Source organism: Furipterus horrens, unplaced genomic scaffold (genome assembly GCF_987537825.1).
Source record: "Furipterus horrens unplaced genomic scaffold, mFurHor1.1.pri manual_scaffold_11, whole genome shotgun sequence".
NCBI classification, from domain to species: Eukaryota; Metazoa; Chordata; class Mammalia; order Chiroptera; family Furipteridae; genus Furipterus; species Furipterus horrens.
The window spans coordinates 48,888,188-49,108,284 of NW_028327181.1; the positions used below are offsets into that span (position 1 = coordinate 48,888,188).

Here is a 220,097-nt window from a genome sequence, read left to right on the forward strand (position 1 = left end):
AGCATATTTAACTATATTTTGATTGACTTTGAACCTTCTGAACCTTGAAATATGAATGATGGCAGATAGCCAAGAGGCACCCAATTTTTTCCACCTACGATCCACATATTAAGTCTTCCGCATACTGTGACTTCACATGACATCCATTGGGATTTATATTGTATGTGGCAAAACACCACACCAAGTAATTTTTTTTAATTAAAAACTACATTACTTCTCTTACCTAAGCTAGTTCAGCATTGGCACCGCAATCCATTTCACTCACTCATTGTTACAATTCAACACTTCACTCAATTGCAGTTTGAAAATGTTGATGTAAAATGTGGCAGACATTTCCTGAACACACCAAAAATTTGACAACCACCTCCCAGGAGAGTCATTTCAAATCGCTCAACGTCCTTGCCCACCACAGAATCCAGGGCCCTGGGCTCACACTGCATTTCAGAGGCTGCAACCCTCTCCCTTGTGGACATTTGCCTGGATCCTGAAGCCAGAGAATAAGAAGCAATTTGACATCTGGCAGCTCCTGCGAAAAGCAAAGATGCAGGCTGGAAGAGCAGGGTGGATGAGGAACAGGGCTTCAGACCAGAAAACAGGGAGCAGGGGCTCTGGCTGCATACACTGTGAGCTTCCAGACGGGCCCAGTGAGCACGGCCCAGAGGGGAGGTCCTGGCCTTGGATGGGAGCCAGGGTCTCACACTTGATGCTGGGCCACAGAAGCGGAGAGGGAAGGAGCCCAGACAGGAATGGAAAAGATAAGGCTGTCTGCCTCCAGCCCACACCCTATCCGGCAGGTCACTGCCTGCGGGAATGGTCGGCTCGACTGGGTCCCCCTCCAGGAGCAAACCAGGCTTTCTCAAGTGGTATTTCCCAAAGTGCTGGTGAGCAAGAAGTATTCGGAGCGCCTGTCATTTCAAAAAGTCAATATATCTGTCCATTTCCTTGAGACCGCAAACCAGATGTCTACAGGCGTCTACGGGCAAGTTCCTCTACGTTTGCAAACTCTTCCCTCTGCAGTTGTTGCGCATTTCCAATCGTTCTTCTTCAGTCCTTTAGACAAGTAAGCATGTGGGTAGGTGTGTTCTGCCTGCTCTCTCCGCTTCTCCTCTCCTCACTCATAAACCGCACCGCCCTCTACACCCAGCAGGCGGGCTGAGCACGAGCCTGAGTTACAGATGCGGCTTTCCCAACCGCTGGCGTGCACGTGAATCACACGGGCCCCTGCGGTCGCCCAGGCTGCGACTCCGCGCGTCTGGCACCGGCCCGAGCCTCTGCCGCTTGGAGGCGCTCTCAGGAGATGCCGCCGCTGCAGCACGGCTGTAGAGGACATCAGATCGGGAGCGCGCCGTGGTCCCACGTCATCCACTAGGACTTGGCAGGTGGGCCGGGGTGGGAGGAGTTACGTGTAAGAATCCCACCTTTGTGACGGTTTGACGCAAGTGGATTTTACCTGCGCGGTAGCTGCTGGTTATCGTGTTTAAACTTAGGGCGTATGGAGGCCACTTAGCTGCCTTTCTCAGTTATACTGTCAGCAAACGGGAAGTATGCGGAGTGACACAGGTGTGGTGGGGCGGGGACTCGCGCTGGCCGTGGACGCGGAAGCCATGGTGTGGACATCAGAATATCAACCTTTTGCTGTCACTAGTGGATGCTGAGCTTGCCACTTAACCATTTGGAAAGTGGGAGGAAATGAAAATCGGCCTACTTAGCCTTACTGGGCTGCTCTGGAGGCGGAACTAGATAAAATTTGGGAAATTTCAAAGGATAAAGTATCGACGACTGGGCTCAGTGGAGTATTAGCGAATAAGGGAGGCAAACTGGCCCTTTTTAAAGAAGGCCACAAATGCCTCCACTGTCACACAGCGTGCTGTCTGGCCCTAAATTATACTTTAATGCACTACCCCATTTTATTATCCTTACAGGACAGTAGGGACTCTTACAGCCAAAAGTGACTTTGTATTATCATACCAACATTCACGTAAAACATAAAGTGATTGTTTTCTTAATATCATAACAGTGAAATTACTAGAAGTCTGCTTAATTCAAGCTTGGCTATGTTTCCAGCAGAAATGCCTCCGGAAAGTGGCCCTACTGAGAAACGGCTCACTTCGTCCTCATGTGAATTCCTTTCTAATGTCAGCCCTGAAGGAAATAATTACTGAGAGCGTCCCAGGCTGCTCATCCCAGTATCCGTCGCTGCTTGCAGGAGGATGACCAAAAGGAGAACGCAAAGGTGTTCATTTTTGGAAATGGCCATCTTAAAAAGAAGCCCGGTTCCATGAGCCTGAATTGGGTGAAAAATTAGGTCTCTGTGACAATAATAATAATAATCCCTGAATAAGTGTTTTCTAAAGGGCCCAAGATTCTGCATCCAATTTGTATTCCATTTAGACAAGTGATGTTACAGTCCTGGGCCTGTATATTATACAATTACAGAAATGTGACTTTCATTATGTTATTAAAGTGCTAGTTGTTAGCCGGCCATACTCTCTGCAGATGTTCCTTCTAGCAGCGCGGCTGGTGCTGTGGCTGGGGCTGCGACAGCCGAAATTTCCCAGTCTCGGGGCCATGCATGTCCTGCTAATAGAGAGTTCTATGGGGTTAGCAGGAAGCCCTCCTCGGCCCCCTGGATTGTTTCTGATTGGGCTCAACCTCTGGGAGAAACTGGACTCCTGCAAAGCCCAGCCAAGTCAACAGAACTCCGCCTCCCAGTTGTCATTAACCCTTTTCTCGGCAGGCAGCAATTCCCACAAATGTAAACCAGATGGGTGAGGGAGTCTTGGCAAGGGAGGGGAACATGTGCTTTTATAGCCTCCACATGGAAAACGAATAGGGTGCGTTTCATGCATTAGTCGTATGTTTCAGGAAATCTGCGTTGAATATTATGTGAAGCTGGAACTGGCTGAAGGTTCAGACCTGGGGGAAGAGGGCACATCTCCACCAGCCTTGGCTAACGATGACCCCCTTTGGCCATCCTAACAGCCTTTGAGGCCAGGATGTTGCAGGTCAGACTGGGTCAGCTACAAATCAAAACTTTGGTTGATAATATCAGTTTAATCACTCAACAGCTATTTCTAGTGTATATTCAGTGCAGAAGGGTCAACTGGCTTCAGAAAGGGTTCAGCCCCAGAATTTGAGGACAAGGTCAGGAAATGTCACCTTCTCAAACTGAAGCTAATAAGAAGTAACATGAAATTGAAGCAATTAGCCATCTGCAGAGGTAAACGCCTTTCAGCAATGCATTGCAGATGAGACTGGGGTGTTCCCTAAAGCTCCACCTAGAATGGAGGCCCAGAGGTCTTCATAGCTGGGCAAGAAGAGTGAACTTTAAGGAATATAAGGCAGCTGTTACTGTGAACCTCTCAGAACTGCGGGGAGGGGCTGCCCCCCTACACCCATGGTAGACAATGTCCTGAGAGAAACATCTCAAATTAAGAGGGGCAATTCATCCAGTTACCCCACCTTACTATACTCAGCAAGCAAACTAACCCCACTGACTGATACCCACCCTAAACAGTTCCATGGTGAACTAATTAATTACCGTTCCAGTAGATGTGACTTGCCTGACTTTGAGCAACAAATTAACAATAATTAAGTCTGAATGTACCTGGATAGAATCATAAAACTGAAACCTGAGCCAGTGAAGACCATACCAAATATCAGACAACTTCATTCATTCACTTGTAAATTCCATGAAATTATAATAGTACCATCTCTGCACTGGATGTTGTGTGAGACACAAGGAATGCCAAGGTAAATGTTAACGTTCCTGCTTTTAAGAAGCTTCCAGTATATTGCAGAGTGTATTTAAAGCTATGGGTTGTGGTCCAGTGAAGTGTTATGGAATCAATGTAGTTGGTTACAAACAGCACTTCTTAAAAATTAAATAAAATACAAAAAAAGAATAGAACAAAAATTTAGAAAAGAGTAAAATAAAATACAATTAGTGTGTGTTGCTATTTGTCATTTTTACACCAGCAACAACTAATTCTCCCATTCTCTGACTACCAACTGGTACCCAATAATTCAATTCAATTCTCACACTAAATACCAGGAGTGACACAGATTTCATAGGTTATGGACCCAGTGCCACAAAACTGCCCCTATTTCAGATACCAACCACAAATGGGGTCCCCAGACACCTGCACTTCAAATGGCCAACTATACATTTGGACTTTCCCATGATGCCCTTCAAGTTCCAGCATTTGCCAGAGTGACTCACAGAACTGAGAAAAACCTTATGCTTATGTGGACAAAAAAGTGGTTCTGTAGAAAGTAACCTCACAGTTGATCTTATCATAAATTCCTAACTGGACAGATCTCATGGGTAGTCATGTTACAGAACCCCTGGGCTGCTCCAGTTGAAAACAAACCCACGGGCTCTTTAGTTAGGGGCCCGATTGCCCGCCGCCAAAATTATAACTCTCAATACCAGAGTTTGGTGAAAAGAAAACGAATTGTTTATTTAATAGTTATATAGATTTAGTTATTTGCGGATTTCCGTTGTTAAGTCTTATGCTCTTTAAAACACCCACAAACACATATCCTTGCCTCCCCCCCTTCCAAACCAGGCTAGTTTTAGGGAAGTCAGAGAAACCGTTTCCCTACTTTCCCAACACAGTTCAGCTTTACCAGCAGCTGCCAATCATTCAATCTGATTGGGGAGGTCCTTTCTGTGCTGTGGTGCCCTCCAGCTCTCAATGCAGAACCACCTGGATTCTCAGCCTCCTTGCAAACTGCCTTCTTTCTGCAAACCGCGTGGATCTTCTCTCCTTCTCAAAACTGCATGGCGAGAGCCTCTTAAAGCAGCCTGGAGACCCCTTCTCCAAGCCACATGGAGAAGGCCCCTTCACCAAGCCACGTGGAGGGAGCACACGGGAGAGCGAGAGCGAGAGAGCCCGAGAGCTAGAGTGAGAGCCCGAGTCAGAGCGCCAGAGCGAGAGCGCGAGCTAGAGAGAGTCTCAGAGTGAGAGCCAGAGAGAGTCTGAGTCAGAGCGCCAGAGCGAGAGCCAGAGTGTCAGAGTGAGAGCACGAGCGAGAGCCAGAGAGAGTCCCAGAGTGCCAGAGCAGAGCCAGAAAGCCATTTGCATAAGAAAGACAGTAGCCACCAGCCTCAGGCATGTGGAAGCATTTGAAAAGCTGCTTACTTCTCCCCATCCCCCAGCAGCAAACTCTGGGGATTTTTGGACTCTCCTGTTTCTGTAACAGTCATACCCCAGACATTAACTTCTCAACAGCTTTATCTTTGCCTTAAGCAAGCCCTGTCCATTGTTTCTGTGCCTCTAGGTTAACACACCTTGGAAAAGTGTCTTCTCAGGCCTTTGTTCTAAAGAATGACCACCCTCAAGAGAGCAATTCAACTTTTATGCCCCAGAAGGTCTGAAAGATACTGATCAAGATGGTATCTGAGCCATTGTGTTCCAGGGAGGAAATGTTTGTGATGCAGATAAAGAATTGTTGATCAGTGGATAAAAAAATATTAGGAAAATCACTGCAGGACTGCAACTCTTATTTAATCAACTTTTCCCAAACCTTTTACCTACCCTTTTCTTCTCTTCATAAAAAGGTTGGCTTGAGATAAGATGTTAAGAAGGTTTTTGAAGGTCTATGATCCACTGTCTTCTCAGATCACTGGCATTTGAATAAAGTGCCCATAAAAAAATCAATCCTTGTCTCCACTTATTGGTTCTGGTAGTGACAGAATGCCGACTTCCCTGGTTTCAGAAATGCTCAGGAAAATGGCAGTTTTGCACCTTACTTTATACATCACAATCAAAAGAAGAAGCATAAGGAGGTTACATGAAATCCATTGGCAATAGATTAGGGAGGTAGAAAAAAAGCAAAGCAAGGAAACTTCTGGGATTGGATAAAAAAGGTAAAATGGTAGACATACACTTTTTGTTACATAGGTGAGCACAGGATAGTTAACAGTCAACAATTAACATGATAATAATACCAGTGAGTGGATTTGTGGCCTCTGCTCTAATGCTAGTGCCCCAGGGGTTTGAAAAACAGGAATTTACCTTGACATTCCCATATGTTATCATAGATGCAAAAAGACAACAGACAGGCTCAATTAAGGCAAAGACTGACTTTGTCAGGGAACATTCTGGCCTAGGACAATGACTGCCCACCATGACCTACTTTTAGGTAAAAATTTTTTATTTCAGACCATCCTATGTGGTTACTTTAGGTCTCTGAGTTTGTAAGGCTGTCATGCAGGCCTCCCTTGAGCTTATGAGGTTTGTATGTGGCCTCTCTTTGTCCACAAATACAACAAGGAAAATTGGAAATTCATAGCTAAGGAGCTGGTTGGGGGTCAGTGGATGCACACTTATCAAAGGCAAGGGGGGAATTCTGGTAACCAGACCTAACAGGTTCTCTCTAAAGGCAGGTCAGGGTGATTAGACATCACCTAGGGGTTGGTAGAAAATGAGGGACCTGATTATGGAAGGTGATCAGATATAGAGAATGAAAGATTCTGGCTAAAATTATTTAGCAGAATTTTGCTAAAATTGGACAATTCAGAGCTAAACACAGAAGTCCAAAAGTCAAGGCCTAATTGAAAAAGAGCTTAGGGAATCCTGAAAAGAGTTTGGTCAAGGAGAGAATCTTTGTCATATTCAAGAGCTCTCAGCCTGAACAACAAATCTGCTTTTCTCTTTTTCTCCCTATTTTCTAACATGATTGCGTAACTTCTACCTGAGTATTTTTCCTTCATTTATCACCTGAAAATTTAGCTCAATATGGGCCCAATCAATACAAAGTCAGTCAATTTAGCTGTACACTTGCATTTTGTTGCAGGGGAAAATGTCCCAGGAAGATAGCCCCAAGGCCCAAACACCAAAGGACTACCTAAGACTGAGGTTGGATGAGGACAACAGAGAACCAGTTCTGATAGGGGAACTGAAGAGTTAAAGATTTTAACTTAAGTCATAGCTGATAGGCTTAAGTGATTAATGTATGTGGAAAGCTGTTAATCCAGGTACTAGAATGCATGACCTACATGACTTCCGGAAGCTGATAAGCAATTTAACCTTGTGCCCCAGGGGGTCTGCAAGCTATTGATTTATATGGTATCTGAGCCATTGTGTTCCAGGGAGGGAACAGATAAAAAGTTGTTGATCAACAGATAAATAAGTACTAGGAAAATCTTACTGTGCTGCAACTCTTACTTGATTAAGCTTCTTTTCCAAACCCCTTACCTACCCTTTCTTCTCCTTATAAAAAGGTCAGTTTGAGATGTGATGTCAAGATGGTTTTCGAGGCTAAAAGCCTGCCATCTTCTCAGATCACCGTCGTCGTCGGCAGCAGTCCGTCTCGAGAGACGATGGTGTAGCTTCTTAAGAGTCTATCTGCACCGCCGAGAATGGTTGTGCAGTCCGACTCGGGAGTGACACGGTATCTGTCTCCTCCCGTGTTGAATCGACATCTTGCGATGACGCTGGAGTGTCCTCTCCAGTGAAGCTGAAGCTACAGAGTCTCGAGAGACGATGGTGTAGCTTCTTAAGAGTCTATCTGCACCGCCGAGAATGGTTGTGCAGTCCGACTCGGGAGTGACACGGTATCTGTCTCCTCCCGTGTTGAATCGACATCTTGCGATGACGCTGGAGTGTCCTCTCCAGTGAAGCTGAAGCTACAGAGCCTGGGCAGGGTGATATGGAGGGTCTGCTGTTGCCCATGCAGCAGACCCCCCCTCTCTTCGCAGCTGAAAGGTCCAAGGGAAAGACGGAGTCAATACAGCTTGGCTTCAGGTGCGCCGCAGGAGTTGCCGGTGTTGACTACAACGTCAAACCGCCTTAGGGACTCCGGCTCCGGATTTTCTGTCGGGGTTTACTCCCTTAGCCTTTCCCCTGAAGAGGTATGCCGCAAGGCAGCGGAGGTTTTTTGGAGTCAGAGTTTTCCTTCTCTGATGTGCCCTGACTGGAAGATCGAACCAGCGACACTTAGCTCGCAGGCCGACGCTCAATCCACTGAGCCAAACCAGCCAGGGTTTTCAGATCACCAGCACCTCAATAAATCAGCCATAAAGATCCAGTCCTTCTCTCTACTGATTGGCTGTGGTTGTGACAGGGAGCACGATCGCCAGTCTTCCTGTTTTAGTTCTTCAATATGAAAGCCTTTAAAAATAGACCTGATTCCTACTGATGCAACAAGTCTACTGACCATAAAAGAGAAAACCAGATGTCTTAGCTTGGTTCCTCTGTAGGCATACTTTGAGATGGGGAGTTGTGTACAGAAGGTTTATTGGGGAGAGATATCTCTAAGGAAGTGAGGAAAGCAGGAATGAGCAGGAGGGGAAGTTGATTCACAGCATGGCTACAATCCAAGAGGAGCTCTGACCATGGGGTGGCCAAGCCCACATCAGCCAGTCATTGACTGTGAGCTCAACCCTGGGAGGGCATGTAACCTTTGTTGAAGCAGATCCCTGTAGTACAGCCATTGGCAATTTTCAGTGAGACACATAGCTATGAGCCATCATAGCCATGATCAACATTCCCACGAACTAGGAGCTAGGTACATAGGTCTTGAAAAGGGCACCTGAACACTACACCCTGGGATCTAACACAACTTGTGTTCCTAGTGGGATTTGGTTCCAAACTGGAATCGGGTTTCCTGGTGAGATGGTCTAGACACATATGAGCTGCAGGACATGTTTTGCCAAGGCTAAACTATATACAGCCCATGTGATTTCTTTGTTGTTGGGACACAGAATTTAAAGTATGACCAAAAGAAATATAGCCTCCCAGGCAGGGATATATACCAAACCTCCTACAGCAAAAGAGATGTACCAAAGGCCAACTAGAAAGAAGACATCAGTCCTCAAAAATGACCAGCACCAAAGAGAACTTACGAAGAATCATCTATCATTTTTGGATGCCCAGAATCCTTTCTCCTCCAATGGTAGCATCCTCTTGATTTTTCTTTATAAGACCATTATTCCTTTCTAACCATTAGTCTATGAGTTTCAGTTGGCTTGACCCTTTCCTTTTATCCTGTATGTGGGCTAGTAAACTAGTTCTGGCAAATGAGAGTGGCGCATTCCTAACTCTGGAATTGGCTTAGACCTGGGTATGTGATCATAGCTGAGCTAATTGAAACCGGTGAGCATCAGCTCCAGGATTTTTACTGAAACCTTTGTGAACAAAGCATGCTTTTTCTGCTGCAGTTGCTAAGATAATGGACCATCTGCCTGGAGCTGTGGGTGCTCATCTGCTTCCTCTGGGTAGAATCCACCTGAGAATGAGGCCAACAAAGAAAAGCATGGATCTCAGAGGTAGAGAGTGGGGCAGACATGACACCTGTAGAGCACCTCGATCTAGTCCTAACTTAAGATTTCTTACCAGATTTACCTCTGGACTTGGCTGGTTGTTGAGCCAGTGACTGTGATTTATAAATTAATGCCTGAAAGAGAACTGGTGCTCTTGCCAACTCTTCCCCCACCCCCCTCCATTCTAGCTTTCTGCCCTTTGCATGAACAATCCTCCTAGCCTTCAGGGCAGGGGCAGATGGGGGAGGAGCCTACAGCTCCCTCAAGAAGAGTTATAGAGAAATGCAGATCCAAATGTGGCCTTTAAAAATAGCCTGGGTAAACAGGGAGGGGATAGAGGGGGAATAGAACATGTGAAAACTGTAGAGGAGGACTTTTTCTCTGTTCTCTCAGGTTCTGTGGCTAGGCCTGATAATTAAATTAACAAATGACAGATTAACAGGAGAAAAGCACCATCATTTTATTTGATGTTAATATTTTTACTTATACACAAAAGCCTTCATATAAGAAATGCAAACTCAGAGAAGGAGACAGGCTTGAAAGCATATATACCATTTTAACAAAGAGTGATAAATTGTAGAGACACGAATGAACATCTCGCTGTCTGTTTACATAATTTAACCTCCTTTATAATAAACCAGTAATCTAGCAAGTACATAATGACAAGAAAAGGAAAAGGGGGTTTTGGCTAGGGGCGGGAAACTGTGAGAAAGTGACCAGGAAACATATGGGGGAGATGTATGGAAAATAAGGATAATTTTAGTTGGTTTGTGTGTACATGTTCATCTCAACATCAACTCCCCATTTCTGGTGATAAGGTTCTCTTTTTGCTGGTACTGGGAGGGTACTTTTCTGTGATAGCCTTATTTATAATAAATACAGAGGAGGTCTGTCCAGAAAGTATCCAGCCACACACTGAAAAATAAAGACATTTCTTGAAGAAGATACAAGATACAAGAAACATTGTACATAGAATGATGACACCTCAATCCCCATCAAAGTAGGCACCTTGGGACCTCACACAGTTCTCCCAGCTGCAGCACGATGTTCTGTCTGCTCTGGTAGCAGAGGCTGCTGAACAAATTTTGTCACGACACATTTTGTGCCAAGATCCCGCATCAAAATCTCACACACAGCAGTTTTTGGAATCCCCAGATCAGCTTCTAGTTCCCGTACAGTCAGTCACCGATCTTTGTGGACTGCAGCCCGTACATGTTCAACATTCTCAGGTGTTCTGTTTGTTGCAGGCCTTCCAGCACATGAATCACTTTCAACAGATTCTTGATCATCTCTGAAGTATTTGTGCACTGCACTCATTGCATTATCCTCAAAAGCATTCTGAATCACCCGAATAGTTTCTGCGGAGGAATATTAAAACAGTGCAAAATCTGATGCAGATTCATTGCTCTACTCACTCAGTCATTTTGAATGTGACAGCCAAACAGTACACATGCTCACTCAAGGGGGTCTACTGCCCCCACTGACTAGTACAGTAAAGCCATCACTGGTGACACATGTGCGTTTCAATCCACTCTCCTTGGCTGCCAGGTTACATCGATGTTGTGTGAACCATTCTAATTATATTGACAATGGCTGGACTTTTTCCGGACAGACCTCATAGGTTGACCTTTATACCTGGTTTACAGCTCCCAAAACTTTATGAATTTTCTAAGCAATAGGAGTAATGGGAGCATCTTTTGTCATATTTTGTCTCTTGTACTGAAATCACTTCAGAGCTGTAAAAGTAAAATTATTTCATAGAAAGCTCTTTTCAACTACAACTGAGTCTATGTTAATGAGGTGACTTAGAAATTTCCTAAAGGTCAGAGGCTGCTTTCCTGAGGAACCAACTATTTTTAGAGAGTATAACTTTCAGTCCCAATCTCTGACCTCTTGGGAGGTGACAGCAGCTGAAGTTTGAATCAGTCACCAACAGCCAGTGGTTGACTCAATTATGCCTGTGTAATGAAGTCTCCATAAAAACCAAAAAAGAGTGAGGTCCCAAGGTGCCTACTTTGAAGGGGACTGGGGCATCATTGTCCCATGTACAGTGTTTCTTGTATTTTGTATCTTCTTCAAGAAATGTGTCTATTTTTCAAAAAAGAGAGCTTGGGGAGCCTCCAGGTTTGTGGACAGGAACATAGACAACGTGCTTGGCCTCAAACTCCGTAGGGACAGAAGTTCCTTCATCCCATATTGGACCTCACCTTATGTATCTCTTCATTTGGCTCTTCATCTATATTTTTAATATCTTTTATAATAAATCAGTGCTCTGTTAAGCAAATTGGTTTCCTGAGTTCTGTGAGCTGCTCTAGCAAATTAATAGGAGCCAAGGAGAAGATCGTTGGAACCTGTGACTTTCGCCTGCTGGTCAGAGACACTGGTGACAACCTGAACTTGTGATTGGCCTCTGACAGGGGGAGGGGGGGAGCCTTTTAAAACTAAGCTAGTTCCAGGTACATAATGCCAAAACTGAGTTTAATTGTAGGATACCCAGCTGGTGTCAAAGAATTGCTTGGTGGTATGGGGAAAAAAAACCACAGCAGGATTGGTGTTGAAATCAGACTTTCTCATGGGAAATTTATGGTCTGCTTTTAGGTAGAAAGCAGGAGGTCAGCCAGCCCTTCCGGCATCTGCTGATTCTCAATTGCCTTCAGGTCAAAATACTCAATATGCCAACATGGCATATTTGTGGTGCATGGTCTGACCCCCTTCACAAGCAGTGAGGAAAATGGTCCCCAGGGCAGCATGGAGCCAACCTGAAAGAGTGTCTGGAGAGGCAGAGTGAGTATGTGCAGAGGTTGGCAGGAGGCGCGCCAGCATTTGCTTCCTCGAGGTAATCCCTGCCCTGCCATTAGCCGTGTGACCTGGGACAGTGCATCACACATTTAGTGTCTCCGTTTTGTCAACTGTAAAAAAGGGGAAAAAATGACACTCACCTCGTATAATTGCTATGAGGATTAAGGGAGTTAAGGGTGTATAAAGTGCTTAGAGCGTGCTTGGCACATACCAAATGCAAACTTCCCATTTGCTGCTGTGATTTTTACTGGAACTGGGAGAGCACCCTTCTGGCTGTGCAGGAGGAGTGGAAAGGCAGGCTCGGCTGAGCAGTGAGTGCGGGCCCATGAGGAGGGGCCTGATCCGGAGAGCTGGGCCTTGGGCTGGCCAGTCCCTTCATGCTGGCTGTGGGTGGAGGGCTGGGTAGCAGCCCCCCAAGATGTCCATGTCCTACTCCTCAGAACCTGTGAATACATCATCTTATGTGGCAAAAGGGACTTTGCAGAAGCAATTATGTTAAAGACCAATGAGATGAGATTAGCCTGCATTTTGGGGGTGGCCTGGTACCTCCAGGTCCTAACAAGAGGGAGGCAGGAGAGTGCGAGTCTGGGCCAGAGATGAGAGGATTGCAGCAGAATCAGGGGTGATGCAGCCACAGTAGCCAAGGCCAGCAGGCAGCCCTGAGAGGGTGGCAGAGGCCGTGGAAGGGATGCTCCCTAGAGCCTTCAGGGAACACAGCTCTGCCAACCCATCTTAGACACGGACCTGTGGAACTGTAGGAGAAGAAACGTGTGTTGTTTTAAGCCAGGAAGTATGGGGCAGTTGTCCCAACAGTAACAAGAAGCCAATACGGTCATCAAACGAAGAACTGAGACGGGGCACAAGTGCCAAAGGTCACTGGGGACCAAGAGCAAGTGTTCCATGAAGAGGTGCAGAGCCCTGGCTGGTGTGGCTCAGTGGACTGAGCGCTGGCTGAAGACTGAAAGGTCCCAGGTTTGAGTCACAGTCGGGGCACATGCCTGGGTTGTGGGCCAGGTCCCCAGTTGGGGGCGTGCAAGAAGCAACTGATCAATATTTCTCTTGCATATAGAGGTTTCTCTCCCTTTCTTTCTGCCTCCTTTCCCCTCTCTCTAAAAATAAGTAAATAAAAAAACTTTTTTTTAAAAGAGGCTCAGGGACCCACTTAGGGAAGGTGAGCAGGCTCCATGTCCTGGCCACAGTGGGTCCTTGGGTGCATATCTGTGTGAAGCCTCATCGACCTGCACATAAAGGGGATAAAATGGTGTCTTTCTGTATGAAAACAATACCTCAATTGACTTGAAAGCAAGTGTTTTCAAAAAGAAAAGTCCCTTCAGTTTCTCAAAGTCTCTAATTCTCCCCAATTACAAAGACAACTACACTGGCTTCTGATCTTCCCGGCAGAATCAGCCCAAGGACCTCATTTGCAGGCTTGACAACGAGGCTGAGTGGCTGAGAGGCTGAGAGGCAAAGAGACAGTCCGGCTCACACCTGGGCTCTGCTCGAGTGAGATGGGAGTTGAGGATTTTATTTTCCACCCAGGGCTCCTCCTGTTCCCAGAGTGCCTATGTGATCCAGGGCCGGCATCTTCAGCATCACCTGAAACTTGTTAGAAAGGCAATTTCTCCGGAATCAGAAATGCTGGCAGAAGGGTTGGCTGCCTGCATTCTAACAGACCCTCAAGAGCAATCCTAGCAACTGAGGTCTGAGAACCTGCAGGACAGGTTTATCTTTCCCCTTTCTGAGTTGCAGATGCCTTGGAGAACCTGACTCAGGCCAGCAGCTCTCCCCGTGAAAAATACACAAGCAAAGGCTTGTGCATACAATGGGGGCGGGGGTGGGGGCGGGGCGGGGTTGGTGGTGTTCAAAGGCCTCCATGAAGTTCATTTAAGAAAAGTCTTAAGTCTTAAGCTTCCAGGGATATGGTGGAGAACGCCCGTTTCCGCCTACAGAACCCTACGTTCATCGAAGACCTTTGGATCTCGACTCCAGGCAGGTCGATGTGTTCATGTGTGTCACTTGGGGGGCTGGAATCGCCCTGCCAAGTGCCCAGCTGCAAAGCAGGCGCTCAAGCCTGCCTGTCCCCATTCCGCCGCACACCCGCCCCAGGGCTTCCACAGCGCTCTCAACACTGCCCCGCCCTCAGTTTAACCGATTTCCAGAAGCGGAAGGAGGAGAATAGCCATCGGGTGGCACTTTAAACCTTTCTGTAACCATAAATTTTTGAAAATCAAAATCCAAATTTAAGAAGGAAGCGCAAAGGGCGCAGCAACCCATTTTCACCACTAGATGGCGGTCATAGACACAAACGCTACAACAGCCCACCGTTCTAGGGGCCCCAACTTGACTTCCATGCATCTTCTTTTTGACCCTCAGAGTGTTTTTAAGTATTTCCGGGAAATTTCACATAAAAATCTAGATTTCCAGATTCATTTGCAAATCATTCCCAAGATCTGGCACTGCCTGGGCCTGCATCTCTGAGCAGAACTGCCCTTCGGCTGTGGCAGCGGGACCCTGACCTGGCCGCTCAACCCGCCTTGCCAGCCCGGCCTCTGCACGCGGTAGAGACTGACACCCCAAGAGCCCAAAACCACCCAAGACGGTGTTGGGTGAAGTGTATAGGTGGCTTCCGACGATTACTGATTCAGAGGAGCACAATGAAAATTGAGAACGGCCTGCGTACATTTTTCTGTTCTCACATTTTACTCTTCACTTTGGTTTTTCCTGTCTACATCCCCATTTAGTTTTTCATGCCCAGAGCTGGGCGAGGTGCTCCTAATATGCGCCCCCATAACACGCTATGGGTTTCCTCCCCTAGAGCATCTCAAGCTACCCTGGCGCGGGTTTATGCTCTGTCTCCCACTGGTTTGTAAATTCTGTGAGGGCAGGAATCTACCTGGCTCTTCAATGAAATTCATTAAACAAGGGAGGGAGGAAAGGAAGGAGGGCAGGGTTTGCTCCACCACGAGTGGTGAGTGGCATCGCGAGGTCCCGAGGGCCTTGTCGCAGCACGGCCAGCACGCCCCACCCGGGGTTCCTGACTCAGGTCTGGGCTGGGGTCTGCCCGGCGGCCGGGTACCAAGTTCTTGGCTCATGCTGGGGGCCCTGGACCCACATTTTGAAAACCTCTGCTCTCGGTGAATCTTTTCAAAATACCAAGCTTCTATACATAGTTTACACACTTTTCCTGATTCTCTCGTCTCCGTCTTTTTATTTTAGAATTTACCGGGTGCTCAATAAATAGCGGTTGAGTGATACACAAAGGAATAGCCTCTGTGGTCCTGCCCGCGGCGCTATGGGGCAAAAGGGCGGCTGCGGAGACCCGCGCCCCTGAAGCGCGCCCCAACCCAGCATAGGGCCCCTGCGCGCAAGGCGGGTAGCTCCCCGCCCCTCTTCCCCAGCAACAACCTGCTGGGCACAGGACGCCTGAGAAATGAGGGACGAAAGGATATAACATGTTCCTCAAGATCAGGACGAGGTCACACAGCAGGCACCCCTTGCCGCTGTCCCCGATCACACGGGGAAGGAAAGCAGGGCAGACGCGCAGCCGCAGACACGCCAGTCCGGCACCCCCAGTGCTTCTGAACGCGGCGCCCCGGCAGCCCCGCTCCCCGGCCTGAGTCGGCACACGAGACGGGGACCGCTCTGCCTGATGGCCTGCAAAGAAGCTGCTGGAGAAGAGACCCCAGGAAGGAAACCGCCGCGCTTCCGAAGTCCTGGACCTCAGTGCAGGAGGGACGCGGAGAAACCCGCGGTGCCAGCAAACAGAACAGGGTGTCGCCGAAAGGCTGGGTTAACTCCAGGTTATCAGTCACAGGCAAGCAGTTGGCAAAGGGGTTTTGTGGAGAAGTAAGTCATATATGTTAAGTGAAGCCCCCAGAGAACAAAGCCCCGTCCTGGCAGGAACTCTTCCCCCTGTCGGGACGCTCAGCTGCAAAACAGATGCAGGAGCGGGCCCGCATTCCGCCTCGCAAACCTGGGCCCCGGGAAAGATGGGTGCACACTGCCACCACGTGGTCGTGGCCGGCGACACGCCGCGGTCGGGGAAATAACCAATAAATGTCTAACGAATGGATGCACGAGAGGATAAACACTAGAATTGTTTTATTTTAGTCTTTTACAGTGAACTGAAACAGACATTCCTATTTTTGCATATAAAACACTGGGAAAAATAGCATCTAAGGACAGTCAAAATCTTTAAAGATCCCAGACTAGATATTGCTGACAAAGAAAAAATAGATGAACTGGGAATTCAATTGAGGTCCCTTGGATCCTATCCAGATGTTCAACCAGCTGGTCACACCAAGTCCCCTCCAGTCAATTACTTTTCTTGATGTTTCTAATCAACAGTATTATATATGTGATGCTATAAACTTTTATATTTAATACTAGCTCATAACTCAGGATCCTAAACCAGATGTTTTGGGTGAGAAAGAAATTGATGACTCATCAGGAGATTGAGGCCAGGCCACTGGCTGCTCTCCAGGCACTTTACCAGCTGAGCTGCAAAGCAGAGAGAGAGAGAGAGAGAGAGAGAGAGAGAGAATAAATATGAACATAAAGCAGCACTCAAGGTCTTTTGAGTTTTTTTTCCTCTGGTAAAACAGGAGCCTGTACTGTTGTCTTAAGTCAATAACAGTCAGGTATTTGCAACCCTCTGAACACACCCCCCTCGCCCTTATGAAGGGGGCGGGGAGGACGGAGGGGAGAAGAAAGGAGAATATACAACTAAGGAACAGTGGCATCACTGACTACCAGCTGGGGGAATGTCTTTAAGCTCCTACCTGACTTTTTCTCCCAGAGGTTCCCACCGTAGCACGTCCCATTTACACAGATAGGCCCACTCGCAGGAGGAGTCGGGCAGACTGGAGAGCAGAAAATGGAGAAGCCTCTGGGCTGCAGTTTCAGGAGAGGGACTCCTGTACCACATTCCTCTTGAAAATATCCCCCAACATCCCAGTTCTGCAGGGGGCAGAATTACTTATGGGTCCCAAGAAAGCAGTTCTGTGGCTGACTCTCTGGGTCAGAGTCCTGGGGAGACACAGGTCCCAGACAGGGGTGGCTGCTTGCAGGGTCCAGCCAGATGGGGCCGGGGTGACCCCAGGTGAGATAATCATTGAAAAGCACTTAGCAGGGTGCCTGGTACGTAGCAAGTACTCAATAAGTCACAGCTGTTACTGCTCTTATTGGGGTCTCAGAGGCCTTTATAATCACAGAGCCAAGTTCCTCGTGGATGCTTCCTCAGCAAGGGACAGCCAGCACAGTCCCTACCCCCTTTCTACCTATCTTCCTAATGTCTGACGAGACTACTTCTAACATTGTTTCCTAAAATGAGCCCATTTAAAGCAGTATGCGATGGTTCATTTTATGTGAAAACTTGGCTAGATATTTAGTCAGACATTACTCTAGGTATTTCTGTGAAGGTATAGTTTAAATGAGATGAACATTTTAATCAGTAGACTTTGAGCAAAGCAGGTGACTCTGCATAGCATGGGTGGGCCTCGCCCAATCAGATGAAGGCCCAGAAGGAGAAGGGCTGATGTTCCAGATCAACAGAGAATCCTGCCAGCATGTGGTCTTCCAGACTCAGCCACAGCTCTGCCGTGTCTCCAGCCTGCTGGCTTACCCTGTAGGTTTGAACTTGCCACCTTCCACATCACGTGAGCCAATTCCTTAAAGTAAACCCTTCTCTCGAAACACAACACACCACACACACATACATACGCAAATCCAGTGGGTTCTCTACTGACGAGATGCTGTGACAGTGACTCTCTCTGAGACTCAGTTTCTTCATCTACACAACCTGGAGATTAGGTGATAACAGGAATGGCAAACATTTTGTTTACAGGCCATCTTCAGTCTTTGAGTAGTGGCATCTGGAGACAGTGTTGAGGATTCTGAGGTAGCGTCTGTGGTGGGGGTTATGCTGTGACCTGCCAGGGAGCATGCAGAGTGGGGGCAAAGTGACCACCAGCAGCCCCTCCGGTGCGCTCATCAAGCCTGACCGCTCAGTGCCATTTGCTGGATTGGGCTTGCCTCTTTGCTGAAGCCCTTTCTTGTCTGTGTTTTGAGATCCCACACTCTTCTGGTTTTGCTCTGACTCCCTGGAGGCTCCTTCTCACTCCTTGTCTGGCTCTCATTCCCCTGCTCAGGGCCTGCTGCTGTGTCTCGGGGTTGGGCTGGGGCCACGTTTTGTTTTCTTCTTCTTTTTTAAGATTTTATTTATTTTTAGAGAGAGGGGAGAGAGGGAAAGAGGGAGAGAAACATCAACTGGTTGCCTCTTGTATGTCTCCAACTGGGGACCTGGCCCACAGCCCAGCCGTCTGCCCTGACCAGGGATCAAACCAGTGACATTTCGGTTCATAGGCTGATGCGCAATCCACTGAGCCAACCAGCCAGGGCAGGGCCATGTTATCTTTATTGTACGAGATACTCACCCCAGGGGATCGTGACTAGCACCAGAGCTTTAAATGACATTTGAATGGTAAGGGATGGTAAGGGATCCCGATTTCATGAAGTTAGCCCTAAACTCTCCCAGAACTACAGAGCCAAGTATGCAGCTGATGACTTGTTACATTCACCTGATATTGGCAACCATCGTAACATGATGAAAACAGAATTCTGCTTTCACCCTCCAGCGGCCCTCCTCCAGCTTTTAGTATCCCTGCTAAAGGCTCCTCATCCACCTGCTTAACCAACTCAAAACCTGCAGTTACCTTGATTCTGAACTTCCTCTGTCTCCACTCCACCTTCATCCATCAGCAGATGCTGAAGATTCCACTTCAACCCACATTCTGATCTGTTCACTTCTCTTGGTCTGTGCCATCCCCACCCTAGTCCGGGCAGTGACCCATCTTCTACACACCTCCCCATGACCCTCTTGCTCCCCGCTGGCCCCCTCTGCACACAGCAGCCAGTAGCAGCCAGACTCTGATCATTCTGGCGCTGAGTCCCTTCTGTTGGCTTCTCATGGAAGGTACAAACTCCTCTCCCTTTGTCTCTACAGAAGGCACAGTCCAGAGGGAAATACAAATAAGTGAGGATGCCAGTCAGAGTGGCACCTGCCGGAAAGGGGGCTGCCAGGTCCCTACCTGTGGAGAGTGAGGAAGATGAAGAGAAGGAGGAGGGAAGGGGGAGAGATGGGGAAAAGGAGATGGAGGGGAAGGGGTAATAGAGAGGGGGAGGGAGGGAGGGGAGAGACTGCCATGGACCAGAGCTTGCTTATTTCAGGGCTTCACCTCTCTTACATCTTTGAATCCTTCCTGGGGCAGCTGGGAAACTTGTCAAGCTTACCTGGCTGGTCCAGGCCAGGCCCAAGGCCCCAAAGTCCACAGACTCCTGACTGTACCTTGCTGCTTCCAGAGATGCCAATGGAGCCATGGGCAGCCCTCCTTCCTGGGCACCTCTTAACACCCTGGGCCACTACTGCCCCCTGACCCACAACTGGACCACCAGGGTCCCCACCCTCACCTCCCACCCCCAGGAACAGCAGAATCTAGCCTCTTGTGTTCTCCCCCCACCCTCAAGCCCAGCCCAGCCCAGCATAAGATCCTGCTGTGGTATTTCTCAGATTTGAGTAACATGAGGAAGGAACCACATTAAATGAAAGAAATATATGTTTGAAGTCCCTGAGAATATATCCATGAACTCCATCCAGTTTGCCTTAAAAATTAAATATTGATAGCAAACCCTGTCCCTTTGGAGATCATAATCAGAAATATAGCTCAAGTGCGTGGCCATTCCTGAGGCCTGGGGTGATTGTGCCTTCAAAGGAAAGCGCCAAGCCAAAGAATTCTTCTGGAATTCTCAGATCCCCGGGGTAAATCTGCTAGCTCAGGAATCCGAGGCGGCAGCCTGAGTCATCCTGGACTGCCCGATAAAATCACAAGGCAAGGCCTGCATCGTCAGACTTGCGTTGAGCTGCAGGCGAGCCCTGCAGAGGAGTCTCACTGCACCTCAGTCCCTCCCCCAGCAACCGTTGAGGGGTGAAGTCCTGAAGGGGGAGAGGGAGTGGAAACTGGGGAGCCAGGTGGCCTGAGTTTTCATTCTAATTCCTTTACTACCTTTGTAACCTTGAGCAAGTTAATTCCTTTCCGTCTCAGTTTTCTCATCTGGGAAATGGGATTGTAACGTGATACACGCAGCAGGGGCACGGTGAGGATCAGATGATTTACACATTTACATTCACAGACGCGCGCCCATCACGGAGCCCGCGCTCTGCGTAGCTCTCTGCGCGCGCTCCTGTCTTCTGTCGCTCCGTCCTGCTCCCCGGAGCTGGAATGACTTTTCTCACCTTGCTGTTCTAGAAATCTAAAAACTTTTCAAAATCCCAAGCGTGCCACAAGTTCTGGAGAAGCCTTCCCCGACACCAGACTGTACCAATATTAACGCGTATCTTCAAGTCAGTTGTCGAATGCGCATTGGATATGACTCCCAATGAAAACATCAGCTGTGCAAAAAAAACATATAAATATATTTCTTGTGCCTTCATTTGAGCCCTTAGACTGGGTGCGCAGAAAATCCGGACTCTCTTCCTAAGTCCCCAGGATCCCAGGGGCCCTGTTAGGTTCCTGGGGATGGGCTGAATGAGCCCGCTCGGGCTGACTGAACAAAATTCCGCAGGAGGGGCTTAAACAGCAGAAATTTGTTTTCTCGGCGCTCTGCAGGCCGCAGGCCAAGGTCAAGGTTCGGTTTCAGCTGAGGCCTCTCTCAACAGGGCTCGCGGGCAGCTAGCTGCCCTGTCGCTGTGTCCTCGCATGGCCTTTCCTCGTGGGGCGCATCTCTGGTGTCTTTCCTGTGTCCTGTTCTCTTCTTCTAAGGAAGTCCCACCCTGTGGTCTCATTTTAACTTAACCACCTGAATAAAAGCCCTATCTCCAAATACAGGTACATCCAATGGCTACTAGGGGTTAGGGCTTTCATACAGGGATTTTGAAGAACATAATTTGGTCCATAGCATGGGGTAGAGAGGAAGCCCACACATTACAAAGGCAAATGGGCGACCCCTCTGGTCCTCGGTCATCAGACCTCAGAGGCTCATCACCTTGAGTGCAAACACCCAGGTGCCCAGGCGGCCCTTGTCCCCGCAGTCCCGTCACCTCCAGGGACTCTGCCCAGGGCCCAGGGCGCAGGTCCCCCTGCACAACAGCCCTCTCAGCCTTTGCTCTCTCACTCCTGCCCCTCAGTCCCTGACGATCTGTCCTTGTTTCACAGGTGCCCTTCCTCCCTTTTCTGTCAGCCACAGACACTGCGTGCCCAGCACATCCTCATCCCCAGGAGCTGACGCTTGGGAAACGAGCGCAAGGGGGACCCCAGGTGTGCTTTCGCTCTCTCATGACCGCATCCTCTCCTGAGACAGTAAAGGGAGCTCACTGGCTGCCTGAGGTGGGGACGGGAGACCCAAGGAAGAAGAAACTATCTTGAAATGATATGCCTCGCTTGGTTTGAAATACATAAAAAGTAACATAGATGGTTGGATGGACAGAGGGAGAGACACGTGATGACACGTGGTGAAGCATGTGCAGCAAACCTTAACCATGGCATCTAAGGAGTGGGTGACAGGTGGTCAGTGGATGTTTGAAACTTCTCAGTATAAATTGGTAGTGGTGGGGACAATACTAAGGCTCACACTTGCCAGCCTCCTTCCAGTCTGCATTTTCCTCGGTTAAACGTGGTGACTTTTCCTTCCCGCTTATTAGCACTTGGTAGCCTTGAAAGTAAGCTCTCAAGAAAGCGGGACACTCACTGAAGGAGCCGCCTCCCAGAAGCCCAGTGTTCCCCAGCTGTGGTGCCACCAAGCCCTCCAGTGGTGAGGGCACGCAGCGCACTCCTTGACTCTTTGGGGACCCTTTTCGTTGTGCCCCGGAGACCTGGAGGCCGGCGCAGGGCTGGTAGGTCATAAGACCCACCCAGACAATGCTTCATCAAGAATGTGAGAAGAATCTAGAATGCGCCCTAAGAATCTAGAACGCATAACTGCTCCAGCCTAGTGCCAGTTGAGCACATTTACTGAATTAGGGGCTAGTTCCCCTTCGACTGAGAAGAATATTCCAAACAGGTCAAGAGGGAGTTTGCTGTCTCTCTCTCTGCCTCTGGCCAAGAGTCTGTGAGGGACCAAGACCCCTCATTTCAGGCTCTGGTTCAATTGACAGCTGAGATCATAACTGAGAAAGCCCCTCAAGTCAGTTGTGCCTTCTGATGTCTGGAGGCAGCAGGCACAGGGGAAGCTGAGGGTGTTCTTGCTATAAAAGTGTTGGAGGAAGAAAGGATGGAGTGACTTGTTTGGGGCTGAACTGTGTCCCCTTAAAATTTGTATGGTGAAGCCCTAACTTCCAGAAACTCAGAATGTGACATTATTTGGAGTATCTTTAAAGACGTGATCAAGTTAAAATGAGGACATTATGGTAGGTTCGAATCCAATATGACTGGTGTCCTTATAAGAAAAAGAAATTTTGTCCTGGTGGGTGTGGCTCCAGGGATTGAGTGCCACCCTGCAAACCAGAGGGTTGCTGGTTTGATTCCCAGTCAGGGCACATGCCTGAGTTGCAGGACAGGTCCCCAGTTGGGGGTGTGCAAGAGGCAACCACGCATTGATGTTTCTCTCCCTCTCTTCCCTTCTCTAAAACTAAGTATTTTGTAAAAATTCAAGGGTGCACAGAGGATAAGCCAGTGAGGACACAGGAAGGGGGCTGCCACCTGCAAGCCAGGGAGAGGCCTGAAAAGAAACCAGCCCTTTGGCACCTTGATCTCAGACTCCCAGTCTCCCGGAGTGTGAGAAAATAATTTTTATTGTTTGAGTCACTTAATACCCAGTCTGTGGTACTATGTTGTGGCAGCCTGAGTGAGCTCATGCTAGACAGATCCTCTGTGCCACCAGCAAAACCTCACTGACACCCCCTTCCACCAGGTCCCAGGCACTGTGCCTGACACTGAGTTTCAAAAGAAAGTCTAGGAGGCATTAGTGACGGCAGAGGTTGGGGCGGACTGAACCCCCCTTCTGACTCCTGATATATTAAAAAATACACCAGTTTCTAAAAACTTTGGTATTCTTTTCTTTTCTTTTTTTTTAAGATATTGTTTTTATTTATTTTTAGAGAGTGGGAAAGGGAAGGAGAAAAAGAGGGAGACAAACAGCAATGTGCAAGAGAAACACTGATTGGTTGACTCTTGCCCCCAACTGGGGACCTGACCTGCAACCCAGCATGTGCCCTGACTGGGAATTGAACCTGCAACATTTTGGTTCACAGTCCAGCGCTCAATCCACTGAGCCACACCAGGCCAGGCTCTTCGTGAATTCTTTCACAGCCTGCATCACTGACCACCTTAACAGGTGTTGCAATAAATCTAACCAAAAATAACCTCACAGGGTGATCGGATCATTAATTACTAACTGGGCAGGCAGGTCATGGTGAAGGGCCATGTCCCTTCATTAGGAAAAGGTTTTTAAGCAAGTTCTGTCCATTTTTCACCTTTAAAATGCCACTAGTAACACTCCTCCTGAGTGTAGCAACCCTCAAGGGAGCATATAATCTTGCTATCTATCCAGTAATCCAATCCCTGCCTTGCTTTCCTTGCCTTCAAGGAACTGTAAAACTGTCATTTTCCAGATTGAGATATTGCTTTCCAGCAGTTGTCATCAGTTTTGCTGAAATAAACTCATAAAAATTCTCTACATGTTTGGATGTTCTTCCATCAACAATGGAAATATACCTCCCCCAGAGTTCCCTAGCTACTGGAGCAGTTACTGTCTGGTGGCCACATTTTCCTAGGAACTCATGGGACAATTGGAGTGTTGTAGGGAAGCGGGAACTCTCCAGGTGTCCTTTGGCAGTGTGACTTTGATAATTCTCCCATTGGGAGGTGGAATCTAGTTGCTCTCCCCTTGAACCTGGGTGGGTGTTCTTGTAACAGAATGAAGAGTCCCCAAAGTCCGCACAGCACATTGTTTTGGGGATGTGGAAAGGAGATAATACAGCTTTTAAGGTACTTTGCATAATATCTGTGGCAAGTTGGTAACTAGATAATAGCTGTGTTGCAGCCCAGGGCAAAAGGACAGAGGGTAGGCTTAAGATACTTTTCATAAACAATGATGGATGGTGCTCAGGGTCAGCATTTAAAATTAGGGAGAGCCATGAGGATAAAAGGAGACAGGCCACTCCATCTAAAAGGGTGCAGATGGGAGTCGGCTAGGAGGTCTGGTGTGCAGGAAGAGACCCATGATGTAGCAGCTAGGTAGCTTTGTAGGAAAGCTGGTCCACCATGGGAGAGGGCCAAGCAGGGGGAGTGAATGTAGAAGAGGAGGAGTAGCCATGAGGTAGGAGCCGTGAGCTGGGAGGGGGTTCAGCCATGCTGCCTGCAGTGAAGCAGCTATGCAGTTTGTAGCGAAGCTGGTCCGAGATGAAAAGGAAGAAGCGGCTACGCAGTGTGTAGTCAGGATTTGGCCATGTAGGAAAGCAGGCCCGCTGCTGCTTTGGCCGTGCCCGCGCCAGCTGACTCCAAAGCCACCAAGGACGCCGCCTTGCAGAACTCGGACTCTATCTGGACTCTTGGAACTCAGAACATATGGAAAGGACACTCTCTTAGGCCTTGTGCCTTTCCCAGACTTCACCACGATCCAGTGCAACGCGGTACATGCTTTCTTGGACCATTATACAGAGGCTGATGACAGTGTACCCCAGATCCTGAAGGAGAGAGTGCACAGATAAGGAATGGGGAACGACTGGCTTTGGTTTTGCCTTAGAGCCTTTTAGGGAACAAGGGAAGTGCTTGGTCTCATGGGAGAACAGGGTTCCCAGCCCCCCTCGCCCCGCAAGGCTGGAATATTGTAAATAAAGACCTGTTTTTCTCAGCACTAATTGTTGGGTCTTACACCAAGGAGCCACGTGAATGTGCCCTGCTTTGTTCAGTAATGTTCTGAGCCTAATTCTTCTGAAGCACTTAAGTTTCCCTTTCATGTTCTTGGAAGCTGGCCACCATGTGAGGAAGCTCAGCCTGACTACTGAATGACAGTAGTCTACAGGGAGTGGGAGGCTATGTGGAGGCAAACCGAGGCCCCAGATACGAGGCCATGCTACTAGCCACTCAGCTACTGGAGCAGTTACTGCATGAAACAGATGAGCCATCCCCAGAGCAAAACTGGGGACAGTAAAATGGCTGAAAATGGTTTTCAAGCCTCTGCATTGGGGGTAGTTTGTGTACACAACAATGAACAACTTTAAGAGATTCAAAGCACGAAAATGATGATATTGTATATTTTATTTTTAGAGACAGGGGAAGGGAGGGAGAGAAACATCTGTGTGAAAGAAACACCAATCAGTTGCCTCTTGCACTCGTCCTAACAGGGGACCTGGCCTGCAACCCAGGCATGTGCCCTGACAGGGAATCCAATGAGCAACCTTTTGCTTTGCAGGACAACTACTCAGTCCACTAAGCCATACCAGTCAGGGCTGGTTAGATTATATTTATTACTGGTATGTTGAGTCTAAAAGCCCACTGCCTCCATCTCCACGTTCCCTGATGCCCTGATGTCAGGCTCCCTCTACTCCAGAAGGGCTGGGTGAAACCGGAAAAGCCAGCATTTGCGCTGCCTGTCACTACCAGAACCAGTAAGTAGAAACAGGGATTGAATCATTATGTGTGCTTTATTCAGATGGCTGGTGATCTGAGAAGCCTGATCTGAGAAGATGGTGGGTTATGTACCCTAACAGACTGTCTTAAATGTCATTTTAAACTGACCGTTTTTATAAGGAAGAGTGTAGGTAAGGAGTTGGGAATTCAGGGAAAAAGGTAATCAAATAAAAGCTGCAGAATTCTTTCATCTGTGTCCTAAGTGGTGGTCTTTGAGGTGGTCATCTCACCCAGGAGCACAATGGCTCAGATACCGTTTTGATGGCCTGCAGTCCTCCTGCAGCACAAAGGTGGAGCTGCTTATGGTCCCCTGGAGTCAAGGTGGGTCATACCTCCAGTTCCTGAAACAATAGCTTTTTATATACATTGATTACTAAGCTTATTAGCTATTACCTAAAATTAAAATTTTCCAACACTTGAGTCCCCCATCATGGTAACACTTCTGTCTCTGAGCCCCTGACCTATTCTTTGGGAAGTATCAGTCAGCCCGTCCCCTCTTCTGATGATACCCCATTCCTTGTTGACTTGACTGAATTTGGGGCCCTGCCAACTGCAAGGGCACAACCTCATTTGAGCTACTGGGTTCTTCCTAATATTATTTGCCTGCCATAAGCCTAGGAGCTAAGGATTACAGCAAGGATCCAGACCAAAAAGCCCTGTACTTATGGAATTTATATTCCAGTATAACCTCAGATTGGAGAAGTCTTTGCATTTGTCTTCATCATACTCTAGGCATAAGCATATCACACCAAGCATCAGTGCAGGAAGGCATACCATGCCCTGGAAACAGTAGCCACTCACTGTCCTGAGCTTCCCCCAGCTCCCAGAATTTTACAAAGTACATGAACAAAAGCAGTTCTTCCTATATTTTTAAGGTATAAGCAGTCTGCGATTATCTCACAGAAATGAGCCTGGAAACCAATAAGAGAAACCCCCCCCCAAAAAAAAATTTTTTTTGCATGGAATTTAATATTTCTTTCAAAAGGTTCAACGTAGTTATCAAGGGGGGGAAATCATTATTTTATTGCACTTCCTAGTATCTTTTTTACAAGTTTAGTAGTGTTTTTATTTTTCTCAGCTTTATTGATCTATAACTGACATATAACCTTGTATAATTTTAAGGTGCTATGATTTATATAAGTATATATTGCAAAATGACTACTACAATAAGGTTACTTAATACATCCATCACCTCACTTTTGATTTTTTCTGGTCAGAATTCTTAAGATCTACTCTCTTAGTAACTTTCAAGTATGCAATGCAGTATTATTAACTATAACCACCATGCTATACATCAGTTCCCCAGAACTTAATTCATCTTATAACTAAACGTTTACACATTTAACAACCTTCGCCAATTTCCCTTACCCTTCAGTCCCTGCTAACCATCAATCTACTTTATTTCTATGAGGTTTTATTTTCTTATTCGATATAAAAGTGAAATCATATTGTATTTGTCTTCCTCTGGTTTATTTCACGTCACATTGTTAGTCTTAAAATAAAAGGTCAAAGTGAGAGGCAGCGGGCATTTATTGGTGAGCAAAAGAAGCACTGATCTGAATCAGGATCCCAAACAGTGTTCTAATTAGGAGACAAAACCAGGGATACTTATGAGAATTACATCAATAGTAGGAAGGTATTTCTACAGGTGCAGATAACAAAGTAATGTTAATTCTAGAGAATGTTTTTAATTTTCATTTCAGTGATCATCAGTCAGGTAGTGATAATATTTGCTTTTTTGTTTAGGGCTACAATGTTGCTTTAGGTCCAGTCCAATAGTTACTTTGCCCTTTTAACATTTCGAAGGTTTTAGCGGTAAGACCTGCCAGGAAGGTGTCTGGGATGGCAGCTTCTGCTCCATTTTAAAGCGGCTGTCTATATTATTTTGCAGCATAATTCCTAAGGTTCGTCATGATGTCGCAACTCCTTATTTGTTACAACTGAAGACTGGCTCCAGAGCTTGTTCTGCAACCCCTAACTGCTATTCTTGCTTTTCTTCCCAAAAGCCAGTAAAAGCAGTCACTTGAAACATGTCGTCGTCGGCAGCCGTCAGTCTCGAGAGACGATGGTGTAGCTTCTTAAGAGTCTATCTGCACCGCCGAGAATGGCTGTGCAGTCCGACTCGGGAGTGACACGGTATCTGTCTTCTCCCGTGTTGAATCGACATCTTGCGATGACGCTGGAGTGTCCTCTCCAGTGAAGCTGAAGCTACAGAGCCTGGGCAGGGTGATATGGAGGGTCTGCTGTTGCCCATGCAGCAGACCCCCCCTCTCTTCGCAGCTGAAGGGTCCAAGGGAAAGACGGAGTCAATACAGCTTGGCTTCAGGTGCGCCGCAGGAGTTGCCGGTGTTGACTACAACGTCAAACCGCCTTAGGGACTCCGGCTCCGGATTTTCTGTCGGGGTTTACTCCCTTAGCCTTTCCCCTGAAGAGGTATGCCGCAAGGCAGCGGAGGTTTTTTGGAGTCAGAGTTTTCCTTCTCTGATGTGCCCTGACTGGAAGATCGAACCAGCGACACTTAGCTCGCAGGCCGACGCTCAATCCACTGAGCCAAACCAGCCAGGGCTTGAAACATGTACTCATACGAATTACAATGGAAATAAAATTACTGAAAGCTCCTACACTGACATTCTACGTAATTTATCTCCTCGCGTAATGTAATTCTAACACAACCACAAGCAAGATCAAACCAAAGCACCGGGGGACTGACTTGCTTAAGAGGATAGCTCACAACTGGTGGCGACCGGGCTCGCACCCCTCGTGGGAAGTGGAAACTCCAAGGGCCAGTTCCTGCGCCGCTACCGCTTTTTCCGTCCGCGCACTCCCGGAAGCCCTGCCCAGGCCAAGGACGGTTTCCGGAAAATCTTGACAGCCGAGAGCCGGAAAAAGGCAAGGGGCGGGGTCATTCGGGGCGCTCTAGCATTCCCCCACTCTGTGGCTGCCGACAATTGACAAGCTCTAGAGGCAAGCCTCCTCTCTATTGGGCGTGCAGCCTCTCGTAGGCGGGCAACTTCAGCTTGAGGCGCGCTGATTGGCTGGGTCTGCCACGAGGGGCAGAGGGGCGGAGCGTCAGGCACGCGGACCGGGGTGACCGGTTGCATTTCTCGGCCTGGGTGGAAACTGGCCCATGTGGGCTCTCAGCTCGCTGCTGCTGCGGTCCGCGGCTGGGCGCACCATGTCGCAGGGCCCCGCCCGCCGCCAGCGGCCGCCTAAGGACCCGCTGAGGCACCTGCGCACGCGGGAGAAGCGCGGCCCATCGTGGGAGCCCGGGGGCCCGAACACTGTGTACCTGCAGGTGGTGGCGGCCGGCGGCCGGGACGTGGGCGCGGCACTCTACGTCTTCTCCGAGTACAACCGGTCAGTGAGTCGCGCCGGGTGTCCGTCCCGCTTCCGAGCCCCGCCAGGCCCTCCGTGCTGCGCGCCCGTGACGTGCGGGATTTCTCTGTTGCCGCCCAACTTTGTGTTGGGGTGGGTGGGGCACCCCAGATCCCTTGCGTCCCACGTACAGATCGTTTGTGGGAGCCCCCGGAGAGCTAAGACCTGGGCGGAAGCGCCCTCTCGCCTCCCGCGGGCCCCGAGCTCCCTCCTGGCGCCGACGGACGCACTCCCTCCGTGCTCGCCGGGTCGGGCTGGGGCTGGTGAGCGAGGCTGACAGGTCTCGTGGTGGCCCGAGGGCCGGTCCGCGCGCCCCCAGCCCGCACGGCCCCGAGCCCCGCCCCGGCCGCGTTAAAACCTCTCGCAGCCCGGCACCCTAACCGCAGGAAGGCAGCCTGGCAGCACGACGTGGGTTTTTTGTTGTTCTTTCTTTTTCCCCCGGGGCTTAAAATAAAACATCTAGAGAGTGGCCGAGATTTTACACAAAAGAATCTGCCCAGTGACTTCTGTCCCGTTTGCCCTGTAGGTATCTCTTCAACTGCGGCGAAGGGGTCCAGCGACTCATGCAGGAGCACAAGTGAGTCCGCCGGTTCCTGTCGGGGCGGATGGTTACGGGCTCTGAGAGCAGAGATGAGCAGCAGGCGTGTTTTTGTAGCAGAAGAAAGGGCCCCTGATCCATCCACTTTGTCCTGCTCAACTGCTTTTTCTTTCTTAGGCTGAAGGTGTCTCGTTTGGACAACATATTCCTGACCCGAATGCACTGGAGTAATGTTGGGGGATTGTGTGGTGAGTATCTTCCGTCCAGGGACAGAGACAGGCAGGAGTCTGTGGGATTTTAACCTGCCTTCCCCTTGTTGTGCTCCCCTTCTGAGACCAGGGCTGTTGGGACCCCCTCTGTGCCGGGCCGGGCAGCTACGGGGAGAGCAGCACAAGCCGTGACTCAGAGTAGCAGAGGTTAGCATGGACGCTGCCCTCGGGTGGTGCCAGCCGCTCATTTGTTGGGTTGCTGGACTGGAGGCTTGTGACAGTAAACTGGAGAGCGCAGTGATGGTGATTGCAGGAAATATATTTATCACGGAGAACATCGGCAGCTACACAGATCCTCACCATCCAGACGATCCCATGAGCGGTGCCCGCTCCCTGTGAAGGTCAAGGTTGTGCCGCCGCCACATTCCGTGAGTGCTGTGATGAGCACAGGAAGGAGTGGAGTGCTGACCTCACTGCATTCTCAGCTGAGACAAGAGTGAGGCATGAAGATGCCTAGAGTGCAACAATTTAATACCATCTCTTCACCTGAATGATGTCGCATCCCAGGCGCCTTCCTGCCCCACCCTAGTATCAGCCCTCAGAGGCATCTGAGGGGTATTTGGTGTCCCTTATACCTCTGGCTACCATCACTTCTGCTGTACACATGTTCCTGATCGTTGGAGGCTGGAATGGGGACAAGCAGAAAGAGCTGGTTTATGAGGACTTCTCCTGCTGGTGGTGACTGCACGTCAGGATGACAAGAGATCTGATTTGTCTTTTTTAGGAATGATTCTTACTTTAAAGGAAACTGGGCTTCCAAAGTGTGTTCTTTCTGGACCTCCACAGCTGGTGAGTCTCTCCTGACTCAGCCTCCACAACTAACCCATCCTTTCTTAAAGTTATAACAAGAATTTGCATTTTTGCAAATCACTCTTCAGCCTTCCAAAGATAATCAATAGTGGAGTAAACACTTCATCCTTCAAGATAAAGAGGCCGGAGTCCAAAACTGATTAACATGTATGACGTTAAACAAGTTACTTTACCTCTTGGTGCCTTGGCTTATTCATCCATAAAATGGCTGTAATGTTTCATAGAGTTATTAAAGATTAAATGAGGTAACACATATAAAGCACTAAATCAATTTAATAGATGTTTGGCACCAAGTAGCCACACAAAAAAATGTTAGGTTTTATTCTTACTACCTATTGATTAAATTTCAGACATTTTCATACCTTATGTCACTATTGAGAAGTGTGCATGTTGTTGTAACTGTTGACTAAAGAGCTCATTTCCCAGTTCTTATGATGAAGGCAGCCCATCACCAAATACTGTTGTCTCCCAAGCGATGTCTCGAATCCATCCATCCTTCACCATCTCATTAGGGCCCCCGTTATCTCTGCCTGCTGCACCTGTCTACTGGGATCGCCTCCCATGTCCAGTCTTGCCTCTGTAATGCCTCTACCACACGGTAGCCAGAGGGACCACTTTCAGGCTCAACGGTGCTCCAGTCAGCACACCCCAAACACCTTAACGTGTGGCCCACAAGTCCCGCGGGCCTTGGCCCGTGCCCACACTTGCATGCATATCCCAGTCACCAGGCCGGAGCAACACAGGCCAACTCTTAGCCGCCCTGAGCCCCGCTGGAGCTCCTTCCCACCTCAGGGTTTTCACTCATACCCGAGACCCCTCTTCCTCCTCTCATCTCTGCCTAAATCTTTCCGAACCCTCAGGGCCCAGCTGAAAGGTCACTGACTCAGGAGCGTCCCTGACTCTCCAGATGTGTTATGTCCCAGCCCCCTGCGTTTTTCCTGCTACTTGAGCACTTAGCACAACTGCCTCTTTGTTGTTGTTCGTGTTGTTACTTGTTTCAGTTTTGTTTCCTCTGGATCTAATTTCATGAGGGCAAGGACCCCGTCTCCTTCTCCTGCTTACTTCCTGGCCTCTAACATGGAGTGAATGTGTAGAGCAAGTTCACAATACTTATTCAAGGTCATGTTGATACCTTGGACATTCTTGAATGCATCGGTCCATTCTGCATTTATGCAATCGTAACTGCTCTCTTCTTTCTCTTTCTTTTGTGTAGGAAAAATACCTGGAAGCTATCAAAATATTTTCTGGTCCATTGAAAGGAATAGAGCTGGGTATGTCCCTGACTCCGCCTCATTATTTGCCATTTCTTTTCTTGGATGCCCCCATCTATCAAATTAGAATCTATAAAGATTGACCTAAATTAAACCTTAAAATGAATCATCAACAAAGATGCATTTTAAAAACATTGCCTGTTAACTTTCTGGGCCTCCACCTCATGCCCCCCACGTGGAGGCTGGAGATAGTTCTCAGAGTCAAATGACCTTGGATTCTTTGCTGCAGGGAGGAAAGGTGAGAGCAGGGGGACCTACAGATTTTGTCACTGTCCTTTGACACAGTCTCAGCTTTGGCTGTGCTGCGTGTGGCTTCATCATGGGGAAAGGCTGACCCAGGATGCCACAGGCCCTGTCTTGGAAGATGTGTGCACCTCTAGCTTGTTCCTGCTCCTCTTCTGTAGAAATACCGATATTTTGTTTCAAAAGTTATACTGGCTCTTTACAGTCGAGATGATAGGTTCTCTAGCCTTATCGTGTTATGTGTTAACATGTGTCTCTTAAATTTGAGTTTTGATTTCTTTCATTTTTTTTTAATGCATAGTCACCAGTAATCATAATATGTCTTTTTATTAGGCTATAGTAAATATTTTTTAATTTTTTAAATTTAGCCTTTGTTGTATTTTTTTCCATTACCATTTAGTCTCCTTATACCCCTCCTCGCAAGTAAATATTAATAACTGATTAAAATATATTTTGTTTCTTTCCCCCAAATTTTAATTTACTCAGAAATTCTGGTTTTAGTGTAGATTTTCACCAGAACTCCTTGCGGCTGGTGACCTGTAAAGCTAACCTCCATGTGCATCTGTACTAATGCGGGTGCTTTCCCGTTGCCTCTTCCACGTAGCAGTGCGGCCCCACTCTGCCCCCGAGTACAAGGACGAGACCATGACGGTTCTCCAGATCCCCATTCACAGTGAGTGTGAGAGTCGTGCTTCCTGGGTGGCGGAGTGGGACGGAGGCCCTGGGCAAGGGGGGTGTGGCTGAAAACAGAAACTGTCTGAACACTGGCTTTGTGTGTGCCCAGTTTTATTTTCTGAGCATAATTAGGAAATTAAATTAAGCTATGGTTCCTGCCCTTAAGGAGCTGATGACCTTATAGATAGTCACATTTAGCTCCTATATAATGACAATGACTATACTTAGGGACATTATATAGTCAGGCTCTGGTAGAAAATATATGTGCTTTGCTCTTAGATTTGCACCTTTATTGCTTGGGATTTATTCGCCACAAATGTAAATACCTCCTTTGACATGAGGATTCTGGAGAGGTTTACTCTGATCAACGTTTTTAAATACACAGCAACCTAATGGAAGTGTTGTAAGAAGGTCAGAAGGTTACAGGAGCCTTCCGGCCCCAGGGCCAGATGATGTGGTTTTAACTTAGAGAGACTGCACATCAGGCCCTGCCACGTGGGTGTCATCCTTGGTCTGGCTAAACGCACTCCATGTCAGCTTTTCTGGGCTGCCAGGAGAAGTCAGAGTAGCCACGTTTCCTTGATAGTGTTGATGCTGGCCAAGTGCTGAAGGGGTAGGAGCAAGAGCCCCCAACAAAGGCCAGAGCAGCAGAACCTGCTCTAGCTCTCTCCTGCTCAGATGTCTTCCCTTTCCGGACCCCTACCCCCACAGCCCTCTGCTGTTCCTGTGTTTCTGCCCCGCCAGCACCAAACAGTTGGTTTTCACGTGTATTCGTGTGACCAGCGTAAACGTGCTCCGCTGGCTGGCCTGGCCGGCTCAGCGCCTGGTGCCTCTGAGGGACTGAGCATGCCGGAGGGGCTGTGCTCAGCTTCCTGGAGCAGCTCTCTTTTTCTCGACCTTGAGATTTAACTGACTGTAAAATTATGCCCCTTCTCAGGTAGATGGGCAACTTTCGGACCCAGGCCTATCTATTGAGAGTGATGATAATGATTAAACTAGCCTGCTGCTTGCATGCTTTTTAGTTGACAAAGCCCGTTGAGTTCCTGCTGTAGTCAAGGCTCTGAGCTGAGCGGGAACAGGGATGAGTATGATGTAACCGTGGCCCAGAGACCGGGGGCTGGGGGGAGTAGGGGTTGTCTAGTTCACTGCTTAGAAGAAAGCATGCTGTCGCTACATGGGAGCTCACCTTGTGTGCTGTATAATCTGATTGTTCCCACCCTCGCCAGGTGAAACCAAGTGTGGAAGTCAGCAGCCATCACTGAGTCCTGGAGGGCTCAGCCCAGAGCAGTCTTCAGACTCAGCCTCACTTGAGAACGAGCAGCGCTTTCTGGATGGTAATGCCGAGGGAGCAGAGCAGCGCACTGTCCAGAGAGTTCTGTGTCCTCCGTCCATTGCCTCTTAGTGCCCGAGATGAGAATCCTCATCAGAGGAAGGCTCCCTGTGTGACAGACTTGTTACTTTCGCTGAAGGACTTGGCCTGTGGGGGGACTGAGAAGGGTTGTGAGCGTGGCAGCGCCGACCCCAGTGTGCCTCAAACTTTGTGTTTCGTTACCCAGAGGCAAGTCAGTTCATACCGAGGCTTTGTGTTCTTTATTAATGCGACATTGATGCAAATTAACTTTTCATGCATGCAGAAGCCATAACCGCTAAGCTGACAACAGTCAGATCAGTGGCTCTGCACCTCTTCTTTCTGAGTGAAAACCTACTGGGAAACGGAGTTAAAACTCCAAGAGTCTCAGAGGAATTGAGCTGCTTAAGATTCTCTTGCCTTAAGCAGTGTTGGGCAAGCTTGATAAGCTCCCCTGTGCCCTGAGGTTGTGTCTGAGGACCCAGTCGAGTAGGGGCCTATATATGCATGCTTTCTCCGATGGCTGGAGTGCAGGCTGACAACCCGCACTTTCTCTGCAGGCCTTTATATTCTGTGTTATTTCACATATGCTTATACTTTTTTATAAAGCACCTCGCAGCTTGTTTTTCTCACTTCTCCCACTCCTAGGTAAAATGTGTCATTTTTATACATTTCACTTGCCATTCTAAATTTTTCTGGCTGGGGTTTTGCATTTTTCACTTAGATTTCAACATGAGTAAGAAAAAATGAAAGGTCAGATTGGAAAGGATGCGAGTGCTTCCTTCAGCCTTTGTATCAGAAAGGTTACATCTGTTTTATTTCAGGTGAAGTCAAATTAGGTATCAGCTGAGCATCAGTCTGGGGAGCCTGTAAACCTTCACATGTATTGTAATCAGATTGATTTTCTTCTCAGGTGTGAGCCAGAGAAGGGCTGGCAGGGACCCCTCCTTGGTCGTAGCTTTTGTCTGTAAGGTAAGCACCTTTCCAGGGAGTTTGTGAGTGCATGTGTGCTGAATCAGCACTTTCCCAGTAATTCCCGGGGCGCCCCCCCCGTCCCCAGTCGCCTGTGCCAGAATGAACACAGATACCCTCTATTTCCCAACATACCACCTATACTGTTACATTCTTTCAGTTTCTCGTCCTTCATTCTGTTGGTCTACCTATATAGTCTTTTATATGTGGCTATGTTTCTGAAGTTAAAGACTATTTTTTAGAGAAAATTTTTTTCAGATGAATCGGGCCTTTATTCAGACTCCTTCACCTCTGTTTTAGCTTGTATTATTTAAGTGCTCACATTGAGACTAGTTTAATATTGGCTAGCATTCCCAAAGCCCTTGATCTGCAAATCTGAAGTTGGTCAGATTCTATGCAAATATTATTACAAAAAGGTATTTTTCAGATCTGACTAATGGCCTATTTTTAATATGACTTTGCATTAAAATTTTATAATATGCAGCAAATTCTTTTGTCTAAACTGTGGTAAGACTACATTTTTTTTTGTGGGCTTTGATTTTTTTTTAAAGAAGCAATGTTGATTTTAAAAATATATTTGCAATTTTTGTACAAACTCTAACAAGTGGAAACAATTATGAAAGGTCAGTAGTAATATTAGTTATAGTTGAAAGATCATTGTCAGTATCACCTATCAATTTATTTGAATAATAACTAACTTTTATAAAAGTTAAATACTGCTGATAGTCTTGTTACTTGTGTATTTCTGAGATTTTAGGCAGCAGCGATTTTTTTTAAAGTAGTGTACATGATAAACTGCCTTTCTGAGCAGATTACATTGAGCAAGATGTGTTAGGATGACAGGATACACCCTACAGACTTGGGCAGTGCGCCATCAGGGCACCGTTCCTGGAGCCGAGGCCCCGCCCCCAGGAGCCTAGGCCCCGCCCCCAGAAGCCGAGGCAACACCCCCAGGAGCCGAGAGCTGCTGCCGGGACTGTCTCCTTGCCTGGCTGGCTGCGGCTGCCCCTGGGTGCCGCTCTCCCTGGGTCAGCCTGTGGCCCCTTTTCTCTCATCTAATTCACTTGCTGCTTCTCTGCTAAGGGTTTGGAAGGCAGGAGGGCTGAACTGGTTTACGTTATGGGAGCTCGGAGAAAGCAGGCCCTGTATGGCAAGGGCCTGACCTGAGAGCTGAGGCTCGGGGCAGCGGCGTGCCGCCGGGCTTTGTGGGCCTGCAGCCTGGTCTCCTCTCTTCCACACACTCTGCTTTCCTTCGGTGGGAGCCGCGTCCCCAGGGACTGAACTTAGCATAAGCTATAGTAAGGAGACGGGTTTTGCCTGCCTCAGGTCTGCACATTCCTGTTAAACTTTAGGAACGTTTCGTGTTCACCTTAGAACCCATTTGGGTCTGTGTAGAGAATGGTCAGTACTGGTTAATGTCACCGTCTATAGATGTCATCTCAGCTCTGTCATCTTGAGTTACCTGCATACGCTTAAGCTGTGATCCTTTTACTAGGGTAATGTTTTCAAAGACTGAAAATTCTAGAATCCTAATACGGCTTTAGGGCCCAAATTGGAGACTTTGCTCTAAGAGTCATTTCTTAACTTCAGGAAGTTAAAAGAACAGGCAAACAGTTTATATAAAGATTTAAAGAAGAAAATGCAAATGAAATATAATTCATTACCCAAGACTTGTTAACGTTTTATGCCATTTGTGTCTTTTGGACAAATTTTTAAGTACAGAATGATGATTATGAGGTTTTGTGATAGGATTGTTGTTTTCCCTTCTAATAACAGCATATTGGAAATATTTTATTATAACTTTTCTCCAGTATAAAAAACAGCATTAGATTGCCAAATATGCGAAAAGTAGACAGAGGAGAGCACTGTCCACACTTGATTGTCCTGTCACTGTCATTGGAATGTTGTGCTGCATGGCGGTCTGTGTGCTCGTCTCTCTGCTGGGCAGGGACTCGTGACGCTCCTAGAGCTATCCATGGGCCAGGGCAGGGTGATAAACAGAACAGGGATGCTTGAAGGATACTCTGCATTTGCTATGGAAATAGGCTACATTTTATTAAATTTATAAGGACTTAATGTTGGGAAATAAAGTACTGTGTTTTTAAATCATTCAGCTTTTATTACTAAAGCATTTCAAAATAAATGACTTCTTCAGAATATGATATACTTTATCAGAAAGCAATAACCTAACCTGCAGTTTAATGAAGTATTAGAAAATAACAATAATTAAAAAGTAAAACCAGAAAGATGCACTTATAAGAAAATTGAATTAAAACCAAATTTCTTCATTAGTCACTGAAATTCCATTTGTAAGTTCTTCTCGTTACAGCTTCACATGAGGAAAGGAAACTTCTTGGTGCTCAAAGCCAAAGAGCTGGGCCTCCCAGTGTGAGTGACAGGGACTGCGGCTGGGGGGTGTGGGGTGGGTCCACTTTTGTTCCTAAAGCTCCTCGTCTCACAGAGCGCTGGCCTCTTCATTTTAGGGGGACAGCTGCCATTGCTCCCATCATCACTGCGGTCAAGGACGGGAAAAGTGTGACTTTTGAGGGAAGAGAGGTGAGATGCCCCATTGTCATGTTTCCGCATTTATAGGTCGGGCCTGGAACACTGGGCAGACGCGCTGTCTGGCCCAGGCCCTATGGACACGACTTCTGAGGGCAGTGCAACAGCTTGGATAGCGTCAGTACAATGAGGTCTCTTGTCTAGATTGTTGTGCACATCAGCGCTGGCTATGTGGGGGTGTTTCTGTAGTCATCTTGGGGTCCTCCTCCTAATAGGGTGGATGCTTTCCTTTGTACATGAGCTCAGGGAAGACCCCATTAGGATGGACTTCGAGTGCATGGCCCAGAAGAATGCCACCATACTCTTGACCAGGATACTTTCTCTAGCATGTAAGGATTTTAGGACCAGTGGCCACAGACACGAGAGAACTGCGCATGCCATGCCTGGCGCTCTAGCCACCGGAGGTTTGAAGTGCCCTCTTCTAGTTCCATGCCTGTCAAAGCAGAAGCAGAGGGGGCAGGAAGGGTGTGAGTGGTGGCCCTGCATGGGCTTGTGCTTGCTCAATAAGTAGGGCTTCTGTAATGTGACAGTGGCCTGGATAGCCATCGGGCATGTTTGCTGAGCTGTGACTGCTCTGGGAGAGCATCATGACCCCAGTGATTTTGCAGATTTTGCCTGAAGAGATCTGTACTCCTCCGGACCCCAGTCTTGCTTTTGTTGTGGTCGAATGTCCAGACAAAGGATTCATTCAACCCATCTGTGAGAATGCTGCCTTCCAGAGGTAACAGGGCAGGCCCTGGGGGGACAAGTGAGAGCCGACCACTGCTCAGAGACCCTAGAAGTGTCAGTAGGGCGTCCTCTGACCTGTGGTTGCTCTTGGCATGGAGCCGGGTCTCTGGGAAAACTCATGGTCTGCATTTCAAAGGGCTGGTCTCATGGCAGGACTTAGGTAGTGATTGGTGGTTGGTGGGCTTTGTGGGGTACGCAGCCTTGAAGTGAAATTGGAAAAGATGGAAAAGCAGAGACCTCTGTGGACTAGGAAATTGTCGGCCAGTTAGAGTTCTGAGTCTGGGTAGGCCCCGAGCTTGCTGCATAGAGGAACCCTGGGCCAGCGCTGGGGCTCCACCATGCTCGGGCACCTCTGGGGGCGGCGGGGGCCAGCCTGGTCTGGGCTCACTGTAGCCCCCGGGAGGGCAGAGCGGTACCCCTCCCTGGCTGCCCAGTTCATTTGCGCATGTTCTGAGTCTGTATCATTTTATAAAGCAAAGCTCCACCCTTCACCCCCCCGCCCAGGTTCCAAGGAAAGGCCGATGCCCCCGTGGCCCTGGTGGTTCATGTGGCCCCAGAGTGTGTGCTTGGGGAGAGCAGGTACCAGCAGTGGATGCAGAGGTACGGGGCCCCGTTTCTACCCGTCAGCCTTTGGACTGCCTCCTGCCCTTGCTTCTGCGCCCACCACACCTCGGGGGGGTCTGCTGTTCCTGAGTTCTGAGAGCAGCCCTCAGTACCCTCCTGTGAAGAAGTGTCACCGCTGGGTGGCACCGTGCGTGCACTTGGCCCGCTTGTGGGGGCTCCGGTTAGCTTAGCATCTGAACAGGAACTGCCTTGTCGCTGGCAGTTCCGTGCTGGTAGCCTTAAGGAGGAGACTTGTGAGTTTAAAGTAATAGCTTCCGTTTATTAAACAGCATGTCAGGCAGCATGTTAAAAATTCTACATTGTGCTTTATTTTCTTTAATCTTCCCAACAACCCTGGGAGGCAGATGGTCTAGCAAGATTTAGTCACGAGAAGGAGAGGTCACATTTTCCTGCTGGCTTCATCGGCTGGCCAGCGCCGCAGGGAGGGAATTATCTGCATTGAGCTCAGCGCGCAGCAGCGTTGAGTGGCCTTTCCGCCTGCCTGTCCTGCTCCTTCCCCGCACCTGCCTTCGTCTCTCCCCTCATCAGCCCGGACGCCTCACTCAGCCCCTGCGCCCTCTGTCCCTTCAGGGTGGAGTCTTGACTCTCCCTCTGATTAGGCTTTTTCTTCCCTCCGGCACTCCCCCCTGTTTTCAGTCTGTAACAGGAGGCTCTGAGCATCCTAACTTTTCTTACTTGTTTCTGGTATTTTGTTTTTTCTGGTTTGAGTTTAGGGAGATGGGAGAAGTAGGCTTATGTTTGGCTGTTTGGTGATAGCCTTTCTGGACAAGCCGCTCGCTCCCTTTGCGCCCTTGCTCCTGCATTCCCACCCCCGCCCCCCAGTGTGCCCCTGCGGTGGCGTTGCCCGCAGGATGCCGTGAATGTACGGTCTGTCTCCTCATAGGTTTGGGCCTGACACTCAGCACCTGATCCTGAATGAGAATTGTTCGTCTGTCCACAACCTGCGTAGCCACAAGATTCAGACACAGCTCAACCTCATCCACCCTGACATCTTCCCCCCGCTCGCCACCCTCCACTGTGAGGTAGCGCCGCAGCACGGTCCCCGCTGGCCTGCTCCCTACCCTTTTCCGTCTCTGCAGGGAGCGTGTTTTTCTCTCGCAGGAAGAGGGCGCCTCCTTCCCTGTGCCCACCGTCCGCGGTGAATGCCTCCTCAAGTACCAGCTCCGTCCCCGGAGGGAGTGGCAGAGGTCTGTGATCCTGGGCAGTGGTGCGATCTAGGTCAGAGGTTGGATTGCGTCTTTTGTGTAGAGGGCCAGGGAGTAAATATTTTAGGCTTTCAAACCACATGGTGTCTGTCAGCACCACTCAACTGCCACCGTACCACGAGAGAGAGTCAGAGACGCACGTGGGTGCACAGACGTGGCTGTGGGCCGATCCAGGCATTTGCTCAAAGAAGCTGACTCTGAAGTGCTTGGGGTGGAAGATGGGGCCCAATGCTGGTCCTTTTCTCTAAGTTTCTTCTCTGATAATAACAAGGATACCTGCTCACTGTTTTACAGAGTAGAAAATAAGTGTGTGGTGAAGAAAATCATCACCCATAAGCCCTTCATTCCTACATGAGAGAATGATTGTGAACAAATTGTTTTTTTTTAAACTTTGAGTATATGGGGATGTATTATATATACATCACATGGTACTGTTTCATCATGTAGCCTTTCCTGTATCATTGATAGTCTTCAACAGCAAGTTTTATTGATATCCCAGATAGGGACATTTGTTAATTTGAGACATTTCCAAGTTTCTCCTTATGTCTTACATATAAATCTTTGGCTGGAACTCCGGTCCCCTAGGGTAACTCTGAGACAGGAAGTTACTGTGTCAGAGCGACTCGGCTGAGGGCACTCGATAGACGGGACTTGCTGCCCACAGGGCTCTGCAGGGTGACACTCTAACCAGCACCGCGAGAACAGCTCACTGCCTGCATCTTTCATTTTAAGACCTGAGTCTTGAATAACTTCAAGTTCCCTGCAGACTCTGTAGCACCTGTACCGGAGCAGGCCGTGCTCCAGGCCCTCGCTGGGCGCGGTGTGCTGCTGTGCAGGAGCGTGCGGCAGCATGGCAGGGCCCGCAGACAGTGTCTGGGGGTTGAAGAGCTCGCGGTCCCTTTGTCAGCATCTGCAGACAGGTCAGAACGCCACGATTCACTAGTGTGGCCAGTACCCATGCTCCTCTAGTACCTGTGGAAAATTCCTGAACCTGCTGAATCACAATCTTGAGAGTTAGGCCTGGGACTCACTTCCTAAGCCCCCAGCTGATCTTAGCGCTCAGTCAGGTTGAAGGCCACTGAGCCACGGCTTGCTGCTTGGGGCGGCCAGGACCAGCGGCAGAGAGTTACCTGGAGGCTCGGTAGGAATGCTGAGTCTCAGGCGCCACCCTGGGGCCACTGAGTCAGGCCCTGCGGTTTCCCGAGGCCCCCAGGAGGTAAGTGTGTGCATGGTAGCTTGAGAGCTGTGCTCATCCGTGGGGGTAATCTTCCTCTTTCCCTGCTTTCTCCCGGCTCCCAGGGGAAAGCTAGAGGCTAGTGGCACCTAGTGAGCAGAGCTCAGGGACGCTGCACTGTACCCCGCCCCCACCCCAAGGCCAGCAGTGCCAAGGCTGCCGGGCTCTGAGCTTGGAGGTGTTCTGAGGAGCGAGAGCTGACGGAGGTGCCACAGGGCAGAACAGAACCGCCCAAACTCTCAGTCGCTTAGTCTTCGGTCTTGACGTGGAGCAGCGCTCTGCAGATTTTCTCCACCAATTGATCCCGGATCTCCAGGCTGGTGTGTATCTGCAGCCACACACCCCTTTGGTCACCTGAAATCCTTTGTCTTTGCAGGGATGCCATCATTACTTGCAATTCTGATGAATTCATAGCTGAGGCCCTGGAGCTCCCCAATTTCCAAGAGAGCGTGCAGGAATGTAGGAAGGCTGCTCAGGACGGCCTGGCCCCAGCAGGTGAGGAAGGACCACAGAGAGCATGGCGCATGCGGCCTCGGCCCCGCTGCACGCGTCCACGGAGCACGGAGTGGAGGCAGCGTGGCTCACGCGGCCTCGGCCCTGCTGCACGTGTCCACGGAGCACGGAGTAGGGGCAGCGTGGCTCACGCGGCCTCGGCCCCACTGCACGCGTCCGCGGAACACGGAGTGGGGGCAGCGTGGCTCATGCGGACTCATTTATTCCTGCAGTCCACTGCTTCTCTGCTTTCTATTTGGTCACTGCCCCTCCCGGGCCAGTGACACTGGATTGCTTGGGGTGCCACACAGGCATTCTTGACAAGGCTCAGGCTGAATGCAGCAGTTCTGGAAACTCTTGTGAGATGCTGGAAAGAACTTTGAACTGGGACTTGGCCAGACTGGAATCTAGTTCTGACTTTGCTATAAGGATCTACAGAAGGTTCTGGCCACGCCACTCATCTTGCTGGGCTTCCATTGCCCCGAGAGGAAAAGCAGTTAGGGGCATTACATGGCCTCTGCTCCAGTTTTCCAGCGTCATTTTCAATAAGTGATAAAAATAGAGAAGGCTGGAGTAGAAGGCAGGCTTGGGGTTGTGATCTCATCAGCCCCAGGCAAGTGGAAACCTCACTTCCTCTAGCCATAGCCTCCCAGGTGCTTGGGGAATTCTGACTTCCCAGCAATACCTGCCTTGGGTTTGTGACTGGATATTTGGTTCCTGTGTTTAAGGGCCACTGAGATACCCTTGCAGATGTGCACATGGTGCCTGTGTGATGGCTGGGGCTGCGGAAGGACACAGGCGGCAGAACCGGCAGCCCTGGCTCTGCCCCTTCCTCTGGAGAGCTGACCCCTGAGCCCATTTTGTCCCCTGGAAAGCAGGGTGCGGCAGGCCTGTGCGCACACACAGGAGGGGCAAGTCTAGCGCTCAGAGCTGCTCCAAGACAACACCTGCCCCTTGAGGTAGATGCTGATTCTAAGCACAAAGAAGCCCCCTTTGTAAATTCGAAGATGAGAGCAATTGTTTTGAATTCATCTGCCCCACTCACAGACAGCCTTCCCCTACGGCCAGCCTAGGCCCCTCTCCCCGTGGCCCTTACATGCTGACGTTTGCCAGATGGAACACCAGCCCCTCACGTCAGGGCTGACTGCTGGCTCCCATTTGACCCAGAGAAATGAACTCTTTCTGTGTATTTTTCCATAGAGAAAAAAAGCCAGTATCCAGAAATCATCTTCCTGGGAACAGGCTCTGCCATCCCGATGAAGATTCGGAATGTCAGCGCCACACTTGTCAACATAAGGTACTACTGCCTCCTGGGACGTGTGCGTCCGCCAGGGAGCACGCTGGTTTGCTAAGCAAGCTCCTCTGTGCCCAGCCAGTTCTTTTGAAAATGCAACAGTATAAAACCCCGTAAGGCTGTCACCTTGGCTAGTGTTTCCGAAGAAGAGTAGCCTTAGGACTTCTGGGATTCACTGAAATTTGTCAACCACATATCTTTTGATAAAAATAGCTGATTCTGCCGTGTACCACGCAGCTTGCTAAGAAATTATCTCACTTGATTTTCACACTAGTCCTCTGAAGAAGTGACTACCCATTTGACTGATGAATAAACTGATGCTCCCAGAGGCTACCGGGCTGGTGACAGACGCCAGTGTGAACTGGTGTCATCCCTGTGTCGCATTGACCCCTGGCTCGGCACTGCTGGCGTGTGAAACAGCCCGTGGACTGGCACAGGGGCTTAGTGTTCAGCCCTTTGACTGGCCGGTTTGTAGTTGATTCTCCGGGGTTTGTCTGGTGTCGCTTCTCTGCAGAGAGATTAACCGAAAGCATCCTGAAATGTTCGTGGTGTGTCTGAGGAAAACGAGATTCAAGCACCAGATTTTTAAATTCGCTGTGACAGCTTAGATGTGAGCAGGGCATGATACATGGCAACTAGAAGACGCACCCTGACAGCAGAAGTATACAGATTGGGCGCATATTTCCCACGTAACCGAGGCAGTGCAGTAACGCTGCTGGGCATGGCCAGCCTTTCGGGGCGGAGCACGGCTCCCGGAGGCCACCATGGTTCACCCGAACATGCTGTCACTGGCCTGTGGTCCCCATGCACTTGCTTCCCCGAAGGGGTAGAGGCCTCTGAGGCCTCTCTGAACGATGGGCTCAGCCATCCTGGTGTCCCAGCTCTCTCCTGGGCAGAGGGAGACCGGCACACAGCTTCCGAAACGTCTGCCCCCCAGAGAGCCCGCAGAGCTCATGGAATCGAAGCTCCTGAGTCCTGCTCCAGACCTACTTGAGCCGAAGCTCCAGCTGGTGACTGGGCGGTGACGTAACTTACCCCAGGGGGCATCCGTGGCCTGTCCTGCACTGGCCAGCCTTGAGGACGTGGGCCGAGAAAGCCGGAACCGCTTGTAAAGGGGCGAAGCATCCCATGGCAGCCAGCTCTCCTATGTGCCCAGCGCCCACCCCTGGCGTTCTCCACGGTGGGAGTTGGCACGCCCGTCTGGATAATCAGGGATTTATTGTTCGGATTAATGAATGTCTTCCCCTCTCATTCCACATAAGCATTTTCTTGATGCCCAGCATTTGCGTAGCTCTGTGTACTGTCTGTATTCTTCCAAGGGCTGCAGGCTTCCGTGGATCCTTCCTCTCCGTGAGGCGGGTGGGCGTTACGGTGGCCTTCACGTCGTAGAGGCGCTCAGCGAAGCGGCGTGCGAGGTCGCGGGACACGCAGCCCCAGCCGCCTGCCACTCCGCTCTGAAATCAGCCCCCGGAGCTGCCAGAGGCCCCTCTGCTCAGTGGCGAACGTCTCGCTCCTCTTGCAGCTCCAGCAAGGCCCTGCTGCTGGACTGTGGTGAAGGCACGTTCGGGCAGCTGTGCCGTCACTATGGAGACGACGTGGACAGGGTCCTGGGCAGCCTCGCCGCCGTGTTCGTGTCCCACCTGCACGCGGATCACCACACAGTGAGTGCGGGGCGGGGCTGCAGAGCTCCATGCGTCCACCCCGGAGGGCGGCTGCCGCTCTCCTTCCCTCTCGTTCCCAAACGCGCCCCAGCCGCGGTTTTCCTCCCCCGCGAGGTGGCGGTGTTTCACAGACCCCCGTGCGGCGGTTCTGCCCGTGACAACACCCTGCCTCCCCGTTTGCTCCGCGCCCTGTAGCGGTGGGGGCTTTGCCTCCGCCCGGGTTGTCTTGAACCTTCTCGCACGGCCTGCTCTGAGGAAACCCACCAGGGTGGGGGCTCATCTCCTCGGGGCTGAGGGGTGCCCAGCCATTGCCCTCTCTTCCTGACCACGTGCCCAGGACATTTCAGGGCATGGGTCGGCATGTGCCATTTCCTAGCTACAGCGCCACACGGGGTCGGGTTTGGGAATGTGTCATCCGTGTCTCCTTCCTCCTCCCTAGGGCTTGCTGAATGTCCTGCTGCAGAGAGAACGAGCTTTGGTGAGTGCGGCACTGGATTTCATGACCATGTTGAGTTTCCTTGGATTATATTTGTTACATAAATAGCTGGGCCTCCTGCCACTCAGCACCATTTTGGTTGCAATGTCTGCTGTTGACTGGACACTGATTTTGTTGTTTCAGGCATCGCTGGGAAAACCTTTTCTCCCTTTGCTGGTGGTTGCCCCGACCCAGCTCAGGGCCTGGCTCCAGCAGTACCACAACCAGTGCCAGCAGGTTCTGCATCATGTCAGGTGAGCTGGCAGGCTGCCTGCCCCGCCCCCGGGCTCTTGTCTTCCCCTCCCGCCCCGAAAGCTCCAGGTGGGTCGGGGCAGTCAGGACAGCCCTGGGAAGCTCCCCCTTGGCCTGGCTGTAATGCTTTGACTCAAGGGCAGAAACCGTTAGCTGGTTCCCACTCCAGTGTCTGTTTCCTTGGATGCATTGCCTTGCAGCCTTCATTTCGGGTCTGACCTAGTTTGTAGACCTTTGCCGACACTTCTCTCTAAAGCAGTTGCAGGGCCGAGCGTCTGGGTAGTAGCAGCACAGAGACCGTCCCCACCAGGTGGACAAGTGGTGGGAGCTGGCCCTGTCCTCCTGCTGGGGAAGGAGTCCATCTGCCGGGCGCCCAGCCAGCGCTCGCCTGGGAAGGGCCCGCGATGGCCTTCCCTGGGGCAGCTCACGTGTTAGGTGTTTTTCAGTGGCCTGGTGGTTTGGTCTGGTCTTTAGTTGACTACATCTCCCATCTTAGTGACAGATTTAAATTGTTTCTTTATAATGATTTTGGGGCTTTCCAGCCAGAAACTTAAACTTTGATTTAAGTTAACTTTTTAATGTTTGTTTAAATGTTTTATTTCTCAGTATGATTCCTGCCAAATGCCTTCAGAAAGGAGCTGAGGTCTCCAGCCCCGTGGTGGAAAAGCTGATTAGTTCACTGCTGGGAGCCTGTGATTTGGAAGAGGTGTGGGGGCAGCCACCAGGGGTGTGGGAGGTGGGGAGGAGGTGGGGAGCGCGGCTGCGATCCTTCCCCTGCGGCCCCAGTTTCAGACCTGCCTGGTCCGGCACTGCAAACATGCTTTCGGCTGCGCGCTGGTCCACACGTCTGGCTGGAAACTGGTCTATTCCGGGGACACCATGCCTTGTGAGGCTCTGGTCCAGATGGGTGAGTAAAGGCAGCTGACTCTGGTGCTGCCTGCCAGCCTCTGGCTGTCACCCTGACATGCAGACACGCCACACGGGAGGGGAGAGTGCCAGCCAGGAGCCAGCTGTGTGGACTCAGAGCCAAGGGCTTCTGCGGCAGAGGATGCTGCCTGACGCCTGTGCTTGCTTCCCAGGGAGAGACGCCACCCTCCTGATCCATGAGGCCACACTGGAAGATGGCCTGGAAGAGGAGGCTGTGGAAAAGACACACAGGTAGCAGAGATGCTGAGGTCTTGGCACTGCCCCCCCCCCCCCCCCCCCCCATCGCACTGTGCAGCATCACGTCAGTCCTGCTAAGGAAGACTGTCCTCCATTGAGGCGAGGCAGTCCTGCTTCCCACCAGAGGGCAGTGGGGCTTCTGACCTGGGGCAGCAATTTGCTTCTGGGCCCTCTGCCTTTATTTCTGCAGAGTTCTCTAGGCACAGTTCTGGGGGTGGCGTAGCTTTAGGAAGACTTAGAAACACACTGCAATCCCCTAGAGCCACAGGAGGGATTAGCAGGGGAAGGTGGGCTGGCGGCAGGGCTCTCTGGTGGCACCTCGGTCTGACTGCTTTCCCCTGGGCAGCACGACCTCCCAGGCAATCGGCGTGGGGATGCGCATGAACGCCGAGTTCATCATGCTCAACCACTTCAGCCAGCGCTACGCCAAGATCCCCCTCTTCAGCCCTGACTTCAACGAGAAAGTTGGGATTGCCTTTGACCACATGAAGGTGTGTGTATGGTGGGGGCCATGGGGGGTGGGGCGGGGCAGAGGGACAGCACTGCACCTGCACGGGGGTGGGGCGGGCTCCGGCGGGCTCCGGCCGGCCCCGGGGAGGATGCCTGTCACCCCATTGCTACCAGCCCCGGGTCTGCAGGCCAGCCCGACCTTCCACGGACCCTTCTAAATAGACGTCAGCATCAGTAGCTGGAAGTTACTGAGAGCCTCCCTGAGGCCCAGTGGTTCCCACGCCGTATCACACATGCCTGCCCACAGCAGGGTGTCCTCCCCGCTCCTCTCGTGAGTGGAAAAGCCAGCCCTGGCCCCCGGCTCAGGCTGGTCCTGTTTATGAAGAGCTTGATGTTCAGCGTCCGGAGCCTTGTGTTTCTGAGACCTCTTCCGCTCTGCCTCCCTGAGCTGGCAGAGGGGCCTGTGCCCTTTCTTTAGTGGCCTGCCTCTCCTTGGCATTCCCTTCTTTCCCAGCTGTGATCTGTTGACCCCAGGGTTGGTAGGAAGGGGCTCTGGCACCTGCTGTGTGAGCACAGGCTTCCCTACTCCTGCCCACCCCCCACCCCGCCCCCGCCCAGCCCCTCTGAGCTGTCCTCCTCCTCTGTCTTGTCTTCCAGGTTTGCTTCCAAGACTTCCCCATGGTGCCCAAGCTGATTGCCCCGCTGAAAGCTCTGTTTGCCGATGACATCGAGGAGATGGTGGAGCGCAGGGAGAAGAGGGAGCTGCGGCTGGTGAGGGCGGCCCTCCTGTCCGGCGAGCAGGTGGGTGGCCCTGAGGACAGCAAGCCCCAGCAGAAACCGGCACATGCGGAGGACCCTCAGGGCCCACAGCGCAAGAAGGTCAGGGCAGAGTGAGGGCCCAGGAGCGACCCTGTACCCGGAAGGCTCACGCCCTCCGCCCTGCGCACGGGCAGCAGGTGCACGCCCTTTGCCTGGCGGGAGCCAGAGGGCGCCGCTCCTCGGGGCACAAGGGAACAGGCGGTGTGCAGCTGGGCGGGGACTGGCGGGTTGGACGTCTCTCAGCAGTGGTGCCTGGCGGGGCCGTGGACAGGAAGGAGGCTGCCGAGAGGAAAGCAGGGATGACTGGAACCCACTGCCAGTTGAGCTGTAGAGTCACATGCAAAAGTGGCACACGCAGGCCTGCTCCACGCAAATCACTCCTGCACGTCAGACACGAGCCACGTCACAGGGACATCAGCTGTGGGCGTCAGTCCTGTATCCCAGACTCAGGAGGAGTGTTTCCAAAGACACAGGACGCAATAAAGATGCCATTTGGGACCCGAGTGCTTTGTTTCATCCTGGTGCCACCTCTGAGCAAGTCTCCCTCTGCCGCGTCCCCGGCTGCCAGGTCCTTGGTGCGTCCTGGAGGCCAGCTCCGGGGGCGCAGGGACCTCGGGAGCCTGTTCCCTGGGAGCGGCTCCGAGCTGGGCGTTCTGACAGGTCCGGCGGTGCTGGCCGACAGCAGCCGGGTCCCCACGCTAGCCCTGGCTGGGCCCACGCAGTGGCCGTGACGGTGGGGCCGTCCTGTTGCTCTGGGGGCAACAGGGACAGCCAATGGGCTCTTCCTTGGCGTGACGAGAACGAGGGTCACCGACCTGTTGCCCCTTGAGTATGAAGAAGTAGCCAGTCGGCGGCCTCCCGGGCCCTCCTTGGGAGGTTTAACCACACTGCAGTTAGTGCCTGAGAATTGGGAGAATTTTTAAAGATAAAGCCAGTATTTATTTGTATATCCCCTTACCGAGGAAACAGAGAGATGCTTTAACAACACAGGCGATGAGAGCCCCAGAGGGAGGCATGGCAGTGCCTGGCCCAGGCCTCCGGCCTCCTCCTGGGGCGGCTGCTGGCCCGGAAGCCCATCCCCCACCTTCTTAAACAGCAGTAGGCCATACTCAGGGATAATAAATCTATTTTAATAAGATGACTTTTGACAACTATTTGTACATGTTCTTAAAGGTACTTTCAACCCCTGGTGCTGAGCCGCCCTTGCCAGGAAGTGCGTGAAGCTGTGAGCATCCAGGTGGGCCAGTCCCAGTCAGAGCAAAGCTGTAGTACACGGTTGGGAAAAATAAGCGTTTAAATGTCTCATTGTACATCTGTACATTGGTTTAGATTGAATGGCTCAAATTAAACAAATATAGAGAAATTTCATATATACAAATATATCATGTATAGGTACATCATATCTATTTTAAAAGGATAAAATTGTAAAGTTTGACTTTGCATGCACGGCCCAAAGGTCTCACTGCCTCCGTCCCAAAGTGTGACAGCTCCCGGCGCTGTCCCGGCGCCCTCCCCGGACACAGTGGGGCTGCAGGAAGAGGCGCCGGGGCCTGGTGCTGGGAGCGAAGTACACGGCCCTGCAGGACCGCAGCGTTGGCCCCGTGTCCCCGAGGGCCGGTGTCACCTCCTGCTGCTGCTCTGGGTGACAGTTATTGCTGTTCACCTGTGACCTCCAGAAAAGTGGCAGATCCAGGGCCCCACACAGCTTGTGGGCTGGGGGCCTCAGAGAGGCTGGGGGATAAAATTACGGTCACATTACTGGTGTCTGGGCGGGGTGGGGGGGACACGGGGAGCTACCTTTAGGGCCTCTAGATATCCTTAAGATCACTTTTTAAATCCGGAAGTGTAAAATGGTAAGGTAAAACAGGAGCTTTCAGTCACAGCGCGTGGAAAAAGGAAACTTAGGAAGTGAAACAGGTTTTGTTTGGAGCCGTTTGCTTCAGTGCCCACAGTCCCGGCAGCAGGCAGGCCAGCACTCCAGCGCCCTGAGTCCCAGATCTAGTCCCCGTGAGCGAAGAGTCCCTGCTCCCCCTCCCCTGCTGCAGCCTGGAGCTGGTGCCGGGAGGACGTGACATTTGCTGTCAGAACGCAGCTGGCGGCCCCACGTCTAACCTGGCCACACGACCTTCACAGCCCCACCCCGCAGGGGACACTTCCGACGGGCAGGCCCTCAGGTGGACAGGGCTGCTGCTTGGCGTGGAGGCTGAATGTGGATCAAATAGGCACAAAGTCAAAAGGCAAAGATCAAACAAAAGGCCAAAGTCACCATCCGAAGGGAACAAACAGAATTGGCACCACCAACATTTGCCACACAGGCTGGAGATGACAGTTTTCTGCAAAACGCCAGCCTTGCGTTGGCAGTGACAGCAAAGAGCCAACTGAGGACACTTGGCGGGCCCAGGGCACTCCGGCGGCGCATTGGTCTGGGCCCAGGTGTGCGCGCGTCAAAGGGCAGTGCTCTCAGACTCCTCCTCTGCGTCCCTCTTCTCAGTCACCGAGGGTCGCGGCACGTGCTCCAGGGGACTCAGGCGGAGCGTCGACCCGAGCTCTACGTGGATGGAGGAGACATCAAAGTGAACAAGATCTGGAAGTCGCAGAGAGAGAGGTGACTGAAAAGGGGCTGCAGTCAGGAGGGGGATGACAGGCACAGGCAGGGGCAGGCAGCGGCGGGGCACCAGCCGTGCAGGGCCAGCCTCCCTGGGGGCCGGCTGAAGCGTTAGGCTGCAGGGCGGGGTAGGCTGGGGCTGCTTTGCTTCCACCAAGCAGGCCTGTAGGACCAGCGTCCAGATCCCACTGGGGTGGCTCTCAGAGGACTGTTAGGACAGCTCCCAGCTGGCCACCACACACTCATGCCTCTGGGCTGGTCCCAGGGACAGCTTTCTGGGGACTTCAGGGTTGCATTTAGTTCCCTGCAGGGATGAGGTACAAGGTGGGGAAAACACCCATTTTCCCAGCGAATGGAGGGAGCCTGAGATGCGCTGAGCCCTCACGGAGGCAGTGTACTGCAGACACTCGTGGGGCCAGGCACAGGGTACCCCCAGGAGCCTGGCAACAGTTACAGCAGACTGCTCCCCAAAGGTAGGAAAGCCCCATCTCCCAGCCCTCAGGAAGCTGCTCACTCCAGATACAGCCTCCTTGGGGGCGCCACGGGTCATTCCTCTTGGGAGGTGATCAGGAAGAACGTACTGCGGTAACAGGGCTGTGTCTGGGGTCCGAGGCATCTGCGAACTGACAAAGCTCATCTGGGTACCCAGCAGCTCAGCCCGGGCAAGGCCTCGTGCCCGGCCCCAGAGCCGCCGCTGCACCCGGCCACGGAGCTGCGTGCGCTGGGCACACCGTGGAGGCTGGCACCGTGGACCTGTGTCCTTTCTCCTCAGTCGTGTCCCCCCTTCCGTGGCCTGCTCGGTTTCTGCCCCCACTCAGCCTAGCTGTGGCCTGGGGCCCTGAGCAGCACACGGGCGACAGGGGTGGCGGTGATGCTGGGGAAGCGCACCTGGCAGGGGCAGTGCTGGGCCAGACCGGGAGGTGGGGATTTTGTTGGCTTGCTGTTGTTGCTGCTTTAATAAAACATTTAGCCTAAAGAATGTCATACCAAGTAGACAGACAGACATTGCGACACGGTCCTAAAAGACATTATACAGACATGGAAGCTCTCGAACAAAGGCCCTTCTCTCTCACCCCACCCCCAAACAGTCCTCAAAATGTCATCCCAGCCTGCGTTCATCTTGCTGCCTGAGGGGGCAGAGACGGGGGTCTTGGCTCAGCTAGTGCCACTTGCTCCTCCTGCTCCCGAGGGCATTGAAGGCCTTTGGGCCAGCCTGGGGCCTGCCCTCGCTGCTGGGACCCTTCCCTGGGGGGCTCCCAGGGGCTGCTCCTGGCCTGGGGCACACCCCCACCTTCCCTGCTGCTTCCTCTGGGGGGGAGGGCCCAGGCCCTGAGGCTTGGAGTCCAAACACTATCTCCGTCACTGGGGGGAGTACAGCCTTGGGCAAGTTTCTTACTCCCCTGTGCCCCCCAGTCAAGTGGGAACCACCCAGGGTGGGAATGGGCCTGTGTGACAGTAGACAGAGACTGTGAAGGCGCCCAGCCCAGCACTGGCGCTGGAAATGACCCACTCGGCTGTTCTGGCTGTTCCCTTAGGGACCCCTGGGGTGGGAGGTGGAGGGGAGAGGCCCCGCTGACAATGCTGGGGGAGGGGGCTTGTTTCTTGTTGCAGAGGCGGCTTCAGAAGTTAGGAGACCTGTCGGTAGGTGCTGGACACCCTCCTGCCATGCCCGTCATTGGTCTCTGCAGCTTTTATGGGGCTCCTGCCCAAGGACCCCCCTGGTTTACTCTGGCCGGCCCTTCTTTTGAGCATCTGCTCTTTATAGGAGACCACGCAGAAACTGGTATAAATGCTTCAAAATATTTTACTGGGGTAGAAAAAATGAACTCAGTATGCACTGTAATACTGTGGAGTCTTCCGGATGTGCCACTGTCCCAGCCCAGGTAACGGCAAGCTAGACTCTTCATCCAGATGTGGAGACCCGCTAGTAGGTGGTCACATGAGACAGGCTCCACCTGCGTGGTCGGACACGTCCCTAAACCAAGGTGCAGGTCCTTGGACACGGGGCAGAGTCTTCGGCAGGCACGTCAATGATAAGAAAAGTCTGTCCTGTAAAGAACGGGCCTGTGACCCCTTCAATCCCCGACCACAGGGCGAGGATGAAACGGTGCACTTGGTGACTGGCTTTCTCCCCCATCGCCTAAGGCCGAGAGAAAAAGACCCAGGACGCGGCCAGGGATCCCAGAAAGCCCAATGAGCTCGCGGCCCGGCAGCTCCTGCTGAGGCTGGGGAAGCGACTGGAGTGAAGCCGCCATGCGGGTCTGAGCCACATGCAGGGGGCAGGGCAGAGAGCCATGGCCACTGGCTCTGGGGAGGCCGCTTACCCTGAACATCCCCTCACACGTATCCAACACTGCGGCACATGTCACACAGCTGCAAGGACACAATGACAAGGTTCGGAGAAAGGAATAAACACGACAAAACAAGAACACGACAAAAACTATGCCAAGGACCACAGTCAGGGGGCCACACCAAACCCCGGCAGCTTCTGCTCAGGCTCCGAGGCCTGTGCCCTGCTGGCCGGAACCACAGTCTGCTGCACCAGAACCAGGATGTGCCAGCGGAACAGGTGGGGGTGAGCACGGTCCAGTCTACAGGCCAGCAGCTCAGACGCTGGAGCAGGGGAGGGGGTCGTCCCATTCCTCCCATGGTGGCGGGCGCACCGCCTGCCCCTCGGTGCTTTCCCCTGCCCACTCTTTGCCCACAAATCTCTCCTCATTCTCTCTCCCCGTTTCTTCTCCATGACAGCTGTTGCTCATTCTGTTGTTCCCAGTATCAACAGTGCTCTGTGCCCCTTCCTTGGGGTGGCCGCAGAAGTTAAGAGGAGCGGCTCTTCTAGACAGCTGGGGGTGACCACAAGCTCCTGGGGTGTGGCTGTGGGCCCTGAGGCCAGTGGGCCTGTGGGCCCTCCCCCAGGGCTCACTGAGGACTCACGTCACCACCGAGAGCCTCCAGGGGGAAGTGGTGCTTGCTGTTGCTGGAATGAGAATTCCCTTTTTATAAGCCCTGGTCGATGACAGCAGCTGTACCTTCAACATGAGTCAGACCCAGAAATAAGCCAAAGCACCAGCTGGCTGCACCCCACAATACTGACACCTCCTGTCCCATCACAAACACTCGCATGGGACTAGACTTTTCACAGGCAGCAAGGAGCTGAAGGCCCCAGGTTAACCTTGCCAGCTGACAGGGGAAGAGCCAAGAGTCCTGGAGAGGCCGTGGGGGCAAAGGCACAGCCGCCATGAGGAGTCCCAATGCCCCAAGAGGGCATTGCTCTCAGTGTGTATACCTAGCGTTGCATCCATGTGGTGTGGGTGCATGTGTCACGCGTGTCACGTGTAAGTGTGTGTGTGGGGGGGTGTAGCGTTCCCTTCCAGTTGCCTCATCTGCTAATTGGGGCAAGGCCAGCAGATGTGCTTTGGCCCCGCTGCCTGGTGAAAGGGGGGCCGGGTCTATTCCAAGCCACAGCAGACAGGTGTCTGCCTCCCTGCAAGAGGAACGTGCTGTGCTGGCCTCAGCGACTGTGTCAAATAGGGTGAGTTTCTAATTTTACATGGACAGTGTCTGGGGAAAGGTTTCAAAAATGTTCTCTTCTGCCCTGGCTGGTGTGACTCAGTGGGTTGAGCACCAGCCTGCAAACCAAAGGGTTGCTGGTTCGATTCCCAGTCAGGGCACATGCCTGGGTTGCAGGCCAGGTCCCCAACTGGGGGCGCGTGGGAGGCAACCACACATTGATGTTTCTCTCCCTCTCTTTCTCCGTCCCTTCCCTTCTCTCTAAAAATGAATAAATAAAATCTTTAAAAAAAATTGTCTTCTTCTGACCGACAAATGGCTTATGCTAAATGTGTGTGCTTATGACTTCATGCTTACACATCTTTCTGGGGGAAAATAGCTCCAGGCTTGATTTTAAGTTGAAAGCAAAACTAAATTCAGCAGTGTGGGCTTGTCTGATTAGCTCCTCTAAGCACCAGGGGGACACGCATCTTTTCTGAAACTGACCCCTGTCTAAATATATATTACTAGAAGAACATTGTTCTAATTAGGCTTATTTAATTAACACACACAAAAAATCTTTGATGCCGAGCGCCCGCTCTCAAGCTTGGGCTGTGCCTGCGCAGAGCGCTGGGAAGGCCCCCGGCAGCTCGCCCGTGCGCGGAGGCCGGCTGCCTGCGTGGCCTCCCAGCGCCCGGCCTCTCCTGGGGCCCCTCCGAAGCGCTCAGGTGCTCAGCCCCCAACTCAACAGAATCAGAGCCCTGGGCCAGGGCATTGGACTGGGAGAGCCCCCTAAGGAGTGCCTCGCAGGACACCTGGGATCCACCCCGAAACCTTCCCACTGGCTCATGGGGCATCTGAGGAGGTCACCTTGGAAGCTACCCGCGGCACCGGTGTGGCTGCTCCACGGGGGATGGGGACCGTTAGCTGGTGGCGGCCCGGGCAGCCCCCGCATTCAGCCCCCTTGCCGAGGTTCGCGCAGACGCCCGAGGAAGCCGAGGCGTGGTTACCTGTAGACATGCTTTCCCCGGGGGACACGCCGTCGAGCACGGGGCGCTCCGCGGACTGCGGGCTGGAGGCGGAGAGGCCCGCGGCGGGCGGCTGCGGCGGCGGCAGGGTGGGCCTCTGGCGGGGCTTGGGGGCGGGCCGCGATTTGTTCAAGGTGCTCGTGAAGCTGGAGGGGGAGGCCAGAGGGGGCGCTGCAGCAGCCGGGGAGAGCTGGCCCGAAGCCAAGGGGTACCCCTGAGGGTAGCTCAGTCCGTAGGGTGACGGAGTGCTGGGTGGCGTGGGGGACAGGCTCAGTGGCGAGGGCTGGCCGGGGGACTGCTCCGTCACGGCGCCCGGCGGGCCAAAGGGAACCTTGGGCGGAATCGGTGCCAGCTTCTTGGAAACTGGAAGGGAAAACACAACAGTGACACATGTGATTTAAATGAAGCCTGTGTCCCACGCAGCCGGCTAGCACGCCCTTCGCCACTGCCACAGCACCCCGAGAGCGGGCCATACAAGTTTTTTAAATGCACCTAGATTTGCCCGTTTTCATATCTTCCCATCTGGTCAGTGATTTCTCCTCCTCGTCTCTGTATTCCTGCCATGAGCTGCACACAGATACACTCACACACACACACACACGCCTCCACAGGCAGCAGCTGAGTTTCAGAGTCCTGCCGCCACGTCTGAGCAGCAGAGAGAGCTGTCTTTGGCGCCCTGAGGAAGGCTGAGTCAGCGACCAGGGGCCCACAGAGGACAGTCAGTGTTCAGCTTGTGACAGTGGACCCTGGACAGGACGACTGTCCTCAGGAGAGGAAACGCTCACTTCTGGCTGAACCTGTCCAGTGGCCCAGCACTGGGACCACAGCGGCCCAGACCCTGCATCGCTTTGCCTGTCCTCCCATTCTTTCCTCCATCTGGCCCACTGACCTCGAAGGTGCTTTGCTTTTAAGAGTCGTGCCCTCCTGGTGTGATGATGCACAGCACTGCCAGCCTCTTCTGCACGGCCTTCGTTTTCCTTTCTATTCATGTAATCATGCGAAAGGATGACTGATACATTATACTTTTAATGAAAAATGAACCAGGAAGCATGAGGAATTCAAACATTCAGGGCAAACGTCTTGAGAAAGTGGTCACTCATCTGCCAGACTTACGCAAGGGCTGGCTGTGGGTACCTCAAACTCTAGAAGAAGAAACTGTCCCTTAAACCTCAAGGAGGCATCAGGGACTCCTCTCTCCCCTCCCTGTGGAACAAAACCAATTCTAGCCATGCCTCACACCCTTCCCTGGCTCCTGTGCGGACAGGAAGGGGTGCGTCTTCAGGCGCCCGCCTCACGTGGCTCAGACTCCTCCTGGCTCACCCACTGATGCCCTGGGGCGATGCCCTGAACCCTCTTTTCCATGGCATGCTACAATCCCTAAATGGGCCATGTGTGTCTAGTGCCATGTCATTGTGACTTAATCAAACCACTTCCAGCTCGGCTGGCTGAAGCAGGAGTAATTCCCCGGGTGTGAGAAGCCAGGGGACACCCCAGGAGTCACGCTTGCATACGTCTTCTCCTACGTGAGCAGAGAGGGGGGACGCAGTGACATCCCCATGTCCATGATGACATCTACTCCTCTGGGCAGTTCCAGGATGAGGCCATGGGGTAAAACTGCAGACACATTGTAAAAAGATTGAGGGGTTTTACAAAAAGCTAAGTGCGCCATTAGTGGGCCAGGGTGGAGGGTGAAGGGTGGAGAAGAAAGTTGTGTCTTTCAAATGATGGCTGAGCTACTGAACGTCACTTGGGAAAGGGGCCTCTGTCATTCTGGGCGGCATTCCCCGCTTAGATCCAACGTGCAGTGGCACCTGAAAGGGCCAAGCTGCCACTGGCATTAGGAAGTGACTCCCTTGGACAAAGCAAGGGTTAGGACCCTGCGTGGTCAGGCTTGGGGGCGGGGCTTAAAGGACACACACACACACACACACACTCACACACACCCCACCTCCACCACCGCCCCCCACCCCCACTCCCCAAGGAACTCTAGACCGCAAGGAAAACCTGTTGGTCTGGAGAAGAACCCTGGAAGGCAGGACCCCCCAGTGCCCGGAACAGCGCCGCCTAGTGTTAGAGTTCCGCGTTCGCCTCCCGCAGAGGCTATGCCTGCTGCCACCCTGTCCTTAGAGCTCCGCACACAGCGGGGCCCAGAGACTGCTTGTGAGCGCTGAGTGCTCGGTTAGGGAAGGCGCGGGGCGCAGGGCGGGGAGAGCACACCCGGGTCACGGGATGGCACCGCAGCCTGCAGCCAGCGAGGCTGGAGAGCCCCCGTCGCGGAGGCATAAGTGGACAGGGTGAACCAGCCCTGTCCTCAAAGCCCTGGAGCTGAAGCCACACCGAGAAGCTGGCAAAGCCTGAATTGAGAACTAACTAAACACTATGCTATTTTAAACAACTTAAAGTCATTGCAAAGCAATGGCATAAGGTAAAAACCAACCAAAAAGGCTTGAATAAGCACCATGCCCTGCAGCTCCGCAGTGACGCTGTGTCACCGTGGGGTGCGTTCAGCTTCTGGGAGTCATTTCAGAGAGAACAATCGGGCCTTTTACAGTGGGTCCCAGTGGCAGGTCAGGGTAGAAGCTCTCAGAGCTTCTAAAACTGAAATAGTGCAGGGCAGGACTCCTGTAGAAACAATTCAATCCCCTCCTCTTTGTCCCCTGCTTCAAACAATTGCAGGGGCCAGTGGCTGAGGGGCAGGCGTCTTCTGCAGAAGACCCCGCACACGTCTCAAACGATGGCCTGGGGCCTGGCAGGGACTGGGGAAGACACACCCTCCTGTGCAGTCCTTCTGCACTGGTTCTTGGTGTACAGAGAGCAACACCCTGTCCACGCCCCTGATGATCCCACTGCTCCAGTGAGTGACCTGGGGATTAGTGATGAAATGAGCCCTTTGGTTAACTCCCAACACCTCTAATCACAGACCAGGAATGTCCCACGAAGCACATGGTTTCTAACTACCCGTGCTAAGCGAGGGAAATGAGTTTTCAGGTGGCGTACAGCTCTCCCTGGCCAGAAACATACCGAGGAGGGTGGTGGGGACGTACCTTTCCGGAGAGTGTGAGGGCTCTGGTCTGCAGGCGGCTGGCTAGGGCTGCTGCCTGGTTGTGTCCCTGGTTGCGTCCCCGCACAGGGTGCCCCCTGACTGGAACCTGGACTCCCCTTCTGCCCAGACCCTGGAGAAAGCTCCTTGCCTTTGGAAGCACTGAAACACAAGCACACAGGGGAAGGAGGAGCCCTGAACTCCGGCGGCTTCAGCACCAGCGCGTGGATTGTGGTGCGTGTTCTTCCAGGCCAGCTCTCGTCCATCTCAGGCCCTTCCTAAAGTCTTCGGGGTGCCCTCAGTGGTGACCGTCCCTGCTCAGGGCTCTGACAGCCCCTCTGTGGCACTCACTGCCAGCTTCCTTCCCATGCCTCTGCCCTCTCTCCACCAGGAGACGCAAGCAGGGGGTGGCAGGGCTCCAGAGCCTCCCCTCTCTGTCCCAGGATCAACACTGGGATGCGTGGACATCCTGCAACTAGAACACGTAAGTGCGCTTGTCCCCTCTGTAGCCACAGGACGACGGAGCAAGAGGGGTCCTTAGTGCCAGTGTGCAGATGAGGGCTGGTGACCGGGGCTCCCACTGCTAAGCAGCATGGCATCGGCTCTCTTGGAACCTCCTAACACCCCAAGGCAGGGGACAAACAGGGGAACTCATCCTCAGACCCCGGAGGTCCCAGCAGATAGTGGGATTGAAACAGACCCTGGCTGTGCTCCCAAGTGCGGGCCAGTTCAAGTCTCAGCTCTCCAGCCTTGGAAGCAGGGATCGGGGTCCATGGCACTGAAGGTCTCTGGAGTCCCTCCAGTTGATAAAGGGACACCCTGAGCCACCAGGTCCCAAAGACGGCTCATCCCTCACTGCTGGCTCTTTCTCGGGCATTCTCCTAAGGATCAAGAACATGCTAATAGAAACCCTATTCAACTCCACTCCACACATCAGGGACGGCAAATACGTGGATTACTCCTCCCTCCCTACCATCCCCCTACATGCCACCCAGGGCAGACATTACCAACTGACCTCCATGTTTCCCCACAGGGTCCTCACCTGTGTTCAACATAATGTTACAGGAGCCCCCAGGGTGTGACCTTGGAGTTGGGAGCTATCTGTCCTCCTTGCTAGAACCTACCTGGAACCTGGAGCCCTCGCATCAGAAGCCATGGCTATTTCTTCCCCACAAAAGCAGTAACGACCCATTTCTTCCCTCAATTAGTTGGGAAACTCCAAACATTAAAGAGCTAAGAATATACTACTCATTCCACTGGGGTGTGGTGAGGAAGGCTGGGAGGAGAGAGTTGAACTGGAACAGCAAATATCACCAAAGCTCTGCTAGTTCCTTCCCCCACACGCAGCAAGGAAGGGGAGGCCTCCTCCGAGGGAGTAGTGAGTTCTCCGCTTCTCGGGAGGAGTGTTACACCACCCCGGGAAGTTCCCCAAGGAGAAAAGCTGTCTCCTCAGAAGGCCAGAAGAGCAATAATTCCTCCCTCTATCCTGTGAATAAACAGAAAGAACAACAACCGGAAAACCCCTGGCTCACTCTGGTTGGGCGAGAACTTTTCTCTTATTCCTCTACAGGCCCCAGGTGACCAGGCACTCAGGTACTAATGCCAAATACCTCTCCACTCTTCCGTCCATCTCCACCTCCCGCAAGAGAAAGGCAAAATAAAACAACAAAATGCAAAACTAGCAAACAAAATAACTGCTTCCTGTGGGGCAGTGGACTCTTCTTCTTCCCCGTAGATGGACAAGAATCTTAGGGACCAAGGAGCTTCCCCTTCTTTTCCCTCCCACCTGGACACTCCCCGATGGCAGAAACAAGGATTTACCTACGGGGCCTGGATGCTCCCTCTCCAGCCCAGGTGCAGCTGACCCAGGGGCAGGGTGGGGTGAGAGGTGGTCATCAGGAGCGCCACATGGTTGAGCGGCAGTTACAACACGCTTGAGGGCAGGTTAATATTTGGACACAGACCCAGGGAGCTGGGGTAAAATGGGGCAGGAAGCAGAGTTTGGGGTTGGAGTTAATGCCAAGCAGAAGAGCAGGGTGCAGAGGCTGAGCCCAGCTGGAGAAAGCCACCAGCCTCAGGGGAGAGGGGATGAGGGGACGGACCTGGCGGGGAGTGGGGAGAGGCAGGCAAGCCACCGGGAGGTGAGGGACAGCCGTAACGGGAATCCGGCAACTGGAGGAAACGTCATCCGGGCTGCCAATGTCCGGGAAACAGAAAAAAACAAAGAAAGAAACAGAAAAGCGATGGGACACTGGTCTGCATTGGGAATATTGTGTGGGGAGAGTCAGAGGGGGTGCAGGGTAAGCGGGGACGGGCGCCCAGAGGAAGCCTACAGGACCGGCTGCGCTGGGAAACAGGAATGGACGGCAGGACCATAGAGCATGGGACCGGCCTTTCAAGTAACCTGAACCAGCGGGCCATTTCCCTGCCCACGAGTGACGCTGCAAAGCCACCCATCCGTAACGTCCGGGAACATCCCGGAGCTGGAGGAAACCCATCTCTGAGCGGCATTTTCTAGAACTATCATTTATACGTCAGATGTTGTTTGGCACCCAGTCTCCGTTATAAGATGGGACATCAGGACCAAGCTGGTGGGTGTCTGTGGAGGGAATCTTTCCAGCAAATCTCCTGTTCGTTCTCTTCCTCTGTGGCCCCCAGCCCGCAGCCTCTGCATCTGCACAGAACTCGCTCTCCCGCCCGAGCTGCTGTCACTGCCGCTGCCTCGGGCCTGCAGCCCGGTGAGCGCCCCACCAGCACCGGCTCCGCGCGTCACCTGGGCTGGAGCCATCAGCACACAGCCCAAGCACATCCAGTGTCAGCTCCCTCTCCCACACTCTGTCACCGACCCCTTCCTTGTCCTTTCCCCATCTCACAGGGAAATACCCGCCCTGCCTTCATTTGTGTGTGTGTGTGTGTGTGTGTGTGCGCGCGCGCATGCAAGCGGAGACCGTGTTAAAAGCTTCTGCTTCTCACAGTCTCCACATTTTTCACAGCAGTGGCCCTAGAGGGGTGCTGCCTCCTCTAATGACAATGCACAGTGACATCTGACTTGCCGTAGCCTTTCTACTGCTCTGAGTTGCTGTTTGAGAACAGATAGAAACAAACAGAACAGCAAAGTAGTTGGCTGTGCAAGTCCCATTTCTAGAAACGCCTTTAAGGAAGGGCAGGTCCAGCCTCCTCCTGCGCGACCCTGAGCAGGACCACGCGCCTCAGTCGCGGTGGGCACCTGCTCTGCTCGCTGGAATGCGTGTGCCTTAAAGGCACAGATCGCGTGTTTCATCTTTGGATGGGCACGGTTCTCACTAGTGATGCAGTGAGCTTGTTCTCTCTCTTTTCTTCCCCTGGGAAAATGGAAATACAACCCTGCGCCCGGCTGCAAAGGTCGCCAGGCCAGCATGACTGCATGACCTCCCATCCTTCCCTGATTTCACCCATATTAGCGGTCAAAATGGACCCTACAAATCTAAAGGTACAGGAGAGGAAAGAAGAAATACTTAAATTCTAAACTGCAAAACAGGAAAATTGTAATGGCATAGGGAAGGGAGATGGAGAGCTGGAAAATGAGGTCCCTCACACCTCTCTACAAGCTGCCACCTGATAGGTTTGCCATCTGCTTGGGGATGGCCTTCCTGGAAAGCCTGGCCTTTACCTGATGACTCGGGGAGCTGTGATGACTTACTGGGCGGCAGCATGATGCTGAAAGCCAACATGAATGCTTGAAAACGGGGGTGGGGGGGTGGGGGGGTGATGGAATCCAAGAGGTCGGAAGTGGATGCGGTGAGCCCTTCCACCCCCGCCACCCCGGGCACCGAAGGCAGCCTGCCCGGCTTACCTGGTCCGCTCAGCCCCCGGCTGGAGGCTCAGGCCGGATGGAGAAAGGGAGGGCACCGCGGGGTCGTCTGGGGTCTGCTCCGGAAGGGGCGAGGGCAGAGGCGCGGCCAGCTCTGCGGGCGGGGCGGGGGGCTGCGTGGAGGGCGGGGCGCACGACCCTTTCCGGCCTGCAGAGGAGCCTCTTCGAGCCACCCAGGATGTGTCCATCACCCTCACGCCCATGCTGGTGAGGGACACAAAGGCACATGCTTATCCACGGAAGACCGGGGACAGGCTCCCACCCCCACGAAGCGGACACATTCAAGCAGGTCAGTGGTAGAACAGCAGCGCAGCCTTAGCACCCTCCTGGGCCCAGGGAAGCGAGGAGGCATGGGCGGCCACCCTGGGAGCCTCCTGCTGCCCCGCCGGCCTCACCCCGCCGGCAGCTGCGCTTCCACCCACTGCCAAAGCCAGCTGATCTCAGGGCAGAACGTAGCCTGTCGGGGTGGGGGCTGCAGGTGAGCAGGACAGGGACACGGGCAGCAGGAGACTAGAACAAGGCAGCGACCAGCGACCAGCAGGAGACACCTGAGTACCTGTGCTAGCCCCAGGACCTGGACAAGCTACAACCTCCGCAGGCCACACCCGCTTGTCTACACTGCAGGGAGGGGGCTGATCATGCCTAGTCACTCGGCTCCGGTTCCTTTTTAATGACGGGAACACAGCTTCACGTCAGTGGGCCAAGCAACCAGACACGGCACATTCACCCTCTGGCAGAGCTCACTAAGGCATGGCTCGCTTAGGTCCCAGAGACTGACGTGGCCTGTAGCTACCCGAGGATACTGTACCTTTGGATTTTCCTAAGGCTGCAGGGACAGAAACATACAGATATTAGTGTCAAAAAAACTATGCCTCCCTCTGGACATACAGGTTGTCTCCTGCCAAGGTCAGGGGCTCAGCATGGGGCTTTTACTGTGCCAAGGAATTGTTTCAATGTTGTTGGTCTCTTCAAGTGGCTCTTCTATTTGTGTGGGTGAAGAATGTCAGCCTACCAAGCTCACAGGTGACAAAGGGAGAGGCTGAAGAGTTGACACTGGGGCGGGTAGGGGCGGGGTGGGCAGGAGAGGGCATCAAAGGGGAGAAAAGAACTGATGGAGGGACAGTAGTCGTCTGCTCGTCTTACAGGGTGGTTAATGCCCTTTCCTCTGGCCTGTGAGGTACACAGTCACGGCCTTCACTGACAAAGGCAAGGGCAGAGGTCGACGTTTACTCCGGGAGAAATCACGTGCTCCCAGCCAGTGTCCGTCTCTGCCAGGCACATGCGCAGTGGGGTGCGGGTGTGAGGGTCATCCTGGGCTTACTGTCACCTCTTCACCCACACTGGTCAGCAGCTCAGAGCTATCACACCACAAAATCCTGCCTTCCTACGAGGCCAAATTTACTTTTTAGAAGTGCAGCAAAAAATTTTTAAAGGGGTCAAGTTTGGAGATTGTAGCCGCCGGGCTCTGGGTCCTTTAAGGAAATATGCTTTGGGGTGAAGCCTGCAGCGAGGTGCACAGCGGAGGAATGGGCCACAGGCTGAGCACACGTCAGACAGCCTCCCGACACCCCCCTCTGCCGGGTCCCACGACCTCTCCATGGCTAATGTCAGTGTTAACGTTTCCAATCTCCCTTCTATGGCTCTGAGGAGGCACCTTGGGGTGGGGGTGGGGGAGTCAGTCTCTTCCCAGGACCCATTAGCTTGCGAAGTCACCTCATGTCTAAGGACCCTCCACTAAGAAATAAGCACCTTCTGTAGCGGATTCCAGAATCACTCTTGGAGGCCACCCAAAGGTCTGGGACAGGGTACAAGTGCATCCCCTGATGTTCAATGTGAGCTGCACGGGAGTGTCAAATTCTGCTCTTGGGCTTCAGAATTTATCAGGATGCAAAGAGCAAGAAGCTTAATATTCCACTGGGGGAAGGAAATTGATACCACTCAGTGGCCGTGGTCAGCAAGATGGCAGGCATGTGAGATGTCTCCCAAGGGGGTCAACAGAAGGAGCCCTGGCGGATGTTACACCACCCTGTTTTCTCTTCCTCACTGATTCTCTCTCACTTAGACCTTGCCCGCTGGTGGAGGGAGGAGGGGAGGGAAGGCGCGGGTTTCAGGGTCAGGGCTGGTGGGGCATGCATTGACTTCCGACGGCATCTTCCAACAGCAGCAACCTCAGACACCAGCCTCCTGGGGCACGGTGCTCGGACAGGGTGAGACCCGCTGGGTGTCAGTGGCAAAATGTCAGCAACCAAGAAGAAATGGCTGAACACACACTCCTGCCTTTTCAGAGGCTGCCTTGCTGCATGTCATCGCCCCCTGAAATTACTTTCTTACGGGGGCAGCATCCCATGTTCACAGTGCTCATGCATCAGATGTTCAGTGACATTTTCAAAAAGTAAGGACAAGGAATCAGAGTAAGGAGATGGGGGTGGGGGTGCTGCCTTATGGGATCCACGTGGGGTAGGCCCGGTGACAAGTCCTCTCCTTGGCAAGGCAGTCCTGTTTAAGTCCTCACGGTCTACCAGGACCTTATATTTGCACAGAACTTATCACAAGGCATGTTTTGTAGTTTTTACGAGATTGTATCCTGGAATAGGTTCTGAAACGATCCAAGCCTCATGACCCAGCTAAACCACTCACTGACACAGGAAAGCTCCCTCCTCAGCTGTAGAAGGCTAGTACCTCCCATCGCACTTCCAGCATTTCACCGGTGACCGAGTGCTGAGATACTCAGCATGCTGTCGGGGCACTACCTGGGGGAGAAGGCCGAGTGGCCGCGCCCGGGGTTGTGGTGGAGTGAGAGATGGGAAACCCAGGCTGTGCCCACAGCGGTCTGCCTGGCCACAGACGGAATTGTGTGGGGTGGGCCAGCTGGAGGTGCGGAGAGGCATAGGATGTCTCGATGGAGGGGAGAGAAAGGCCTGGTGCCTGGATAGCGTGGAGCTGGAGTGGCAGCTCCATGATGTGGTGACCCCACTCCCTGTCCTACTCACCCCTCTTCTTCTAGGGAGCAGCACAGTCCCGTGGGCAAGAGCATGGGCTTGGGAAAGAGGGATTTGGGTTCTGAGTCCCATTTTCTCAGGACTGTGTGATGTGGATGAGCTGCTCACCACCCAGCACTCTCTGAGTAATACCATCCCCCGCTTCTCTCAGGGCTGTTGCACAGAACAAACAGCACAGGGTGCGAGGATTACTTAGCACCTACTAAGAGATCGGTAAGGGATGGCTTTGACCAGGACGATGCTCTGCCCTGCTAGGGGCCAAGCACAGATGATTTAAACAATCCCCATGGATAAATACCTAGTGAACCCAAGTCTAAAACAGGCTGAGCAAAGGGGAAAGAGGATATTGTGTCAGTGAATCAGGCACTGGGTCATGTCAACTGAGTTCACAGGGTCTGCCATCAGAGTTCTTCCGTTCCTAACACTGTCCCTAACTGTGAAAAGATTTGGGGTGGCTGCTCTGGTAGAAGTAAGGGAGACAAAGGCAAGGACAGCTGTAAGAGCCCCCTTTCCCTGTGCTCCTTACTCTTCTAGGAATCTCAGAGTTAGATGGGCCATGGTGGGTTTCAGAGGAGGGGATGCTGAAGCCTGCCTGGACGGTTCTAGGCTTAAGGAAAGAAAAACCAAGGGGATCCTCACGAACCCTCAAGTCTTACTGCCCAGCCCAAGTCATCAGGGCAGGAAAGAAGGAAAGCACAGGGCCATCTTGGCTGAAAGCTTCTTTGGGGAACAAACTGTAACGGGGGGCTGGAGACCCGGCCAGGAACAGCCACACCCCTCCCTACCAACAGAGGGTCTCCCACGTCCCAGGGAGCCACCTGCAGCCTCCCCCTGTGCCCGGCCAGTCCGTCTGGGCTTCAGTAGACATTGTGCTTGCAGAATTAGCCCAGCTTCTCGTGGGAAGGGGGAGAGAGAGAAAACCATTCGAGGTGTTTTTAGTGAGGGCGCCGCACGGTGAGGAAGTGCACCCAGCCCGGCTGCTCTCGGAAAACTGTAACCAAGAAGTGCAGTGTGTGTACTAGACGCAGCTAACACTCACAGAGACCAGGCGTGAGTTTAAGCACTTCGTAAGTAAAATTTTATTTAATGCTCAAAACAATTCTAAGGCTGATGTTTACTACTATCTCCCCATTTTGCATATGAAGAAACAGAAGCATTCAAAGGGTAACTTCTTCAGGTCACATGGCCAGAATGTGAACTCAGAGAGCCTGACCCCTGAGTTCACGCTCTGCATTTTCAAAGCGCTATTGCCCATGGGGTTAGTCTTCTTACACAAGGTGGGTAAGGAAGGGGTGAAGAAGATTAGATCTGTGAAAGTCTCCTGATGGAAGGAAATGAGGTGGCCTTCTTGCTTTAAAGTCTGTGATCCGGCAGGCCACACAGGAAAACCATAAGACCCAGAATCTTAAAAATTAAAAGAGACAAAGGACTGCTCCAGCAAAAAAAAAAAACAGAAATAAAGAACCAAAATCTGAAAGTTGAAAGATCCAGGCCAGGAAGAATAGGTGTCTACCAAAACAATACATTCATCACCGAGCAGAGTTTGCTGTGGACCGTTCTACCTAATAAGCTGTCAAGAGTTAGTGGTGGTGGTGGTGGATTTTTTCCCTCTGTAGGATAGATATCTGCAGAGCTATTTCTGAACCCTGGTTATGAATATTCTTAGCTAGAGGTGTCAGCCAATATTTGGCTCTGAAATATTTAAGTCTGCAGAGACCTAGAAGGTTTTAATTTTTGTTCTAGAGATCAGTTCCATTTGGCAAAGGCCAGGAGAAAGGAGACAAGAAATGGGTTAGCCATCAGATGCAGACTCTAGGGAATCTGAGTAGCTCCCCAAATATCCATCAAAGACTGAGAAGTTCAGAAAATGTTTTAGATGAACTTGGAGAACGCACAGCAGTGGCAGGGACCTATGGGTCACCGAATGGTATCCTGGGTAGCCAAGGTGAGTGACAAGGGACCTAAGAATCTGAAGACTTAATCTGTCCCACAGCCACGCAGGGAGATCAGAATCAGGTAATTTCTAGTTCCCCCGGGGGTGATTCCTCTCCTAAATACGTGACAACAAGGTTTCTTCACCTCCCCAGTGCAAACAAAGGCTGGGGTCGGTCTGGCAACAGTGCCAGTCTCAGCATCCACAATGCATTTGGGACCTGAGGAGGGGCCTGGGCCAAAAACATATCTCTCAAGGGTCCATTTGACCAATCCAAACCCAAAGCAAGAGTCAAACCCTCCAGTGGCATGTGGGATGACTTTCTAGGGAAGCGCATTATAGGTCCAGGCCATCTATCTACCCATGACATCCTGCCCATCCTCCCGCTTACAGGAGTAAGTCCCTTGGGTCATTAATTCTGATTGTCTTGTGACAACAGGCTTTATGATCAATAAATCTGAAATAGGATGCGTGCCACAGCACCCTTATGAAGATTTGTGGCAAGTAACAGAGGGGGTCTTCGCAAGCCCCTTAAGTCTTACTGCCCAGCCCAGGTCATCAGGGCAGGAAAAAGGAAAGAATAAGAGGTACCTTTGGGGAAAAAACTGTGATAGGGTGAAGAGGACTCATCCAGGAATGGCAACGACCTCCCTCCCCCCACCTGCAGAAGCTCTCCCATGTCCCGGGGAGCCTCCTGAAACCTTCCACTGCCCCCAGCCAGCCCGCTTTGGCTTTAGTATATTCTGTGCTTGTAGAATTAGCCCAGTTGCTCATGGGAAGGCGGGGAGAGAGAAAACCTCTAAGTAAAGTCATACTGAATACATTACAGAAAATGACTTTAGTGTGTTGAGTCACGTGTATCAGGAACGCATTAGACTCCAGATTTCCATCCTCCCGCCGACCCCGTATAAGCGACGGTGGAATTAGTATTCGATAGAGCACCGCTCAGATTACTCTCAAGCCTTCCCAGTTAAACATGCCTCTCCCGAAGGACTGGTCACCCACATTAAGGTCCGCATGGTGGGACTGGACCCATCCCGGAGCAGCAGGGCCCGGGAGCTCTCAGGCACCCTGCTGGCTCCAGGGTAAGTGTCCTCAGAGATTCCTAGCTTGCTGGCAGCAGGCTCAGCTGGAGGACCTCTGAGCACCAGACCACCGTGAGCCGTGCAGTGGCGGCAGGCACAGCAGGTCCCGTCCAAGACTGGGAAGAGCAGCGGCATGCTGGTCTTCTGCACAGAGAGTGCCAGTCTGCCGTCCCATCGGGGTCCCGGGGTCTGTGGGCAGCTTCACAGATGCTGTCGGGACCTTGTCACCGGTGGGTTTAGGGAGACAAGAGGCTAGACGTGAGCACAGGCAGTGGGACAGATGTGTCAGCCAGCAGGGCAGGTGCAGAGAGCATGGGCCGGAGCCAGGAAGCGGCAAACAGGCAGCAAGAACACAGGCAGGGGAGGTAGGCAGCGGGCAGCGGCGGTCCTGGCGAAGTTTGTTTGGAGTCTGAGGCTGGCCACGGGCAGGGGGCGGGGGCAAGAGGAGTAGAAAGGGGGGAATGACAGCGAGCAGGAGGGTAGAGATGCGATGCTAAGCAAGGGCACCTCAGCACTGACGGCCCTTTGAGAAACCCTGCCGAGTCTGTTCAGATGCTGCTAGGGACGCATCCTGTGAACGCGCCTGACAAACACTCAGGGCCCAGGAGCCCGCCCTGAGCAACGGGCGGGAGCGTGGACATCCTGGCCAACTCTTCCAGGGGCAGTAGGTCTGGCATAAGAAATATTTGCTACAACCACGGACAACACTTCAGCCATTGTCAGAAAAATAGAAGGGATTTGCAAGCTTACTTTCATTTATTATTTGGGACAAATGACCCAAGCAATAGCTATCACTGTTCTATAAGATAAGCCAAAAAGATAATACAAACACGGTATTAAAGAGGCATGATAAACTGCACTCTACGATTTCTAAGTCGGAGCTGAGGAAAGTGGGGAGAGCACTAGTGTGAAGTATTTTTTGAAATGGTATCACTGCAAAGTTCTTTATCCAGAATGGCCACCTTCTCCTGTGCTTCAGTGGTCCCCACCCTGGATGTGCACGAGCATCATCGGGGACACGTGAACCAGTGCCACTGCCTGAGTCCTAGCCCAGGCCAATGAAGTCGGACTGGAGGAATGGGGGGCGGGGGAAGCAGGACATCCGTATTGCTTTTTTAAAACTTGTTCTGGCTTTCTTTTGTTGCATAACAAACGACTCTTAGAACCTGGTAGCTTATTTATCTAGGGCACAACTGCACAGGTTTGGCAGAGTCAGACAGGGACAGCTTGTCTACTCTACACAGGACTAGCTGAGGCTGCCGGAGTCGGCCTAGAAGACTAAGATGACTCACTCTCAAAGCTGGTAAGTTGGTGCTGGCTGTCAGCTCGGCGCTTGGCTGGGGATGAAGGCCGGGGGCTTCAGCTGCTCTCCAAGGGGTTACTCAGACTCCCACACAGCAACGTAGCTGAGTTCCAAGAGTGAGTGTTCCAAGAGACCTGGCAGAACCTACAAGGCTCGTTCTGACCTAGCTTTGGAAGGCCCAGAACATCGCTTCTGCTACGTTGTTAGTTAAGTGAGTCGCTGAGGCCAACTCACAGTAAAAGGGAATACAATCACATGTCACCTCAGTGGAGAAGAACCAAGCCCCCTGCTGCCATCTTTACCATGGAGCTGTTTGTTGACATGTAATTGTGGGGAGAGATTGATTGGTTTCCTGTGGCTGCCATCAGAAGTACCACAGGGTTGGTAAACCAAACCACAGAAATTTATTCTCCCACATTTCTGGAGGCCAGAGGTCCCAAATCAGCATCACTGGGCCACAGTCAAGGCATCAGCAGGGCTGTGCTCCCTCCAGAGGCTCTAGGGGAGTCTTCTCCTTGCCCCATCCAGCTTTGGTGGCTGTCAGCAGCCCTTAGCTTGTGGCCACACTGTCAAGTCTCTCTCTGCTCCACCATCACACAGCCTTCTGTGTGTGTGTGTGTGAGAGAGAGACAGAGAGAGACAGAGATCTCTGCTGCCCTCCTATGACAGGTGCAGCACTCAGGACCCTCCCTAACAATGCGGAGTCATCTTCGTATTTCAAGATCTTTATTTTAATCACATCTGTGAAGACCCTTTTCCCAAATAAGGTAATATTTATAGGTTCCAGGGTTTAGGACCTGATATTTTTGGAGGGGCATTTTTCTGCCTGCTGCACTCATGAAAAATGTATATGTGAGCTATTAAATCTGATCCCAGGACTTGATAGAGAAATTCAGTTTCTTGTGTCATTATGAATCAGAAAGGCCTCAGGACCAAAGCCAGGAGGTGAGAAACTACCTTGCATGATGCCTAGGACATAACAGCCATCAATCCAGGAAAATGTTATCCATTTTTCTTCCCAAAATTGCCTTTTTGTCAGTGTTTCAAAGAGTTAGAGGTAGTTTGAAGCCTTTGAAATATGTCTGAAAGATTTTAAAAGCCCAGAAACGGGGCGTAATGTGGAGAATTCCCCTAATATTGCTAAAGTAACACAGGGACTCAACTGATGCAAATTCATTTTCTCTCGCCCCAAACTCCCACAACTTTAAGTTTGTATTTCTCTTGAACCCAGTGCGGAACTGACCGACTGCAAGCTCACTGTACACTAAAACACGTGTTCTGGAACCCCTGACAGCCCCATGAGGCTGACCTTAAGCCGCCAGTATGCTCTCCAATTAATTGAAAGTTTAAGACAAGTTTTAAACTCCTTGAAGTATATTCACTCTGTGCCCAACAGTAATCTATGCAGTGCATCTTCCGTGCCCCTAAAGCGTGTGGCGGTAGTTCAGCTCGCAGTCAGCACATGACGCAGAACGGGCATGGCATTTACACGGCCCTTGAGCCGGGGAGCTCCCTCAGAGATGAGGCTCTCCAGCTGCCCGCGCGCTCTGGGGCCCGTGGACTCTGCATGCCCCAGGGGTCCACAGTGCGGCTCTCCCAGAGGTCATCTGCATCGCTTTTGGAGGGCGCTGGGGGTCAGACGAGATCTGGCAGGGGGACACATGAGCACTCCTCTGAGGTAAGAACACAGGGGCCAGCTGAGTTCTCTATAACCCAGCCAGGACCGAAAGCCACTCCCCAGGGCACCCCTCAGCGAGAGACATTTCACAAAACCGAGTCACTTAAACAGAATTTTAAAAACAATTCCAATGCACTTGCTAGTGCTCTCTGTCTCCACTTCTGTCTCTGACTTGCTCCTCAGGATGCAAAGATCAGGTCCTAACTGTACTCCTTTTTTAAAAAAATAGATTTAGGAATTTTCCCTCTGCTCCCTTCAATTACAAAGAATTTCCAGTTTTCCTTTCCCCACTGGCTCTCAGAACAACAAACAACAGCACAGAGCAGATAAACGACCCTCACCGGCCTCACTGGTCTAGTGTCTGGTGGTCAGGTAACAAGCGGGCACACGGGCCTTGCTGGACACGCCTCCATCATCACAGGACGTAGTGTAGGTCCCCGGTGCCAACTCGCATTCAGAAAAGGGAGGCTCCTGGGTTCCCACCCTTCCCTCTGAGCTCCTTTAGGCTACACGTGTGTCAAACAAGCAGAGCTTCCTGGTCGCCTAGTGGCCGGAACGGGAAGCAGAGGTCTGCAGCCGCTATACTTTCTGCTGGAGGAATTTCTGATATTCCCATCATGTGCTTTACGCTCCCATCTATTTTGAAGGAGCAGCTGCTAAATTTTATTTCACAGTAGTCATTTTTAATCCCTCACTAAAGTCTACTCAACGGACCTGCCTGACTGAGCACTGCATCCGTTCCCTCTGGCAGACACACCGGCTGGTACCTCCCGCTTGCTGCACGCGGCTGAGGTTTGCCATGGATCAGCTGGGCCTGTTCTAACACCTGTGTGTGCCCATCTTACTGACTCTGGGAATCATTTACGCAATGACATCGTATGTAAAGTGATTCCACAGGGGCGTGAGAGAGGCGTTCCTATGCAAGCTCAGTTGAATGCGTTTAGGAGTCTGGTGACAAATGCGTCAGAGCAGGTGTCACTGTTGATCATAAAAGCGAGGAAAAAATCTTAAAAATTTACAAGGACGCTACACTCAGCTTGCTTCAAGCTTTAGGTTTTCTCTTTGTTTTAAAGAGACTGAAATGGAACATATTAAACTATACATTAAAGGTGCTGTTTAATGTTGCTGAAGAATGAAAATGAGCAGACCGATCACCAAAACCATTAAAGATTTGAAAATTGGCCTTTATATATTTTGAGCCAAAATAAAGTGTGCATATATAAATATATATAATTCCCCTTGCTGACAACTCGTCCTTCTTTTGGGAGAACTAATCAGTCCCTGGTCACAGCGGTCAGCTCGGAAGGCTACACATCCCTCTGGCCGACCCCGGGGACACGGGCCGAGCGACTCCCCCTAAGGAGCACCGATGAGAGCGCAAGACTAGGGAACATTCAGTTTACCTGCTACAAGTCACCTAACTGCTGCTGGTAGGGCAGCCTGCCTGTCAATCCGGAGTTTTGTTACACCCCCACCCCTCCCTTCTCCCATCCCCAATGCCAAGAAAGGGCCACCAGCTCATACCCATCCTTTTTGTAAAACTCCAGCATCATGTTATCTGTGGCGACACTGAGGGGCCGGCGGGCCTGCTCGGGCTGGCGCCGGTCAGCAGGGTCCATGTCTGGGGAGGGCATGGAGCTATAGTTGGCGTTGTGGTTCACGTGCACCGGACTCCCGTAGTTCCCTGTGATGTTGAACTCTATCTCTGTTGGGGGGGAAAGAACGGGTGTGTGTGATCGATGGGGCTGTCACACCTTCCTGGGCAGGACAGAGATGAGCAGAGATGGCCTCTTCTTTATACTCCACCCCCAGGAAATTTTGTTCCATGGTTCAATGTTAGGTTATCTATTGCTATTAATTCATCTTAATGTAACTCATCACGATATTAATATGATGGGCATATAATAAAGCAGTTTCCATTTGTGGTTAAAAAACAAACTTACTTAAATGGAAACAGAGGAGTATTTGCTGGAAAAGAGCAAATCAGCTATCTCAAACCTCATGGTTAAGAAGGAAACACCAGAGCATCTTAATCAGATCCAGGAAAAAGAGCAATGCCCTCTCTCGCCACTGTTATTGCTTTGGAGAAGTGCTAGCCAATGGAATTAGTCAAGACAATAGAATAAGAGGCAGTGTTAATATTATACTTGTGGGTGATAACGTCTTCCTGGAAAACTGAAAAGGACTAGACCTGGAGACCTCACTGAGGCTGTTGGCTAGAATGGATACACGGGAATACTCATCCATCCTTTTCTCGTCCTAACCTGTTCACCTGCAAGGGCCATGAACTAGCTCATCCACAGGACGTGCAGGACTAATTATGCCTTCGACTCCTGTCTCCTTTATTTCGTCATCCTGGTTTCTTACCCTTACCTAACCTTCTGTTGTTTATTAGAACTCTCATCAGATCAGCAGTTAAGAGCTTTCATAGTCAAAACACATGAAACAAAACAAAATCAATCAAACTTCTAATTTGTTAGATCAGCACAACTGATTACCCCTGATAGAGCACAGGAATTCACCACTAAATGCCCTTGATGTGGACAAAAAGGTAGGCTGCCCTCTTTTAAAAAAAAGGGGACACAGAATTTGGTGTAACAACTGCTGTCTCTTCAAAGCCAGCACCACTGAGTCATATACTTATGCAATGGTGTTCCCATGGCTAAGAGGACATTTATGAAAAACCATCTCAGGTAGCTGCCTTTAGAGTCTAATTTTGAACCAGGTACAAAAAAGAACCTCCCCACCTGTAAGCCCCACCTTCACATGCTGAGGGAAGCTCAGAGGACAGAGCTGAGAATAACACAGGACGGCACCCGGGTGACGCACAGCCCTGGGCAGAAGGCCCCTCCACCCCTGGTCTAGCCTCCCTCTGCATCTAGGAAGCAGAGGACTGCTCTTCCTTTCTGCACCAGCATTTCAAAATGCACAGATTTACAGAAACCATGGTGTGGATATTAGACCCGTCAAGTCCATGGACGTGGCTGGTACAGGCTGTGGACACCTCAGGCCAGAAAGTGGGAAACTGCCATGACCCCACTCATACCTGAGTGTGTGTGTGTGTGTGTGTGTGTGTGTGTGTGTGCGCGCGTGCGCACGCGCATACGTGTATAGGGTCAACAAACAAGATGCCTTGGCCAGTATGGCTCAGTTGGCGGGGTGTCATCCGCAAACTGGTAACATTGCCCGTTTGCTTTCCAGTCTGGGCACGTGCCTGGGCTGCAGCTTTGGTCCCCAGTCGGGGTGCGTACAAAAGGCAGCCAATTGAGGTTTCTCTCCCTCTCTTTCTCCCTCCCTTCCCCTCTCTCTAAAATTAAAAAAATAAAATAAAATGTTAATTCTAAAAGAAAACCAAATAAGACAAACAAATGCCTTTGGGTAATGGGACTTGGTTTCAAAGGTGCAGAACTCACAGGGACACCTCCCCGCCACCCCCGCTCCCGCAGGACGCCACCACGTACCCCCGGGGAAGAACCAGTCTGCGTGCTGGATGATGGGTTCAACGATCCCGACGATCTGCAGGGAGACTGTGGTCATCATCTCCGTGATGTTCCTGCAGGCACAGAGCAGAGGGGCGCCGCATGGGGTCAGGAGGGGCAGCCCAGTCCCATGGCGTGGGGGGGGGGGGGCCCTCGGGCTGGAAGCCCGCAGACCTTGGTCTGAGAGCATGCCTTCTCCTGGGAGGAAGAGGTTCACCTTTCTGAGCCCCCTTTCCCCATGTGCAGAATGAAGATAACCACAGAAATCCTCCTCACAGGACACGTGTGATATATATGAGTAAGAAAATGAGTAAGTTACACAAATCGGCAGGTATGAGGCCCCTTTCCACGTGAGGTTTGCTTTTCCTCACTGCCAGTCTTGTCCTTTGTGACTGTTCTCTTTCAAGACAGCCCTCTGCCCCTCTGGGTCCTGACACTGGGATGTGCGCTCTTCACAGCATGTCAGGAAAGCCTGACGGAGCTGGCCCTGCCTGGCCCATCGCGTCCCCGCCCTCTCCTCCTGACACTGACTTAGATTAGCTCACAGAGACCCTCCCAGCAGACCTGTAGCTCTGAGATGGTCAGTGGAAAGGTCTGCAGAATTCTGGGCCTCCTCCTGAGCCTGAAAAGGGAGCAGGATGAAAAAGCAATAAGGCTTGAGAAGTAAGTGAGTCTGGTGCCTCTCTGGGCCCTGCAGCCCTGCCCGGCCCTGTAGCCCCTCAGCGCCCCCACACCCGGGCCTCCCTGTACTCACCCTTCCGCTTGGGGCCATAGGAGGTTGGGTCCCAACACAATTGCCATGTTACTGGGAGTCATCTTGTTTATATCTTGGTATTCTGACAACTTGGATAGAAATTTGATCAGGTATCTGAAAGGAAGTTAGAAGGGCTGACCTTAACCAAGAGATGAACCCCAGCCACGTTCCCTAGCACTGGGCAGAAACATCTCTTGTACAGCATATCTTACCACCAGTGAGACTTGTCACACATCCTGCAATATGATGAAAACGTATCACATGTCAGGACACAGAAATGCTCCCTAATCAGACAAACTCAGATCTCATGCTGTTCAATGTCAACATCTGGCCAGGGAAATCCTCCATCCTTCCTTTGGACTTAGTATAAAATGACCTAAAGTTCCTCTATCACCTGCCATCTTCCCTATGTGCAGAAGGGAGAAGCAAAGTATGCAGCTGTTGCTGGCCAGGACGTGACATGCTGGGAGGAGTGCCCTGGGACCTTTGGAGCCCCTCTCAGGGGGGCTTTCTGAGGAGAGCCAAGGAAGGGGAAGTTAACGACTTGGCACATGACCTAGCAATTCCGCTCCTGGGGATATGCCGAAGAGAAGTTAAGTCCCCACAGACTCACTACAGTCCAAAAGTGAAGACCACTCAGATGTCCATCGGGGGATATATGCATAAATAAAACGTGGTCCATCCATACAATGGCATATTATTCAAACAGAAAGAGGATTGAAGCTTTGATACACGCTACCACATGGGTGACTCCTGACACATGCTGAAAAGCAGAAGGCCACATGTGGCGTGACTGCATTCACGTGAAATAGCCGGCACAGGGGAAGCTACGGAGACAGAGACAGGAGGTACACTGGTGGCTGCCAGGAGCTGGGCTGGGGGCACTGAGGAGGGACTGCTAGTGGGAACAGGGTTTCTTCCTGAGGTGATAAAATGTTTTAAAATTAGAGAGCGGTGATAGTTGCATAACTCTACAATTATACAAAAACAAATAAACCAAAACTCCACAAAATTATATGCTTTAAAAGGGTACAATGGTATATGAATTATATTGCAATAAAGCTATTATTTAAAAAAAAAAAAAAAACAGTGCAAAAGCTAGTCACAGATGGAGCATGAAAAATCATACCACATTATACCAAAAATTTGCCGGGCTCTGGCAAGTACCCCAGCGTGTGTTTCTGACATCACTTTGCTTGGATTGCCTTCTGTCAGTCTAGAAGAAAATCCGCCGACTCAGGGTCTGACCGCCTGGTCCCTAAGCTGGGTCTGTGCTAACTCCACCCACAGCCTCTCCTGACCACGTCTCCCTCCAAGAGGCCACACGCATCTGGGCCAGAATGTGGGACCTTGCTCAAGGACAGTCAAGCCACAGCTGCCCGGGGTCCTCAGCTGTAGTCAGCAAGACTCAATGTGTTATACTGATCTGATTCTTGCTCTTAGGATATTTTTAAAACTGTGGTAAATATATACAAGTCACCATTTTAACCCCTGTTAAGTGGGCAGTTCAGTAGCAGTAAGTACTTTCACCCTTTTAGGCAATCACACCACTGCCCAGCTCCGCAAACCAAAGCTCTGTACCCGCTCAATGATATGCTCCCACCCCCCTCCCATGGGCCCTGGAAACCGCCACTCTACTGTCCGTCGCTATGCGTGTGACTAGTCTAGGTGCCTCACGTGAGTGACTGGCTTTTTTCACACAGCATAATGTCCTAAGGTTCATCCATGTCGTAGCATGTGTCAGAATTTCCTTCCCTTTTCAGGCTGAATATTGCACTGCATGTGTATGTTGCTGATCCGCTTACCCACTGAGGGACATCTGGGCTGTTTCCACCTCCTGGCTGTTGTGAATAATGCTGCTACAAACACGGGTGCACAAATATCAGGGCCTTGCTTTCTAATCTTGTGGCTATAGAGCCAGATGTGGGATTGCTGGGTCAAGTGGTAATTCTGTGTTTAATTTTTTGAGGATCTGCCTTACCGTCCCTCTTGGAATTCTTTATAGGAAAACAAAGAATCAGGCAGATGGCGGCAGCAGCTGCAGCTGAAAATCTGTATCTGAAGAAACAGCGAGAAGAGGTGCGGGGCCAGGAGCAGTGCTGGCGGGACAGTGATGAGGAAGCAGAGAGTGTGAAAGAGCAGATGCCAGGGGCGGGGGTAGTGATGTGTACAGCAGCAGGCAGGAGAGTCTCAGGTGGTCACAAGAAAAGTGAGAGACAGACGTGTTTAAAATAGCCAGTGAATGGTGGAGCACTAGAGAATATTCTCCTGGCCTCTTCTCCTGGCGGACTAGCTCAAGGACACACCTGCCAACTCTAGCTCCAGGTTTGCTTAGCTTCTCCCAGGTGTCCATGAATGCCCATCTTTGCAATAAACCCCCAATATCTTGAAATAACTTGCATTAATCTTTGCTTCTTGCAAATCAAATAACTGAATTAGCCAATGGCTAGTTAGGCAGCCTCCAAAGTCATCTACTCTGTTTCCTCATCTGCAAAATGGTAATTAACAACTTCACAGGGTTGTCTGAGGTTGATAACGCTTTAGATACCATAAAACTCAGTGCATGCCAGTGACCATGACCTCTAGCCAGGAAAATGGGCTTGAAGAACAGACCCACGGGCCTCCAGTGTCCACTTACCGGATGTTGTTGTGATTGGCCTTGGGCAACTTTTCACAAGCATTCCACAGAGCCTGAAGCCTCTTGTCTTGCTCCTGGATGCTGGGGAATTAGCAGGAAAAGCCACTGGTTGAGGATGACTCAATGAGGTCTCACCGGCAGTCATATTAACCAGTCATCGTAATATTTGAGAATAAGAATCCAACCATGTGACTGACCCTGTCAGCAAGCTATTATTATTCAAATGTTTGATTACTATTATCTTCCCCTCTATGTTCTCTTTCTGTCTTGTCCTGTGCTATTGTAATAAAACTTGCCCTGCTTCTGTCACATGTCCCAGGGTAGTAGGTGGGGGCAGGCAGGCTGAGGCCAGACACCTGTGCTCTGGAGGAGGCAGGGCCATGGTGTGATCAGGAGGGTGATTCTGGCACAGAAACCAGGATACGTGGCACCAGGCAGGACATCCATACCCTCCAGAAGCAGAAATAAGTCCTTGCATTTCCCTGGTTCCAGAACACTGAGCTCTGAGGCATCGGGATCATTATTTATTATTTCCTGTTGGAGACCCACCTTTACCATGAGGCAGGAGAAGTGTCTCCCAGAGAAATCCTGAAACAGGAGGCTCTTCTCTAGCTTTCTATCACCAAGGCCACTGAGACATTCAGTAACTAAAAGGGAGAGTTTTCATCAAAGGTCATGTGCTCACAGTGGCAGGTCGGCTACCTTCACACCATGGTGGCATCTTATTGTCCAGGTCAATGACTGTCATTTAATAGACATTCAGTAAATCCCTCCGAATGAGTCAATTTTATGAACAGAAATCTGATCTTCCAAGACATGACTCAGAGATGGTTAATTCCCATGAACAAAGGATTCTCCACTCTACAAAAAGTTTTGTTTCAAGAGTTTCTTTATTGATAAGCCCTCTGAAAAGTTAAAAAAATTATTCATAGGATTACATTTTTTAAGTATTTCTCACGAAAATCTACATAGCTCCAGAAAATAGACAGGAGAGCCCCAGCTGGGGGAGGCTCCAACTCTCACCTTGGCCCCGGGCCCCAGGCAGGGTGGTGGACATCACCCACTTACTGGCACCCAGAGGTCCCCCTGCACATCATGACCACGGTGAGAAAAACCCTCCTTCCCTCTGTTCTGCCTGAGGAAGTGGGAAGCGTTCTCCAACGGAACTTCTGCTAGGAAACCGACGTGAACACCAAACCTCCCACTAGAGAGGAAACAGCTCATACTTGTCAAGAAGTCAGATTTGCACACTGGCTGGCCAAGGAGGGTTTTCCGTCAGGAGGCTGTGAAGACCCAGCTGCATTGTGGCTGTGACCTTGTGTCAATGGTTTAATTTCTGGGAGCCTCACTGTCCTCATTGTAAATGGGATGAATAAGAGAACTTGGCCTGTAGCAGCAGCATGAGTGGTTTAAAGGAGAATCATACAAAGCACGTGTCTGCAGCCAATGTCAGCCTTTGCAGCCCCCGCCGTTGCCTCCACTTTTGCCTCTGCCGGCAGCTGGGGCCTCTCGTGGCACCAAGCCCCACCTGTGGCCCTGCTCCTCCATCCTTTCTAAGGTGGAAGGGCAGATGCTGCAAAGACCTTTCATTCAATACAAACCATCAAACACATACTGAGCACTTCCTGTGTGTCGGGCACTATTCTGAGGGCAGGGAAGCAGTGGTCAGTCGGAGCTCACAGTGTCACCGGCTACCCAGGCACAGCCATGACCAGGCATCAGAATGAACATGGGGGACGGGAGCAGTCATGACTGCTGGCTGCTTTTCCTCGGCTTGTCAGAGAGGCCTCTCAGAGGTTACTTTAAGATGGAGCCCAAATAACCAGAAGCAGTCCTGGGGCAAAGGTTTTGGGGACCATGGCATTGGAGAGAATGGCCGGTGCAAAGGTGAGGGCTCGTCCATCCTGTGGAAGGTCCTGTGACTGACTGGAGCTTCAGTCCTTCCCACATCCTCCATCAGGTACCTCTCGGGCTCTGGACCACCTGAATCTCTATTCTGCGACTCCAGCATGGAAGCACTTAATTTACATGGCTTGCCAAGTCGTGCCCTTTGAGTTACAGGCCACCTCGCGCTGTCCTGGCGATCCCTAACTGCTGTTCCTGCTGCTTCCCTGGCTCGCCCTCCGGCGCCTGGACAGCCTGCCCATGGCAGGGCCAGCGGTGTATTGCATGTCTGTCTGACATGCAATCCCGTTAGGGTTAGCGTAGCTCTTCAGGGAGATTCAGCTTCATCAAAGGTCAATGGTTATCAGCTTAACAGTTTTGAAACAAGGAGCCCAGGCCAATTAAACCAGAATCTCTGGGAAAAAAGGTCCGGGCATTGATATCCTTTAAAAGCTTCCCAGGAGACTGATATACACAGAGGGCTGGAAGTGGCTCTTCTCAGCCAAATTACTTTCTTTAGAGGCTATAACCTTAAAGGCAGCCTCTATAATCCCAGGGGTGTTTAAGGCATCACATGCATAGCCTCCAGGGACAGAAATAAGTTACTGCATTTCCCTGGTTGCAAGACACTGAGCTCTGAGGCATCAGGATCATTATTTCCTATTTACATTGGAAACCCACCTTTACCAATGAGGTGGGAAGAACTTCCAGTCAAGAAGGCAGCGTAGGTAAAACAGTACCCACCTCCTCACACAACTATGCGGAGATAACAACTAAACCACAAAACAGCCATCATTCAGAACCATCAGAAACTGAGCTGCATGGAAGTCCTACAATTAGGGAACTAAAGAAGAAGCCACACTGAGACCAGTAGGAGGGGTGGAGACAGGGACAGGCTGGTGCCACACCCACATGGGGCAGATAAAAATTCTGAGGGATATCTCTGGAGCAAGGGGGTCCAAGCCCCACACCAGATCCCCCAGGCCAGGGTTCCAGTGCCAGGAAGGTAAGTCTCCATAATACCTGGCTGTAAAAACCAGTGGGATCAAGGCTGTGGAAGACAAACTTCTGGAGTCCCAAGCGGTTCCTTTTCAAGGGTCTGCGCATAGACTTACTTGCTCTCACTCCCTCTGAGCTCCCGCACAGGGGCAGCAGATCGAAAGGCACCAGAAACATCCGGGGAGGAACTGAAGTGTCCAGCATCAGGATAAGAGCTGGAGGGCAGCTTTCTCCCAGATGGAAGAGCGGACACAGGCCATTGTTCCCTGTTTGAGCCCTCGCCCCACAGAGCCACAGAGCCACAGAGCCAGCAGGCAGGCACCACATCTCAGACCCCACCGACCTGGCTCACACTGTTTGCCCCACCCTGGTGATTCCCTGACACCCCGCCTCACACAACTTTCAGGCCCACCCAAGCTGTTTTCAGTGGCTTTTCCATACAAATGGGTTGTCTCGGCCCATGTTTCAGATTTTCCTATATTCATTCAAACAAGCAGCATCTGGCCTCAGCCAGCCTTGGTTCACAACTCAGCCTCACTTGGACATCTCTAAGCCCAGCACAAGTAGCAGATATCTGCAGATCACTTTGTAGCTTATGCTGTGTGACTCTGGACATAATATAGGTGGTGGCTGACCTTGGATGTACCAACAGCAATCAAGGCTCAACTACAACAGGAGGGTATACACAGCCCACATGGTGGGCGCACCTTGAGTACCCAGCTTGGGTGACAGGGGAGGCTGTGCCACTAGACCCTACCGGACACCCACTACATTGGGCCACACTACCAAGCCTGGAAGACACAGCAGCTCTACCTAATATATAGGAAAAAACACAGGGAGGCTGTCAAAATGAGGAGACAAAAAAATAGGACCCAAATGAGAGAACAGATCAAAATTCAAGAAAAAGAGCTAAACAAAATGGAAACAAGCAATCTGGTTATAAAGATGCTCAATAAACTTAGTGAGCACCTCAACAGCATTAAAAATACCCAGTCAGAAATAAAGGATACACTAATTTAAATAAAGAATTTACAGGAAATCAGCAGTAGAATGGATGAATCCAAGAATCAAATCAGTGTTTTGGAACATAAGGAAGCAAAAAAAAAACCTAATCAGAACAACAAGAAGAAAAAAGAATTCAAAAAATGAGGATAGGTTAAGAAGCCTCTGGGACAACTTCAAGCATACCGACATTCACATCATGGGGGTTCTGGAAGGAGAGGAGAGAGAGCAAAAAATTGGAAACCTATTTGAAAAAAATAATGACAGAAAACTTCCCTAACTTGGTGAAGGAAATAGACATACAAGTCCAGGAAGCACAGAGAGTCCCAAACAAGAATCCAAGGAGGCCCACACCAAGACACATCATAATTAAAATGCCAAAGGTAAAAGCAAAGAGAGAATCTGAAAAGCAACAAGAGAAAAGCAGTTAGTTACCTACAAGGGAGCTCCCATAAGACTGTCAGCTGATTCTCAGAAGAAACTTGGCAGGCCAGAAGGGACTGGCAAGAAATAAAGTGATGAAAACCAAGAACCTACAACTAGAATCATTCTCTCCAGCAAAGCTACCATTTAGAACCAAAGAACATATAAAGAGTTTCCCAGTCAAGAAAAAGCTAAATGAGTTCATCACCAGCAAACCAGTATTATATGAAATGTTAAAGGGTCTTCTTTAAGAAGATAGAAATATGAACAATAAAATGGCTATTAATACACATGTCAACAATTGAATCTAAAAAATGAAATAAACAAACAAGCAGAACAGGAACAATCATAGGTACAGAGAGCATTTTGATGGTTGCCAGATGGGAGGGGTGTTGGTGGATAGCCAAAAAAGGTGAAGGGTTTAACTAGTACAAATAGATAATTACAGAATAGTCATGGGGATATAACGTACAGCAGAGGGAATAGCCAAAGAACACATATGCATGACCCATGGACATGGATAAGGGTGGGGGATTGCCTAAGGGAGTGGGGGCTGCTGGGTGGAGGGGGGGCAAAATATGAAAAATTGGGACAACTGTAACAGCATACACAATAAAATATAATTTAAAAAAACAAATGAGGCAGGAGGATCTCTCAGAGAGATCCTGAAACAGGAGGCTGTCCTCCCCTTCTTTAACTTTATATCACCAAGGCCACTGAGATGTTCAGTATCTAAAAGGGACAGTTTCCATCAGAGGACATTTGCTCACTTACCGTCATCCCCAGGACCACAGTGCTGTTCTAGAGAGGCCTTGAGGGCCATGGTTAAGCACATAGGTTCTGGAGCCAGACTTCTGGATCCAGATCCTCTTTCTGCCATGGATTAGATGGCAAGTAACCTGCCATTCCACACCTGCCCCATGACTCAACTTCCTCACCTGTAACATTGGGGAAATAACACCACCAACTTCATAGTGTCATCATGAAATTAGAGGAGTTAAAACCATGCAATGAGCTTAGAACAATACCAAGTCTCTAAAAAACACTCAACAAATGCTATCACTGATGATTATTAGTGTCATCATGGAACGCAACACGTTCTCCACGATGAGCTATACGAACACCATTTATTCAGCCAGCCTGTTAAAATGCATAACCTCTTTTATGTCAAGAAACAAAACTGTGTGATACAATATGATTGGGATTCCCTTTCCTCTAACTTGACACGCACCGGCCGGCTGCGCTTCCGGGGGGCTGGGTTCTTACTCCGCCCACAGTTCTTACAGAGGCAGACACACACGCCGGTGCTCTTTCTGACACTAAGCTGGCTGCTCCTTGTAGCTCAGCCCCATGGCCAGAGACCTGCAGAGGTCAAGTCCTCTCACAGGCACCTCGCCGAGCCCTGCGCTCACAGCATGCTCTCCCTAGATTCATGTCCTTGTCCTGCTCTGTCTCAGCCACTTACTCTCTGGCACCAGTTCTCCTGTTTCATCACAAGCTGTGCCCATTTACTCACTAAAACCCAGTCCTCCAAATCACAGCATTTACTGAAGACAGTGCTTACTTCCGGCCAACACTAACAGCTGCCTCAGTGAGGAAAGAAGCGGGAATCAGAAAGGAATCCACCCCATGGAGCCACAACAGCTCACTTGGCTGTGGCTTCACTTGCTCCTTCTAGTTCCTCTCTTCCCCGCACATGACGAGGCTCAGAGGTGGTTCCTGTCCCCTCCCTGCAGAGGCTGCTCACTCGGCTCATCTCCAGGAGGTGGAAGTGTGTCCTCTGCTTGGATGTTATGTTTCTATAGTAGTTATTAATTGCTGTTAAAATGTTTATCACTGTTAGGATAAAGACCCTTGTGACCACTCCCTGCCCTGCTCTTCTCCAGAGGGAATCATTACCACCTGTGTGAGCCCTTCCAGAACTTTCTTACATGCATTCACAAATATAGAGAGGCACCCCTAACACTGCATTGTTTTGAGTGGGTTTTTTTTATTTTCACAACAATGGAGTACCATGTGTGTCCTGGTTAACTTGCTTTATTTCATCAATAATAGATCTCCATACCTTTTCACGTAAGCATGAATAGCTCTAGCTATTCTTTAACTACTGCATAGCATGCCAGTGCAGATCTACCACAGTTTACTTAGCCACTCCCACATCCCCATTTGCCATTACCTGGTAAACCTATTCCAGGTAAAGCTGCAATCCACATTCTTGTATATGCCTCTTTGGGTATGTGTACAAGCATGACACATGTTTCTCCATGCTAGATACCAGGCAATGGAGCTGATAGATCACATGTCACATGCTTTCATAATTTCAATACATACTTCCAAATAAACTCCAACCCACAAGACATTCCAAGATGTGGTGTACTCACTTGGAAGCCTGAATCCACTCGTCATAAAGTTCAAAGGTCATGAGAGGTTCTGGCAACTCTCGGAGGTAAGATTTCAAAGCTCCTGGGCATGAATACAATATTGGCTGTGAGCCACTTTGACATGGCAGAGACAAGTTTCCCCAGTCAGCATCACCCATGTGGATCACGTCTAGGGATGCGCTTCCTGACCCAGACAACAAAATCAAATGGTGGCTCCCACGTGAATGGATCCGAGGCTCAGGCATGGCAATGGCGGGTGGGCTGACAATTGTATTGGCCTCCTGCCTCTTATTTTCCACAATTATTTCATCTTCTGTTGGCACAGCGGGGAGATCTTCCCTGAAGCAGTCATAGCAACCAGGCCCCACACTGGGCCCTGAGTGGGCACATCTAACATGTGTCAGGAAGCCACAGGCTCAAGTGTCTGTGACATGTGGCCACACACCCTCCATGCTCACCCCTTCCCTGGGAGCCTCTATGCATAAGGGAACAGCGTGCTAAGGGCTGTGGGTGCCCACCTGCAATTGCATGGGGGTCTGCGGAGTACTCCTGCACATCCACCACACAGCAGTCCAGGGCAGCTTTCAGCTTCTTCAGCTTGGAGGCAGACGGGGCTACTCGGAAGAGTCCCTGCCAAAAGGACAGAGGGTCAGTGGGCAGCCCCGTAACTCAAAGGCACAAAAGCAAACCCAGCAAAGGCAGGAAGTCTACCCACTCCTTTCCTCCAAGCTCTCCTACATGCACTTTCCCAGCACCATTTTTAACGGCATAGCTGCCTGTTTTCTAACTGTTCTTCCACGGCAGGAACTGGGCCTCACGCACTGCTGTGTCCCCAGGGCCTAGTATGGGTGACTCATTGTTCCACCTCAGTGTTTGTTAAAAGAATGAAACCAGGGCACTTAGATTTCTCGTTCTTGTGTATTTAAGATACATTCTGGAGAAGAATTTGACTGACACCTGGTTAGCTTTGGTGGGGGTGGGGGGGACGTGTCTAGGAATTTGGATGTGAAGAGATCTACAGGGTGTGTGTGTGTGTGTGTGTGTGTGTGCGCGCGCGCGCGCTGTGAGGGACAGGGCTGTGAGCGTGTCCTCAGGGGAGGAGAGACGGGTAGTTGTGAGGGAGTGATGCCTCCTTCAGCCCCTCCATGTTCTGTTCTTAAGAGTTATTTTTGAGTCACTGTCATGTTTTCCGAGTGACCCACTCCACCTTGTAGAAGGGAAGTAAACTGTGAAGAGACAGAGAAGAGGAGGACAGGGGTGTGTGCAGAGGTGACAACTGCAGGTCAGAGTTGGAAAGGAACCCCCAGCTCAGACAGGTAGGTCAGATATGGGCTGAAGACCTGCTGGTTTCTGTTTCACCTCAGCTCCTTGCATTCTGTGATGCACCCACAGACTGAGAAACAGGCTGGCAGAACACCCTTTGCTCCTCTCAACACTGATGGCCATTCAGATTTCCAAGTTCCTTTAGAAGAAAATGCTCCTGGCTGAGTTCTGGGCCTGCTAAGATTATTAACTCCCTTCTCAGCACGGGGCGCGGTCTCAGACAGACAGCTCTTTGGCATATATGTGAGGGAGCTCCCGAAACATGCGTGGATTCGTGTGTAAGCGCGCTGCTATGACGAAGAGAGCAGGCGACAGCACACACTAAGGAGGGGTTGGATCCTCATGAACACACGCCGTAGCCGTGGGGAAGAGCAACGGCATTCAGTGACGGCCCGCGCCAAAGAGCAGGAAGTGGAGCCATCAAACACAGCTTCGGATTTCTGACTGTGGAACCTAGAAGGCTGCTGCACTGACATAGGAAAACCAGAAGGAGAGCGTGAGTGGTACCATAGCCAGTGAGTGCAGTTTGGGGGATCAGAGAAAAATCCTCACAGAAATGTCGAAGGGATGGCAGCAAACATGGGCTTGGAGCCCAGAGGAGGGGTGAGGTCCCCAAATCCTCACTGAGGTTGAGGTGAAGTCCAGGAGAGGATGGTGACATCGCAAGAAGGGTTATAGGGAGCAACGGCAGTGTTGGGTGGCACGGACGGGTCATCACGATGTCACGGACAGGGGCAAGGGGCAAGGGGGGGTGCAGTGGGTGCTAGTTGCAAGGATGGGCCCAGCAGTAACATCACATTGGTGATGTGGCCAAGGCAGCTGAGTGAGACCTGGGACTGGGCAATCTGGGGGTCCCTGAGGTCCCCGAGGTCCCCGAGGGCAGGTTTAGCCCGGTGGCAGTGGCGGGAGCAGAAGCGGCAGGGCTGCAGAAAGAGAAACGAGCAGAGCTGAGGGCGCCCAATCAGAAATACTGAGCAGCACTGTAAGGCATTAGGCAGCACGAAAGGCAAAACCGGAGAGCCTAGGAAGGAGTGCGAGGCTGCGGTCGGGCTGGAAGAAGGTTGTTTCTTAGGCCCGGGGAAACCTGAGCACATTTGTTTTAAAGCAAAGAGCTGATGCAAAGCAGGGAAAAGTGCAAGTGAGAGCGTGAAGGTCTGGCCAGAGGCGGCAGGGCCGGAAGAGTCCGCAGACAGGAGGGGAGGTCAAAGAGCATCTGACGCCTGTTCTTCAAAACTAGTTCACACCTACTAGAAATTTAAAGATATGTACTGGTCAACTTTACTTGTACGTAATAATGTTCTAGCTATATTTAAAAACACTCCTTATTTTCTAGAGAAGCTTACTGAAGCATTATAAATGAAATGATACGATGTCTGCGACTGGCTTCAAAGTTCCCAAAGCAGGGGTGGGGGCAGGAAATGGAGGTGCAGGTGAAACAGGGCTGACCATATATGCTAGGTGATGGGGCTGATCGTCTTGTCTTTCAGTGTTTCAGTTTTTCCATAATTAATAAAAAATGGTGGGGAAAGAAAAGGCCCAGTTCCCCTTCCTTTATGAAATTGTCCCTCAGGCATAGTAAAGATCTTTCCGTCTTATGGTTGACGGCACATGTGAAAAATGCCTGGCACTAAAATGTGGTAAAAACCACCTCGTCTCATTCCTTTGCAACAGACAGCATCCAGAGCAGGCCCGACAGAGGGAGCGGCCCACGGGCGTTAGAACAGTTGCTGGCTTCCTTCTCTTCTGAAGTCCTCCCAGTCTGCCTCATGTGACCTAGTGCAACTTAAAGACTATTTTGGATTAATCAGATTTATTTGATAGATGTGCGACTATCTCCCCCAATAAGCTCATAAGCCCCCATCTCACTCTTTTATACTTTGCTCAGTACTAAATGCAGAGCATACCCTAAGTAAATATTGATCAACTGATCAGATCAAAGGAAGGTGGAGTGAAGATTTTAAAACAGCCAACAGAAGAAACCAAAGATAAGTTCTACCTCCCAGGAAAGATTCACACAGTATAAAAACAACAGTCACCAGTTTCGCATAGACCTTTTACACATGTGGCTCTGAAGGACTATTTTTCAATGTCACTATCAATCATATTTTCAGGATCTCTATAAAAGAGTTATGATCAAAAAGTTTAAAAGGTCTACTTTTTATTTTTATTGAATTTATTGAGATGATCTTGGTTAATAAAACTCTATAGGTTTCAGGGGTACAATTCTATAACACATTGTCTGTATATTGTATTGTGCTCACCACCCCAAGTCCAGTCTCCTTCCATCACCATTTGCTCCCCTTTACACTCATATACCTCCACTGTCCTGCCTTACCCTCTTGCTGTTGTCGTGTCTGAGTTTTCTGTTTTCTGAATCCTCCCACCTTCTTTCACCCAGACTCCTACCCCCCTCCCCTCTGACAGCTGTCTGTTCTCTGTATCTATGAGTCTATTTCCATTTTATTTTATTCAGTAGAGTCCACATATGAATGAGATCATACGGTATTTGTCTTTCTCTGACTGGCTTATTTCACTTAGTATAATGCCCTCCAGATCCATTCATACTGTTGCGAAGGGTTAGCTTTTCTTTTCTTTCTTTTTTTATGGCTGAGTAGTATTTCACTGTGTAAATGTACCACAGCTTGTCATCTAGTGGTGGGCACTTGGGCTGCTTCCAAATTTTAGCTGTTGTAAATAATGCTGCAATGAACATAGGGGTGCATATACTCTAAAAGTTCTATTTTTAAAATCAGGGAACTTATGAAGAATAAGGAGGAGGAGGAGGAAGAGGAGGCAGCAGACAATTGCCAAAATCATTTTAAACATGAAGAAAGAATGGCCAGAGTGTGGCTCTAAGTTTCTCATGGTCAGCGGTACTAGTCTCCCCAAAAAGTGAAGGCTCACAGGAGAGAGTAGGACCCATTCGTGTTCAGTAGGAAAGCCACCTCCTCCCGCGTCCCGCACTCCAGCGGCATCATCACATGTGCCTCGGACCCTCCTCCTCCTGCATCCCACACTCCAGCAGCATCATCCCACGCGCCTCGGACCCTCCTCCTCCCGCGTCCCGCACAGTAGCATCATCACACGCACCTCGGACCCACCTCCTTCTGCATCCCGCACTCCAGCAGCATCGTCCCACGTGCCTCGGACCCTCCTCCTCCCGCGTCCCGCACAGTAGTATCATCACACGCGCCTCGGACCCTCCTCCTCCCGCATCCCACACAGTAGCATCATCACACACGCCTCAGACCCACCTCCTCCTGCATCCCGCACTCCAGCAGCATCGTCACACACGCCTCGATGGGGAAGGCAATCTCCCGGCCACTGATCGTAAGGTGTTCTTCCAGGGGCTTCCCGAAGGAAGGCTTCTCCACCCAGGCCTCTGAAGGTGGGGGGTGGGGGAGACGGGTAGCAAGAAGGGAGCCAATGAAAAGGGTTAGTAAAGGTCACTTACGCTGGAATGGTCTTTCCTCTTGTCACACAGATTATCCTAAGACTAAGAAAGCCATGGAGGCTCACGGAGTCTCCATTCCTGCGGTGTTGGGGAGGACTGAGAGGTCTGGGCAGGGCACATGCTAAGCAGCTGCGTCCAGAGCTGCTGGGCTTCATGTTACACACACCCCCGCCCCAGACTCATCCCCTTGAGGAGACAGTGTGTTTGAGCGGGCTTTGCTTCACTGCGACTAGATCAAGGCACCAGCTGGTGAAGTTCAAGGCACTCATCTAAACGTGACCCTTGGGGACAGCATAAGGACGGATAAAAACACGGCATTGGTGGCATCTGGGAAGGCAGGCAGGCAGGCTCCAACCCTCCCCATCCGAGGAAGGTTTGCACTTACCCTGCTGTGCTTTTATCTGAGGCAGCACAGCCTGCAAGAGCGCCAACGACTTCCTGTGGTATTCAGCCTGCACTTCTATTAGCTGGGAAAACACAAGAGCAGGCGTTACCCTTTGCCAGGGCTGGGGGCATGGGCAGCTGTGCCACACGGGCGCTCTGCGTGGAGGTGCTCCCCTGCGTCCTCCTTAGTCTCTGCAGCAACAGAGTCACAGGTGGGAATCCAGGAGGTAGGAGAACCATGAGGGACTTGGGGGGCACACTCCAGAGCTGGAGCCTGCCTTAGAGAGGTTCCGTCACTGCCATCTCACCTTTCTGAGCACCCCTCAAAGCAAAAGGCAACAAAGAGAGGCGAATCAATGGGAAAGTATAAATGAAAAGCACATTTAGAAATCCATGTGCCTAAGAGCTAAATGCCATTAGCCTGTGTGTGCACATACACATCTTGTTTTCTGCAAAGTGGGTTTAAGATATAACTGATCAGAACATTTGTGGCTTGATCTACAATTCTCTTCAACTACTTCAAGTACCTTGGGAGGTAAAATTCCTTTGGTTATAATAACACAGCTCAAAGAATAAATTCCTTCAAGATGTTGTATTTTGACCATCCCACTACTAAAAAATCTGCTGAAATACTGATAAGAGCAGAAGAAAACCCAAGAACAATAGTTACTTCATTGATTTTCTGAACTCCTCCTCCACCCTCAAAACTTGGCTATGTAGGAGGGAAGTGGGATGAATCATTCTTTAAATGTTTGGTGTGGAGGGTAGATATTATCATCTCCAAGGAAAACCAAAATAATTTTTTTTTAAATCAGAATGTTGAAATAAACAAATGACAATTAGGCAGCCTAATCATGCTTGGAATGTCAATAATTTCATTAGTTTTAACAACTCTAAAATTGAGTATTACTTTCACAAATAAAACCAATGGGATATACTTAGAGATACACTACTAGTTTAAAATAAGCTTTCTGAGTTGGAAGGAATGCACATCAGTGCTTCGTGAGGGTAGAAGACACTCCTCCAAATTTCTGGTCCAGAGATGAAAGTGTTGGAAGATGGCTAATAGTTGACACCTATTCTACATACTTATCAAAGCACTGCAAGTATTGCAGATTTCTTCTCCTTTTCCTCTCGTCATCCTCCTTCCTTATCATTCCACCACCTCCCTATGTTTAATGTGTATATTTTTTTCAACTCAGACCCTGGTTCTCTGCTCTTTAAGTCTGCTTTCATGGGTGAGAAGCAGGCAAACAGGTCTGATCAATAATTGTAATCTTGGCAAAAGTCTAGATTAAAAACAGTATGTGCTGGGGAAGGGGCTATCTTCTTCCTGGTTCCTTGTTTATGATACATCAGGGTTTCTCAGCCTTGGCCTTACTTTGGTCTGGAAAACTCTTTTTTGTGGGGGCTGTCCCATGCATGGTAGGATGTTTAGCAGCATCCCTGACCTCTACCCACTAGATGCAAATAACACCTCCCCCAGAGGTGACAGCCAAAATGTCTCCAGACATTGCCAAATGTCCAGTGGCAGAGGGAGCAAAATCACCCCTGACTCAGGACGATGGCCATAAACCACTGTGTTGTAATAACCTTCAGGGATGAGGTTAAGTTTTTTGGGGGGAAGTCATAAAAGGAGAAACAGAGTACAGGACTTATTAACGGGCAGAACAGTCAAACTCCCAGTGTTCCCTGTGATGTGCTCAACCCCGGGATCCCCAGTTCCATGCCCACATGCCTTTCTATCTGTGCCCTGACTCTTGCAAACAGACCTGAAGTAGGCTCACCTTTGTGGACCCTTACCGTTTGGAAGTAGTTTGCATAGTCAATTTCTTTGGCCACAAAACTGTACATGTCAGCTGAGAGCTGGTCCTGTGGGAAGTAAGAAGTGACTTCACAACACGTTGTACAAGGCAACAGAGCGGCTAATGCATGGGTCTGGACATCAGAGAAGAACCTTGGGCATTGGTCAATCTCTTTCTAAATAAAGCTTGACATATTACAACTCTGCATGGACATTTCCACGTCTCCCAACCACGGCTCTAGAGAATGAGTGGGGATGAAAAGGACACCCACGCCAGTGGTTCCCCAGGGATTTTAGCATGTGGGCCACCTCTGGAGCTAGGAAAGCTGGTGTGGGGACCGATGTGCAAATTGCTCCCATACGCCTCTGCAGCCCATCAGCGCCGCACGGTACCCTCCAAGCACAAACTGCGTCCGCTCTCTTCATCCTCTCATTTCCTCTTTGGTTGTTCTGCTGCTTTGCTGTCCCCCATTCTCAATGCTGATTGGTTGATAACAAGCCTGAGACAGAGACAGCAGCATACCAACTTGGAGAAGGCGGGATAAGACGGGTGGGCAGGGGAAGGGCTGCTGATTCAGAACACGTCAAAACCAGGACGCATCCACTTCACACACAAACCTAAACATGTAAACAGCCCTGTGCTTTCCAGTTCTCCATGACATGGGACGATGGCCTGACACTGTGTCTGAATCTGGAATGTGTTCGCTTTAGCAGACAATTTTCAATTCCACACAAATATCCATAAAAGTACAGTTTGAGCAGGATGTAGATTCTGTCACTAACTATATCTCTGAGCACATCACACGTTTGAACTTGTTCGCACAAGTCCTCTGACCTCCCGGCTGGGTGGCCTTGGGTAGGAGATGTTTAGAAGAGATGCTAAGTTGAGAAGAGAAGAGTCTATAATGTCCTGTTTGAGATAAGGGTGAGACCAGCACCAGAAAGCTGACCCCGATACTGAAGGAATTAAAGCAGGCAACCAACTACACGCTTCAGGGAGAGCCCATTTCATGGGCCCTCGGGCACTCGATACCAGCCCGTGACCCTCAGCCCCTCCAGCGGCCAGTTCAGCCCGCCCTCAGTGAGAGCACTGGGACGTGAGGAGCGATCTGTTTCCCTCTCCAGTCCCCTGGCAGGCCGGCCTTGATGGAGGACACCCTTAAAGAGCTCCGTTTGCGGGGCCACAGAAGCAAGGCTCAGAGCTAACGGGAAAGTCTGCTCTCTGGAGAGCTGGAAGCACAGATTAGCCAATGCTATCCTTGGCCCCATGTCGGGTAATGAGGAAAGGGGAAACAGCGAGTTAACATGCAGGTGCCAGGCACAATGTCACATGGGATTCTCATCTTAGGTGTGGAATTCCCAATCTCAGGGGAGTAGTTACCAAGAGTTCAAGGATCTTATCTGTCTGTCCTCCACAATCTCAAAAGCGCTTCTGACAGTAGGGGCCTAATAACTACTTGCTGTGAGAGCAAGTGAAGAAACAGAGGCTCCGCAGGGGGAACTTTCCCTGACAACAAAACGAGCCTGAAGCCCACCGTCTCAGCTCCCTCGCACCAGAGCGCCCCATAACGAATGCTGCTGGAGGCCGCCCGGCCTATCAGAGGCTCAAGAGAACGCCGCTTCGGGGGGCATCGGCCCATCTGCCATCCCACGTCAACACTGTTCAGGAACATGGGTCACCAGCCTGGCAGTCGTAAGGGACATACTTCAAGTCAGGGACAGTTGGAGGGCTGAGGGATAAACATGGCTCTTCAGACAGAGGAGAGGAAGAGACCCCACGAAGGACTAAGTGCCACATCAGACCCATCTTCAATGGCTCAGCAACGAACTTCGTCCACAGGTGAGTTTGGAGCAGTCCGACCCTCTGTGCGTGCCCTCTGAGACGTAAAAGGGTTTTTAAGGGTACAGTTAGATCACTGCCTTACTAAGTAAGCCATAGGGACTCCAAATACTCCACACTGCAAGAAAAGAAGGGGAAACTACAAATAAAATTTCCATTCACCTAATGATCAGTGAATTTTTTTTTATAAAGGGAAAAATAAAGACCTTCATCAATAATCACCAGAGTTAAATATGTATAAAAATCATTTGTTTTCTGATTTTACAACTAATCCACACTCAGAAAAATACAAAGTAAAAAACCATGTTCTCCCACAATCCCAACAGCAGAGATAATGGCTATAAGCTGCGATGTTTGTTTAGTATCTATTTTAAATGGCACATGTTTTATATGATTACTAGGTTTACAAAAAAAGGGACTAGAATGTTTTGTAGCTCATTTACCCCTAGATAAACATGTTTTATAACGGACTTGATATTTAATAAATGGATGAACTATGTTTCTATTGTTGGATATTGTGTTTTTAATTTTTCATATTATAATGACTTTTGAATATGCATCTGTTTATACAAATGTGCACCGATCTCTTGATTATTTCCTTAGGATAAATTCTGCAATTAAAATTAATTCTGATTATATAATTACTTATAGTTAAATTTAGAAATATTAGAAAGATAATAATGAGTTGGGACATCAGATAAAATATTTATACTATGAGAATTAATCCATAAGTATTTTGTTTGTTTTCTACAGTAACTTTTTAATTCTGTTTAACCACACTCAAATTTATAGAGAAAATTTAAATAGTATGTTCTTATTTTGTATTTTGTTTTATCAAGAGGTTAAATTTCTTCTAAATTTATTGTCTATTTATGTCATCCACTGTCAATTTTTTGTTGACATTAAGTACTCATTTAGGAGTCTTCACCTATTTCTTATTTATAAGATTCGTAAGAATTCTTTCGATCGATGAGACCAATGGCTTTATCAATGACTAATACTTTTCCAAATTTCCCATTTATATTTTGATAATACTTATAATGCATTTTGGTCCTTTACTTTTTTTTAATGGCTTTTCCGTGTAGTAGTATCTGTTTTTCTCTTTATGATTTCCTCCTTTGCTAATCTGCTTAAGGGCATCTCAACCCACAGTATAAGCATCCAGGTATATGTGCAGTAGGCAATATGCCATTTAAATCCATTTGGAATTTATTTTGGTACTTGCATCAGATATAGAATTTTTTTTTAAAGAGCTAACCAAATGTCTCAAAATTGTTCATGAATAGAATAGATTATCCTTATAGATTGGAAATGTCACAGATAAAACTTCTCATACACTTGGATTTTGGATTTTCTTCTAATTGGAGTGTCTTTTTTTTTCAACTGTTATGTTCATTTTTAAAAAATAGTACCTAAATTTTAATTATGTAACTTCATAATATATTGTAAGGGACAGCAATTCAAAGCTCTAATAATTCTCCCACATTAACTTAAGAAACCTTTATCACCCTCTGAAGCATTTATTACAATTATATCAATGCACCACCATTCTAATAAAATTAATTTGAGGGAACTCAAATTTTGATAACATTGACCCTTCTCATCTAGGGACATCTCTCAATTTTATAGTCTTCTTTGATTTCCTCATTCCTATTTTATAATTATTTTATATTACATGATATTATTGTAGGATTTTGAATATTTCTGTTGTTAAAAAATTCCCCAAGACATTTCTAAATACTTCTCTCTTAAATACTTTTTCTTGGTTGGAAATATAACCTTGATTTTTATTATTGACTTCTAGTTTCCAGTTTGGCACATAAGGAGTCTAGAAGTCAACATGTTAAGTTACCACTGACAATATGTAAAAAGCTGAACAAACTAAAAAATCACCAATGCTTTTTGCTCCATCAGACATGAAGTCACACGGCAAACCACTGCCCCCCAAAGTGGAGGGGCAGAAGGTGGGTATGAGAATCACAATCTTTCTGGGCACAAACCTTCACAGAAACCAGTGCTGGGCTAGGAACACCTGAACTGTATCTGACAAATTGCTGGAGGTTCAGCGTGGCCCTCTCCAATGGGTAAGAACTCCGGGGATACGCAGCCAGTGAGGTAGAACTCACAGAAACACTGCACCTCCTGGAGCTCTAGAAAGTTCTCACAGTGACTATCAGAGAAAACGCTCCCCTGCTTTCCACAAGGGGAAGGGAAAAGGAACCATTCTGGAATGCACTTGAGCATTATATTCCTCTCAGCAAGGCCAGCCCTCAGGAGACATTACCGCATCTGAGCTTAACCTACTGGGGTTTTACCATAGCCTTACTGATCTGGGTCTAGCCTTCCACACATGGGGGAAGAGAAATACCCAGCTCTAGCCTCCTCAAGCCACCCGGTCCCACCTAGAACAAAACCAAAAACAAAGAAACCCAAGAATCTGAAAATAAAACAACAACAAAAAACAACTGAGATGCACGGGTGAAGTTCACAGCAGGGAACACAGGCTTTCCTAAAAGACTGAGACCCAATTATAGGGCTACAGACACCTCCCACCTCGCATGCCTGCCCCCTCATATGCCTCCCCCTTTGCATGCCTCCCCGCTTGCACACCTCCACCCCTCGCACACCTCCCCCCTTGCACGCCTCCCCGCCTTGCATGCCTCACCACCGCATCACTAAAGGCCTATGTGCCACAGCTTCTTTTTCCCAGCACATCACATCCACCTTCTAGAACTGCAAGGCATACAAAGTGGCAAAAGTGCAGATTAAAGAAATAAAATCAGCATCACCACCAGAGTCAGATACAACAAAAATGTTGAAATGACCAGGCTAGAAATATTTTTTAAAACTATGACTGATATGCTAAGGATTTTAACAAAAGAAGGAGACAATATGCAAGTACAGATGGATAATACAAGTAGAGATATAGAAATTCTAAAAATCAAAAGAAATGTTAGAGATAAAAAATGCCACAACATAAATGGAAACATTAAAAATGTCGTAATGTAAGTGAATGAAGAATGGCTTTGACAGGCTCGTCAGTCAATGGGACATGACTGAGGAAAGAATATCTGAGCTAGAAGATATGGCAATAAAAAACTTTGAAACAAAAACCAAGAGAAAGAAGATGAGAAAAATGAAATACAATATTCAAGACCTGTGGGACAACTTAAAAATGTGTAACATATGAATGGTAGAAATACTAGAAGAAAGAGAAGAAAGGAAGGAACAGAAGCAATATTTGAAGAACTAATGAGTAAGAATTTCCCCCAAACTGATGTCAGACATGAAACCACAGATCCAGGAAGGTCACAGAACACCAGGCAGGATAAATGCCCCAGACAGTACACATAGGCATATTATATTCAAACTTCAGAAAATCAAAATGAAAAAGAAAGAAAGAAAGAAAGAGAGAAAGAAAGAAAGAAAGGGAAGAAAGAAAGAAAGGAAGGAAGGAAGGAGGAAAAAGAAAAGATCTTGGAAGAAACAACAGGGGTAAAAATGTAATACCTGTAGAACAGCAAAGATAAGAATTACATCTGATTTCTCCTCAGAAACCATGCAAGGAAGAAGAGAGAGAAGTGGAATACTTAAACTGTTAAGATTAAAAAAAAAAAAATCTTCACCCTGAAAAATTATTCTTCAAAAGTTCTTTAAAGACTTTCTCAGACTAACAAAAATTGATGGAATTTGTTGCCAGTAGACCCTACTTGCAAGAAATGTTAAAAGAAGTTCTTCAGAGAGAAGGAAAATGATATAGGTCAAAAACATAGATCTACATAAAGAAAGAAAAAACATCAGAGAAAGAACAAGTAAAGGTAAAATAACTTTTTATTTTTCTTACCCTTAATTGATCTAACAGATAAGTTTGTTCAAAATAATAACAACAATGTATGTATATATGTGTACACATATACACATCTACGCTATGTATGCTTATGTATAAGTGAAATGGATAGAATTAGACATAGTTTGTTACTAAAAGGTACCTGCATTATGTGAAGCAGAACAGTGTAACTCAAAAGTGGAACTGGATTAGTTGTAAATGTATATTGCAAACTCTAGGACAACAATTAAAAAGGTAAAAAAATATATATTTGGAAGGCTAAGAAAGGAGAAAAAAACAGAATCATACAAAATGAGACCTCAAAAGACAGAAACTGTGTAGAAGACAAAAGCAGTAGCAAAGAACAAAGGCAACAAGTAGAAAACTAACAAATATGATAGATATTAATCCAACTATATCAATAATCTCTTAAATATCAATTGTCTAAATGCACCAGTGAAAAGACAAATTGTCAAAGTAGATTAAAAAAAGACCTGTGGCTCAGCAAATTGAATGCCAGCCTGTGAACTGAAAGGTTGCCAGTTCGATTCCCAGTTGGGGCACATGCCTGGTTTGTAGGTCCGGTTCCTAGTTGGGGGAGTGAGAGAGACAACTGATAGGTGTTTCTCTCACACATCAATGTTTCTCTCCCTTTCTTTCTCCCTCCCTTCCCCTCTCTCTAAAAATAAATAAATAAAGCTTTAAAAAAAGACCCAAGTATATCTTATCTATAAGAAACTCAGTTTAAATATAAAGATACATATCATAATCTAGATACTAAGTATCAATATATAGATTAAAAGTAAAGGGATAGAGAAAGACATACCATGCTAACACTAATCAAAAGAAGTGGGACTAGTATATTAATTTCCCCCAGAGCAGAATTCAGAGCAAGGGAAGTTATCAGGGATAAGGAGGAACAACACTTAGTGGTAAAGAAGTCATTCCACAGGAAGATATAACAATCCTTAGTGTGTATGTGCCTAACAGCAGAGCATCAAACTATATGAGACAAAAATGATACAACTGCTAAAAAGAAATATATGAGTCTATCATTAGAGTTAGACAGTTTAACACCCTTCTATCAGAAACGACAGATCCAGAAGGCATCAAATCAGTATGGACATAGTTGAACTTAACAGCATAATTAATCAACTAAATATAACTGGTATCTATAGACTACTCCATCCAACAACAGCAGAATGCAGATTCTTTTCAAGCTCACATGGAACATCCACCCAGACAGACCACATTCAGGGTTATAAAATACACCTTGACAAGTTTAAAATAATCAAAATCATACAATACCTGGTCTCTGACCACAATTCAATTAAACTAGAAATCAATAACAGAAAGGTAGCTGGAAAATCCCAAAATATCAATATTTGGGAACTAGACAATACACTTCTAAATACCCCAATTAAAAAATGGGCAAAAGAACTGGAACAAACATCATCAAATCACAGAGAGAGCGCCACATAAGCCTATATCGTAAAAATGTTCAATATGCCACTGGGGAATTGCAAATTAAAATAACAACGAGATCACTACACAAGTATCAGAATCGCTAAAATTCAAACCACTGACAGCCCCCAATGCTGTCAAGAATGTGGAGCAAAGGAGTTTTCATTTGCTACGTGGACCATAAAATGAAAGCATCATTGTGGGAGCCATTTTGGCACTTTCTTACAAAATGAAAGATACTCTTACCAGAAGATGCAGAAATTATGCTTCTTGGTTTTTACCCAAATGAATTGAAAATGTACAAATACCTATAAACAGGTGGTTAGAGCAGCCTTATTCATAATTGCCAAAACTTGGAGGCAACCAAGAAGTCCTTTGGTAGGTAAATGGCTAAATAAAATGCGGTACGCCCAGACAATGGAATATTATTATTAAACAGAAAGGAGCTATCAAGCCATGAAAAGACAGGGAGAAACAGTAAGGGAAAGAAGCCAACGTGAAAAGGCTGCATACCACATGGTTCCAGCTATCGGACATTCTGAAAACGCACACCAATGGAGACAGTACAAAGATCAATGATTGCCAAGAGGGACCACTAATGTAAACTACACACTTTGAGGGGTAATGATGTGTCATTGTGGGCTCACTGATTACCACAAATGTACCCCTGTGAGACGTTGATAGTGGGGGAGTTTGCGTGGGAGTGGGGGCAGGAGGCATATGGGAACTGGGCCATTTGTCTACATCACTGAAAGCAATTCCATATCTGTCCTTATTTTCTTATTTTTAAAAAAGGAATTCCAAATCTCCTTCAGTCTCCTTTCCACTTTACTTGGCAACTTTATCTCACCTTTATCTCTTGTTGCCTAAGTCCGTATTCCCTTGAATTTTACTTTTGGCACCATGATATATTGTCTGAAATGTATTGTTGTCATCAGTAAATCTTTTTCAAAAGGGTTCTGATTTTTGAGTACTTCGTTATTGATTATTATTTTCGAATGTGGGAAAAGGGTCAATTGGGGACTATTTTTTTAACCTTAAAATGGCAAGCATCTCTTTCTCTTATCGCCACTCTGCTAGTCTTCCCAGAACCTCCACTATGTCTGAGCCAGTTTAGTGACCCAACAGCCTGCAGGGCAAGGTGGGTCGAGCTGCCGCTGTTAACCTCACTTCTCTGTGATTGCCGTTTCTGTGAGGCGGGGGAAGCTGTCAGGCCAGGGAGCACCTGTCTGTGAGTAATGTGCTCTCTCCTCCACTTCGGGCAGGCGACATGGCTGTGCCCACGTCCGATGCGGTGCCACTGCCCGGCACGAGGGAGCCGACCTCATCAGTGTCAGGAGCACTCGCGCTAGCAGAAGCCCTCCCACCAGGGGCCTCTACTTGGGTGCAGCCATGCTCGCCCTTAGACCTTATAGGGTAGGTTCTTCTGGCAGGAGGGAGCCAGTCATTCAAGTGTTCCTCAGCTCTCCACAGCCTTCCAACTTTGGGAACAGTTACGGGTTCTGCCAGGACCCCACTTACTGACTTATGGTAACACTAACTTTCTGATAAGAGAAGCTGTGGGTGAAGGCTCAATGCTGTCTTTCGGTCTGACAATGCATGTTCGTTTACTAAGCCTGAGGTAGATGTCTGTCTTCCAGTGACCATCTTTCCTGGAGTCAAGCTTGATTTCCAAAGAGCCAAGATCACACACTGGCAAAGAATAAGATGGAAATAAGAGACACAATTTTACAAAGAGAGAGTCTGAAGCTTAGAGGGAAAGACACAGTATGGGAGGAGTAACAGCAAGAGAAAGTGGGGGAATGAAGGGCGGTGCATCCCAAGGGGAGGGAGAAGCAGGAAAGCTTGAGGTGGAAGCTGTTACATCCCAGTGCAGACCCAAGCACCGCAGCCAGCACTATGCTTTGAATGAAAACAAAACAAAATGAAATGGATACTGCAGGCATCAAGTGCATTAGTTTCCTAGCTGGTCTTCTCTACTCTCATTTCATTGTCCATGGGTCCTTCCTCACTGTCTCTCCTCTTCTTGCATTCCCTTTGGTGTATGGGTTCAGGGGTTATATGATGTATTGCAGGGGCCTTGGGAAGAAAAGAGAAAAGCAGGTACAGATTGTGAAGGTGGCGCTTGTCTCTTTTTGAAATGTGGAAGCAAGGCAGAGGTTGAAGGGACTCCCAAAGGCAGGCAGGCAAGGAATGATGCACCTGATCATCAGCTGGAGGTCTCAGGAGGTTCTGACTCATGGAACCCACCTTGACTTGGCTTCCCTCATGCGCTAAAGCTCTCTGGGTCTCAGCGATCAAGAGAGCTGGGCTTGGTCCTCTCTGTGCCTGAACAGATCCTAAAGATTTGTCTTGCCTGCTGAGGAAATACAAAATCATGACGATGTAAGGGGAAATGACCCATTTAGGGAAACCCAGAGACAGGAGGGAGAAAGACCACAGTGGGTGTTTGGAGCAGCTGGCAACCACTGAAGTAGAAATAAAAGAAGAGTCAGAAGAGAAATTTTACAAAAACATTAGTGCACATTCTCAAGGGGATCAGCTTAGAATACAAATAAAGCCACCCAGAGCATACTGCCACAATCATTGTGATAAAACACAGGTCATAGCCTAGGCAAGATCATGATGAGAGAGTGGGGTTATCTTTCTGAGTATTATAGTTGCTACGAAGTCAATACATAGAAACTGTATAGAATTATCCCGGGAACAGACAAACAGATGGACTGAATACAGAGCCCAGAAATATATTTGAGGACTCAGACAACAGAATTTCACTTCAGGGGGAACTGGCTTATTTCATAAATGGTGCTGGCATAATGGGCTACTCACCTGGAAAAGAAACTAACAAAACTCTGCTCATACCATGTATAAAAGTAAGTTTCAGGTGTATTAAGATGCACAGAATAAGTGTCAAAACACATTAAGAACATTAAAGAAAATTAAAGAATAAGTTAGAAGAACACAGTGGAAGATGCCTGGTGGATCCCCTGGGATCTTTTCCCACGCAAAGGAAATACATGCACGTGGTTAATATTCATGGCAGATGTCAATATCAGCAAAGTCAACAGACAAATGGAAGACTCAAAAAAGTATCTGTAGCACTGCAGATAGAAGGAAGTTTAATATTCCTAACACACAGAGACTTTAGATAAATTGATAAGAAAAAAAATAAAACAATAGAAATACTGGTCCAATTGCCAGTATAAATAATCAATTTCCCAAACTGGAAGTGCCTATAACTCTATGAAGAATGTCCAATATATATATGGAAATATACTTATCATTACTAATATTCAGAAAAATTAAAATTATAATAACAGAGAGATAGCTTTTCTCCCCTCACCATACTGGCAAAAACTGAGAAGAGGAAGAACATGTTACAGGAAGAGAGGAGGGGAACATGTGCGATTCTGCATCTTGCTGGTGGGAACGTGGATTACAACTTCATATTCAGGGAAGGAAACTATCAATACCTATTGAAACCTATACATAATCTCTCATCTAAAAATACCACTTTTGGGAATCTATCCTAAAGGGAAAATATTACTAATTATTATATATCTATAATATACATAGAAGAATGCGGACTGCATTGTTTTTGATGGCCAAACACAAAACAAAACAATGAAAACACATGGCCTGAATGTCCATCTAGGAAAACAGCTAAGTAAGTCATGGTGTGTATATATATATACATATATCCCTATCATGGAACATTATGCACCTTATTAAAAAGACGAAGTTAGATCTATGACAACCAATCTGGAGAGGTGTCTAGCATGTATTGTTGAGTAAAGCAAGTGGTATATTAATATAAACAACATAACTATGTACAAACACACACATACATAAAACAATTAAGGGAAAATGCTATACATTAGTGTATTGTTTGTAGGATTATGAAGAAAGGTGTGGAAGGTTATATGGTTCTAACACCAGGTTCCTTATCCTTATAACTTTTGTGGCCACTTGGCATGTGACAAAGCACACTGTTACAACAAATCATAGTAAATACTGGTGAGGAAGGACATCTGGGCACCTTTCTTTGCAAGCACAGGGGCTGGTTACTGGGCAGGAAGGGGGATAATTATTGGTGTTTTCGTGGTATATTTTCATATTTTTTCACTGATTATGGTGAACATGTATTACTTTTGTAATACTTGAAGAGGAGTTTAATCTAGTTTTTGGTTAAAAGAACATATGTAAGAAGCTGCACAAGAACAAATGAAGCTGTTAAACTTTTATTCTGATGTATTCGGATACGCACATTAAGGTCCCCTATTAACACCACCCTCCCATGTGTAACGAAGCAGTGCTTTTTTAAGAAACAAGATTCTTAACTGAAGAGCATGAATCCATGGTAAATGGGTAGAAAGTACACAGAGTCACAGTGAAATCAGCATGAGAGAAGAGTAATACTGCACTAATAGCACCAGCTGGTAGTCGCCATTTACACAGGCATTCAAACACAAGTCAGCTTTACTTAGGATGAGTCTCGGATCTGAAGTACTGGTCTTACTTTAGTCAGTTGCACAGTACTGCAGGCTGAGAGATAATAAGCTCTTTAAATATTTTTTAGTGTTTCTAATTCCAGGGAGAAATTCCATCTGGCTCTGAATGGCACTGGAATGCAAGGTTCAGTCACCTGCACAGGTGATCATAACAGATAAGCTGACAGACAAGCTAATAAGACTAGATAGAGCCACAAAGAACAGAGATGTCTGCATGCAAAGCAGCTCCTCTCCTTCAGCACTGTGATTAAGACAAAAGGTACCTGCATAATTCCAGAAACATGAGATTTCTGTTCCAGAGACTTAAACCCAAACTGAGAGATCTGCACAGATGCAGATGTACATATACACAGAATGGTATTGCTACTGGTATTGCAGGAATGGTACTGCTGACTAAGACCTACAGAACAAACGTTTGTGGGAAAAGTAGATTTGACCGCGTGTAAGGAAGGGTCGCTGTCAGTCCTGAGTGCAGAGGCAGGATCCCAGGAAGGAACCCTCCTCTCAGCCAGCGAGACGTTTCTCCCTGTGACTACCTCCTTGGCTAGCATTTCACCTTCGTAGGTAAGGGTCTCCCACCAGGCAAAGGATTGGTAAAGTGACTCAGACATATTAAAAGGCACACAAGATAATTTAATACCAACAGTGAGTTAAGGTTCATTTACTGTCTAAATTCTTAACTGTTCAGTGCGGCCTAGAAACTATTGGGGCTCATGACTTACAAAAGCTTCAAGCAGACTCCATGGTTATTTCCCCTTTGCCTGCCAGACAGGAACACCCATGATCACCCGCCACTACCCCACCAAAGCCCCAACTCCCCCGACTTGTCCCTGGCTCTTTGGAGGACACCGCAGGCAAGCTTGGGATCACTTATTTCAAGCAGAGGCTCACTCTTAGGGTTTCAGTAAAACTCCAGTGAACACAAAAGACTCCCTTAGGGCTCCCTGTCTGTCCGAGGAGAGAGGAACAAAGAGGGGTACCCTGCAAATCTCCACACGGTTGGCAGCCTCCTCCATTTCTTCCCTGAGGGCATCCGCTTTGGCACCCGCAGGCTGCGAGCTGCTGGACAAGCCGGAGGACTTGGAAGTCTGCTGCCACCTGATGGAAACGGGAGCAAAGGAGGAGAGCGGTGAGGCGGGCCGAGACCCGGGCACACTGCGGGACGGCGTTCTGTCCACTGCGGACCACGCAAACACACGCGGGCCCTGACAAGGAATGGAAAGGCCCACGTGTGCGGCTGTGACACGCGCCGGCCGCGGCGAAAGCCATCGCAGAGCCTTCGGCGTTCCCCGCCGAACAGGAAGGCCCCGGCGGGCTCCGGGAGGCAGGTGCAGCGGGGCCGCCCAACTGCAGCTCGGCTTTTCTCCTAACGGCCTCCGTCTCGGGTATTCGGAGAATGGCTACAGAATCCACACACCTGCCCCATCAGCTCCAGGACAAGGGGAACTGGTCCCCAGAGCCTGAAACTCCCCGCTCACTGCAGACACGACACAGCACGCACCTACCACAGGGTCTCTGTTCCCGCTGCCCGCCCCCTTTTGCCTTCTACCCCAGTCACGCCGGCCCTCACTCCGTCCCCTGCGTGCGCCGCCCTCATTCCCCGCGAGGGCCGGCGCCTCTGCTGTCCCCACTGCGCCCTTTCAACCCCGCCTGACCCCGTCGCGCTTCTCCGGCAGCCACTCCCGGTGTCGCCTGTGCGCTTCCGCCACGTGACTCACGGCCGCCTGGCCCTGTCCGGGCGCCGAGTCCCCGGCTGGACCGCAGCCCCGTGAGCGCGCGGGCCCGCGTCTCTGCCCCCCGCCCCTACCTCCAGCGCCCGACACACGGGCCTTAGGGAAAACTTGGGGAACGGAAACAGCCACAGCCGCACGCCAGCCGCTCCCCTCCCCCCAGATACGACCACCGCTCCTTCAAAGCAGCAGGAATGACAGCAGCGCCGCCCGTGGTACCTTGTTCGCGAAGAATCCATGTCCAGCACCAACTTTGCTAAATGTTTCCTCTGCTTTTGAATATTTGGGATTTCCACCTGTAGTGACAGGAGATGAAAGACACAGTCACACTGGAGCTCAGGATAAATTCTTGAACTACTGACAGCCACACAACAATCCTTATTTTTAATGCAAATTCTTGAGACCTCGGCCTGAGCTAAACTCTGCTCCCCCTTCGCTGGACATCGGCGGGAACCATGGCAGCGGTTCCGCGCCCCTGCGCACTGGGCTCGGTCCCCCTCCCGCTGCTGCCTCGGCAGCAAAGCCGGCCTCGGCCACCCTCCCCGGCCGGCGCGAGGGCCAGCGCAGGGACAAGGCACATCTGACACACAGACCTAATTCAAAGCAGACAGCGGAGGAATGAAGAGAGCAGGTCTCGGGAGGCCCGGGACGCTATGGGCAATGCCATTAGGCGATGTTTTTATAGAAATAAGATTTTTTTCCAAAGTAAATAATAAATACACGTCACCATGGCTTTTCTCGGCCATGAGAAGCTCTTCCACAGGGGTTGTATGTGGATGCTCTTTTTATCTTTTTATTTCTAAAAATGGCTTAACAGAACATTCCAAGTGAGGGATTTTGGTTCCAAGCCCAGCAAAACTGGGGCAGGATGTGAGAATTTAAAAAGGAAAATTGACCATAATTACACCAGCCATCTCAGGCCGTGGCTTTTTTTATAGGAGAGATGTGAGGAAGAGCCGGTGTTCTTCAGTGCTTTCTATTCACTCTGCTAGGCAGGCAAGAGTAATGGTGAGTGTAAGGCTCCCAGTGCGAAGGGGGAGGGTCAGTGTCTGGGGCACCCCAGGTCAGCACAGAGCCCAGAGGCAAAGCTGGGGAGCCCACCGGCATCTTGTCATACAGGCCACCTCAGCACCCCCGTCTCAGCTGCCGTTGGGGTGGTGCGCTTCAGGTGGGCTGGCAGGCCAGACTACCTTTATGAGGCACAGCAGGCCTCCCGTACACATCCGAGGCTGGGGAGCACCGTTACAGGGTGCCCTCTGAGAGGTCTGCGGCTGGTCTGTATCAGAGCCTCCCTTCTAAGGACTTTCTCCTTGAGCACCCTTAGGCACGGAGGCAGGTATGGGCAGGTAGAGGTGCTGGGGGTGGTCCAGAAAGGAAGCCGGACATGGCCCCGGGGATGCTGTCCAGCACGGTAGCCTTGAGCCACACGTGGCTCTGCCACTTTAAATTCAAGTGAACAAGTTACATAAAATCAAGTTTCTCAGTCACATTAAAAACATCCAAGGGCTCATAGCCGCAGGAGGCTAGTGGCTACCACACTGTGGAGCTACGGAGCTGTGCAGATATGGGACTGCATAGATGTGGAAACTTAAGGCTGTGGAAACACGCGGCTGTGGAACATTTCCATTGTTGCAGGCAGTGCTGTGGGACAGTGTCAGCTAGATTTTCTATGACCAATTAAAGGCAACTGGGAGGAGGTCCTGGGTTGAGGGCAAATAAAATCCCTCAACCATTTCCTTTCTTATTTGTTTGAAGCTAGCAGAACTAACACATAGACATTAAGGTTTTTTTTTAATAAAAGAGTTTTGTTCGTGTTCTTTAAGTTCAAGAGAAGGGACCTATATAAACCAATGGCAAGAGGCGTTTCAGAGCCCCTCGGACACTGTCCCCAGTCCCCTGGGAGGAGGGGCTGCCATTTGTTTCACTGTAGACCTGAGATGGAGGGGAGGGCAGGGGTGGTGGCAGTGAGATCCTGGTGTGGAGCGAGGAGGTGCTGCCAGCTCTGCCCCTTCCCCCTGGGACGCCCACAGTGAGGAAAGTGGCAGGGGGGCCGCCAACACTGAAAGGGCCGCCGCGTCGTGTCGGGCAATCCTGACCGTGCGGCTGGGGGGTAAGAGCCCCAGTGAGAAGCGGTGTCACAGAGCAGGGCGGGGGCAGCCACAATAAGCAGACCGGAGCGGAGTGACTGCAGGGCCTGGCCGCTCCCACCGCTTACCTCAGCCAGCAAAAACAGGGGCTCGATCACATCTCTCTCTACTTGCAATTCGAAATGGATCAGCTCCTGAGCCAGCTTGTCCTCCGCCTCTCCACAGAGTTTCAGCATCTTCCTGCAACAAGGGGAAAAGCCCACAATGAATACCCTAGAGAGCAGATGTCACCTGCGTCACACTGCGTCACCTCCTGGCTGGGCCTACTGCCATGAGACGGTGCTGATAAAGTGGTTGAGTTCCATGGTGTCCCACAGACCAACTTTCTCCATCCATTTTGATTTCTGAAACCATCCACTTTGTCAATGTGCTGAGTACCTACTGTGTGCGGAGGGGAAAGGGGGCCACGGAGGGAAACAAAAGAGACGTGGAGAGGACAGACTCACACGTGCCGAATCCCCAGATGCTTCTGTCTCCCTGAGGGCCCTGGAGAAGCTAGCTAAAGTCGGTGCGCGGACAAAGCAACACCTTCAAACACATACCCAAAACTCGATCTTTTTTCAATAGGTTCTAATAGAAAAGATAAATAAAAACCTCTCCTAAGCTGTAAGAATGTATTTAATACAGGATGAAGAGACAATTATCCAGTGTGAAGTTGGAATGGAAAAACCATTCCAAAGTTTATTACTAAGGACCAAGACAAAAAGACCCATATGAGTAGGAAGTTATACCATATTCCTAGATGACAGAATATATTTCCAAGATGTTACTTTCCCCGAGTGGTATGCAGGCAGTGGTACCACAGTAACTGAAACTCATGTAAAAAGTTTATACAAATCAATAAAAGTATGAGAGAAGGCCATTGTTATTCTAAAGTTAGTATGTATTTTTTCTATCCACATTGTACTCTTACTAAATGTGTGTGTTCACACACAATATATAATGTTGCATCACTTAGTTTAAAAAGCTTACATAATGGTTTCACACTGAATGGATCCTTCTATCACTTGCTTTTAAGCTCATCATTATCTTTGGGGCTTAGCCATCCTGACACATACAGAATCCGACAGTTTTGCTGTACAGAACCCCATTCTACGAATGCACCACCATTGATCAGCCTCCCCCAGTCAATGCTGTGTGGCTGTTGCACGCGGTGCTGTAGCACACGTGCTTGTGCAGCCTCTTGTTGCACGTGTGATAATTTTTCGGTGTGCAGAAGATGTGCACACCCTTCACCCACTAGAGACTGCCAGGTTGCTCTCGACACTGGTAACACTGACTTCACTCTCACTGGTGCAAATGTAAGTCCCCGCACTCTGCTCTCCTGCCCACCCTTGGTACTGGTAGAAATGTTCATGTCTGCCAAACTGGTGGATACAACATATTGTCTCATCCTGATTTTAATTTGCACTCCTTGACTACTGGTGAGACTGAGTATCTTTTTGTGTTTTGGGCTATTCAAGATTCCTCTTCCGTGAAGTGCCTATTCATATTCTTCAGCTATTTTCATATCAGGATTATTTATTTGAATTTATTTGTAGAGCTCTACACATACTTAGAGATACATGTATGTGGTTGTAGAGGGGATTCAAATTCTTTTTCATATCTGCTGTAAAGGTCAACTCCCAGGCTGTGGGTTTATCTTTGTAACATTTTAATGTTGTTTTAAATCTGATTTTTCTGTTACTTGCCTCTATATATCTAATGTTAGTTTTTAATTGCTTTTTAATTTTAAGCACTAGTTATTAACTGTCAACTATGGGAAATGAGGATCTGGCTATCTTTATACACACACCCCCCCCCCATCCATTTATTTATATCAGCAGATGTTTAGAACTTACACACTTTGACTAGATATGCTATTTGGAGTAAGGCTGGGTAGTGTATTATGATTAGCGGTCTTTCCTACACATTTATTTCTTCTCTCTGGAGTTAATAAGTGCCTTGTTTTGATTTGTTTGTTCAGTTTTCTATGGACCTAACTGAACCCAAAATCCTCTGCCACTTTTCTAATTTGTCTTAAGACCCTGCACTACATTGAAGCACATGAACTCGTCTTCTTGAATTAGCCTCTCCCAAACCTGTGACCATCTAGACTGAGTTTGGCTTCTTTTCCTGGGCACAGCTGTCTTCCTGCGGACTTCCCTTACCACTCCGGGCCTGTTCGCTCTGTCATGTGCTGAATGCCTTCTTCCCTACAGTCTTCGTCTCCCTTTACTGGTTACTCCCTCATCACAGAGCACATCTGGCTTCAGCTGCCTGAGGAACTGATGGGACGTCAATGTCTGAAAACATGCTTGTCACAACACTGCCCTGTACCCTCACAACGGTCGACGGCGAGGCAGAACGGGGAATTCTGTGCAGAGCATCGACCCCTTCAGAATGATGGCGGCACTGCTCAGTAATCACCTAGCTCCCATTGCTGCTTTTGGCAAGTCTGGAGGCATTCAGATTTTTGGTCCTCTTCTGTGACAATTTGTTTCTCTAGAAGACTTAGAATCTTTTATTTGTCACTAGTATACACTGCTGTGAGGCTTAATTTTTTCTACTGTATTAGGAGCTCAATGGGCCCTTACATATAGAAATGCATGTCCTTCAGTTCTGGAATCCTTTCATTATTATAGTAATTATTATTTCTCTGCTTCCTCAGAGCTCCTGTCATCCTCTTGTTCTCTTTTCTAGATTTCTTCAACTTTATCTTCCAAACCTACTGATCATATATTTTAAATCTCTATCAGCTTGCTTTTGATCTCTGAATACTTTTTCCTATAAATATTTGTATTAACATCATATTTTTTATTTAACAGATGCACTATATTTTCTTCTCACTTGAAAACATAAGTGATAATTTTCCTGAAATCTTCTCCTCCACCATGCAATATCTATTTCTTCCTGATTTTACCTTTGTATTATTTTTCCAATTGTTTTGGTATCTGGGTTTCAGATGTCTGGCGATCTCTGGTGCCTGTCTGTACTTAAGGGTGGACACTAAGCAGCTCGGGAAATATGAGTGAAGCTCATCGGCTGCGAGCTCATCTGCAGATGATGGAGCAGGGCCATTTGCTGGGGCGCCGCCTCCTTCAATGGCTTTGGGTCTTTAGTTCATTCCTGTTGGGCAGGGGGCTGCATGGGGCGGGAAGACAGCGGGAACACCTCAGCACCAGCTGCATTAGACCATGTAAGTCTCTTCTTTAGTAACTGGTCCCCTTACCTGGTGCTCCCAGTCTAGAGAAGCTATTCTACGCCCCTGGCCCTTAGAGAATAAAGTCCCAGAATTCCGCTGCAGTTGAGGGTTATGGGATGAGTGTCCCAGAGGGGAGGTAGGTGCTGGGTTTGAGCAATCCAAGTGGTACCTGACTAAGCTTTCAACCTGCAGCCACTTCCCTACCCCCAAAGACCCACTACTACAGAGAGGCCCGGTGCCACCAATCCTGAGCCTTGTAAGCATTTCAAGGAGTAAATGGTGTTGGCTCTTGGGATTCAGATTTTGGGAACTAGGTAAGCCAGTTCCCAATCAATCATATGTTTTACAGCTCACAATACTTTGTTGTTATTGTCTTTTCTATTGTTTTCCTACATTTTGGGGTTTATGTCTTTTTAAGAAAAAAATCTCTTTGCTGTAGTGGATTTGGAAGGGAACAAAACTAGATGTGTGTGTTCAGCCTGTCTTCTTTACCTGGGTATCCTGCATTTGTTTACTCTCAACCTTTCTGTGTCACGATTTAGGTGTGACTCTTAGAAATAGCATAGAATGGTCCTGGCTGGTGTGGCTAAGTGGACTGAGTGCTGGTCTGCAAACCAAAGGGTTACCAGTTTGATTCCCAGTCAGGGCACATGCCTGGGTTGCAGGCCAGGTCCCTGGGTGGGAGAGTGTGAGAGGCAACCACACATTGATGTTTCTCTCCCTCTCTTTCTCCCTCCCTTCCTCTCTCTAAAAATGAATAAATAAAATCTTAAAAATAAAAATAAGAAAGAAAGAAATAGCATAGAATAATTTGATGTTTGTCCACCTGAGATTCTCTACATTATAAATAGCTGAGTTTATTCCATTTACATATCTAAAGATTACAGATACATGCAGTAATTACTATTACCTTCATTTTCTATTTTCTACTTATTATGCTTTGCTTACTTTTTTTCTTTTAACCCCTTCTATGTTTTTTTTCTATATTATTTCCCTTTCTATCCTTTTACTAGTTTTGAAGTTACACATTCTATATCTAGTCTTTTTGTGGTCACTCTTACCATTCTAATATGTGCATTTACTTTAAATGTAATCTTTATCCACTTTTCAAACAATATAGAACATGAAACACTAATTCCCTTTCCAATGTTTCATGTTATTATTTTCTAGTATTTTAGTATCACTTTGGTTTAAACTCCCCCCAAATTAATCATTATCTTGCTACCATTAATTCAATGCTTATTGATATTTACTTACACTGAAGGGTAGCAGAATATGCGACTCCATAATATGCCACAATGGCATGAGGATTATTTTGAGTTGAAGGCAACTGAGAAGAAGCAGGTACAAAATAAGCTTTCTGTGCCGCCCCCGCTCCAGAACACAAATTTGTAAAAGTGCGCCTCTTCCCCTTTCTACCAGAAAGGACAAAAATTACTCTACAGAGACAGCTCTGGGCTCTTATCAGCCTGGAGAAGGCACCAAAGAAATAAACGTTACTAATGACCTCTTCTCCTCCACTAGTTTCTCTATACATTTGCCTTCATGTGGCTGGTCATCCTAGAAAACTCAATGTCTTTTCCTGTGTCTTGCCACTTCTCTAAAAATTATTGTATTTTTGATAAGATGCTATATAAGCCAAAGTTCTAGCCACCCCTTTGAGTTACTAATGACTGAGTTCTCTCATGTGTACACACTTCGCATGGTAATAAATTTGCATGCTTTTCTACTGTTAATTTGTCCTTTGCCAATTTAATTTGCAGAGCCACAGTAAAGGAACCTAAAATGAATAGAAAAAATAATAATTTTTTTCATTCCCACACCATGTTCACTATTTTTTTAAATGCTGTCTTGCTACTTGCATTTCATTCTTCTGGACATAATCTATTTCACATAAACTTAACTCGTTTTTTTCAGTGAGAATATATGAATAGTTAATCCTCTAAATCTTTGCCTGAAAATATCATTATTATCCCTTTGTTCTTTTTTTAAAAAAATATTTTATTTTATTTATTTTTTAGAGATGGGGAAGGGAAGGAGAAAGAGAGGGAGAAACAGGCATGTGCTCTGACCAGGAATTGAACCAATGACCTTTTGGCTCACAGGCTGGCACTCACTCAATTCACTGAGCCACACAAGCCAGGGCTAGCCCTTTATTCTTGAATAATAATTTAGTTTTTCATACAATGTAGTATTCTTATATTTTTGCTTATTACTTGAAGATTTTCCTCTATTTTTTTCCTGGCATTTACTTTGGCTGATGAATAAATGCTCTGTTACCACTCTAATGGCTCATTTACATATAATTACCTTTTTCTCTGCTTACATTTTTTTCTTTTTGGTATATAATCTCCAGTTTTACTACAATGTGTACAAAGGTAGATTTCCTTGTGTTGATCTTAGTCAGGACTTTTTGTGCTTCTTAAATTTAAAGACTGTCTTTCTTCAAATCTAAAATCTACAAAAGAAAAATTTAACCATAAGCTTTCCATTTCCAGGTTTTCTTCTTCAGGTACTACTAGACATAGTTTTGTATCCTACCAACCATGCCTCTCCATTTAAGAATGCCTATATCCTTATCTTGTACTTCAGTCTGGTTACTCTGAGTGGTGATGTCAGAATTGTTGTAAAGCTCAACAATTCTCTGAGTGCAATTTTCAGTTTATTTCAGTTAAATTTTTAAGTTATAGTAGTATAATTTGAATTTTAAGAAGTTCTTTTGTTTTTGTTTTTCTTTGATTCTGACTAATCTTTTTTTCATATTGTTTGATTCTTTCATCAAGGATTATTTTGTCCTTACTTAATTTTTAAATTGAGGCATAACTGACATATTAGTTTCAGGTATCTAACACAATGATACAATATCTGATGCATTGAAAAATGATCACCACAACAGTCTAGTTAACATTTGTCACCTTACATAGCTACAAAATTTGTTTTCTTAAAAACATGGAATATTTTACAAATTCAACCTTGTGCAGTGGCTGTGCTAATCTTCTCTGTATCGTTCCAATGTTAGTATATGTGCTGCCAAAGCAAATGACACCCTTACTTATTTTTAAATTTCATTTTAAACATAACTTTTTTACATTTTCTTTCATACTGTTGTGTTATTTTTAGTTCTGAGGGTACTGATTCTTCTCTTACTCATTGTGCGCGAGGATTCTCTCTCATGTCAATTCTATTTTTAGTTTGTTTTTATTATGAGTTCAAAACCAGCAAGGGTCATTCTGGGAATGCCCTAAGTTCTGACATCTGACGTTGGAAGGATTCTTATTTGCTTTTACTGGAGCCCTAGGGGTTTCAATTGTCCTTCAAAAGTTTTATGTTAATTTCTCCACTTGGGAAATTGCCTCCCTGCATAGACAATAAAAACGACTTTGGGGCCTGGGGTTTTGATTCCTCACTGGCCACCTTTCCTACCCCTCCGCGAAGTCCATGGCCAGACCAAAGGTGTCCACAGGGCTTCGCTGAGCAGCTCTGGTCCCCTTTTTATGGATGGGGACTTACCCAGATCTGCCAAACCCACACATGGTGTCATCTTACCCAAGAAGTGTGTCATCTCCCAAGACAGCTGACCCCTCCATCAAACACTGAGCCAGTGTTGTTAAAGGCAATTTTTTCTGAAAAGGAAAAAAAAAGGTGTAATGGAAACTACTTTCAACAGTCACCTGCTTACTCTGAAACAGCAAAATGCCAAATACTCTACTAGATACTCTATTAGCTAACAAACACAATGACTTTAAATATGTTTATAACAGAACAGTAGGGTTAGATTCCGAGATGTCAAAACTCAGAAAATTAAAACTGAATTAAATTCACCAATTTAGAAAATAAGCCTAAAGTTTACATGCTGCACTTTAATATAAAGTAGGATTGCATCAAGAAAAAAAAAAAGAAAGAAAATTTCAAAATTATATCAACCAAGACTTGAGCAATGATTTAATTTCTAAAAACCGACCTCTTACCTGAAAAGTGTATTAGCCCCATTTCATAAACAAGACAGAGTATGGTCAAGACAGAGAGAAAAAAATGTTCACGTTAAATTACAATACAAAGAAAGTAAGCTTTAAGATACAGACACATCCCAAATAAGATACAGAATGGACAACAAGCATGTGAAATGATGCCAAACATCATTAGTCTTTAGAGAAATTCAAATCAAAGCCACAGCGAGATACCACCTCACACAAGGATGGCTAGAAAAGTAATTTTTTGGAAGTGTGTATGTGTGTGTGTGTGTGTATGTACATAAAATATATTGTTCTCACCTGAGGACATGCTTACTGATTTTAGAGAGAGAGGAAGTACAGAGAGAGAGGGAGAGACACATCAATGTGAGAGAGAAACATCGACTGGTTGTCTCTCAAACATGCCCTGACAGGGACCAAACCCGCAACCGAGGCGTGTGCCTGAAGGGGAATCGAACCTACAGACTTTTGGTTTATGAGACAATGCTCCAACTGAACCACACCAGCCAGGGCAATAATATATACTTAAAAAGATAAGGAAATAGGGGGGCAGGTGGTGAGCCTGGAGCCTCCATGCGTTGCTGGTGGAAAGGTCCAACGGTGCAGCGCTGTGGGAAAGTCTGGCGGCACTTCAGCAAGGTAAGCAGTGGTCAGACGGCCCAGCAATTCTACCCGTGGGTAGATACTCAGAATAACTGAATACAAATGGTCAAACGGGAACATGTGCATGAATGTGAACAGCAGTGCTATTCACAGTAATCAAGAGGTGGAAACAGCTCAGCTATCCTGAATGAATGGATACAGAAACGTGGTCTGTCCACATAATGGGATATCACCCAGCCATCAAAAGGAATGGAATAATGACACATGCTACCACATGGATGAACTTCAAAGCATCATGCTAAGTGAAATAAGCCAGACACAAAAGGGCATGTATTGTATGATTTTATTTATATAAAATGTCCAGAATAAACACATCCATAGAGACAGAAAGCAGATTTTGGTTGTCATGATGTTGTGAACATTACTGGCATCAAGTGTGTAGAGACCAAGGATGCTGCTATTCATCCTACAACACACAGGACAGTCCCCCAAAATAATGAATTTACCTGCCCAAAATATCAATAGTGCTGAGGTTGACAAACCTGGCTTAAGGAAGGGTCTTCAATCTGCAAGTTCCTAAACTACCCTAATAATCAACCAGTGAAGATGCTCCTCTCCGGATGTCAGAAAGCAGAACTGCGCTATTGCTTAGCTCACACAAAAAATTCTGCTTTTTGGGAGCATCCAGAGTCCTGTGATCCTCCTTGAGGGCAGGACCACTGCTTTTCTGAGTCCTTCAGAACTTGAGAAGGAAGCAAGGGAAGAGAGGACCTCGCCTGTAACACACTAAAGGGAACTTCTAATAGTTTAGGAGCTGACATCTCTTGGAGAAATATACCCACCAGTTGGGACGTGCAGTTATTCCAAGTAGGAAAAAGGATTAATCCATTTAGTCCCATCAGTGAGTCAAGCAGAAACTGTGCCCACTGGTGAGTAAAGAAGTGAAGATCAAAACCAACAGAACGACAGAACGGGGACAGTCACTGCAGACCGTAGGGCTGATCAGAGGCCTGGAGGGAGGATGGTGAGGGCACAGCCAGGTGCCTGTCCTCCAGAATTCACAAGGGAAAACCACCCTGAAGTCCTATCAGCAGAGGGGCCTCCTCCTGAGCCATTTCTAGTCATTTCTAGTCACTTAACACCTTCACTAATGATTCTGCAATCCTCTCAGGTGGCACAGAGGTGGCATTAAATGACAAAGTACCTCAAAATGAGAAAGTTGTTTCTGCTTCAATTGCCTTTTAATTCTTAACATTTTAAGGAGGAGAATAACTTTTTCTTGTTGACTATCACATCTACATATCTAGCCTATCGGTTTACCTACTTATTTCTATCAAGTGAAAAATCAGTAGAAACTATATTCACATGGTTGACAACAAAAAGTCTCCCTCCCATCCTTAACTCTCAGCTACCTGGTTCCCCCAACTGGAGAAGGTGTGTGTGTGTGCCTGTTTTAGTGAGTACATTTTCCCCACAAACCTTAGCCTACTACACACTCTACACCTTGCTTTCCTTTTCATGTAGATATCTTTTCAGGTCATTTCCTATCGTGACATATAGAGCTACCTTGTTCTTTTTTGCTAAAATGGCTTCATAGTTCATTGACTGAAGATGATAAGATGCATTGAAGTCCTCTACTGATGGTGTAACTGTCACAAACCAGGGCCCGTGTTGTGGCACGGTGACTCTCATTAGGAAGAATTCACTCCAGGAGAGATGTTAAGAAGAGTGTGAGTGCTTGGAATCCAAGGGCGGGAGTTGGGGGTTAATTGGATAAAACCTCAGTGGAAATTAATTAAGAGTGTTTATTTATATAGATGCTTTAAAAAAATTAGAAGAAATCCACCAAAAGAAAAGATGAAGGAAGAAATGGGTAAATGAGATAATCTGCAATCAAAGGCAATAGAATAGAATGATTTAATAGACTGTAACCCACAACACATTACAAGTTATTTCTATTTCTAAAGAAATGACCTGAGACAAGGGAAAAGTTGAGAGCCCAGTAGATGCCAGGCACTGTGCTCATCGTATTGAACCTAATGACTGCCTGCAACTGCCTACTTCCTCTCTGCCCCACACCCCGCTCACCCTACTCACCTCCCATACAAGGTACCTGGTCTTGCTCACAGACACAGAGAAGACCTGATGGATGCCAGAGGGGTGGGGCTGCTAAGGGACTGGGTTAAAAAGGTGAAGGGAGTAAGAAGTACAAATTGGCAGTTACAGAACTGTCATGGGGATGCAAAGTACAGCGCAGAGTGTACAGCCAATGGTATTGTCATAACTATGCAGGGTGTCAGATGGGTACTAGACTCATGGGGGCTCACTTCCAAAGTTACATACATGTCTAACCACTATGCTGCACATCTGCAACTAATATAAAATAATACTGAATATCAACTATAACTGAAAAATAAATAAAATATGAAAAAGCAATGTTGCGTCTCAGAAGAATTACATTGCTCATAGATCTAGAAAAGCTCTGAAGATTGATTCCTGTTGCTGACAAGGATCTAGGCTGAGAGAATCACTAAATACACAGGTGAATATTAGTGCCCACGTGAAAAAGACCTTACTTAGCAAACCTCATTATGGCCAGAGATTTTTCAGGCCAAAGAGAGGCTATTAAAACAAAATTTTCCCTGATTCTAGAGTGCCTTAAGAATGCAGGGAAGGAAAGACAGAATGTTCTAGGGTGTGGAAGTAGTCAATTTGACTTGTCTGAGATAACTGGTCTCCCTAAACTTACCTTGGGCATAATCAACACAGTCGATAGCATGACTTGGATAAAAGAATAAATTCTAATATCCATTCTGTTCCTCAAACACACACAGAAACACACACAACTCCACATCCTCCACTGCTGAATACTATTCTCTAACTCTGAGCCCAACCAGCTCTTCTGTGGTTCATGCCTCGGAAGACACAGCCCAGACTGGTGGCCCAGTGCTCAGTAGTGCTCAGTGGTCATTCTGGCCTAATAGTGAGGCTACAGTAACGGCAGCAGGTTATATTTCTTTAATATTTATTCACGTTATGCACCGTGCTAGGCATCGATGTGCATTACCTCACTAAACTCTCACACACCCTACTGGGTATAAATTTATTATTGTCATTAAGATTTTCCAAATGAAGGAACCAAGACATAAAGAAGTAACTCCCTCCCCCAAGGTCAGGCATAATTAGGAAGCAGTAGAGCTGAGTTTCAACCTGGGAGAGTCAGGGCCCAGGGCTTACATTCAGAACCGTCATGCTAAATTCTCTACAGAAGTACAGAACGGGAAGGATTCAAAATGGCTCCCTGATGTGTTAGGCAGATTTTATGCCTGAAATACTCATGGGCCATCCATTCTTGACACGATCTATTTTAAGCATTGCCTAGCCTGTGGCAGGGTCTGCTCCAGGCATCAAGAATATGATCATGATGGAGAGACAAGTTCCCTGCTCCCATGGAGCAGACGTATCAGTGTTGGGGAACAGACACACAAGAAAGTGAGTGAGCATAATGATTCCAGATAATAATATGTGTCTGAGGAAAATAAAACAGGGCGCTGTGATGGGGAGAGGGAGGAAGCAAACACATTAGGTGGTACGGGAAAGCCACACTGAGAAGACATCTGAGCTGTGAATTGAAGAGCTGGTCTAAAATGCTGGGTAAGACTATTCCATATGGAGGGCAGAGCGAGTGCAAAGGCCCCAAGGATATGAGCTAGGCATGCTCAGTAACAGGTCAGGGCAGCTTGAGATGACGGTTCAGGGGGCGGAAGCAAGAGTGGAACACCAGGGCACAGGTGAAGACATTTCACTGGGGTCCCAGGGCCAAGGTAATGAGCCTGGATTTTATTACACAGCGGGGATCCTTTGGGAGGATTTCAGTAGGAGAGTGGCACTACCTGGGTCCCATTCTAAACACTCGGGTTGCAGAGGATTGTGAAGGGGTTGGGGTGCGGTGGAGAGCTAACGCCTGCTAGAACCGCTGTGCTCGGGCAAGAGATGAGAGAGCTGCAGGGAGGAGTGCGGTCAGTCTTGGAGCAGGTGGAAATGCTCTGGAGGAAGGGCCAGCAGGACTTGGTGCAAGACCAGGGGGACGGGGGGGGGGGGGGAGGATGGGGCGATGTTTGAGACTTCTCCTTGAGCAAGTAGGTAGACTTACAGTGCCATTCTCAGCTTGTTTTTCTTGGCTAGATATTCCTTTTGTGAGACCTTAAAATACTGTAGTTTCCGAGGCTCTTGATTCAAGGGCCATTTGTCTTCTCGCCTGTATTTCCTCCCCAGGTGATCTCATCAACCCCCACGGGCTTAACAGTCACGCGAGCCGCGCCCTGAAACCCCCCTCCACTCCTCATACTCCACATCCACTCAGTTGCCGAGTCCTCGATGCTCTGCATCCCGCCCCCACCACAGGCGCTGATCCTGTCCCTTCTCCCTGTGCCCACCGCACCCCCCCCCACTCCCGTATCCGCCTAGCTGCCACTTACTTCCGCCACAGCCTTGGCCCGACTAATCCATTCTTTACGCAATCGCCAGCAAATCTGATCATGTTACTCCCGACTAAATCACTGGCTTCTTGCTGCTCTCAGAGATAAAGTCCAAATCCTCACCAGGGCCACGGCGGTGAGATCCGGTCCCCTGCGGTCCCATCTCATGCCCCTCTGCTCATCATTCTCTATACTCTAGTCACTCTGGCCACCTTCCTGTTTCTCAGAAATGCCACACTGCTTGGTGTCACTGGGAAATCCACACTTGCCACCCCCTGCCCTCGAGGCTTTGTTGACACCTTTGGCGCTGCTATCTTGCTTGTCCTTAAAGGCCACTTCCTTGTAGGGAATATTCTACTACTTAATTCCTAGTAAACGATTTTTCTAAGCACTAGGACATGACTTGAGTGACTAATGACCTCCTTGTGTGGGATGCATGCTTCCTTCCAGGCCTGGAGCTTGCAGCGGACAGGGATCCTGCTGGGCGTGCCCAGAACTTGGCATATATCCCACCTGCATGCCAGACTTAGTACTTCTAAGTAGTTGCAGGGTAAGGCAGAGAGATACTTACAGATCTAATAGCGTGCTTGTTGAATGTGACTTCCCTTTGAGAAATGCAAGGACGGTGAACGAAAAGAAACTTATTACACCAAGAGTCTTAGAGATCTATGAATCAACCAGCTATTAGCCTGGAGAAAGGAGACAAGACAGAGAGCTAATTCATATCCTTTCTATTCCCCGCCCCACATAAGGAGTCCAGTTTAACTCAGTACCCACCAGGTAATACTGCTCTGGTCACTACGTCAGTGGCAACAAAACCCCACTTTCTGGCTCACCCCATGTGGCAGCCAGCCCCAGCTTTCAAGCTTACACCTGTAGAGGTGTATGGTGAAAGTTTTAGTGTTGGGCCCTGTAACCAAACTGCTAGAGAGGTAATGAGCTTGTTAAAAAAGAAACGGTAGAAAGCAACAATTTACATGTGCTCAAATAAAATGCAGAATACTGCCTCCGCCCCGTTCAAGTCCCTTCCGACCGGGAGCCTCTGATTCCACCTGCTCACTTCAGTTGGCCTCGTGCCCTCTGAGAGCGCCCCCCTGTGGCCCCTCTCTGAACACGCCCTGCCCTGGCTGGCGTTCGTCGGCTTGTTCCCACCACCACCGCCGCCACCTTTCCGTTCTCTCTCTTTCTCTACTTTCCTTCTTTTTTTCCACTTTACTTTTATTAAATTTATTGGGGTGATATTGGCTAACAAGATCATGTAGGTTTCAAGTGTGCATTTCTGATACATGATCTGTATGTTGCACTGTGTTCCCGGCACCCAGTCACATCACCTTCCGTCCCCATGTATTCGGCCGCCTTCGGCCTTGACCACCCCCGGCCCCCTGCCTCTGGCCACCACCCTGCTGCTGTCTGCGTCTCTGAGTTAGTTTCCCTTTTTCATCCCTTCTTCTTTTCACCCATTCTTTAGATCTGCGCCCATGTCCTTACTGAATAATCACAAAGAACTAGGCATATATTTCAATATTTGAGGCCATTAATATGTCTCATGTTCTCATTAAATCTCTCTGTTACTTTAAAAAAAAAAACTGAAAAATTTAGCCATGGAAATTTTTTCTTGCTAGTCTGTGATTGTTAGACATTTTAAGTAGCTCTTCGACTTCCTTTTCAGCCAGACCATTTATTCAATCACAGGAGGATAAAAAAAGACTGATCAGCTCAAGAAATCGGTGTAGTGAAACCCCTGGTCGGTACGTGCCTGAGCACCTAGACTTCTTCCAGTCAGCTAAGTAGGTACCCAGTTTATATGCTCATCTCTGTCCGAGGGAAGAGCCCGCAGGGCCCGGCCACAGCACAGGTCTGTTGTCCCTGCTCACAGATGCCCACCTGTGTGGGTCCCAGCAGGTGGATCACGGACAGTCATTACAAACCCCTTCCTCTATGATGCATATTCACCTCTCCGCCTCCTTTGCAGTGAGGGAGGGAGACATAAAAGAAAATGTCTGGGCAAGATACTTTTCTCCCTGACAAAGAATCCTCTCACCACCCTCACACTTCCTGCCTCTGATGTGGTTACGTGCAGATGCGATGCTTGGAGCTACAGCAGCCACGATGTGACCATGAGGGGACGTTGAGCATTGCGGGAATTCTGAACCGAAGCGGATGAGCAAGCCTGGGACCGGCTACTTCAGAGATTTAAGTGAGATATTAAGTGACTTTCTGCTGGTTATTCACTATTAACTGGTGTATTTAATTAACTATGTTTTCCATTTTTTATATTCTGAGGCTTTCGCAACCAGGGCCTTGCTAACCCTGGAAGGTCTTCCCCTCCCAGAGTTAGCAGAGTCCGAGAGATAGTAACTAACTCTCCCACAAGTGTGGCTTTCAAATGCAAACCAACCAATCCTGAGCCCATATCCTGACCACCTCCTTTAAGGCGTTCTCACAATCTCAGCCACCACCCACCTGCCCTAAACACCCCGGGGCCCAGACAGCGGGGACGCCCCTGTGTCCCACAGCCTGCTGAGCTTACCCCACCCAGTCCCTCCGAGGCCCACGTACCCTGCTGCACCTGTTCTTCCCCTGGAAATTATGATAAAGGCTCCTGCCCATGTTTTCCTCCCTCTGCCTCCTGACTGACCCTGGTGCTTCTCCATGGGGCTCTGAGTGGCACGGCATGCCCCCTCCTCTGGGGAAAGGTAAGTAACAACCATCCCCTGACCTGCGGGCCTTGCCTCCTAACTGAGATAACTGGAAGGGCCCTCAATCCAATCAAAGCCCCAGAAAGCTAGGCAACTGTACCTCATCCCAGAAAATAATGCTAGTAGGAATCAACTCCAAGGCCAGTTTCAAGCCTCAGGGGGCAACACACAAATAATACTCTTGATACCAAGACCTACTGTACTGTTGTTGATGGGTTACTTTAAAACCAGTGTTTCTCGGAACAAAAGAAAGGAGGTGGGTCACAGGCAGGCCTGGCTGCGGGGCCCCCACCCACAATAGCTCCTGGAGTCTCACATTAGAGGTTTCCTTGACTGAAGGGTTTCATGTCCAAAGGAATGCTGTAAACTCCCCTTTGGACTGTTCGGGTTCCCTTGCTGAGACTCCTGATAGATGCAGAATTATTCCCACAGACATTTTTCAAAGATGTGAACATTTTATTTCTCCTACACATAAGTGATTCCTGCTGGGACTCTTAGGGAAAATAAAACCAGGCTGAGAAGAAAATGGAATGGCTGATAGGGCGTGTGGAATAGGCCCTTGAACTGCAGTATGAGCTGGGGTCACGTGTCAGGCAGGGCACATGACATGATGGTCAACAGAAACGAGGCCGACAAAAGGTGTGTGTGTAGGGGGTGCCCTGGGAGACCACCAGGAAATGAAAAGTCAACAGGAACTCTGGGTCAAAAAAAACTCAAGACACAGAACATACCAACTGTAAACTTAAGGAAGAAGAAAAAGCCTCCTATACCCCCCATTAAAAAGCCAAGGGGACATCTAAGAATATCTGTTCATCTTTGGTGAAGATTAGGGGGCCACGGATCAAGAAGAAAGTAAGTCTGCAACCACCGTTTGCACCGAGGACTATCCCATGAAATCACATCATGTGGCACCTGTTATTACTAAAGTGAGTTAGATACAAAGACGTTAGAGCACCTTCATTTAGCAGGCTCTCTTTATTGTTTATAGGTTACTTATAAACCTCCAAAGTGACAGTATAATTTTTTTCCATGAGACCTTAAGACGTTATTGAGGCAGTGGAATCTATGGATGAGCTGAAGCAGGGGTAGGAGCAGGGTTAAAGCCTGCCTAATGGTGGGCTCTCAAACATGCCACCACAAGCCTCGCAGATGTTCCAGATGGGGGAGTACGAGGGGAGAAGTGGTGCCTCGCCTGGTGAGGGAAGATGACGCTTCAGGCAGGGTCCAAGGGCAGGGAGTGGCTGTCACACTGCAGAACTATAGGACCAGAGGTCCATTCTCAGACACAGAAGTGGCCCTACAAACAGCCACACCAAAAAATGTCCCTAGGAGGGGGAGCCCATCAGCAGCAGGCCACTTGCACACTGCCCAGGGCTCGGAGGGCACTTACAGAGCGCTTGTCGGCCTCCGCCCCTTGCTGGCCCTGGAGGCATGCCGTGAGCTTCTTGTGCGTGCTGTGGGAAACCTGCTTCACCAGCTCCAGCCGCTTCTCCACCTGCAGAGAGAGCAGTGGGTGATGTCACTGGGTGAGGGCAAGGTCAGGAATGGGGTCACAGGTCTGGACAATACGGGAAAAGCGTCTGACCCACGTTTCTGCGGAGACAAGGACCGCCAGGGAGACAACATCCAATTCTGGAAGACTAGAAGGGGAGGGATCTCAGACTGTGGGGCTTGCTGCTAACCACGCAATGAAATGACTTTAAATGTCGCCTAAAATTCTTACCCAACAGGAGATCCAACATGGCGGAGGAGGCATTAGCCTATGATCTCATTGCCTGAGTGATTGTCTAATACAAGGAGGCCAGCCTGATAAACGGAGCACGCCGTTGCCCGGGGCCAGCCAACAGACCTGGAGTCTGCACAATCCTTCCCATGTGGGAAGGCCGCCCTCCCCTCCACCCCCGCTCTTATTAGGGATTTCTGGACCCAAGGGTAGGCAGGATGATGACCATGTCCAGCTTGAAGCAGCTAGAGGAGCTCGAGACCTTCGCCCATTGTCCTTTGTAAGAGTATAAAGGGTCTTAAGTCTGAGGGGGGGGGATTATTACAGAGTGGGGACCCCCCCAAATTAATTAATTAATTTAAAAAAATCTTACCCAAACTGGTATTCAAAATGCAAGGCACTATGGTAAAGGATAAAAAGCGGTGTCTCTAAATGGCTTGTATGAGGAGCAGTTGAACAGTTGAAACAGCACTGGGAATGGCTTGGTTTTAAAAGGGAGCATCTTGGTGCCTGTCAGCTAAGGGCCAGCACCGACCTTACCTGAAGAAGGTCTTCACTCAGAACCTCAGTCTTTTCTGCCCTAAAGACAAAAGTGAGAAACATATTAGTCAAAACAAAAACAAAAAACAAGCTAGGAACATAGTCTCGTACTTAACCCCACAATGTCTTCACTCAAGGAGAGATTAGAAAAACAGAGATATTAGGAGCAAAAATTTCTAAGAGAAAATATAGAAAATACTGACGTTTACCAAGAACATTAAAAGAACTGCAAACAAGATACTCTGAAGAGTCTCCCGCTATGGACTGAAGCCTGAATGAAGGAAAATAAACCCATTTCTGTTCCTCCCAGACGCTTTTTTTTTTTTTAAGCGACAACATTAAGTAGGTTCTCCGTCCTGTACCGCAAACGAGAAAAGCCACGAGCACAGGGACAGCGCCGAGTCCTGCGGACAAATGCAAACGCCAGCACGGCCACCGGCCACGGTGCGGGGCCCGCCCGCAGCGGGCGGGGGAGGAGCCGGCCTTCGAGGCTGAGACGTTCAGGAAAACCACGGGGCACTGGCTGAAGCGGTCCGATGCGTTGGCAGCTCCAGCCCCACATCGGATGAAAACGCAAGTCTTCCCCGGAGAACGGCACCCCTAACTGAATGCCTGGAGGTTCTCAGAGAGAAGATCCCGTCCGTGATTTCTCTCACACACGTGTGCTGCTCCTCTCTCCTCGCGCGCAGGTTCTCACTCACACACACGGGGGGCCAGTTCACATGGAAACAGACCATCGCGACTAAGAGTGCAGGGAAAGATGAAATACGTATATAGGGTCCAAATGACTGAAAACATCAAAGATCACAACCTGTATAAAATACTGAAGAAAGGATGATATATTAAAAAATCAGTGACGGGACTCCTGCTTCTGGGAATACGGAGTAAACATATTTTACCTATCCCTCTCACTAAGCGCAAACAAACCTGGGACATTACACACAGAACAAACATGAGGAAACTGCGAGGTGGAGAAAAGATGGACTGGCAAGGAACCTCAAGCCCAAGGAATGGAGTCGAGAGGATTTCTGGCTTCATATATTTCAAACTCGGAGCTTCAGAGGCTGAGACCTGAAACACCAAAGGCTGCAGACAAAACCACCCAACAAAAGCCTGGCCTCTGTAGCCAAAGGACCAGGAAAGAGAGTTATTTATAGACAATAACTGCTCACTCCAGCCCAACACTCAGAGAAAAACTGTTTTCCTGGCCCACCCACACAAGCAAAGGGAGGAGGGTGCAGCCGCCCCCACCCGGCTGTAACAGGGCACCCCACCCGTCTCTCTCCTCCTACAGCCAGGGCCCTAGAGCCAGAGAGAAATGAATATGGAGCCAGGGCATTTACCCCTGCTGGGCAGGAACAATGGAAACCATATGGGGAGTCTGGCCATCCGGTCTCACTTGGTGGTAAGGAAGCATCCCTCCCCTCTCCCAGAGGAGGCATCACAGGGAGCCCGGTGGGAAGTGAGGGATGGCACCACAGCACCCACTGGTAATGAGGCCACCCTCTCCCTACAGCATTAATTAAAGCCAAGTGGGAAGCGATAGTGAGGCATCCCTCCCCCTCCCAGCCAGGGAGGTATCAGTGGAGACCTATTGGGGAGCCAGAAGTCCCACTCCCACCCAGCAGTAATGAGGAGCTCCCCACTCCTAGTGGAGTGGGGACAAGGAAGGCTGAGTAGGGAACCTAGATTTGTACTCCTACTTGGCATTAACAAAGCAAAATTCTCCCCTCCCCTGCTGGCTTTAGAAAAAGCCAGCGAAAAGTATAAGTTTAATATCTAGAGTCTCATAATATAATATTCACAATAAGAATCACTCATTATACCAATAGCCAGAAAAATCTCAAACTGAATGAAAAAAAAGAATATGTCAACAGCAGAATGACGGAGATGTTAGAATTATCTGACAAAGACTTTAAACATTCATTATACAAATGCTTCAGTGAGCAATTATGAACATGCTCAAAACAAATAAAAATAGAAAGTCTCAGAAAAGAAGGTATAAAGAAGAATGAAATGAAAATTTTAGAGTTGAAAAACACTATAATCTAAATTTTTAAAATTCCAGTGGATGAGCTCAACTACAGAACAGAGGGGGAAAAGTAAAGAATTAATGAACTGAAAGGAAGCACAATAAAAAAATTCCTGGTCTGGACAACAGAGCAAAAACAGATCAAACAAACAAAAACAGCATCAGAGACCTGTAAGGCTGTAACAGAAAATTAAATATTTATGTCATCAAAGTGCCAGAAAAAGAGAATAAAGAAGGTAGTGCTGAAAAAATACTCAAAGAAATCGTGGCTGAAAATTTTTCAAATTCGGCAAAACACACAAACCTACATACTGAAAAAGCTGAACAAACCCCAAACAGAATAAACACAAAGAAATTCTCACCAACATTCACAGTCAAACTTCTATAAACTAAAAACAAAGACAATCTTGACAGCAGTGAGAGAAATGATACCTTTCTAATGGGGGCAACACCTGGAATTAGAGACTTATTTGAGAAACCATGTAGAAGAGAAGGAAGTGGCACACTGCTTTTCAAGTGCTGAAAGGAAAGATCAATCTAAGATCCTATACTCAAGAGAAAATCTACTTCACAGATGAAGAAGTCAAGATATTCTCAGACAAAGAAAAGCTAACCAAGGTTATCAACTGTCTACTTTAAAGAAGTGCTAAAGAAGGGTCTCTAAACTAAAAAAAACAAAAAAATTGGTAAAAAAGATAACCTTGAGATATACATATCAGAAAGGAAGAAAGAACACAGTGAGTAAAAATGGTAAATACAATAGACTTTTTTTCTCCTCTTGAGTTTTCTAAATTATATTTGATGGTCAAAGCAAAGCTTTTAACATTGTATGATGTGGTTCTACATGTGTGTAGAGGAAAATTTTAATATATTATAATTGGGGGAGGATTTTGATATATTTCACGCAAATAGGTAAAATAATGACACCAATAAACTGTGATAAGTTATGTATATGCAATGTAATACCTAGAGCCACTACTAAAAAAGCTACAGAGATATACTAAAAAACATTATAGATAAATCAAAATGTATACTAAACACATAAAAGAAAGAAAAAGAACAAAAAGCAGCAAAAAATAAACATAAAACAGAAGATAAAATGGCAGACATAAGTCCTAATATAGCCACAATTAGTAAATATAAATGGTCTACATATGGCAATTAAGAACAGATTGGCAGAGTGAATCATAAATATGCTGTCCACAAGAATCTCAAATATAATGATATTGGTAGGTAGAAAAGCAAAGAACAGGAAATGCATCCTGCAAACCTTAATCAAAAGGAAAGAGAAATGGCAGCACTAATATCAGATAAAATAGGCATTAAAACAAAGAAAATGACCAGAGAGAAGCATAATATAATGATGAAAGGTCCAATTTACCAAGAAGATGCCTTAAAGGTATACTGTGTGTGCTAAACAACAAAGCTGAAAAACACGTGAAGTTCTGATAGAACTGATAGACCTGACAGAAAAACATGGAGAAATCCACAATTACAGTTGGTGACTTCAACATCCCTTTCTCAACAATTGATACAACAGCTAGTTATTTTTTTAAAAATATAAGAACACAACAATTCCATAAGCAATAGAATTTAATTGACATTTATAGAACATAGATGGGAACATCTCAACCTGCTAACTAACATCTGCAAAAAAAAAGAAAAAAAAAAGAAAAGAAAAAATCCAATCCCCAGTTAACATTATACTTAATGGCGAAAGCCTAGATGCTTTCCCCAGTAAGGCTGGATCAAGACAAGTATGTCTGCGCTCAACACTCATTCAGCATAGTGTTGGCGGTTTCAATCAGTGCAATAAGGCAAGAGAAGAAGATAAAAAATACAGATCTTAAAGGAACAAATAAAAAAGCCCCTATGTGCACATGACATAATTGTCTATATAGAAAATGTCAAGGAATCTACAACAGAAATCCTAGAACTAATAAATGAGTTTAGCAAGGTTGTATGATACAAGGCAAACATGCAAAACTAAATTGTATTTCTATACACTAGTAATGAGCACATAAATACTGAGACAATAAATAAAATACCTTTGCAATTGCTTTTAGGTAGAAGTCTATCAATATACACACAGAATGTGTACGCTGAAAACCACAAAATGCTTATAAAAGAAATCAAGAGATCTAAAATGGACAGACATACTGTGTCACTGGGTTGAAAGACAACACAATAAAGATGTAAATACTTATAAAATTAGTAATCTCAAGCAAAATTTTAACAGGATTTGTTGTAGACATAGACAAACTGTTTCTAAAATTGATAAAGAACTGCAAAGCCAGTAGAAGATGTAAAACGATTTTTAGAAAGGATAAATCTGTGGGACGCACCATGTGATTTTCAGATATAGAAAGAACAGGGGAAGGGATGGAAATAAAAGGAAGAGGGGAAGGAAAACAGTCAACAGAAACAGGAACTGGGGAGGGAGTCGGGGGATAATGCTCACCGGAGCCAGACCAGACACTCCACGGCAACTGCGGAGATACTTAGATAAAAAGGCAAATCTTCAACGACTATTACAATCATTAAAAAAAATGGGTATGGAAGGGGGATGTGGGTGTTATGACAGAATTAAAACCTCATCTCACCAGCAGAAAGTATGGTGTGTGTGTGAGAGAGCCAGAGAGCACACAATATAAGCACATTATTTAGACCCGTGGAGGCAAACCGCCAGAGGAACTAAAACAGACTATGAGACTGCCTCCAGAGAGCAGGACAGGGAGTTGGATCAGGGTAAGAGGGCTGACACCTTTTCATTATAAGTCCTTCCTTATAACTTTAAAAAAAAATCACATTCACCTATTCCTTTGATATTTTTGATGGACAACACCTCAGGTTGCTGGAGATGGTAAATATAAGTCTGCTCCTCCATAGCTGTTGGAAGCATTAAATGGTACCACCTTTCTTGAAGGCAATTTGACAATGTTTTAAAAGCCTAAAAATATAGAATACCTTTCTCAAAGTAACTTCAGTGGAGGAACTCACCCTGGAGAAATAATTGAGGATGTAGACAAAGAATTAACTGTAAGAAAGGCCCACCACGGAGGTCTCTGTTTGTGCTTACTCTTTTGTGTCCAGCCCTTCACTATATGACTATATTGAAAAAAACCCAAAGCTGTTCCCCACAACTCAGAGGACTGTTAATTGAATGGACTTTCACGTAAGTATTAAAATGATGACATATATTTCATACATAAAGGTACTGAAGATATATTAAGTAAAAAAGGGGAAAGCTACAAACCAGTATGCACAGTAAAAAAGTTATACAGATGAGGGTACAGACGCAAAATAAAACTGTTATGGTTCACGTCCAAGTGGCACTAGACAGTCTTCTGTTCTTCCTTTGCTGTATTAAACTTTTCTAGGTCTCCTACAATAGACAGCATATGTACTATGAAATGTAGGCTATCGGGGTTGGGGGCGGGGATAGGAGATACTGTGTCATGGGAACAGAGTTTCAGCTTTGCAAGGCGAATGGATGGGTCTGTGCATGGATGGCGGTGACGGCAGCACAGAAGGGTGACTGTACTTAATGCCACTGAACTGCGTGGTTAGGAATGGTTACGATTGTATATTTATACAGTAGTGTGTATTTTATCAGATTTAAAAAATAAAAATAAAGAAAAAATTTAAGGCAGTGAAAATGTGAAGTGTGATATTATAATGATGGACAGATGTGTATATACACATTTGTCCGAACCCACAGAATATACAAGACCGGGAGTGCACACTGAGGTGAACTATGGATCTGGGGTGATGAGGACATGTCGATAAAAATGTACCATTCTGGTGAGCGGTGCTGACACTGGGGAAGGCTGCATATGTGTGGGGACAGGGCATATGGGACATCTCTGTACCTTCCTCTCAATTTTGTTGTAAACCTAAAACTTCTCTAAAAAAGTCTTTAAAAATAAAATAAAATATATTATAAAATAATGTAAAGTGGAATATTTTTATGCCACATGTGGTAAAGTTATGAACGCACCAAGTTATAAATAACATATCTCAGTACTACTAAGGTTAACCAAGTGAATACATTTATAAGAGGAATTTTAAAAGTACTGTCTCTTCAGATGTTCCCAGTCCCTATGTGGGAAATTGTCCTGCTGGTTCCAAAATGTCCAGGCATTACAGGTATTTTAAAATCTTTGATATAAATCCTACCAATTCTTCACTGCAATAATACATATATATGCATAATAATTCACATTATATATTAATAGTTTGATAAAGTTATTAATTGCAATGATTACATAATATATTCTTATGCATACATATGCATTATTTTAAACATCCTTTTTTTTTTTTACTCTCTCACAATGTATCATACCTGGACCTGGGCTATGAAGAATGAGGCTTCCCCCAGGACTTTCGAAGTGGTCTTGGTGTTTATGTGATCTTTGGTGTTATTGGCTAAATTGTGTCCCCCACCCTACCAACAAAACTCATGTAAAAGTTCTAATAAAGGCCAGCACATCAGAATGTGACTGTATTTACAGGCAGGGTCTTTACAGAGGTAATGAAATTAAAATGAGGTCATTAATGCAGGCCCTAATTTGAACAGGCTGGTGTCTTATAAGAAGAGATGAGGATACAGGCATACACGGGGGAGTAACTGTGTGGTGACACAGGGAAGAGACTGTCTCCACGGGCCCAGGAAAGAGGCCTCAGCACGAATCGACCTCGTGAACACCTTGACCTCAGACTCCAGCCTCCGAACCCGTGAAGAAGCAGTCCCTAGTGACAAGCCACAGGTCTGCAGCACTCGGTTATGGCAACCCCAGCGAACTCCCACAGGAGCGTATTCTCCGTCTTCCGTCCCACCCTCTCCTTCCCGCTGTGGATTCCGAGGGCTTTGGGAACTCTGTGATTTGAAGGGTGGAGCACAACAATCTTGGAGCCATAGAACGGAGGAAACGGCACTGCAGCACATTTATCCGTCTGCTTGTCGGTTTTGCTTCCTCGTTGGTCAGGGTCCATGGTGCAGCTCTGGTCTGGTGACGGACAAGAGCAGACCAGATGTGCAAGCACCAGAAAGACTTCCTGTGAGTGGGGACCGAACGCTCAGGAAGAATGAATCCCCAGCTCTCCTAAAGGGTCTTTTTCCTGATCTTTGTCACTAAGGAAGCTTCTCTGTGGTGAAGCTGAAGCGCTATTCTCTCTGAACTGCAAGGATGAACTCAATGACTTGCCAAGGTCTTTTTTTGGTCTATGGTTCTGGGCACAGTTTTAAAAATAAACCTATGATCTTTGCCAACGGAAAGTGGCTTGTTAAGTATATGTCTCCAAGACTCAAGTCTGTGACAATGAAAATGACCAAGTGTCCTGGGGCATAGCTCCTGTGTGACTTGGGAAGCCTGACCTGGGTTCCAGTGAGCAGGACTTTGGAGAAAGGACTAGGGAGACACACATGCACTTAGCTTTCACTCACCTCCTGGCCTTGGCGTGCCTGGCAGGGCAGGGCTCAGACAGACCAATAAGTGTTATTTTGCTAAAAATAGCCTGACTGCCTCTCTGAGAAGGGAGAAGAGTCCTCAACTAGACAGAACCCTGACGTCAGTGCCTGACCTCTCTTAGGCGTCCTCCCCTACCCCCCAGAACCCCTCCAGGCAATTCTCTGTCCACCAGTTCCTTCCTGTAACTGTTATCACCCATGTTTCCTAGTGGATAAAAAATGCACATTCCAGATCACTCTCCCACTTCCTGGAACCCCACATGCTTTCGCAGGTGGGACTCAGTTCATCTCCAAGCCACACATGAAGGCTCCCAGGTAGGTACGCCGCCTCAGATGGGGCTCAGAAGATGGTGGTCTCGGCCGGTGCGGTGGGCCACAGGGGCAGGGTGCTGGTGATGCTCTTGAGGTTAGGGCTTACGGGGGGAACTTGACAAGCAAAGTACTCCGAACTTCAGTTTGTCTGGGGTCAAAAATACCGAGGTCAACAATGGGATGCACACCTGCAAGATACATGCTAAAACCCAGCTTTCTCCATGTTGTAGGGCAATTACCCAGGAGAGGAGAGGAGAACCCTAAATCATTCGTAAAGACACCTAGCACCCCTAAAATCATAACTGAATCTATTCTTTTCTGTTAATATATCAGCAGAGGATAATGAAGCCCCCCATCCCCACCCCCGAGGAGCTGTTTCATGTCTTCATTCTTCTCCCTGATCTGTGAGAGGGACATTTAGAATGTGTTTATTTTCCAGGGACCCTCTCCCGTCCCCACTCCTGAGTTTGATAGGGATTTGACCTCAGTCTCTTATTAGGCTTTCCCCCCCCCCAGTTTGTCTATTTCATTTCAATAATCGTTACTTAATCATACACCATAGATTGCTGGAAGAAAAGACGTTCCATCTGTTCAGCCTCATCTACACATACATCATGGGATTCCCTGTTCACTACTGTTTTCTGTCCTCGTCCTTCCAGCTTTGGAGATCTCTGTCAAATTTGCCATTTTGCCAACTGTCTTCCCAGCTAAATTACGTCAATAATAACCCTTAAGGCCTCATGCCCTTCATAAGTCGCACGACTAATAAACAGATAATTTACATAAGTATAAACCCGAAGGCCTTTATGCGTTAACCTTGCAAATGAACAGTAATTGGGTTTGATATAGGAGTTTTGATCATAATCTTTTTGTCCCAAGTGTCTACAGATATTGCTCTTCTTCTACCTTCTAGAGCTGCTGATAAGAAGTCTGATATTAGTCTAATTGTTCTGGTTCTGTCTGTCCAGATGTGTAAAATTTTCCCTTTATCCATGAAGTTTCAGAATCTTACCAGGAACTCTTTATACATGTAGCTGAAACGGTCCCTAACCCTGCCTGACTTTCAACTTAGAGAACTTCCCTGTACTTTTATTTCGCGCTGGCTCTTCGGTCCACTTCCCCTCTGGAGAGCCGGGACGAGTCCCTTGGATCTGATCTCTGAGTGTCTCAACGTTTCCCTCATGATGCTCACCTCTCACTGCCTCTGCTCTGGGACATGGGACACAGGCTCCTCTTCATCTTCCAGTGTAGTCACTATGCTCTCAGCACTTTTTTTTAATAGTACATCTGAATAAAGCATCTATAATGTGGACACAATGCTTTTAGTTCCATAAACATTGTTTGTTTTTTGGTACCACACTTGTATTTCCCTGAGTCTGTTGCATTTTGTTAAAGTCTTCTTCCCTCTCTTTACTCCGTTCTGCTTCAGTAGGAGCTCCCCTTTCTAGGTTAGACTTTGCACCCATAATGTCACGGTGCCACAGCCTGTTCCGGGAGCTGCAGCGTTGCTCACCGCTCGCTCCCTCAGTGCCGCACCCACAAGGCTGCTGGCCCCATCCTCCGTGGAACAGGAGGGGGTGGAGACGGCTCTGGTCGGCTGCTGGCTGCTGCGGGAGGAGGTGGGGGAGGTACTCCAAGGGCTCTGGGTGCAAACACTCATCACAGCCTAACCGTAGGCCTTCCAATTCCATTCTCTGCAAATTTCTTAGGGGCCAAAGTATCAAATGGGTCTTGAAAGACACAGAGTGCTCACTCTACAGTTTGGGGAGAGATCAGCCTCTCCCACTCTGGCCTCTCAATTATCACAAGTAGACTGAAAACAAACAAACAAACAAACAAAAACCCACCAGACACATAAACGAAAACTTGAGCCCAGCACCACATGTCATCTCTGGCTATCCCAGCTAAACACCTGCTTCAGACAATACCTGCTCTGTCATTATGGCTGGTGGCATTTTCCAAAGTGGCAGTACTTCCAGTCCCATATGCCCCATGAGGGCCCTTCCACTGCTTCCCCAGGAGATGCGGTTTATTTGCACCCCCTCTGTGCTGCCTCATCAGATGAAATGTGACAGAAACGACATCACAGGCTGTGTCACAGGGATGCTCAGTCCTGAAGCCCAGCCACCATGACATGAGGAAGCCCAAGACACACAGGGAGGCCACGTGGGAGTTTCTCGCAAACCGATCCAGCCAGGGTCCCAGTGAATGGTCAGCGCCGACCGAGAGGCAGACGAGGAGCGAGCCCTCGGATGACAGCAGCCTCGGCACCCGGGCGAGCCATCGGGGACGATGCCGAGCACAGCAGAGACGGGCCGCCCCTGCACCCTGCCCGGAGAGCAGATTCGCAAGGAAAATAAATGTCATAGTTTTGGGGTGGTTTGTCACACAACACTAGGTAACCGGAATAGCCACCACTTCATTTGTTCACCTCGCTACTCTGCGGAAGAAACCAGGGACATGTACTCAGCTCAGCCTCTCTCTAGACACCTTCAGGATTTGTGCTTTGATGCAGAATTTAACGTTGTCTCTGGATTTTTCTTTGGTCTTTCAGATGGCTTTGAGAAGATTCTAGAATCACCTAACTCTCTGGTACTATAATGACTGTCAGTGAGAGGTAACATGGAGGAAGCTGGCATAATATAATTCTCTTTTATAAAAATACACTTAGCAAAAGAAGAGATGTAAATATTATGTCAGTTCTCAGGCTGAGACTCAAATGTCTTGAGTTCCCTCAGTGAATGTCATTAGACTTCACGCATTTTAGGGGGAACTATCTGTAAGTAAATTTACTCTGTAGCTGGAGGAGTTTCAGAACCGTGCTGTAACGGGATTCACAATCAAGCCTTTGTTTCTGGCTGGGCTATTCCAGCTATTCCATACACAATGCAGCTGCTTAGCTCCTCCAGACCTCAGTTTCCTCATCTGTGAAGTGAGAAAATCAGGCTCAATGGCCTTGAAGAGGATCCTGTTAGCTCGGCCACTCCATAGAGGTTTCATGGATACTACATATGCAGATACCAAGCACATACCGTTCACCCGAGCCCATCATTTCATGAATGCAAAAATGGATGCGAACCTGAGAGGTTATGAGGTGCTTCAGAGATTAGGCCCCAGGGACATTCAAAACCAGAATCCCCACCCCTGGCACTGTATGCTCCTGTGACACTCTGCACCCTGGGCCCTGAAGAGCAATAAAAGAAGGAGTCGTCCAGGCTCTGCCTATGTCATCTTTGCCACCAGCCTTACCAGGAGGAGACAAGTAATGGGGGTGACAGTGAACGGACTGACTCAATGACTGAGAAATTTGTGTAGGTTTTAGTGGCCCTGAGGACATCATCAGGACATGGCCTGGCTCCCTTTACCCTTCCGGTCTGTTTGGCTCAGTGTGAGCTCTGTTCTTTGGCAAACTCCCTTCTGAGTTCCAAGAGAGCTGCCAGCTGCTCTGGGTATAGCCTGTCTTCTCAGGAATCCCAGCTGAGAAAGATTTTCCTCCCAACAGACCTGGCAAAAGGCGAAGAACTGAATCTCACTGACTGTGGTAGGCAGAAAAATAACCCCCTAACGGTGTCCACATCCTAATCCCCCAAACCTGTGAACCTATTACCTTACGTGGCAGCAGTCAGGACTTCAGAGATGCAATTAAGACCTTGAAATTAGCCCGGATTATCTCGGCGGGTCCTTGCAAGTGGAAGAGGAGGCAGAAGAGGGATTCAGAGGGAGCTGTGGCCACAGAAGAAGGGACAGAATGATGCAATGAGAGAAGACAGGCCTCACTGTTGCTGGCTTTGGAGACGGAAAAGGGGCTGGACTCGAACACTGGGTAGAGCCTGGAGAGTCAGGGACGAGAGCCCTCTCCCACCCCTCACCCTCAACTCTGCCCTGGAGCCTCCAGAAAGGAACACAGTCCTGCTAACACTTTGATCTTAGCCCAGAAAGACCTGTGTCTGATGTCAGATATCTAAGCTCCAGAAGGGTACAATAAGCATGTGTAGTTTTAAAGTCACTAAGCTTGTGGTAATGTGTTAAAGCATCAGCAGGAAATCAACACAACAAGTGATTGGTCCGATGTGGTTCCCCTGCTCTGCCCAAACCAATGATTTTGCCAGACCTGAATCACATGCCACCCCTATTCGGAGGGTGAGACCCATCCCTCTTGCATCTCATGGAACGAGACCTGGGCAGCAGGCAGGGACTTCTGGGCTAGCACCAGAAGAACAGAGAATGGAAAACAGACGGGAGGAAAACAGATCCCAGGTCCACACGGCGCCACGTGGGAGGGCCAGATGAAACCGCGAGTGTATCTCTAGAATGCTGGGGGTGCTGGAGAGGAAATTTAGGCTGCAGGTGGCGTATCAACTTCGCTTTCCTCAGAAGGACACAGCTTTCAAAGAAAGAAGAAATACAAATTAAACAGAAGAGTCCATGGACAGACGGTGTGAAACAGAAATACTACTGGATTTTTTGGACATTCCTTTGACCAGAGACAGAGTATATCTTGCAAATGCTGAAGAGACTATATTTACCAGGGCCCTTGTTAATTTGATTAGTAATTCCTTAAAGTGTGAGTTAGGGTGGGAGTGGAAAAATCCATATAAAAGTGTACAACTGGATGCTGTTGAGGTATTGACTATATTTGCTTGTTTTCTGTATCCTTGATTCTCTGGCATCAGGGGCCTGTGAACCAGAACTTCAACTCACCTTCCATCGTTCCTTTGATCCGCAAACCAACTACCATACCCCCACCCTGTCTTCTTATCACACTTGTACATTCTGGGACACTACTCCCCTGCCCTAATTATCCAGGGCCAGGTATGGACAACGAGGGACAGAGCCCAGAGCCCAGCAGCATTGCTCAAACTATCCAGTCATAAGCCTGTGTCACTTCTTCCTTTGCTTCGCCCATTCCTTCCCACTTCAAGTGAAGTAAAAGCTCCTTCCCACCGTCACCCACCCTCTGCCTGTCACCTCCCTTTAGGGTTTGTCCGTGGGGCCCTGCCGGGCTTGCTGTGACGCCTGTTTCTAGGGGACGCTGAGCTTAATGAAACCTTCTTCCTGTATGGCAATCATTTTTTTGTATGTCTCTGTGGGTCTTATTCTACCTGCTCACAACAAGTCCCAGGCACATTTTTACCACGGAAGATGACAGACACGATTCAAAAAGAATAACAACGGCACATCTCAGGAAGTATTAGAGGAAATGACAGAGAAGAGTCAGGGACGTTGTTCAGGCCCTGGGTGCTAACCCAAAATGAGGGCAGTAAAACAATCCGGAAATTTTAGGTGTCGATGAGAAGACAGTCATCCGGGTTGGAGCAGACCACATGGGGTGATGGGCTCCCACAGGGCCGAGGGCAAACGCTCTTTTCTAGGGCGTCTGAAGATCTCCTGGACTCGTTTCCTGGGGCTGCTGTGACCAAGAAGCACACACTGGGTGGCTTAAACAGCAGTAAGGTGCGGCCCCCAGTTCTGGAGGCCAGAATCCTAAAATCAAGGTGTCGGCAGGGTTGGTCCCTCCTGCAGGCTGTGAGGGAGACTTTCCAGCCTCTGGTGGCCTCGGCTGCTCTTTGGTTGGCAGGTGGTGCTGCCCCTGTGTCTTCACACCGTCTTCCATCTACACGCTCATGTCTGTCTGTGTTCAAATTCCCTTTTTTATAAGGATACACACAGGCCACTGAATTAGGACCCACCTTCATGCCTAGTTTCAATAACATCTCACTCCCAGGTATTGGGGATTAGGACTTCAATGTGGGGGGTGGGGCGTGAGGACATAATTGAATGCATAAGGGCTCTGTCCTTGGTGGTTCTTTTTCTTTAGTTCTCCCTAATGGGCTCCTCTTTGCTGCTTCAAAAGTGAAACCCAAAAGGCCAGGATCAGGCTGAGGGCTTAGGCTACGGAGAGGAGGCTGCGAAGGTAGTTTTTGCCTGGCCTGGTGTTAGAGGTGTGAAAGGGTTTCCTGCACCGCAGGGTCCTGGCCAACTTGGGCACTCCTCCGAACAGTGACCCGCTGACTCTCCTTGTCTTCCCTCCTGGGCACCTGGAGTGACAGTGAGTGGGGGCGTCTACTTGTGGAATTTCAGGGTCCCGTCTCAACTAACAGAGGGCAGCGCAGGTAAAGGAAGGAAATGAGCAATGGCTGCTGTGCACACAGTTCCTCTATTTGGCTGACACGGGTGTTTTTAGAATAGCAGACTTAGTTAAAACTTTCCATTCATGAGATTCCTGTGCCTACACGCTGTGGGATAATACATAGCTAGCCAAAGGCGCACTACAGACTTGGCATGACACTTCCTCCTGTTCCTCTGTGCAAGTGTGAGTGAGTGCTGGCATCTCAAAATATACAGATGTGAGGACCTGTGGAGGCCCCCGCACAAGTATTGTCAGTAGCATAAGGGCACACACAGTGAGTGTCAGCAACCACCCTGCTTATCAGTGGCCCTAGCCCCAGTAGCCGCTCTGCCCCAAATCTGCCATAATCTTTAGCAACAACTGATGATATCGGCTGAATAAATTTACAAGTCCCTCTTCGCATGGGGCAGAATAAACAAATAAACAACAGGGAAACTTTGTTAGCAAATAGCATATCCTAGTATAGAAAAAAGAGCCACGAGCCATTGCCTGAAAAAGCCGGCTAGCTCCAAGCCCTTCTACTGGTATGGAACATCCTCACCAGAACAGCTGCATGGGGGAGCCACTGTTTTCTCCACAAGAATAGAAATGCACTCTTATTAAAAGAAAAGCCACTCCAAGAGCAGACACTCAATGCCAGGTGTCTGTCCACATCTGTCTTAGTTCATCCAGGTTACAATTACAGAAGGCTATAGACTGGGTAGCATATAAATAATAGAAATCCATTTCTTGGAGTTCCAGAGGCTGGGAAGTCCAAGGTCAAGGTGCCAGCAAAGTAGGTTCCTGGGGAGGATCTGCTTCCCAGTTCACAGACAGCTGTGTTCTTGCTGTATCCTCACATGACAGACAGAAGGCGGAAGGGAGCACTGTGGGGTGTCTTTCACGAGGGCATTAATCCCATCCATGAGGGCTTCCCCCTCATGACTTCATCACATTCGAAAGGCCCCACCTGCAAATATCATCACACTGGGGGTTAGGACTTAACATTTCAGTTTTGGGGGGACACCCACACTCAGTCTAACAGCACCCTCTGTGTGCGGGGAGAGGGCCACAGCCTACTGTACCCTATTCTGGGCCATGACCAATTTCTCACTGACTGGTGGCCAGTGTTCACATGAGACCGCTGCCCAGATTTTGGCTGAATTATATAGATGGCCTGGAGCACTGGTTAGAAGGAACCCCATGAGCTGGGCTTTTTTGACAAAATATTATGTCTAACTTCCTAATCTGAATATCAGTAATAAATATTTAATATGTCCTGAACTCTAGGTTCTTTAAATCTTTCTCAGTCAGCAGTGTTTGTGAAAATATAAAACCTAGTAAAAGGATAAACTTTCCTTTTCAAATGGAAGCTGGATTCACATTTCATTAAGCTCCTAAGTCCCATGTGAGGTGACTTTTGGTATTTCAAGGTAGTTCACTCCTTGGCTCTTCAAGATGCTGGGAAGTGGTGTCTAAAATACCACAATGAAACAGTCAGTCATTTGATGGCTTAACACACTATCTGGAATTAGACGTCATCAGCCACCTGAGCCAGCAACTGGAAGGACTGAACCAGGTCCTCGCATGGGAAGGGACAGGCAGTGGGTTATAAGGGACTTGGGAACAGAGTCTGTTTTAGGATTCAAAATTGGCTTTGCTACTTAATTAGCAGCATGGTATCAAGGTTCAGAGAAGTGAGGCAACTTTTTTTAATACAATCTGGAAAGAGGGGGGAAGCTGATTTTGCTTAAAAGGAGTATGTTCATTATACTCCTGATTTTCAGAATACAAATTACTATAGAAAGTAAATCTCGAAGTCTGGGAAAGGCAGCAGGACACACAGACAGAGGCATAATCAGGGGCGATGCCCCGATTCATTAACCACCAAGACAGACAAATGTTTATGAAGCCAGCACCCAGCGCCCTGTGATGTGTTGAAACTTGACATTCACTTAACTTTCACGACGACCCCGAGGACTATTAATAACATCACTTTATTGATGGGGAAACTGAGGTTTTTGGAGTTTACATAAGTCACCCACGGTCATGATGCTCCGAGAGGAAGATCAGGAATCCAGTCTGAGCTCAGAGCCCGCTTTCATAACCTCTGTGTTTTCACAGCTTTTCAAAGATTTAGAAATGCTGGCAATCCCCGAGGTGCCTTCCCAACAGAACCTCCTATTGTGGAAGGCCACAGTTGGTATATTTCTATATATAGTCGTACTGCATTTAAAAAAGAACAGAAAATGACAGCTCTCAGGCTACCCATAGGGAAGCAGACAGGAAGGACATGTATCTGCATATGCCCAACACACTTCTGTCTCGTCCACCCTAAAACCTCCTGAAGCAGCCGCCTCCCCAAGGCAGTATGACAACTCCCATATCTACAGCCAGGATTTATTGGGAGATGGGGCGGAGGGACACGATTCATTAGATTGTCTCGGGATTTTAAAATAGGAGGGGACTGTCAGCCGGGACGCCTGCAGACGCCTCCAGGAGTGGGAGAGGGGAGGGCGGTGGCCCCCGGCTCCCTGCAACGCCTCTCTCACTGCGTGACACCTGGCACCTAGCGCTCCGCGGCACGGAGGTGCGGTGACCCTTTGCTTTGCATTTTGCCGCCCAGGGCTCGGTCCAGAGCTCTAGCACAAGTCGGGCATTTTTATCCACACGCCCAGCCCGGGGCTGTCAGAGCCTCATGGCCACATTTCTTCTGTTGTCTACAGGTCTGTGACGGAACAGCGCTTTCATTAAGTGCCAGGGCCACGCTTGATACTTCGTCACCGTGTCTCTCAATGTCCAATATCAAGGGACCTCTTAGTTGGGCTTCTGCAGAAAAAGAGACCCCGTGATTGCAGACAAACTGTAATAAGCAATCCAAGCAAGTATGGGAACTTAGAACATATAAAATTGGATCCATTGGTAGTTCAATAAGTGGCGTTGGAACATTCTATCACTCATACCACACACAAAAATAAACATAAAATGGATTAAATAACTATTTGTAAAAAAATAAAATGATGAAAAAAATCAGGGGGAAAAATGAAGATAATGTATAATCTTAAAGAGAGAAAGGGCTTCCTAGGCAGGATTCTAAATTCTGAAATCATAATGTAAAAAGATTTTGTGACACAAATTTCTTAAACTGCTCGTGAAAAGACATGATAATAAATGACAAGGGACAGACTTGAAGAAAATATTTGTAATATATTTATGTAACAAAGACCTAATTTCTCTTTGCAAAGGTTCCCAGGGCATTTGCACAGCACAGGGTGAAATGTATTGGGCTGGCCGAAGAGCCCATTAAGTTGTTTCCGTACCATGGCTCTAGTGGCGCCTAGTGGTCTTGAACTTCATTTGGAAGAATTTTGTCAGATTGTATTGTGACAGCTGTCATATCAGCGTGCATTTAAAAAAACTTATCAAAATTGGTGAATTTTTGTGCGGCCATTTTAATATTGAAGATGGAAGAAGATACACAACATTGTTGGTGTATTATGCTTTATTATTTCAAGAAAGGCAAAACACAACTGAAATGCAAAAAACGATTTGTGCAGTGTATGGAGAAGGTGCTGTGACTGACCAAACATGTGTCAGAAGAGGTTGCAAAGTTTCTTGGTACTACTGACATCTTATTATTGGCCAAATACTTCTTTGCTGTGGGGCTGCCTTATGCACTGGAAGATGTTTAGCAGCCCCCTGGCCTCTACCCACTTAGAAGCCAATAGCGGGAGACAGCCGACACACTCAAAATATCCAAATCAATAAAGTTATTGTGAAAATGAAAAATGTGTCTTTTATTTTATGGAAAAAACATAACAGGCTTTTTGGCCAACCCAACAAAAGACTTTTCTCTCCTCTGCCCTAAGCTCAAAGCTCGGCCCCAGAGGAACCTCTGAAATCCCGTTCCCGCCCTTTCTCTGTACCTCTACACACACACACACACACACATATGTGTAAGTTCAGAGACACATTTTTCCCTTTTCACGTAATTGGTTTGATAGAGTCTGCACTGTTGTGTGACTTGCTGTTTTCCAAATAACACACCGCGGTCGCCCTAACCTCCTTATGGGCTGAGTCGGGCACCACAGGTTGTGCCATCATTTCATTAACCCTCGTCCGACTGACAGACATTTCAGCCATGGCCAGTGTCCCACTATTACAAATACGTACCTACCAACATCTTGTGCCCTTATCTTGTGCATACCAGTCACAATACTGTCAAATGGAAAAAGGTTACAAATGTATATATCATATTATCCTACTTTGGTTTTAAAAACAGCTACACACATATGTACAGAGAACACAAATTAGAACAAACACACCAAAATTATTACAAGTGGATATGAATTGATAATTAGACTAATATTTCCTTTAGACTTTTCTGGGGTTTATAATGTCTCTTCATGAACACTATACTTTAATCACAGAAAAAAAGTTTTGGTATGAGCAATGAATTCTGAATGGCGGCATAAGGCATCACGCTCAGTTTATAACCATGATGTTCCTGACACCACAGCATCTGGGTGACAGCAGGATGCTGGTGCTCATCTGCATGCCTCATACAGGTGAGAACTAAAGTGCCGTGAGGAATCACCTGGTACCGGTGCACCTGTCAGCACAGAACGGCGCAGAGGAAGCATGCCTGGCCGCTCTTTCAAGAAGGATGAGGAGGCGGTGCCATTGGGAAAACTCAGTGGTCATAGCTGTGGGTCCAGAAAGGACCAGACTGAAGGTCAAGAGCTGACCTGCAAGACCTGGAAAGGGCGCTGTAAGCATTCTCAAAACTGGGTCTCCTAGGAACCGTTTATGCTCCCAAGCCCAAAGGAGAATGAGGGGACAGGCACACTTCACTGCCGTTGCGGGTTCGGTTCCAGACCACCACAATAAAGTGAGGACTGCAATAAAATGAGTTGTGATCTTTTTGGCAGAGGACAGTCTGGCCTCGATTTGTAAAAACAGCAATAAAACAAGGTGCCTGAACCAGGAAGCGGTCCCAGTGGTAAGATTGCAGGGACTTTAAAAGCTATTGTGTTAATCATGCAGCATCATTAAGTGGACAACTAATTATCCACTTTGGGGGTGGGTCTATTTGTTTAATCCGAGCTGCCCTCCAACACTGCTCCTCTGCCTCCAAACCCCATGACTTCCATCGCCCCGCTCCTGCTCCTCCAGAGGTGTTTGGCTTCCTCCATCCCTTCCAGGCTTTGGGACAACCGGGCAAGCTCACAGGCCGGGGCAGTAGCACTCGCCATGACTGCATGTGTTGATGACGCGTGGTCATCATTGAACTTGCAGTCAGCGGAGCGCCCTGGTGCTCACGGCCTGGCGGGACCCGTACCGGGCGCCTGAACGACGGGTCCAGGCGGTCGTTCATCAGCGATGGTTTCACAAAGATCGTGCTGCTGGAGCGGAATGTGGCTGATGTATGAGAGGTGGGAAAGCCCCGCTGGGGCCTCCTGACAGGGAGGCTAGCGCCCAAAAGTCCTGAGACGCATGGCTTCCCAAGGTTCCCTCAGAGTCCTGCCTGCCTCACCAATCCCAGGCCGTTAGTTCCCGCCAGGGCCCCTGGCCATCAGCTCCCTAAGTCCCCAGTCAGGGTCACCCCTGCGTTGGGGGAAAGGACACTGCGCATCAGACCACTATGAACGAACGCTGACTTGACCCTGAAGCCTGCTCACCAGCAGGTCACAGTGATCCTTCTTGCTTGCTGAGACTGCAGAAGCCGTTTAAAGTCTCTTCCTCTGCCCTCCCCTGGAATGAGGCCACCACATAAAGGCTCCTGCCTGCCCAGTCACCACTGTCATGACACATAGCATTTGTTTCTAAATCTGGCTTCTTACCCTTGGCACACGCAGAGGAAGAGGGGCCCTGCCTCCGCCCCACTCTGTCCTTTGATCTGCCAAGCCACTGGCCATCCCTGAGGAGCACCAAAAGGCAGCGTGGCTTGGGGAGACTGCGGCACAATTAGCCCAGAGCAGAAGGAATCAGTGATGAAAGGAGTGAGAAGTCAGGGTCGACGGGACGGCACGAGGTAGCATCAGAAGACACGGGGAGTTGGGACAAGAGGTGGGTGAGAAGACAGGCAAAGACACAGGACAAGTCCACTAGGAGAAGAGACAGCAGGCAGCAGAACGCTTAGACAGTTGAGTCAGGAACCAGGAAATCTGCAGGAAGTGAAACTGCCAAACAGCCAGGCAGGGTATGGGGTCTGCAGCCAGGCAGGGGATCAGGTCTGTGGCCAGGCAAGGGAATGGGTCTGCAGCCAGGCAGGGGATCGGGTCTGCGGCCGGGCAGGGGATCGGGTCTGCGGCCGGGCAGGGGATCGGGTCTGCGGCCGGGCAGGGGATCGGGTCTGCGGCCGGGCAGGGGATCGGGTCTGCGGCCGGGCAGGGGATCGGGTCTGCGGCCGGGCAGGGAATCGGGTCTGCGGCCAGGCAACAAAGCTGCTGTGACTGACAACAGGGAAAAGCCAAGGAAACGCTCTGCTCATCACGGGATTTCACATTCGGTGCACTTGTATAACTGAAAACAACTGACTGACACAAGGGGCAGACAATTTCCCATGTGACATCCAGCTCTTGCCTTGCTGCCTCAGGCTCCTCACCTCGACATCTCTGTCCCCTGACTGCCACACTCTCACCAGGGGCTCACCTCCACCTTCTCGGCACCCGGTCTATTTTTCCTTTCTTCCGCTCAAGCATTTTGTGTTTCATCCTCTCCCCTCCCCTTGTAGGTCACCAGTGGGGGCCAGGCCCTGGGCAACCCTTTCCTTTTCTTATTTTAGCCCGTTTGGCGCTCACCACCCTGCGGTGAACACAGATGGTGCCCCACGCGCTGTGCGTCTGTCTTTGTGAGCCACATGCACATTTGCTTTTCCCTTAGAAACACCTACTGGACCAGGTAATCATACCCACTTCTCTCTTGAAAACAAAGCAAAAACAGAGCGAAACCAAACAGCATAGAGAAAAAGAAATGCAGAAATAAATGTTATAATAAACGTATATATACAAATGTACACGTTATTTATAGGTATATGGAGAGGGAAAAGAAAAAAGATAATGTAAGCAATGGAGGAAATTATCCATGGCTAACAAAGTTATTTTAAAAAGACATAAAATAGACAAGCCCCTGGGAAAATTAATTAAGAAAAACTGAGTTAAGGCACAAATGACAAATACTGTAAATGAAAAAGGAGGTATTTTTTAAAAATTTCTAGATATAAATTACTCAAACTCATTTAAAATGATCTTCAAAAGCAAAGACTTACCGTGAAATAAATGTAATCAGCATTTTAAAATCTACTCCCTACATAATTTCTGCTCCCTAAGATAAAAACATAAAACAGTTCCCTAGTTGCTGATGGTCCTGCAGGCGAGCTGGATACCCAGTCAAGGGGCAGGTACTTCCACTCCTATCTGCCCGAACTACTCAAAGAAGAGGGGAGGCGGGGCCCAGTTCATTTCCACACCCTTGAAACCAGAATCAAATGAAGATAGCACAAAGAAATTGATAGACCGAGCTCATTGTTATGGCAACCAAGGTTTCAGCAGGGCAGACTGCTACTCCACTCAACAATGCTACTCCCCAGCCTCCCTCTGACTCGGATGTGGCCACTGTCCCCATATTGAGCCAATGAGACAGAGGCAACAGAACGCACAGGTTGATTTTTGGAAGGTTTCTCGAACAGATTTCCTCTAAAGAGTGGTTCCCTTCTATTTAGAATAGGAGGACGACAGCCTGGGGGTGATGAACCAGTGGGGAGGAAAGGGGTCTGCGAGGGGACTTCACGTCCTCAATACCAAGCGTTGCCTTCCTACCTTGCGAACTTCTCTGTAAATGAAAAATAAGCGGCTGTCTTCCGCAAGGCTTCCATTTGCTTAAAGCTCTACCACTTAGGACCCTGTTAGGTGCAACCCAAGCTAATTCCAAGGGCTAGAGCTTGGGCCACCTGAGCACAAGGGCCCCCCACAAGGGGTGACAGGAAAGCCAGCAGCCCTACCCATATGGCAGGACCCGAGGAATCGAGGGAGGCATTGCTCCTTGTGATGCTCAGAGTCACGTTATGTGGTCACTTGGGGCACGGAAGCGAGGGGGCTGAGAGGGACGCTACAGCTCACCTCATCCAACCCTCTGTTTTACTGAGGGGAATGGAAATAACCACAAAGGTTGACACATTGATACAATTCTGATTCCAATTTCATTACGTGCGTGGTGGGGTCAGAGGGTACCTCACACCAAGCAATTCTCTGACACCAGCTATGTGTCCTACAATTCAATTCAATTCTGACACTGTCTACCCAGAGATAGTATCAGATCACACACACAAGGGCTCCGTTTCACGAGAGTGCACCTCACCCCGTTTCAGAGGCCGGTCACAAACCCAGGCGGCCGTCTGTGCTTCTGACCCACGGGCTGCAGACTGGAGCTTACGGCGACCTTCTCCTTGCGTTTGATCATTTGCTAGAGTGGCTCTCCGAACTCAGAGAAACATTTTACTCGCCAGGTCACCAGTTTATTATAAAATGACCTATAACCCGGGAACAGCCATATGCAGAGGTGCACTGGGACTTGGGGTGTGCACACTCTGAGTGCCGCTCTCCCCACATCTCCATGTATCCACCAGCCCAACAGCCCTCCAAACCCTGTCCTTTGGGGTTTCCATGCAAGGCTTCCTTACACAGGCACAACCGACTAGCAGGGCTGCGGGGTCACAGGGAAGTGGGGCTGAAAGTCCCGACCCCTAATCACAGGGTTGGTTCCCCTGCCCCGACCTTAGGTATTTTGCAACAGTCACCTCATTAACATAAACTCAGGCCCACATGGCTGGAAGAGTTTTGTTATGCATATCAAGACACCTTTATAGCTCTTATCACTTAGGAAATTCCATGGGTCTTATGATATGTGTGCCAGAAACAGGGATGAAAACCAAATATATATTTCTTATTATAAATCACAATAACACAATTGACCAAAGACAAAGTAGAAAATAAAATTCAGCTATTCCAGTTTTCACCTCAGTCGCACACAGTTCTATGCAGGGTTCTCAATGACTACAAGAAGCTACTATCTTTAACTAGATTCTGTGTGTTCATTCATTCATTCACTCACTGAATACTTTTTGAGCACTTGCTATGAACCAGAAGCTAGCTGACCTAGACCTTAGGGGCACAGCAGTGCCAGCTCTTTGGGCGCTTTGTGGTGACCCAGGTAGATGAGGGGCAGCCCCGATGTCTCCAGGCAGACACTGGGGGAGGTGAAGCTGGGAGTGCTGGGAGCATTGGAGGGGCAGGGAAGGAGCAAGAGACTTTCTGAAGCCTCAGAGTACTCTCTCCACTTCTATCCACAGTGGTGTGGAGGCTAGAGGAGAGGTGGTCTTCTTCAGGGCATAAGAAAGCCCTTCATGTCCTCCTGATCCCCTGTCCACAGATGTGTGGGCTCAAAGGAAGTTACAGTCATCCCCCCTTATCCACAGGGAATGCATTCCAAGACCCCCAGTGGATGAATGAAACCACAGGTAGTACTGAACCCTATCAATATTACATTTTCTCCTATATATACACACCCATGATAAAGGTTAATTTATAAATTAGGCACAGTGAGCGATTAACAACAACAATAATAAAAGAACAATTATAACAATACACTGTAATCAAAGTTACGTGAATGTGGGGGCTCTCTTCTTGTCCTATATCCACCCTTCTTCTTGAGATAACATAAGATGATAAAATAGCTTATTAGGTTGAGAACTTTCACCTTTCACTTAAAGGAAGCACTTCATGGCTTCTCTTGGGTACATCTGGATGGCCAGCATCACTACTCTTGCTCTCTGAGGCCATTATTAAATGAAATAAGGGTGGTCTGAACACAAGCACTGAGACACCGTGACAGTCAATGTGGTAACCGAGTCGACCGCTGAGTGACTTGCGGGCAGAGCGAGTCGGCAGAGGGGAGACGCTGGACAGAGGGGTGACCCGCGTCCTGGGCGGGGGGCCGCTGGGCTGCAAGATCTCATCACGCTGCTCAGAATGGTGGCTAATTAAAACCGTGGGCAGCGAAACTGTGGGGCAGGGGAGACTGCTGTGGTCTCACCCCCTACACACGAGAAGCCCAAGGGGCCGTTACGGGTCAGTGCAGCTGGGGAAGGCAATTGCAATTTCTAAAACATGACGCTCTGCTCCTTGGGCACTGCTTAAACTTAGATCCCATTTGTATGTAACTCACACACACAGTGAAGAGCAGTTAGCCACGTACAATTTTTCACTCTGAAAACCTGCCTTGGTCCAAGCTCCTTATCAACCACCTCAGGCAAGTCACTTCACTCTCTAGACCTTCACGTCCTCATCTGTAAAATGGAGCCGGCCGGAACGTGTTCTCCTGAGGGTTTTCTTGACCCTAAAATTTGATCATTTTATATTTAGATTTGATTTATCCCTTGAAAGTCTTTAAACGCCAGTGACATTCAACTTTGGCTGTCTTACCAACTTCCAGCATAGCAGGCAAAAGTGAATCTGGTGGCTTGAACTGAAGCAAAAGGAAAATCTGAATGCTCTTGTATGGCCAGTTTTGGGGCTGGGATGAAAGATGCATTTCAATGGCAGACGAACTGAATCATCACGGAGTCACTTCTCACCCAGCACTTCGCGGACGAGCGTGTCGCGTGGTCACGCAACATCAAGTGCTGAAAAGGAAGCGCCGCTCTAAGTGAGAAAACGCTACGTATCTCCATTATAAGTACTATCATACTTTTGGACCTGGCAGGAACTAATATGTTAGAAAGCCAAAAATTAGTGAAGACTGTTACACTCTACCAACAGAGCTTGTAAGGGCCTCCATCTGGGCAACTCCTACTGGTTAGAGAAAGAAGGATGAATTGGAGTCAGGCTCCTCCGAAGTGAAAAGATGAGAGCCTAACAATAAAAAAGGACAAAAATCAAAAGGAAAGACTAGGTTACCTGACTCACGTCAGAAACCAGAGAGATCAGGTTCCGGGTAGCAACCACGATTCAAACCAGCAACAAAAAGTCAGGTTCAGGTTGACAGCCGAACCTTGGTTACACATGCGTGTGAAGAGTGTCCAGCAAGCATGCAGCGCAGACCCACTGACTGGTGCTGGGCCCGGCTGGAAGGGCCACTGAGGAACCGGGAGAGAGACGGGCACAGAGGCAGCTCAGATGCGGGTTACAGAGCTCTGCGGGTCCAAATGCATTGGGAAGTCTTTGAAAAGGGCATTACACATACATGGAAAGTCTGCACAAACACAAGCCTCAGGAAAAGATCTCTGACATGCAGACCCTAGAAAGGACTCCTTCTCATCACAACATAAAAGAACATTTTCACGCTCTCTGCACCTGGAATCTGAAGGCCAGAATCTAGTCAACATTTATTTTGATAAACAAACGTGAATTCTGCGTTCCTTCTAACAATGTATGATTGTGCCCAATAATATATGGTCTCTGCCCTTGAAGGGTCTTCGGAACGAGTAGAGATGGTGAAGCAAATCAGGGATATCAGATGCATGTGAGCAGCCTGGTGTAGGTTTAACAAACATTCGCAGAGAACTAGGTAATCAATTTCCAGAAGTATCTTCTTACTTTTTAAAATGCAGGCTTTAGCATGGATTACAGGAAAAAATGTCTAAGCAGGAATACTTGGAGGATACTCTTGTTTTCTACCTAATCAAAAATGTAGTAAAAAGTGAGAAGTATGTGCGCACATGCTGACAATGTGATTGGAGCCGCACACAGTATCCCCGTACAGAAGTAACACACATCGAAGGCTGGGAGCCCCTCCACACAGGGCAGGGAAGGACGTCCCCAGACAGATGGCAACTTGAAAAATGGCACTTTAACTCCTCAATTAGAAGTTATTGTAAATATTATATGTAACAGAAAGACAGTGAGGTATATGCTTCATCAAAACCAACATGGCTATCAGTTTTCACATTTTCCATTCCATTCTTATTAAAAAGCAGCAGATGCTACTTTTTATCATCCGAGGAATAGGCTGATATTTGTCTTTATTCAAGATCATATCCTAGCCCTGGCTGGTGTGGCTCAGTGGACAGAGCATTGGCCTGTGAACAGAAAGGTTGGTGGTTTGATTCCCAGTCAGGGCAGATGTCTGGGTTGCGGGCCAGGTCCCAGTTGGGAGCATGAGAGAGGCAACCAGTTGATGTTTCTCTCCCCCTCTTTCTCTGTCCACTCCCCGCTCTCTAAAAGGAAAATAACAATAAAATAAAATATTTTTAAAAATTTTCACATTCTAAGTGGCAGCTGTCTGGTTATTTGATCACACTGATGTCATTCCCAGCTATATGACACAAGCATTTCTGCTACGTGTTTTCCTGACAGCTACTGCAGTCCGCACCACCGCGCACTGTGAGGGAAAGAGAACCTGGCTCCAGGAAAGGCAGGGCTGGAAAAGACTACCCGGTGTTGTGGCAAAGCATGAACACCAGCGACGGCAATCCTAATAAAGCATTCACATTATAAACCCTAGCACGGTTGCAAAGCCGTATTAACCCAAATCATTTTTTTAAGTTAAATGAGGTCTTTAGGCAAAACTCTTTGTAAAAGGTGACACGGTTTGAAGGAGGGGGTAGGGGAGGACTTAGGCTGTAAGTGGCGCACGAACATCACGGGGCACACCTTCCTCCCCACCTCTCCTTCCCAAGCCCTTCGGAGGAAAAGCACTCGGCCAAGCCCAGCTGAAGGAACGAACGGACGTGGTGGGCGGAGGCGCGGTCTTCCGCATCCAGCTGTGTTCACTTGTAGGGTCTTCCGTGTCCGGCTCCGGTTACCGGGGGTAAGGAACACGGACATGCCGGGGAAGCGGCCTTTGAAGCAGAGCAACTTCCCCTTCCTACCGACATCATTCCTCCCGGTATCAGCCTCATGGGACCCAATTAGCATTGTAGTGTGTTCATACACACTTCGTAGCAAATCAGTCTGTACTAGTAACCCTAATTATTATTTTAAAGAACTTTATGTAACAAGTCAGGTAAACCCAATTGTGCGACCTTGTGCGGAACTAAAGAAGGTAAAGCCATGTCATTGAGAGCGGGCGGAAGCGCAGCCGCCAGGGCGCCCGTGGCATGGAGGTCGTCAGCGCTGCGCTCCTGAGCGGGCTAACCTGGGGCGACCCGAAACGCCACGCTGAAGAACTCTGGGCTCCCACCTAGCACCCTGAGTGACAGGGTCATTTAAACTACTTAGAAGCCCGAGTCAACATTATGACTGATGTGCAGTGAGAATGAACTTCACTCCTAGTTAAAGGCAGCAAGGAAACAAATAATAAAAGCGTTCCCCAGCTAAAATCATTTCAAGCGGTCTATGGTCTAGCCTTTTCACTAGCTCTCTCTCTTTACTCATATATTTACCTCCAAAAATGGCATTATGAAAGACGTCATGGCATTCGACGGTATCTTAGGTTGTCAAGGTAACCAAGAACACTGCAAAAAATAATAATTTGAATTATTATTTCTTTGATAGATGTTTTTTCAAGCCTCAAATGGCTTTGTTTTCAGCATAGAATGCTCTATGGGGACTGGTTAAATGCACTGTAACACATCTGCATAATGAAATACTACACTCATAAAAGAACCCTACACACCTGTATGGGCTAATGTATGGAGGCTGCACAGAGCACAGATGTGAACAGTATGTACCCATATGTTTGCCAAAATGGGGGAGGGCATACCCACGCACACACATACAGCAAACTGAGTGTCTTAAGTACTGTTTTGCCTTTGCCTTTGCAAAGGGGGACCTGGGAACTACAGAGTTGGGAAAATGTTTCCATTTTTAATTTGCACAGTTAAAACAAGTTACGATGTTTATGTGTTTCTTTCCCAATTTAAAAATAGTTTTAAAAAGTAGTAAAGGTTTTAATTTCTGCTAAATGGATCTAAGTCTGCACTCTTTTTGTTAAGCCTCCAAGTGTCCTCCGGGTCACCCGTCCGTTGGCCAGCTGAGTGTTTTCCCCAGAAATAACCCTTCTCTCTACACCCTCGGAAAACAGGACGAAAAACGGAATTGAGAAACAAGGTCAAAAGTTTTCATGAATATGTGTTTAGATATGTTTTTTAAAATAGACTTTTTAATCTAGGAGCCCTGTCTTCTATTTATTTCCTACCGTCCTCTGAACCTGAGCTCTTGCACAGGCCACGGTGACCAGCCTCACACCTGACACAGAGTAAGTACTGCACCGATGTTTGCTGCCGGGAGAGGAAAGCTGCAATGTGTATGTGTTCAGGGGAGACGGGAGTCTATTTGGCAGCTGTTCACAGAGTTACAATAGGAATTAAAATGTTACAAATGAAAAGGCATTTAACTGAGTCCAACCTTACCGGGAATGAATAAATATCAGGATAAATACCAAGAGGGTACTATGTGCATAAACTCAGAGAGCACAAAATGATGAACAAGATAAACAAGGTCCTTATGTTCTAGCAAGGAGAGACCCATGATAATAAAGCAAACAAGCACACAAGAACGTCAGAAAGTGACAGATGCTGTGAAGAAGGAATACTGGGGGACAGGATGGAACCCCGGGAAGGTGGGGTGTGTCAGGGAGGGCTTCGTCTTTTTAAGCTAGCAGTCTTCTACAGACCCTACAAGATTCAGAACAGAGCAGAAGCTCTCTATTCGGAAGCCAGAGTTGACTCAGACCGGGATGGAACTGAATATAAGCCCAGCTGTCAGCAAAGCTGGTCCTCAACTTAATGTTTTTTGATTCTTGGCAAATCTCATAAGAAAGTACACGTCCGTTCTACTTCTGGAAGCTGTGTACTATCCAGTCTAACCTTCCCACAGATAATATAAACTCTGGGCAGAGCAAACAGAAGAAAGCTACCTGCAGTCACTGGAGGAGCAGAGGAAGGCAGAGACTGCGGGAAGTTTGACAGTTGGAAGAAGGAACTGGAACTGGGCGAGCTTCTCATCCACAGAGCTTTGCCTAAGGCTGTGCTGCAAGCCACACCGTGCAGGTGCAGGTAACAGCCGGCAGAATGGCCAGTGCACCATCTGGCGGAACCAGGGAACAGAAGTCAAGCCCACTCCGGCAGCCAAAGGGTGCTGTATACAAACTGTATTCAAACTCTGTCCAGCCCCTGAACTGTACATCTCAGAGCAGACTCCAAAGAGCCCAGATAAGACAAAATAAACAGAAGTTTCAGCTGAAGTTTATATCAGTTGCCGATGATGACATCAGAGAAACAGCAGCATGAGAGGGTCCCTTGGTCTCTCTCCTTGAAGTTACAATTTGAACCACTATAAATCAAAAACCTCTCCAAAATGAAAAGTCCAAGACAAGATGGCTTCACTAGTGAATTCCACCAAACATTCAAAGGTTTAATACTATCCTTCTCAAACTCTTCCAAAATTTTAAGAAGAAGCAATACATAACACATTTTATAATGCCAGCATTACCCTTAACACCAAAACCTGGCCAAGATAAAAACACAAAAAGAAAACTACAGGCCAACATCTCTGATAAATACAGGTGCAAATATCCTGAACAAAATACTAGCAAATCAAATACAATACATAATAAAGACAATATGTCATGATCAAGTGGGATTACTCCAGGGCACAAGATGGTTCAAAATATACAAATTGATTAATGTAACGCCACATTAACAAATAAAGGATAAATTCCTATGATTATATCAATAGATGTACAAAAAGCATTTGACAAGATACAACACCCATTTGTGATTAAAACACTCAATAAAATGGGTGTAGAAGAAAACTACCTCAACATAGTGAAGGCCACATATGACAAACCTTCAGCTAATACACTTAATGGTGAATAGCTGACAACTTTTCCTCTAAGGCCAGGGACAAGACAAGGATGCCCACTCTCACCACTGCTATTCAGCACAGTACTGGACATCGTAGCCAGAACAATCAGGCAAGAGAAAGAATTTAAAGGTGTCCAAATTGGGAAAGAAGAAATAAAAGTGTTACTTTTTGTGGGCAACGTGATCCTTTATATTAAAAACTCCTAAATACTCCACACACACACACACACACACACACACACTATTAGAAACAATAAACAAATACAGTAAAGTTGCAAGATACAAAAATCAATGTTCAAAAATTCATTGCATTCCTATATACTAACAAAATTTTTTTAAACAATTCCTTTTGCAATTGTAACAAAAAGAATAAACTTAACAAAGAATAGGAATGCCCTATATACTGAAAACTATAAAATGTTATTAAAAGAAATTAAAGAAGACACAAAGAAATAAAAAGGTATTCTGTGTTCATGGATTGGAAGAATCACCATAGTTAAAGTGGCCATATTACCCAAAGCAATATACATCTTTAATGCAATCCCTATCAAAATTCCAATAGCATTTTTCAAATAAATACAACAAAAAGAATCATCTGATTTGTATGGGACCACAAAATACCCTAAAAAGCCAAAGCAATTCTGAGAAACATGTACAAAGCTAGAGGTACCAGACTCCCTGACTTCAAGTTATACTACAAAGGACACTAATCAAAACAACATAGTACTGGTAGGAAAAAAAGACACAAAGACCAATGGCACTAAACTGAGAGCCCAGAAATAAATCCACATTTATATGGGAAATAATTTTTGACAAAGGAGCCAAAAACATACAATGGAGAAAAGAAATCTTCTTCAATAAATGGTGCTGGGAAAATTGAAAGGCCACATGCAAAAGAATGAAACTAGACTGCTGTTTGCCCCCATAAACAAACAAACAAACAAGCAAAAAACTCAAAATGGATCAAATATCTAAATATAAGACCCAAAACAATAAATCAAATAGAAGAAAACATGGGTACAAACTTACAGATCTTGGTTTTAAAGAGAACTGTATGACTGTGACCTCAAACACAAGGGAAGTAGAAGCAAAAATGAATGGAACTATAGCAAACTAAGAAGCTTCTGAACAACAAGAGAAACCATCAACAAAACAAAAATAAAAATAAAAAAGATATTTTCAAACAGCACCTTCAATAAGGGACTAATATCCAAAATATATAAAGAACTCATACAACTCAACTACAAAAAAAAAAAAAAAAAAAAAACCACTAAAGAAATCCAATTAAAAAATGGGCAGAGGACCCGAACAAACACTTCTCCCAAGAAGACATACAGATGGCCAACAGATAGATGAACAGATGTTCGACTTCGCTAGTTATTAGGAAAATGCAAATCAAAACCACAATGAGATACCACTGGTTAGAATGGCTATTATCAGCAAGACGAGTAATAACAAGCGTTGGAGAGGCTGTGGAGGGAAAGGAGCCCTCGGTCACTACTGGTGGGGATGCAGACTGGTACAGCCACTTTGGAAACCAGTACTGAGGTTCCTCAAAAAATTAAGATTAAAGTTAACTGTATGACCCAGCAACCCCTCTCCTGGAAATCTACTGGAAAAATTTGAAAACATTTATTTATAAAGATATATGCACCCTTATGTTCACCGCAGCATTATTTAGATTTCACCTTATACTCCCACATTCAAATGTTATACTGCTTCGGAGAAAACTATCTTTCCTGGAAAATAAACTGCACTACTAAAGGAACTAGGTTTTATCCCCAATGCCAACACAGTGCTGAAGACATAGTAGACATTTACTAGCTGAACGAATAAGTGAAACCCATCATGAGGTACAGGAGTTGAGTTTCAAACGACCAGCTTTCCAGTGCTGTGTAAATTCACAGCAGCTCTATTCCTCATGCAGAGAATGCAGACCTATCACATAGGATTAGTAAGTCAGGTGTATGTTCTCATTAGACACATGGAAGAATGGGCAAGGAAGAAATTAACATAAAACAGCAATAGCTGAATGGCAGGAGCAAGAAGAGCAGGCAGTGGGGCAGGAATGAAAAACAGCTCTGGACATTTAGTAAGTGCTGAAAATTCTGAAAAGGAGGTGATATGAATGGAATTTAAAGAGAAAGATGAACAGAACCAGGCGGTGAGCCAATGGACCAGTGGCCGGACCCATCACAAAACGAATCCTCTTCAAGGAAACCAGGTGCGCAACGCCATCCTAGAGAAACAAAGTCAGGAAGGTAAAAAAGGAAAAAACAAAGCAAAACAAAAACAGAGAAAAGAGTAAAGAGAATCAAGGAGGATGGGAGTTTAGGTTGGGTGGGCATCCGCTTCCCAACTATAAAATGGAGTAATTATGCCTCCGCATCGTCACATCCCAGGGTTATGATGAATACAAGCGACACACTCTAACATAAGCTCACAGGCGCAAACTCCTTTGCAGAGCTGAAGCTCTACACACACGGAACGCTACTCCAGGCTGCGCAGCAGCGTCCTTGGTAATTCTGTGCTCGCACCCAGCTGCACAGCCTTCTCACAACAAAGAGAAGACTACCTTGAGCTATTTGCAGAGAAGACACTGTCCCCAGCTCCGCCACAGCGTGGGAACAGAGTGGGGAGCCCTGAAGTACTGGGCCCTAGACACAGAAGCCATGAGTATAAACAAGAGTAAAACAGTATATTATTGTTACGGGTAGACAGTCTGTCCAGAGCGCCAAGGCGTCTGCCCATTGGCCAAGATGGTGGCAGAGTGAGGTTCTGACATTAAGCACGCAAAAGCCTAGCAAGGCAATTAGAGGAAAAAGTCCCCACCTTCCGGTACCAGATTGGGGGTTGGGGTGGGACCAGAGGAAGTCAGGCACATGGCCATATAAGTCAAAATGGTACAGGGGCAGGTGCTAGACCAAAGAGGCCTGTCAGTCTAGCCTGGGGAAAGAAGGGATTGGTTGGAAGGTGGGCCCACCCAAAGTGTGCAAAAGTCTGGGAAGTTGGTCATTTTGAGAAAGCACCTGGTCCGTCCCACACCCAAGCTAATATACTCCCAGGGGAACAAAGAGGGTGCTGGCTTGTGGCTGGCTGGCTCGTGACCTGAACCCGCATGGTGCGCTTGCTTGCTTGTGACCTCCAGAGGCCACATGGGAGCTCTCTCCTCTCTTGCCCACCTGGGGACACACTGGCTGGTGTGTTTGTGCACTCTTGTGGCCCTAGCAGCTGTATGGCTGACAAAAATCCTCAACTTGGCCAAACTTAGACAGGCTCCTCTGAGCATTCTTCTCAACCAGGCCTCGGCCTAAGCCTATAGAAACTAGACTCTCAACACAAATGGTTTTGTCCACCCACCCTGGCCCCACATTAAAAGACTTAAACCAACACCAACATGGTTTCTAACAACTCAAGGCCTCATTCCAGGAATGACCAGAGCCCCTCTTACAGTGCCTGCCTGAGAAAGCTCAAGGTTACCAAAGAATTTACTGTGTGTTCTAGCCCACACCTGACCAGAAGCCCCTGAGGATCAGGTCTTAGAGGATTTGCTAGAAAGAGCTTACTACTGTGAATCTTTTCTCTGTCCCTTTAAGGTGTATATGTGTCTCCTATAACTAGTAGTGTCTTCCTGAAGGAACTGAAAGTCACTTCTTAAAACGTAATCAGCAGGAAGGAATAGTAGGGCCTCTGTCTCCCAGTCCCCGAGGGAGGATGGAGTCCTACTTTCTACCTCTGCCAGCTAGCAGACACGGGTGGCCCAACCAGCATCTACACTGACCAACCTTTGTTAAGCTTTCTCTTCCCTGACTCCACGAGCCCCTGCTTATCTCCTCCCTGCTCCCCAGCCGTCCCTTGAAAATGCACAGTCACATCAGTACCAGTCAAAGTTCAGTTTCGTTCGGGCTGGACCGTCTTCTCGATTGCAGCAGTATATAATTCATTAAAACCTGCCCATGCCCCCTTACTTTGAAGAAATGAAGAAAGAAAGAATTCAGGAAGTGACAGGGCAGCTGAGACTGACTGCTGGTCACTGACTAGCTGTGACCTCAAGATATCTTCCTAAGGCTGCAAAAGGAGCCTCTACCCCTAACTCATAAGAGATGTTGAAGAGAGAAACAAGATGAGATATGGCATGAGTTTAGGATCATGTCTGGAATATGCATAGTAAGCACTCAGTAAGTAATTGCTAAAAGAGCTAACAGGAATAAACCTCCGGGTGGGTTCATGAGAACTGTGAAAGTGAGCAAAAACCTAAGACAGGTGAATGTAATACATTTAAAGAAAAATAACTGCAAAGTCAGGAGATATGTACCCAAATGAAAGCAACTTTATCCTCATTTCTCTGCTCTGATATATGAGATAATGTCCCTTTAAATAACCTAATGAAACCACTTTTTGAAAGCAGGCAGTTGCAAAGTGTTGCCAAGGGATACAGGCTAAGCTTGTGGGTAAATTAATCATTGTGTGCAAATTAAGCAAAACACCAGATGAGCGCTGTCTGGAATAGCTCCCTATCAAAAGAAAAAAAATAATAACATATTTCATAGATTTTTCTTTATTTAGCTGCTGAAAAGAGAATTTTCAGGGCACCTGGTCTGCATTTTGTAGGGAGGCACTCCTAAGCCTCCAGAGGGGAAATGACTTGCCCGAGGTCCCAAGGCAGTTAGCAAGCAGAAGACAGAGAAGCTAATGTCACCACACCTTGCTTATCTCTCCTAGTAACAGTGTGATGGAAAACATAACATAGATATCCATGACAAAGATAAGAAACATGAGTTACAAGACATAAAATTTAAAACAATCTGAGAAGTGAAATTAAAGATCTGAGAAAACAATCCCCCCTCATCCCCAACTTAATCTAAAATGGACAGAGCTGAGAGGCTGAGCCCAGGACAATCAGAGAAAAAAACTGAAGCACCTCTCTTGTTACTAGCACCAGATGGCATATAAAATGTTCTTCTCAGCAGAACACCTGAAGACAGAATATACATTCCTTGGCCTAGAAGAAATTAGCAATCAGAGCAAAAAGACTCATAGATGTTTTAGGCAAAGAAAGAAAGCATTTGGGAAAAGACTTCAATCCCTTTGCAATCCCAACCCTCCAGGGACTACACAAGCAGTGCTTCTTTGCTGCCACATAGTGGTAGGAAGCCTAAATTGCAGGGCAAAGTCTCTTAAAATTTTATCATTTATTACTTTTTTGCCCATGGACACAGACAACAATGTGATGAAGGGAGGCAAAGGAGGGAGAGGAATGGGAACCATCAGTAATAGTGTCAACAATAAAAAAAGCAGAAGAAAAATTTTACTTTTCAATTGCCCCAGCCGGGGTTTGAACCACCTTTTTGGTGCAGAGGTCGATGCTCCAACCAACTGAGCCACTGGTCAGGGATGATCATATGATTTTTTCCCTTCATTTTGTCTATGTGGTGTATCACATAAACTAATTGGCAGATATTGAACCAACCTTGCACACCAGGAATAAATCCCACTTCATGGTGTATGATGTTTTTAATGCACTGAATCCTGTTTGCTAGTATTTTGTTAAAGATTTTTGCACATGTTTATAGGGGCTTTTCGCATAAAGTTTTGTTTCTTTGTATTGTTTTTATCTGGTTTTGGAATCAGAATTATGCTGACCTTGTGAAATGAGCTTGGGAGTCTCCAAAGGATAGGTGTCTATTCTTTGAATACTTTGTAAAATTCACTTGTGAAGTCATCCAGTCCAGAACTTTTGTATGTTGGGAAGTTTTTCTTTCTCTCTTTTTTTTTCTTTTTTCTTTTGATTACTGCTTCAATTTCATTGGTTGAAATCAGTCTGTTCAGGTTTTCTGTTTCCTTTTGATTCAGTCTGGGAAGATCGCATGTTGTCAAGATTTTTTTTTTTTTTTTTTTTTTTGGAGGTAGGCCTCTATTGGTATGAATTTTCCTCTAAGAACTGCTCTGTCCCATTGATTTTGGGTTGTGTTTTCATTTTTATTTTTCTCAAGGTATCTTTTGATTTCTTCCTTGATCTTATTGTTAACCCATTCATTGCTTAGTAACCTTATTAAGCTTCCATGTGCTTATGTGTTTTTCAGGGTTTTTTTTTTTTCTTTTGATCAATTTCTAGTTTCATATCATTGTAGGTGGGGGAAATGCTTGCTATGATTATAATCTTTTTCAACTTATTGAGACTGGTTTGGTGGCCTAACATGTAGTCTAACCTGGAAAATGTTCAAAGTCCACTAGAAAAGAATCAATATTCTGTTGCTTTGGGGTGAAATGCTCTAAAATTATCAATTAAATCCATGTGGTCCAATGTGTCCTTTAAGGTTGCTGTTTCCTTGTTGATAGTCTCTCTGGAAGATCTATCCATTGATGTTAATGGGGTGTTAAAGTTCCTTAATATGACTGTATTATTGTCAATCTCTCACTTTATGTTCATCAATATTTGCCTTATATATTTAAGTGCTCCTATGTTGGGAGTGTTAATGTTTACAGGGTTATATCCTCTTGTTGGATTGATCCCTTTACCATTATGTAATGTCCTTCTTTGTCTCTTATAGCCTTTGTTTGAAAGTCTATATAAGTATTATTACCTCAACTTTTTTCTTCATTTCCATTTGCATGAAATACCTTTTTCCATCCTTTTACTCTCAGTCTGTATGTCTTCCGGTCTGAAGTGTCTCTTGCAGACAGCATATTTATGGGTCTTATTTTCTTATCTATTCAGCTACCCTGTCTTTTGTTTGGAGCATTTAAACTATTTACATTTAAAGTGATTATTAATAAGTACCTATTTATTGCCATTTTATTATACATATTTATGTTTCTTTCTTTTTTCTTCTTGAAGAAGTCCCTTCATCATTTCTTGTAATACTGGTTTGGTGGTAATGAAGTCCTTTAGCTTTTTCTTGTCTGAGAAGCTCTTTACTTCTTCAATTTTACATGATAGCCTTGCTGGGTAGAGTAGTCTCGGTTGTAGGTCCTTGCTTTTCATCACTTTGAGTGTTTCATGCCAGTCCCTTCTGGTCTGAAATGTTTCTATTGAGAATTCAGCTGACAGTCATATGGGAGCTCCCTTGTAGGTAACTGTGTTCTCTTCCTGTCTTTTAAATTATTTCTTTTCCTTTAACCTTTGCCACTTTAATAATGATGTGTCTCTGTGTTGGCCTCTTTGGGTTCATCTAGTTTTGGACTTTCTGTGCCTCCCAGACTTGTGTTTTTCCTTCACCAGGTTAGGAAAGTTTTCAGTCATTATTTCTTCAAAGAGGTTCTAAATCTCTTGCTCTCTTCTCCTTCTGGTAACACTATGATACAGATGTTGTTATGCTTGATATTGTCACAGAGGTCCCTTACACTATCCTCATTTTTAAATTTATTTTTCTTTTGTTGCTCTGATAGAGTATTTTCTGCTTTGTCTTTCAAATCTCTGATTCAGTCCTCTGCTTCATCAAATCTGCTATTGACTCATGCTAGTGTATTCATTTCTGACTATATTTTATGGTTTCTACGTCCCTTTTTTTATGTTTACTATTTCTTTGTTGAAGTCCTCACTGAGTTCATCTATTCTTCCTCTAAGTTCCTTGAGCATCCTCCTAACCATTGTTTTGTACTCTGTATCTGGTAGATTGCCCTCTTCCATTTCACTTAGTTTCTCGTGTCTTGCATTTGGGTCACATTTCTTTACCTGCCTATTTTAGCTGCCTCTGTTTGGGAAAGCCCTGCTGTGTCTCACAGTCTTGGTAGGATGGCTTTATGTAATAGCTGTCCTGTGGGGCTCAGTGCTGCAATCTTCCTGATCATCTGAGCTGGATGCTCCAGGTGTATCCCTGCTGTGGGTTATGTGAGCCCTCCTACTATAGTTGAGTCTTGACTTCTGTTGGCACATCCCTGGGTGGGGTTGAACCTCAGGGTGGCTGACTGAGATCTGATCCCAACCACAGTGTATGAGCTGCTACACAGGGACTGATTCCACAAAGCAGCAGGATCTGGTGCCTGTCAAGACTTCCTTTTGGGTGTGGCCACTTGTGGGGTTAATCGGGCCATATTCTGATGTGATCTGAAGTGGGCCACTGGGTGTCCATTCTGGGGCCTCTTGGGTGGCACTCTGGTTTATGTCAACGTCAGGGGCTGCCTGTGGCCAGCCCGAGGCTACTGTTTAGGAGCTACAAAGCAATTTATGGTTCATAGCTGCCTGTGCTGGGCCTGGGTACACATGGGAGGGGCCAAGGTGCATGCCAGGGCTGGTTGCTACCAGTACTGGGCCTGAGGCATGTCAGTAAAGAGCCCAAGGTACTGAGATCTACCACCGCCTGCCAGCCGCCCCTCAGGCTCAGCCCCTGAAAAAGCCTTGGGCAGTACACAGGTTGTGTGAGGGTCTCAGGAAGCCACCGAATCGGGACATGTGGTGTTCACCAGGTTAATGCAAATTCGAACTCAGCACCGTGCTGGGTCTGAGGCCACTCAGCAAAAGTAAGTCTCAGGATACACCGCGGCCAGCTGCCCCCTGCGTGAGGCCTGTGCACCTTTGTGGCAGTGCAGGTTCTCAGGGGGTCGTCAGCTGGTAGCCAGGGGAGCTCCTCGGCTGATGTGATTAAGATTTGGCTGTGGGATGGAGGGCCCTGCACAGGAAGATGTCAGCTGTCAGGCATTCAGGGAGACGGCCTTCGCCCTGAAGCTACACTGTTTGGCCTCTCCCTGTGTTTCTGCAGCACCTCTGAGCCCACCTGGAACTTCCTGAGAGTTTTCCAAGCAAGACGACAATGCAGGCCTGGGCTGGCTGCTGCCTTAACAGCCCGTAACTGCGAGGGAGCTGGGCAGGGCAGGGCCTCCGGGTGGAGCGCGTGCAGCTCCCCAGCCCAGCGCCATGGGTGGAGCCTGTGGAGCATGCGGGGAGGGGGATAAAAGTGGCCTTGCCATAAAGCCGTACAACTCACTCTCTCCCTGTGTGTCTCTGGAACCCCCGAGCTTGCCCGAAATCCCTGAAGAGTTCGAGAGATTTTCTTAAAGGACGGCAATGTGGGCCCAGACTGACCACTGCAGGCAGATCCCATAGCCATGCAGGAGCGTGGCAGGGCGGGCCCTCAGAGGGCCCTTCAAGTGAGGCTGGTGGAGCTCCCTGGCTAACGCCCTCTGGGGGAGTGCTCCACCCAGGAAAGATGGCCTCCGCGAGCTGTGTGGGAGGGGGTCTCAGCGTGGGACACTGGTGGCTGTTTCTCCAGCCATCTCCCAAAGCCATACAGCTCAGTCCCTCCTCGTGGGACTCCAGCACCCTCTGAGCTGTCAGCCCTCCACCACAGCCCGGGGTGAGTGCCTGTGACCGAGATCTTCTGTGCTGTCCTTCCAGGAGGACAGCTGAGTTCCCAGGACTCTCCCATCTTACCCAGGCAGATGGAATCCCCGCTCATTCTCACAGCCATATGTTACACGGGCTCTTCTTCCCAGCACTGGCGCTCCTGGCAGGGGGTCCTAGCACGGGGCTGAGACCCCTCACTCCTCAGGAGGGACCTCTGTGCTGACACATCCCTCCAGATACCTCAACCACTGCACGCGGTTGTGGGGCCAGTCCTTCCCATGGGTCTGCCCCTTCTACCAGTCTCCATGTGTCTTCTTCTGTAAACCTTTAGTCATAAGGCTTCTGTTCAGCTAGTCTTCCCATGCTATCCAGGATGACTGTGCTACAATTTAACTGTAATTCTGATGTGGTCATGGGGGAGTGCAACTTCCACCTATTTCATCATCTTGAACCCCTCCCCGCAGGACAAATTTGTGAACCAGGATGACATATTTGATTTTACTCACTTATTCTAATATTTATTGAGTGCCAAATATGTTTTTAGACACCAAGATGTGTTGTGTTAGTGAACAAAACAGACCAAAATGTCTGCCTTTGAGGACCTTACATTACCGTGAGGGAGAAAGAAAATAACCTTAATACATACGCAGAGTGAGTAGGTGATACATTCCATGGGGGAGAAGATAAAGAAGGATATGGGGTGGGGACCATGACTGCAGAAGCAGCGAGACTGCGACTGTAAACAGTGTTCCAGAGAGTGACGTTTGAATAAAGACTAATCAAGGTAAAGGAAATACTTGCAGGTATGAGGCAAAAGAACATTCTAGGGAGAGAAAAAAAAATCCTGTGCAAGAGCTTTACAGTGGGAATAAGTTTCTTCCAACAAGCCAAGTTGAACAAAGGTGGGTATGATATAATCAAACAATCACTATGAACAATTGGTGCTTATAATAAAATGCAGGCATTATGTTTGAGGCTTAAAATCCAGGTCTGGCGGAGGGGGGTGTGGAGGGGTCGCAGACCCTCACATACATGGAGATAAATAATTATGCATGTACCTAATGCTAAGGGTCAAAAGAGTGAAGGGGACAATACATGCTCTAGGAAGCCAAAAACAGGAGGGCTACTGAAAGACTGCGAACCTCAGAAAGGGTGGTGCTCAGGAATAATTTTGGGTATACTCTGGGCCCTGGAGGGTATATCCAAGAACATAAAGGTTACGGTACAGATGAGAACATGGGTGAGTTGGACGGAGGAAAAGGAGGTCACTAGGTCAAGTACAGCAGGAGGAAACATGCCTGGATAGAAACAGAAATGACAGGACAGCTTGATTAGATGGCAAGGGTGATCTAGAAACACACTCAAGGTCAGGACAGACAGCTAGTTTAGATCCCAAGACCTAAGAGTTGTCAAGTAAGTTCTGCCTTTCAAGGAACAGTTAATACTTACCTTATACAAATTTTTCCAGAAAATGTAAATGAAAGTTGCCTAATTTATTAATAAGACTAAACTTTTCAAGCTTGATTCCTAAGACACGAAGGGATTATAAGAAAATAGAGCTATAGGCCCATTTCCTTACAATATAATGCAAAAATCCAAAATAAAATATTAGCTAAGTAAATTCAATTGTATATTTTAGAAACATATAATTCAGTAGTGTCACTCAAGTAATGTAGGATGATTCGATTCATCATAAAAATAATCTATCAATTTCATGTACTACATCTATATACAGTAAAAGAGGAAAATGATATGATTATTTCAATAGATACAAAAAGAGCATTTGTTATGATTTAACATCTACTGATGATTTTTCAAAAAAGAAAACTGAAGATATCTTATTGCAAAATAGGAAAAAAAGAAACTTCTAAAACTTGATTAAGTATCTATACATGAACCAAATACCTAGAGTATTATAAAGAGGAAAATTGTAAGATACCCATTATCAGTGCTATTTAACATGGTCTAGAAGTTCTGAAACATCTAGGAAAAGAAAAAAACATAAGGTATAATTAAAAAAAGAGAAAAAAACTATCATTATTTGTAAATAATATGATCATTTATTATGTTGAGCCTTTTGAAATTACAGTTTTTGTTGGCAAAACTGGTCCAATACCAGCAATGTCATAAGGTTCAATGATTTATTAAGTGAAGTTAGTAGACAACTGACTTTGAAAATCAGTAAGAGACTTCAAGGTTGCTTGTACATGATAACGTACAAAACATCAATCTCATCACTCTACAGCAGCAAAACCCAACTGTAAAATATAGCATAATATAGCAATGACAAGGCAATATATTAGACCTCTATAGAGAAAAGTATTAAACTCTAATAAATACAGATAATGATGTAAATTGAAGAGAAACAGCAATTATAAGCACTGGGCTGTATGTTCGCATTGTGTCATAGATAGATCTGGAAAGCAGTGATATATATAAAACAAAAAAATGGCATCTAGAGTATAATTCATGAAAATATCCAAAAGACAATACATGTTTTATAAGAACATAAACAGATGACATAAAATAAAATTCAAACTGTGTCTCTGGGGAAAAAAGAAAAGAGAGATTAAATAAAGAATAGAACAGGCTTACACAGACCAAAGATGATACGTGCCATTGATCTGACAAGTTAATTACCTTGACCCTCGCACTAAAGTTTGGATTATCTGATGTGTAAGGAGGACCACCAAACAGGTTTCAAAGTGGTGAATGTGTGTTGGGAATTAGGGAGAACTCATGCTCAAGCTCATACTTAGATTCCTCTGGCATTGCTGGTTGAAGTTGGGAGAATTTAGTGGTAGAACAACAATAAACAGATTATCATGCACGAACCTGTGAGGGTTTGTTGGAAGAAATGGAAAAATAAAAGGATCAATTTTGAGGAACCATATCAAGAAAGAACCCAGAGACTCTTGTAACCGAATGGGAATGGTGGGGGTGGACAAGCCGAGGACGACTCCAGGCATTCTTGTTTTAGTGTCTGGCACCAATGACAGAAATAGAAAACCCTGGAGACAGGGCCAGGCTGAGAAGATGAGAAGTTTGGTTTTAGAAACAGAAAATTCAGCACTATGTGCTGCTGTAGCCAAGATGGCCAATAAAATTTAAGAGCATTGGGAAATAAAAATGCAATTATCTCCTCAATTAAAGTCATAGTCCAACTGCACTGGAAACAAAGTTGGCTGTGGTTACTCTACCCAAGAAAATAGGAAAAAGACACAAAGAGGAAGACCAGAGAAGAGCAAATCCAATAATTAAGTCAATGGCTTATAGGCTTCTTTATGAAACTGCTTAAAAGAGTTTGTGAAGAAAAAAGCAAAGAGGGACTAAATGAATTATTAAAAGGCAGCTTTGCCACAAATTAGTGATATCTCTTGAATCAAAAAAGTATTTATCCACAAAACATTTTAGAATAAATAAATATTTTAGAATAAACACAAAGATGACTCTAAAGAGCAGTGCACGCTGCCATCAAAGACATTATCCCTGTTAACATGGGCTGCAGACAGAAAACCAGAAATGCAGCACTCCCAGATCCATACAGACAGCATTACTGCGTGCCTCCTACAGGTCACGTACTGTGGCAGGCAGTGCAGGTACAATAACAGGCTAAAACAGACTTGGTCCCTGTGATGGTCAATTTCATGTGTCAACTTGGCTAGGCTACAGAATCCAGTTTTGGGTCAAATGTCAGTCTAGAAGTTACTGTGAAGGTATTTTTTTAGATGTGAATATCATTTAAATCGATAGACTTTAAGTAAAGCAGATTGCCCTCTGCCTTGGTCCATTTGGGCTGCTCTAAGAGAACAGCATTGACTGAAAGGCTTATAAATAACAGAAATGTACTTCTCACAGTTCTAAAACCTGGAAGTCCATGATCGAGGTGACAGGTGAAGCCCACACTCTGGTTCGTACACAGCTGTCCTTCCCTGTATCCTCAAGAGGCAGAAGGGAGGAGGAATCTCTTTGGGATCTCTTTATAAAGCCACTAACACCATTCCTAATGGCTTTGCTTTTAGGATCCGATCACCTCCCAACGGTCCCACTTCCAAATGCTATCATACTGGGGAATAGGTTTCAACACATGAATTTTGGGAAAACACAAACATTCAGTCCATGGTGCTCTCCAAAGTGGTTGTGGGCCTGTTCCAATCAGTGGAAGGCCTTTAGAGCAAAGACTGAGCCCCCGCCCCCTCCCCAAGGAAGAATGAATTCTGCCTCCGCACTGTCTTCAGACTCAAGACTGCAACATCCATCTCTCCTGGGCCTCCAGCCTTCCAGCCTGCCCTGCAGATGGCAGATTTGCCAGGTCTCACAATCACAGGAATCAACTCCTTAAAATAAACCTCTCTCTTGTCTACATATATTCATCTATTAGTTCTGTTTCTTGGGAGAACTCTTGACAAATGCTGTCCTTCATGTCATAAAATATGGCAGTCAAATTAATCGATAAGTAAGTATATATTTGGAAACTAAGATAAGCCTACAGAAAGAAAAACAATCTGATTCTACAAGAACATAAAATAAGAGAATCTGACCTAACTGGGATTAAGTGCCATGGGAAATCTTCCCCCAAAATGATACTTCAGCCAAGATTCTGAAAGAAGAGGAGATGGGAGGCAACAGTGTATAGGTGGCAGAGAGCAACAGCAACAGAAGGTGGAGCAGAGCAGAAGCCAAAGGAGAGAGACAGGAAAGGAGCTGGAGAGATGCGTTAAGGCCAGACTGTGAAGAACCTCATATGCACACATGAAGGTTTTCAGTCATTGCCCTCAGAGTGATGTGCAAGCGCTGAAAGGACTTAGCTGGGACGACATCAGATTTGCATTGTGGAGACTACTCACGCTCTGTGTAAGAACTAGAGCGGAAGAGGGTGAGCGTGCAGGATAGTGAATGGAAAAGAAAAGGTGGTGCTATGGACTGAATGTCTGTGTCCCTGCAAAATTCCCAAAGATGATGGTATTAGGAGGTGGGAAGTGCTTGGGTCATGAAGGTAAGCCTTCATGAATGAGATTAATGGTCTCGCAAAAGACACTCCAGAGAGATACCTAGCCCCGTCCACTGTGTGAGGACATAACAAGATGGTGCTGGCTATGAACCAGGAAGAAAGCTCTTATCAGAATCCAACCATGCTGGTACCTTGATCTTGAACTTCCAGCCTCCAGAACTCTGAAAAATAAATTTGTTGTTTATGAGCTACCCAGTCTGTGAAATTTTGTTACAGTAGCCAGAAAGAACTAAGAGATGGAGGTCAAAGTTTCTGACTTCTTCAACTGGATGGCAGACACTATGACAGGGAAGTCTGGGCAAAAGATCATGAATTTAGGCCTTGAAAATGGTGGGCCTGAGGTCCCTTTAAACATCTACCTGGAGACATTTCCCTGGACCTGGCCCCCATGACTTCACTTCTAGATACTAGCCTCATGAGGTATTTCCCTGCTTCCGCTCCTGCCCTCTCTAGTGTTTGCCCTGCACACAGCAGGAGAAGTGATCTTTTAAAAAATGTAATTTAATCACTCCTTTCTTCAAAATTCATATTCTTTTCCATGGTGTATAAGGTCCTGTGGGTCTACCATCTGCAGCTCAAAGAGGGCTTACAAGAAATAAGTGTGAGTCATCTGCGCAGAATGATCACTGACGCTAAGGGCCTGAAGGAAATTGCATGGGGAGAGATTATAGAATGGCCCATGAGGAAATCCATTATTTTCTGCAATGAAGACAGATAAGAAATGGTCAGAAAAACAGGAAGAACACTACCAGAATATGGTATCATTGAAGCCAAGAGGGAGAAAAAAGCTTTTCAATAAAGTGGTCAACAATACCAAATGTTCAAAGATGTCCATGGACTTAGCATTTAGAATTCCGCCCTTTTTGGTACCTTACTGAGTTCAGACAGAGTGGCTTGGGAAATAAGGCCAGAAGGTGGGATATACAGTATTCCCTCACTTATCGTGGGTATTACGTTCCAGACACCCCGCGAAGTAGGAACCTTACATTTATTCTACACTCTTAAACCTACGTAACTTTAACAACATATGTATACAGTACTGCAAAATCCCGCGATATAGTGAAAAATCCATGACAAATAATTAAATATAATATTTTAAAAAATCTCATGGTACAGTGAGGCCACGATAAGTTAACTGTGATGTAGTGAGGGACTACTATAAAGTGAATGTGAGGTAAAGAAATGGAGACCGTGAATATAGACAAGTCTTTTCAAAAAAGTCTGAGGAGATTATAAGTGGGGCTTCGGGAGTGTTAAGGGAGGTTTTATTGTTGAGATGGAAGGAATCAAAAGTGTTCACATGTGGATGGAACCAACTGTTTGAAAGAATAGTTGAATACACAGGAGAGAGGATGGATACTTGATAGCACAGAAAGGTTCAGGAAGAGGTACGATCAAGTGCACAGATGGAAGGACAGCAAGAAGAGAGAAAGAATACCTTCATTAGAACACCTTCGTTCCCACAAAGGAAGAGAGGATTGGTTATAGGTATCATGGCCTTTGAGGTCATAGTGGAAAGGTAAATTCACCCCATCCGTCTGAAAGAGCTTCAATTTTCTCTAGGGAGCAGAAGGAGAGGTTGGGATCGAGAGAAAGGGCTGGGGAGGCAGAAGTCTGAGCAAAGTAAAAAAGGGAACAAATGCCATTGTCTTGGAAAATGAAAGAACAGGCTGATCTGAAGAACAGTAGGATTCAGAGGCAGCAATAGGGGCCTATTCGAATTGGGCGCTAAAGAATTCTTAGTGGTAAGAACCTGCCTTGTTGAGTCACTTCCTCCAGCAAGTTTTACCTCCTCAGGTGCAGGCACAGAGATGATGGGAAATACTACAAGACAGTTTGATGGTCAGCAAGTTGATTAAAAGTATTAAGGGAGCCTGGAACTCGGAAGATTCATTTCATCATCAAGATCATCATGCCCTCCCAAGAAACATGATGATATTCACTGTCAAGAAAACCTGCCAGATAGAACATGGCCTTACAGACTCTACACTAGTTGGAGGTTTTACTAAGGCAGATTTCTGAGTTGTGAGACTACAGATAAAAGAAGATAGAGAAGTGCCCTGCCCGGGCGACTCAGCTGGATAAAGCATCACGCCAATAAGCCAAGGTTTTGAGTTTGATGCTGGTCAGGGCACATGTGAAAAAAATCAACCAATGAATGCAGGAATAAGTGGAACAACAAACCAATCTCTCCCCCCACCCCTTCTTTCTGTGTCCTTTATTATTTTATTTTTTATTTTTAGAAAGTAGGTAGAAAGCAAGATCTATTCATGCAGTGCAGCAGATGAGGAGAAAGGCCTCCCAGTACCACCACCGTCTCAATACTGTGACAAGACAGAACGTGTCCAACACTCCGTGTCGGCTTTCACGTCGTCTTGTGCAGCAGAGGCACTGCCCTTTTACAGACTTCACGTTTAAGTCCAGCCTCAGAGTCAGATGACTCACACTTTTTTCTTGGAAAAAAGAGAACGGCGAGTCACCAGACAAGGAGGACAGCCAGGAAAACCGGCATTTCATTAGTCACTGCATCTTCTGAGCGGCTCGTTGCTGTGCACAGTGGTCTTTGTTCAGCTCTCACCACTTCCACCCAAGGCCTAAGGGGTGAGGCAGTTCTGGCTTACAAACAGCTTGCATTCTAGACTTTGGTTTCTTTCCATGAATAATTAACAGCAATGGTTCATTACTGGTTCATTAACTAGAGTATGGCCTTACTCGAGCTCCACAGACCACTTGGTACTGAACTCCCCGAGGTGTGGAAGGTCTGACCCAGGTGCCCAAAGGGGTGCCACCTCCCTCCCGCCCCAGCCAAGGGAAGTCGACCGCGACCTCGTACGGGGCTGGCCAACTATGGCCTAGGCACCAAACCCAGCCAAAGGTCTTGTACGGCCCACAGGCTAAAAATGATTTTTACATTTTAAAGAGTTGAAAAAATTAAAAGAACATTTTGTAAAATACGAAAACTACATGGACCTCAAATATCAGTGTCCATAACTAGTTTTATTGAAACACAGTCATGGTCATTTATTTATATATTATCTGTTATGCTTTCTCCTAACAGCAGAGTCCAGTGATTTTACACCAAGCCTAAAATATTTACTATCTGGCCCTGTACAAAAAGCTTTGCTGACCCCTTACCCAGCACAGACTTCACTGACCAAATCCAGGTTCAGAATTAATTCTTTTAAGGACAGTGCCCTGGCAAGCCAGCAATCAATTGGAACTGGCACCTGCAGCTGATAAAACCCCAGAGCCATCGCAGCACCAAGACCTTGGGTCCTTACGTCATTTATAAATCTTCTCCTCAAACTGTCAGAGTGATCCTCGAAGCTGATATGAAACCAAAGCAAAAACCAGACCACCCTTGCCTTCACTACAGCAAGTCAGTTGATCTATAATACAAAGTTGAGTGGGTTTGTTTTATTGTTTTTAATAAGCAGCACTGAAAGTGAATGAAAACAGGTTGTGATTCATAGTGCTCAGAAAATATCCTATAAGAAAGATAATGCTTTGCTTCCCATCTTTTTTTTTTCCCCTCTAGTTGGTGTTTTGGGATCAAAGTTTGAGATAGCTGTTAGATACCTGCTGCGATGGGTCTCTAGTTCATGGAAGGCCAGAGAAAGCTATTTGCCTCTTGAGAGTTGTCTGTCCAGCTCCATCTGTATCTCATACAGCAATGAGACCAGTTTTCTAACTGAATAATATACAGTGAAATAAAATTTTCTGCCTTAAAGATTTTAAGGCTGAGATGGCTGCATATATGTAGCCATAAAAATTACTAGGTTCAAGGTAAGTTTGGAGCTCTTTGTGAACAACCTTCTGACCTGATTGTGAACAAAAACCAACCAAACAAGAGTCCAGTCTCAGAACCTCAGTGGCATTACGAACGTGGTCTTCTATCATTGAAATCCAGGTAAGTGCAAACACCTGAAGGCATCACATCCTACCCAGCACTACGCCCCCATTTTTGCTTTTTGCTTTCAACCCTTGCTGAGTTGCACAACTTAGCCATTTTGATTTGGGTCAGATTTGACCAGTGCCTTCTGTTAGCCCACAATGTCACTTTCTAACTTGACTGTGTGTTCAAATAAATCCTAAATCCTTCAAATCAATATCAGTTTTTTTAACTTCCAAACTAAAATCGAATGGGCACCCTGGAAAGAGTATAAAGATTAGTGCAGTTAACCACAGTTAAAACTTTTATGACTCCTTCCTTGTCTTCACAGCCAAGAGACATGCATCCGTCCTCAAGAGCTTTATATCTGATCTTCAGAGTCTCCAACTGTCACAAGTGAAGGAAACAAAGATTCCTGTTGCCAGACTGATACATCCTCACGTCTGCATAACTAACGCACTGGTATAAAATAAAATCTGTCATTCGACCCTCATTTACCACACTGTACAGTGGGGCAACAGTATATTTACAAGTGTGAGTACACAAAGCAGAGTTTATTCTTGTATTATTATCTTTTTAGTTTTAAATTTTATTGATTACTCTATTATAGTTTTCCTGATTTTCACCATTTGTCCCCGCTCCCCCCAGCACCTCCAACTCCCTCAGGCAATCTCTACCCCATTGTTCATGTCCAGGGGCCATGCCTATAAGTTCTTTGGCTACTCCATTTCCTATGCTGTCCGTTACATCCCCATGGCTATTCTGTAACTATCTATTTGTGCTTCTAAATCTCCTCACCTCTTCACCCCCTCACATCTGGAAACCATCAAAACGCTCTCCGTATCTATGATTCTGTCCCCATTCTTCTTGTTTGTTTAGTTTGGTTTTTAGATTCAATCGTTGAAAGATATGTATTTTTTGCCATTTTATTGTTCATAGTTTTGATGATCTTTTTCTTAAATAAGTCCCTTTAACATTACATATTATAATGGTTTGGTGATGATGAACCCCTTTAGTTTTTTTCCTGATCCAGGAAGCTCTTTATCTGCCCTTTCATTCTAAATGATGTCTTTGCTGGGTACAGCAATCTTGGCTGTAGGTCTCTGCTTTTCATGACTTTGAATACTTCTTGCCAATCCCCTCTAGCCTACAAAGTTTCTTTTGAGAAATCAGCTGACAGTCTTATGGGAACTCCCCTATAGGTAATTAACTAACTTCTTTTCTTTTGCTGCTTTTAAGATTCTCTTTATCTTTAACCTTTGGTATTTTAATTATGATGGGTATTGGCATGGGCCTCTTTGCATTCATCTTGTTTGGGACTCTCTGTGCTTCCCGCACTTGCATGTCTATTTCCTTCATCAAATTAGAAAGTTTTCTTTCATTATTTTTTTCAAATAAATTTCCAATTTCTTGCTCTTTCTCTTCTCCTTCTGGTACCCCTATAATGTGAATGTTGGACCACTTGAAGGTGTCCCAGAGGCTGCTTATACTATTCTCATTTGTTTTTTTTAAATTCCTTTTCTTCTTGTGGTTATAACTGGTTGTTTTTTTCTTCCTTATGTTTCAAATCATTGATTTGACTTCCAGTTTTATTCATTCTACTGTTGTTTCCCTTTAAAGTGTCCTTTATTTCAATTAATGTATCCTACGTTTCTGACTGGATCTTTTTTATGCTGTTGGGGTCCTCACTAAGTTCTATAAGGGGCAAGGAAACTGGTGACTCCCAAACCAACAGAAAATAATTAGCAGCAAAGGGCAAATGTAATCAAAGGGTCTCTGAGCCAGAGTTAACAGTATTAGCATATTTACAAATCAGGAAGAGGGCATTCCGCAGCTCAGCACAAATGCTTCTGAGAACAAAGGATATCTGAGATCAAAGTGGGGGGAAATATTCCTCACCAAACACAAGGAAATGGGAAAATGTAGCCAGACAGCCCAGCAAACAAGTTAAGAAAAATTTCAAAGGAGAGCTGGAGACAGACCTATACCCAGATCACCCTGAGTTAATTATCACCCTCAGTTAATTTAGCTAATCATGTTAGATTGTAACTCCGGAGTATCCAGCATGGAGAAACGGAGAAGGAGGGGGAGGGGGGAAAGGGGGTTTACTCGCGTTAGGATGAAAACAGCCACCTCTGTCTTTTCAGTGCACACCTTTGAATTGGCTTTCAGCTGCACCTGGAGCTGCACATCTGTGAATAAACAACTGCCTCAGTCACTGCTGAAGTCCCATGTCCCAGTGTTTTTATTGTGAGCGTTTCTCACAGTTCCTTGAGCATCCTTATAACCAGTGTTTTGAACTCAAAATCTGATAGCTTGCTTATTTCCATTTTGTTTAGTTCTTTTTCTGGAGTTTTTATCAGTTCTTTCCTTTGGGCCATGTTTCTTTGTCTCCTCATTTTGGCAGCCCCCCCCCCCCTGCCCCCTGTGATTGTTTCTATGTATTAGGTAGAGCTGCTTTGACTCCATGTCTTGGGAGTGCGGCCTAGTGTAGTAGGTGTCCTGTAGGTTCCTGTAGAATCCAGTGGCACAGCCCCCGCTATCACCCAAGCTGGGTACTTGAGGTGCACCCTTTGTGTGGGCTGAGTACACTCTCCTTTTGTAGTTGAGCCTTGGTTGCTGTAGGCAGGTCAATGGGAGGGATTTACCCAGGCCAGTCAGTTGCAAGGATTGGCTATGACCACTGATCACTAACCTCTGCCCACCATGGAGGAACCCCTGTACAAGGGCAGGGTGGTGGTGCTCTGACATGATCTGTAGCTGTCCACCAGGTGCACTGGCCTTGGGGTTTCCCATGTGGTGCAGGCCAAGGTCAGCCCCTACATGTGTTTTGCCGAGAGCCACCCTGCCTGAGCTATAGGGCAATTCATATATGGTTGCTGCTAGTGCTGGGCTTGGATATTTCAGCACTTTGCATATCTGTGGCTGGTAGCTAGTTTCTTAGTTATGCAAATGGCTGTAGTTGCTGCCTGGCCAAGGAGAGATGGGAGGAGCTTTGGCCATGGAGTGGTGGCAGAGAGCGTGCAGGGCCTGCGCAAGATTCTGCTAATGGCCAGGACCAGTTACCACACCCACTGCATCACAGGCTGAGGTCAGGGATTTAAAAATAAGATGGCAACCATTAAGCAGAATAGAGCCACCTGGTTTGAAAGGAAGAAGGAAAGAGCCGCATGGCTTGAAAGGAGGTAGAGGGAGCCGTGTGGTCTGAAAGGAGGAGAGGGCCATGCGGCCCAGGCCAGTGAAAAGTCGGCACACTGTTGCCTCGATCATGCCGGCTCCGGCTGACTCGGAAGCCGCCAAGGACTCTTAAAACTCGTGCCTTTCCTGGACTTCACCGTGATCCAGTGCAACATGGCAGATGCTTTCCTGGGCTATTATATGGAGGGTGATGACATCGTACCTAAGATCCTTAAGGAGACAGCTGACAGATAAGAAATGGGGAACTATTGGGTTTGGGGTTGGTTTACAGCCTTTTGGGGAGCAAGGGAAGTACTGGGTCTCATGAGAGAACAGGGCTCTGAGCTAAAGTGCTCACACCCCACCCCCAGGTTGGAATATTGTAAATAAAGACTTCTTTTTCTCAACACTAATCGTTGAATCTTACACTACGGTGCCACACGAGAAAACCCCACTTTGCTCGGTAACAGTTGCCCTATAATTTAGTTGTAGTTTTAATGTGATTGTGCGAGGAGGCAAGCTGTGTTTACCTATGCTGCCATCTTGACCAGAAGTCTCCCGTATTATCTCTGTATCATTTATTAATTATTGTATTATTTTCCATAAGAACAATAGAAATATATATTATATAATTATATAAATATAAACATAAATATAAATATATATGAGCAGTTTTAGGTTCACAAAAAATTAAGAGGAAGGTACAGAGATTTCCCAGATGGCCCCATCCCCACAGAGGCACAGCCTCCCCATTATAACTATCCCGAATTAGAGGTACATTTGTTAAAGCTGATAAACCTACATTGACACATCATTATTGTCCAAAGTCTACAGCTTACATTAGAGTTCATTCTTGGTAATGTATATTCTATGAGTTTGGACAAATGTATAATGACATGTATGTATTACAGTAACATACGGAGTACAGACAGACCTTGGTACTCGTCAGCTTCAGAACTCGTCAAACCCTGTCCTCACTGCATTTTGATGAGAACAAAATGTTGCAGCGCTCGGCGCTTGCTTGGGCCTCGTCGTTCTCGCTAGAACTTGTATGAGTCACGACGCTGCCCCGCAAGAGAAAATGCATTATCACCATGGCTTTCTCAGTACGTGTCAGTTTTGGCACTCATCGCGAGTTCCGGAGCGAATTAATGACGAGTACCGAGGCACCGCTGCACTTTTCATGGCCCTCTGTGCTCTGCCTGTTCATCCCTCCTTCCCCTAACAAATCCCTGGCAAGCACTAATTTTTTTTACTGTCTCCATAGTTTTGCCTTTTCCAGAACATCATATAGTTGGAATCATACAGTATGTAGCCCTTGCAGATTGGCTTCTTTGACTTAGTAATATGCACTTAAGATTGCTCCACGTCTTTTTATGACATGGTAGCTCATATCTTTTTAGTGCTGAATAATATTCCACTGTCTGGATGGACCACAGTTTATCCGTTCACCTACTGAAGGGCATCTTGGTTGCTTCCAAATTTTGGCAATTATGAATACGGCTGCTATCAACATCTGTGTGCAGGTTTCCGTGTGGACATAAGTTTTCAGCTCCTTTGGATGAATACCAAGGAGCCCAATTTCTGGATCATAAGGAAAGAGTATGTTTTGTTTTATAGATTTATCTCTAAGTTTTTCTAAATTTCATTTCCAATTATTCACTGTAAATACATAAAAATAGAACTGACTTCTATATGTTCACTTTGCATCTTGAGACTTTAAGTTTACTCATGAATTCATGGAGCTTTCTCATAGATTCCTTAGTATTTTATCCACAGGCAGTCATGTCTTCTACAAATAAGACAGTTTTATTCCCTCTCTAATCTATGTATCTTTTTTTTCCCTTGACTTATTGCACTACCTAGGCTCTCTAGTACCAGATTAAATAGAAGTGAAAGAGAGTATTCTGGCCTTGGTTTCAATCTTAAGGGAGAAGCATTTAGTCTTTGACCACTATATATGATGTTAGCTGTAGAGTTTTCTTAGACACACTTCAGCAGATTTAAGTCCCTACTATTTCTAGTTTGATATCTTAATATACATGGATTTAAATTTTAGTTATATGCTTTTGCTATACTAGTTGATAGGAGCATTTATTTTCTCTTTTTCATTTAATATGGGAGGTTGCATTGACTGATCCGTGAATTTTGACCAACCATACATTCCTGGGATAAACCCCACTTGGTCACAGTGTATTATTCTTTTTATACAGTACTATATTTGATTTAACCCTGGCTGGTTTGGCTCAGTGGATTGAGCGTCAGCCTGCGAGCTAAGTGTCGCTGGTTCGATTTTCCAGTCAGGGCACATCAGAGAAGGAAAACTCTGATTCCAAAAAACCTCCGCTGCCTTGCGGCATACCTCTTCAGGGGAAAGGCTAAGGGAGTAAACCCCGACAGAAAATCCGGAGCCGGAGTCCCTAAGGCGGTTTGACGTTGTAGTCAACACCGGCAACTCCTGCGGCGCACCTGAAGCCAAGCTGTATTGACTCCGTCTTTCCCTTGGGCCCTTCAGCTGCGAAGAGAGGGGGGGTCTGCTGCATGGGCAACAGCAGACCCTCCATATCACCCTGCCCAGGCTCTGTAGCTTCAGCTTCACTGGAGAGGACACTCCAGCGTCATCGCAAGATGTCGATTCAGCACGGGAGGAGACAGATACCGTGTCACTCCCGAGTCGGACTGCACAGCCATTCTCGGCGGTGCAGATAGACTCTTAAGAAGCTACACCATCGTCTCTCGAGGCTCTGTAGCTTCAGCTTCACTGGAGAGGACACTCCAGCGTCATCGCAAGATGTCGATTCAACACGGGAGGAGACAGATACCGTGTCACTCCCGAGTCGGACTGCACAACCATTCTCGGCGGTGCAGATAGACTCTTAAGAAGCTACACCATCGTCTCTCGAGACGGACGGCTGCCGATGACGATGATATTTGATTTGCTGATATTTTGAGGATTTTTGCACCTACATTCATGAAGGCTGCCGGTCTGTAGGTTTTTTGTAATAGCAATGTCTAGTTTTGTTCTCAGGGTAACACTGGCCTCACACACTAGGTGCAAAGGTTTTCTTCTCTTTTGTTTTCTAAAAGAAATTGTGTAGAAATGATACTATGTCTTTAAATGTTTGGTTGAATTTACCAGTGAAACTATCTGGACCTAGACTTTTGTTTGTGGAAAGTATTTAATTTCTTATAGATATAAGACTATTCCAGTTATCTGTCTCTTCTTTTGTAAGTTTTGGTAATTTGTGGCTTTCAGGAATTAGTACATTTTATCTAAGTTATCCAATTCATTTGCAGAGTTTTTTTTACAGTATTTTTAAATCCTTCTGATGACCTGTCAGGTCTGTGATGACATCCTCTTTATATTAGTCATCTATGTCTTCTTTTATTTATTTTTTTTTCCTGAGTCAGTTTGGCTACATTAATTTCATTGATCTTTTCTGAACACCAGCTTTTAGTTTCATTTATTTTCTCAATTGTTTTGCAATTTTCTATTTTATTAATTCCCATTCATCTTTTTTACATTCTTCTTTCTGATTTGGATTTATTTTGTTATTTTTCTATTTTCTTAAGGTGAAAGCTTAAATTATTAATTAGAGACTGCTGTCCTTTTCTAATGTAAGCATTTGATGCTATTAGTGTCCCTCTAAGCTTTAGCTGTACCTCAAAGATTTTGACATGTTGTATTTTCATTTTCATTCAAAATATTCTTAAATTTGCCAAGAAATTTTCTCTTTGGCCCATGAGTTATTTATAAGTATATTTTTCAACATTGGAATTTTCAAGTGATCTTTTTGTTAATTTCTAGTTAAATTTCACTATGCTCAGAGAATATACTTTGTATTATTTTTTTTTTTTTAATTTAAGATTTACTTTATGCTCAACCTTGGTGAGTGTCTCATGGGCACTTGAAAAGAATATGCCTTCTCTTGTTGCATGAAGTGCTCCATAAACGTCAACCAGATTCAGTTAGCTCACAGTGTTATTCAGTTCTCCTAGGTCCTAGCTGATCTGCCGGCTACTGATTCTGGCAGAACCGAGAGAGGAGTGTTGAAGTCCCCCCATCTATAACTGTGGATTTGGCTACTTCTCCTTTCAGTATTTGTCATTTTTTGCTGCTTGTAATTTCAACCTCTGCTTTCAGGTCCATGCTCATTCAGGTTCATTATACCTTCTTGGCAAATGGAACCTTTTATCATCGTCATGTCTTTTAATTCCTGTAATATTTCTTGATCTAAAGCCTACTATATCTGACATTATATAATCACTCCTTTCTGTTGAATGGAGCAATCTTGATAAACTCTTAATAATTCTAATTATTATTTGCAGGGTTTTGGGTTCTTCTACATAGACAGTCACATCTGAAAATAATGATAGTTTAAAGCTTCTTTCCAATTTTCATACTTTTTAATCATATTTGGGAACTTTTTATGACTTATTCTCCTTAGAACAGTAGGGATGGACATATGCCATTGCTACCCTTGTATAATACCACATCATATTCTACTCGTATTAATTTAACTTTCCTTCTCTTTTAGCTTAAAAGCTATACAAAAGTTTTAGCGAAGAGGTGTATGGTTCCTTTTATACCTTTTTAATTGGGAAAGATTGTGCTGCTTGCTCAAGCTCACAGCTTCACAATAAATAGAAGAGGTACAGTTAGCAAAAGAGAAAATAACCATTGCCTACACGCCCAAATATACCTGCAACTCCAGCAGCTCAGCCAGATCTGCCCTCTGTTGGATGCTCTCTTTGTTGGCCTCCTTCCTTCATTGTAGCCTGCCCTTTTCAATTTTCCCCGTGTGCACAGCCGAAGTACTGCTCCCAAACAACCACACTACAACCTTGCTCCCCACCTTCAACGGCCTTCAGTGACTCTCCATTGCCTAACAGACCACACCTCAACTCCTGTGTTTGGCTCTGTCACTCTGCAAAGTCCAGTGTACCCTAGCATCTGACCTGTCAGCCTCCAACAATACCCACTTCCTTCTCGACAGTTCCACAATCCCACAGACTATGAAATGCAACACCTATTCCCACCTCTCTGAACCTGGTTCCCTTCCTTCCTTCCTTTTTCTCTGAAATATTCTTAAAGGCTCCCTTTCAAGTTCTACCTCCTCCATGAAGCCTCTCAAGCACCAAAAGAAATGAGGATTTCCATGTGTTTGTGGGGTTCCTTGTATCTGGCCCACATGTGTGCCACCCAATGGCCAGTTTGGAACCTGGACAGAGCCTGTGTTCAGTTGGGTTCTGGTCTGCCAGATCTGGACGTGCAAACATTATGAGTTCACACATGAGTCACAGTCCTCAGCGATCATTCCATCCTCCCACCCGAAGCCCTTACGCTCTGTTGGCCGTTACCTCTTTGTTACAGGCTACCCACTCTTGTTCACTATTGCAGCCTTTTCTACCTCACCAGGACTACTTCTGTATTTTCCATTATTGAACACAATAAATATTTACTTAACATGAGGGGAAACAACTTACTTCTCTCACAGAATACTGCCAGGTATGTATGCAAGGAATACAGCAGGCACCTGTGTACAAGCATTTGCATTTAAATGCCATTAGGAGAACAGGCTTCTCCTACCTTTATTATATTCCACAGAGGCCTAGAGACTAGAAGAATCAAGAAAGGCAGGACAAGGGTCTTTTTAAAAATCAAGGAACCAGCTGCAGCAGAGTCCTTTTATCCTCATTTCTCTGTAAGACCAGGAGACACAGGAAATAAGGGCAGAGGAGGGACTTTACTGGATTGGGAACCAGGGTTTCCAATACAGTGTGGGTGGGCAAGTGGCAAGGGGAGCTCAGTGGTTTCCTTATAACAATCTGACCCATGGTTTAGAATATTACCACTTAAGATCTGTGGAAAGAAACGGAGGTTTTTGGAATACTTTTGCTTTGTTTTTTGTTAAAGATCAAGAGAAAGAACAAATCAATATAAAAATAAGAGCAGGAAATAAAAGTAATAGAAAACAAGAAAGGTATCTAGGCAAAGTAGTGTAGCAGGTAAATGAAGAGTTAAATAGTATGCACATGTGTGCACAGGTATGCACACATACATGCATATGTGTGCCCATGTGTATATATGTGTATATGAGCTTCCTTGTCTTTCACTCCAGCCTCATCTCAGGTAAGGATTTAATCTGTATCTGCTCAAGGTACAGAAAAGTTACCAAACCAGCTTGGCAGGTTCATGCATAGTGACAGGATTGGGTATGTGACTCCATGTGCCCCCTAACCCCCACCGCCACCCCAGGGAGGGCGCATCAGAATCTGAAAGACCCCAATGAGGACAGTATGCAAATATGGGGCTTATCACAAAGGGGCATAAAAAAGCCCGAGGAACACTGCTGTGGATAATTATTCTCAGCCAGCAATTGAAAGACCAAACATTAATCGATAACTGCTCTTTTGAATATCAAAAAGAAATCCCAAAATGTGGCACCACAGATCAAAAAGAGGCATTAAGAAAGCCTCACAAATGCTGCTATAGATCATTAAACTTTTAGCCCACAATAAAAAGACAAAAGTACTCAATGACTCTGATGGAGAAGAAAACAACTGCTCCTCTGAATATTGAGAGAAAAAATCCCAAACTCTGCCACCATAGAGCTGAGGTCCACGATGCTCGTGAGCCTCAGGGGGGAGTGAGTTTGCGTGAGTCCCAGTTCCGCACTGACGCCGACAGCCTACATGGCCTGAAGAAGCATCAGTCCTGTGGCATTCTGGGACTAACCTGCCCAGGGGTGGGCTTTGGTGGAAGGTAGCTTCCTGTAGCTGTGCATCTGTGCACATTGAACCAGGAGAGGTGACTTCTGTAGGTCCTTATAGCCTGCAATGCAAATTCACACTGCGAGACAGAGGGAAGAGCAGCGCTCCGGAGACAGGCCTGACTGTAGCCCTGGCCGCTAGTGAGAGGTAAGGAAGCCTATGGTCCAATTAACCAAAGGCCCTGGTTGCTTGCGTGGAACATGCCATTGTGTAATGAATGGATGGAGAAAAGCAATACTCCACATAAGCAGGGATTGTCACAGAACATAGTATGGCTGTCACGTCTCCAGGTCTGTGGCTTTTGTTAAGAGAAATAAGGTATTTCAAAATGCAAAAGTAACAGAATGCTGTCATGTGCCATTTAATGTTGGGGATTCATTCTCAGAAATGCATCATTAAGCAATTTCCTCTTTTTGAGAACATCAGAGTTTTTATTTTTTAATCCTCATCCAAGGATATGTTTACTGATTTTCTAGAGACAGGAAGAGAGAGAGAGAGAGAGACGTGAAAAAGGATCATCAACAGGTTGCTCCCCATATGTAGCCTAGTTCAACCAGGGATTGAACCTGCAACCTAGGTATGTGCCCTGACCAAGGAATCAACCCGCAACCTTTTGGTGCATGGGATGACTCTCCAACCAACTGAGCCAGCAGCCAGGGCTGTGTTATGTTTTTATATGACTGGCAGTGTGGGTCTGTTTATACCACCATCACCTCAGACATGTGAAGGATGCATTGCACTACAATGTTATGACGGCTACAAAGTCACTAGCCAATAGGAAGTGTTCAGCTCCAGCACCATCTCATAGGACCAGCAGCGTATATGCATCCATCACTGACCAGATGTTATGTTGCACACTACAGTAAATTGTTGGGAAGAGCTGAGACTAGCTCAGGCATATAATGAGAAACGCAGTCTCCCTCCTTCTCCTGCTCCCAAGCCACCAAGAGGCACTGTTGGCGATGTTGTACATTCTTCCAGAGATGTTCCGTGCATTTATAAGCATGTTAACTACAGGTGCCTGAGAGCCCATTCACCTCCCATACACTTTTTACAGAAAGTAGGTTGAATACCATACACAAGGTTCTGCATTTGCTCTTTTCACTGGCCAGCGTATCTTGGAGGTAGCTGCATATTGGCGCGTTCAGATTCAACTCAGATAGTGTTCCATCTACAGATGTCCCATAATTTAATAATTTTTGAAGAATGAATTCTATACACATCCAGATTAATGTCTTAGATTGGCATGTCCCCTTTACTGTGGTGCACTTTGTTATGTTGAGTCTCCATTTATATTTTCCCCTTATCTCCATCTGTCAGAATCTCATGCGTCCTTCTGAGGTCCAACTTAAATCACCTTTGTTCCTTGAATCCTAGCTGACTCCTAAAGCCGTAAGTGATTATTCTGTCCTCTCAATCAATTCTAACTTTTCAAGCTATTCTAGGGCATTAGTTTCCAACAGCTGTGGTACGCTCACGTCTCACTCCCACTGCTGGACTGTAAGCCCTCGAGGGCAACATGATCTGACTTACTCACCGCTCTTTGCCTCATGACCCCAACCACAGAGCCTGGACAAAGCAGGCAGAATAAATACTGTTTGTTGAATGGGAAACATATGCTTCATGGGTGTTGTGGGTTGAACTGTGTCTCCAGACTATCTGACAAAATCCTAGCTACAGGAACCTTAGAATGTGACCTTCGTTGGAAATAGGGTTGTTGCAGCTGTAATTAGTTATGACGAGGTTGTATTGGAGTAGGAGGACCCTTAATCCAATATGACTGGTATCCTTATAAGAAGAGACATGAAGAGAGACATACAGGGAAAATGACATGTGATGATAGAGGCAGAGACTGAAAGGATGTATCACTAAGCCAAGAAACACCAATAGTTGCTGGCAATACCAGAAGCTAAGAGAAAGTTCTGACAGTATTTTCTGATACCAACCAGACATCACACAATTTGATTCTGTTCTGACACTAACCATCCAAAATTGGTGAAAACCCTACAAGTTAAGAACAAAGTACTTTACAAGACTACCCTTCATTCAGATGCCAACTGCAACTTTTAGGTGTTCCCAAGCCATCCATAATTATGTCCAACTGGCTACAGTAATCCATTAGAACAATGCACAGAACTCAATGACAGCATTACACTTAACGATCATAGCTTTATGTACATGTATAAAGGTCTTAACTCAGGCACAACTAAATGATGGGTACATAGGTCAAGGTCTGGGGTGGGATGGGAAGAGATGCCAAGCTTCTGTGACCTCCCTTCATGAAATCCAGGTGTCTTCCCAGACTTCCCCAGTGAAGGAGCTCTACTGAGCTTTGGTGTCTGGAGTTTTCACATGCGGTTTCATTAGGCAAACATGATAGATTAAGTCACTGGCCATCACTGAACTCCATCTCTCTCTCCCCTTCCCCCCATGGATGTTAGGCTAGCCCGAAGTCCTAACTCTTTAATCATGTGATTGGTCTTTCCAGTGACCAGCTCCCATCTTTTTTTTTTTTTTATAAGTATATTTTATTGATTATGTTGTTACAGTAGTTCCAATTTTTTCCCCTTTGATCCCTGCTGCCAGTACCCCCCTTCCCTCCAGCAATCCCATTCCCCTTAGTTCATGTCCATGGGTCATGCATATAAGTTCACCCTTTCCTATATTATTCTTAACATCCCCCTGTCTGTTTTGTACCAACCAATTATGCTTCTTAGTCCCTGCACCATTTCCCCATTTCTCCCTCTTCCCCCTCCCAGCTGATAACCCTCCAAATGATCCCCATACCTCTGATTCTGTTCCTATTCTGGTTTGCTTAGTTGAATTTTGTTTTTATTTTTTAGATTCAGTTGTTGATAGCTGTGAGTTTGTTGTCATTTTAGTGTTTATAGTTTTGATCTTCTTTTTCTTAAGTAAGTCCCTTTGACATTTCATATAATAATGGCTTGGTGGTGATGAACTCCTTTAGCTTCACCTTGTCTGGAAAGCACATCATCTGCCGTTCCATTCCAAATGATAGCTTTGCTGGATAGAGTAATCTTGGTTGTAGGTTGCTTTTCATCACATTGAATACTGCTTGCCAGTCCCTTCCTGCCTGCAAAGTGTCCTCTGAGAAATCAGCTGATAGTCCTATAGGCACCCCCCTGTAGGCAACTCTCTGCCTCTCTCTTGCTGCCCTCAGGACTCTGCCTTTATCTTTCACCTTTGGCATCTCAATCATGATGCGTCCTGGTGTGGTCCCCTCTGGGTCCAGCTCACCCGGGACCCTCCATTCTTCCCAGATCCTTATGTCCATCTCCTTCACAAAATTTGGGAAGTTTTCCTCATTTTTTTCAATTCATCCTTCCTCATTCTGCATTGGTTGACTGTTTTTTTCTTCCTCATGTTCCAAATCATTGTTTTGAACCCGGTTTCTTTACCTTCACTATTGGTTTTGTGTGAATTTTCCTTCATTTCACTTAGCATAGCCTTCAGTTCTTATCTTATGCATCTGCCATACTAAAGCATATCTGTCAAGCCTGTGAGCATCTTTATCACCAGTGCTTTGAACTCTGTATCTGTTAGGTTGGCTCTCTCCTCGTTTGTTAGGTTGGCTATCTCCTTGTCGCTTAGTTCTCCCTCTGGAACCTTGATCTATTCCCCCTTTTGGGTCATACTTCTCAGTCTCTTCATCTTGACAGACTCCTGTGTTTGTTTGCCTCTGTGTCTTAGGCAGAGCTGTCGCTCCTGTTATGTTGTAAGGGGCAGAGCCTTAGGTATTTGTCAGTACAAGGTGACCCATTTCACCACGTTGTGATGCTGTATGTGGGGGGAGGAGTCTGAGAGGAAACAATGCCACTTGCTCAGCACTTGCCCCTGTTTCAGGTACTTCTCTCACTTCCGTACAGGACTGGTGCCTCTCTAGCTGTTGCCCTGGCTGTTGTTCCCAGAGTGAGTGGGTCTGTGGACATTTTAGGACTGTGAGGACTCTTTGAAAAAGTGGGCTCTGCTGAGAGACTGGCAGTTCCTCCCCCCACCCCCACCCCCAAGGCCCACAGGTTTGCACAGTCAAAAGTAAAGAGATTTTATTTTCCCTGGCACTGGGACTGTGAGCTGCACGGTCTGGTCTGGTGCTGGAAGCATGCCCCAGGTGTCTATCCTGATTTTTTAAAACATGTGACCATGCTTTCTGCTGGCCTGCCACTGCCACTGCCACCGCTGCGGCCGCTTCTGCCACCACCACAGCATGTCCTCTCCACACCAGCTCCTACGTATCTGGATGAATATTTCTTCTTTATATCTTTGTTTGTTGGATTTCCATGCAGTTTGGTTTTCCAGAACTTCTGGTTGTCTCTAGTTTTGAGGTAATTATTTTCCTTCTTAGTTGTGGAGGGAGATGCAGCGTGTCTGTCTAAGCCTCTATCTTTGCTGGAAGACCTGGGCTAATTTTAAAGTAGTGCTAGTATAGTAAAATCTTGGAGCTCATGAAGGAATGATTACAAGCCTACAGCTAAATATTTAGCATAAGAAACCTCAATTTAGTGGTGACAAAAAAAATGCATTCTGATGCCTATTAAAGCAGCACACACAGCCTCAGTATCTCACCCTTGACAGGTACCTCCTCCTGCTATTTGCAAAGCACTGTGGACGACAGAGGCAGAGGAGTCAGCCTGGTTCCTGCAAACCCACACAGCTTCCAGGCTTGTGAGAAAATGGAGCCAACAGCCACAAGAAATCAAAGCAGGATGAAATAAGTGACATAAAGAACAATCAGCATTCTGAAAATGCCAAGAGAGAAGCAACAGGGGGGGCAGACAAAAAGCAGTGACATCTGAATTAAACTCTGAGAATGAATTAGACAAACAGTTCTTGAGCCCCTTCTCTATCCCAGACACTGTGCTGGGATCTACAGTCCGCGAGATCATAAAACCATGAGAGACAGGTGTATGCAGAACTGGAATACAATTCAGCGAGTTTTATTAATCAATATGAACCAGTGTTCTGGAATGCAGAAGAATCCTTCTGATAAATAAATATATAAGAGAGGAAGCAGTTTAATCAAAGGAGAAAATATTGCCAAAGTAATACTTGAACTTCATTGACTAACATTCCTAATGATACATTCTACAAAGTCTAGTTTGAGGAGTGGGTAACCCATGAGAAATGGTCTCCATGTTCAAAATGCTGGGTTCAGCCAAGTGACAGTGGACACTGTTGAATGTCCAGCCAGAATTCTCTCCTCCTTCCTCCTTCTGACCACAGCTCTGATTTTGTCCAGGTATTCATCCCTCACCCATAGACACCTCCTGACTTAGAAGAGCATTCGCCACCTTGACTCCTGAAAGGGTCTTGATGACTGTAAGCCTGTCATCACAATCCTACCGTCTCTGCCAGTCAGTGACCAGGTCAAAGATGCAGGCCTTAGCTTACTCAACCCACCATGCCCCTTCCTTCCCACATGTGTTAATGGTCAACGGTAAACATGTGAAATAAACTGGCCTAAACTAGAGGAAAGGACTCCAATCTTATGATTAGGACCATTTGAGCTGCTATAAAGAAATACCTAATAGGTATCCAGGTGGTTTATACAAAACAGAAGTTTATTCCTCACAGTCCCAGAGTCTGGGAAGTCCAAGGTCACGGTGCCAGCCAATCTGGCGAGGGCCCACTTTATGGTCATGGTGGCACCTCCTCGCTGTGTCCTCACATGGCAGAAGGGGCAAGGGAGTTTTCTAGGACCACTTTTATCAGGCTCCACCCCCATACATGAGGGCAGTGCCCTCACAACCTAATGACCTCCCAAAGGCCCCACCTCCAGAACCATCCCCTTGGGGATTAGAATTTCAACTTAGAAATTTTGGAGAAACACAAATGTTCAGAACATAACACCTTCTTTGGTTTAAAAACATGGAAGCAAATTACCTCAGTTGCTGCAGGCAGCTGTATTTTGACCATGAAAGAAGCCAGTCTAAGGAAAAGGCTGACACACAGATGAAGGCAAAGCAAAGAAAATGGGGAAAATCACCAGGCACCTGGACTCCCCTACCTTTTGATGACCTGTCTTCTGAAATAGTTTATTGTTTAAACCACTCTGAATTGATATCACTTACAAAAATTAAGAGCATACTCGATGATTCAAATGATCAACAGCTTTCTTTACTACAGAATCTCTTAGAGCCTGAACTACAGACTGTAAAGTCTAAAATGAGTCTACAGTGTGGTGCATTTCCCAGTCCAAGGTTTTTTTCCCATAGAACAAAACTTAATAAAGAAATGAAATGTCATAGAATGACATTCTTTTTTCCATATATACAAAACTATAGTCTGGCCTGTGCTGCAGAAAGTCAGAGAAGAGATTCAAGGCAAGAATACAAACAAGGAGGGCACTGTAAATAACAGTCAAGGACAGAGAAAGACTGTAAGTAAGAAGCAGAAATGAAAAAGAAGACATAGGTCAAACATCATTCAGAGGTACTTTTGTAGTAATTGATTGGATACGAAGGGTTGAGAAATGACTTCTCCGAACACCAGGAAACATGTTGACTCTATCACTGCTGAGTTCACAGATCCCTGGCAAATGGATCACCATCTGGGATGCCAAACACCCATCACCCCTTCCCCATCCCCCAGAGGCCTCTCCCTTTCCTTTTGGGAACTGCCTCTCACCTGCTACAGTCCTGGTGGGTTTGCATCCAGAGAACCTCCTGCGCTCCCATTGTCTCTGGGGGACGGTTGGGTCACATAAACTAAACTAAACCAATTGGATGCTCTTCAGTGACAGAATCAACCAAACAACCCAGTGACAGAACACAACCAGGGAGCAAGTCCTCTGAAGAGGCTGCCCTGTCGCCCTGCAGCAGGGGCACTGCCTGGTCCGCCTTTGACTTTGTGAACCAGTCCTCCCCCCAGCCCCCTTTCCCACTCACAGTAGCCACAGTCTGTGCCTGCCGCCCAGACCAGAGAGCCCCAGCTGGAAGTAGGGACCACCAGTCCTCAGTTCCAGCTCATGCCGACCAAGTTTCAAAGTGCTAGGACTTTGAAGTTAGCAACCCTAAAAGGTTATCAGCATGCCATTTCCTAATAGCAGGCTATTTTATTGTATAAAATGAGACCCGACATCCTGTCTTTCCCAGGGTGTGAAGATAAGATGTCTCCCATGTTTGAAACTGAGACTCAAGAGAATTTCAACCCCATTTCTATTTAGACATTTCAAGGCCCCAAACTTAAAACATCATTATATGAAATTCCAGCTACATTTTATATTCACCTTTTTGGTTTCAGTCCTGGGAGGGTTTCTTGTTTTGGGGTTTTTTTTTTTCTTTCTTTTAAATATAATAATTTTTATTTTAAATAATTTAAAAATGGTTAAAAAGTAGAAGCAGCAGGAATTCATATTACTCATGACCCTACTCAGCAATAAACACCACATGCTGAACCTTCCAGTCTTTCCTGATTTCCTTCCAGTCTTTTCTATGCATTTTTTTAAAAAATATTGCACAATCTCAACTCTGTGTGCACTTCTGTATCCTGTTTCCTTATCTCAAACATTTTTCACAAGCTCTTAGTTTTTTGAATATTATAAAAACACTGAGATCATTGCAACTGTAGAGATGTGCCAGAACTTACTTAATCATTCTACTAATACTGGACACAGTTTTCCACTTCTTCCCTGCTGTAGACTCATTAAAGTATACCGATGCAGAATGCCAGTATTGGAGCCAGCAGATCTGGGAGCAAATCCCAGCTGTTGTACCTCCCTCACCCACCAGCTGTGCAACCAGCAGCAACAACAACGTTGTCCTCTGCTCCAAGACTCGTGCCGGGCCGCCTCCTAGATTTGTTGTGAGGATTGAACAGGAATGTCTGTAAAGTACTGCACAAGGAAGTGTCTGTCACCAGACACACTCAACAGTGAGCAGCTGTGACCCTGAAGCGAGTGCTCACATAGGTCTGCCATTGCAAAGGTACACTAAGGAGACAGCTCAGAGCTCTGCCCTTTTCATAGCCCTTTTTATTTTTTTAAGGTCTCTGATTAATGTGTTATGTAGGAGTCTGCTGGGGCTTTGGCAGATATAGAAACTGCTATCTTTGCACACATAGCACAGAGCTATAAAACACTTCCAAAGGACACTCGCTTACCCTTTCTGGTGAAACCGCAATGAAGAAAAAAAGTGGAGAACTTTCTACTGGCAGAAATTTCATTGTATGCTCTTCGCAGTTAAGGCTACACATACAAGATACTGGATTACCTTAAACAAATGTGATATTTTTATTTTTATACAAGTCAGGAACAGTTAATTAGCATCTTAAAACCACCTACACCAAAGTAACTTAAGGGACCCCGGGGCTGCAGAGATCCAGAGAGCAGCTGCCTGGGCTTGACCTTGGCCTTGACCTCACGGGGCCCAGGCAGATGCTCTGCCCCTCTCTTGGTCTGCTGCTTCTACAGCCTCCACCCCCATCTGTAAAAATGGGCCACAAGGAGCACCCGATTCATTCAGATGTTGCAATGCATCGATAAAAATAATGCCTGTAAGTACACAGCCCAGTGCCTGGGAACAGGTGACAGGGCTGTGGCTTCTGTGGTTGTCCTCTTTATAGTCCAGGAAGGGACTGCCTTTCCCTGCCCCACCTGAAGGGTGGTATGGTCAGGTGACTTGCTTCAGCCAATGAAATGTGACTAGAACTGCCACGGGGCCTCAGTGAAACCTTAGGAGGCACGTATGCTTCACTGCATCCTCATCTACTCCGTGAGAAACAGGCCCATGTGGGTCCTTGAAGGGCTGCGACCGGCCCCACTCGGTCAGCACTGTAAGCCATCGAGATGGTAAGGGCTTTTGTTACTTCAGAATGACCTAGACCGTCCTGAGTAATATAATAGCTATTAATCACAATGGATTTTAAATGAGCGAGGCCATTAATATTATTGCTATCTCTAGAGGTTTCATGTTTGTGACTAAACAGAGAAAAACTGGGTTTGATCTAAGAGAATAAGACAAATGGGTAACAATTTCAAGCTATAAGTATCAGGGACTTAAGAATATAAGGTTGAAACAAATGCTTCTCGTTGAACAGACTTTCAGCACAGCAAGGGAGCGTGATGATCATCATAATTCACTGAGTGTTTACTGTTTTCCAGGGGTTATGCTAAAGGTATTTTGCTATCTTATTTAATTCCGGCAATAATCCCATGAAGGGGACGTCATTCCAGTGCGGGAGGATGAGAACTTCTCTTCTCCTCAGTACTCCTTTCCCCACGTGGGAAGGTTTTATTTAAACAAATGCATATATGTACTAATTTTGAAGTGGATATAAGCAAGAGGAAAGCATTATCCTAAAGATGCTCCCCTCCGCGGGTTCTCTAAGAAGCTACCAAGGAGGACCTTCTCTGCACAGCTGCACAGCTGCACAGTGTGGGGCAGGGGCGGGCAGGACAGAGGGGCTGTAGTGAGCGGAAGCCCAGGAAGGACTTCAAAGAGAGGCAGTGGGACGTGAGAGAGATGCCATCCCTGGTTAGTCAGCTGTGGTGCAGGCTCCCCATCCTTGTCTCCAGGCTCATCCAGGGAAGCTTTGTGGCCAGTTGTAGCCAATGAAATAGCAACAGAGGTGATATTTGTAAATTCCACCCCAGGCATTTAACAAATAACATACCATCTCTACATTCTCTCTTCATCTTTCGCAGTGCCTGAAAGCCATATACTGAGATTGGGCAAGGGGGTGGAGGGCGCATGCAGACTGGGTCCCTGAATCACGCGTGAAAGGAGCTGTCCTTGGGAGACGCCTTTGACTCATACCACACTTCACACGAGCTTAAAATAAAACTTCTGTGCTAAGCCACTGGGTCTGGAGCTCATGTGTTACCGTACTGGAGACTAACCTATCCTGACTAATACAACATGGAAGAGTAAAGACTAGGAAAAGAATAAAATAAGCCCAAAGAAATCAGGAGGAATTAATTTTTAATCAAAATTTTAAGGAGCAATATTATTTTGTATTAGTTGAATAAACTAGAATGGTAAATTAATAAAGAGACAGCATAGTCCCATCAAACATTAGAAAAAAATTTTAAAGCAGAATTTAATATAAGTAAAGCTAATGTGACAGAACTTAAAAAATAGGTTAAATTTAAAACTAAGAGCTGATTCCACAGAATGTGGGGAAGAAAACAGTCTGGCAAAACTAGTTAGGGTGAAAAAGAGAGAAATACAAGTTAAAATGATAAAGGAGATACACCTATATACTCAAAATAGATTATATTAAATTTTAAGATCATAGTAAGATAAATGTTTTTCTATATTATATTACTTAAATCACTTAGAAAGAGATAGAAAACATAAACAATTCAGTAAGCATTAAGAAACTGGGAAAACAAAACACTACCTCCAAAAAATAAGTCCTGGAAAAGTTGTTTCCAGTCTTCAAAGAACTAGTAATTCTTTACCTCACCATTAAATAGAAGAGGTAGGAAATGGACATTTCACTTTTCACTGTTATCAAAACTTGACAAGTACAGCAAAAGAAAAATATTTAGATGCTCTCATTTATGAATACTAAATAAAAAACCAATAAATTAAATCTAGTAGAATATTTAAAAAATTAACAAACCATATTCAAGTAAGATTGACTGCAGGAAAATAAGAAGAGCTCAATATTAGCAAGCCTATTAAAAATTCAAGAATCTAACACACAAGCCCATCATGGGTAGGAACTCTATCACTGATGTAGCCTTAGCACAGAAAACACTGCCTAGAATATAGTAAACGCTCCATAAATATTTTTGGCATAAATTATTGAAACTATATTAATAAATAAAGGAGAAAAAACACATGATCATCTTTGAAGACCATGGCAATATAATCAAATTTAACTTTGGCACCAAAGAAAGACTCAAAGTAAAATAATAAAATTATGCAATATGTTACATGATTTAAAAACAAAATCTCCCACCCTGGCCAGGTGCTCAGTTGGTTGGAGCATCGTCCCATAGATGGAAAGGTTGCCGGTTTGATTCCTGGTCAGGACACATGCCTAGGTCACCGGTTTGGTCCCCAGTCGGGGTCATGTATGAGAGGCAACCAGTTGATGTTTCTCTTTCACATCAATATCTCTCTTTTCTCTCCCTCTCTCTCTCTCTCCTTTCCCCTCGCTCTAAAAAAATCAATAGGCATGTCCTTGAGTGAGGATAAAAACAAAAAATTCTCTCAAACAAATTATGCATTTACGTGGAGGGTAGTAAGAAGACATAGATGCCCACATATTGCTATATATTTTAACATCATTCTACAAGTCCTGGACAATGCAATTAGAGAAGAAAATAAAATAAATATAAAATACTGGAGACAAGCAAAATCATTGTTTGCAGAAAATGTGATTGTCTACCTAAAAAATCCAATAGACTCAACTTTTTAAAAAGTAGTTAAGCCCTGACCGGTGTGGCTCAGTTGGCTGGGCACTGTCCCATGACACAAAAGGTCACTAGTTTGATTCCCAGTCAGGGCACATGCCTAGGTGGCAGGCCCAGCTCCTGGTTGAGGAACATGCCAGAGGAAACCAATCAATGTTTCTCTCTCACATCGATGTTTCTCTCCCTTGCTTTCTCCCTCCCTTCCCCTCTCTATAAGAATAAGTAAATAAAATCTTTTTTTTAAGTACTTAAAAGTAATGAGATAGTATAAGAAAGTAGTTAAGATAGTGATATAAAAACCAATAACTTTCTTATATCTCAGCAATAAAGAGTAAGAAGAAAATATTCCAATCATTAAGGTTACAATAATAACAAGTTTTCTAAAAACAAAAACAAGCCCTGGCCAGTGTGGCTCAGTTGGTTGGAGCACTGTCTTATAAAGAGAAGGGTTGCGGGTTCAGTCCCCAGTAGGGGTACATACGAGAAGCAACCAATTGGTATTTCCCTCCTTTTCTTTCTCCCTCCCTCCCCCTGTCTCTAAAAAATCAAAAAGTGTGTCCACAGGTGAGAATTAAAAAATTACTAAGAACAAAAACAAAATTACACAGAACCTAAATGGGCAAAAACTATTTCATAGGATGATAAACAGACTTGAGTAAACATACCCTATTGCTGGAGGGAAAGAATTCTCATTATACTCAATATTGTAAAAGTGTACCATTTTCTCCATCTTAATATATATACACATTTCTTAAAAATACTGAGGAAAAATAAACAAATGAAAATATGCAAGAAAATACAATCAACTCTCTCTGATAAGGGAATAATTTGTAGATTAGCTGTGGGTCAGGCACAGCAAGATCCTTAGGCAAATGTGATAAGTTCTAATTGCATGTGAAGGAGCTGCCTTGGATGAAGCTGGAATGAGGGGTACAGACTGACTCCATTGCTCCTCCCATCCAAAGCACAGGACAAAGCAACCCACCACTGCTCACCTGGGCATGGGGACCCATCTCAAATTCCTGCCACAACCAAAAACCGGTCAGGAGAACAAACTAGAAATCCTAGAAATAGATACAAGTAGGTGAAATTGTTTAGTACATGATAGTGGTGGGTATGAATTATGTTATTCAATTTGATAGTAGGATAAGTGTTTAATTTTTTTTAAAAACTGTAAATGTGACACCTAAGTCATATCATACATCAAAATTAATAACTGATGAATTAAAGATTTGATGGTAAAATAAAATTATATAAATGGTAATGAAACTGTATGAATATTTATGTAATCTTGGGCTGGGAACAGTGTTCTGAAGTATAACATTTAAGCACAAACCACAGACTAAAGATCACAAAATAGTATAAAATTTTAAAACAAAATATAAAAGGTAAAAACATTACAGGGAGATATATGCGGTATATGACAAGCACATACATAGATACTTATTAAAAATTACCTAAAATCAATAAGAAAACAGTTAGAAATATGACTTTAAGAAAAGTGGGGCAAAGACATGCAGGCAATTCAGAAAAGGCAACAAATGTCCAGTAAACATTAAAAATGCTCAATCACACTAGAAATTAAAAGAGGAGAAAGGAGAGGTTTTTGTTTTCATACATGGGATTAACCAAATTGTAATATCAGTTGCCGATAGGGTTGGGGAGAAGAAATGACAATTCTACTGAGGACAAAAATATGTATGTTCATATATATATATATACTCATACGGTTGTAAAACTCACATACTCTTTGACTCAGCAATTTCACTTCTAAAAAGTCATCTTAGGAAAGCAAACCAGTATGAAATATTTGCTACATGGTTAGCTAGGGCAAAGCCCTTGTATATAATGAAATATTACATAGTCCTGAAAATGATGCTGTAGAGATATAGTTATTGACATGGAATAATGACTAAGATAGTATATAAAAGAAAAAAGCATGTTGAAAAATAGTATACACAGTACAATCTCCATCTCTTTTTTTAAAAAATAAAATATGGTTGCCTATTAAAAACTTAGAAGACTATATCTAAAATATGAACTGTAGTCTCCACATAATGAAATTATTGGTTATTTTTTTCTTTTTGTCCATCCATAAAACTTTTCTACAATAAAAAATATCACTTATGTAACCAAAAAAAAAGTTAAAAAAAAGTAAATTGAATTCTGTGGGAAAATAAACATTTATCCTAAAAATAAACTCCAAAGTTGGAAAACGAAAGCAAAAACATCTGCTTCCTGGACAGAAAGACCAGTCTGAAATTGCTAGACAGGCACGTGCTTCCCAAAGGCAGTGTGGTTCCCGGTTCCAGCTTTCTCAGATGCCCGGTGCCCATCAGCGAGGCCCCAACCACCCTGCTCTCTCCCAGCCTTCAGTCTGACTTACAACTAACTCGATGCATTGCTGAAGCATAATTGTGTTATTTGCTCTCATTATCAAAATAGCATTACAAATAGCCTTTTTGGATTATTCATTAAAGGGGTGTTTACTAATCTCTAAAAGGTACAACCATAAATTAAATTACTATTTTACTCAACGGCTACTGATTCGCTTTCTCTAGAGAGAAAAAAAGGGCCTTTATCACCCATCATGAAAAAATATTAATCGATAATGATACATTTCCTTGGTGGGGGCAAAATGGGAGTGGAGTCATTAACTGCTGCAGAAGAGCGAGGTTCCCTCACGATGACTTGCAGGTTAGGGTACCAGAACTCTGTAGGAGAGCTGGGCAGCCTGGGGCTGACTGCTGAGCGCAGCCGGGCAGAGGCTGACAGCAGGCAGATCTGCACAGTGAGGGGCTTAGAAGATGCAAGCAAAGAATATTCTCTCCGGATTCGCCAGCCCATCCATCAGGGGGTGAGCACGCTCTCCTATCTCTCACATATACCCACCGCAGCAGGAGGCAGGATCTGGCTTCCATAAAACTCTCATGAAAACTTTCCCTCTGAGACCCAGTAAGTGTCCACAGTGGTCCTTGGGGGACAGGTTTGGGTCTGCCCAGCCCTGCCAGGCTGACAGGAGGACATGGTAGGGCCTGTGCTGGTCTGACAGGTTCAGTGCACTGTCAGGAAGACAGCATGTAGGAAGGAAGCACTCTGATGACTACTGTGGGGCTGGTTCTGCTTTCTCCCTGATGTCCTTTAGACTGGGTAATGGCTTTAGGGGGCCGGCTGATGGGCAGGGCAGCGTCTCAGAGGGACCTTCAAGGAAAGGATCTTTACTGGCATCCGCTGCTTTGGCCTGCAGCGCCGGCGCTCCTGGAGGCTGCTGCATCCTTGGTGTCTGTCTCCACCCCAGTGGCCGGTGCCAGGGCGCTGCAGCTGCACCCTGCGAGCCGCAGAGCAGCAGCGACGCTCAGCCGACCTGTGTATCGGACACCAAGCCCGCCCGGTGCCGCCTGCTGCCAAGCAGTCTAGGAATGAATGGGAAACAGGCTCTGCAGACAGCACTTCACCCTCCACTCCCCAGCTCACAGCCTCCACAACCAAATAGTGCAGCCCAGCCAGCCCTGCCCCCTCCCACACCCGCAGAGCTCCTTGCCTACTCTCAGGTGTACTGAATGTCACCCGTTTTTGCACAAGAGCACAGAGCCCATTTACAGCCATCACTGGGCAGTGGCCGCTGGAACCAGTTGCTCAGAAGCCCTTGAAATTTAGGAGGCCAACATTTTTGGAGGACTGAATGGGTAAGCAGAAGAGGAAAATGGCCGTGAACTTCATCAACCATTGGCTGAGTACTTGATATAAGCCAGGTGTCCTTGAATCTCGTAAGAGCCCTCTGGGGTGGGGGCTGCTGTGACCTCTGTAGTGCAGACTGAAAACAAGATTCTCCTCACCAGATCAAAGTGGTGGTTTTACTGTCATTTTCTCTTTCTCTTAGCAGGTCTCAAAATTCCAGCTCAGGACTTTCGTTTACCCAACACAAACCCAATGCTGCTTCAAAGAAAAATACTCTATGACTTTCAGGGTGCCTCTCACCCCAGCAACTAATAAACTCTTGAAGGTAACAAAAAATGTGCCATGAATCAGGCACGAACCAATTCTTCCCCTAAGTCGCACTCTGCCCTTCCAAAGCCCAGCAGTGCAGCTGTGCCACATGCCTCGGACCCCTATTCCTGTCACCGAATGAAAGAGGCACCGTGTCAGGAGCCTCTCCTATCTTTGAACTTCTTTGCACCGCTTCACCATCTATACATGGATCTTTCGCCCATTCATTCATTCAGCTGCCCATATATTTCAGAAAGCCTGAATTTCAGGCACTAGGGCAGTTGCCTGCGCCCGCAAGAAGCTTAAAGTCTAGTGCAAAAGATAAATAAAAAATAAAAATTACAGTACAATAAAACCATAGCATGCCTTTATAATACAGATTCCAAGAGAACTCTTACTCTGCACTGCAATAGTCTCGAAACCAGAGCAGAGTAATGAATTACTGAGGAATGAATAAGTGAATGAATGAATGAACAGTGCATATAACCCAATAACAGGTACGACGTTTGCCCACAGACTTGTAGCTACTACTTATCAAGCATTTCCAGTGCTGAACACTGTGCTAGGCGTTTTTCACATCATCATTGCCACAATTACCACATTACCACAGTGAAACCTTTACTACTCCCATTCTGCTGATGAAGAAAGGGATGTGCAGGGAGTTAAGCTCAAGGTCCTGTAGTCAGTAAGCAACAAACTAGATCCATCCCACTCGAAAGCCTGTGCTGCTCCAAACCATTAGGCACACAGAGCCCAGTCTTGAAAGGCCAGGACAGGCTTCCGAAAGGACCGAATAATGGGAAGGGCCAGAGGGAGAAAAGTCAGAGAAGGACAGTGTGCAAAGGCTAGAGAAACAGACCAAAGAGGAGAGGAGACATTTTCCAGTGAAATGCAATGTGTCTTGTAAACTCTTTTCCCAATTGCTGACTTCCTCTCTACTCAGATATGGGCACTTCAAGGGAAAACTCTAGGAACTCCAGAGTGCGTCCCGGCTTGGCAGTTACATTGTGGAAGTGACTGGATCCCACCCCAGCAGTTTTATAATCAAAACTCCAGAACCTGTAACTTGTAGAGGGGTCCAGGGGAGCTGTGAGCAGGAGAAGCCCTCATGCCCATCTGCCTTCCCTAAAGAGAGGAAAAGTCCTCCCTTCAAGAATTGCAAGGATAAGAATCCACAGACTTGCTACAGCAACTTCCTAAAGTGACCTACCAATTCCACACTTAAATCCCAAACTTCCAATCCTGTTGTTTCTACTGACTCAAGAATTAAGAAGCAATGTTGGAATCATGCCTCACTACATTCTCAATAAGATAAAGTAAATGCTGCCCCTTTTATTTACCCACGTGGACCCTACAGTAAATTGTTTTAATCTTGTCAATAAACATGAATTGAGCACCAACTGTCTATAAGGCATTGTGCTATATACACTGAGCATACGACGGTGATCAATGCATTTTAGTGGGGACAAACAGACAAGGAAAAAAACAGAAAAAGAAGAGCATTTCAAAGAGGAATGAGTGCTATAACAAAACGGAACAGGGTGAGGGGCTAGAGAGCAAACGGGGAGGAGAGCCAGCCACTCGAAGGCCTTTAAGCCAGGACCTGGGTGATGGGGAAGAGCACATCCTCAGCCAGACAGGGGAAGTGGGAAGGCAGCAAGAATAAAGCCCCCAGGAGGAAATGGGCTTGGTGTGTTTGGGGCAGGGCCGGCCATTGTGGCTAAAGCACAGTGACTGAGGAGCAGGTGCAATGGAATGAATGTGAAAAGACAAAGAGGGGTCAAGTCAACGATGCCACTGGAAATAGTTGGGACAATGAGATGCCACTGGAGGCTTTTAACCAGCAAAGTAATATGAACTGTTTTTTGCTTTAAAAGGTTCACTCTGAATGTCATTAAAACGGACACATATCAGTGACACACAATAGTGAACAGGCTCTCACTTGACCCCTCACATGACACAACAGATGCCACCTCATAAAGATACTGTATGTTTCGCACTATAAGACGCACCTGACCACAAGACCCACCTAGGTATAGAGGAGAAAAACAAGAAAAAAAATATTCTGAACCAAATGGTGTACTAAAATATTTAATAAAATATAACAGGATAATATTTCAACCATGTAAAGTGAACCGCAGTCAACAGCGGTATTAAGAACCATCATCACTGAAGACGGAGGCCTAGACAGACACACTGCATCTCCCTCCACAACTAAGAAGGAATACAACTACCTCAAAACTAGAGACAACCAGAAGTTCCAGAAAATCAAACTGCATGGAAGTCCAGCAAACAGAGATATAAAGAAGAAATACTCATGCAGACAAGTAGGAGGGGCGGAGCCGGGGCAGAGAGGATGTGATGTGGTGGTGGCGGCAGCAGCAGAGGCAGCGGCAGTCGGCAGAAAGCACAGTCACACGTTTTAAAAAGTCAGGAGGGACACCTGGTGAGTGTTCCCAGCTCTTCACCGGACCTTGCAGCCCACGGTCCCAGCACCGGGGAAAATCAAGCCTCATTGGTTCTGACTGTGCAGACCAGTGGGGGTTGGGGTGGAGGCAGAAACTGCCGGTCTCAGCAGAGTCCGCTTGTTTAAAGGGCCCCCATAGTCCTAGAGCGTCCGCAGACCCAGCCACTCTGGGAATGAGGTCCAGCGCAGCAGCTAGAGGGGTGCCAGTCCGGTGCAGAAGTGGGAGAGGTGCCTGGAAAAGGGACGAGTGCTGGGCAGGCAGCATTGTTCCCTCTTGGACCACTTCCCCACATACAGCGCCACAATGTGGTGAAACAAGCCGCCCTGTACTGACGAATCCCTAAGGTTCCACTGCTTACAATGTAACAGGAGCAACAGCTCTACCTGGGACACAGAGGCAAACAAACACAGGAGCCTGTCAGAATGAGGAGACAGAGAAGTATGGCCCAAAAGGGGAAATGGATCAAGGTTCCAGTGGGAGAACTAAGCGACAAGGAGATAGCCAACCTAACAGATGAGGAGACAGACAATCTCATAGATGCAGAATTCAAAACACCGGTGATAAAGATGCTCACAGGCTTGACAGATATGACTGACTATGGCAAACATATAAGAGAAGAAGTGAAGGCTATGCTAAGTGAAATGAAGGAAAATTCACACAAAACCAATGGTGAAGGGAAGGAACCCAGGGTTCAAATCAATGATTTGGAACATAAGGAAGAAAAAAACAGTCAACCAGTGCAGAATGAGGAAGCAATAATTGAAAAAAATGAGGAAAACTTCCCAAATTTTGTGAAGGAGATGGACATACAGGTCCAGGAAGCCGGAGGGTCCCAGGCAAGTTGGACCCAGAGGGGACCACACCAGGACGCATCATGATTGAGATGCCAAAGGTGAAAGATAAAGGCAGAGTCCTGGGGGCAGCAAGAGAGAGGTGAAGAGTTCCCTACAGCGGGGTGCCTATAGGACTATCAGCTGATTTCTCAGAGGACACTTTGCAGGCAGGAAGGGACTGGCAAGCAGTATTTAATGTGATGAAAAGCAACCTACAACCAAGATTACTCTATCCAGCAAAGCTATCATTTGGAATGGAACGGCAGATGATGTGCTTTCCAGACAAGGTGAAGCTAAAGGAGTTCATCACCACCAAGCCATTATTATATGAAATGTCAAAGGGACTTACTTAAGAAAAAGAAGATCAAAACTATGAACACTAAAATGACAACAAACTCACAGCTATCAACAACTGAATCTAAAAAATAAAAACAAAATTCAACTAAGCAAACCAGAAAAGGAACAGAATCAGAGGTATGGGGATCATTTGGAGGGTTATCAGCTGGGAGGGGGAAGAGGGAGAAATGGGGAAATGATGCAGGGACTAAGAAGCATAATTGGTTGGTACAAAATAGACAGGGGGATGTTAAGAATAATATAGAAAGGGTGAAGCCAAGGAACTTACATGCATGACCCATGGCATGAACTAAAGGGGGTGGGATTGCTGGTGAGAAGGGGGGTACTGGGCAGAGGGGATCAAAGGGGAAAAATTGGAACTACTGTAACAACATAATCAATAAAATATACTTATAAAAAAAAAAAAAAGAAAGAACCATCATCACTGTCATTAACAAATGAGGAGAGACTTTAAGGTTCAAGCACCCTTCTACTTTTCTGGGAACCCCAGGTCAAGTAATACACATCAGTGTGTGACACAATATTTGCTCCATAAGACACACAGACATTTCCCCCCACTTTTTGGGGGGGAAAAAAAAAGTGTGTCTTACGGAGCAAAAAGTATGATAATTTATGCACATGCCAGCATCTACCAGAGTCCCAATAAACAAGTGAAAGTTACTCTTGGTGACCAGCTGCTTGGAATTCCGAGAGTGTACTTTCAAATAATTAAGACCACTTATTCTAAAACTCAACTTCTCTTCTTCCTTTGTCATTCCCTCCACAGGTAAAGATGAAAATAAAGGCTTTATGCCCAAGGCTCTCAAATCTTACCACTTCTAAACAAGTCCTGAAAAGAGACAGAGTTGTGTTTTGGGGCCAGGGAGCAAGCACAATAGCATTCCAATTCGAGCACTGAACTGAAACCCCAAGACCCAGAGAGACCAGCAATCCAAGTCTAGAGTCAAGGGCCTGCTGATCACATGGCTGGTCTGATGTGATGACCAATGCCAGCCTGCAGGGGACACACAAGTCAAGACGGCAATACAGACCAGCTCACATGTCATCTGCTAAAGCACCTAGACAGCAAAGCACCGTTTCAGCATCCAGCACATCAAAGGCAAACCCACAGGAGGCACTATCTGTAGCAAGACCACGCCGGAAACCTGGGCGAATCTGACTCTGCTACTCATAAAGTCTCCCTTGTGTTAGAGCACACGCGTTTGGGAAAGGAAAATGAATTCAAGTCAATTTTAGACATTGTTACTTGGAAGCCATCTGGAGTCTCTGGGAGCATAGGGAGTCACCACATGCCTTGCCCTCAAATGCCCACTGTAATTAGGGCAGTGTGCTTACAGGGGAATGCAGTGTCCCCTATTCCCCAGGGATGTCCCCACCCTCACCCTACCAGACGCCAGCTCAGGCTCCACTTCCCACCCAAGAAAGGCATTCGGTTTCTTAGCAAACCTCGTGGAGAGCCCTCGAGGTGTCGGGCTTGCACTTTAATTGCACCCAAGGCTGGGTTCTCTGTTTCCCACTGGCTTTAGAACCGCACACCTGAATTCCCTTGCCACAGCAGCTACGGAAATCCCTCTCCGGGGACAGAAGATGGGTGAAAAATCCCCTCTACCCAACAATCCTGTGTTTGGAGCATGTCTGGTTTTGGAAGAGACCCACCAGAATCCTTATGTAACACTCATGTATGTTGGCTCCCCGCAGAGCTGCTCCTGCAGACACTAGCCAGATGCAGCCCATTTTCACTGTGGTGACAGTAGGCTGGGTCTTGCAGCTTCCTAGGGCCTGCCTCTTTCTGGCTGTAGGGACTCTGTCTCCCTCCTCTACCTGGCTGTGATCCCCTGCTTATCTCATCTTCCTGAGGAGCTGGGCCGCCCATTCTGCAGCCGCTCTCCCTCCGTTGGAAACAGTCTTAGGACCAGCTGACAGCAGCGCCATTCCACCGGCACCAGCACCTTCCCCCCTCCCCCTCCCCCCCACCTCCTCGGATCCTCTCTCCACCACCTAATGCCTTAGCAAACCCAGCCAGGAAAGAGATCCAGAATCCTGTACAGTCACAGTCCCTAAAAACAAACACGGCAGGAGGGAGGCTCAGCTCTCCCAAGCCGACCAGGCCCGACACTTGCCCTGGACCCCTGAGAAGCCCTGCACTCGGCGCAAGGGAGGAATATTTGGGGAGCGACTGCGGCTCGGCTGCCTCCCGCACAAACAGAGCAAACACCTGTTTCCAGGAAGCTATGTGAGCAGAGGGAGCAGGGAGTCCCGGGGAAAGGCAGGGAGGACGAGGTGAAGGGGCAGCTGGGGACGCAGGTAGAGGATGCGTCACACTTCGCGCTTGGCAGCCGGAGTCCGGGAGCAGCAGGCAGAGCGTGAGAAGGGCTCCGGGGTCTGGGAAGTTAAGAGAGGAGGGGTCGCGCCCGCGAGCGGCACCCCGAGGGCTCCAGCCAGCAGGGGAAGAGGACAGGGGCCCCGACGGGCTCCATCACCTGCGCGTCCCGGCGAACGCAGCCTCGCAGGCGCGCACCAGCCCGCGGCTGCCAGAGGGTGACCTACCTGCCCACCGTCTGGTTGGCCAGCTGGCGCATGCGATTGAACTGCTTCTTCATCGTGGCCCCGCTGCCGCGCTAGCCCGGGAGCAGTGGAAGGACGGAGCAGCCCGGAGCCCACCGCAGGGTTACATGGCTCCCGTGCCGAGCCTCCCGGGAGACGGCGGCGGCGGCACTGCGGAGCCTTCGGGAGCCTCCGGGAGCCTCTGGCCCGTGCGCGGCTCCCTCCCGAGGGCACCACCGCCTACTACTCCTCCCGCCGCGGCGCCAGCTGCCGCATCCTCCTCACGCGCTCCGCGGTGCCTTCATAGTAAAGCCCGTAGTCGGCTTGAGCGCCGTCCAGGTCCGCCGGGCTGTCCACCCCCAGCCCCCGTCCCGCGCTGGGACCCGGGAGTCACCGCAGGCTGGCTGGCCCGCTGGCCGGGTGGTCCCCGCTGCGCCTGTGCGGAGGACGCCGTGCATTCTGGGACTTGTAGTTTCGCGCCCCCGCGCCCACCCTGCCTCTAATCAAAGTTTGCAAGTACAGTGGGGTGCGGAGGTGGAAAAAGGCTGTGTCCCCAAGGGCTTCGCACTTCAGCATTCTAGGAAGGAAGCGTTTCCCTGCATTAAAGAGCCAGAAAGTGAGCATCTGTCTTTCTCTGTATTTTAAGTGAGGCATTGCTGTTTTAGATTCACGGGAAGATTTATGCTAGAATGTACATTGCTCATGAAATTGCATAAGGTCACCTGATTAATGTTGAGGCGCAGGGTTCGGCTTGGGGCACAAGGGTTGGCAGGCAGATTTGGAATCAGGCATAGTATGCATCCCAGAAGTCTGAGTCTTAATTGTCAACAAACCCAATAGGTAACGGGAAGCGGAGACCAAGGGCATCAGCTGTTCCACACAGCAGCATCCCACTGGTATCAGGTGGCACTTCGAAAAGGGGTTGTAACTCTCTGAAGGCTCTGTCCATAGGTAAATACAGGTAACCGCAGTTAGGTTTTACCATTATCTATCAAGTAAGAGCAGTATGGTTGGGTGATAGGGGCTTTGGATCAAACAGACAGGAGTTCACATTAGAATTCCAAATACCAATTCTATAACCTTAGGAAAAAATGTATAACCTCTCTATGCCTTAGGTTTCTCACCTCTAATAGAGAAATAATACTGCTCAATAGATGGAACAGATAGAGAACTATTTGTTAAATTATCAATGATCTAGCAACATAAATTTTTATGTAGTACATTATGTCATATTCATTTACAGTAAGTATGATTATAGTTAGCATAATAGAAAAAAATGCTATTCTTACAACAGAATTACTAATCTGATAAATGAAATAACTTTTTTTGAAATGACATATTTTGCACATGTTAATTATAGCTGCAAGATGTCATAAATATGGTTGTAAGTCTCCTGCTGGCCAGCTGAACAGAAGATGGTTTGAGGCATATCTTGGATGAATGAACATGAAATCTTTAATTAATTGTGAATTTAGCCTCTGCTTATTAGGTCAGGCAGCTCTAGCCAACTAATAAGTGAAGGCATTATTTGATCTTAACCAACTATAATGTCAGTTTAATTTTTATACAAACTGAAATTAATTCCATTTTGAGATATTTTTTTTAAATCAAGGCATAGCATTAAGGACACTGTGTGACTTTTAGCAGCAATATCTCTGGTAACTTCTAGAACTGCACTGTCTAAAATAGTAGCCAACAACTACATGTGGCTGTTGCAAATTAAATTCATTAAAATTAAACAGAAATTAAAACTTGGTTCCTCGTCACCCTAGGCATATTTCAAGTGCTTCATAGTCACATGTGATTAGAGGCTGCTGTGTTGAATGGCACTAGCCCTAGAGGTCTCTGGCAGACAACTCTAATATCGTGCCAGCCTCTGCCTTCAATCCCAAGATATTTCAGTTCTAAAGGGAAATCTCTGCCTCTCCACAAAAGATAGCCTACACTGCTAGAGTGCGGTCCTATGATATCTTATTAACTGAAGGCTTCTTCACATAGCTACTGTTCTCCAATGAGTTTTTCCTTTATTCAGGAAGCAGCCGGCACTGTCTCTGCTTCCTACCCCAGGGAAGGGATGACAGTACAGAAAAAAGGGAGGAAGAGGTGTCAGATCTACCCTTCATCTTTCAGAGCAGGCTTCAGAAACACATGTGAGAGAAAAGAGGTTTGAGTTTCAAGAATATAGGCTTTGAAACTTTAATAGCCTATACCATAAATAGAGTTTGAAGAATATACTATGCTGCCTATTCCAGATGAAGAACCCACAGGCTGTGGGGTGCTGAAGATGAACAAAGGCAAGTGGACAGGAGAGAGGGAGAGGAAAAGTAAATGATAAATGTGCAGATTGTATTACTGTTCATAAATATCACTGTCTCTCCCTATGGGAAAGAATTATGCTTCATCTTCCCATTGAGGTCAAGATCGATCCTGTGATTTTCTTTGGACATAAGAATATGCACAAAAGTGCTAATGCCACTTCTGAACGAAAGTCTTAAGAGTCATTTTGTGATCCTGTCCCCTTTCTTGCGCTATCTTGATGAGCCAGCTAGGGGGCTGCTGTTGCTGTGAAGCAGAGCTGCGGCCATCCAACTGCAGTGAGAAATATACCTTGGTTGTTGGACCTGTAAGTCAGAGGTTTGGGGTTTTTTTGTTACTTCAGTGTAATTGAGTCTAAGCCAACTACTACAGTGGACGTCTCTGAGGAACTGGCCCGTACCTCACACCTTCCCATGGTCAAAACTTGGGTTAGGGGCAAGCAGATTGGAGGCAAATATATATTTGGGGGGGATCTGAACACAATGGAGGTCTATACATCACTTGTTCAGTGAAAGCTAGGAGCGGCAAAGGTCCTAGGCATCCTCTACCTTCTAAGACCTAAGAGCACTAAAGGTGTCCACATGGAGTACCTGACCTGCTTGCACCACATGCCTGTGGTGGCCCCAGACCTCCCCGCACCAGGTTCTGTGTGCTGATTGGTGTGTGGTGTGCCATGAGGGTACACAAACATACTTGGGAGGGCTGGGTGTGAAAGCTGTTGGGATCGCAGAGGACAAGAAGGCAGCAATGGCCAAGATGTGGAATAAATAAGCCTGCATTACATGAAATTTAATTTCTGCCATCAGAAGAATAGACTTAAAATTAAAATAAGTGCATTTGAGGGAAGAGGAGGAAAAGGAGGACAACTAAATAAAAGTATATTTCTTATATACCAGACTTTGACCTAGAAGAAGACTTTGACATATTGACCCTAAGTATGATCACGTGACTTGATTTCACAAACAAAATATAGGCTTTTTACTTGCTTTGACTATGTCATACTATTTATTTGAGATATGTTTCCGTTGAAATCTGCTGGTCCATTTAGAAACCCATCAATTACAGTGGTTTTAGCATCTTCATTCTGAATGCAAGCATTCACTAGAGCTGCCCTGTCTAACTCGAGTCACTAGAGACATTTGGTTATTTAATTTTAAATTAAGTTAAATAAAATTAGAAATTTATTTTTCTCAGCTACACTAGCCACATTTCAAATACCCAATAACCATATGTGGCTCATGGCTCCCATGTTAGACAGTATGAAATAAAACTTCCCTGTCATCACAGAAAGTCTGTTGAACAGTGTTGGTCTATAGAACAGAATTCAGAATACACAGAATACAGGGTCCAGAACAAGAAAGAAACCTGAGCAGGGGGTCACAAGCTCAGTGTGACTATGGCTGGCCATTCTCCTTGACCTCTCCATGCTGCTCTTACCTACTACAAGGAAGGTTATAGTATGAGATCACTAAGTCATATGTTTCGGAATCAACAAATCAACCAGTCTATTTGCTCAATAAACTGCTGTTGGCCTAGATATCCCCAAGCCTTCCAGGATTTAATATGTCCAATATAACATTCAGTGCTATGCTCTAACTGAAGGATATTCCTTAACCTTTTCAGATTCCAATTGCATTTATACCTGCAGGTATCAAATTTACACCATTGAAGTGTATCTTTAGTCTGAGGTGTCTTCGAAAAAGGCTGATAGAGGTTCCCATCTTTGGGCACTATCAACTCCAACTTTTCAGCCTCATCTTGGGCAGAATGTATTTCCCTACCTAGTAACTTTGGACTTGACTATGTGACCACCTTGGGAAATGGCACACAGGTAGAAATGCCACGTGTCACCTTCACACACACTATTCACTAAGAGGCTTGGTGCACCGTGGCTGCTGTGGCTCAGTGGATTGAGCGTCGGCCTGTGAACCAAGTGTCGCCGTCCGATTCCCAGTCAGGGCACATGACTTGGTTGCACGTCAGGTCCCCAGTTGGGGGCGCGAGTGAGAGGCAACCACACAGTGACGTTTCTCTCCCTCTCTTTCTCCTTTCTCCCCACTCTAAAAATAAATAAATAAACAAACAAGTAAACAAATAATTAAAAACAAAAACAAAGAAAAAAGGCTTGGTGCATCTTTCTTTTGTCCTTTTGTACCTCTGCCACCGCTGTGAGAAGAGCTCTTTCCAGGGGGCTCCTTGTCTCTCACCTTGGGCTCCAGGACAAACCTTTGTGCAGCAGAACTGACACGGACCACATCTGAAATTAAAGGAGCGATTATCAATCATTCATTTCAGCATTGGTCGTTTTAAAAAATAGCTTAAATACATAGTTCTAAAGATAGGGAAAAAGGAAAAACTAAACACAACTTGAGGAATGAGAAAAAAGGATTTAATCACAGATGGAAAAGCATTATGAGAGAATAGTTCCACAATTTTATGTTTCCTTATTTTAAAGTCAACTCTTTTTCACTAGGCAAAACATAAATTGCTGTAGGTGTTTCAAAAACAGGTAGCAAGCATGAGTAGACCAAAAATGCTGAAGAAACTGGAAAACTTGTCACAGAATAACACTCCTCAAAGTAGTCTGACCCAGCTGGTTTTATGGGAAGCTCTCTCAAAGTTTCTAGGAACAGCTAATTCCTCTGCTACTTAAAGTGTTCCAGAGCACAGAAATAAAATGAAAGCAACCCAATGCATCTTACAAAGTTGGCCTGACCCTGTTACCAAGCCAGATGAAGATAGCACAAACACAAAACCAGCAAACCAATACCACTTTTAAGAATAAATATTAAAATCATTAATAAAATAAATTCACTAATAAAATGTTAGTGAATAAAATCTGACAACTTGCGTGTTATATATAAATGTGCGTATATTACAATGGTATTTATTAAGGAATAAATACCTAAGATAAATTGAAAAATGGAAACCATACATATTCTTAGTAACCAATATAACATTATGAATTTGCACATATATTTTTTAAATGTGATCACACTGTTGTTAGGTTGATATTCTTTCCTCTCTTCTATTATTCTAAATATCTCTGTGATTAACATGTTGGTGGCTAAAACTTTGCACATATACTTATTTTCTTAAGACCCAATATTAAAGAATTAGAATTTCTGCATCAAAATGTGTTATGTTTTCAAGCTTCTTGTTGCATTGCCAAGTTATCTTCTAAATTAAAATGGAAATATTTTGCAGGCCCACCTGCTGTGCATAAATAGTCTATTTTCCCACACTCTGACCTACACTGAGTATTACCACTTTTAATAAACTTGCCAGATGAATAGATGAGAATAGCACCAGAGTGCTGTTTTAATTTGTACTTTTAAAATCTCGTTAAACATTTCCCCACATGTTTCATGACTATTTGTATGTCTTCTGCAGTTAATTAATTACTTATTCATATCCTCAGCCCATTTTTATCTTATGGGGTTTCATATTTTCTTATTGATTTTTAAAATATCTTTAGTTATATTAATTATCTAATGCCATGTGCCTTATGAAAAATGTTTTCTCTCTTTTGGCCTTTCCTTTTTAAGTATCTAATACTGAATTTTGTCTTCCGGTAATTTTACATTTTTAATGTGGTCAAATCCATCAATTTTTCCTTTATGTATTATGCCTTTGGTTTAATGTTAGAAAACCTACAATATCCCCAAAGGATAGAAATAGCCAATTATATTCTTGCCTAAACCTTTTATTTGTTACTTCTCTTTACTTACAGTAAAATGTAATTTCAACTTTTGGAAACATAATGTTAACTAAAGTTGGTAGTTTTGCCTCATTTCTTCCTCCAATATCATTTTGAAAAAACTCATCAAATGTAATAGAGAAACTTTATGTCACTCGTGGAAATTAGAGAAAGGTCTCACTCACAATCTTGGCAGAAAATGGTATGCATGATTTCTGAGTGAGGGGAACACTGGCCAGGCAGAATACATCTGGTAACCTTCTGGGGGAAATTAAATGGAGACCTATCCCATCTCTGATAGACCACCTTCCCCACCTTCTCAGCCACTAAATCTGGACTGATGGGGTATCTCTGTGTGAGAATGAATAAAAGTAGTTTATTAGGCTAGTAAAGATGATGATGGTGATGATGGTGATGATGAAGATAACAATAATAAACTGTATAGCTAAGTACTACCACAAGCACATCAACACACGTTCTTACTTAATCCTTAAAATAACTGTGGAATGAGGATTTTATCATTCCCATCTAATAAACCATAGCTCAGAGGGTTTAGGTGACTGGCGTTTCAAGTGGCACAACTGGGATTCAAACCCAGGCTTTCCTAGTTGAAATGCCTGTGCTATTTTCACAGGCTATTGCCTTCACGAAACAGAGACTAACCTGCGAATTCATATAAATGGCCTCTGGTGAAAATGTTAAACAGGAATAAGGAAAATATACATTTAAAGTCTAACTTGTATTCTTGGTAAGAACTGAGAGAACATTGCCTTAATATGACAGGAGCTGGTTGCCATGAAGAAGAGCCATATTAAACAAGAAAGAGTTCTTGGACAACAAACACTTGACTCCCAAACTAATGAAACTCAATAGAGGCAGAAAATATCAGATGTGGCATGGCCCAGATGGAATTGGTGCACTAGGAGATGAACTGGAAGAATGCTCCCAAGATTCAGAGAAAACATATAGGTATTTCAATGAAATGAAGAGAAGAAGAAAAGAGACGTGGAATCTTTTTTCAGAACATTCAAATATGTGTAACAGAATTTTTAGAGCAGATGATGAAGAAGAAATAAGCATAAAAATTATAGGAAAACATTTTGCAGAGCTGAAGAAAGGCCCAAGTCAAAATTAAAATAATTCACCAAGTGCCAGAAAATATTACCTCATAGTATGTGTGGGAAGGAGGGAGACTAGACATATCTTGGTAAAACTTTTGAATTTCAAGATATATACATACTGCATTGTATATTTGAAAGTTGCTAAGAGAGTAGATCTTACAAGTTCTCATTACAAGAAAAAAAATTGTAACTGTGATGATGGATGTTAAGTAGACTTATTGTGGTGACCATTTTGCAATATATTCAAATATTTAATCATTATATTAGTATACCTGCAACTAATATAATGTTATATATGTGAATAATGTCTCAATTTTTAAAAATATATATATATACATTTGTCTCACATTTCATATTTAATGCCAATCAAATTTAGAGTCACAATTACAGAGCTCCATGGCAACAGGTTCTTACTCAAGTGCAACTCAAAAAGTCTACATCTGGCCTAACCATCACAAACAAGGGCAAAAAAAAAAAAAAAAAAAAGACTGGAAAGATTTATCAGCCACCCATTCTCTAAAAAATATTACTAAAAACTATTATTTCCAAAACAAATAAGAAAAGGAACAGAGAGAAAAATTTCTGCATGAACTTAGAGTAGACAATTATTTCTTAAAGATGATACCAAGAACTCTAACCTTAAGGGAAATATTGATCAACTAGATTACGTAATAATTAAAGACTTTCATTTATCAGATGATACCTCTTCATTTAAGAGAATGAAGAAGCAGTTCTCATAGTGAAAGAACTTATTTGAAATACATACAACTCTGTAGGGCCTCAATTCCAGAATAGATAAAGAATCCTATATTTCAGTGGGAAAACTGTTTTTGCATTATCAGGTAAGGCTTAGTAATGTATATCTCTTGACCAGACAATTTTACATAGTTCAACAAAAATGTGTACGTATTTGCAATAAACACATGTGCTAGAAAATTTGTGTCAATAATATTTTTAATAGTTAAAAATCGGAAACAATTGAAATGTTCATCAATAGTAGAGTGGACAAGTAAGTGGTAATATAGTCATACAAAGAATACTATATGGCAAGAAAGATGAATGCATTACTTCTGCACTGAACAATGGATGAAAACATGGATGAATCTTAAAAACAAGGCTGAGCAGAAAAAGTCAGATTCAGGAGTACATACTGTGTGAGTTCATTTACATAAAACAAATCAGCGGTAAAACAGAAGAGTGGGTACCAGTGCCGGGGAGGAAAGGATACTAGAAAATGATAAAACCAGGGTCCTGGCCCCTGACCCATGTCAGTTAAACAATCAGACACAAACAAAAGTGAATGAGGGTTCTAGATTCTTCAAGTGGCTTTCATTTAGGGTGGCCGTAGTCCTGATTTGCCTGGGATAGTCTTGGATGTGCCTGTTGTCTTGGCCTCCTATTGGATTTAGTATCTGCCCTGAACTAAAGTGTTCTAATCTAGATGATAATTATATGGTCACTCCCACTGGCCCCTGTCCTTGCCAGACCTGTTCTCCTGTGGAAGTGGCAGTCTTAACCCTTGCCACTTTGATGTGCAGCAGAAACACGGAGGGCTCAAATCCTGCCCTGGGCTTGGGAGAGCAGGAGAGGATTCAGCATGCCCGTCCAGAGGGCCAGGTTACTCAAAGAACAACAGTCCCCCCTGCCCCCAACCGGGGGAGCCCTAGCTGACTTTGGCCTGGAGGTCCTTTGCCTGAGCACGAAACCAAGGGAGGGAGACCACACCTCATGAGGAACCCCTGGTGGAAAGTCCCTGGACTTCCCTCTCAGCAGCTGTGGCATGAATTCCTGGCCTGTGAACAAGGAGGCACCTAGGCCCATCTCAAAATAACACATCTTAGTTGATATAGAATTATCTAGTCTTAGAGAAAATGCATTTGTGTTTCAGTTTCACAACAAAAGTCAGGAACAGTGGGCCCTTCTTTCTATCACTAGACAGAAGGTCATTCCTTGACATTGGGGGATAAAGTGGGCTTTGGAGTGATAAAGTGGACTTCCTATAAATTTAGGCATGTGGAGAATCAAGGTTCCCACTTTGAGCCATTCCTGGGGGACCATCGTTCATCTCCATTAAACAGTAGTATGGATGATGGATACTCATTTATATTATTACAATATAATCATTATTAGTATTTGCAATGCTCAATTTTTTTAAAGATTTTATTTATTTTTAGAGAGAGGGGAAGGGAGGGAGAAACAGAGGGGAAGGAAACATCTATGTGTGAGAGAAACATAGATCAATTGCCTCTTGCACACCCCTATCCAGGGACCTGGCCCACAGCCCAGGCATGTGCCCTAACTGGGAATCAAGCCTGTGACCCTTTGGTTTGTGGAACAATGCCCAATCCACTGAGCCACATCCATCAGGACTATAATGCTTGACTTCATATGGCAACTTGACTTGGATAAGGGATGCCCACATAGCTGGTAAAACATTATTTCTGGATGTGTCTGTGAGAGTATTTCCAGAAGAGATTACATTTAAATCAGTAGATTCAATGAAGAAGACCCTCCCTCGCCAATATGGGTGGACAACACCCAATCTGTTGAGGGCTTGAATACAACAAAAAGGTGAAGGGAGGGTGACTTCTCTCCTTGAGCTGGAACAGATATCAGGTTCTCGAGCCTTCAGACTTTGAGAGTTACACTATTGGCTCCCCTGGTTCTCAAGCCTTCAGAAGTGAACTGAATTACCACTGGTTTTCCTGGTTCTCCAGCTTGCAGGCAGAATATTGCATAATATCTCAGTCTCTGTAATCATGTGAGCCAATTCCCATAATAAGTCTCTGTATCTCCATGAAGACATATCAATAGGATAGGACAAAAGTAAGTTTCTAGTTGTTTGTATGAAGAATAATACAATAATTAATAAATTATAATATAAAAAAAACTTGCATACTCACAACTGTAAACCTACTTCAGCCTCACCCTCTATATCTACAGAGATATTTCTCTATATAGGGAAACATATAGATAAAGAGATCTCTTATTTATAATCTCTACCTCTATCTCTACTCTATATGTATATGTACATATATCTCATTGGATCTGTTCTCTGGAGAATCCTAACTAATAATGTTGCATCAATATTCAATCAGCTTCTGCTTTCTTGATCCCACTACTTTCTGTCTCCAATCTTCACTTATTTCCCTTGAACAATGCATTATGTACCACATAGTTTACCATTTACCTTCTCTTCAGTTGTATCCTCAATTACCCAATTCTGCGTTCTTTTATACCTTCTTCCACAGCATCCTAAATATTGCTCCACCTACCTCTTTGCCTTCTCTGCTTCCAGTTGCCCAGCTATCAATTTTTTTCAATGGAAAGTCCCACCATTGTGCAGAGGGGATGCTCTCCAGCCAAGATTTCTGGCTCTGCCTTGGCCTCCTTCTGTCTTTCTTAATAAGTTTTCTCTTCTATATTCTTCTTCATTCAACATTTCTCCATTTTTATGAAAACTTCTGCCTCACCCTTTTTCTTCCCATAGATGAACATCATCTCTCCGTCTTGTTTCAAGTATGAAATGTAAGCACCATATGAGAACTCCTTCAATGTCTTACCGCCACACCTGTCCATGTACCCACATCTTCACCCACCCTTCTCTATCTCCCTTGGCCCAGCACGTAGCTCTTCCCACTCCCCAAAGGCAAATCAGCCTGAATACCATTCTTTACCACTTTTTCTTTGCTATACTACCTAATTCTCATTATCTTTAATATTAGGTCACATATCTCTCCTCTTGAAAATCAGCCCTGTAAATTTTTGACTCCTTGCTTTGGTCTCGTGTATCTTCTTCTCACATTGCTATACTTGTAGAACCATGCCTGGAGTCATTGTCCCCTCTCCCTCACTTCCTTGTAATTCCTCAGCCCACACCTGGCCTCGGCACTGCACCTAAGACTCTCTCACCTTGGTTATCAACCAACTCCTTTATATTAAATCAAACAATACTCCTTAGTCCTCACCTTAATGGAACACACTAGTGTTAGACAGGACTAAAGGCTCCCTTTTCCTTGAAATTTCCTCTCACTTCAGTGTCTGGGACACCACCTTCTCCTGGTTTTCCTCCTGGCTTTCTAGCCACTCCTTTTTCTTCTCCTTGGTTAGTATCTTTTAAAAAATGTTTTTATTGATTTGAGAGAGAGAGAGAGAGAGAGAGAGAGAGGAAGGGGAGGGAGAGAGAGAGAAAGAGAGAGAGAGAAAAAATAGAAACAGAGAAAGAGAGAAATGAGAGAGAAACATGGATTGGTTGCCTCCCATAGGTGCCCCAACCAGGGACTGAACCGACAACCTAGATATGTGCCCTGACCAGCAATGAGCACCCTCAACCTTTTTTGGTGCATGGGACAATGCTCCAACCAGCAAAACCACACCAGCCAGGGATCCTTCACTAATACCTTAAATGTTGATCTCCCTCAGGATCCTCTTTTCTTGTCATTTACCCATTGCATAGGCCACGGCCATTCCCATGACTTCAGTTATCATCTGGATGCTGACTACTCCCATATTTAAACTGCTATGCAAAGCCACTTTGTGTTCTAGACTTCTCTACAGATTTCTTTTGACTTGAAGCCCCACCAGCACTAGACCCTTAAAAATCAAATCTGTAACTTTTCCTATCAAACAACTATTCTTCATTTTGACCTTTTGTTTCTTTGAATGAAATTAACATACACCCTACATCCAATGATCTCTCCCTCAAATCCAAATCCCTTTCTCCTTCACTATCCACACCCAATGATCAAGTTTATACTTTCCCTTCTATTAATGTCTCAAATCCATCTTCATCTCTGTTCCTACCACTACTTTCTTAGTAGAACTATGCTTTGTGTCTTGGCTGGTGTATTGCAACAGGTTCTTAAGTCACTGACTATCTTTGCCCTAACTCTCACCCCCGTCCTGCAATTACTAGTGTACTAAGTCCGGTATGTTGGCTTACTCATCATTTCCCTTTAAGTTTCTATGGCTATAGAATAAATAGGGCATCAGTGATTTAACAAACCCATGCACAGAAATTTACCAGGCTTCCCTTTCATTGTCTTTGTCATCCCAATTCATTTCCACAGTGTAGCCAGTTATTTTTCTGAAATATAAAGATTATTACAGTGTTTCCTTGCTTAAAACTCTTCAGCGATGCCCTACCGTTTTAACGTTGAGTTCATTCTCCTTAATATGTTTTATGAGGTCCTTCATGACCTGGCCCCTGCTTGTTTCCTATTATGGGTGAACTGTGTGACCCCCACCTCCAAATTCATATGTTAAAATTCTTATTCCTGGGGAATGTCACCTTGGAGATAGGGTCTTTACAGAGGTGATCAAGTTAAAATGAAGTCATTAAGGTGGGCTTTAATCCAATATGACTGATGTCCTGATAAAAAGAAGAAATTTGGACAGAGACATGTAAGAAGATACAGGGAGAATGCCATGTGAGCATGAGGATGGCCAACTATAAGCCAAAAGAGTGTCCTGGAACAGATTCTTTCCTCCCAGCTCTCAGAAGGAACGAACCCCTCCAACACAACTTCGGGCTTCTAGTGTGAGACAATAAATGTCGATTGTCTGGGGTATCTCGTTTGTGATACTTCATTACAGCAGCCCCAGCAAACTGATACGGCTCCCAACTTCCTTACACTTCCCATATCTCCACTCTCAATCCCCCCCGCCTCTTTGCTTTTACCTCTAGCCATCCTGAACTCCTTACCTCAACATGGTAAATTCTCATCTCCTGGCCTTTGCATAGGCTGCCCCTCTGCTTAGAATGCTCTTTTCCTCAGACTTGGCTTGGCTGACTCCTATGTCATTAATACCTTGATTTAGTGGTCTCCTCTGCAGAGTCCCCCTGGACCACCCCCCCACCATGAGTTTATTAAAGGCCCTTCCTATAGCACATAGTATACGCTTACTCCCACAATCAGAGTAGGTGTCATTCCCTTTTTACTTGTTTCCTTCGCCAGATGACCAACTTGAAAGCAGGGTCTGTGTCGTAGAAATCTACTCCATGTGTCTTTTCAGCATCATGTCCCTTTTTGGTAATAGCACCATGATTTAGAAAATCTCACCTTCTATAGAGTCAGTCCATGAGATTCAAATGCTTCCCCTCCCTGGCTCAGGGCTGACCAGGGAACCCAGGCTGTGTGAGTGAATGGAATGAATCTGTGCCTCATTCTCATGACCAGAGGGATGGTCATGACGGCCCCCTCTCCGGACCACGGGGAGACAGCTGTGAGACTCCTGCTGGAACTCAGGAATGAGAAGGTCTCGTTGGTTGGAGGTGCTAATCCAGCCAGATGTACATTTGTGGCTGCTGGCACCCTGTGACCTTCTTGCCTCTACGTGGGGGAGAGCTCACCAGAAAATAAAACCAAAGTGGGGAGGCAGAGCCATGGCACGGAACAAGGTCAATTCTAAACTAGGGCTTGAGACCCTCATTCCAGGGCTCTTCTCATAACATCTAAGTTCTCCCATGCATTTTCTATAATCATGGATGTGAATGTGGCAGTCAGGAATATACTTAGAAGAGAAAAGCAGATAAATCCTGGGTCTTAGGTAGTTTAAACATATCTTAAAGGTCATCTTGAAGCTTGTTTATTTTTATTATTCAGTTTGCTTAGTTGCTAAACCAGTGAAAACATTGGATTCACTAAGCAGTGCGTGCATGGGTTTTAATAGGCAGGTATGTACCTTGAAAGTCCTCACGAAAGTCCTCATGTGACTAGCATGATCCGTGGTAAGTGCCGGTGAGATTCACAGATTTGGAGATCAGGGGCTTTGATGATAAGCAAAGTTTGCCTCCTGGCTCTACCATTTTTTAGGTGTGTAACCTTAATCAGCGTTGATTCTTCGAACCTCAGTTTCTTCACATGTAAAACAGGGATAATAAAATAAGATTAGTAATAGCAGCACTTCATGGTGCGGTTGTGAGGGTCAAATGCAATGACATACTTAAAGTGCATATGGCACAGTGCTTGGTGCATCACACAGTCAAGAAAGAAGCTTAAGTCTTTTGTTTTTTTTTTAATAAACATTTTATTTAAAAATATATATATATGTAAAAAGAACACATGCCAACTTTGGTATTTTAGCCATTGCTTCCTTCTCTTCCCAGTAACCCACATTTCTCTCTCGTTTATGTGTAGTTGAGCAAAGGAGACCAGCATAAAAACACCACCACGCAGGAGCCCCACAGAGAATGTATGCGTGGTCTTCTGATTCCTTTACGAAGCACCTCGATGTGTTGCAGCAAGGGAAGGTTTCAAGCACCCGGCGAGGCGTTACCCTCTTTCCTCATTGCAGGCGGGTGGGCACACTGAACAGGAGCGCTGGGAGCAGTGTGGGCTCCCTTCCTTTGGAAAACATTTAGTACAGCAACCAGGATCCCCATTGTTATACGCCCTTTCCATAAACACTCAGGAGCTGTTAAACCATTTATAGGAAACGCATGTTCCCAGCAGGTGGTGAAAATAAGCATAAGAAACATTCAGGAGTTTGTCTAAATTCACAGGGAGAATTGCCAAGTCCTAGCATCAGAAGGGGAACTTACTGGTAGTTATTGAACCCAACGAATCCTAATACAAAAATTTCCCTGGCAAATGAGAGCAAAATTCTTCCAAGATATCTTTCTGTCTTAAAATCATCTTTTCATGCATAGTCTCAACCCAGCCTGGAGTCCCCTGAAAATGTGGATTTTTGAATCAAACCCAGCTCCTTCACAAAACCTAAGTGGCTCTCAGCCTTGTAGGGCCATCTTTTTTCCCCAGGACCTGGACTCTGCATGTCTATTAATATCATCTTTCTAATAAAGCACTAGCAATTTCAGCATCTGAACCACCCTGCAGGTTTATACTGGATTTATAGGAAAACAAAGACCCCAGACTCTTTTCACCCCAAGTTCTCTCATATCTGACACACACAGTGTGCTAGCATTTGGGGGCCTCCCACCTTGAGGAATGCAGCAAAACCCCAAAGGGGAGGCCCACGCGCCTTCACACTCTGCAGCTTCTCTGCTAAGGGAGGGAGGCTCACCTTGGACACCCTTCCCCTCCGGTAAGTGTCCCTGTTGTCTAGAGAACTTGCTATGAAGACTGAGGATAAGTGGGAGGGAAAAAAAAAAAAGGTTTCTTCTCCCATCACAGATTTTCAAGGGGCTCCATATCTGGAGATAACCACAAACCCTAAAAGTCTCACAGATGTTTGAAGTGGTGGGAGATACTGAGAGATCTCCAAGCGACAGACAGCTGCTGTTCGATCACTGAGGAAGAGACAAGAGAAGAACATCTGTGTGGGTGAGAGCCCTTAGTTCAAAAGGAGCTCTCTGCTCTCCCTTCTGGAAAAATGAAGATGCCCCGCCCCCTTTTCTATCATGGCTAAAGGTTTTCTTGGTTGAGGACTGGGAGGTTCCCAGTGTTCATGCTTCTAGCAATTCCCCAGCCCCTCAAAATCTAAAACACCTGTGCTGAGTCAGTTTGGTATTGGAAGTCTGAAGCTTTGTGTGATCTGCCTAGGTTAGACATCAAGTAATTATCCACTGGGTGAGTGAATTTGATGCAGGCATTTTCAACCCTACCATGATCTGTTTCTAGGAGAGTTGACAGAATTTAAATAATTTTTGAAAAGGACTGTCTCAAATACTTGAGGTAGTTCTCTCTCTCTCGCTCTCTCTCTCTGTCTCTCTGTCTCTCTTTCCCTCTCTCTCTCTTTCCAGATTGAAAATATAATAAATGCTTTGGGTGGCAAAGGTCACCAGTTCCTAGACCCTTGACTCTTCAGGTAGAGACTCTCTTGGTTTTCTCATTTATGGTGCATTTGTTACATTTTTAAAGAATGACTTTTCATCATGCAGTGTCTCAGTTGAACTGAGAGGTTCATAGATCAGGACATTGGGAACACTTTTCCTTCCTTCCTTCCTTCCTTCCTTCCTTCTTTCCTTCCTTCCTTCCTTCCTTCTTTCCTTCCTTCCTTCCCTCTTCCCTTCTTTACTCTTCCCTCTCTGTTCCTTATAATAGAATGTGTGTGTCGTATCAATAACATTGTTAGAAGCAGGGCTACTACTAATGAGCACTAGCTTAATGAAAGCATTTGCAGGAATGAATTTTCTGACTCTGTTGTATGAACCTAA

General features: G+C 46.7%; 2 protein-coding genes and 1 pseudogene across 9 annotated transcripts; 1 reads left to right on the forward strand and 2 right to left on the reverse strand.

Annotated features, from left to right (window-relative positions):
* The first annotated feature begins 28,797 nt into the window (after positions 1-28,797).
* On the forward strand, positions 28,798-48,657 carry ELAC2 (elaC ribonuclease Z 2). Its single transcript, XM_090291901.1, has 24 exons — positions 28,798-29,049; positions 29,594-29,644; positions 29,783-29,853; positions 30,599-30,663; positions 31,898-31,955; positions 32,803-32,871; positions 34,100-34,207; positions 35,135-35,193; positions 37,523-37,581; positions 37,677-37,749; positions 38,364-38,476; positions 38,989-39,084; positions 39,992-40,130; positions 40,210-40,295; positions 41,924-42,042; positions 43,240-43,336; positions 44,856-44,994; positions 45,434-45,472; positions 45,614-45,723; positions 46,328-46,427; positions 46,508-46,628; positions 46,801-46,879; positions 47,232-47,376; positions 47,993-48,657. Exons 1-24 carry the CDS (start codon positions 28,820-28,822, stop codon positions 48,227-48,229), a joined length of 2,463 nt encoding a protein of 820 aa, XP_090148027.1. The 5' UTR covers positions 28,798-28,819; the 3' UTR covers positions 48,230-48,657.
* A 605-nt stretch (positions 48,658-49,262) lies between these two features.
* Positions 49,263-204,266, reverse strand: ARHGAP44 (Rho GTPase activating protein 44). Of its 8 annotated transcripts, none has more exons than XM_090291899.1 (22): positions 203,846-204,266; positions 124,406-124,445; positions 123,533-123,637; positions 113,938-114,014; positions 107,276-107,387; positions 105,280-105,356; positions 104,311-104,428; positions 91,689-91,757; positions 89,887-89,968; positions 89,302-89,429; positions 85,243-85,354; positions 84,725-84,806; positions 78,036-78,116; positions 75,398-75,511; positions 74,626-74,717; positions 72,689-72,869; positions 62,975-62,992; positions 62,149-62,370; positions 58,321-58,478; positions 55,259-55,639; positions 53,084-53,132; positions 50,638-50,702 (listed from the first exon to the last, which is right to left on the reverse strand). In XM_090291899.1, exons 1-21 carry the CDS (start codon positions 203,896-203,898, stop codon positions 53,125-53,127), a joined length of 2,310 nt encoding a protein of 769 aa, XP_090148025.1. In that variant the 5' UTR covers positions 203,899-204,266; the 3' UTR covers positions 50,638-50,702; positions 53,084-53,124. The 8 variants fall into 8 exon arrangements, with proteins under 8 accessions (XP_090148020.1, XP_090148018.1, XP_090148019.1 ...); XM_090291897.1 differs by having other exon boundaries at positions 50,675-50,738; XM_090291898.1 differs by lacking the exon at positions 50,638-50,702 and adding an exon at positions 52,746-52,808.
* LOC149997530 (U6 spliceosomal RNA) lies at positions 113,335-113,430 on the reverse strand (annotated as a pseudogene).
* Positions 204,267-220,097: the final 15,831 nt, after the last annotated feature.

Coding starts and splice junctions, on each gene's coding strand:
- ELAC2 (XM_090291901.1), top strand. CDS start 28,820: ATGTGGGCTCTCAGCTCGCTGCTGCTGCGGTCCGCGGCTGGGCGCACC. Junction 29,854..30,598: donor TAATGTTGGGGGATTGTGTG/GTGAGTATCTTC, acceptor TGTCTTTTTTAG/GAATGATTCTTACTTTAAAG. Junction 39,085..39,991: donor TACCAGCAGTGGATGCAGAG/GTACGGGGCCCC, acceptor GTCTCCTCATAG/GTTTGGGCCTGACACTCAGC.
- ARHGAP44 (XM_090291892.1), bottom strand. CDS start 203,898: ATGAAGAAGCAGTTCAATCGCATGCGCCAGCTGGCCAACCAGACGGTG. Junction 105,357..107,275: donor CCCTGTTTTTGCTGGCTGAG/GTAAGCGGTGGG, acceptor CTGTCACTACAG/GTGGAAATCCCAAATATTCA. Junction 91,758..104,310: donor ACCGTGTGGAGATTTGCAGG/GTACCCCTCTTT, acceptor TACTTCCCACAG/GACCAGCTCTCAGCTGACAT.